At 35.2% G+C, this 247,893-nt stretch overlaps 40 protein-coding genes, 2 long non-coding RNA genes and 2 pseudogenes across 62 annotated transcripts in view; 22 read left to right on the top strand and 22 right to left on the bottom strand.

Annotated features, from left to right (window-relative positions):
* LOC140832509 (protein LURP-one-related 10-like) overlaps window positions 1–21 on the top strand; it is a 1,261-nt gene extending 1,240 nt beyond the window's left edge. Inside the window, exon 3 of the mRNA XM_073196578.1 lies at window positions 1–21. This exon is cut by the window's left edge and continues 354 nt beyond it. The gene's annotated coding sequence lies outside the window, so the exon portion shown is untranslated.
* A 1,312-nt stretch (window positions 22–1,333) lies between these two features.
* On the top strand, window positions 1,334–4,103 carry LOC140832510 (uncharacterized). Its single transcript, XM_073196579.1, has 7 exons — window positions 1,334–1,588; window positions 1,667–1,744; window positions 1,915–2,021; window positions 2,725–2,802; window positions 3,375–3,476; window positions 3,569–3,650; window positions 3,766–4,103. Exons 1-7 carry the CDS (start codon window positions 1,462–1,464, stop codon window positions 3,882–3,884), a joined length of 693 nt encoding a protein of 230 aa, XP_073052680.1. The 5' UTR covers window positions 1,334–1,461; the 3' UTR covers window positions 3,885–4,103.
* Window positions 4,104–10,562: 6,459 nt separating this feature from the next.
* Window positions 10,563–11,539, bottom strand: LOC140831639 (uncharacterized). The gene is made up of 2 exons (XM_073195382.1): window positions 11,044–11,539; window positions 10,563–10,921 (listed from the first exon to the last, which is right to left on the bottom strand). Exons 1-2 carry the CDS (start codon window positions 11,437–11,439, stop codon window positions 10,832–10,834), a joined length of 486 nt encoding a protein of 161 aa, XP_073051483.1. The 5' UTR covers window positions 11,440–11,539; the 3' UTR covers window positions 10,563–10,831.
* Window positions 11,540–12,175: 636 nt separating this feature from the next.
* Window positions 12,176–14,136, top strand: LOC140832511 (serine/threonine-protein kinase STN8, chloroplastic). The gene is made up of 3 exons (XM_073196581.1): window positions 12,176–12,828; window positions 12,955–13,128; window positions 13,216–14,136. Exons 1-3 carry the CDS (start codon window positions 12,199–12,201, stop codon window positions 13,969–13,971), a joined length of 1,560 nt encoding a protein of 519 aa, XP_073052682.1. The 5' UTR covers window positions 12,176–12,198; the 3' UTR covers window positions 13,972–14,136.
* Window positions 14,137–15,170: 1,034 nt separating this feature from the next.
* Window positions 15,171–18,266, top strand: LOC140832512 (receptor-like protein kinase FERONIA). Of its 3 annotated transcripts, none has more exons than XM_073196582.1 (2): window positions 15,171–15,338; window positions 15,509–18,266. In XM_073196582.1, exons 1-2 carry the CDS (start codon window positions 15,186–15,188, stop codon window positions 18,137–18,139), a joined length of 2,784 nt encoding a protein of 927 aa, XP_073052683.1. In that variant the 5' UTR covers window positions 15,171–15,185; the 3' UTR covers window positions 18,140–18,266. The 3 variants fall into 3 exon arrangements, with proteins under 3 accessions (XP_073052683.1, XP_073052684.1, XP_073052685.1); XM_073196583.1 differs by having other exon boundaries at window positions 15,533–18,266; XM_073196584.1 differs by having other exon boundaries at window positions 15,209–15,338; window positions 15,495–18,266.
* Window positions 18,267–18,907: 641 nt separating this feature from the next.
* LOC140832513 (thioredoxin H9-like) lies at window positions 18,908–22,235 on the bottom strand. Of its 3 annotated transcripts, none has more exons than XM_073196585.1 (5): window positions 21,985–22,235; window positions 21,622–21,716; window positions 20,713–20,835; window positions 19,393–19,515; window positions 18,908–19,214 (listed from the first exon to the last, which is right to left on the bottom strand). In XM_073196585.1, the coding sequence occupies exons 2-5, from the start codon at window positions 21,640–21,642 to the stop codon at window positions 19,080–19,082; spliced, it is 402 nt and encodes a 133-aa protein (XP_073052686.1). In that variant the 5' UTR covers window positions 21,643–21,716; window positions 21,985–22,235; the 3' UTR covers window positions 18,908–19,079. The 3 variants fall into 3 exon arrangements, with proteins under 3 accessions (XP_073052686.1, XP_073052687.1, XP_073052688.1); XM_073196586.1 differs by having other exon boundaries at window positions 21,622–21,710; window positions 21,985–22,164; XM_073196587.1 differs by lacking the exon at window positions 21,985–22,235 and adding an exon at window positions 21,822–21,955.
* A 2,780-nt stretch (window positions 22,236–25,015) lies between these two features.
* Window positions 25,016–37,546, top strand: LOC140832514 (vacuolar protein sorting-associated protein 52 A-like). The gene is made up of 20 exons (XM_073196588.1): window positions 25,016–25,180; window positions 25,274–25,356; window positions 25,459–25,516; window positions 25,613–25,708; window positions 26,095–26,196; window positions 26,600–26,683; window positions 26,935–27,015; window positions 27,930–28,073; window positions 28,573–28,664; window positions 30,599–30,680; window positions 32,390–32,572; window positions 33,379–33,494; window positions 33,643–33,701; window positions 33,934–34,034; window positions 34,778–34,828; window positions 35,972–36,151; window positions 36,267–36,401; window positions 36,717–36,791; window positions 36,965–37,022; window positions 37,110–37,546. The coding sequence occupies exons 1-20, from the start codon at window positions 25,154–25,156 to the stop codon at window positions 37,412–37,414; spliced, it is 2,112 nt and encodes a 703-aa protein (XP_073052689.1). The 5' UTR covers window positions 25,016–25,153; the 3' UTR covers window positions 37,415–37,546.
* Window positions 37,547–38,228: 682 nt separating this feature from the next.
* Window positions 38,229–40,123, top strand: LOC140832515 (uncharacterized). The gene is made up of 2 exons (XM_073196589.1): window positions 38,229–38,559; window positions 39,826–40,123. Exons 1-2 carry the CDS (start codon window positions 38,282–38,284, stop codon window positions 40,028–40,030), a joined length of 483 nt encoding a protein of 160 aa, XP_073052690.1. The 5' UTR covers window positions 38,229–38,281; the 3' UTR covers window positions 40,031–40,123.
* Window positions 40,124–41,153: 1,030 nt separating this feature from the next.
* LOC140831640 (xyloglucan endotransglucosylase/hydrolase protein 3-like) lies at window positions 41,154–42,396 on the top strand. Its single transcript, XM_073195383.1, has 3 exons — window positions 41,154–41,485; window positions 41,587–41,687; window positions 41,794–42,396. Exons 1-3 carry the CDS (start codon window positions 41,245–41,247, stop codon window positions 42,367–42,369), a joined length of 918 nt encoding a protein of 305 aa, XP_073051484.1. The 5' UTR covers window positions 41,154–41,244; the 3' UTR covers window positions 42,370–42,396.
* A 6,262-nt stretch (window positions 42,397–48,658) lies between these two features.
* On the top strand, window positions 48,659–55,864 carry LOC140832520 (uncharacterized). Its single transcript, XR_012118126.1, has 3 exons — window positions 48,659–48,702; window positions 48,783–48,976; window positions 54,734–55,864. It is a non-coding gene; the product is annotated as an uncharacterized lncRNA (long non-coding RNA).
* LOC140832517 (tubulin-folding cofactor E) lies at window positions 49,460–54,465 on the bottom strand. Its single transcript, XM_073196590.1, has 15 exons — window positions 54,113–54,465; window positions 53,570–53,740; window positions 53,348–53,394; window positions 52,951–53,097; window positions 52,783–52,857; window positions 52,087–52,196; window positions 51,884–51,984; window positions 51,731–51,792; window positions 50,963–51,070; window positions 50,832–50,866; window positions 50,462–50,527; window positions 50,202–50,293; window positions 50,031–50,107; window positions 49,870–49,947; window positions 49,460–49,776 (listed from the first exon to the last, which is right to left on the bottom strand). The coding sequence occupies exons 1-15, from the start codon at window positions 54,438–54,440 to the stop codon at window positions 49,678–49,680; spliced, it is 1,596 nt and encodes a 531-aa protein (XP_073052691.1). The 5' UTR covers window positions 54,441–54,465; the 3' UTR covers window positions 49,460–49,677.
* A 153-nt stretch (window positions 55,865–56,017) lies between the features above and the next one.
* LOC140832519 (GDSL esterase/lipase At1g71691-like) lies at window positions 56,018–57,852 on the bottom strand. Its single transcript, XM_073196594.1, has 5 exons — window positions 57,351–57,852; window positions 57,136–57,257; window positions 56,779–57,018; window positions 56,447–56,696; window positions 56,018–56,360 (listed from the first exon to the last, which is right to left on the bottom strand). The coding sequence occupies exons 1-5, from the start codon at window positions 57,628–57,630 to the stop codon at window positions 56,140–56,142; spliced, it is 1,113 nt and encodes a 370-aa protein (XP_073052695.1). The 5' UTR covers window positions 57,631–57,852; the 3' UTR covers window positions 56,018–56,139.
* Window positions 57,853–58,767: 915 nt separating this feature from the next.
* LOC140832518 (suppressor of mec-8 and unc-52 protein homolog 1) lies at window positions 58,768–65,044 on the bottom strand. Of its 2 annotated transcripts, none has more exons than XM_073196591.1 (16): window positions 64,863–65,044; window positions 63,886–64,096; window positions 63,565–63,717; window positions 63,177–63,225; window positions 62,655–62,738; window positions 61,980–62,083; window positions 61,520–61,606; window positions 61,391–61,444; window positions 60,679–60,774; window positions 60,289–60,416; window positions 59,996–60,122; window positions 59,841–59,900; window positions 59,608–59,715; window positions 59,358–59,458; window positions 59,192–59,243; window positions 58,768–59,027 (listed from the first exon to the last, which is right to left on the bottom strand). In XM_073196591.1, exons 1-16 carry the CDS (start codon window positions 64,892–64,894, stop codon window positions 58,929–58,931), a joined length of 1,545 nt encoding a protein of 514 aa, XP_073052692.1. In that variant the 5' UTR covers window positions 64,895–65,044; the 3' UTR covers window positions 58,768–58,928. The 2 variants fall into 2 exon arrangements, with proteins under 2 accessions (XP_073052692.1, XP_073052693.1); XM_073196592.1 differs by lacking the exon at window positions 64,863–65,044 and adding an exon at window positions 64,300–64,803.
* A 688-nt stretch (window positions 65,045–65,732) lies between these two features.
* On the top strand, window positions 65,733–71,858 carry LOC140832521 (uncharacterized). Of its 2 annotated transcripts, none has more exons than XM_073196595.1 (12): window positions 65,733–65,865; window positions 66,189–66,545; window positions 66,620–66,722; window positions 67,201–67,676; window positions 67,837–68,058; window positions 68,166–68,489; window positions 68,638–68,988; window positions 69,568–69,648; window positions 69,719–69,820; window positions 69,898–70,272; window positions 71,255–71,386; window positions 71,476–71,858. In XM_073196595.1, exons 1-12 carry the CDS (start codon window positions 65,863–65,865, stop codon window positions 71,626–71,628), a joined length of 2,679 nt encoding a protein of 892 aa, XP_073052696.1. In that variant the 5' UTR covers window positions 65,733–65,862; the 3' UTR covers window positions 71,629–71,858. The 2 variants fall into 2 exon arrangements, with proteins under 2 accessions (XP_073052696.1, XP_073052697.1); XM_073196596.1 differs by having other exon boundaries at window positions 69,901–70,272.
* Window positions 71,859–82,212: 10,354 nt separating this feature from the next.
* Window positions 82,213–85,673, top strand: LOC140832522 (FT-interacting protein 7-like). Its single transcript, XM_073196597.1, has 2 exons — window positions 82,213–82,378; window positions 82,547–85,673. Exons 1-2 carry the CDS (start codon window positions 82,270–82,272, stop codon window positions 85,567–85,569), a joined length of 3,132 nt encoding a protein of 1,043 aa, XP_073052698.1. The 5' UTR covers window positions 82,213–82,269; the 3' UTR covers window positions 85,570–85,673.
* A 1,611-nt stretch (window positions 85,674–87,284) lies between these two features.
* On the top strand, window positions 87,285–89,244 carry LOC140831641 (uncharacterized protein At4g06598-like). Its single transcript, XM_073195385.1, has 6 exons — window positions 87,285–87,485; window positions 87,603–88,022; window positions 88,132–88,277; window positions 88,445–88,520; window positions 88,603–88,729; window positions 88,854–89,244. Exons 2-6 carry the CDS (start codon window positions 87,633–87,635, stop codon window positions 88,994–88,996), a joined length of 882 nt encoding a protein of 293 aa, XP_073051486.1. The 5' UTR covers window positions 87,285–87,485; window positions 87,603–87,632; the 3' UTR covers window positions 88,997–89,244.
* Window positions 89,245–90,804: 1,560 nt separating this feature from the next.
* LOC140831642 (transcription repressor MYB6-like) lies at window positions 90,805–91,941 on the top strand. Its single transcript, XM_073195386.1, has 3 exons — window positions 90,805–91,072; window positions 91,177–91,306; window positions 91,386–91,941. Exons 1-3 carry the CDS (start codon window positions 90,940–90,942, stop codon window positions 91,900–91,902), a joined length of 780 nt encoding a protein of 259 aa, XP_073051487.1. The 5' UTR covers window positions 90,805–90,939; the 3' UTR covers window positions 91,903–91,941.
* A 10,243-nt stretch (window positions 91,942–102,184) lies between these two features.
* LOC140832523 (DEAD-box ATP-dependent RNA helicase FANCM) lies at window positions 102,185–112,710 on the bottom strand. 7 transcript variants are annotated; one of them, XM_073196602.1, is made up of 25 exons: window positions 112,572–112,710; window positions 112,074–112,449; window positions 110,933–111,076; window positions 110,283–110,365; window positions 110,059–110,173; window positions 109,458–109,549; window positions 108,959–109,013; window positions 108,739–108,860; window positions 108,467–108,580; window positions 107,960–108,153; window positions 107,423–107,553; window positions 107,039–107,099; window positions 106,872–106,942; window positions 106,181–106,230; window positions 105,958–106,117; window positions 105,676–105,809; window positions 105,239–105,574; window positions 105,097–105,163; window positions 104,473–104,587; window positions 104,291–104,367; window positions 104,007–104,177; window positions 103,517–103,915; window positions 103,319–103,370; window positions 102,986–103,135; window positions 102,185–102,797 (listed from the first exon to the last, which is right to left on the bottom strand). In XM_073196602.1, the coding sequence occupies exons 1-25, from the start codon at window positions 112,614–112,616 to the stop codon at window positions 102,275–102,277; spliced, it is 3,837 nt and encodes a 1,278-aa protein (XP_073052703.1). In that variant the 5' UTR covers window positions 112,617–112,710; the 3' UTR covers window positions 102,185–102,274. The 7 variants fall into 7 exon arrangements, 5 of the variants coding, with proteins under 5 accessions (XP_073052703.1, XP_073052702.1, XP_073052701.1 ...); XM_073196601.1 differs by having other exon boundaries at window positions 104,258–104,367; XM_073196600.1 differs by having other exon boundaries at window positions 104,291–104,587.
* A 4,147-nt stretch (window positions 112,711–116,857) lies between these two features.
* LOC140832526 (transcription factor TCP23-like) lies at window positions 116,858–118,841 on the bottom strand. The gene has a single exon (XM_073196605.1). It carries the CDS (start codon window positions 118,184–118,186, stop codon window positions 116,981–116,983), a length of 1,206 nt encoding a protein of 401 aa, XP_073052706.1. The 5' UTR covers window positions 118,187–118,841; the 3' UTR covers window positions 116,858–116,980.
* A 1,962-nt stretch (window positions 118,842–120,803) lies between these two features.
* On the bottom strand, window positions 120,804–124,166 carry LOC140832525 (probable alkaline/neutral invertase D). Its single transcript, XM_073196603.1, has 5 exons — window positions 124,007–124,166; window positions 122,582–123,018; window positions 122,030–122,461; window positions 121,368–121,926; window positions 120,804–121,254 (listed from the first exon to the last, which is right to left on the bottom strand). The coding sequence occupies exons 2-5, from the start codon at window positions 123,005–123,007 to the stop codon at window positions 120,959–120,961; spliced, it is 1,713 nt and encodes a 570-aa protein (XP_073052704.1). The 5' UTR covers window positions 123,008–123,018; window positions 124,007–124,166; the 3' UTR covers window positions 120,804–120,958.
* A 3,363-nt stretch (window positions 124,167–127,529) lies between these two features.
* Window positions 127,530–129,467, top strand: LOC140832529 (uncharacterized). 2 transcript variants are annotated; one of them, XM_073196608.1, is made up of 4 exons: window positions 127,530–127,628; window positions 127,770–127,853; window positions 128,303–128,411; window positions 129,081–129,467. In XM_073196608.1, exons 3-4 carry the CDS (start codon window positions 128,315–128,317, stop codon window positions 129,287–129,289), a joined length of 306 nt encoding a protein of 101 aa, XP_073052709.1. In that variant the 5' UTR covers window positions 127,530–127,628; window positions 127,770–127,853; window positions 128,303–128,314; the 3' UTR covers window positions 129,290–129,467. The 2 variants fall into 2 exon arrangements, with proteins under 2 accessions (XP_073052709.1, XP_073052708.1); XM_073196607.1 differs by lacking the exon at window positions 127,530–127,628 and having other exon boundaries at window positions 127,638–127,853.
* Window positions 129,468–129,605: 138 nt separating this feature from the next.
* LOC140832528 (protein disulfide-isomerase 5-2-like) lies at window positions 129,606–132,349 on the top strand (annotated as a pseudogene).
* A 148-nt stretch (window positions 132,350–132,497) lies between these two features.
* Window positions 132,498–135,268, bottom strand: LOC140832527 (receptor homology region, transmembrane domain- and RING domain-containing protein 2-like). The gene is made up of 4 exons (XM_073196606.1): window positions 134,892–135,268; window positions 133,925–134,155; window positions 133,368–133,781; window positions 132,498–133,283 (listed from the first exon to the last, which is right to left on the bottom strand). The coding sequence occupies exons 1-4, from the start codon at window positions 135,016–135,018 to the stop codon at window positions 132,733–132,735; spliced, it is 1,323 nt and encodes a 440-aa protein (XP_073052707.1). The 5' UTR covers window positions 135,019–135,268; the 3' UTR covers window positions 132,498–132,732.
* A 1,133-nt stretch (window positions 135,269–136,401) lies between these two features.
* LOC140832530 (proteasome subunit alpha type-4-like) lies at window positions 136,402–139,261 on the bottom strand. Of its 2 annotated transcripts, none has more exons than XM_073196609.1 (2): window positions 139,110–139,261; window positions 136,402–137,286 (listed from the first exon to the last, which is right to left on the bottom strand). In XM_073196609.1, exon 2 carries the CDS (start codon window positions 137,284–137,286, stop codon window positions 136,540–136,542), a length of 747 nt encoding a protein of 248 aa, XP_073052710.1. In that variant the 5' UTR covers window positions 139,110–139,261; the 3' UTR covers window positions 136,402–136,539. The 2 variants fall into 2 exon arrangements, with proteins under 2 accessions (XP_073052710.1, XP_073052711.1); XM_073196610.1 differs by lacking the exon at window positions 139,110–139,261 and adding an exon at window positions 138,950–139,074.
* Window positions 139,262–151,031: 11,770 nt separating this feature from the next.
* On the top strand, window positions 151,032–156,617 carry LOC140832531 (ABC transporter G family member 25-like). Its single transcript, XM_073196611.1, has 3 exons — window positions 151,032–151,413; window positions 151,525–152,392; window positions 155,194–156,617. The coding sequence occupies exons 1-3, from the start codon at window positions 151,309–151,311 to the stop codon at window positions 156,195–156,197; spliced, it is 1,977 nt and encodes a 658-aa protein (XP_073052712.1). The 5' UTR covers window positions 151,032–151,308; the 3' UTR covers window positions 156,198–156,617.
* A 1,606-nt stretch (window positions 156,618–158,223) lies between these two features.
* Window positions 158,224–159,800, bottom strand: LOC140832532 (uncharacterized). The gene is made up of 3 exons (XR_012118129.1): window positions 159,669–159,800; window positions 159,030–159,580; window positions 158,224–158,892 (listed from the first exon to the last, which is right to left on the bottom strand). It is a non-coding gene; the product is annotated as an uncharacterized lncRNA (long non-coding RNA).
* A 634-nt stretch (window positions 159,801–160,434) lies between these two features.
* LOC140832533 (uncharacterized) lies at window positions 160,435–165,699 on the top strand. 3 transcript variants are annotated; one of them, XR_012118130.1, is made up of 8 exons: window positions 160,437–160,906; window positions 161,596–162,396; window positions 162,931–163,283; window positions 164,010–164,221; window positions 164,625–164,881; window positions 164,970–165,148; window positions 165,252–165,393; window positions 165,485–165,699. XR_012118130.1 is itself a non-coding variant. In XM_073196614.1 (7 exons), the coding sequence occupies exons 1-7, from the start codon at window positions 160,693–160,695 to the stop codon at window positions 165,333–165,335; spliced, it is 2,037 nt and encodes a 678-aa protein (XP_073052715.1). In that variant the 5' UTR covers window positions 160,435–160,692; the 3' UTR covers window positions 165,336–165,338. The 3 variants fall into 3 exon arrangements, 2 of the variants coding, with proteins under 2 accessions (XP_073052715.1, XP_073052714.1); XM_073196614.1 differs by lacking the exon at window positions 165,485–165,699 and having other exon boundaries at window positions 160,435–160,843; window positions 165,252–165,338; XM_073196613.1 differs by having other exon boundaries at window positions 165,252–165,699.
* A 1,878-nt stretch (window positions 165,700–167,577) lies between these two features.
* Window positions 167,578–168,222, bottom strand: LOC140831893 (putative pectinesterase/pectinesterase inhibitor 24). The gene has a single exon (XM_073195607.1). It carries the CDS (start codon window positions 168,220–168,222, stop codon window positions 167,578–167,580), a length of 645 nt encoding a protein of 214 aa, XP_073051708.1.
* A 2,886-nt stretch (window positions 168,223–171,108) lies between these two features.
* On the top strand, window positions 171,109–174,768 carry LOC140832534 (uncharacterized). The gene is made up of 3 exons (XM_073196615.1): window positions 171,109–171,254; window positions 171,404–173,998; window positions 174,209–174,768. The coding sequence occupies exons 2-3, from the start codon at window positions 171,448–171,450 to the stop codon at window positions 174,514–174,516; spliced, it is 2,859 nt and encodes a 952-aa protein (XP_073052716.1). The 5' UTR covers window positions 171,109–171,254; window positions 171,404–171,447; the 3' UTR covers window positions 174,517–174,768.
* Window positions 174,769–174,844: 76 nt separating this feature from the next.
* LOC140832535 (dihydrolipoyllysine-residue acetyltransferase component 5 of pyruvate dehydrogenase complex, chloroplastic-like) lies at window positions 174,845–178,280 on the bottom strand. Its single transcript, XM_073196616.1, has 6 exons — window positions 177,254–178,280; window positions 176,273–176,464; window positions 176,071–176,158; window positions 175,537–175,607; window positions 175,349–175,432; window positions 174,845–175,241 (listed from the first exon to the last, which is right to left on the bottom strand). The coding sequence occupies exons 1-6, from the start codon at window positions 178,115–178,117 to the stop codon at window positions 175,137–175,139; spliced, it is 1,404 nt and encodes a 467-aa protein (XP_073052717.1). The 5' UTR covers window positions 178,118–178,280; the 3' UTR covers window positions 174,845–175,136.
* Window positions 178,281–180,800: 2,520 nt separating this feature from the next.
* Window positions 180,801–184,239, top strand: LOC140832537 (tetratricopeptide repeat domain-containing protein PYG7, chloroplastic-like). 3 transcript variants are annotated; one of them, XM_073196618.1, is made up of 5 exons: window positions 180,801–181,208; window positions 181,853–181,907; window positions 182,590–182,888; window positions 183,245–183,391; window positions 183,701–184,239. In XM_073196618.1, exons 1-5 carry the CDS (start codon window positions 180,996–180,998, stop codon window positions 183,980–183,982), a joined length of 996 nt encoding a protein of 331 aa, XP_073052719.1. In that variant the 5' UTR covers window positions 180,801–180,995; the 3' UTR covers window positions 183,983–184,239. The 3 variants fall into 3 exon arrangements, with proteins under 3 accessions (XP_073052719.1, XP_073052721.1, XP_073052720.1); XM_073196620.1 differs by having other exon boundaries at window positions 182,632–182,888; XM_073196619.1 differs by having other exon boundaries at window positions 180,803–181,208; window positions 182,596–182,888.
* A 173-nt stretch (window positions 184,240–184,412) lies between these two features.
* Window positions 184,413–187,965, bottom strand: LOC140832536 (FHA domain-containing protein PS1). Its single transcript, XM_073196617.1, has 6 exons — window positions 187,484–187,965; window positions 186,907–187,118; window positions 185,521–186,804; window positions 185,221–185,356; window positions 184,744–185,123; window positions 184,413–184,663 (listed from the first exon to the last, which is right to left on the bottom strand). Exons 1-6 carry the CDS (start codon window positions 187,782–187,784, stop codon window positions 184,415–184,417), a joined length of 2,562 nt encoding a protein of 853 aa, XP_073052718.1. The 5' UTR covers window positions 187,785–187,965; the 3' UTR covers window positions 184,413–184,414.
* Window positions 187,966–192,331: 4,366 nt separating this feature from the next.
* On the top strand, window positions 192,332–194,225 carry LOC140832539 (uncharacterized). Its single transcript, XM_073196621.1, has 4 exons — window positions 192,332–192,573; window positions 193,161–193,266; window positions 193,757–193,905; window positions 193,986–194,225. Exons 1-4 carry the CDS (start codon window positions 192,433–192,435, stop codon window positions 194,079–194,081), a joined length of 492 nt encoding a protein of 163 aa, XP_073052722.1. The 5' UTR covers window positions 192,332–192,432; the 3' UTR covers window positions 194,082–194,225.
* On the bottom strand, window positions 193,985–196,591 carry LOC140831894 (sucrose transport protein-like; annotated as a pseudogene).
* A 2,600-nt stretch (window positions 196,592–199,191) lies between these two features.
* LOC140831643 (sucrose transport protein-like) lies at window positions 199,192–201,372 on the bottom strand. Its single transcript, XM_073195387.1, has 5 exons — window positions 200,777–201,372; window positions 199,927–200,691; window positions 199,770–199,833; window positions 199,627–199,670; window positions 199,192–199,490 (listed from the first exon to the last, which is right to left on the bottom strand). Exons 1-5 carry the CDS (start codon window positions 201,206–201,208, stop codon window positions 199,335–199,337), a joined length of 1,461 nt encoding a protein of 486 aa, XP_073051488.1. The 5' UTR covers window positions 201,209–201,372; the 3' UTR covers window positions 199,192–199,334.
* A 3,009-nt stretch (window positions 201,373–204,381) lies between these two features.
* LOC140832540 (probable magnesium transporter NIPA6) lies at window positions 204,382–208,559 on the top strand. Of its 3 annotated transcripts, none has more exons than XM_073196622.1 (9): window positions 204,383–204,844; window positions 205,533–205,589; window positions 205,657–205,747; window positions 205,910–206,070; window positions 206,178–206,305; window positions 206,839–206,976; window positions 207,612–207,704; window positions 207,784–207,907; window positions 208,054–208,559. In XM_073196622.1, exons 1-9 carry the CDS (start codon window positions 204,724–204,726, stop codon window positions 208,182–208,184), a joined length of 1,044 nt encoding a protein of 347 aa, XP_073052723.1. In that variant the 5' UTR covers window positions 204,383–204,723; the 3' UTR covers window positions 208,185–208,559. The 3 variants fall into 3 exon arrangements, with proteins under 3 accessions (XP_073052726.1, XP_073052723.1, XP_073052725.1); XM_073196624.1 differs by having other exon boundaries at window positions 204,384–204,844; window positions 207,784–207,901; XM_073196625.1 differs by lacking the exons at window positions 207,612–207,704; window positions 207,784–207,907; window positions 208,054–208,559 and adding an exon at window positions 207,079–207,229 and having other exon boundaries at window positions 204,382–204,844.
* Window positions 208,560–208,964: 405 nt separating this feature from the next.
* Window positions 208,965–210,267, bottom strand: LOC140831644 (F-box protein At3g07870-like). The gene has a single exon (XM_073195388.1). The coding sequence runs from the start codon at window positions 210,261–210,263 to the stop codon at window positions 209,112–209,114; it is 1,152 nt and encodes a 383-aa protein (XP_073051489.1). The 5' UTR covers window positions 210,264–210,267; the 3' UTR covers window positions 208,965–209,111.
* Window positions 210,268–211,358: 1,091 nt separating this feature from the next.
* On the bottom strand, window positions 211,359–213,502 carry LOC140832541 (F-box protein At3g07870-like). Its single transcript, XM_073196626.1, has one exon. The coding sequence runs from the start codon at window positions 213,361–213,363 to the stop codon at window positions 212,212–212,214; it is 1,152 nt and encodes a 383-aa protein (XP_073052727.1). The 5' UTR covers window positions 213,364–213,502; the 3' UTR covers window positions 211,359–212,211.
* Window positions 213,503–214,764: 1,262 nt separating this feature from the next.
* LOC140832542 (G-type lectin S-receptor-like serine/threonine-protein kinase At1g34300) lies at window positions 214,765–217,697 on the bottom strand. The gene has a single exon (XM_073196627.1). The coding sequence runs from the start codon at window positions 217,666–217,668 to the stop codon at window positions 214,996–214,998; it is 2,673 nt and encodes an 890-aa protein (XP_073052728.1). The 5' UTR covers window positions 217,669–217,697; the 3' UTR covers window positions 214,765–214,995.
* A 7,493-nt stretch (window positions 217,698–225,190) lies between these two features.
* Window positions 225,191–228,079, bottom strand: LOC140832549 (G-type lectin S-receptor-like serine/threonine-protein kinase At1g34300). The gene is given in 2 exon segments (XM_073196633.1): window positions 225,191–225,526; window positions 225,529–228,079. Coding segments are annotated over 2 exon segments (2,484 nt in total). The 5' UTR covers window positions 227,851–228,079; the 3' UTR covers window positions 225,191–225,364.
* A 686-nt stretch (window positions 228,080–228,765) lies between these two features.
* On the bottom strand, window positions 228,766–231,025 carry LOC140831645 (GDSL esterase/lipase At1g29670-like). The gene is made up of 4 exons (XM_073195389.1): window positions 230,506–231,025; window positions 229,721–229,957; window positions 229,207–229,459; window positions 228,766–229,119 (listed from the first exon to the last, which is right to left on the bottom strand). The coding sequence occupies exons 1-4, from the start codon at window positions 230,896–230,898 to the stop codon at window positions 228,887–228,889; spliced, it is 1,116 nt and encodes a 371-aa protein (XP_073051490.1). The 5' UTR covers window positions 230,899–231,025; the 3' UTR covers window positions 228,766–228,886.
* Window positions 231,026–232,861: 1,836 nt separating this feature from the next.
* On the top strand, window positions 232,862–234,270 carry LOC140832544 (uncharacterized). Its single transcript, XM_073196629.1, has 2 exons — window positions 232,862–233,020; window positions 233,732–234,270. Exon 2 carries the CDS (start codon window positions 233,757–233,759, stop codon window positions 234,057–234,059), a length of 303 nt encoding a protein of 100 aa, XP_073052730.1. The 5' UTR covers window positions 232,862–233,020; window positions 233,732–233,756; the 3' UTR covers window positions 234,060–234,270.
* Window positions 234,271–234,476: 206 nt separating this feature from the next.
* On the top strand, window positions 234,477–237,350 carry LOC140832543 (probable arabinosyltransferase ARAD1). Its single transcript, XM_073196628.1, has 3 exons — window positions 234,477–235,245; window positions 235,951–236,207; window positions 236,525–237,350. The coding sequence occupies exons 1-3, from the start codon at window positions 234,639–234,641 to the stop codon at window positions 237,074–237,076; spliced, it is 1,416 nt and encodes a 471-aa protein (XP_073052729.1). The 5' UTR covers window positions 234,477–234,638; the 3' UTR covers window positions 237,077–237,350.
* Window positions 237,351–237,720: 370 nt separating this feature from the next.
* Window positions 237,721–246,261, bottom strand: LOC140832545 (putative 1-phosphatidylinositol-3-phosphate 5-kinase FAB1D). The gene is made up of 12 exons (XM_073196630.1): window positions 246,129–246,261; window positions 246,018–246,051; window positions 245,249–245,887; window positions 244,383–244,527; window positions 243,961–244,302; window positions 242,707–243,537; window positions 241,860–242,194; window positions 241,410–241,536; window positions 241,158–241,313; window positions 238,889–240,319; window positions 238,501–238,764; window positions 237,721–238,415 (listed from the first exon to the last, which is right to left on the bottom strand). The coding sequence occupies exons 1-12, from the start codon at window positions 246,187–246,189 to the stop codon at window positions 238,056–238,058; spliced, it is 4,725 nt and encodes a 1,574-aa protein (XP_073052731.1). The 5' UTR covers window positions 246,190–246,261; the 3' UTR covers window positions 237,721–238,055.
* Between the last annotated feature and the right edge of the window lie 1,632 nt (window positions 246,262–247,893).

The following is a 247,893-nucleotide window of genomic DNA, read 5'->3' on the forward strand; positions in this document are numbered from 1 at the left end:
TGCACTTGTGTTTATTCTTGAGATGATCGATCAAGTACCCTCTCTTTAGCAACATTCCATTTCAGATAATCTATCTATGGTTAGAATTGGAGAAGCCCAAATGATTTCAATAATAATGCTAAGACGATGCTAATTAAATATCGAAAAGAAAATTGACAATCAATTCATTTGTATATAAGTGCCTAAAAATATTAGCTTTTTCCTTCAAATTTTGTTTTCCTATAATCGGTAGCTTATTTTAAATCTAGTAAGCTTCATATTTGTCTATTGATAGTGGGTTTGTTTATTGTAAGATTGTCTTACGTATTTTTATTCGTGAGACGAGTTAACTTCGTTTTACGTATTTTTATTTGTGAGACGAGTTAACTTCGTTCATATCTAAAATAAAAAGTGATGTCTTTGACAAAAATATTTAATATTTTTTATTGATTGGATCGAATTGCTGATTCATGTTATAAACACTACAAAAAAAATTTTGCGACGAAATTAGCGACGGTTTATACATTTAGCTTTTCGCGACAGGCGTTTGAAAAACAGTCGCTAATTTGTGACGGTTTGAGAAAATCGTCGCTAATTAGCGACATTTTTACACAACCGTCGCAAATTAGCGACAGTCTCGACGATTCCCATGCAATGTCGCTAATGAGCAACAATTTATCATAAGTTGTCGCTTATATTTGCGATGGTTTTAACAAAAACGTCGCAAATATTTTTTTGCAATAGTTTTTGTATAAACCGTCGCAAATGTAGGGATAGTGTTTTCAAAATGGTCGCAAAAAAATGATTATTATTTTTTTTTTAGTGAAAATTGATTCGTGAGCACTAGTAAGTTTTTGTCGATAATTTACTCATTGGATATTTTTTCATTCCGTGCTTGTGCAACAAGAGTTCTCATCGGACCACATAAATAGTATACAAAATTTGAAAATTCAATAGCAAATGAATATACTGTTGTTGAGCGTTACATAGTTTGACGTAATTAGTTTCGATTATAAAATAATGTCTTTCCTTAAAAACGAATTTGTTCCACTAAAAAAATTCAAGCTAAAAAATCTTATATAAATCCAACCCAATTTTTCAAAATTTTTTAATATATATTTGTAATTATTTATATGTTAATTAATTCAACTTCAAAAAATTTAATGACAAAATGTTGAAAAAAGAGATTGATTTACACACAAAGTGCATGTATTTCACTCAGAATAATACCTTAATGTGTTGTGCTTAATTGATCAAGTGCTCATATTTTTATTTTGATTTCAAATAATTAATTAATATATTATATTAAATTAAAACATTAAATTATTATATTATATATATATGTAGGAAAAATGGTAATAACAAGGGATAGAAGGTGGCAAAAATAGATTTGACTTGGAATCCACAGCCTTATCCAACTCAGGTAGGAAAGCCGGCCGGCGATTTTTCTGCTCACCTTCTCCGTCCTTCATTGCCACGACCATGGCGAGACTCCAGACTTTCAATTCCCATTCATTTCGCCCACTATCTTCGTCTCTTGGCTTCAAACCCCGCCCATTATTCCTTCTCACTCAACTCAGAACCCCCTCCCGCCGACTTACGTTTCCCAGTATGCTAAAGCGGAAGCTTTTCCACTTTTCTCTTTCCCATTTATAGCCATGATCTCAACTTTTCATTTTGATTGCAGGAATATATGCGTTGTCGAGCAATGACATAAAAGTAGGCCTCAATATTGAAGTGGATGGAGTTCCTTGGCGGGTTCTTGGTAATTTTTATTACTCTTTGTCAATGAACCCATTGCCTTCAATTTGACTTCGACTTTTTTACTTGACAATTCTTAATGATATCTATTACTGGTTTATAATTCTTATTTGGTTAGTTTTCGATTCATAATTTCATTAGTCATCTTGAATTTGGTATTTGGGCATTCTTTAGAGTTTCTCCATGTCAAGCCTGGCAAAGGCGCGGCGTACGTGAGGACCACATTGCGCAACCATGTGACCGGAAACCAAGTCGACAGAACTTTCAGAGCTGGAAGTAAAGTAAAATCTTTATAGTCCTTTGTTATGTACTCTCATTATTACTTGTTAGTTTACTCTATCGAAGTATATATATCATGTGGTGAACGCTTTTGAGCTTGGATGTAAGTACATATTCACAATGGAGTCGTATAGGTAGAGGAGGTCTAAGGTTGGTATTTGTTGGAACCTAATTTCCAGCAACTCTAAAACAAGTGACTGAACGAAAATTACTCACAGAATTACCTCAATGAAATACCATTTGAAGCTTGAAAGTGGATCGATTCAACAATGAATGCCATTTAAGAGAAAGAAAAGATTAATTCCCTAGCACCTAGCACACGCTAGTCATAACTGAAAATATATACTCAAGTAGCTCAACAATCCCCTCTTAACAGACTCTAGCCATATTTTATGTGATTTACTCCACCCACAAACCCTTTTTTTCCCTCGCCGACCTTTCTAGCATATTCTTGATATATTGGAGACTTGTATTGACTTTCTTGGCCTAACTTATTTAGGACCATAACAGTGTGATTATGGGATTGAAACATCCACAGGATTATATGACCTACATATTTGGGGCAGTTAAATTTGCGCTGATTGGATACTAATACATATAATTTATATCAAGCCAGAAAATCTTTTGTTCTGTGGAAACTTGAGTTTGAGCTTTCCATATTAGCTGCTTTATTGCTAATGTTATATTTCCCCTGATTTTATACAGTTAGAAGCAGCAGATATACTGAAAGAAACCAAGCAATACACTTACAAAGATGGTGTTCAATATGTCTTCATGGACTTGGTAAGTTGTTAGTACTTTCAATTTCATTAAATGGTGTGTTTCTTAATTTTTCTTATCCAGCTTTTCGTCATCCAAATTAGAGAAGTAGAAGTGATAATATTCAGATTTAGTGCAATAATCCTCTGTCTGAATAAATAAACATAACTATGACGAGAAGATGCTCGTCTTCAAATCGACATGTAATTATGGTTTTGGGTTCAAAATGATAGATAAAATATGTTTACTCTTGTTCGGTTTCAATGGAAACATGCCCACCTTCTGTTGGATTTTATATGTTATCTTAAGAAATTTATCCGTCAATTTTCATTTTTAGTTCACTCCTTTTATTCATTGCTCAAATTATCTAGTTTGGACACTTGTTTGTCAACTCAACCTTCTTAACTCCTAATATATGAACAAAATCAATATATTTTCCGTCTTTCGAACACTAATCACACCATCTAATTTTACTATATAATCTACTGGACGTATAAGCATGTGGTGATGACTGGAAAAAGCTAGTCTTCATTGACGCGTGGGCCGTGGTACTAATTGGGTAGTGAGATTGATGAAATGCATGGAATTCATTTCAGACAACATATGAGGAATTCCGGCTGGATGAGGCAGAAGTTGGAGATAAATCGAAGTGGCTAAAGGAAGGAATGGACTGCAATTTGCTTTTCTGGAATAGCAAGGTACCTTCTAGACGTCGACTGTTTTGTTTTTGTTTATCCGAGATGCAAAAAGCTACAAAACACCAATAATGAATCATCATCCCTTGTCGAAGGTTATTGATTTCGAGCTCCCTATCACAGTGAAGTTAACTGTGGTTGAAGTTGATCCTGGACTCAGAGGTGACACAGCCCAAGGTACTTGCTATTAGATGCATGCTTTATTGGTTTTAAAAGTAATTTTTGTGTTGTTTTAGTGTTCTTTATTCTAAATGCTTTATATGTATCTGTTGTTTATGTTGGGGGATTGCAGGTGGATCTAAACCCGCGACTCTTGACACCGGTGCTGTGGTTAGCGTCCCATTGTTCATAGACAAAGGCGAGGAAATTTTGATAGATACCAGAACTGGGCAGTACATGAGCCGTGCATAGATCTCATTTATGTGGAAGTAGAGAAATCAGAGAAAATCCGGTTGAGGGAAATTAGATATAGATTTTGTTTTGAAAGAGATAATCTACCACCCATTAATTCTTGTCATTATCGTCATTAATCACTATAGTAACGTATTGGCGCATGCATTTTTTCGATAACTTCTGACTATTTTCTCACACCATTACTCACAATGCAGATATTGGATGTATATTTAATTAGCAGTCGGTGGAAGCAACCAAACTAATTATAATATCCTAAAATAATAGATGTACATCAGAGAAGAAAATGAGATATTAAATAATGAAACCTTATCTTTTTGTGGGAGTGGAATATGAAAGGCCATGCAAGAAGAAAAAGGACGATACAGAGAAGAATGAAATGGGGAAAAGAACCAGTTACAAAGATTCTTTGGATGGTTATTTGCAACGGATTACGACAAAATGAGACCACAAAATCTGATCTTCCCTACACACAGACGAGAGCCTGATCAGATTCTTAATGATCTACTGCATGATTTCCAGAAGAACGGGTCCTTCGGAGTTGGGGGAGCATTTTTGCTTGAACTCGATTTCTTCCCAAGAATTGGTCCCAACATCTTCTTCATCACCTTCCGGAAACCTGACTCTCGGCCTCTTGGCTTCGAAACCAGGCAACGCTGAGCAGCTGCCTCGGAAGGGCGAATGGCTTGGTTTAGCTGCACCTCAAAGGAACGCCGCTCGTACTGATCCACCAATGTGCTGTGTTCATCACCAAACCTCCTCCAAGTCACTTCCATTTTAGAATCCAAATTCTTCACATCCACTGAGATTTGCTAGAGAGAGTGATTTATATCTTGGGAAAGATGCGCCTTGAAAATTATGCTATTGTCATTAATTTCATTAAATTTTGATTTTCAAAATTCACATTAATTCCTTTGTGCTTTGGCACCTTCATTTAATTACAAAAGCTAGTCCTCATACTCGTTAGTCTATACTCCATCTGGAATAGTTTTCTCCATATTCCAATATTAGATATGTGAATCTCACACATTTTAATGAAATTTGACACAATGGGTTGGTACCAAAATTCTTATTAATGTCTTTCTGCTATTTGCACCTTCATTAAATTGCAAAAGCACCCCCCTATACTTCTCTTGGGTTAGTCTACACTCCACTTGGAAAAATCAATTTCTTTGTTTTGAATTTTGATGATTAATTCGCATGGAAACAAATAAAGATGTTTTTTTTGTGTGTGTGTAAAATTAGCATTTGATTAGGGAAAATTTTAATAAATGACAACGTGGATGACAGCTTTATAAAACAAAGGGCAACCATTTCAAATATTTGGTTCAGAAAAAAATCGAGTAATTTCGATCAACAATTACAAATAATAATTAATTTGAAAAGGGATTATGCTTTAATTGAAGCAAGAATAGAGAAGAAAACTGGAAAATAAAGCTGTGCATGTTTTCAAGCATTTTATGCTTTCTTGGCTGATGAGAGTTCTTTTAGTGCACCTCGATTAATACTAGTCTTATTCAACACAAAAGTCTCGCGACATCATGTTCAGATGCATGTAGAGACAGATTCAGTAAATAAAGTTAGGATAGATTTGAACTTAATATAATAAGTTATATATCATCAACAAAAAAAAAACCACGAAAGTAATACAACATATTACGTCGGCCAACTTCCTTCATCTGCGCTACCGATTCCTCCAAAACGACCTTGTTTCCATCCACAGCCACACATATAAATCATCTCTCCATTGATTCAAACCTAGATATTTCAGTCTTGTAAAGGTAAAATAGTTTGTTTATCACTTTTGCTTTTGGAATGAAATCGAGAAATATTGTGCATTTTATGTTAAAATGTATATATAATAGGAAACAGTGATAAACAAAATTATGCATGAAAATTTGAACAATATAATATATCATGTTAGACCATGTGCATGTTTTTTAAGCATTTAAAGGTAGCAAGAAGCATACGCTATTCGCTAAAGATAGTCTTTTGCCATCCCAGGAGATTGCTGCATTTTTGTCCAGAGATGAGTGAAGTGCTTTCTGTAAAACCCGAGATTTTATACAATCGGGATCATATCAGATTAATATCATAGGAATAATTCTAGTATGCTTGGGTAGAGTAATCTTGGATATTATCTAAGATTTGAATTGATATAGAGATACTGGGATAAAAGATTTAAATTTCGAACAAATCACGGATAGATATATCACGATTCGAGATAAAAGATTTAAGTCAGATTTCAACGCGATATCACTCGATTCCGATAGCAGCCAACTCCTATAAATATGAGGACCCTATAAGCTCAAAAATCACACATAAATTTCGAGAATCTCTCCCTAGTCCCCTTAGGAGTTTTCGAGCACAGCGAAGCGCTGCCGCCGTCCAGCCAGGGAAGTAGGAATTTCGAAGAACCCTAGTTTTTCAAGAATTTAAGGTAAGTGGGCTGTTTTAAATTTCGGTTTTATGCATATGAATTTTCGGTTTTGGTTTTTTAAAATTTGGTCAAGCACCGTCGTTTTGTCTATGCGTTTTTACGAAAATTTTGGTACGGCTATGTTTGGCACTGTGAGGATTCCCTGAAAATGGGTGGAATTCCAACATATGGCCCCTAACAGTGGGATAGAACTGTTTTATGGCCTCGCCCCCTTAGAGGATTAAAACTTAGGGACTGACGTCAGTAAACCGTTAAAGGTGAAAAATCGCAGTGTTATTATGTTATGAATATGATGTTACGATTATGAAAAGCATGTTATGTTATGATTCGAAATTGTTATAAAATGTTATGTGGTATTCAAATTCCCCCACTTGCTGAGTATTTCTCAAAATACTCACCCCTTACAATCTTCCCTAGATAAATCCGAAGAACAGGTAGAAGAAGAAGAATCTGAACAATTTTGGGGCTGGTGAATAATTGTTATTTCGAGATTTAATATTAGAGATTTTTTTTGAAGTTAGCAAATTTAAATTTTATGTAAGACGCTTCCGCAGATTTATTTTAATTCAGTTGTAAAGACAGTTGTTTTTTGAGAAATTATGAATAATAAACTGGTTTTCGGTTTATACTATGCTACGAGGCTGGTCGTTTCAATTGTGTGATTGTTAAACGACACCGGTGTCAACTAACCCCGGTCTCGGGGCGTGACATTTTAGTGGTATCAGAGCCGCCAGGTTCATAATCCGAGTGGAAAAAAAAATCGAGTTTCAAAAAAAAAAATTCGGGAAATATTCGGCCAAAACAGGGCCTTAATGCGCGCCGCCGCGTTTCCTCCGATTCCGGCCGCTTCCGGTAGTGTTTCTTCGATCGGCGACCAGTTCCAGAATCTTCGTGAAGAGACAAACTAAAGCCCTTAATCAATTTCATATTTCCTGTTCGTGTGAAACCGGAATTTCAGATCTACGAAATTTGCGTATGAACCATAAAACCGAAATTTATTTTGTCAAATTACCCTACCAATCTCACTCCGATTTTCAATTAAGTTTACCCAAACAATCTACAATCCATGGGTAACGTTTCCCAAGAATCACTTTTGCAATCGGATCAACCAATCAGAAACGCCCAATTTCATTGAATTAACCGAGTTGCGCGAGTTTCCGGCCAAATTAGGTAGTGTTCCGACCGATTCTTTCTGTGCCGTCACCGGTTCCGTGACCCTTACGCCGTCGCCGTAATACGCCTTTGCTCCGACCATACTCCGGCGAGTCAACCCGGCGAGTCCAACTCGGCCGAGTCAACGAGTCCACCCGCCAGCATGTGTTCTTCGATTTTTTCGTAGGAAACTCCGAATTCGGTTCCGTCAACTGATCTGTAATCCTCTCGATATACTCTTCGAATCGATATGCCTATCTCAAAACCTTCTATTTTTGGAAATTTTCGAATTTTTAATTATTTTCATATACTTGACTCTATATTCTGTCCTATTTTGATATTCCGAGCATTTTCCTTTTTATTATTTTACTTTTTCCGTTGTTGCTATTTTATTCAGTACGACTTTTATTTCCTTTAGATTGGTCATGTTCTTTCTTTTAGAAATCAATAAAATATTTTATTTGTTCCATTGATTTCAATTTACTTCTGCACAATCTATTACATGAAACCTACTCGTACAAATTGTTAGAACTTGCGATTATAGGAAATGGCCGGCAGACCCCCAAGACAGAACTGCAACCCGCGTTACGCTAATATCAACCATGAAGGCGGACAGGAGAACGAGCAAGGAAATGGACCCCCGCCGACAGTCAACTTAAGCCAAACTGATCTTATGGCCATAGCCACTATTGTGGCGACAACACTGCAAGTATTGGGAAATCAGAACGCCAATCAGCCACCACCACCTCTACCACCAAATGGAATCAAGTTCCACTATGAATCAATCCGCAAGAACAGATGTCCAACCTTCAGTGGAGCCGCTGACCCTGAAGTTAGCCAGAGTTGGCTGAAAAGTGTAGAGACTCAACATCGCCTACTGGAAGTTCCCGAGGCACTGAAAGTGGACGTGACTGTGCCGTTCCTGGAAGATAAAGCAGGAAAATGGTGGGAAGCAATCTCGCCAGCCATGACAGCTGCAGGACCAATGACTTGGCAGCGATTCCAAGAAGCCTTTCTGAAACAGTATTATCCAGCCGAGGTCAGACTGCAGAAACTAAGTGAGTTTGAAAACCTCACTCAAACTTCGGATATGTCGGTTGTGGAATACACCTCCCAGTTCAATGCCCTTGGATCTTATGCTCCAGCAATCATGGCGTACGAAGTTTTGAAATTGCACCGCTTCAAGAAGGGATTGAGCAGCAGGATCCAATCAGCACTAGCAGTATACCAACCCGCGAATTTTTCAGATCTTATGGGTGCAGCTATCCGAACCGAAACTGACATCCAGCGCAGAGAGAAGGAATTCAAGAACAAAAGGCCTATGAATAATCAGTCCTCACGCAGCGATCAGACTTTCAAGAAGCCTAACCAGTCCGGTGAACCATCCAAAGAGCCTCCGCCTACCTCAAGCTACCAAGATATTAAGCCTTGCCCAACCTGTCACTTACGACACCTGGGAGAATGCCGAAGAAACAGTGGTGTATGCTTCGGATGTGGGAAAGCGGGACACCGAATTGCCGAATGTCCTACTGCCGCCAACCAAGCCGCCGGCCCCAACAAGGGAACTGGACCAAATATAGGAGCTAACCCCAACAAGCCAAGGGAAGGCAAGCCGAACGCTAGGGTCTTTGCTATGACTCAAGAAGAGGCCGACGACGCCAAGGAATTCGTTGTCAGGTACCATCCTAATTCAAAAAGTGCCTAATTATGCGTTATTTGATTGTGGTGCTACGCATTCCTTAGTATCTAAGAGATTTGCTAAAAAATTAAGACTTAAGCCGAATCACTAGCTGAACCTTTCGAATAACCACACCGAAAGAGAAGCCACGTGGGAGCTAGAAGAAAGGATGAGAGAACAATACTCGTACCTCTTCATAGACCAAGTCAACCTAAGTTTCGAGGACGAAACTTCCCATAAGAAGGGAGGGATGTAAAACCCGGGATTTTGTACAATCGAGATCATATCAGATTAATATCATAGGAATAATTCTAGTATGCTTGGGTAGAGTAATCTTGGATATTATCTAAGATTTGAATTGATATAGAGATACTGGGATAAAAGATTTAAATTTCGAACAAATCACGGATAGATATATCACGATTCGAGATAAAAGATTTAAGTCAGATTTCAACGCGATATCACTCGATCCCGATAGCAGCCAACTCCTATAAATATCAGGACCCTATAAGCTCAAAAATCACACCTAAATTTCGAGAATCTCCCCTAGTCCCCTTAGGAGTTTTCGAGCACAGCGAAGCGCTGCCGCCGTCCAGCCAGGGAAGTAGGAATTTCGAAGAACCCTAGTTTTTCAAGAATTTAAGGTAAGTGGGCTGTTTTAAATTTCGGTTTTATGCATATGAATTTTCGGTTTTGGTTTTTTAAAATTTGGTCAAGCACCGTCGTTTTGTCTATGCGTTTTTACGAAAATTTTGGTACGGTTATGTTTGGCACTAGTGAGGATTCCCTGAAAATGGGTGGAATTCCAACATATGGCCCCTAACAGTGGGATAGAACTGTTTTATGGCCTCGCCCCCTTAGAGGATTAAAACTTAGGGACTGACGTCAGTAAACCGTTAAAGGTGAAAAATCGCAGTGTTATTATGTTATGAATATGATGTTACGATTATGAAAGGCATGTTATGTTATGATTCGAAATTGTTATAAAATGTTATGTGGTATTCAAATTCCCCCACTTGCTGAGTATTTCTCAAAATACTCACCCCTTACAATCTTCCCTAGATAAATCCGAAGAACAGGTAGAAGAAGAAGAATCTGAACAATTTTGGGGCTGGTGAATAATTGTTATTTCGAGATTTAATATTAGAGATTTTTTTTGAAGTTAGCAAATTTAAATTTTATGTAAGACGTTTCCGCAGATTTATTTTAATTCAGTTGTAAAGACAGTTTTTTTTTGAGAAATTATGAATAATAAACTGGTTTTCGGTTTATACTATGCTACGAGGCTGGTCGTTTCAATTGTGTGATTGTTAAACGACGCCGATATCAACTAACCCTGGTCTCGGGGCGTGACACTTTCACCATACTAATTCCTCATGTTCTGTATTGTTTTTTGATTTTCTCAAAAAGCAAGCATGCATCTATCTCGAAATAATACATACATGTAATATATTCAAGAACCAGAATTCTAATAGCCGCAGCATACATTTATATATATAGGCAAGGCAACCATTACAAATTTTACTTGTGGTATAGCATAAAGAATGCGGAGGAGAACTGTGCGATGGATGAACTTTCATCTTTCCCCTCCTCCCTTCCATTCTCCTGTAAATAAATAAAATTCATGCAACATAATTTGCCATTAAATTGTAAACTTGAATCAGAATATCTACAAATCTAAGGCGTCTTTTCACTTGTCTTTGCTTGACTTTCCTTCAACACCTTCTCTTGTTCCTTTTCTCTCAATGATTTAACTGCAGATATTCTCTATAAACATCAACAAAAGAAACAAAGTATCACTAAAATTTCGATTCGTGACACCCATAAAACATTCAGTTATTCAAGATTCATCAAGCTAAATGAAGACAAAAAAAAAAAAAAAAACTGACCATGCAAGATAATCTGATCTCTTTCAAACGGTACAATCGATCAACCTCCATCTCCAGCTGTTTTTGGTCTTCCCATCTATTAATAATTCCCTTCATGTGGGAATCCAGCATCATCCCCCTCTGCCTCAGGACTTCATCGGTATTTTCCCTGTCAATCGTCAATCTCTCGAGCTTCTCACGGATGGCGTTGAGCTCATGGGCAAGCGAGGAATCGAAGCATTGGATCATGGGATGAATGTTCTCCTTGTTGGAGATGTCGACACATTGCGAAGACTTAGGCTTCGCATTAGTATTAGTAGCCATATTGATGAGTGCATTAGTAGGGAATATATCGATCTTGGGCTGCAGTGCTTTGCGGTTGCTGCTTTGAGGAGATTGAACTGCAGCTGCTGGCATATCGACGACGACGACGATGATGGACGACGAGATTTTTTTTTTTGTGTCTCAGTGTGTGTGAAAGCCTTTTAATTTGAAGAGTTTCTTGGGAGTGGAGTGGGAATTGATTTGAATTTGAAAAGAGTGTGGCGGACTAACGGCTACCATTTATGAGGAGCAACTAAAGTCTCAGCTTCCTAATTCAAAGCATCTGCGCTCCAATTGGTTAAATTAATAATAAAATTCATTACGAGAACTAAGTTAAAATTAACACATAAATATATATCAATTTTACTATCATAGCTGTGAAAAATCATTTTTTTTAAATAGTAATAACACATTTTACCTATACATCAAAGAGACCTATATAATTGAGTTAATGGGACCATGAGAAAATTATTTCAGAAAAATCAAAAACTTGTGTGAGACGGGTCTTACGGATCGTATGAAAAACATTACTTTTTATACTAAGAGTATTACTTTTTATTGTGAATATTGGTAAGGTTGACCCGAGACTCGTGAGACCATCTCATAAAATACTTGCTTTTTTGAACATAATCAATAATATATATTTGACCACCGTATTATGAAGATTATGTTTTATTGTTTTATGAATAATAATTTATGTGTATAATTTTTAAAAAAAAATTTAAAAAAATTCGCATAAAAATATATGGGTCGGGCCCATGAGGTATACAAGTAGGAATTGTTACAAATTTATAGGAATTGTTACAAATTTATAGTGATATGCATGGTTGTCTTCTTTCGCTCCACATATGTATGGTAATTGTGGATAAACCTTCGAATGACGCGACGCACACCCATCTTGAAACATTACTTCGTTTGGGGATCGGAGAGCCATTGATGATGGCTTCTCTTCTGTCCCCGGCTGTAACTTCATTTACCTATCACTCCAAACCTTCCATCTACTTCTTCAAAACCCCCATTTCAGTTCCTTGTAAAAGGAATTCCATCAAATGCAATTCATTTCTTGATGACATTTCTCAGGGCCTGTTAAATGATTCCCTTCATCTGGACCGGTTTGCTGCTTTCCAGCGGCTCCAGAGTGCTGCCGGGGAGCTGCCTGAAGTTCAGAAATGGGAGATACTGATTTTTTCTGGTCTCGTTTGGATATACCTGACTGCTAGGCCCGGAGTTCTAATGGGAGCGATCGATACGTATATTTTCGCCACTCTGCAACTGGGATTGGACAGTTTACTAGGGAGAAGGAATCTAAAGAGAAGGGATTTTTTGGTTGGTGATAAATTGGGTGAAGGGTCGTTTGGTGTTGTTTACTCTGGACTGATCGTTCCCAAGAACGTAAATGTGGATCAAAGTGTGACTAAACGAGCGAGTGCGAAAGCTGTTCAGCTTAAACAAGGGCTGAAAGATAAAGTTATTCTCAAGAAGGTTTACCCATTAATTCTATATAAGTATATTTTACATGTGCATTTCTTTCATGGGTTTGTGCGTCGCTCTTTGCCTTGTTGGATATAATGCAGATAAGATATATGCTGATATGGATGTAGTGTATAGGTAAAGATTGGAGTTCAAGGTGCGGTGGAGTGTGGGGATTATGAGGAGTGGTTCAATTACAGACTGTCGAGAGCAGCTCCAGATACATGCGCTGAGTTTCTGGGCAGCTTTGTATCAGATACAACTGATACTCTGTATACAAAGGGTGAGAAATGGCTTGTCTGGAAATTTGAGGTACTTGATTCATAGTAACATATGATATCTTGTTTTATGATTTCAAGATTTGGTTACATTTTATGTTTTGAATTTGTATTCGTTCAGGGTGATCTAGACCTCGCCGATTACATGAATGGTCGCGGGTTCCCATTGAATTTAGAGTCTCTGGTGTTTGGTCGCAAGCTGCAAGGCCTAGAGCCCAATGAACGCAATGCGTTGATCATCAAACAGATAATGCGCCAGATCATTAGTTCCCTTAAGAAAATCCATGACACGGGGATCGTTCATCGAGATGTAAAGCCATCCAACTTGGTTGTCACGAAAAATGGACGAATAAAACTCATTGATTTCGGTGCAGCCACAGACCTACGAATAGGGAAAAACTATGTCCCCGACCGTGGGCTGCTAGACCCTGATTATTGTCCCCCCGAACTGTATGTAATGCCTGAAGAAACCCCAAAACCACCACCGGAGCCCATTGCTGCGCTGATGTCCCCAATCTTGTGGCAACTCAACAGTCCTGATCTATTTGACATGTACTCGGCGGGCATAGTGTTGGTGCAAATGGCAATACCAAGCTTAAGGTCTAAAGCGGGATTGAAGAACTTTAACTTGGAATTGAAGGGAGTGGGCTATGACTTGAATAGATGGAGGGAGAAGAGTAGGACGAGGGCCGACCTCTCCATACTCGATCTCGATTCGGGGCGAGGCTGGGATTTGGCCTCGAAACTGATAACTCCGAGAAGTTCCTTGAGGCGAGGGCGTCTATCCGCGGCAGCTGCTCTAAGGCATCCTTATTTTTTGTTGGGTGCGGATCAAGCTGCTTCCCTTCTCTCCAAACTCACTTTAATCAAACGCTGAATCCATGCATACAGCTACGCGTGAGACTCGATAGTTGGATAATTCCGTTCATATTGTCAATATCTCCTCCGCCTCTAAAATCTCTCTCTAGTGTGACACATAGACCACATTATTATTTGTATTCTTTATTATTCATCCATAATTCTTACTTACTATCTTTAAGCATGTCACAATAAGATTGGGGTGCATACATATTGAATTTAGAGCAAGTCTCTTGTGAGACGGTCTTACGAATCTTTATATGTGAGACAGGTCAACTATATCGATATTCACAATAAAAAATAATATTCTTAATTTAAAGAGTAATATTTTTTCATTGATAACTCAAATAAGAGATTTGTCTTATGAATTACAACTCGTGAGACAGTCTCAAACAAATTTTTATCTTGAATTTGATATCCAATATATTGACTTTTGAAACCATATCGTGTTGATATAAACTTTTTTTAAAAAAAAATATAAACGTCAGTAGGGTATCAACAACAATTACGAATTGAAAATGAGACAAAAGTCCATATTTACTGCTAGCTAATAGGGATCATGATTTGTTTTTAGACCCTACGCGTGGAAATGCTACCAGCATTCTGGTTTAGGACGTGAAGTTGCAAAGTTATGGGCTGGGCTGAATGACCGACCCAGAGCAGGCCCATTGACAGATAACGTTAACTTTATTCTTGGTGGCGTTGGTTGGATTTGGGCCCCACACAAGTCCGCGTTCGTAAAGGATGTGTGCACCTCCTTTGTTTCCTATATATCCTCGACGCGTTCTTCAATTAAAATAATAATAAATAATCAACTATTATAATATTAATACTATTATATATATCGCATATTTGTATTTTGACCTGAACCAAACAAAACATGCTCGTAAAAACAACATTAGTAGACTAAACAACTGTCGATATCTAACAGATTGAGTATTAAATTTAAACTTAATCTTTCGACTTTCTATTCTTAAACATCTATGTATACATATATTTTGCCCACAAATATATATAATAACTGCAGCATTGGATTGGAAAATATTTAAATTTACTTAAAAATATATACGCCTTTTACCAAGTTGGGTACATGATTCATTGGGTTAATGGAAAATGTTTCAACGAAATCACAGGCAGCCTGCCTGCCTGTCATGGATTTAAAATTATCGTTTATTTCATTTTAGTTAGACTTTTTCGCAATTAATAAATTCACTTTATTAAATCTAAATATATATGTACATAGAGAGAGGAAGGAGAAGAGACCTCCTCACCACATTTCTCTCTGTTTTTTTTTTATTAAATAAAAATAAAAACAAACTACTGTTCAACTGCAATACAAGCAAAGCTTTTCTTTCAATTTCGTCGAGTGCTGCTGTTTTGTTTCAGGTACTCCTGATGTTTTTTTTAGATTAGATTAGATTAGATTTGTATTAGCTCTTTGAATATGTTTTTATTTACTGGTTTGTGATGGATCTGATATTGCTGCGGCATTCTGAACTACTAGCAGATCTCGTTCCTTGATTTTTTAATTTTTTTTCTTAGTTAATTAATTCTAGTCTTTGATTGGGGTGGATTTCCAGTCGTCGATGAGGAACCGCTATAGTCCATGGATCTTGGTGGCCCTTAGTTTTCTGCTGCTGCCATTTGTGATATCAGCAGTCGATTATACACCCACGGAGAAGATTTTCATGAGCTGTGGAGGTCCCCCTGACTCTACCGACTCCGATGGTCGAAAATGGACGTCAGATGTTGGCTCGAAGTTCATGTTAACGAGCAGCAACTCTTTGACCGCCACCGCGGCCACACAGAAACCCTCCGTCCCCCAAGTACCTTACATGACAACTCGAATATTCCAATCTGATTTCACCTACAGTTTCCCTGTGGCACCAGGCCGTAAGTTTATTCGTTTGTATTTCTATCCCGCGTCCTACGGTGGATTGAATGCTGTCAATGGTCTGTTCTCGGTGATTTGTGGGCCCTATACTCTTATGAAGAATTTCAGCGCTGCTCAAACCACCGAGGCCTTGAATTATGATTATATGATGAAGGAGTTCTCTGTTAATGTCGCATCTGAGGTTTTGAATATAACATTCATACCGTCCCGTGATACTTCTAACTCGTATGCATTCGTGAATGGGATCGAGGTTGTTTCGCATCCTGATATATATAGTTCAGATGGAACGGATATTGTTGTAGGTCAATCCACTGGATTCACTATTGACAACACTACAGCTCTAGAGAATTTGTATCGGTTAAATGTGGGTGGAAACGACATTTCACCCTCCAGAGATACTGGTCTCTACAGGTCGTGGCGTGATGATTCGAGTTACATATTTAGTGCGGCCAATGGAGTTACTGAGGTCCCTGATCCAAATGTGACGGTTAGCTATCCTCCAGGATCGGCAACCTACATTGCTCCACTTGACGTATACGCTACTTTGAGATCAATGGGTCGAAATGCTTCTGTAAACCAGAACTACAATCTAACTTGGCTTTTCCTTGTTGACTCCGGCTTTTCTTATCTGGTTAGACTCCACTTCTGTGAGATAACGGACATTGTTTACAAAGTAAACCAAAGAGTTTTCAACATCTTCATGAATAATCAGACTGCAGAACAAGGGGCAGATGTTATTGCCATGGCAGGTAGGAACGGTGTCCCTGTTCATAAGGATTATGTCGTTTTTGTTCCCACTGGACCGCCAATGCAGGATCTCTGGCTCGATCTACACCCTTTTATTTCCTCAAATCCCCAGTTCTATGATGCTATATTGAATGGTCTTGAAATATTCAAAATAAATGATACCAACGGGTATCTTGCTGGCCCGAATCCAACTCCACTCCCACAACCGAAAGTTGATACTGATGAATCTTCTGGATCTGTTCAATCTAAAAGTCACAAAGCAGTTATCGGAGGTGTTTGTGGAGGAATTGCCGCACTTCTAGTTGTCGGTTTGATTATATGTATTGTTTCCCGCCAACGCCAAAATAGAAAGGATCCCATCACTAGTGATGGTTGGCTTCCGTTATCTTTGTATGGAAATTCACATTCATCCGGATCTGCGAAGACAAACACCACTGGAAGTAATGCTTCCTCACTTCCATCAAACCTTTGTCGCCACTTTTCATTTTCTGAGATCAAGGCTGCAACAAATGGCTTCGATGAGGCTCTTCTCCTCGGGGTTGGAGGTTTTGGTAAAGTTTATCGTGGAGAGATTGACAGTGGCACAAAGGTCGCAATTAAGCGTGGGAACCCACTCTCGGAACAAGGAGTGCATGAGTTCCAAACTGAGATCGAAATGCTCTCTAAACTTCGCCACCGTCACCTTGTATCTTTGATTGGGTATTGCGAAGAGAACTGTGAGATGATTCTTGTATATGATTATATGGCTTATGGAACTCTTAGGGAGCATCTTTACAAGACTCAAAAACCGCCACTGCCATGGAAGCAGAGGCTTGAGATTTGTATCGGTGCTGCCCGTGGTTTGCATTATCTGCACACCGGTGCAAAACACACCATCATCCATCGTGATGTCAAGACAACAAACATTCTCTTGGATGAGAAGTGGGTGGCAAAAGTTTCAGATTTTGGGCTGTCAAAAACAGGCCCCACTCTGGATAACACACATGTCAGCACTGTGGTGAAGGGTAGTTTCGGTTATCTGGATCCAGAGTATTTCAGAAGGCAGCAATTGACTGAAAAATCTGATGTATACTCATATGGTGTTGTACTTTTTGAAATCTTATGTGCTAGACCGGCATTAAACCCTACACTCCCTAAGGAACAAGTTAGCTTAGCTGAATGGGCATTGCATTGTCACAAGAAGGGAATTCTTGACCAGATTATCGATCCTTACCTTAAGGGTAAGATTGCACCGGAATGCTTTAAAAAAATTGCTGAGACTGCGGTGAAGTGTGTGTCTGATGTTGGAACTGAGAGACCTTCTATGGGTGATGTGTTGTGGAACCTTGAGTTTGCTCTGCAACTTCAGGAGAGCGCAGAGGAAAGTGAATCGTTCGACGTAAAGAATACTACCAACTCATCCCCAGGTTTTGATGGAAACATAACGGATTCAAAAAGCAGTGGATTGTCAATGAGCATTGGTGGACGCAGCCTTGCCAGCGAAGACTCGGATGGGTTGACGCCAAGTGCAGTTTTTTCTCAGATAATGAATCCCAAAGGTCGCTAATTCCACGGGAAAAGGGTCGTGCGTGTATCATTATTGTTTTTGTTTGTTTATGTTTTGCTCAAATCTGAACCTCCAAACACATTCTCGGCTTCTGATGGATGATCTGGTGAAAGATCAGTTGCTTTTACGTATGTTGTTAAATCACGTGCTGATATTAATGATTGAATGGTCTCTGCACTAAAACTAATGTTTCATCGATCTTGGATACTTGGTTCCTACTACTGTGAGAAGCGGACTATGAAATGAATTACATGGTTACCAACGCGTTCAACAGTAACTTGGATAGTTGGCATGTGGCTTGTCATACTCAAATGACAACCGATATGACAGGCCAGGTGGAATTCGGTTTTCTTGATTGGAGATTGAATTTTCTCAAGCATTATCAGAAAAAACAAATATTGCTTGACGGAGAGCTCTCGTCGTTAAACTATATCTAATTGAAAGTTGACAATTAATACTCGTCAACTAGAAATCGTTCTGATCTGAATGTTAAACTTGAAAGTTAAAACGATTTCTGCTTTTAAACCGCCAGATTTAAATCCAAGTTCGGTATAACGATTACGCGGTCCAAAAGAAGTTGCTTTGGTAATATATTATACATCAGAGGGGGGAAATTTCATTAAAAGGCACCCCTAGTTATAAATTTTTGTAAAGAGAGAAAGAAAACCTTTAGGAGTTCTTCCTCTTGACATGTAGTACAAATAGATATGACAGGAAAGAAATCTTGTGAGTGTTAAAGACAAGTTGTACGACCAAACTCGGCACAAATATCACATCAACTTTTCAATAATTTTACCACATTAACGAACAATTCCAAGACAAACACCCAAATAATAATCTCGTCCAATATACAGTCGGATATACATAAAAAGTAAGATCAACAAAATATATGTCTTGTGATCATACATACAGAGTCGTAAAATTTATGTCTCGCGTAAGGTTAAAAATCAAGTATCACAGTCACCTTCTTCTGCAGTTCTAGCTTGTTGGCTCCTACAAGTTTGTCAAGTTGTCGCCCGTCTTTAAGGAAAAAGAAGGTTGGCGTTGCTTTGATATCCCATGATGTGCTAAATTCCTGAAGCAAAGAACAATTTTAACAGCTGCATTACTCCTGCATCATTTTTTGCGACCCAAAAAAGTATACATCTGCTTAAGGTGCCTGAACTTAAAAATTTACACTGCCCCATTTAAAGACTTGAAATGCACAAACATAATGATTTCAATTCAGGTAGCCAAGTAGATGCAAAACTTACAGTAAGCTCGTCCACATCAACTGTCAAAAACATTAGAGATTGGTGTTTCTCAGACAGCTCAGCATAGAAAGGTGCAATAAGTTTGCAAGGGCCACACCATGAAGCACTGAAATTGGCGATTACCTGATGCGCAATCACAAACTGTTAGACAGAAAATGCAAGGTACAGGCATATAAGTTATAACACAGTAAAAGCCTATAAGTCTCCCTGAATATTGAGGCATTGAAAAATTGAAAACCACATACATATATGCAATGATAGTGCTCCCCTGGACATGAAAATCCTATTACATAACAAGGAAATGTTTGATTACATGAAGCATGATGCAGCTGATCGCTGCATCGCTGGGGTTGAACGATATAACAATAACAAAATGCTACCTCAATGGAACAAAAAATATGTTAAAGACAAGACAAATAAGGGTAAACAAGTCAACGAAACCTATGGGTACAATACTCTTTTATAACTCCAAAGACACTAGGGGTTATAGCCATTGTTTCAGTACGATGGGATAGAATTTCATATCATTGAAATCAGAACCGATCATTTTCTTCCCAAAAAGTGAAGAAGGAAATATTTACATGGCTAAGCAGAAAGAGTATGGGTATTGATCAGTGAACTTCAAATATCCCCATTGAATCTTCATCAATGACTCGGGTGACACGTTTTTCATTTTAACGTACAGACAATATTTACTAGGTCAGAGGATGTGAAAAAGAGTCAACAATTCAAGGAAAATACTTGAGGTGGTGATGAATTTAATAATTATGAAAGAATATAAGTTGACAAGAATTTTGTGCTAGCTAATGCATGTAAGTCTCACTTTCTTCATATCAAGTTCAATAATGAATCACAAGTATGATGCAGATCTACATTCATGATTTATTAGCAACAGATGAATGTCCAATATAAAGAATTGCTCGAAGGACATGGTGGTAAGTTAAGTGTATCACATAACCCAGCCAAAAGAAGCTCCAACATTAGAGACGGAAGAGCTGGTCAAGAATTATGGATAGATAAGAGTGACTGAACCTTTGAAATTTCTTATTGCGTTGCAAAAAAAAAAAATTACGAGACCAAGAATGGACAATACAACATTAAGGTTTTTCCTTAAAGTAACACATATACTTGACACTCCCTAAAAATTTAAAACCAGTTTCCCGTTGCGCTATATAATATATGCAAATCATAACAGGAGATAAAACAGCTCATCTGAAGATATGGTGCTTAGAAGCCATCACATTCTTGGAACAAGCGAATAATGCAACTTACGATATTCAGACAAAAAATAGAATCAATAAAAATAGAAAGAATGCTCACAATCTTTCCATCTGTCTTAGCTTCTGCCATCTTTTGTTCCCAACCTTCCTTTGTCGTGATAAGGTGCACATTTCCACCAGTCAACTCAACATTATGATCAGAATCATCTCCATCATTTGTAGCCTATTAAGTTTCAAGTAAAATGATCTCCATTTCACAGAGCATATCAATCTATAATGTAAAACAACAAAAGACGTGATAAAACACCAGTAAGCCCATTTAGACAGCTATAACATGTGGAAGAATTTTAAAATTCCAAGGATTGAACACCTTTTATTTAATAGTAAAACACAATTAAGATTCTACATCATTCAGACGATGATTGATGGCAAAATATGATAGACATTGAACTCATTAATTAGCAAACATATATGGAGCTGAGAGTAGGTAACAAAAGAAAACGAAGACCCGTCATTTATTTGGCAAGACTGAATAAAACTATTACAGTATCTGTTCTCTAGGTAAGTGTATTGAATAATCAACAAAAACTAACATGTGAATCATTATTTGCACACATATATCTATTGGACCAAATCAGATGCTATATATAAGTTTGATATGTTGCATATCAATTGTGCACATTTCAATTTTATGTTTCTTCACATCATACAGGACAAGTATACATGATGGATGTAGCATAAAAAAACTATATATATAATCCTTTTAGCTTAGAAAAAGAAAAGGGTAAAAAAAAAGGGTTTGGGCCTCACCATATTTTTAAATATATAATCACTACATCAACAGCAGTTGAATCATTCAATCATCATTTGGGAGACAAAATAATGAAGAGACTGCTAATGCCACGGATAAATATGCATTTGGGAAATGGAGACAGCTGGCCGGACCTCCAAAAATAATAATGCAAGGAAAGGATAATTCACATGATAACTTAGAGCATTGACACAGTACCTTAGCTAAGCAATGCCCCATTTTGATGGTATAGAGACGGTCAAATTATTTTTGGTGCATCCAGAAAATTGAACCGGCCTCACCAAAACCTGTACCTAAATGGTGAAGAAGAAGGAAAAGAAGAGACAGAGACGAGAGATCGATTAAAATCATGTTCATATCAGCTAAAAAGAATTGCACGAATCAAGGTGGACGACAACCACAGACGGTAATTTGAAAAGTCAATCATTGAAGGCAAAAGTTAACTCCCGGACACAACCAAAATGTCGTGATAGAAGGGGAAGACTTCTTAAATCGCAGGTGAAGAAATTCGAAAACTAAAACTCGGTGGCGGGGCGGTCAAGGGGTCAGAAAATGAAGAACCTGGATCAGCTACGGCCACCGCGCGACAAGAAGATTCAGCCCCGCTTTCACAATCACAAATCAAAACCAAACTCTTGGGTTTTCTTATATATTTTTAAAATTTCCCAAGTAATGAACAGGATTAATTATGGAAATGGAGGATGATGGAAAGGATGTGCGGAGAAGAATGCCCAATGGACCAAAACAAAAAATTCTGGAATTAGAATACGCGGTGCACGTGGGCGGCGTTCCGAACCGGCGGTTTGAAGGGCGGGCTTAACTGCAGTTGGTTTGGTTGTTCATGGACCGGTTCTCAGAACTAACGGTTCGACTTTGTTCCTTTGACAATTTTTTCTCATGGCTAGGGATGTAATCGAGTCGAGTCGAATCGAAGTCTTGAATGTTTGAAGCTTGGTTTTTTTATAATCGAGCCGAGCTCGAGCTTTATTTAACGAATATATGCATGGCTCACGAGCTTATTTAAGCTTTTATCGAGCCTAAACAAGCTTAATAAATATGAATTATACATTTAAATTTTCATTAAATTAATTAAAAAATAAATTATATATTTAAAGAAAAATATTATTCTTATTAAAATTTGTAAATTTATTATAATAAATAAATTTAATAGATTTTTTTATATATTTCATAAATAATATGCAAAATCAATAAATCAAATATTAAAACTAATATTTTAATCTAAAATATTACTCACGGACTTACCAACGAACATGTTCACGAGCTAACGAGCCGAATACTGTAAAGTTTGAGTTTGATTTGTTTATCTTAACGAGCTCAAACGAGCTTTTATCGAATCGAACTTCGAATAGTTCACAAACGGTTTGATTCGTTTACATCCCTACTCACGGCTAAGATTTGAAGGATTTCAAATTTGTTTTTCCAAATGTAGATTTCAAGTTTTTTGGAAGCGATTTGTGGCAAAACCTTTCTTTCCGGGGGATGAAGGGGTTTTTCCGGGTGTAACTCCTCCTCCAATGTTTAAATCGTGGAGAGTAGAAATAGAAAAGATCACGAAAGAAATAAAAAATACATATATTGAAAAATGACAACAAATTTTGATATTGCACATTTTTTCGGAGTATTTTCATAACTCTCATCACTAACTATATTTTTAAGAAAATTATATAATACATTTGACGATGACATTTTCCTAAAAATAAATTGTATACTGAGTTTATTTTACAAATTTCTCTCATTTTTCTCTATTTTTTTTATACCTATTCTATTTCTATGAGACATTTTTGACTCGCATAAGTTTAAATCTTGACTGATCATAATATATTTTTAAAAAATGTTACGATGCTGCCAAATATTTTGTGTTTCTTTTCTGTATAATTTTTTTTTTTTTATTTTAAAAAGCTAACATTTTCCTATTTGAAGATGTAGAGAATGTAGATATCTCTTATAGGTTATGAGTCGGTATATATTTTATCTCGAGTTATTCTCTCAATGACCCAACTTCATTAGATTACGTGATTTTATCGTATTTTATTGAATTGACATAATGTGTTGATAATCCAAATATGAAAATTTCAACATATCATTATAAAGGGGAAACATTTCAAGTGTAACATTCAAAATATATTGTAAGCCAACAAACTTGAATAGAATGAGTGAATGACACACACTTTCTACTTGTTTCCTATTAATTATTATAGATTTTATAATTTATTTTGATTATATTTGTGTTTTGGTTAATGACCTTCTTCTCATGGTTTTTGCATGAAATATCTTCCATTATCATGTCTCAATGCTATCCATATCATGGTGATTCAATTTTCTTCGATAGAGACGTAATCGATTAAGTAAGGATGTCAATGTGTACAATTTGGGAGTGTATCTCTTGTCTTATTTTCATTTATCATACTAATATCTTTCTTGATAATCATTCTCACACCTTTCAGAGTATCAGATATTTATATCATTCCCAAATATTTTATTGTTGTCTATAATCGTTTTTTAAAATCGAATTATCTGATGAAACTATAGATATTTACCAAATCTTAAGAAAACTATAACAAAAAAAGATTAAATATAAACAATAAACTAAACATCATATAATGCAGGTTATGGTTGAATACTTTGTGAAGATCAATGAATGTTGGTAGATGCGGTTCATGGAAGTATCCCAAGTGATAAACGCCAAGCTAGCTCAAGGACCAACAAATTCATGATGTAATAATAGAATCTCACGCCAAAATAGTACTTGTTGCACTTACTAATCCCAATTCAAATTCTTATAGTGTTGGTTTGATTTTTTATGAGAGCGAGCTCTTTTCATTTGATTTTGTCAATTATATTTTTATTTTTATATCGCGACCAGTGAATCAAATGACCCATACCTTAATCAGGGCAATTGGTTTTGTGCCTGATCAAGTGGAAAGAGTTGTTTCCCCCTACTTATATATATAAAATTTAATCTGGTGTTCGGTTATAAGTAAGATATTATTAGACATCCAGTTATTTAAGTAGGATCATAAAATTTCTCCACACCCTTCTTCATTCATGTTAGGTATTGATTCTCAATCCGATTCGAATGATATTGTCATCAATGTACCAAAGGTAGAGAAAAAAAAATGTACTAAAGGTAGAGATTACCAAAATTTTTGTTAAATCGAACTAACCGATCAAATGAGCTAATTCGGAAATTTAGAAGTTCATTTTGTAATTTTTGTTTTATATAAAAAGCAATTAAATTGATTTGATTTCGGTTATTAGATTTAAAAATGATACACTACCATCACAAACTCTGCAACTTGACTATGTTATGATTTAAAAAAAAATAAAAAAATTTGGCTCCGACAATCGGATCGACCAAACCCGAGTTGACGACTCAATTTGAATGGGCCTGCTTGAAATAGGTCCACTTTTCCATGACTCAATTTGAATGGGCCTGCTTGAAATAGGTCCATCTTTCAATGACTCAATTTGAATGGGCCTGCTTGAAATAGGTCCATCTTTCCATGCCCGTTTTTCGATTACAAGGCTCACCCGTGTTTAAAGAAAGATCCGGTTTTCCAATATAATATAATAACTGGCGAAGATCTACTGTGAAATCGGTCTCTGCCTGCATCTGGTTCCTTAAATTTACTCTTCGTGTCAATACGGCTACATCTGTTTCCATGGCAGTCTGATATATACTATTGCCACTGCCAAGACATCCGAGAAGATGGCTGATGCGGCTTCGAATCCAACTGTAACGAATTCTCATCTCATGCTGCAGATTTTGCAAGTTAAAGCTATATCTGTGTGAATCAAAAAATGCATTTATACTGACTTATTTGCATAGGTTGAGGCTAACAATGGATCGAGAACCACCACGGATTTGGGAGCCTTCGTTGAGGAATTGACTGTTGAAGATGATGCAGCCAGGTTCTGAATTCCCGAAATCATTTACTTGATCGAGTCTGTATGCATATATTGGGTTTTGATAATTTTTTATTTTTTGCCCGCCTTTGTTTTTTATTGGAATAGCGATGATGTCTCATTGGAGGGACTGGATCAAGAGCTTCAAGGTTGTAAAAGCGACGATGTAAGCACACAGCATTTTCTGCACTATAGTCATTGATAGCACCTGGTGTCTTCTTCCAATTGACATTTTAATGAGTTTGTGGTGTTTGTTTTTAAGGTGGTTGCTATGATACTTTCTAAAGGTACGAAATTGCGGGATTACACCAGGGATGTGGAGAATAATCTACGCCAAACTGAATTGGACTCTATCGAGGTTTCTGATTCAGTACACTAGCTCCTCATGTATATATTAACAGCTCGTGATATTGATGCTTCACATCATCACTTGTTTCTTGTGAAGTTAATTTATCCATCCTGAGTTTCTGGCACTTCAATTGATTCTCGAAAGTTTGAAGTACGCTCATTTTGGGACACAGTTCCGCACAAGAAGAGTATCATATTTTGAATTTTGGCATCCAAAATTCGAAAAAAAAAAGAAAGAAAAGAGAAGAAAAAGATACCGTTTTGGTGGTTGGCGTCACTGTGCTGAAGCTCTGTCCAATCCACCTTCAATATGGCCTTTTTTATTGTATCTTAACTTGTATTCATGAGCGAATACTAATTTTAGCTCTCTTATGGTGCACTTTTTCATCTGACCAGGATTACATTAAAGAAAGTGACAATTTAATCTCACTTCACGATCAAATTAATGATTGTGATACCATTCTGTCACAGATGGAAATCTTACTTAGTGGATTCCAGGTATCTGTTACAGACATTGGCTCCGATGCTTCTCATTTTGCTTTGTATGATATAGTTGCCACTTGCCGGGAACATCAGATTCCACGAAGTGAAGATAATGTTATTCTTTAATAGTTGTCCCAGATCTATTTGGTTGAATATGCATGGGCTTGTGTTGGATGGTTAACTATTGCAAATTAACATGGTGGGATTGCGAAATGTTCAATTTGATTGCTAAAAGAGGGAGAATCTGATTCTCTTCAGCAAAATTTTATATGGCTATTTTTTAAATGCTGTTATAATTTGGTGTTTATTGTTGTGAATAAAATCTACTGTGAATAAGGTGAATAATTGTTGATGCTGCTGCGATTGTCTCTAAAAGTTGCACCAGAAGGTTCTCAGATTTTATTATCATTTTTTCCAGGATGAGATAGGTTCTATAAGTTCAGATATAAAGATTCTTCAGGAAAGATCTATGGATATGGGACTCAAATTGAAAAACCGGAAGGTAATGTGGTTCTTCATGGTTCTTTAGAATTTTAAAGCGAACATTTCATAAAATCGATAGAAATTAGTAGAATCTGCATTCTTGTTTTTTTTTTTCCTGCTTTTGTGTACAACCCATGTTAAAGTTGTTGTTGGTTTCATGGATGAAAGATTGTTTCCAGCAAAATCTTTTCACAGCCTTTTAGATGCTTCATTTTTTATCTTTCCCCTGTATTTCTGGTATCATATGGGCTTTTATCATGTAACTAGCAGGCAGCAGAATCTAAATTAGCAAAATTTGTTGAGGACATCATTGTTCCACCAAGGATGATTGATATAATAGTTGATGGAGAGGTACCTCAAACTTTTGTTAAGTTCTTCTCTTCTGCCTTTTTGTTACATTTGGTTTTTTATTTAAAAGAACTTGTAACCTATGATTTTGTATGTCAACTGCATCTCTATAATCGCATTATAGATGTTTTTTTTTAAAATTACTTATTCAATATGATATTATGTTTTTTTTTTAAAATTACTTATTCAATATGATATTTTATATGTATGGCCTTGAAATATCAATATTGATGTTCTATCTACTATTGTAATGCCATAGTTGTTTGATGAATGATGGCTTGATTGTGAAAATATATTAACATTCCTATCCATCATTTCCATCTAATGCTTGATGACTCAAACTCTAAGCATTTTACCAGTATGAGTTATTTGATTTTGGTAGCTTTATCTTGTTAAGAGAGTTTGAAGGAGAATGCAAATAAAGATTATTGTAATATGTTAATTTGAAGTCTAGCTTTCAGGATTCTTATTTCTTTGGGTTGTGAGATTGTACTATGTAAGGGCCTATAAAGTTGTTTCCACCAAGTTGGACATCAAGTATTGAATTCATTCCTGCTTGTGCATTAGAAGAAAGGACTCTGTTATCTGTTTCTCAATGGCCCAATCTACGAGAATACGGACGGCTTCATGTCCTCGAATATAATTGGTGTAGCTTTCGTCTTTTTTATGAGGGATTTTGGTCTACAATATCCTGGCTACTCAGTGGGATTTTATTTTTTGGCTGACATTTCATTCATACAATTTGCAGTAATTGAATGTGGATTACAAGATCAATAATTTAATCAGTTGCTTAACCAAGATCAATTTTTATGTTTTGATTCTTATTAAATTGCGTCCATTTTCGGCTTGTACTGAATAATTTTACTGCACTTCATTGTATGTCGTTTATACTCTAGTTTGTTAATTAATATCTTTAGGTGAATGAGGAATATATGAGAACCCTTGAGATTCTTAGTAAAAAGCTGAAGTTTGTTGAAATTGATAGCATGGTGAAGTCTTCAAAATCTCTGAGTGACGTTCAACCTGAATTAGAAAAACTTCGCCAGAAAGCAGTTTCTAAGGTATGTAGAATCTGGATTATTATTCACGTTGGGAATGTATTGCTGGATCATTTTTTCTCATTATTGTTTTTACATTGTTAACAAATATTTCAATAAATGACATTTGTTTTAGTTTACTTTGTCCTTTCTCGAAATCACATTTCATGGGTACTGATGGGGTGCTCCCTTGTACACTTGAAGATGGCAGAACCCAGAAGATTCACAGATGCTTAATTACATCAGGATTGTATAAATATTTGAGCCTAAAACATTATATATCACATGCAATTATCTATAAAACACCAATGACTATCGTTCCTCTCCGTGACTTGATTGACTGGTTAGCTTTAAGATACATTAGATTCTCTCTCATTTATTTTATGAAGTCTAAGTAGCTGATCTCAATTGTAGTTAATTTGTTGTTGTTTAGACCTGCTGTCATTTTACCATTTTCATTTTTGAAGTTCCATAAATATATAACTTGATCCATTTGTTTCGTCTTTTTGGCCTGTTCTATCAGGTATTTGACTTCATTGTACAAAAACTCAATGCTTTAAGGAAGCCTAAGACAAATGTTCAGATCCTTCAACAAGGTGTTCTTCTAAAATACAAGTAAGCTACTTTGGAAGTGAAACTCTACAATTGTCCTTTGCCATAGCTTTTTTGAAACGATTCAGTTCCTAATCCCTTCTTGAGGCATTCTGTTGTTATTGCTATTGTTTATTAGCTCCATAGAAGTCTCTTTGCTGGTTTTGTTGGTCTTTTTAGCTGCTATACTTGACAAATATTGTTGTGAGCATGTCGGTTCTAGATGAACAACATGTTTATGGATAATAATCTGTGTCTGAATTTGAGATTGAAATTGACTTGAAATTGCGTTCATTTTAATCTTTACTGATCATCACATTATGGAAATTAAACATTCGTGAGAACATATTTCCCAAGTAAAGATGGTACTTTGAGCCGTTCGAGTTCTTCATTGAAGTTGTTTTGAAATTATGTTAATAGTTAACGTTTACCAATTATCAAGACACTTGTACCAAATAAACATCCATAAAAACAGATTTTCTCAGTAAAGATGGGTATTTAAACTGACGTGCTCTGTTATTCTGGGTAGTGCATCAAACTCTAGGTTGTTAATTTTTCGGATTTTGTAATTAAAGACTAGATTAATTGACTGACCTCAGAAATGATAAAGGATAAAAAAGAATTGAAATTGGAATGGTCGTGTTTACACACGAACACTGGAACATAGGTGAACAAATTCGGCGTGCAAAATGACACATCCACGTCCGAAAATTATAAACAAACAAGATGTGGACACGTGAAAACTTGTTTTAATATTTTTAAAATTTAGGAAAAATAATTAAATGCCCATATATATCTACTAATCTTTCCTACTTGTCATATTTTCTTTACAAACACATCTCAACTCTAGTTTCCTTCCATCCTCCATAATTCTTCTAGTACATCATTTATATAATTAAAATTATATTTTTGGAATCTTTACAACGTGGAGAGTTTAGTATTATATTATATATTGAGTTGTTCTTTTGTTGGGCTAGAAGAAGTAAGTTTTGATATTGAGATTTATTTCAAACGTTAAATGTTCAACCAAATCATTTTTGGTATGGCTTGGTCTCTCATGTGTATCTTAAGGAAAATCTATGAAAACCTAAGATTTAAATTATTTTTAGGTTTTCTAGGGTGTTTAAAGGCTAGATAATAATAATATGAAAACCATATTATGTTCAGATGACTATTAAAAGAAACAGTCTTTGATTTTAAAACTTGGTTGTTGATTTATACCAACTTGGAGATAAGATGAGTTTGACTTTATATTTTTATGGTTGCGTTTATGCACTTTACGAATGAATTAAAATAAATAGTCGTAGAATTTAGTTCTATTTTAACATTTTGTTAATGAAATTGAAGATTTTGAATTATTGTTTGAAGTAATTATGTATTTTGATTTGAAGATAAGTTTGAAAACTTAATTTTGAATTCTGAATTAACTGTAATTTGTTATTATAATTATTAGTTATTACAGATATGGAAAGAAATCTGGCTCGGGTTTTTTCTTGGATGATCGGATCCCAGATTAAGCATTTAATATTGGAAAACAGAACACATTTCTGCACGTATAGCTGCAAAGTTGACAAATGAAAATTATGTATTGTTCATCATTTCTTGCATTCTGAGCTGGAGTAGGTTCCATCAGGTGCTTTTAAAATTTAAATTATGTTGGTAACAACGTACTCATAGTTTGCAAATAAATAAAATAAAATTTGTACAAGTGACTCCTGTTGATTCAACGAAGATGCTCATTTATCCTGGCTGTTGATATCTGTTTAAAATAGTTGTTCAGATGGTCTCTAATCTTAGTGGTGTATTTTCAACAATGTTATTCATCAGGTGAGGGATACTTTATCACTCGCCTGAACGAGCTTCTGATTTAAATATGTATCGAACACTTAATAATTATAAGCGATATGGTATATTATCCCAACTTGGTGGAAGCCTGTGTAACTTTTTAATATTTGTAGATATGTGATTTTGTTCCTAAAGGCGCATGGGAAAGAGGTGTATCTTGATGTTCGTGCTGCGTACATTGACACGATGAATAAGGTAAATCATCCGTAATAATTTAACAAATATTTATTGCTCGTGTCATCGAACATCATATTGTGGATTGCCTCAGTCCTCATGTATGTATATCATCTCAAAAAATTTGGATGACGCCATCTCTTCCTTTTTGTTGTTTGATGAGAAGAAAAAGAGTTATTAAATTATGAAAAATTGTTCATAGCTCTCTCTTGTGTATACGAGATATAAAATGCAAATAAAAAATTATCGGGCCTAAACATTAACACGTAAGGCCCACAACCCACATTATAAATAAATGCATTTTATACCATAATAAATTTTTTATCTAGGACTCTCCCACTGGAGCCTATAAATTGATAATGCCCATCTTGGAACAAAAGGGTAGAATATGCAACTGCCAATCCTTCATGAAAATATCAGCGTTCTGTTTTCAGAAAGTTGTAAACTTCAGAAAGATGTAAACTTAATGCTGATTCCCTTGTTCCTTACAACATCACAAATTATTGGTAAATAGCAATGTGGATAGCCACCTGATTGTCACAGCGGATGTTGGAACCGAACATTCTTCATCTATGTCAATAAGGTCTTCAACCTCATAATTTCATTAGATCGTTTTATCTTTGTTTCAGCCCAAACCTTGAAACCACGTTGTGGTTTTTACTACACCCTATTTCTACCATTGTAATACAATACCTGATATGGATTTTCTATTTGCTATTTTGTTTTCCAATAGAGTTTCAAATGTTCATTATCAATTTATTTCTATATTGCAAGTCTTTTCTAGGAGATTTTTATAAACAACTAAACTTCTGGCAGTCTTCTGATGTTCAACCTTTAGACTTCTGCATAAAATGACTTGCAACTTCCACAGAAAATTTTATATCAGGTTTGATAACAGTCAAAAATATAAAATTTTCAACAAGTTGGCGATATCCTATGACGTGTCTGCAAACATTTCTCCATCTTTGTCCCAAAAGTGAGTAAATATCCATAGTTATGTCTCAGGCTTCCATCCAAAATATCTGGTTATTGTAAAATATCAAATTTATACTTCCATGTAGATCAAACAACACCAAATTATATGAGCTATCTCCATCATAAAAATGTATCTAGGTGATTATTTCTTGTCACAAAATGTGGTTTTGGATATTTTCTGCCTTATTTGTAAAAAGTCATACAACTATCAGTAAAAAAACTATCATCAACATCGACTAGTGTTAATGTCCCAAATGAACTACGACAAAACATATGTAGAGTGATCTATATGCTAACAATGAAACTCGACAGACATCACAACCTTAGGTTGCACTTAGATTGATGAATTATATTTAGAGAAAAATATTTGACTTGAAGGAGTTGGTGGATTTTAAATTGACTTGAATTTGTCCATCCAAATAAATCAAGAGATTTGAAAACCATCAATCCAATCAAAACCATATAAAATTTGTCAAACCATGCACGTGGACTTTTTTCCAAACAATGAATAGCTTTATTAAGTTTGAACACCATCTTCTCCCCTCAAGACCATGTCCTAGAGGTTGCTTCCTGTATACTCGACCTGACAAGTCACCATATAAGAAGGCATTCTTGACCCACTCCTTATTCATAACAATAAAGAGAATGATTTGAATTGAATTTAGGAGAACAGCAGGAGAAAATATTTAAACACTTGTATCCTATTCCTCTTAAAGTGGCCAAGTTCTTATAGAGTCGCCTTTTCTGTTTTTCAGGTCCTTGGTACAAAAATCCGAGCTTATATTCAAGCATTAGAGAAGTTGCAACTGGATATAGCATCATCAAGTGATTTAATTGGTGTCGACACCAGAAACACCAGTCTTTTCTCACGAGGAAGAGAGCCTTTGAAAAACCGGTCGGCTGTTTTTGCTTTGGGAGAAAGGATAAATGTTCTTAAGGTTTTTTCTGTCACCAGATGGCATTATTCTAGATTATTTCTTCTCGAAACTATGACAATATGACAAGCTGCTTGTTTTTTGGACGATATATTATGTTACTGTCTTCGGTATAGTATCTTTTGACTTCATCGTTTGAAAGGCTTTATGTGATTTATGAGTGATGCATATTTTTTGAGACAAATTTTTTTTAAGCACTCACCTGTAACCTAAGTCCTGTTGTACTGATATTATTAAACGTGAGACCTCTCAGAATTTTTGCTTCTGTTTTAGCAAATCTATAACTGATGGCTGATACTTTTCTGGTTGGTGATCATAGTATTTTTATTCGTCTTTTTTACATCTTTCCTCCGAGTAAATTAACTGCTATTTAATTGTCATATAACAACCAGTCACACACAAGTTACAAAAAAAATCAAGACAAAATTATCTGTTACTAAGTTTTGGATTGTTTCCCATCCAAGTACCCGCATCTTGTTTATAAGTTCATCCTTTTGCCTTTTAACTTCTTTACAATATTCCTACAGGTATTCTCCTTTAGTATATTGTGAGATGAGAATCAACTTAGAGCATATATGAAACTGACAAAAGATAAATACTGATTGGTATTGGTGTGGATCTAAGAGTTGAAACATATTTTGTCATCGCCTGCAGTTGTGGTTTATCCTGTCATCTATATTTATAATCAACTTCTGTGTACAAGTAATCAATATTCTGATTGACATTCCTTGGAGTATACGACACTCTTCTCTCAGCTGGTTTCTCAGAAGTGAATATTTGACTGATCTAGTGTTCTCTTTTGATGGCAGGAAATAGATGAGTCTGCTTTGATTCCACATATAGCTGAAGCCAGCGGTAAAAAGTACCCTTATGAAGTTCTATTCAGGAGCTTGCACAAGCTGCTTATGGATACTGCTGCTTCAGAGTATTTCCGGACTCTTTCTCTCCTTCTGTTACAGCATTTGTTATATTTCAAATGTATAACATAGCTGTTAATTCTTCTATAGGATGTACCTATCTTATATTATATAACAGTGAATATTTATAATTATATACACATGTTCATCTTTCAGATACCTTTTCTGCGACGAATTCTTTGGAGAAGAATCTATGTTTTATGATATATTTGCAGGTATTTGCAATTTACACTGTATTTAAGTTTGCACAATTGCCATCGTCTAGAATGTTTTAATATTCTTGTTGGTAGTATGAGAGTATGCGTCAAACCTTTTAGTGATGGTATAGTATACTTGACAAAATAAAACTATCAACTAGAATACATAATTCAATTATAACAACTTTTTAATGCTTAATTTGTCTTATGATGATGATTTTTCTGAAATACCTCGTGCTTGGATTATCAGGGCCCTTCTCAGTAATTGACGAACATTTAAACGCAACTCTCTCTAATTGCTTTGATGCAATTGGTTTGATGCTGATGATCCGCATTATATACCAGCACCAAGTATGCAACACAATTTTATCTTTCTGTCTTCATATGTTTCTGAGAGAACCATTTTTATTTTGTTATTTGAGTGAATTTGTCTCTTTAAATTTTCTCCCCTCTTCCATGTTGATATTTTCAGAATCCATTTTTTCAACATGTCATGTACTGATGTATACTTTTTATAAACTGATGTGGCAGGGAAAGCTCATTGTTCAGAATTTAAGACTTAACGATGTTGAAAGCCTGTATTATATCCAATATGTTTATCTTTCTATGAGATGATTAACTGTGTTGACGCCATGGTTGGATCGTGAGTGTTTGGATGTTGCGTGCTTAAGAACATGTAAATATTTTAATACCATCCAGAGTTCCTTTTTGTTTGGCTCCAGACAACTGCTAGAGTGCCAAAAGAATATGAACGTTTTTAGGCCTGGGGTTAACTTTTGTATCCGTGGCAGCTCTTTCTGCATCAAATAGAATATGAACTTTTTTCCTCTTTTATTCATTCTGGATGTTTTCTTGCCATCAATGAACGTTAACACTCGCTGTTGGTGGTTCAAGAAATTGATGTTTTTTATCTGCAGATATGACATCTGGCTTGCGTTGTCAGGTACCAGTACCTGACGTGAAAGTTTGATGTCTGCATCTGATCAGTTCCTAAATTTGCTGTTGAATGCATATACTGACATTAAATAATTGCTATGTTAAATATTAATTCCCAGATTTAATATTTCATTAATGTTAATTTATTTTTCTCTCAGCTTATAATGTCTCGACGACGAATACCAAGCCTAGATTCATATTTGGATAAGGTATGTATCCTTGACTTTTCTGAATGAACCTTATGATAAATCTATTTGTTATTTCTACCTTCACAGTTTGCCAATTCTGGCCTTGAGTTGTGTAACAATTTAATAGTTTTTTTCTTTTGCATGTATGTTTCTTGGTTCTCAATTCTCATACCTTTCAACGGTGATGATAACTGTGTTATATGAGTACATATATGATTACTAAGCAAATATGGTTTAAGCTAAGACTGTCACCTCATTTTAATTTTTACCGTCAGCATTTTTCTTCTTTTCAATTTTTCCAAATGTAATCATTACAATTTATTCAACTTTTTATTACTTCCGCAAATACTCAATTATTATATCATATTTTATTCAAATATATTTTTATATTAAAATATCTCACCCATAATCATTATCCACACCATTATCAATCCAAACATAAATTAACATTTATAAAAATAAAATTTTACCTGATTTGATGCACGTAAAAAGTTGTCTTCTAATACCATACATATATTTTTTACTCCGAAAACATTTCTCCAAATCTTCACTGAAAACTTTTTCCCAAAACATTTAAAGCTAAAACCAAACATTGCGTCTGTTTCATGGTTGTGACAATCTAAAAGGAAAAATGGAGTCGGGTTTTTTGCCACAAGGACTATACCTATGGGCAAAGGCCAAAAGTTTTAATTTCTTATTATTGTTTCTTAAATTCTATTATGATCACAGCATCATCATACAGATTATGTAGTAAATTTAAATAATGGTGATTATCACTTGTGAAATTGTCGATTAAGCATCAATTTTAGAGCTCCTACGAAATAAGATGTGATTATTCGAATAGAAAAGTTATATATGAAAGAATAAAAGTAAGATAATTGGTTTTTGAGAATTTTATTTTATTTCTAATCCTTGAGAAAAAAAAAATGTATCCCTTTATGTGTATTATACATGTGCCCATTTTTCTTTTATTTTTAGTTTCTTAGCCGTGCCATGCGTCATCTTTGACACAGTGTCGAATGTGTAACCCACACGATAACAAATGTTTCTTAAAGTGTCTGTTTATCATTGCTGGTGTAATTCTGAAAGTCACTGTTTCTGCTGGGAAAATGAAAATAATTTTTTGCAATGACCGTAAATGCATTATGTTCTCATTATGAGCAGGTCAACATTGCTTTATGGCCTCGATTTAAGATGGTATTCGACATGCATCTCAACAGCCTTAGGAATGCCATTGTCCGGAATCTATGGGAGGATGATGTACATCCACATTATGTCATGAGACGCTATGCTGAATTTACTGCTTCGCTAGTTCAGCTTAATGTTGATTACGGAGATGGTCAGGTAAAGGGGTAAACAGAAGTTCAGTTTCCTTCGTTATTTTTTGCAGCATGGGAATATAATTATTCGAAGTTCTTAGTTTTCGTAGTTTTCTGTGCAAACCGTCTAAGTATTACAGCTTGAGCTGAACTTGGAAAGATTGCGAATGGCTATTGATGATTTGCTGGTCAAGCTTGCCAAATTGTTCACAAGGCCAAAGTTGCAGACAGTATTTCTCATAAATAACTATGACATGACAATTGCAGTACTAAAGGTATGCTATGGTGTCAAATGAATATTATTAAGCTAAGCTAGGGAGTTGAATTCAACTTTTTGGCTACAGGCACAAATCCGTGTTCATATCTATTTACAAACTTGCATACACTGATGGGACCCCAGGGGTTGGATACTCCGTCTATATTACCCCGGTTCATCAAAAACAGAAAGCTATTGCTCCTTCACCATGTGTGCATTATCACTATGTTCACAAGTGCTTGCATGCTGAAATGCATTTATTCCTGCGTGCGTTGTAAGATACGCTTCACCTGTTAGATGTTTATTTTCATCAAGTTTTCCTCATATGCATCAGGAAGCTGCTCCTGATGGTGGGAAAATTCAAATGCACTTTGAAGAACTGTTGAAGAACAATACAGCCATTTTTGTGGTAAATGTGGAGTTATATTTTGACAAGCTCACTAACCGCTTCAAGTATTTGTTTGTAAAGTTTTGACCTGCTATATTATGACTGCTTAATGTCTATAAGGGTGAATAATTCAGTTCACCTAAAATAGTGTATTTGGCTGATTTCAGTACTGACAGATGAAGTTTTGGATGCAGGAGGAAGTACTGGTGGAGCACTTCAACGATCTAATCAAGTTTGTGAAGACAAGGGCATGTATGTTTCAAAGCTTTATTTTGTTTGAATAAGATTTTACCAATAGAGTTCTAAATTTGGTTATTTTACTCTCGCCATCGTTGGCAGCTGAGGACCCAACCTCTGCTTCAGAGCGCCCAATTACTGTGACTGAGGTGGAGCCTATTGTAAAGGACTTCGCGAGTAGATGGAAAGCTGCAATAGAGCTTATGCACAATGACGTGATTACTTCATTCAGTAACTTCTTATGCGGTATGGAAATTCTGAGAGCTGCATTGACACAGCTATTGCTTTATTATACCCGGCTTTCAGATTGTGTAAAGAGAATTGGTGGTGGGTCTGCATTGAACAAGGATTTGGTTTCAATATCGTCCATAATGTATGAAATTAGAAAATACTCGAGGACCTTTTGATAGCTTTCCCGACACCTCCATTATACCTGGGCATGGCCAACATTTTTTTGTGTGTTACCAGCTTGTTTACGGCCAAATTTTATCTATAATTACTTGCGTGGTAGATTCAATTAAAAAACAGATCTTGACTCTCATTGTACTTGTTAATTTTAGACATGGTTTCCTTCGAGCAATCATTTGGACTTCAAGTATAAGAATGTATTAGAAACTGTGAGCATCATACTAATTCATGTGGAATTCAGGCAGTTCTGTTGGTTTAGCATAATACTTTAATTTTCCCATTATTTTAAAATTATAAAGTAGTTTGATAAATCATTTATAATTAACTCCCTAGAAATTAAAACTTAAATAAAGTTAGAGGGAATAAAAATGATAAAATAATTTATAAATCAAATCTATAAGTCTAACAAAAATCCTATATCTAAGTATATATTATAATTTTTCTTTAACATACTATATATTCCATAAATTTGCATTATTGTGATCAATAAAATCAATCCATCTTGAAAACAATCCCATTTATAGTGTTTGCAAAACTTTTAAAAAATAATTATGAATTTTTCTTCTATAAATTTATATTATCAATAAATCATATATAATTATACTAAAGATAGAAAAAAAACATATTATATAAATAAATCATATATAATTATACTAAAGATAGAATAAAACATATTATATAATTTATTTCTTATGTCAAGTTGCTGTGGTTGCCACCGATAACAGGTGTGTGGATGAGAATATGTAATATATTATAGACTCTCAAAAATTAAAAATAAAAATCTAATATTATTTTATAGGAGAACGGCGTTGGCCACAATTATTTCAATCAATAATTTTGTAAATTTATTTCTTCCGCCCACTCAAATGACAACATTTGTTGGTACAAGTCCTGTTGCTGCAGCAGCTACCGGATTTCCTAGCTTTAAAACCCTAACCAAGAACCCCGCGTCCTTACGTCCCAGTGGGAGAATCGGAGCATCGACAGGGTTCACCTTCCGCCGCCGTATCGCTTGCAATACCGATCACAGAGGTGCAAAAGTCATGGCCGCCTCCATAACAGAAACGGAGAAATGGGGAATCAAGATAGTCAGCAACCCCACCGAATCTAAACTTTCCGACCTCGGTGTTCGCTCTTGGCCCAAGTGAATATCTCTTTCGCTCTCTTGTGTATTTATACACTCATTTCAAAAATCTTCTCCAGCTGAGATGGTATTTTTTTTTGTTAGTCTTGCTATTGGAGGGTTGAGGTTGATACACGAAAAATAATTTATTAGCATCTCGCCATGCGTTTGATGAAATGCGCGCTTCTAGGATAGCCTGAGTTCGTCGTGTTGCTTGAATAATTGAAAATTGGATGGAAAATGGAGCTTTAGTTTTAGTAGGGTCTTAATCTGATTTTAGTATGTGATTATCCAGTTGCCCTTTCGAATCTTATTAATTATTAAACAGTGTTCTAAAAAGTCCGCTTAAATCCCACTTAAATTCTTAAATCTCACTTAAATGCGCTTAAGTTTGAAACTCGACAAATACGTCCGCTTCTTTCTGAAAGAAACGGAAAAAAGCTATTAAACGGTATTTTGAAAGTATGTCTATTTATTTTAAAATAATAAATTAAGTTTATAATTTATATTATTATTTTAAAATTTTAATTATGATTAAGTATGTCTGATAATGATTTGACAAACATTTAACAATTTTTAATGTGATCTAGTTGAAAAAAAAGTAAAGATTCTAATTTTGAGATTTTTATGCTTTTATAAATACGAGAATTAATGCATTAGACTTAAATTTATCATATTTATGTATTATTTTATCTATTTATTGATTTGAGATAATTACAATTACATAAAGATAAAAAACGTTTTTTCACACTTAAGTCTGTGCTAATCTCGCTTAAGCTTGAAAAGCTTGGAACTCAATATCCATGCTTCGAGACGCTTCACGCCTTTTAGAACCTTGTTATTAAATGATAGATAAATATTGAACATCTTTGATGTCTAGGAGTAGATGCAAACTTGAACGGCATTCTGGTGGATCCAAAAAGAAATTAAGGAAAGAAGAGTTGGAACAAAGCATTCAGAACAATTTTTCTCCATTGTAATGTTTCCTCTAGAATTTCAATAGTTGAATACAAAATCAGCAGTTGTTGAATGCTAACTTGTGCAACCGTCTTTGCGCAAGGCTTATCGATTTGAAAACAAAATCAGCAGTTTATGGATTCTATCATTTCATTACAGATGTCATGTTTGATGAACTCAATAGATCATTACTGTGAGTTCTGTAAATTTTATTCAGGTTGCTTGTAATTGTAATATTTGGCACTCTCTCTGTTCAGTTACTTTACGAAATGTCTCTTATTTGTTTTCTCACACAACCACATTGTCTGATCTTGTTTGCTTTGAATAAAGGTGGGGTTGTCCTCCAAGCAAATTTCCATGGACATACTCTTCAACAGAGACATGCTACTTATTGAAGGGAAAGGTGAAGGTGTATCCTGATGGATCTGATGAGGCGGTTGAAATCGGCGCGGGTGACTTGGTTGTGTTCCCCAAGGGAATGAGTTGCACTTGGGATGTGTCTGAAACCGTTGACAAGCATTACCAATTTGAGTGATTTTCAAATAATATATGACTATGAAGATATGTATTTCTTGAATCTAGACCACTGATTATATCCTCGTTCCATTATCGAAAACTGATTACACCCCGGCCACCCTTATTAGGAATAGTCTTTGCTACATTGGTTGAATGACATGGTTAAGGTCTATAGCATAGACTCTCCTCGGAACACTGAAATGTCTTTCATTAAGTGACCGTTTGCAAAAGCTTTTGTACGAGTGATTAAATCTATAGGTTATAAAAATATCATAAGCTTGATAAATAAATTATTTTTATACTGTTTTTTTTAATAACATAACGAAAATTCTCATTTTAGAGAGTCTATTTATCTCATCTATCTAGTAATTTTGGATTAAACAAAAATTTTTTGTGAGAGAATATTATGAAAGTTTTGTATTTATTTATCAAAAATATTATAATAACTTTTACTTTCAGATTTTACTTAAAGTAAGCAGAATCAAATTATGAATTAAGAAACACTGAAAACCAATTTTGTAAAGCTGAAAAGAGTAATCGTGTTTTTTAGCGATCATAAACTACCATCCTTAATTATCATTTGTGTGTGATAATAACAATTTATTTATTTTGTTAGGTAGTAAACATTAATTGCTTAAATTTAACAATGGTGTTTAATTATATCCGGAGCATAACAATGAAAAGAAACTGAGCCAGGTAAAAATCAAGCGAGAAAATGATTGAAAAAATTATAGCATATATGAACTATAAAACAGTATTAATTCTTTGATTATATTCATTTGCAACTAAAATACTAATTTTATCCATTGAACAGTAAATATGGCGCTTAAAAATTCAACATATATCACATTAGGAAAAGCATTAATGAAAACAGCACATATAATAATGTAGCAAGAATCTTATCAACCTACATGGCAATCTTCAAGTAATAATGATTCTGATTCTATTCTTTCACAAATTTGCTTCTGATGTGGTTAATCTTGACCAACATTGAACTTCTTTGGATAGTTTGATTCATTGAATTTGCTAACTAATTGACTGTACATGGTCAATCACATTAGAGAATCATGTTATATATACAAAGAAGTCAACTGTATACATATATATACATATATATATGTGTGTGTGTGTGTGTGTGTGTGTGATGGAATCTTTGACCACGTACAGTGAGCTCTGTCTCTCTATATATAAATACCTGTCACAGACGAAATTCATGTTTATTAGTTAAAACATATGTACTCAACTGGGAGCACCAACACTCATTATTTAATGGGGTATTTCATGAATATTAGTAGGAGTAACATTCCAGTTTTGTCAGCCATTTTGTTCATTCTTAGTTTGTTTAATCCACCAGCAATTAGCATGGATGATACAGTTCATTTTGACCTGAATTACTCTCCAACTTGGGGAAGCAACCATATCACAGTTCTTGGCAATGGAACACAAGTTCAACTTTTGTTAGACCAACAGTCGGGTTAGTTTTCACCTAATTTCGTGATTTGTTTATGCATGAATATTGATCGATGAATTTCAGTCCATGTATATATCTCCTGATCACATTGCAATATGTTGCAGGAGCGGGGTTCAATTCAAAGAATAAATATGGTTCTGGATTTTTTAGACTGAAGATGAAGATGCCGAACAAAAAAGATGCAGGAGTAATCACAACTTTCTACGTATGTATCGATGAATGAATACATGTAATAGGTGTGTTTGAGATCATGAAGAAAAAGTACTGATGAATATGCTTTGATATATGTATATGCATGGATATCGTTGCAGCTGACTGGGGTCCCAATCGACGAAACGAATGGAGGCGGTCACGATGAGGTCGACATCGAGTTCTTGGGAAGCAATGGGAAGCCATTCATTCTAAGTACAAATGTTTTTGCTAACGACGCTGGAAATAGAGAACAACAGTTTTCACTTTGGTTCGATCCAACGGAAGATTTTCACGTTTATGAGATACTGTGGAACCATCATCACATAGTTTTCTTTGTGGACAAAATACCAATAAGGGTGTACCATAACTTGAAGGAAAGGTTAGGCGTGAATTATCCATCGCGGCCGATGCACGTGGAAACAAGCATATGGAATTTTACATCTTGGCTAGGGCCAGTTGATTGGAGCCAAGCACCTTTTGTGTCCGAGTATCGCGGATTCGGGGTCGATGCGTGCGTGCATGAATCTTCTGATCCTCGGGGATGCCACTCTCCAAAGTACTATTGGAATGCGCCAAAATATTGGAAACTCGGTCCCATCCAGCAAATTTTTCTTCACGAACATGTGAGGAAGAATCACATGGTCTATGACTATTGTGCCGACAAGAAAAAGCATTTCATAGAGTGCAACACTTAGGATGTATTATCTACATATATATATATATATATACTAGGAATGATCACGTGCGATGCACGTAGGTGACTAATAATGAAAAATAAAGATTTAGATAATTTTTAAAATCGTTTGAATAACATCTTGTTTATAAGTATTTATTAATCTAAATATAACAAAACACAATAAATATAAATACATGATGATGATAATCAAAATATTCATTTATTTATATAATATTTTTCAATTCGTGTAATTATAACATAATGATAGCTCTATCAAATTAACAAAAATATTTTCCATCTAAATATTATTCACAATGGAAAATAATAAAAATAAAATTAATAGAATAATGAATTACTAAAACCAAAGTCACAATATTTTTAAATGAAGTGCATATAGCGATTGTCAAATAAAATTATCTTAATTAACTAAATTATCATAATGATGTTAAAATAAAATCCATAAACTTGTTATTAAGTTAAATATCAATTTTGTTTTTGCCAACTTTTAACTCCTTGCGAATTTTTTTTAACTTTCTCCTTTTTAAAAATATATAATATACATAGTTAACTTATATCATAATAGATCATTTGAAAAATAATATTGATGATTAATAATTTCATGTTAAATAAAATTTTAAAATAATATCAATCAAATAAATATGTGTAGAAAACACATATACGTAATATTCAGTTTAAAAATATCATATCTAAAAAATTTAATTCCTAATAAATGATAATAAATTAGCGTTATAATTCATATTTATTACAAGGATTGTCTTAATTAAAAAATTATAAAGATTATCTCATTAATTTAATATAAAAGTATAAAGTAATTTTCATTCTTTTTAATTTCTCATTAATTTCTTTTCTATGAATAACGTTGAAATAACTCAAAATTATCAAATTATATTGCATATAAAATATTCAAAAAAAATTGCAAAAGAGCATATAGAATTTGCATGCTCTCAATATCCATTTTAATTGGAAAAAAATCATAAGAAAAATAACATTTTCTCACATAGTTTTTATAACACTTGTAGAAAAATGTAAGCTTGAGATATATATTGAGACATTAATTAATATCACAATTATTAAATTAAAAATATAAAAAAGTATCATACTAATATATTTGTAATATTTTTCGTCGATCCAACTAAAATAATGAAATAAAGTATTCTCATTTTCCATCTCAACTCTTAAATCAGAAAATTAAAAATTCACCAAAATAAATAAATGAAACATTAATTAAGTAATAGTGTGTAAAAGTGTAACTAAAAAAATTCACAAATCAAACTCATATATTTATAGAGGTATATATAGATCTGCTAACTTTTAACCATTTGCAGATTTTGTTTGACTTTCTCTGTTTTTTTAGAATACATATTATAGACAGTTAATTTTATATCAGAATGCATCATTTGTAAATTAATATTGATGATTAATATTTCATAGTAAATATATTTTTTAAATAATATCAATCAAATAAATATGTGTAGTAAAACACATATATAAATAAAATAATAAGTAATACAAATTTAAAAAATATCATATTTAAAAAATTAATTTCTAATGAATGAAAATAAGTTATCACTATAATTCATATTTTTTAAAAGAATTATATTCGGTAAAAAATTATAAGGATTATCTAATAAATTTAATACAAAAGTAGAAAGTAGTTTTCGTTCTTTTTAATTTATCATTAATTTCTCTGTCTAGTTGAAATAAATCAAACTAATCAAATTATGCGAATAAAATATAAGAAAAAATTGCAAAAGAGCATATAGAATCTACATGGTCTCAAACATTAATTAAGTATCACAATTCAATAAAATAAAATATCATATTAATGTGTTTGTAATATTTATCGTCCATTCAACTAAAATAATAGAATAAAGTTATTTTTATTTTAAATATCAATCTTTAGATCAAAAAATTGAAAAGTCACATAAATAAATAAATGAATAAAACATTAATGAAGTAATGTTGAGTGAAAGGGTAAATAAGTAAAACATTAATGAAGTAATTGTGAGTGAAGGATAACTAAGTAAATTCACAATTCAAACTCATATATTTAGAAAAAATTGCAAAAGAGCATATAGAATCTACATGGTCTCAAACATTAATTAAGTATCACAATTCAATAAAATAAAATATCATATTAATGTGTTTGTAATATTTATCGTCCATTCAACTAAAATAATAGAATAAAGTTATTTTTATTTTAAATATCAATCTTTAGATCAAAAAATTGAAAAGTCACATAAATAAATAAATGAATAAAACATTAATGAAGTAATGTTGAGTGAAAGGGTAAATAAGTAAAACATTAATGAAGTAATTGTGAGTGAAGGATAACTAAGTAAATTCACAATTCAAACTCATATATTTATAGATTGTATAGATATATCAGATTAATAAAAATTAAATTTCAACACTTTTCTAATTCTTATTAAAATTCAAATTTTAATCTCAGGACTATTGAAAATATAAAATACATTTTTTTTTTGAGGGGAAAGCTCATAACTTTATTGCATCAAATCATTTGTTACAAGCTGAACCAACCATAAAGGAAATTCTCCATTCACCCAAACAACAGGTGAAGGGGAAGAAAAAGCAAAACGAGCCATAACATGTGCGACTCTATTAGCCGAACCTAGTACATGTGTTATTCCAGAGATCACTGGTTTCTTCAATAGTTCAATGATATCCGCCGTACAGAACCCAGTGTACCCAAGATCCTCCTGATTGGTAGTGACTGCTTGCACTGCCAAAAGAGAGTCTGAAGCTATTTGGACATCTTGAAAACCTTTCTCGTATAAGAGCTTGATACCCTCTCGGATGGCCAGAAGTTCCCCGTGAACTACAGTAATCGGTTGATTTATTTGTTTTCCAAAGGCTAACCACAACCGGCCTTGAGAATCTCGTACTACTCCCCCAACACTATACATGTGCATTTCCTCGTTCACTGCTGCATCAACATTGAGTTTGAGAGAACTAGGTCTAGGAGGCTTCCAAGACCCTTCCTTGTTTCTCCTCTCGACAGGGCATGTTATCCCTTCCTTCAAACGAGCTTTTCTAAAATCTTCTATCATGGCAGCACTCCAAGTAATACTGTCAGCCATCGGTTTCCTTTTATCCCCATGCAAGAAACTCTGTTTTTCCTTCCAAATGGCCCACGCATGAATTGCCATTTCCTCAAACACAGCTTTAGGTAGATTCTCTTTCAACCACAAGCAAATTTCTAAAGTATTGGTATGTCTCGCCATTCTTACAACATGCTCATATGTATTGTTTCTCCAAAGATGTTTAATGGCAGGACAGAAGATGAAGCTATGAAAAGTGGAATCCACTGATGAGTTACATAGAATGCAAGACCCACTCACCGGTACGTGATGCCGCAATAGATTCTGGTTCGTAGGGATACAATCATGAGAAAGACTCCACCAAAACAGGCGAATCTTCGGCGGAATAGAAAGACTCCATATGAAAGCCCACCAAGAGTCCAGGGGATATTTCACCTGATGTTCAGGGGGAGAGAACAATCCTCGTAGTCGGCAACCATCCCGCACTATGTACTGTCCCTTGGCCTCATACCGCCAAAATAGAGAGTCACTCCTCCCTGATGTTGGTAATGGGATCTTGAGTATCTCCCCTGCAACATATGGATTAAAATTAGCAGTAATTAAGTCCGCATCCCACTTACCATCCTTTATTATCACATCCACGGTAGTGTCAATCTCCCACGGAATCACTGGTCTACTGATCTTGGACTGCATAGTTGGAATCCATAAATCATCAAAGATTTGTATAGATTTCCCATCCCCGACTCTCCATATCAAGCCACTCGCCAATAAGTCTTTACCCCATTGGAGCGACCGCCATATAAAAGAAGGGTTACTACCCATCCCTGCAGCCAGTAACGATTGATGTCGGTAGTATCTTCCTTTAAGCACTCGAGCAGCTAGTGACTCAGGAGAGCGAATAAGACGCCAAACCTGCTTTGCAAGCAAGGCACGATTGAACTCAGTCAATTTCCTGAAACCAAGACCGCCCCGACTCTTTGGGTTGCAGAGAAAATCCCAAGATTTCCAATGTAATTTTCTCCTACCATTATCTATTCCCCACCAGAAGTTTGCGCATTCCTTTTCAATATCCGAACACACCAAACTGGGCAATCTGAAACATGACATCGCAAAGGAGGGAATGGCTTGCAAGACTGATTTGATTAACACCTCCTTCCCTCCCTTCGAGAAACACTTGCTGTTCCAACCCTGGATCCGTTTCGCCACCTTTTCTACAAGATATTTAAACTGTAATCTTTTACTTCTCAACGACACTGTAGGTAGGCCCAAATAAAGATCATGATGTTGAACTACAGGGATACTCAAGATGTTCTTAATCGTGTTCATGAGAAGTGGGCTAGTATTAGGACTAAAAGAAAGAGCTGATTTATCATAATTGATAAGTTGTCCAGAAGCCCTCTCATAAGCGGTAAGGCAATCTTTGACTCGTGCCCCTTCCTCCATGGTCGCCCTGAAGAACATCAGACTATCATCAGCAAAAAACAGATGTGATACTGATGGACAGATAGTCGCAATCTTGACTCTCCTGAAAAAACCTCTGGCTTCATAAGATGTGATACATTTTAATGCATGATGTATGCATCAATTATAATATTTTATAAAATTTAAAATTTCCACTTTGGTTTAATTTTAGTTTTTCTATTTAATTTCATATCAAGTGCTTAGTTATTATTTATATCATATTCATAAAATAATAATATTCTTCATTATTTCTCTATAATGATTTTGAAATAGTATTAAAAGAAAAAAAGTTACTAAATTTGTATATGTAATTAAAGCAATAATCTACATATATAAAGAAATATTTATCAAAATTAATGCTTTCATCAATCGCTTAAATATTTCAAAATAAATAGAAATTAAATAAGCAATTAAATGTGTAATCTTGTCAAAAAAATTTTAAAATTTAAATTTGTATTCGATGTCTCTTGAAAAAAAAACTAAATTTACGTGTCTACATTGATTATATCATAATTCATTTTATTTTGACCATGATTTTTATTTTTTTTTGTTACTTTTGTATATTCAATCTCACTACAATCTATCATATTAAATAAAATATAAGTTTTTATGTATAATATTAAGTTTTTTACTTTTTAAAATAGTATAATCATGAATTTTTTATATATTGATTATTCGTATATTGCTATTATTAATATGTATCTTAATTAAAAATTTTAATATAAATATTTTTAACATACTCTAAAAATAATTAAAAAATTTAATCAAAATTTATTCATATAATAAATTTGAAAATTGTGACTTTTTGAAAAATATTTATTTATTTTTAAAAATTTTAATAAACAAAATAATATATGATTTTTTAAATATATTTTCCTACTTCTACTCAACAAATATAAAAAATTCAATGTAATGACAGAAAATTGTTATCTTTATTTGAGTTTTATCTCAAGTGACATTAATATTTTTAATATAATAATTTGTGACACAACAGCTCGTCCTTAGATTGATGCAGCCCCATTTTCACTCTATTGCATAATATTGAAAGATCATACAAAGATTAAATTGAAAACCCACCAATTTTAACAAGGAAAGAAACAGGAATTTCTTGGAGAAATGATTTTCTAGGGAGATGAAGACGGGGAAAGCGTTGGCCGTGGAGCAATCTTGGAGTAAAGGGCTTTAATTTCTGCTAAATTAATTAATGATATGTGGGTCAGCAAAATAAATATGCTCAATAATGAAGATAAAACTCAAGCTAAAGCTCTTCTAGATTCACTACTTTTCTCGGAATTTTCTACGACAGTTCGCCTAACGCGGAGAACTTAAAAAAAAAATTTAAAGAATACAATTTTTATTTTTTATTTTGAGAATGAGTTCAATTTTTTTTATACAAAACAATACTTTTTAAAAATAACTCTATTTAAAAGCATAATGAAATTTACTTTATTTATATTTCACTTTTGGAGAATGTTTACCCATGATTGAAAAATATGGGATTTCAAAAAAACTTATAAATAGTAAGAAATTTACGGTCGGTATCTTTCGATGTACACAGAATAAATATCTGAACTAACGTAGTAGTATGTAAACCATGTTAATTAGGAAAATCACATTGGGTAAGATCTGTCTAACAAGCTTGTATGAAAAAACGTAATTAGATAATCGAACTTTTGAGCATTAAAAAAACCAGACACCCCTCTTAGTTGCATGTTGAACCAGAATTTTATATAATATTTTTGATATAATAATTTGTGACTTCGGAGGAAACACAAACGCCTCTTGTTCGACCGCCGCGACGGTTGGGTGTAAGCATCATGCTTTCATTTTAATAATCAATTATTTAAATTCAATCTTAATTTCAAAATGGAAATGGAATTGGATGTAGGTCGGATGAATGGAATGAGCCGTGGGATGAAGCCTTATCCGGTGGACGCGGGATGTATTCATTTTCTTCCTTCTTTTATAATAAAGATTTACGAGGTGTTGCATTCTCCCCTTCGTTGATTTGTCTCCCATTCTCAATTTTGAAAGTTCTGCGTTCTGCTCCTAGCTAAGGCGCTCCAAAAGTCGTCGGAATCGGTAAAAACCCATAATATCTTACTGATTTGATCGTCTTGTTTGTTGATTTCCATGAGAGTAATGGAAAATCCATTCACGGGTTTCATTATCCATATCAGTTGATCGATATTTTATGTGTTCTCTGATGAACTTTGTGGCAAGCTACGTGTTGAAAGTGGTGGAAACACCAGAGTTAACTGTTCAATCTATTCTGATTCACCATGCGCACAACATTGCATCTTCGGTGAAGAAAATAGAATTTAGTTTGAGGGAGGCATCAACTTGTAGGCGTGAAAAAACATTGACAATTTTGTGTCGATTAACGTTGACACAATTAGATCGAGATTATTTTTTCCCCCGGATAACCTCCAGTCTATGTCTTGGTCAATGCAATTTCAAGTTCCACGTCGTTATTTTCGATATCACGAACAAATCAATACAAATTAATATATTAAGATAGTAAATTATATGATAAAAAGACAGAAAATAAAAAAATGCAAACTACAAAACCAAATTTATACTTTTCCCTTTTTTTCCGAAGTAATATTGCGTCGTCAAAACCGTGCATATTTCCAAAATATATACTTGAGCATAAAAGGATGATGAATCGAGTTTGATGGCAAAGGACTCCAAACAAAATTCAGTATCCAAATAAGCAGAAGATCAAAGAAATTATATCTATGCATGCCACTCGGTTATTCACTTTGAGATGAATGATGACATCAAGGCTCTTCATCTACAAGAATGGTGGATTCATTACCAATCCCAAGCTCCGTAAGAGATTCCATGTCATCATTAAGCAATGTAGGTAGGGGCGAACCCTAAAAAATAAACCCACGAAGATGGAAATAGTAATGGTCAAGAAAGTAACGAGATTGGGAGAAAAATCTGGTGAGGAAAAAGAAGATGCCCACCTCTTCTTGGAGAAACAGGATGGGCTTCACCGATTTTAACTTGAAGAAAATCTCACACAAATTCTTCAGCTTTCCAACCTATGCGACAATATTCACGCATTTACACTTGAAAAAGCCCATCAAAATAATCAGCTTAGGGAAATGGCAGGCAGATGTATCACCGTTGTAGTTGCAGGCAACTTTTTCACAAGGACGGGTTTTTCACCCATAGAAGCTCCAATGCATTTCAAAGAAATAGCTGCACGGACAAGTCTAGCGTATAAAAACAAAATAATATCATTCCAGAATAATAGAATATGGAAGCGGAAGCTAATTCAAAACAAAGTTCATACAAATTAATCCCGAAGACATTTTTTGATTCCCTGATGCACCTATTGATTGTTTTTCATCCTCAATTCCAAGAGTACTTTTAAGCTCAGCAAACCTGTTTACCCAATGCATACGAGGAGATGCATCAACAAAGTACTAAGACACACTGTTTACCACAAACCATGTCAAGCTTATAGCATATATTTCATATGGTGGCACCAATGGTCTCCCTTATACACCAAAAGTAGCTAGGTAAGAGGAAAGGGAGCTGACAAAAATTAACCTGGGATGGAACTTTTTAATTTCTTCCGGACCGCCATTACACTTTGACATGACCATGCGGACATATCTGCAGGAGAATATTTAAGTAACATTATCTGCATGGATATAAATTATGATGGTAACAGGAAGATCGCAATTGATATGACCAACCAAACAGCAGCATGCAATCCATGCCCATGTACGTTACAGCAGCTACCCACTTTTCCCGTGGTTAAGTTCCAGACTATTTTTCCCAGATTTTTTTATAATTAATTAGTTTGAAGAAGCATTTTGTCAAGGAAAATTTAACAAAGATATATTTTTCTCAGACCCTTGTGTGAAAAACATAGTACGTATGCATTATGGCAAGCATTCTGAAGAAAAAGCAATACCGAATTTCAGAGTCCTTCCGCTCTCGAGGACTAATCTGCAATAACAGAAAGCCAATCAGAAAGATGTTAACTGCGAAGCAGGATGACCTCACAATCACCCTAAAATAAATTATAAATTATCTTAAACTTACCTCACTGCCATTAAATATCTTAATTTTTTTCAAACGTGCAATAAAAACAAATCTGGGAATGCCACCTTTCCCCAGATCTGCAACCGGATTCCCGGAAAGCCTGACATCCTGCATAACAAAGCATTTGTTATGCAACGCTCGGATGTTATCAATTATATCAAAAAGGTTCATTGATACAATAAATTATCACTAGCAAAGACAGCAAAGTAAAGCAAGAATTTATAACACACATAAAAGATGAGACTGAATTTGTTTTCCATTGTCTCGCCTGAGACATATAGCTAGTTCTTTCCCAGTATTAGGAATTTGTTTTCCATTGTCTCGCCTGAGAGGCATATCTAGTTCTTTCACATTATTAGGACTGAGTATTTGAAATGTACATTCTTTAGACTGGATTTTTAACTATCCTATTACTTGACAGCGATATAACAGGATATGAACCTGAGATCTCCTTGTTAAAATAATTAATCATGTAAGATTTAGATGAGACCAAGAGACTACATGTTAGTCCTACGTTTGTTCGAAATCAGACCGAAAACCAAGTAAGCAGGTTTACAGTTGTGCTATGCATACACACCACCTGATCTTCACACTCCAACCAACTTTTGTGATAGCTTTCTTTCTTTGCTATTCCCAACACAGTTCATGACCAAAGCCAATCAAAATATGCAGGTGTGGGTAATAGCATTCACCATTTAATCCCTTTACTGCAGCTCATGTACAGAAGTATTAAGGATATCTCAAACGGTGCCCAAATTTAATGCTCACCGTCAAGCTAGGGAATGAATTAAGTGAATCAACAGATTTGAGGTCTTCAATTTTGTTATTCGCTGAAACAAGCAACAAACTAGATGAATCCTCAAGAGTGGCGGTATTAACTAGTAAGTATGAAAAAATTATTTCACAGTATTGGAACGTTACCCAGAAGAAGGCCACACAATCTCTTGAAATGATTATAACCACCACAATCAGGATACCATATGTGATTCAACTCATTGTTGCTCAAAAATAGCTGTTCCAAACTAAATGCAGGCGCCATGATGAAATAGCATTAGAAATCACTGAAAAAACAGAGTCGTAGAAAATAATATGTGGTGGGAAAGTGCTCTTTCCTCTTTGCGTACCTGTTTAACTGTGACAATTTCATGATTTCATCCCAAGCAGCTATACAATTGTTTTCCAGATTAAGCAGACGCAGAGAATTAAATCCTTGGACAACAGTTGAAGCTGCGGGCTGGACAGAAAAAAGAACATGTTACGAAAAAATTCTATAAAAATACGTGAGTAGATTCTCAAAAAAAGAGAAGTTTGACAGGGAAAGAATAACAGAAACAGTGATCACTGAGACAGGCAGCCAAAAAAATTCCCAGATCGAATATAAACTTGTCAAAGTATAAATGCTTACAGGATGTGCATTACAGTGTTATACACGCTACAATGATCAAAATGGGTGTCCCCTTGCACATGCATCGCAGGTAACAGTCCATTCAATACCTTCCCCAGAAGAAGATGCTTTTCAAAAATATAATTCTTTAACAAACACCATGTGTGCCTTGGTGGGTGTTTGACACAAGAAAATGCATTTAGCATAACAAGAGCATGAGACCATACGTTAGCATTTTCGATGTGACTAATCTGATGATCCATATGATTTTAACTAATGCAATCTAGCACAAGTTTTCACCAAGCATACAGCCGTGAAGCAATTCACATGTTCTCAGTTGAAAACTAGTTGTCGGAAAATACACATACAATCATCACCAAGCAGATAACATAAGTGAGAATTCAACTCCAAACATCATTGTGTAATAAGCACTAACGGTTATTTCTCGTAATTTATTTCCCATTAAATGCAGTTCTTCCACATTTTGCAGTGAATCCTTTAGAATTTCCACCTGCCATATTAAACAAAACCTGCTTTAAAATTATCCCCTGATTTTCATAAAGAAACTGAAATAATATTGCAACATAGAAACATAAGCCTCCACCTGCTTCCAGATCACAGCGGTGTGGTTCAAAACTAAAATTCGGATATTCGTCAGCTGGGGTATGGTAGTTATAACAGTTGATAATGAATTATTGGAAAGATTGAGGGCTTCAAGAGAAGGCAACCCTTCATTAATAACACCTATATCCTGCGAGGATTATCAAATGGAAGAAAATTTGACTTTTATCAACTTTGCATCACAAGCTGCTGCATCATTTCCAACCAGAGGTATCAATACGTCAATACTAATAATGAGAGTAGCTTCATTGTTCAGTAAACATGATGCCCACAGATTTTAAGAATGTAAAAATATTGATACTCCCATAATTCTCTACATATACAAATGGCAACTGAAGCTTAATAAATTGATGTATTGTATTCAAGCAAGAAACACATACTTCCCATTTATCAATCAAGTTTCCAGTCAAGTCAAGCTCCTTCAGATCTGCAATAGAAACACTTGAGAATTCGTGGGAAACGAACAACAGCAGACAGGTGCTCACATAAATGAAACAGGAGGTGTCTAATAAATGATATGATCGAACACGAGTTCAGATTTGAATATAAAAGAAAGAAACAACACTGGAAAATGTAGACAGATTGGGAGGTAATCAACTTACTAGGTAACACCGAACTGACATGGTCAGGGGAATCAGGAAACTTAACTCCCAAATGAGATAATGACGCACATGTCAGGTCCTCGAATCTGCTCATTTTGTCTTGGATTTTCTCTTTCCCCAGAAGCTGGACGGACACTCTATTGTTTCTCGCAGAGAGGACATACATCTCATCTAAGCGAGGATAATACAAACAGACGATAATGATCAGCCACACAAGTGACCTTGAAAACTTCACAACGCAGCTGGACTAAAAAAATCACAGATAAACTCAGCTTATGAACTTCTGTAAAACAAATAACAGGAGCAATACCTAGACTTAACCTTTCAATCATTCAAATGTGATAAATTCCTATATCTACTAGTAGCCACAAAGCCTCACACATTCGTCTCAGTTGACACTTGACACAGAAACACACACAATGCCAATTCAATCAAGTTGATACGCTGATCACGTTTAGCATTGCATTTATAGTGATACATCGCACAAAGAACTACTTCCTTCCAATCGAATCAACGTACGAAATCTAATTCGCGTGAACTCACCTTCTTCTTCTTCCGTGGAGGCAGTTTGATACCGAGTTTGAAGTGCTTCTAACAAGGAAACTCCGGCGCTGAGATTATGCGGGCGAAGGAAGGACGCAGTGTCGTGGCCCCGTGCGGTGAAGTAAGCAACACCATTATGAGTTCCATTATGCTTGCCGACGCCATCGGCATCCCAATCTACTCCGACCCAAGCACCGGAGTAGCCCTCTAGCGGCCCCACGTACTTGACAACTCCGGTTCTCTGAGGTTGTCCGGCATAGTGGACCCTTTGATCGACCTTGAATGCTGTTTCCGATGAGCTCTGCATCTCTGGCTTCGACTCACGCATCCCCCTTTCTTCTAATAAATACACACTGCGACAGAAGCCGGGGCATTTAAATTTTATTAATTGATCTGCCCCTTTGATTTATATTATTATTATATTTTTTTATATATAAATATTATTATTTATCATTGTTTAAATTAAAAAAACCCTAATATTATTGAGCAACTTGTTCCGATTTCTATTTTGGATTGAGCGATACATTTTAAACCAATCCAATCCGTTTTCGATTTCATATTTTGTGAATCTGGAACCAATTTAATTGGTGCGGTGACATGCCTAATTTTTGCATGACACAGAAAACCTCAATCGATTCAATAATGGCGAAAAACGAAAAGAGAGTTGCTCCGTTCCATGGAGAGATGCTAGCTCCACAAGGTGGCGATAAAAAAATTGGAGACGCGAGGCTGAAGGTGAACTCGGAGTCAGGTACAATGCCCGTTATGCATGTCCCTGGCAAGAAGGTTTACAACTCTAAAATTGATGCTTTTGGGGAATGATGATGTCCGGATAAATTGGGTAAGTTAGATGGGCGTGTTCTTTACCTGTGAGTACTAGTGGCGGGGTAGAAGGAAGCCGTGGTTAGATAATCTGCAGACTTGATAAACAAAGAACGTTGTGAGACGTCGGAAGGTTTTTTGATTTAGCAACTCTAACGTTTAAGTCAATCGAGTATTCACCCAGAAGAAATAAAAGTGTTATAAAGAAAGTTTTGTGAAAATCTCAAGTGAATGTCTTGATTGATCGAGCGAACATGAATATTTATAGTGCAAAATGTAATTATGACTTTGTTTTCAGTGCTCAGTTACTTCTCGTGATCAAACGACTACCCATGTCTTATCCCATGACACTATCACGGACTGACAACTTATATCGTTTTTAGTTTTGTTACATCGCTCACTGCTAATGATTTCGAGATATAGTGCCTCATACATGTGAGCCCAGAATCGATATCCCACCAAATGGTTTGTTTCACCCGACCGGTGCATGACTTGAACTCTCCCTGGACAGGAAAGATTCCCTCGCTGAAATAGATCCCGAGCTTGGATACTGCTTCCAACGAAAATTCCTGGTAAATTCTCAAACCAGTTTGCTTTTACTTAATTATAATGAGTGTGTATTTGATGTTGTTTATATTGGTACGCATGTGCACGAGTGTGTGTCTGTTTGCAGGTCTTGAGAGGAGTTATATGGTTGGTTTTCCGTTTTCGTGAGCTCTTTTAATTATCAACGTTAGATGAGGTTGTTTTGGGAGGATGTTGTACAATAATTGAAAACGTGACAATCTTTGATGAGGTAAACCTTGGAGTTTCCTCTGTATGTCGAGATAGTGTTTAGATAGAGGGGTAGAGTCTCGAGGGGTGAGGAGAAAAATGCTAACATGCTTGCCTTTTCGAATTCCAATCACATGTTTTGGGATGCATTTCATCCTACTGAAGCCGCCAATATTTTACCTTCGATTATTTTATATAGCTAATCCTTGGGCGTGACTAGCTTTTAGACTTTTTAAAATTCAGTTTAACAACCTTCCTCGTCAGCTACAAAGATGTATCTAAAAAGACAACAGATCAATCACAAGCACGTAAAATAAACAGATGTTCTTTGATGCATTTTCCCTACCACAACGTTTGCTCCCTCTGGAAAGTTAAAACTCATGAATTCAGGGAATCACGAAGAAAAGAAAAAAAAAAGTCCATTGATGAGATCAAAGACTGGCTAGCTGCTGTATGTTGATGGGATAAGCAAACTCTGTATTCCCATTGAAAGCTTTCTGTCCAAACAATATGTTTACCGCTTCCGTGGGGTGGAAAGCGTCCCAGAATATGTACTGTTTCCGGTCTGGGCATGGCGTTTGGAATGGTAGGCAAGTGATTTGCCCTCTGTTCCTCCCAATGCCGCAGCACCCACGATTCACCGCACTAAATCCTGTACAATTTAGTATGTAAAAAGTGAGTACAAAAATATTGAAAATCTTGATCAAGTGAGAGAGAAAATTGAAGATCTCAAAGCACCATATGTTCCAGCATTTGCAAGGAGATCTTGGAACATGTTGCGAGTGTCAACGTAAGAAAATCTTGAACCGGGTAGATTAGCGCTGAGATTGTTGATCATGGCCTTTGTGTTGGTGTTGAAGGGAAGCACAAGCTGGTTAACTTCTTCTGAGCATATACCATTGCTACTCTGAGCAAGAATGCTTGGAATACACCCCATCAGTCCAAGCCCTGCTATCGCAAATCTCCTAGCTCCAAGATTGTACAGTCTCTGAATTTTTTTAAAAACACTCAAGAAAATACAAGTATATGTATCACATACAGGTATGTCAGTGTAAGTCTAAGTATCTTACAGTGACTTGTTGGGAGTACTGTTCAGACAAGAGATCTGCATATTGTTGAGCATTGTACTGATACTTGGTGTTATAATTGGGCATGAGGTAATTGTTTAAATAGTCGTTGCTGCCCATCCCTATAAAGAAAATGGATTTGGCCACAGATTGCGACACATCAGGCGCACCGAGGATACCGGTAATTTGATCAAGAGTGCTCTCAAAATTTTTAATTTGCTGATTAAATGGAATCCGGCCAACCTGTCATGTTAGTGTAAAAGGGGTGACAAACAGACATGGTTACATGGTCATATATACTAGGTTGTTGGAACCAAAAAACATGTGCCCAAGTATCAGAATTATTTTAACATTACTCACAAAATTTCTTCCTGTATCATCAAGGATACCAGCAGCTGCAGAGGCATAATTAACACCATATCTGATTTGATCCCCAGAAGCCTCAGAATATGGAGGAATCAGTGGTAATCCAAGCAATTCAGCTGCATATATGTAAGAAACAAACCAGGCTGAATGCAACAGATTTTTTCGTTTACACAACTGAAAAGCGTTGATGAAAGTGGCTTTCTATTTACCAATGGTGTCAACCATGGTATAACCATTGGAGAAACGCCCCGTGGAACCGCCATTAAAGTCGATGCCATAGGGAAAATAGTTGGCTTTTGCCAAGGATGCCAAGTTGTTGTTGTTGCCATTATCAATCAGAGAGTCACCGAAAATGAACAAGGCAGGCGCCAAAGCTTTCCTCTCAGTACTACCAGCTCCATCTTCTTGACCCCTTACAAGATATGCATTCATGTTGCATACTAACAACATCACAAGAAGCCCACAAAGCTTCAACTGCTTCTCAGCCATTCTTTGTGTGTGAAAATGTGTGCTAGTGTGTGCATGGAATGTTTGAAGGTGGCCAAAGGTTTTAATAAGCGGAGGAAAGGAGGTGGGTAGGGAGGAGTAAATGAATTCACCTGTATTGTTCTCTCTCGAAGTAAATACATGCCATAAATATTTTCGACAGGGCTGTGGTCTCTCTCTTTTTCATCTCATTTTCTGTCTTAGACTTTCTACGTAACTCTTCAATGTTTTCCATTTCCATTTTCTGTGGTTTTAGAATTGTTTGATATTTCGGTTAATTTTGTTTCAAATTTCTGTTCTAGTTCTCGTAGTTTGAACCTTTTTACATGCATGAATTATGTTGCCTCGGAAAGAAACCCACTGACTTAATTGTTTGCCATTTATTTACCAATTTCTGAAAATTAGAGCTACCACATATAACACTCCCCAGACTCGTATGTTTTCAACCTTCGTAAATCATCAACTTGCCAACATAATAATAATAATAGTAGTAGTAGTAGTAGTAGTAGTAAGTGGTAGTAGAGAAAATTTGCTATAGCCAAACCAAAATCCACCGGATTGACTTGACCATGAGTAAAAAGAGAACAAACCAACATGCAATGAAAGATTTTATGGGATTGATGTAAAATCAAATATTTTATGGTGGAAATGCTTGCGTTTGATGATTTAAATTAAATGAGACCATTATAGGTTGGTATTTGGGACTTGGGATCTAATATTTGACAGCTATGACAAAAGTTGAGATCGGATCAAAATCAAATGACCATGGAATCTCACGCAGTCGGGAGTTTTGACCGAAAAGAACAATTAAAATAGTATCTGCTACATTCAAATACCCAAAGAAGATGATGAAATTAATGTGTTTAAATTCAAAGCACTCGCTCTCTGTCTCAATGTAGCAGCAGCAGTAGCAGTAATATGGCAATAAGTGAAAGGGCGCGGGCGCAATAAAGGAAATAAATACAGAGGCTGGGATGGAGATATTTAAAGGAGATTGGACACCATGGTCGGCCTCATTGACTCACACATTCCAATGGAAACAATTGCTCTGGATCCTTATTTAATCAACCAATTCCATACTGGTCTGGGACCGCTGAGATGCATGTCCACCATTTATCACCATATTAACAAAAATAGCACTGAATGAAATCTAATTTATAATTAATTTCAATAGATTCAGGTAGCAGAAATAAATATAAAAAAGATATTGCTATAAAATTACAAGTCATTTGCCACGCCAGACACCAAAACTACTACAAAAAAGAAGGTAGAGAAAATATTTTCATTCCATTTAAGAATGGTCATGGCTTCCATAATTTCATGCTGCAGTCGGCCCCATAAGTTGCAACAAGGTTTATATGAGGATGGTGAGTAATACCAATCACGTCCTTTTCGTGTACCTGCTCATCAGACAAAGCACAGTGGTTTACTAATATGGTGTGTGAATAGCTTCTATGAAAAATCATCCGGGAAAGAAAGTAACACTAACACACACAGTAGAATATTTAACAAAAGGGAAGTAAAGGCTGATTGCTTTAAACTATCCTTAAATTCAGAAACTCACCTTCATCAAATGCTCTAGTTTTCCAGATTGCTGACTGAAGCAGTATAAATTTCTGCATATTTAATGGGACGTTCTTAGCAAAGTAGGGAAAGTCTTAGAGAGAACTCCTAACAACGTCAGAATTTTACAGTAATGAAGATCAAAACCCATTTAACTTGCAGTATACCTGTCTTCACCAACACAATAGACCCATTCCCCTTTAGGTGATACACAAGCCGCCAGAAAATCTCCACCTTCTCTTTTACCAGATGAAAAACTTTTCACAACCTTTAACAATAGATTAGATACATCTTAGAATAAAAGCATCATCTGGATGGAAATAACATAGCAAGAGTGATGCTTTCCCCCATAGCAAGAGTGATGCTTCCCCCCAATCTTGTACTATCTTAACTACCAATCATAATTAAATAACGCACCTGCCCTTGAAGTGTCATGATATATATTGACGATGTCTTATTGCACACAATTATATGATCAGTGTTTTTAGGGAAAAGATGAATGGAATTCACTGATGCATCACCTCCCTGTAGTTGACAATAAAAAAGAACCACTAATTCATCATATATTGTCCTTTTTATAACAAAGAAAAATAACTTAGTACAATTATACCAGCCTAAGGAAAAAAATCAACCGTAATAAAGATAAATACCCTTAGAGGCGGTGGTGGCTTGAAGGTCTGCAAACAGTCTGTAGTCTTCATATCCCAAACCTGTACGACATTATTGGCATAAATAAAAAAAACTGATACAGTAGAATGCTGCAGATATTGGTCTTCAAGGCACAACTTAAAACTGAGGTGCATACTTTCACAGTGCAATCACTTGAGGCGGTTATAACGCAAGAACCATCATTGGTAAAGATGGCATCATTAACATAAGATGTATGGCCACGAAACTCTTTCAACATCTTTCCCGACTTCATACCATGAATTCTGTATAAAATATGGAAACCATAAAAAAAATGACTTCCAATTCAAGAATTTGCAAATTTTATACTTCAACTATTTCTTCACTCTATGTTTTACTCAGAAGTTGCAGCTTTAAGTTGAAAAAACGAAAACGATGTTAAAAAATACACCAGTTACGAATTCAACAAACCTGGCTGTGCTGTCAAATGAGGTGCTTAACAACTGTGTTCCATCGCGAGAAAAGGAAACACTAGTGACACCATCAGAATGTGCTCGTTCAAGACGACGCAAGCACTGGCCAGTCCTGATACGCCAAACCTGTAACAGGACAGTGAGTTAGATAAGTTTGCTTGCGGTTACAAGAGTCGAGTTAGCCAGAAACAGCCTAACAAAAACCTTCATTTAAAAAAAGTGATGATGGTAAAGTCATTAGCTACATTATCGCATCATTGAAGTTATCAACAGCTTTTTTTACCAGCAAGTATTTTTGGTGAACAGATTGAATTTCCTTCAAATGTTAAAGATATTATGGCACAGTCGCATACAGGAATAAAGAAGTACAAAGATGAACGAGCCTTACCTTTATTTTCCCATCCTGTGATCCAGAAGCTAGCATCTCTGAGTCTCTACTGAAATCAACACACAGGACAGGATCATCATGCATCATGAATGTTTCCTGCCAATCGATACCAGATAAGTACAGTCAAGCATCACAATCATGACATTCTACATATTTAAGCATCAAAGGAATTGTGCCACAACCAATATATATTGCATCTCTAATAGCTAAAACATACAGTAAACAGCGGCATATCAAATTTTCCTGTCCTATTAATTATACAGAGGCAAAAGGGTGGACCAAAGAGTTTGTTTTTGGATTCTAGTACGATCAGGAAAAAATAGTAAATCAGCATACTAGACATTCTTAAACTCAAAATCAGGCCCAATGTGTATTTGTATCAATTATTTTAAATCATGTAATCTTAAAACCTTTTACCATGGCATGTTCTTCCAAGATAACTTTCCAGAATAAAAGTTATCACATAAAGTCATAAACCAATGTCCAGAAACAAAAAATGTAACTCCTTTCATTGTTGTTCCATCCTACCGCGATAACTAACTATGCATAAGGCTGTAAGATACTGATCATATAAAAATATACTACTTTAGACTGACACAGTGTCTAGGTTTCAGCTGCAGCATTAAATCTCGGGGTAGAAATTGGTGTCAGAACTATATCAGCAGTCAAATAGGCAGTTAAAAAGAAGAAGAAAAATTAAAAGTTGACTTACATCAGCCTGGTATTGAAGATCCTTTTTTAGTTTTCCACTTACATGATCCCAAACCTGAGATGGACTAACATTAGCAATCAATGATCTTAATGTAAAAAATATTCAACGAAGGTACTTCAAAGGAATAACCTCAATAAATCCATCAACTGAACAAGAAACAAGGAATTGTCCATCTGGAGAGAACCGGGCACACTCCGGATGACTGTTCTTCCCAAACTGCAGTCAATAATTACTGTCAAACTTTGATCATGTTCAAAGGTAAAGTAACAGAGAAAAGAAGAGAAGCAAGGTCAAGAAAATAAACAAATTTTCAGAAGAAAAAAATAATCATCAGTGTTTGATATACACCATCTTGATTTACATCACAAAAGATTCACAAATAACAGATCAAGAAGAATAATAAATTTATAAAAGGTTCCAGATCATTAGAGAATATTAAATACTACACACCAGTTTGGTGTCAATGTTACAAAATTCGTAAAAATTAAAATTGCAGCAATATGCTACCTAGCAGTTCAAATAGAACTTCACGATAGAAAACAATCATATATGAACCAAAATCTCTATCAAAATGAGATATATAACTTGCCTTTATAGTATGCCCAAGAGTTGTTGGATACATATCCTCCACATCTTGTTTCATGGCAGCTGTTCCTCGAAATAGATCAAATTGTGTTCCCGGCGGAAGTAAACCTGACAAGACCAAATAAAGAGGCTAAGCAACATTCACCGATGAATATAACAGGTAAACAGAAATTTAACTTCAGAAGATCCGTTGGATTAGCAATGAAGCAGTAATGGGTGTATATCATGGCTACATCTTTCCACTAGGAAACATCTAGAAAAATGGTTTGATTTGAAACGGCAAGCACCAAAAGAATTTATTTTCACAATAGTTTGTCCTCGATAATATATTCTTCTATCACTTCCATGATAAGAGTACTTTCATGAAATACCAGGTATGTCCAAATTGTGCTGATAAAGTAAGGTATCTGAAAACAATATAACAGCAGACAGAAACTAAAAGGTAGGGTTGAACTCTTGACCGATTCTAAATTTCATCGTGTGTTCGTACAAAGTGTTGAGATGTTGAATAAAAAGTTTAAATTATGAATATCTAGCTATATTTCATTATTTCTATCAGTAAGGAGAACCTTCAAGTGATAATAGCCATTTTTTTAATAGCAAAAACACACATCAAGAGTTAGAATCGAGATTCAGGCATAACTTGACTAATCACATAAGAAGCGTCATCCTATAAAACCTTGGTGCTGCTGCCACTTTAGAGCTTGACCGATCAAAGCCATTAAACGTGAAGGTGGAACCACTGAAACTTCTGAAGCGACAGCTGAAAATACAATAGAAAATGTATGTAAGAACAAGCGTCAAAAACAAATTAAAACAATATAAAGATACTTCAAATGCATTCAGCTTCCTGATGATTATGAACCCATGCAGCGCTTTTAATCCTCAGTTCCCAATGAATGTATAAAAAATAAAGCTAAAATTTTAAATAAAGAAGGATAAAATGTTTTACATAGGCTGCTATACCATTATTTATATGAAAAATGAAAATGAATCACATTTTAAATAAAGAAGGACAAAACCTCCGCGTTTTAAAATGTTAAGTATGCTGACTGTCTTTCAGGAGGATATATCAATCATTTATCTGACAGACGATGGGTAAAAATACACTCACAAATGCCTTAACTGATCTCTAAGAAACATAAACAACTTATTATGATACAACATGCCAGCAGGAACAGAGAAAATATAAGGCCTATACCTTGTGCTATTTGAGAACGGCGCTTTTCCTTTGATGAGTCTTGATACACCTGCACATTAATTTCAAACGGTATTATTTTAAATGAAAAAGTACCAAATGGGAAAAATAAAAAGTTTTCATAGTCAAAAGCGATTAAGATAACCTAGTAATTCAAGGATCAAGCTGTTGATTAACTGGACATTATAACAGAGAAAAACATGACATAAACATTAGATTACACGATAGACTTTATGATGGCACAAATCTGCTATGTCTAGGCATTAGGTGGTCAACAAAATCATGGATCAGCCGATGAACTGCGAACCAAATGTTTCTGGAAGCCCGTTATCATAAGACTGTACAAAACAGAGAGTAATAACAGAGCCAGTAAATAAGATCCAGTTCTTACCTCATTGGGATCAAAGTAAGTCCGAACTAGTAGATGCTCAAGCCGTAAGTATCGTTCCGGCTGCTCCTGTTTCATGACACCCATCACCTGGGTTTGCCTTAATATAGCGCGTGCTGTATCAATTTCTCGAAGTTCAATCATTTCCAAAACAATCTACAAAAAGAACAGAAAGTGATGAACTTCAGCAATATATTCTTCCAAAAGTATCTGGTTTGCTTTGGGTCATGAAGTGGACAAGATGCATCAAACTCCCCAAAAGATCAATGGCTGGCAACAAATGGCGCATGCCGACCTGGCTGTCAAAAGTATGGAATGGCTTACCTGCTCATAAAGATCTTCAAGCTTCTTGCGAGGAAGCTTAAGCTGTGCCAATTGCGGTAAAATCGCATCCCACCTTCCACTATTAATGTCAGCGGTAAGTGTTTCGAGACTGTCCACCGTGTTGAGAGAAACTTGGCATTCATTCTGTAAAGTTTGGAACGTTTGATGCAAGGAATTCTCTTTGCAGAATTGAAGAACAATCTTTATCACACTGCAGGCAAACACGAGGAAAAACAAAATAATATTCAAAACTAAGTGGCATAAGACTGTGGTGGAGTGTTATCTTGAAAATTGAAATGATTTTCTGGCAAAGATAGGGCATAAATCAAAGCCAATTCAATAAAAAGGAGGATAAAGAAAATATAATGCATCATCAGAAAAAATAGGGACCAGTCAAGGAAGTACAAAACATACCAGTATAAATGCCAAAGAATGATGCATTATACAATATATGACAACGTCTGTTGTGACAAAGTCATCATACCGGAAGATTCTTCTCCAACCAATTAACTACCCTCAATAGTCTCCAGAATCAAATTAGAAAGCAATCAATAAATCGGTTGCAAATTATTGCCATAACACAATACTAATCACTAATAATAAAAAAAAAACACATAAGAAAAAACCGCAAAACAATATAAGGGAACTTCGGACTGCAGCAATATACATAAGGTCCAACAGAAAAAAGATGCAGTATGAGGCATATATGAACCTGGGTTAGCTGGCTTAAAAGAACCTAAGTAAAAAAACATGTTAAATTATCAAAAATTTTGCTCACACACAAACTGTTACCGTCAGCTCGTTGTATATAGCAAAAACATAATAAACTCCAATGTCTCAAAAAAAAAATCAAAATTTCGAAGCTTTTCAAACTCCATTATCAGTTGGAGAAGATAAAAAGCATTCTCAATTAACAGAGAACGTACACATAAGGGAAACATGAGTAAATGCAGAATAATAGTGGGGAGAAAGCTTACTCCCGAGCTTCAATTTCAAGCGTTGAAGACATGGCAGCAGTGTTTAACAAAAGTGATAACCGCTGAAACCCTAACTTACGACACCAGCTGCATTGGACTCCAACAGTTTTTGTGCGAAATTTGATTTTATTATATATATTTTTTAATAAAGAGAGTTTATTCACTTTTTTTTTAATCCATTAACTTTTGTTTTTCGAGTGACAAGAAACATATTTTATTTTGGATTAAAAAAGAAGGAAAACAATAAAAGAAATAGGGTTTTTTTATTTATTCGTTTATTATATTCATTACACCGGATCCCAGTTTTGAGACTCCGAACTCGAACTTAACACGAACTCGCTCTCCAATCAATTAAACTTTGAAACTCTTGGTATTATCAAAGACTCTGAGATCGAACTCAACATGAACTTCCCCTTCCATCATGCAAAATTTTTATTTTTAATAATTAAATTTTAAAACGACTTCGAACTTAGATTTAACATGAACTCTCTCTCCAACTAACTAACATTTTTAACATTAAACCGTGGTTCCATTGAGATTACCAAAGACTCCGAGGTTGGACTTACTACAAAATCCTTCTCCTATCATACAAAAATGCGATTTTAATAATTAAATCCCAAGAGCTCCAAGCTCGGATTTATCACAAACCCTCCATCCAACTAACTAAAATTTTATAACATTAAACATTGGAGCTTCTAGAATTACCAAATAGGTATGTGCTTTTCCATTGTGCCTGGGCCGAAGTCAAATCAGAGAAAATGGGTCCAATAGCTGAAAAAACTAGTAGGCATTAATAACACATCGATCATAATGTTCCATATTGTGCTGTAGCACTTGGGCTATGGGACTGGGCCTTGGCTTTGGTCTGGGCCGAAGTCAAATAAGAGAAAAAGGGTCCAATAACTGATAACCATTAGGGATGTAGCCAGCCAGCCAGCTCCTCCATTCGGCTAGTTCACGGCGGCTCAGTCACGCACCACCAATCTTCCATCGTCCGGAGATGGTAAAATGCTCCTGCATCTCTGTTAATGTCCTCTAATACTAAATTCTACCGGTTTCTCTATTCTCAGAGCAGCCGACCTCCCCCTTTTTGTGTGTTCTGCAACGTCTTTAATGTGCCTTCTACGATTTTCACACTCAACTGTTGTTTTGCTGTCTATTTATTTTCTGAATTTTGATGATCAAGAGTGATGTTCTTATCTGGAACCTTTTTAATGATATGTTAGAGTTTTAGTATTCTTCCGCAGATTATGAGCTAGCTGTGTCAATTTTTGTTGGTGCCGTATCTGTCTTTTATCTACTAATTAACTTCGAGTTCTCTACCAGACGACAAAAATGGCAGAAAAGAAAGGGAAATCCAGGGATGGAAGCCATAGTAGTCGAAGGAGAGATGGAGAAATTATGAATAAGAAGAGAAAAGGTTCGAGCTTTGGAAAGAATAAAAGCGATAAAGCTAATAAGAAGAGGGATTGGCGTGGGCCTCGTTTGCCCAATGCATTTCAGAAGGAGCTAGATCGCCGGTACCCTAAGGGTGGGCCTTCAGATGATGAAGAAGAGATGGACGATGACGTTGGTGATGATGTGTATGAATATGAAGAGGCTATTCCACAGGAGGAATCGAAGAAGAACAAGCGGTTTGACCCCGTTGAAAACTATCAGTATGAGCTTCCTGAAGATTTTGAGGTATCTATCACTGACACGTACACACAAGCGCAGGTACTCTTTATCTGATTCTATTTGTTGCCGTTGACTCTTAGGATGAGAACATTGCATCCGATGAAGGTGAGGAAGCTGAAGATGATGGAAGACATGCAAGGATGTTACAAGAGATAACTGGACTTCCAAGTGATTCTTTCTCTGGTAGTGATCTACATTTCACCCCATACTAATTTGTTATTACAAGTAGTTTTAACTAAATTTAAAAATTTGTTCAGTTTGGCATGCCATAGCCTTTTGGTTTATAGTGTCATAGCCTCTGAAATTCAAGGATCTTCTGCGTAGTTCTTTACTGATTTGGGGTCTCATGATCCAAGAATTTGTTTACCTTTTGTATTGCCGGTAAGATATGAAATCCATTAATTAATGTAGAAGTGCGATTGAAGGATAAGACATCCCTCTGACTCATTTTACAAAATACTTGTTGACAACCCAATTTTTCCAATTTGTTGTTTGGAAACCCATAAAATTCTGTAGCAACCTTTTTTTTTACTTTACAATTTGTTTCGTGTATCACATGCTCCGCGAGTTTTAAAAATTAACCCAGTCAACTGTTCAGTAATTCAGTTGTTTTTTATAGATACGTTCACTGGTAACTCTAGTATGTACTTTCCACTTATAGGTAAAAAGAAGAAAGATTTCATCTTGTCTGAGGCATATCCAGAGTCTGAGTATAATCCTACTAGTGATATTCTTGATGGCAAGGGCCTGATCAGCATTCAGGACCTTGTGGAACCACTGCATGGTATGTCAGGTTTCAGCAAACTTAGAAAGGACCTGCGTCGGATGGAAAATAAGTCAGCTCCCATTATCGCACCACTTCCCAAGGCGGATCAAGAAAGATTGGAGCGAAAGGCTGCTTATGAACAATCAAAAAAGGATATTACCAAGTGGGATCCTTTAGTCAAGAAAAACAGAGAAGCACCTACTTTATATTTTGATGAAGAGATGGACTTGGGATTTTCAACTATAGGAGCAATAGCCTCTGAATTTGAACCTAGAACTGATTTTGAGAAGAAAATTGCTTCCTTGGTCAGCCATAATGAGGTTGTTGAAGCTCACAAAAAAGATGGTGCGAGGCTTCTTGAACTGAATGAGGTACAGAGGTCATATACATCTATAATTTACCTCAAATATGTCATCAACCCTCTTTTATTTTTTATTTTTTATTTTTGACTTCTATTGTGCTCTTTTCAAGTAACAACAATGTAAATAGAATATCACTCAAATCAATTGTTTGTGGGATGATACGTTGCAGGTGTCAATTGAAGATATGAAGGATCATCAGGATCGGCTTGCTAAAATGCGTAGTCTTCTTTTCCGCCATGAACTGAAGGCAAAAAGAATTAAGAAGATTAAGTCGAAAACATATCACCGTTTGTTGAAGAAAGATAGGACTAAAGCAGCTGACCTGGCAATTCAAATGGATCCCGAAGCTGCCAATGAACTTGCTATGAAACAAGAGTTCAAAAGAGCTGAGGTGATTAAATATATGTTGACATAGGGTGATTTAAAATTGCTTCAATTTGTGTCCAGTCAGTCTTGTTTCAGAATTTTTTTTATCACATTACTCTTTTCTTAATGCAGGAACGTATGACTTTAAAACACAAAAACAGCTCAAGGTGGGCAACTCGCATCTTAAAAAGGGGTCTGCAAGTCCAAGATGATGGAACTCGGGTAGCTTTTGCTGAGCAACTTAATAAACATGCTGAATTGACTAGAAAAATGAGTTCTATGAATGAAAGTAGTAGCAGTGAGAGCAGTGATGAAGATTACGGTGATGATGTGGCAGATGGTTCAGATCTGGATAAAACGTCAAAACTGTTGATAAAGGCCAAGGAAAAAACACGGAAATTATTAGAAGAGGATGAAGAAATAACCCAATCAGGAGTGCTCGCTCTACCTTTCATGGTAGTTTGACGCATATGTTTTTTCAATGTTTTTGTCTTTGTTATAAGGATGCATGGATGATGTTTTAAATTTGTAAATATTTTTTGTCAATAAATTTTTATATAGTTATGAAATTGATACATTGTGACCTTGATGTTTCTTTGCAAAGGTGCGGGGGTTGAAAAAGAGGAAGGAAGCTGCTGATGAAGAAGCAAATCTTGCTCTCAAGGAGTATGAGTTATCATTAAAGAAATTGGATGATAAAAGTGAATTAGGAGGTTGTGATATGAATGTCTCAAGTGGAAGGAGGGTCTTTGGTGTTCCTAAAAAGGCAGTTTCTAAGGCTAGTAAGAAGGTCAAATCAGATAATTATTATGCCAACGGTGATAGTGAAAATGATGATGAGGAAAGAGATGAGGTTATCGAACATGAAAAAGATAATCATTTACTGAGATTATCAGACATTGATCCTAATTTCCTTCGTCAAGAGTTTGAGATTAATCATGATTCTGCGTTTAAGGTGATTGATCTACTTATCTTCATTTGATCGTTGAGGATTTTTTACCACGTTGTATTGGAAACACTGCGATCTTGGTCTTCAGTGGAGCATGTTAGAAGTGAAAGTCAACTAGGAGGCTTTTTTAACAATTGCTTGTTGTGAAAATGCGAACTTTGTGTCTCAACAATGATATACATTTGTGTATTTGTAATGAGGATTAATTATGTGTTAAAGTATTTAGATTTCCAAAATGTTGGATCATGATGCACTAACTTCAAAATGATTTTTAGACGTTCCTAAGAATGTCTTTGTGCTCACAAAGATGAGAATGCCTTTGTGCTCGCAAAGATTGTTAATGGCTTCTTGTGCGTGTCAGGTTCCTTAATGTCAGGCCCATGCTGCTTAATCTCAATATTTCTCAAATGTTGTTATCCTATTGTCTGTCATGAAAAAAATTGCTTAATGAGATTTGGTGGGCTGTAATATCCATCTCAATTATATATCCCAAAACCCTTTCTAGCTATATATATGTTCACTTCTTGTCGCATATTGTGTGTTAAGACTTAAGATTAATTTAAATTGTAATTTGTTGCATTTCAGACTTCTGAGGCAAATATTGAAGTTCCAGAGCCCAAAATAAGACATGATGTTTCTTTCTTTGCGTCAGACTCGTGGAAAAAGGTAAGCTTCGTTTCTTTGTAGAGATAAGAACTTATCACGATTGGTTCTAATTTATGATATGGTTGAATAGGCGAAAAAATCATCAGCTAATAACCAAATTCAACTTAGCAATGACAATATTGGCAAATCTTCAGCGGCTGTAAGATCTTTGGAAATAGATCCAACGATGGAGGTATTTCCGGCTCTCACAAAATTTACGTGCCTCACCATTCCAATTGCTAGTGTGAGAACTCTTTTCTTATTGTTTAGCAGGATGATGATGGCGATAGTGATGCAGATAGTGGTGGAGAAATGGTGGATGGAATTTTATCCAGTGGCGGTAAGTCTGCTTATGAACTTCCATCCCAGTCAGAACTTATACAACGTGCATTCGCTGGTGATGATGTCGAAGAAGATTTTGAGAAAGATAAAGCTGAAGTATTGAATGAGGAAAATCCAGAACCTGAAAAACCTATTTTACTTCCTGGCTGGGGTCAGTGGACCGACGTACAGAAAAAGAAAGGTTTACCTTCTTGGATGCTAGAAGAGCACGAGACAGCTAAAAAGAAGAGAGAAGAAGCTCTCAAAAAGAGGAAGGATGCACATCTGAATAATGTTATCATCTCAGAGAAATTGGATAAAAAGGTCATTATATGCTTATTTATGGTTACGTATATCCCTCGAAAAGCTGCATGCTCTGTCTGAATAATCCGGTCTGTTATCCATATGTCGCTCCGATGTGATTTTCCCACTAGTTGTCCCTTATATCATTTGTGCCATGCTTGTTTGTGACTGAATGTTTGCTTGAAAAATTTATGTTGTTCATATATGCTGAGAAACTACGTACAAAGTCGCAATCTAATTGTATATATACCGATGATCGTTAGAATGATTTTTTTACTTGGTATCTTGTTGTCTAATTGTTTGGGTTGAGGGTTCTGTTGTTTTTCTCATTGGTGATCTCTCTCTTGAGTTATTTTGTTGAACGTTAGTCCTACTGGGTTTTATGATACAGCATAGGTCGTAAACCATAAGGTCATGGGGGTACTTGAATAGCAGAATAGGTGGTAAAATCTTGGTTAGTGGGTGAACGCAAGGAAAGAAATAATATTTGGTAATTGACTCTGTTAATGCATTCCTTTTAGCCCTCCCACCGAATGTTTCACTCGGTGACTTGACATTGCAGTGCCAATGTAATCTCTCGTTCTCTATTGACAATCTAGGTTTCATGTTCATGCAGTCCATGGTCACTCTTGGCTTGTTGGCACGGATGTTAGTGAGCCTGCCAGAGTGTAGCTTAATCATGTTAATGTTTTACTGGATTGGCCAACTTGATTATGCTAATCTTTGTAGCTTTAGGGAATGTGTAACGAGGTTTGACAAAGGTATGGCTACTGTATGCTGCAGTGCAATCTCTAATTCTTGGGGTGCTTGCATATATATATATTTTCCATAATCTATGCTCTTGTGTCGTAATTCATCTGAGACTGCATGCTCTGTCTGAACAATTCAATCTGTTATCCATATGTTGCTGCATAATTTTTTCCTGCCAATTGTCCCTAATATTATTTGTTTCATGTTTTTTTTTCAGCTGACAGTTTGCTTTGAATAATCTATGTTCCTACAGGCTGAGAAACTACATACAAAGTCCCTTCCTTACCCCTACACATCCAAGGAAGTTTTCGAACAAAGTATTCGGATGCCGATTGGACCAGAATTTAATCCTGTTTCTGCTATTGGAGCTCTGAACCGTCCGGAGGTGCATCATTTAAACACATTCGACTTTAATTCCATCATTCCTCGTATTCTTTTTAAATCGATTCGTGCTTGTCATTTGTTGATGGACAGGTGGTAAAGAAAACTGGTGTTATCATCAAGCCGATCAAATTTAAGGAGATTAATACTCGTGCGAGAGATGAAAACCATGCTCGCAGTGGACCGAAGCACAAGAAAGGTAAAGATAAAAAAATGCCTGTGAAAAAGAAGACTCCTAAGGTGTAAAACAAAGAGATGATACAAGTCAATCAAATTTTGTATGTGGTGAGTAGATTTACCGTTATTAGCTTGGTTACCTGGCTGAGTTTGTTTTGTTTTCCTTCCTTGAAGATGATCTAGCTTTATTTTATGTGAGCCAATCAAATGCTACATTTTCTTCTTTTTTGGTCATTGCTCTATGATGAAGAATACATTGATTCACAGTGAGCCGGTTGGTTGCTGGGAACACTTTTTTACTTCACTTTTTATTGTCAATTGAGAATTCACTCGAGATCCAACAAAGAAGAAATCAACGACAAATCGCAAATTCATGATATTTAATTTTGCCTTCGGAACATAAGCGGGGCTGCTATTGAGCTAGGTAGACGATGATGTCGCTACTCTCAACAAATTAGAAGTTGAAATTTATATTTAACTGTTGTGCCTCCAAAATAATCTAAGAAGCCTACATAAACTTGGAAACCTATAAGTAAAAGTCCAACAGATAAAAGCCCAATAAAATTGCAGTTGGTCCAAAAAAAGAACGACTAGTCAAGGCCATTGCTCAATATGGAAGATCGTGGAATAGAGTTTAAATTAACATGCGGAGTTGAACAAAAATAGGAAGGAAGAATCAGAAAGAAAAAAGAAATAACAAACAAATCCAACAAAAAATCTATATCATTGATTGTTCGTTTATTTTCTATTTTCAAGCAGTCTATTTTCTCATTCTTACAAATTTATTGTAGAATGTCGATCAAAATTCATAAATAACATAATTCAGATTTATTCTCTCTATAATTTCTTTATTTTCCTCAGTTTATACGTTTAGCTTTGAAGTCAAATCGAAAGAACTATAACTAACGGTCGAATCGAGACCGCAACGTTTGATAAACGAAGTCGGTTCGGATCATTCACATTTGACACGAACACGTGCCTGACACGTCCTGCAATTTTCGTGACAAATAATAAGTTTATTGAAAATTTATATATAAGTTTATTTGAGCTCTTAACCGTCTCACAAAACCTACTAATGATTTTTCTCTTTTAAGTTAAATAATAATAAAAATACAAACAAATCAACCTAAACATGTCAAATATACTAGGCTTTCCCATCTGGGATTTAATAGTTTGGGCCAATGGTCTCAAATAAAGTTTTGACAGAAGCTTTTGGTCTTCCTTTAATAGTTTTAAAATATCAATTCCAGCCCATGTCTTATTGAGAAGGCTGTGTTTATGAATATTCGGACAAAATATTGACTTGAAAGGACCTAAGTAAAAAGAATGGAAAAGTCTCCACAAAAATGTGGTACCACTTTCAATGCCCTACCTCCAAGTGCTGTATTACTTCAAAATAATTCAATTCAATTTTCCAAAAGAACATTGATTGCCACATTACGAGGAGCGGTCGAAATGTGTCGTTTATATAGTTTAAAATGTATTGAAGTTATACTGTTATAATTTTTGGTAAAATAATATTAAGTCCTACGTATAAAATACTGTTATAATTTTTTGGTATATATATATATATATATATATATATATATATATATATATATATATATATATGCGAGGTCGTCTCACACTATATTTACTCAAATATAAAATATTATTTAATAGCTTAATAACATTTCTTTCTTTAGGTTATATTATTTTCTTGCCGCGTCATGTAGAAAAATATTGTATGTGTGTGTATATGTGTAATGTTAGTGAGTTTTAATCAATTAATCAGACAACATTTTACATATGTTACTATAGGAAAAATATAACACAATACAAATTTAAATACAAAAAAAAGTAACTTCAATGTAATTAATTATATATTTATAAGTAGAATCACTATAAACGAAATTATATTTTATAAAATATCCCTTCCTCGTACCACTGTCCACTCTTATTTTTTAGAATAAAATACAAATATAAAATCTGACAGGAAAATAATTATTCAACACAATTATACTTTTATAAATTTATTCTACATAAAATAATTTAGTATCCAGAAAATATAACTACTACCTTATAACCCTAGCTAATCCACTCGGATTGCATGATAGGGAAATAAAGCATCGTGCCCCCATTATTGTGCATTATTTTAATAACCATACAAACTTTGTCTTCTAGCCTTATTTTGCTTCGTCTTTAAGCCTTTGAGTTAACATGATTGATGTTATCGGGTGAAAATGGGTGTGAGATGATGTCTCGGCATTTATTTACCCGGTTATCTGTCAGATTGGTTCAAAACTTCTCATAACATGATAACATGATCCATAACATGAGATCATCTGATACACATGACCCGAGCCTCCGCCTCCGGATATCACAAATGATCATTTTTCGGATTTTAGCTTGGATGGTGCTGTTGGCATGTGAAATCAGTGGATGCAAGAAAACAAAAAATATCTACGTATACCACATGCCTCTCTCTCCGGCCCCTTTTAAATTTACTTAGATTCCCTTGTCATTTATATACTAAATTACTTTACATTTGTAATCCGGTCTTGGTTTTTTATTACAATTTGGGAAGTTGTTTTGCTGTCTTCGAATCTTCGGTGTTCGAATCCCGACATCTCTGTCTGACCGGAGAAAGGGTTTTGCCACTAGGACAAGACGTCCATGCGAGGCATTTTCCTTGCTTTTTATTATATATATCGTCTTATTGTTTGAACATAAATCAATAATAATAATGATCTTGTCCTACTCTTTGTTGGTTCGTAATTATTTACTAATTATGCTTTTGAAAGGCTTTCACTGATTCTTTGAACTTACGGCCCCCACCATCATCCTATAATATATTCACACAATGTAATAATTAATTACTACTTTAGAAGCAATATATCCAGCACATATATATAAATACATATATGAGTAATTATTTGTTTTATGTTATATACAATAATTGTGTAGGTTAGGTAGAGCAATCGAAACGTGTTGCATGAACTGTTGTATGATTTAAAATATTTGAGTTCCACTGCTATCACCAGCTTGTAGGTTTTGGTAAAACGACAAACACTCGTTCTACAATTAGTATCAAAGCTAATGTCATTGGTTCGATTTCGATTGATTGCACGATTGCAACAAGTGCAATTATAGAGAGAGAGTGTTGGATTCAATAATTGTCTCAGCTAAATAAAATAATTGAAACGTCGTGCTTGAGCTGATATACATTTTGATAGAATTGAGATGCACTATTACTACCAACTGTAACTTTTGATAAAATAACAAACGTTCGTTCCTATAATTTCGTATTCTTCCCTTTGGAAAGAGAATCTTTCATCAAAAAATTATTTACGAGTTAAAAATGTTGTCATGCTCCCGTAAATTTATTTCTACGAAAGATGTTACATCTAATAGTTGTTGTTTTGGGGTACACAATCTAATATTCAACTCTTAGGCCCAGTTTGATAAGTGTGATTAAGTTTGGATTGTTAGATAATCTTATGTTTGGTTCCATTTATAAATTTGAGATTGAGTAATTGTAGGACAATTTCACTGTTTACCTGGGCAAATGTATCCATGCTTTCAGGGTGGATTAGTTTTATCCGAGTGGGCTGAAAAAAGAAATGACCATAATAGCCCTTACCGTGAATAAAAAAATTGCAAGTGGGTGAGTCTATTTCTTCTAAAGAAAATCGCTTAGCGACAGTTTGTAAAAATCCTTCGCAAATAGCAATGATTGTTTTATAAACCGTCGCTAAATGTCAAATTAGCGACGGTTTCTCAAAAAAGATCGGCGACGGTTTCTAAAGATCGGCGACGGTTTCATGCACTAATAAACCGTCGCTAAATGTCAAATTAGCGACGGTTTCACAAGATCGGCGACGGTTTCTCAAAAACCGCCGCTATTAGCGACGGGTTTTCAGAAGCCGTCGCTAATTTTCCGGCAGGAAGGAGACCGTTTCCGACCGGCCGCCGCCGCCACTATCGTCGTCGCGAAGGAGAAGGGCAATTTCGTCTCTTCATCAAAAAATTCAAAATTATCCTACACTTAAAAATCGTACCAAACTTAATATTATTTTACACCATATATTACAATCCTACCACAATCATTTTCTTTATCATTTACGTACTAATCATTAGTTTATCATATCCTTCCAACCAAACGTAGCCTTAATTAATATAATTTCGTCACCATCTTCAAGACTACCAAACTTCATTATCTGTATGACATAGTTTGGTACATGGTATAAAGGAGTGATTGATAAATAATCCTCCTTATCTCATGTTTGGTACTTTTTTAAAAAGCCAATGATATTATCATTAGCCATTGATAAATAATTTTTTAGAAGGATAAAATGTCCCTTGTATTATGTGTGATAATTTTAGTTTGATGATAAAATACACTACAAATGACTTAACTACCCTCAATTTATAAATAATTTTTATAAATCTATGCTAGTAGTTAGAAATTAAAATCAAATAAATATTTTTATATATTATATAATATGATAATTATATAAATGAATTCGAGATAATTATATAAATAATTTTTATAAATCTCTATAAAATTATTAGTATCACTCGATTAACCTTAAAAATTGATATTTGACTTGACTCACAAAATCAAGAGCTCAATTATCATATTATATAATATATAAAATTAGGTAAAAATAAATAAATCATGCAAGGACTATCGGCGCATGAACGGGTAAAAAATATGAACTCAAGCAACAACTTTGAAATTATAAAATTTATTATGATAAGTTTAATTTTGTCATTACAATCTAATATATAAATTTAATCACTCTTATTAAAATCATATCAAACATTAAATATAATATCCTACATATTATTTATCTTTAACTTATCCTTATATTATATATCACATGTTTATCCTATCATGTGTACCTAACTATGTCTATATGCACAACCCATACAGCAGCCTCTACGTATATATTATGCGATCTTAGTAATTTATATTATCAAATTTTGAATATTATTTTGTAATTTTTTTTATAATTTCTAAACTATGGGTGGGAGAGGGCTCGAACCCGAGCCACTATACAAGAGAAAGAGGATGAGATCATTTGAACTAAAGCTTGGTCTCTATTATTTTGTAATTTTAATCATTTCCACGTGATACCAATGTACCTTTATATAATATAATAGGACATTGTATATAATATCACATTAATATTTTAAAACCACATCAGTATTTTAAAATAAAAATACGTCGATATAGAATAACAATATTAACAAATAACAATCACTTTCATGTTGGTTCATCTTCATGACGTACTGTTCGAAGTGTGTCTCATATAATTACTAGCATTTCACCCGTGCGATGCACGGAGTGTTGATTTATATAATTAATGATTAAAATTAGTAAGTATTAATGTTTTAATAATTATTTAAAATACTTAATATAATATAATGAATATATTTAAATTTTAAATATTATTATAAAAAGTTATCATATCAAAATATTTATGTCATTTGAGATAACACTCAAATGATGAAAACAATATTCTGTCATTAAATTGACTTATTTATTTTGTTTAAGTGAAACTGTTATTAATAAATAAAAAATAAAAATATTTAAAAAATCATATATTATTTGTTTATCAAAATTTTAAATAATAAATAAATAATTTTTTGAAAATTAAATTTTTATGTCACTTATTTAGATGAATAAATTTATTTAATTTTTGAAAATATTAAAAATATTTAAATTAAATTTTTATTAAGATACATATAATAAAATTCTATTAAGATATATAATAATAATAACATTTCACAGGTAGTTAATATACCAAAAATTAATGACAATTTTTAAAATAGTTGAAAACTTAATATTATATTAAAATTTGATATTTTATTTAATATGATATAAAGTAGTAAAAATTAACTCTATAAAAATAACACACAACTTAAAAACATAATTGAAATAAAATAGAATGATATAATCAATGCAAATACTTAAATGTAGTTTATCTTTTCAAAAAACATCAAATTTAAATTTAAATTTTAAAAATTTAAAAAAATCACATTTCAATACATATTTATTTCTTATTTGTTTCAAATATTCATATATTAATAATTATCATTTTTCTTTTATAGCATATTAGTGTTGGCGGAAACTTTTTAAATAGAACAAAAACTATGTTTATATATATATGACATTATTTGAGAATATTTTTCACTCTTTTTCATGATCGGACGCTTGATTATTTCATATATGTGTGAACCACATAAAATAAAAAAAATATAAATAATACATCTATATCAAAAAAATAAAATATATGGAAAAAATTTGTAGCCTCTTGGTAATGAAAATAATAAGTTACATTTAAATTGATATAAAAATAATAAAATTCAAATTTGAATTAGAAAATAATTGATATAATCAATGCAAATAATAATTGAAGTTATCATTTATTGCATTACACCCATTTCGAGATTTATTATATTTATATCTTTCTTTTTTTAGCATTGTCATTTTGGCGGGAACTTGCTATGTTAAGCACAACTCAGCTTTTATATATATATAGATATAGATATATATATATAATTTTAACACTCAACCAATTTTATTTTTAGAAAATCTAAATAAACTAATTAAATATTGTATTTCTTTTTAGTAATTAATTTGGGCAGTAAATTACTTAAAATAGAAAAAATTATTTTTGGATGATTTACCTCATGAGTGATACTGAACATTGCAATAATTTTTATTTTAAATTTATTTATACAGTTTTTACTTAAACTAATTGATATAATTAATGCAAATTTTTTTAATATAGTTTATTTTTTCAATATAATTTAGTTTTAATTTGAGTAAAAAAATAAAAAATATATAATACATATATTACATTTGAATTAATATAAAAATTAATTAAATTCGAAATTGAATTAAATGAATTGATATAATCAATGCAGACAATAATTGAAGCGGTCATTTATTGCAGTGCACGTATGTCAATATTGATGATAAATCTTTCCTTTTTTAGAAATGACATTTTGGCGGGAAATTACTATTTTTGGCAAAAACTCTGCTTTTATATATATATATAGATTAATTTGTACCTAATTTTAATATGTAGTACTTACTTGTCACCTCAACTAATCATAGTACTACCTCTAAGTGAAAGGGATTAGTCCAATCCAATTTGTACTGTTTCTTTAATTTTCGGGACAAAAAATGTAGGTGATGCGAAATAGTATTCCTTGTAACTGAACTTTTGGTTAATTAATGCAATATTTAATATTTTAGCTCCAACTTTACTTTATGACTCTCGCTTTAGTGTGATTTTTAAATGGACACCAACTTTTAATTTGAATTATCAAAATATAAAACATTGAATATATGTGCATGGATCTTATTCTTCTATCATAAAATAATTATGTAAGTTGATATGTTGTACATTAAGTGTACACCGATGAGGTGACACTCGTCTGTTGGATTTATTATGTGAGTGTGTATAATTTGATATACTTGACACTCATCGTGCGCACTTATATGAGTACCGATGATACGACACTTAAATCCAATAATTGAATGTCATCTCATCGATATTCATAAATTTGTACAGGAGATGCGCAACATATCAAAAGTTGTGATTTTCGTTTGTATCAATTATGTGGTCTTGGCGAATTATTTGGAATTAGCTAGGCTTTGATTATAATTTTTTCCCCATCTACCAGTATTAAGTATTAACTAGAGACTAGTACAGTCAACCAGAATAAACAGCTTGGTAATTTTTTTTTTTATTTTTTGCTTTTTTTAAGGGTCGATGGTTCACTGTTTTTAATAGATTCTTGGTAAATAAAATAAAAATATATAAATGTATCAAAGACGAGGAAAATAGCCGTGGCAGGGAATTTTGTTAGTGGCAACAACAAATAATTGAGAAAATCGAATGGTTATAGCTTATCTCTACTATTTTATCAAGAATGAGATGTACATAAAAACTGTCTTGCGGACACCAACTTTTGTATTGACCATTTTGCCCTTTTCATTCATCTCAAAAATCTCTCTATCAAAATCAATCTCTATCTCCAACAAACTGTTCCACACAACAACCACCCAATCACACAAAGTCTCTCTCATTTCCCTCCTTTTTCCCGTCCCCTCTTCCTTAAATATTCTTTTTATTCTTATTTTTTCTTCGGTTTCTGCTTATGGCTCTCAAAAAGAAGGATTAGTGAAGGTTTGTTATCTGAATTCTCGATTTTTTTTTTTTGCTTGATTAAGTTTATTTGATTGGCCTCTGTGTTTTTAAAAAATACATTTTAGGAATTTGATGATCGTGCTATGTTTGTCGTATGTTTTTTAAAAATATATATTTAAGATTTGGGATCTCTTGCTTCTCATGGATCAAGTAAAAAAAATTTTACTGTCATGATATTGTAAAATCATAAAGGTTTATTATATTAGACTCATATATTCATGACACACGCAACGCGTGTGCTTCGATGACTAGTGTATATTAGACTAGAGTCCGCCAAACTTTTACATATAATAACACATGTGCCTTCACGTTTCGCAGTACCCTCTCTACCAATTGGCCAAAATTTGACACATACATTCTCATAAATTCGTATTCGTGAGATAGTCACTCTTATCGACATTTGGAATAAAAAAAATATTTTTGACATAAAAAATAATATTTTTTTATAGATCGAGTCGGATAAAAAATATTTCTAATCAAATTTGTTCATAAAACGATATAATAAGAGTTTTGTGAACTAAATATTCACTTTCATGATAATTTAAACTCAGCCTTACACTTTTTGAGAAACACATGATATTTCTAAAAAGACTGCCTTGAAAATGGGAAATTACCTTTTTCGGATCAAAGTGAAAAAATGAAGCGAAAATTGTCCGATGCTTGGAACGTAGAATGGATAAAGTTTCGGCCACCAAGGTTATGCCGCGTGTTACTATTGAGACATCAAAATAATTTTCAACATAATTATTTACTAATGATGTCAGCATTATACTTAGAAATCATTTAAAGATAGTTTGATCGATAAAACAAGTAAATAATATATACTAAAAATTATTATAAAATGAAAAATAAAAATAAATAACATATTGTGATAAATTTTATGATGTTTGATATGATTTTAAATTGATTAATTATTTTTGTTTATTATATTATGATTACTAAAATTTTTTAATCATATATTAATTATTAATTAGTGTTTCTCAAGAAAATTGCGGGGCGTGCCAAGCACGTGAACGTGTCAAATATGGAATGATTTGACTTTTTTGTTAAGCGTTGCGAGTCTCGATTTGACCGTTAGTTATAGTTCTTTCGAAATGGCTCAAAAACGTAAACACAGAATGAAGAATATGACAAAATTATAGGAGGAATCCATTAACAATATCAAGTATCATTATGTTGCTATGAACTTGACCAATATTTTTACAAAGAAAATTGATGAACATATGAAATATTTGGAATACTTTGCTACTAGAACTAGAAATTGACATGAACAAACATAAAATTGATAAAGAATTCTGCAGAGCTTTGATGTTGATTTTTGTCGGGGCTTTTTTTTATTATCTTTTTGCTTTTGTCACCCTTCACGAGGGAGTTTCAGCCACATTCCACGATCTCTCCACGATTTCCACGTCGTGTAATAGTGCATCGTGCTTTTCCCTGAGCCAACCGCTATTCTCCTGGGCTGGGCTTTTTTTTGTTGGACTATTGCTCATGAGCTTCAAAGAATATTTATTGGACATAACAATTAGTAATATATTCTTAAAATGATTGCATAAATAAATACATTTTTAAAATTAATTTATTTAAAAAATTATGGATAAAATAAAATATTATATTCATTATTAAATTTCCACTATTTCAGTTTCCGAAACAAATTAATCGTCAATTAATGTGTGAAACTATTTTAGCAGAAAGAGAGTAAAAAATACTCGAGATTGATTTGCAATGAAAACAATGTCTATTCCACGGTTCCACCACCTGACAACGAAATCCCATCCAACTAAAGGAAGAGAAATAGCCATTCAACGTTTTTAATGGTTTCAGACTGTCCCACAAGTCCATGAAAATACCGTACAATCTTTTCTTGAATTATTATTTAGAAAAAGTGTGTATTTTTTTAAAAAAAAAAGAAAATAGTCGTCTCCGATATATCATATTTATGTACTATTGTTAAAAACATAAAACCCATCACGAACAAATCACAGTGTGAACTGTTTCAAAAAACTTGAAAACGAGAAGATAGGAAGGTCGTCTGTAATTTAAGTTGAAAGTTCTGTCAATGTCTTGAGAATTCAAGGAGTCGAAATTTACAACGAACGACTTTCAAAAAAATGAGATATGAATATACTGTGGGTATAGGGGCCCACAGAGATAGTTGTGGTAATACTGATTAGCCTAAGTCTCATGTGGTAAAGATCAGATTTTTTAAAGTCATATGTTCACTTATCATGGACAACAAGAAACATTAACGAATGACTCAATTATGAATAGTTCAACATATAAAGATAAATTCGAGTTCTGATATCATGTTAAGATTGATAAATAAATCTAATTCAATCTAATAAAGTAGCTCAAATAGATAAATTATCTAAATTCATACATATGATTCTTAAAATTCTGTCCAGATCTTAACGTTGGTATTGGTATAAGAACATTCTTTCTATAGACATGACCCTCGTTTTGGTGGGGCCGCGAAATCACCAGGGAGGGCTGCTACTGCATGCTTTTGAGGTCTGCCGTGAAGGTGGGTTCCGAAGGAGAGATGACGTGTCATGATTCGTCCTGTATCGTTCAAGAAAAAGCTGCCTTTAGTTCTACCGAGTGCGTAGGTATGCATGTTTCAGCTTCGTCTTCTTCCTCCAAAATACACACACACAGCTTGCTATTTTATCCACCCCCTTCCCGTATCTCTCTTCTCTCTCTTCTCTATCATTTTACCTCTTCGATGGCAAAACTTGTTGTCGAAGTTCTTGATTCTGTCGATCTGATGCCTAAAGATGGACAAGGGAGCTCGAGTCCGTTTGTGGAAGTAGAATTTCAGGGGCAGCGCCAGAGGACCGCCACGAAGTTCAAAGATCTCAATCCTTTTTGGAATGAGAAGCTGGTGTTCCATGTTAAAAATCCTAGAGATTTGTCTGATGAGACGATAGAGGTGTCTGTGTACAATGATAGCAAACACGGACACCACAAAAATTTTCTTGGAAGGGTTCGGATTTCCGGCATGTCCGTTCCATTTTCCGAGGAGGAGTCCGTTGTTCAGAGGTACCCGCTTGATAAAAGAGGTCTCTTTTCTCGTGTAAAGGGTGATATTGCTCTGAAAATACGCGCAGTGATACAAGAATCTAAGTCATTCGATCCCGTGGAGGAAGTTTTGCAGCACGTGAATGGTGTGGAAAATCATCATCATCACCAGCATCATCGTAATGACGATCATAGTTATGCTAAGGCCGCAGAAAGTACTGCTACATCATTGCAGGAGGTCAATACCAATAAGTTCGATGATGAGTATCAATACATGGAAAATTACGAGAAAAACAAGAAGAAAAAGGAAGTAAGGACTTTTTACTCCGTAGGGACCGGTTCCCATGGCAGTGGCCCTCCTCCACCGCCGGCTGAAAAGCCCGCATTTGTTGAAACACGGAGCGACTTTACTAAGGCTGGACCGGTTCCATCAGCCAGTGTGATGCAGATGCAATTTCCGGGGCAGAAACCTGAGTATGCTGTGGTGGAGACTAGGCCTCCTGTGGCTGCGAGAATGGGGTACTGGGGAAGGGACAAGACTGCAAGCACTTACGATTTGGTCGAGCAGATGCATTTCTTGTATGTGAGCGTCGTAAAAGCTAGGGATCTTCCATTGATGGACATAACTGGGAGTCTCAATCCATACGTCGAGGTGAAAGTTGGGAACTACAAAGGGGTGACCAGGCACTTCGAGAAGAATCAGAATCCGGTGTGGAAACATGTATTTGCGTTTTCAAGGGAGAGACTGCAAAGCAATTTGATTGAAATCACTGTGAAGGCGAAGGATCTTGTGAAGGATGATTTTGTGGGTATAGTCTTGTTTGATATTGTTGAAATCCCTCAAAGAGTGCCGCCTGATAGTCCTCTGGCTCCTCAGTGGTACAGATTGGTGGGCAAGAAAGGGGATAAGATCAATCATGGGGAGATCATGCTTGCAGTTTGGATGGGAACACAAGCTGATGAAGCCTTCCCTGATGCTTGGCATTCTGACGCTCACAGCTTAAACCAGCAAAGTCTTGCCAGTACACGATCGAAAGTGTATTTCTCCCCGAAATTGTATTACCTCCGAGTCCATATAATCGCTGCCCAGGATCTTATTCCCTCGGATAGAAGCCGACCCCTGGAAACATATGTGAAGGTGCAGCTTGGGCATCAGTTAAGGCTCACCAGGCCTTCCCCAATGAGGCACATTAATCCGGAGTGGAACGAAGAACTTATGTTTGTAGCATCTGAGCCTTTTGATGAGTATATTGTAATCAGTGTGGAAGAAAGAATTGGACCGGGCAAGGATGAAGTTATCGGAAAGATTGTCATACCTATTAGGGAGGTTCCGCAGAGATTTGAAACTGCGAAGATGCTGGATCCTCGATGGTATGCTCTCTTCATGCCTTCTGTGGCAGAGGAAACTCTGGAGAAGAGAAAAGAGGTGAAATTCGCGAGCAGGATTCTTCTTCGACTCTGCTTAGATTCTGGTTACCATGTTCTTGATGAGTCCACACATTTTAGCAGCGACCTTCAGCCGTCATCCAAGCATCTGAGAAAACATAGCATTGGAATTCTTGAAGTTGGTATTTTAAGTGCTCGAAATCTGCAACCAATGAAGAGCAGAGATGGTAAATTGACAGATGCTTATTGCGTAGCAAAGTATGGGAACAAATGGGTCCGAACCAGAACTCTTCTTGATTCTCTGCATCCTCGTTGGAACGAGCAGTATACTTGGGAAGTTCACGATCCTTGTACCGTGATCACGATTGGCGTTTTTGACAATTGTCACATCAATGGGAAAGACGATGCAAGTGACCAGAGAATTGGAAAGGTTAGAATCAGGCTTTCAACCTTAGAAACAGATCGAATTTACACACATTTCTATCCACTACTGGTTTTTTCTCCCTCTGGTTTGATGAAACATGGGGAACTACAGTTGGCAATACGTTTCTCCTGCACAGCCTGGGTGAACATGGTGACACAATACGGGAAGCCCTTGCTCCCAAAGATGCATTACGTTCAGCCCATATCCGTCAGGCACATCGACTGGCTGCGCCGCCAGGCTATGCAAATAGTGGCAGCAAAACTATCCCGGGCAGAGCCACCCCTCCGAAGAGAGATAGTCGAGTATATGCTGGATGTGGATTACCACATGTGGAGCCTAAGGAGAAGCAAAGCCAATTTCTACCGCATATGGTCTCTTCTATCTGGTGTCACATACGTCTACAAATGGTTTGATGGCATTTGCTTCTGGAAAAACCCGCTGAGAACAATCCTCGTGCACATTCTGTTCTTGATACTTGTATGCTATCCGGAGTTGATCTTGTCCACAATCTTCCTCTACCTTTTCGTCATTGGCCTGTGGAACTACCGGTATAGGCCTAGGCTTCCGCCCCACATGGACGCTCGACTTTCTCAAGCAGAGAACGCTCATCCGGATGAACTGTACGAGGAATTCGACACGTTCCCAAGTTCTCAGCCTACTGACCTGGTGAGGATGAGGTACGACAGGTTGCGAAGCGTGGCAGGAAGAGTTCAGACCGTGATAGGAGATCTAGCAACACAAGGGGAGAGGATGCTCAGCATACTGAGCTGGAGAGATCCTAGGGCCACTGCCATTATCATATTGTTTGCATTGATCAGCGCTGTGTTTCTGTATGTCACTCCATTCCAAGTAGTGGCAGTGCTGTTTGGGCTTTACACTCTGCGCCATCCCCGATTTCGACGCACGATGCCATCAACACCCGTCAATTTCTTCAAGAGATTACCAGCCAGATCAGATTCTCTTCTTTGAGATTTGTACAATCAGGAGCTTCATAAATAAGTCCTTGAGCAGAGGCAGCAACTAAAGTATTGCACAAACTTGGCAAACTTCCTTTTCACATGGACTGATATTTATGATAATATTCATTTTTTCGTTGAATGGGATTGAGAATTGAAGTGCAAGTATATATATAAGGCTGTAATTTTGGCATTGAATCTTTTCTCTGTATCTATGAACATGCTTACTTCTTTGGATTATCAAATCTAATATTGATATTTCACTTTAATTTAGTTATTAAATTAATATTTTAAATTCAAAATTAATTATAGATTATTTATTCATTATATATACCTTAAAATTATTTTTTGATTAATTTGGTCATTCAATAAGACGTGAGTAATTTAATCAAAATAATAAAACTAACTATAATTAAACAGAATTAATCATTTATTAATTCTCCCATTAATGTATATTTAATTTTCGAGGCATCAATATTATTATGAATCTTGAATGCAGAAATTGTCGGTGTATAGTTATTTTTTTTTTCCATGTTTTCAAAATAACAAATGAATAATAAATTTTTTTAAGGACTTATGTTTAACCTTTTGAGTTGATTGAACTTATTTCTTGATACTCTTTAATATATTGGTTTTTGTATTTTTTTTTTCATTTTACTTTTATTTTTTCCTTGTTTGTGATTTTCCGTTGCAAAAAACGAAACCCGAATACTATTTAATATAATTGATTTAGATCGATTTGATTTGTTTATTTTTATCCAAAAGTTGAATCAAAATAATTTTTTCCCTTTCGAAAAATTTCGTGTTACACATATAAAAAAAATTAAATTAAATGAAAAGATTAAATAAATGGACGAATTTAAGGCCATGTTGGATATGAATAAATATTGAAGTTCATTTAATTAGCACATGGTCAAATGAAATGGCTAAATTAATATACATGAAAACTCATTCCTAACAACAAAAAAAAAACATTAACAGTTTCTATTTTATCTAAATTTTTATTCCATTGAAAATTTCTAATAAATCAAAAAGTTAACGATTAGCTTTTTCAACATTGTCTTTGGCTAATTTTAGTGAAGAAACTGCAACTCTTGTTTTACTAATTTTAAAGCATTGTTTTTCAAACATATTTAATTGTCAAATTAGTGATATTTAATGTGGGCAAAATAACTTTTTTGGTCCACAAAGTTTTCAAAATTTTGGTTTAAGTAAGTCATATTTAGTTGGATGGTCAGAGTGTTAAAGTATACGAAAATTATTAACATAACATCGAAAAATACTGAAATTATATAAAAAAAAATGTTTGCGTGGCACGCCACCATTTAATATCAATGTATATCTTGTCATAAATGGGTGCCAATTAATCAATATAATTTTATCAAGATTTCATTATTTATGTAAAATTTAAAAATATACCAGTGCAAGATCTTAGTTTTTCTTAAAGCCATAACTTAGGAGTTAGGACTGTTTTCAAAGATTTTGTGGTCGATCTGAATTGAATTGCCTTCCTTTCGGCGTTGTCCCTGCCGCAACAAGAGAAGTCGACCGAGGACGATGACTAAACAGAAAGGATGTTCTTATGCCGAACGATGTGTGCAAACTGAGATGTGGCCATGTGCTGATATTGACATCCAAAATTTCGGACACTCGTTCGTTTCTCGCTCTCTATATATAATATGTAACTATATTTGGTTGCAAAGATATTAGTGGTGTAGGCGTGCATGCAGGTGAGAGAGGGTGTAGGGAGACCAATCACGTAAGAAACACGCACACGGAGAGATGAATGAACGGAGCCCTGTATCTTCATTTGTTTGCGTTGAATGGGGATGCTCCTTAATTTCCTCTCCCTGTGAAAATGACAAAAGCTGAAAATACAAATTCAACAATATATTAAATCGTGGGTGCCATTGCCCACCATTACATTGGGTACGCGTGTGTATGTGTTGAAAATGTTTATATACAGCTACTTTCATTGAATCTTGGACATATGTGCATGGCATGTAACTTCTGGTTATTGATCGGAATATATATTGGAGCATGCAGGTTGGCTGGCTTTGTGCAGGGAATTATTATATGGAAAGCTCAAATCTTGGCACACATTTCCCTTTCATCCCTGCTGATTCCACCACCTACGCTCACTTTGCACCATTTGAATCGAAAGGAAAGCCGAGGAATCCCGAAGCTCCGAATACCCACCAGCGTTGTTCTTCCGAGAGCTTCCTCGAGGAGCAACCATCTTGGCTTGACGATCTTCTCAACGACTCAGAAATTTTTACTCACAGAGGTCATCGCCGATCAGCAAGTGATTCTTATGCATACTTAGGTGATGCAGCTGAGAAATTTAGCGTAAGAGGGAAATCAAAATATGAAAGTTCATTTATTGGGAACCTAGGACCCCAAAAAGATTTAGACAGCACCTCCATTGACAACAAGATCAACTCCTTGGATGAGAAAAGTGATCAGGTATTGGACTAATCCCATATCATCTACGTTTTAATATCTGATATCAAAAATGTCCTTTTTTTATATTGAATGTCAAGTCCGTAAACATGAGGGGTTGATTTTCTTGCAGGTGACAGGAGAAGTGGAAGGAATTATAGGTGTAGGGAAGAACAGAGAGCAAAGAAGTTCACGAACTCTTGAAGGGTTAGCTGATAAAGCTAGTGATTCTCAACTTAAGCCTTCTGCATCAAAGTTGGATTCAAAGCGAGCCAAACAGTAAGTATTTCGACATCAATGTGTCACGAGTTCTGAAACGGTTCATAAACTTCCCCTGATGTGAACAAGTTCAGGAATGTCGAGGATGCTATTTACTTATGACTTTTATCGAGTCTGAGTTTGAATGCAACCCATTGTACTCAAAATCTTGAGACACTATGATGTAGGCACAATGCTCATCGTTCGCGGGTGAGGAAACTTCAATACATATCTCATCTTGAAAGGACTGTGCAAATGCTACAGGTATATGGCCTTTGAATAATTTATTTTTTCCATTATGATGGTGCTAAGAGTTGATGTCATACCTCCATGTTTGATAAAACAGGCAGAAGGGTCTCAAATCTCAGCTGAACTTAGATTTCTTGAACAGCAAAATGCAATCCTGATCATGGAAAATAGAGCACTTACGCAACGCCTGGAGAGTATATCACAGGAGCAGATCATTAAACACTGTAATATATAGTTTTTCTTCTTTAACTTACAATTTTAACGATCAAAGAACATCCGGGGGCCCTGTTTCTTTCCCTTGTTTAGCTCATAATCCCACTTGTACCATTTTCGTCGAAACGTTTGCAGGGGAGCAAGAGATGCTAGAAAGAGAAATTGGGAGGCTGCAAACTCTTTATCATTTACAGAAGCAACAGCAAATGCAAATGAATCCACAGCATAATCCCAAACAACGCCGCAACCACGATCACCAACCAAACAATTCCCAGTGAAGAACAAGGATGCAAGGGCTCACGTTAAGTTCAGATCAAATAAGATCTTGTTTACTGCTCGTTTTTCTACTTTTACAGGATAAGGAACTGATTTTGTAAGTTTAGTTGATCCATATGTGATGCAAGGACAACTTTTATAGCTTTATTAATATACTAATCGAGACCCCTGTAACAATAACACAGAAAAGTCGGTGCAGTAACTTTTAATATCGATAACATGGGTTGATTGTTAATATGACATCATTGGACTTGACCAGTTATTATTGATCCAAACCTTAACAAAATTGTAGTAGAGTCAAAATCATTTGGGAACATGTCATTTATTAAGGTTGGTGAACGAACTCAAGTTCCAATCACATAGATCCTAGGATGTCGTTTTGTGTCTCATGAATAGATCAGTTAATAGCCAGAATCAAACATTCTGCAAATTTTTGCATATATATCCTTGCATGAATTTATTCTCCACAAAGTTCTTATTTATACAAATCAATAATCATAGTGAATCACCACAAATTCCGGCCGACCGGTCAATTCCTATAGGGAGCGCAAGTGGCAATTCAAGTAAGTACGAACAAGCCGACCCGGTTAATATTTAGATGGAAAATAATATTTTGACATAAAATAAGAATAATTATTCAATTTGGATAAGAATTCTGTCTTATGAAACATTGTCTCACGAGAGTTTTTATGAATAAGTATAAGAGAAAATAACAATTCTCCTTGCTAATTTGTTTCGATTTGGATTTAAATCAATTAACTAATCAAACTTTTGTTTTGATGCATTAAATTTTAATTTCTAACTATTTGTCTAATAGTATGTTTTTTGTGAGACGATCTCACGGTAGGTCAATTCTATCTATATTATAATAATAAGTAATATTTATGTCATAAAAGATAATATTTTTCATAAGTGTCCTCAATAAGATATTTGTCTCACAAAATTGACTCGTGAGACCGTCTTACAAAAGTTTCTGTGTTTGTCTAATTGTTAACTTACATATAAATAAACGCCAAAATAATAAAACAAAAGTTATTGTATCAAATTTAAATTTTAAACACAAAAACTAATATCAAACCATCTCGCATGTTAATTTTTTGAAATGAAACTCTGAATAAGATCAAGATAAGGAACTAATTTTGTAAGTTTAGTTGATCCATAGAGTGGGTATCATGTGAGACCGTCTCATGGATCTTAATCTGTGAGACGGGTCAACTCTACCGATATTCACAATAAAAAGTAATACTCTTATCATAAAAAGTAATATTTTTTCATGGATGACCCAAATAAGAGATCCGTCTCACAAATACAACCCGTGAGATCGTCTCACACAAGTTTTTGTATGCTATGTGATGCAAGGACAACTTTTATAACTTTAATATACTAATCGTTTCTGTGTTTGTCTAATTGTTGACTTACATATAACTAAAAGCCAAAACAATAAAATAAAAGTTATTGCATCAAAATTATATTTTAAACACAAAAACTCGTATCCAACAATCTCGTGTGTCAATTTTGTGAAATAAATATCGGACTATAAGGTCGACTGATATCTTTTTATCTACTATCCACGGTTAAGATCACTGAACCTTTCCCTTAAATTATCCCTCAATAATTTCAACAGTAACCTATGTTTTACAAACAAAACATAATTAAAAAAAAAACCCCCCGTTTACTATATTAAAATTGATGTTTCATTTGGTTCAAATATATACGTGTGTATATGTCATGATTTTATATTGTTATGGGGAAGTAGGACAGGCCAACCTATCCGCTTATTGTACCTACCTACCAAATCGCACCTCATTCATCACCTCTCTTTACCTATGAACACACATATATTATGTGGCTAGAATGTAGAAGTGGAGAAAAGGAAATCAAACCAATTCTTAAGCCATATATACATTAATTTTAAGATACAAATTAAGTAGGTAGCTAGCTAGAAATGGGTCGTTCCCCTTGCTGTGAAAAAAGTAAGACCAACAAAGGAGCTTGGACTAAAGAAGAAGATCGGCGCCTTATTGCTTACATCAACGCTCATGGCGAAGGCTGCTGGCGTTCCCTCCCCAAAGCAGCGGGTACAAGTTTTTCCAACCGTGTCTGAGTTTGTGTGTGAATCAAGATTTATATGATTATTTTGACAGTAAATTGTATCTTATTTTTGTTTACTGTGTATAAATAGGATTGCTAAGGTGCGGGAAAAGTTGCAGACTTAGATGGATAAACTATCTGAGGCCTGATCTCAAGAGAGGGAACTTCACTCAACAAGAAGATGAAATCATCGTCAAATTTCATAGTCTGCTGGGAAACAAGTATGTATATTTGTTTTATTTTATGCTGTCATTATCAAAATTCATTAATGTTTTGATTATTCATTCGTTTTATGTATAGATGGTCTTTGATTGCCGGAAGGCTGCCCGGAAGAACTGACAACGAGATCAAGAATTACTGGAACACACACATCAAACGCAAGCTTATCAGCAGCGGCATCGACCCACAAACCCATCGTCCACTGAAGTCCGCCGCCACCACAAACGTTTGCTTAGACTTCAGAAACTCGACTGATCGTGCCATAAGTCAAGATCACTTGCGGCCGTTGACGTTATCGGTTGATGATGATAATAAATGCAACAGCAGCATGACGGAGGACTCCCAGCCGTCGCCGCAGCAGGAGAAGGCTACCGCCGCCTCACATGCAGTACTGGACTTGGAGCTCTCCATAGGGTCTTCTGCTTCGCAGCCCAAGAACGGAAACAGTGTTGCTTTCAACACATCATCTGCAGAGTCCAGCAATATTTTCTACGAGTTCTTACGTTCAGACGCCGGTGGTGACGACGTCGTAAAAACCGGTGGCAGTCGGGATTTCACCGGTATGACTTATTCAGATATTGATACAATTCTCATTTGATTTGTGGATTTTTTTAGGTTTGGAAATCAATGTCTTCTTTTCTTTGGGAATTCAAAATCACTCTTCGTTTTTTTCTCTTTATTATTAATTATTATTACAGTGTTCATATATATTGAGTAGGTCTCTTGTGAGACGGCCTCACAAATCTTTATCTGTGAGATGGGTCAACCCTACCGATATTCACGATAAAAATTCTCACCATCATTATATATATATAAATATAATAGTTATAAATATCGATGTAACGATATATACATTTAGTATTATTTTTTTTATAATTATTTAGTAGACTATTTAGGTAAAACATTTTCCAAAAGAGGTACTTAAAAAAAGGGCTAAAAAATACCAAAATTAGTGAATCTCTTTCCCACACCTAAATAATATGAGTAATGCTCTAGGTATAACGAAAAATTGTATAATAATTTTTACACCATAAAAATTCAATACAAAAATTTTATCTATAAAATTCATGATAGATTAAATATAAATCTCGTGATATAATATCAAAATCTGACGATATAAATTATGTAAATATCATTATACAATATTTTGGTTATATTGTAATAATATACTAGTAACTATGCATGTTGATTATCACGTGCTACCATAATTTAATTATTTGAATAAATAAATATTTTAAAACAATAGAGGAGGAAAAAACATGTGTGTTTTGGAATAAAATAGAGATAAGTATGAGAAAAATAGGAAATATATAAAAATATGTATGAAAATTATTAATAAGTTCTTACCATAAAAGTTAGTAATAAATATTAAGCATAATTAAAACTGAAAATAATAAGGCAAACACTTGTGTGAGACGGTTTCACGGGTCGTATTATGTGAGACGGATCTTTATTTGGATAATCCATGAAAAAGTATTACTTTTTTATGCTAAGAGTATTACTTTTTATTGTGAATATGTGTAGGATTGACTCATCTCACAGATTGTGATCCGTGAGACGGTCTCACATGAGACCTACTCAAATAATAAATATCGCGTAATCAATTTCAAATACCGAATTCGCTCTTTATGCTTAATTAGTTTATGCAAATGGGATATTAATTAAGACCCAAATTTCTCAAAAAAGCAAGATTCTTACACTTGTGGGGATACATTTTCTCCAAGCATATTATCAATATATATATATATATATATATATATATATATATATATATATATATATATATATATATATATATATATATATATATATATATATATATATATATATATATATATTAGTGATGGTGTAAATCACGATAACAAAATAATCTTACTAGACAAACTATGATCTATGTGTGATGTTCGAGTGAGAAAATACCAGTAAGGATAATTAAATCATCGTGATAATTTGATATCATATTTACCTACTCCACACACTCATATATCTCTATAACATTATCATTTTGCCATGATCATGATATGGTCACAATATTAATTATATCATTTCAATTTAAAAATCAAAAGATTATGACAAAAATTTGTGTGAAACGATCTCACGGGTCATATTTTGTGAGACTAATATCTTATTTGGTTCATTCACGAGAAAATATTACATTTGATGCTGAGAGTATTACTTTTTTTTGAATATTAGTAGGACTGACACGTCTAACAGATAAAGATTTGTGAGACCGTCTCACAAGTGTACTTACTCAAAAATTATTATAAGGCACTATAAATTTGAAGATATCAATATTATTTTATTTGAATAATTATTTCGTCAATTATATTTTAAAGTTTTAAATTTCGATATAATCTCTAATTTTTTTACATACGACACCTAAATTATTATCATTACTTGATATTATTATGATCCATGTAAATTAATTTTGAGTATATTAAAATTGAAAGTCAATGGAGAATGTCATTAAAAAGTCGTTAAAAGCAAGAATCATGCTTGATTAAAATACAGTTGTTAGCCAAATATATAGCCTTAGTTGATTTGACTTATAATCTATAGTTGCAGTCAAGAAGCCGTTTCAGGTTATTTTCGTCTTTCTTTTTACTTTTTTTTCGAATTCAAAATCCAATATACTAGTCGGATATCTTATTTGGGTCATCCATGAAAAAATATTATTTTTTATGCTAAGAATATTACTTTTTATTATGGATATCGATAGGGTTGGCTCCAGGGACGGAGCCACGTTAAAGGTTGTGGTGGGCTTTAGCCCAGGCTAGAATTTAGGATTAGCGACGGTTTTACCAGTTCCGTCGCTAAAATTTTTGAATCTGTTAAAAAACGGATGGATTAGCGACGGTTTTTCTACATCCGTCGCTAAAATTACGACGGTTTTGTTCTAACCGTCGCTATATAGCGACGGTTTTTTGAAAACCGTTGCTGATTTGCGACGGATTAATAAAATCCGTCGCCGATTAAGAATCGGCGACGGTGTTTAGAAAAGCCGTCGCTAGTAGGGCTATCATTCAGCCCAGTCTCGATTTAATTCCTGGCTACGTCCCTGGTTGGCTCGTCTCACAGATAAAGATCCGTGAGACCGTCTCATAAAAGATCTACTCTAATATCAATATGTAAAACGGTGGGTCGATTATCATTCACTCAAAGAAGTTGGCCGTAATTGCAACAGTAAGAGTTGATCCTATAAATTTCAACATGAGATTGATGCTAAACATATTTATAGTTTACAACTTTTAAAGTTTGAAAAAAATTATATTTTGATTCATAAATTATATGATTTTCATTTTTGCCTATGTTATCGATTAATTCGTCCACTAATTTATATTAAATTTGTTCAATTTTAGTCATTTTCACTAAATTAAAGTGTTAACGTGACTCGTCGTTGTTGTTTGTCGTCACGTCAACACTTTTATGAAAACTGATGAGAAATAAATCAAAATTGCAAATAATGTGCATTGTACCCAATTCTATAGGCTTTATTTTTTTTCAGTTGTCTCAAATATATAGTCCAATTTTTATATTTAGTATTTTTTTTATTAATATACTTTATTAACTAAGTCTTGCAAAATATACAACTATTTTTTGAATGAATTAAATAAAGTAAAATAGGAAATTTGTTTGTAAATTTTGCTTTTCCAATGCTTTTCTAATTAAATATATGTGATAAAACAGATAAGCAAATGTAATTGAGACGTATGGAATAATGTTATTGTAACATCAAATATTTATCATTTTGTCAAAATTTATATTTGATGGTAACAATACAACTCAAATCTTTTAAATCATACAACAACTCAAATGTCACATTTCGATTGTTTTACTTAATATAGATAATTATTATACATCAACTGTTATTATTGTTTTTGTTGTTGTTTTTATATCTATGTTTTGTATTAATCAAATGGCGACTATTGATCCAAGTAATTAATTAATTTTGAATATATTAAAATTAAGTCAATGGAGGATGTCACTAGAAAAGTCGTAGCAAGATTAATAATGCTTAATTAGAATTAAGTTGCTAGCCAAACATGCCTCATCTACGTAATTGACTTTTAATAAATTACTAATCAGTTGCAGGCAAGAAGCTGCTTCGGGAAAATTTTTGTGGGGACCCGGACGCTAATCCATTCCTTAATCATCTTTAGGAATATTTAATCATTCATAATAAACAGGGTCTAAATTTTTTTTTTTTTTCTAAAATACACAGCGGAAACATAATGTAATTAAATTCAAATTACATAACATACATAATATACAATTATTGTATGATCTACCATAATTCAACTAGGTTCAACTACATATCAGTACTGAATCCTAAGTTGCTTCTGAAGCCCGGATCTCCACGCTATCTAGTCCAGCCTCATTCTCTTCACGACCCTGATTCTAGCCCACCTGTTGCCATGCACACATACAAACAAGACAACAGCCGGATAACTCCGGTGAGATATAAATATCCCAGTATAAATCATGTATTCATGCAATCATATAAATCATATAAGAGCATATAACAAAAATCATATCCTATATCAACATCATGATATAAATCAATAACAAGAATAAATCATATTCTAAACATGTACCCTAATCAGGAACATAATTCAATATCTAGAATAACTTCTATTCTAAACATGGACCAACATCTGGAACATGATTAGTATCAAGAATAATTTCTATTCTAAATATGTACCAATATCAGGAACATAAAAGGACATGAACCATATTCAGGAACATAATCAACATCAATCAATATCAATCAATATAACTGTCACTCAAGCTCGTGACTCTACGTTTTAGACTAGACTCAATCCTAGTCTAGGGATCCCGGTTTCCAGATGTGGTATTCCTATATCGAATTCCGTAAAGGATGGAACCATAATCTCTATTACTCGATATAACCAGTGCCCTGGTATTCCTATATCGAATTCTGTAATAGAAGAATTCCAATACCCTTTACTCGATATAACCAAATATGGTGTTCCTATATCGAATTCCGTAATAGATTCCATTACTCGATATAACCAAACATCCAGTGTCCTGACCTAACCGTCAAGGACTGTAGCTCTATCGCCAATATCCTATCTTGAGACATCGTGCAATGTGCCGTGGCGATACCACCACTATCCGGCACTTCTGTCACAAGATAACTCGTCTAATACCTGTCATCTAATATCAAGAGAACAAGTACATCAATCAACTTAATGCAAATATCAATGCAATAAGGTAAAGTATGTGATTTAGGGAAACTCGAGTCAAACCTCCGTCGAGTTGTGCAATCCCAACTCAACATTAATTTATACCTTTATCTTCTCGGTCTGACGAAGAAGAAGAAGAAATCCCGACTCTATCTCGGTCCATTCCCAATCTGGTAATAACAGTTGAATAGGTATAATATCAATACACAATTCAATTCAATACCTGTTCTGATTAATATTCAAATCAAAACACATAATCTGATTAATGTCAATCGACATACGGTATCACAATCCAATCTAAATCAATACCGAATCTGATCAATATCAACCAACTGATGTTTCGACGGCATAACAATACTGTCTGGATAACCCCGTCAGTCCAAACATCACAAATATAATATCAGAACTCATAATCAATATCGATACCAGTCATAATCTCAATAACAATACATATCTGATATGAATTCTCAGTCACATCGACTCCGAAAATCATAACAATTACATAACCAGTCCGTTCTTTAATCTGACTTCAATCCTATGATGTCTAACATGACAAGAACATCATATATGAATCCTATTCAATTCTGACAATAGTCTAATTTCAAAACATGTCAAAACGTAGCAAAACTTACGTCCAGTCGTAGCCTACGTTGATAGGAACTCGGTACTGAAGTCGGATTTAAAATCAGACGGACGGATTTCTCACAAAAGGCGTAAGGATTTTCCACTCCTTTCCCAAACCCTTTCCTCGATTTCTTCTGTTCCTTTCCTTCTGATTATTTACGTTTGTATGTATATATATATATAGATACACGTTGCACGATGAGGCCAAATGGCACCACCCCGTTTTGCATGCCGGCGCATATGCGCGCATTGTCTCGGCGCATATGCGCCCAAGGTTCTGGTATCGCCGCGCATATGCGCGTTACTCTCCCGCGCATATGCGCCCGAGCCACTGTACGTGCCGCGCATATGCGCGCAGTAAAGTCGCGCATATGCGCGAAGGGTTCGGTCTTGCTCGCGCACAGCTCGCGCACCTCAACGCGCATGTGCGCCCTTCTTTCTTTGCACACACACTCTACACCTTTCTCATGTGTTTTGGTCCGATCCGTTCCGTCTATATTTACCGTAATTAATTAATAAATCATTTCCAGATTACTTCCAAATTACGGTAATCATACCCAAAATCATTTCAGATTACGGTACTCAAATTCTCGGGCCTTACAATTTTCGTCAGAAAAAAAAAATTTATATTTTTTTAACACAAAAACTACTATAAAATCGCTATTTTTATGATACAAGCCTAACCCGTTCTATAAAAAAATACTATATTATTAAAAAAATATTATATTTTTTACAAATATGAATCAGATTAATTTGTGGCCTTCTAATAAGAAACTTGCTTTTTTATTTTATTTGTTTCAATTTCACAATCCAATAAACTAATTAGAAACATGCTATAAATATAATATGTAAAAGGGTGGGTCGATATTCATCCTTCGTTCAAAGAACTTGACCGTGACTGCCATAGTAAGAGTTGATCATATATTTTTCTACGAGTGAGTCTCATGTGAGACGGTCTCACGGATCATAATCTGTGAGACAAGTCAACTTTACCCATTTCATAATAAAAAGTAATACTTTTAGCATAAAAAGTAATACTTTTTCATGGGTGACCCAAATAAAAGATCTGTCTCACATATACGATCCGTGAGACCATCTCACACAAGTTTTTGTCTTTTTCTACATTTTATTCTAACTAAATTTATAGTTTACAATTTTATGAGCTAGCAAGACTTGTTGATTTGTAGGAAAAAAAATGGATTCTCTAAAATAATTTGAAAATAAATCTCTTCTCATAAATTAACATTCGATCAATTAGTAATCTCTTAACATGTAAGGGATCTTACATCAGCATCGCACGATTAAAAATCGTAGTAATCTAAAAATTTCTTTTTCGATTCATAACTTGCTTCACTCAAGAATTGTTTTTATCCAATCTGTATGAATCAATAGAAAGCAAATCTTGTATGATACATCAGATCCGTTTTTTTTAGGATGAATATTTGTAATTTCTTGAACAATATCGTGGTGTAACGTATATCCTTACCTATTTCGATCATGAAATAAATTAAATAAATCACAAAATAATTTTTTTTTCAATAATAAAATCTTATTGGAACTTCCCTATCCGCTTCATCCTTCTAAACGGTATCACACCCCGTCTACGCAGGGCGGAGTAGGCAGGCGCCCCGTGCCACCGATATTTTTTTACCGCAACCACTGGGCTATAATAGCATGTCGTATGAGCGTTCCAATGGGCTCGCTATGCCAAAAGCGGGACAAACCCATCCTACACTCCGTTAAATGTCCCATATCGGTTAGATAATTAACCTTTGAGTGGCATATATTGGCTTGGACAATCCTTCTCCCTTGAGCTAGCTTTTGGGGTTGAGTTAGGTCCAAGTTCCAATCTTAACATGGTATCAGAGCCCGGGTTTCACCGTTATGTGTTGGACTGCCTATAATTAGGCCACCTGTTCTGCCCACAGTTGGGTCATTTGTAAACTTCACGCTCCAGATGTTCATTCCTGAGCGTGAGAGGGGTGTGTTAAATGTCCCACATCGGTTGGATAATTAACCTTTGAGTGGTATATATGGAATTGGACAATCCTCCCCCCTTGAGCTAGCTTTTGGGGTTGAGTTAGGTCCAAGTTCCAATTTTAACATAGTATCAGAGCCCGGGTTTCACCGTTATGTGTTGGACTGACTATAATTAGGCCACCCGTTCTGCCCAAAATTGGGTCATTTGTAAACTCCACGCTCCAGTAGATAATTAACCTTTGAGTGACATATATTGGCTTGGACAATCCTCCCCCTTGAGCTAGCTTTTGGGGTTGAGTTAGGTCCAAGTTTCAATCTTTACACACTCCTTAATTTAATTTTAAAAAAATTAGGGTGGATGATTTTAGTGTGAGTGGGACTGTGGGAGGCAACTGGAATTTTCATGTTTTTTATTTTTTTAAAAAAAATTAGGCTTTAAACCGGTACGATGCAGCGCTGACGTGTGTAGTTCTACGTTAGAACCCCAATGAAAAATGACTAAAATTATAAAAAAAAAAAAAAAATGAAAATAAAGTCATCAAATTAAAATTTGATAATAAGGGAACCAATATCACGAATTGAATAAATTACACAACCAAAATTGCAGTTTGCCTTTTTAGAATATAATTGATTGCTATACGATTTGTATTAGTTGAAATACTGTAAAAATTTTGAGATTTTAATTATGTCTGATTTTTAGTTAATTTAATTTGAATTAATACTTTTAAACTTTTATCGCGTTAAAAGTAAATTAAATTATTTTCAGAATCAAAATTTGAAATAATATATGTCAAATATAGTAAACATTGTTATTACTAATAAGTATTAAACATAAAAATTGTATTTTCCTTTCTTAATAATCAATTAATTTAGAAAAATTATTATCACCTCTTAATAAAGAAAGGAAGATGATTTATTTAGTCTATTAATTTATCCAAAATACATACACACACACTCCAAAAAAATTAAAAGATAGGATAAGAAATTAATTAAAGGGATGTAGGAAGGGTTTTTAAAACTAATTTAATTTTAAAATTTTTTTTCAAAAATAATGTAAAAAAAAAAAACTTTTGCAAAACTAAGGCAATCCCCGCGCTTACGAAGCGCGGACGCTGCTCACGTGGACCAGCGTCCGTGCTTCGTAAGCACGGACGGTAGTCCAGGTCAGTGACTAAAAATTTTAGCGACGGAATATATATCTCAACCGTCGCATATTAGCCACGGTTTTATAAAACTGTCACTTAAATTGAATCGGAGACGGTTCATAAACCGTCGCTAATTAGCGACGGTTTACAAACCGTCGCTAAATGCCAAAATGCCCATAATTGTATCAACAGCGTGCACATGTACGCCCGATAATCTTGAACTTTCAATAGCTTGCAACTTTACAGCATGCAATATACGCTGCGGAAAGAAAATTTGTGCGCTGCGAAAAAACCATTTTTGTTGTAGTGAAGACAGAGGAAAAACAGACAAGAAATTGTGTGGGGTTTAGGTGCTTTAATATATTAAATACACTAATTAAATACGTAATTAGGCTTTAGGTCTATTAAGGGGTTTAATTAGGCTCATTAGTCTTAATTAAAATAATAAAAATAATTTTTATAAAATAAGTTTGTGAATTTAATAGCCAGATTGCCAAGAAGTTCGTATTTTTGTTGAAAAACCAACACCAATAAAATTTACGTACCGGCGTATAAAATCACTTCAAAACCCCTTATTTTCAAAAATAAGAAAAAGCATCACCCTTATTTTAAATAATTAAAAACAATTATTTAATAAAACATTTTTTTTATTTTTCAGCCATCGGTCTCCGTTCCTCGATCGAAACTCGAATAACCTTTAAAAATATATTTTAATGCAACCATGTAGAAAAATATATTTTAAACACGTAAATATGCACAACATAATTAATTGATGCAATTAAAATATTTAATTAAAATACACGAGAATTTAATAATTGTATGCACGTGGCCTTAAAATTTTCGGGGCGTTACAAACAGCGTGCAAATGTACGTCCCGGATAATTTTGAACTTTCAACGGCTTGCAACTTTGCAGCGTGTAATATACGCTGCAGAAAGAGAATTTGCGCGCTGTGAAAATCCATTTTTGTTGTAATGAAGACAGAGAAAAAAACAGACAAGAAATTCATCAAGTACATGACATTCGACCACAGAATGATGTTGAGGAAAATGAACAACATTCAATTGAGATATCACAGTCTTACGACATCTCCACAATCCTATGAAAAACTTATTTCTTGATAAATTTCTTGTCTGTTTTTCTGTGTCATCACTACAACAAAAATGATTTTTCGCAGCGCGCAAATTATTTTTCCGCAGCGTATATTGCACGCTGTAAAGTAGCAAGCCGTTGAAAGTTCAAGATTATCCGGGGCGTACAAGTGCACGCTGTTGATACAATTATGGGTATTTTGGCATTTAGCGACGGTTCATAAACAGTCGCTACTTAGCGACGGTATGTGAACATTTGGCTGTCGCTAAAATAGCGACGGTTTATAAACCGTCGCCGATTCAATTTCAGCGACAGTTTTTTAAACCGTCGCTAATTAGCGACGGTCTTGCTATCAATTCCGTCGCTAAAATTTTCCGTCACTGACCTGGACCAGCGTCCGTGCTTACGAAGCGCGGACGGTGGTCCACGTGAGTAGCGTCCGCGCTCCGTAAGCGCGGATTGCCTTACTTTTGCAAAAGTTTTTTTTTTTACATTATTTTTGAAAAAAAAAATTTAAAATTAAATAATTTTTTAAAAAAACCCATGTAGGAAAGAACATGTTAAATGTTTGCACGCATGGTAGGTTACCGAATCTTTGAGTAACAATCAAATAATGATGAGAAAATACAAGTTGGGGAGAAAGAAATGCTGGAAAAAGATTCATAAATAGATTCTATTTAAAAAAAATGGAGTCTGAACAAAACTCATCTATGTATATATATACGTACAAAAAATTAGAAACCAAAATCGGGCCTAGTTTGTACATCTTGATCTGTGAACGTATCTCTGCTTGTACTTGTACTTGTTCAGTTGTTCCAGAGAACAAGGGGAAATGCTCAAAGATCATAAATGCATGTATATTTACATGAATACAACAATATTCTATTTTAATATGTGAAGGCATAAAAGTTGGCCCTGAAAAGTTAAACTCCAAGATCAAAGGATGGAGAGCCCTGAATAGCCAGATTCAGAGGCATAGCCTCATTTGTCATTGATATATTCCGTGCACAGCAATCTCTGAGTTGTTTTGAGGCTTCTTCCTCCACAGCATCAAGGTCAATACCTTCATAAAATTGATCATCATCCTCAAACACCTCTCTCTTTTCTTCCATATTCTGTATTTCTAACTGGGATGAGGTCTTGGCAGTAGCTTCACATAGTAAACTGAATTTGTCGTCTAAATTAACCATTGGCACAGATTGAGCTTGAAAGAAGCTCAATTTTCTCTTCCGGCTGTCTGGCCTGCACTCATTATCAATCTCGGTGAAAAAAAATCCCGATTTCTTAGCTGTCAACTCTAAGCCAGTTTGAGTAGTCTTATTATACTTTGTTCCTGATGAACTCCCACTTTCGTTCATCGTACTACTTTGAACCATAGAGTGAGGACTGAAATCCATGGAAACGTTGAGAGTTCTCTGAAATGGGGATTGACTGAGCAAGGACCGCCTGCAAAATATGGGTACCAATTCCAATTGCTTTTTAAATATAGAGCACATTCCCTTGTGCCAATCAAAACATTCAGAACACAATCTCCCTCGTGGTTTTTTTTTAAAAAAAAATGATTTGTCCGAAAATCAATCATAACCTCCAAGATGGAAAACATGCTTTTTAAGGGAAACGTTTGCACGCAAAACCTGTAAATCGCCATCATGTCAGTCCGACTGACTCCAGGCTGTGAATCTGCTAATGTAGGATTCACACCATCATCTATGAAACTGTCTTCATATGAACTGTTCATCTGCTCGTCTTCCTCGTCATCAGATACAGAAACTTCTGAAGATACCCTAAATTAGAAGCCAAAGTAAATTATAAATAAAGATAGCAACCACAAAAGAGAAACAAGGAGCAAGGGGTATGTTTTTATCAAATATTTAAAATGACAGAAATAGGGAAGGGGGAATATGGTATTACGTCTGTCCAGCTGACAAAAGTAGGCCGTCGATTTTTATAGCGCGATAGTGACTTACTCTGCTTCATCATGAATATAGACAACAGCATTTTTTTCTTGCTTTCTCTTACCTGGATGCAAAAGAATAACATAAGCATGTTTCAGCACACAGAAAGTTTATTTACATTGATATGGAGTTTAATTACCTAGTTCTACAAGAAAGTTTAAGCTAAACTGATATTTTTCGAAGGCAGATAAGAAACTCGCATTGGTTAACCTTTGACTGGCTTAATTTTAGTATGAACTCCAGTAACAATTTGATCATTGGGTTTTCGAGGAACTTTCCCACTGTGATCTCCATGCTTGCGCAACCTTCTTAGCTTGTGATGCTGCTCAACTGTTACAGAATTTTCTACAGATTCTACAAGCCAATCTTTGCTGCTGCTGCTTGAAGGCATTTGTGCTTCTTTAGCACCTGGAACAGGTGACTTGCATGCACTTGGTGCATTTTTGTCCAGATACAGACCAGGAGTTTGAATGACACCTTTACTCAAACATGGGACATTCGTTTCCTTTTCTTCATCTTGCCTAGAGTTCATCGAAATCTGTGCTTGTACTTGTGGGGTCGAAACAAGGGCAGGAACAATTGAACTGTCTTCATCACAATTCCATTTACCTGTACACTTTAATGCAAACATTAGCCTAAGCACCAAGACACGAATACATGCATAGAACAGGTATATGATGATTCAGAAAACGAACATTACTTAGGGGAGATTCTGGAACTATCCCACTTTTGATGAAATTAGTCAGCCGAGGACTGAGATCAGAATCCCTAAATTCATTGCTGGACTCAGCTTCAACAACTGGGATCATGCTACACACAACTTTATGAGCCTCACCAGAGAGATCCATTTCTTCTGATTTTCTGCTAGTGCCTAAGTTCACATAATTTTTCAGCTTTGGGAAAAATGTACTTTTTGCAGATTACATAGAAATCATTCAAAAAAATCCTTACATCGGGGGGATCTTGACCCTGGAGACAGTTTACCTATTGCTTGCATCTTCTTTTCGCGATTTTCAGAATTATCCATCAACTTGTTTACAGACGAAACACCAATACTGTTTTTGCTTTTCAGGTGAGATTGTAGAGGAAATTGAGGTAATGATAAAACCAGAACATTTCCAAGATCATCCACTGATATAGATTCTGATCCAAACAGGGGAGTACGCCTGCATGGTTTTTGTTTGTCTAAATTTTCAATGTGCATCTCTCTTGTTCTTGTAGTCTCCTCAAGCTCTTTATCATTTTCTACTGTCTCCCAATGCCCTTCAGCAGGATTCCTTTCTAAATTTATAACAGTGTTAGCACAAAGTTTCATCATGTATCAAGCAAGTATTCATAATCTGGGTATTTCCAGTGACACAGGTGCCCCATGATATAGCAAGTTTGGTCCTTTACTCGACCTTTGTGCAGAATAGCGAAAAATAAATGGTCGGCAACTCAAACCAAGCAGAGCCAGATAATAAAATAATTAGTTAGCAATCACCACGTAGCAACCAAAGTTACTAGGTTATATAATATGTTAAATAAATTAAAATAATTCTAAATTTTAGTATGCATGATTAAACTATAGCTAAAAAAATTGAATAAATAAATAAAGCAATAGGGCAACCATTGGTTCAAAATGTATTAGGTGGATGAACTACAAGTCAATAATCATTCCAAATCAAACTGTATCGTATGAAAATCTATTCCAACTTCATAAATGCATGGGTGAACCATGAACAATGATTGAAAAGCTCTCACGATGCAATTAAGCAGCAAAAAACATTTAATAGGAAGGTGCTCTTAACCTTTCATAATCCCCTTGTGGGATTCCACAGCTTCAACACGTGAGGAAGGATATGAAATATCTTCATCCTGACCAACAATGATTCGAATAATTACAAAGGATAGCACACATGATTAAAGTTCGACAAGAGCTAGAACACAAACCTTGGCAAAAATAGTTATATTCTCTATACAGAATGATCGGCCTTGCAAACATTGCATTGTATCTATTAGGAAACAAGTTCTAGATGAATGCAGCACTTCATTCACGGGGGAGGGAAATGCCTGGAAATGAGGAAAGGCGACAAGAGATGGTTTCCAAGCAACTTTAATGGCAGAAGGAAAATACTTGGCAAGCAAGTCCATCTCAGCCTCCACTGATTTGGTTTTGTATGATGGCACTGAGACAGGGCTATCATCTTTCATTTTCTTTCCACGTGGAACAAATTGTTCAATTGACATTTTAAGAAATCGCACTTCTGGTCTAAAACGATGGGGAACCTGCAAGTGCGTATGGACATAGTCCCAGGTGTTAGCTGAATCATAGTAACAGAAATTTCTTTTACCAGAAAATTACAGAAAAAATCAGCAGAAAAGCATACCATCCTTGGACTAGAATGGAAATTAAAGCTACTCAGTCCGCCATTTCGCAAGTGTTTGTCAATGGACTTGCTGGTTGCTTTTTTCCGAATGTAACCCTTCAATTCAGATCCTTCACATGCTAAAACTAGTAAATCTTGTTAAGAAATTTTCTGAAAGAGTGACTGAACCACAATAACAATTTTAAGTTTTTATATCATCAATAGGATGTGACAGACATTCGATAATCAAGCTTAAAAAAATGAATCCTTCAAGATAAAGAACAAGGAGATGGATATCTACACGTCCTTCATGCTTCCTTCCAGTCCTCCCCATGCGCTGAATCATTCTCAAAGGTGATACGTTTGCATCAAAGCATACAACGAGATCAACTTCCATGATATCTAGACCTTCTTCACCAATCGATGTTGCAACAAGAACATTGTATCCACCTGTCCGAAATTTCTACAGAGGCAAGTTAAGTAAACCATCAAGGACAGAACACGAGAGGAAGCAAAAAAGTAGTACCTTTAAAACAGCCTGTTGAACTTTTTGTGGCTGTCCCTTCAACGTTTTTCCTTCGTAGAAATACAAGAAAAGTCGCAAATGTTTATCAATAATTTCATGAGACCAAATATATAATACGAAGTTGTTTGTTTGAACGCCAAATGTGAGGGAATATCATGGAACATATATGCACTCCGGTTTTTGGACTTTTGCACCAAATCTGGTCACTTGGTTGAGCCATAAATGGCATGAGTTGTAGCATTCATGTAAACGAGCCAGTCGAGTATGGAGGAAACTACCACTCTGGCCGGCCCATTGTAGTAAAACAATTAAAGCATTACAGTGCAACCGACAGAGGAGAACTACCACCACCAATTAAAAAATACATGTGGAAATTAGTTTGAAAGTCTTGCTCAGACCCAAATGAGAAAAGTGCTAGGTGCTTTCAATTCAAATGGAAAGCTGATATAGTTCAGTTCAATCAAAGAAAAGTTGAATTTACGTACTGGCGAAGCAGTTTCAGATATGAATGGTCAGGACTACAACTACAAACATTGTGACTTGCATGATTTTCAAACCCATTTACTCAAAATTTCATAAATAAATCTTGAAGAGCATAGGAAAAACAGATTGAAACCAATTATTAAAATATTTACATTCAGCAAGTTGGGAATGTACAATGACAAAAGCAAAGAACAGTTGAGTGACAAACCTGAGCTTTGGCCAATGAACTCCATAGCTTTAACAAACTCCCCAATGTTTTCTAGCGCACTCATTATATCCCTGAACCATTTAAGGATAAACAACATTTTATTATACTTCTAATTTGTTGTCAGGACAGGATGTAGAAAGATTTGAAGAAACGAAGATCAATTTGACCTGACACTGCCCCTAAAATTTGAGAAGATTATGACTCTGGAGCTTTGTGGATCTTTCACTTCTGCACGAGAAATTGCAGACTCAGTTGCTCTGCATAAATACTAAAATGTAGCGCAAAAGTAAAATACTGAAACGAAAGAAAAGCAGCCGTGAACGTGGAACTCTTCCCTTCAGGTTTTACATATCATTCTATAACATCATACAGACATGTATTATGCAATTTTAAGAGTTTAACATACTGTTAGCTGTCACCTCATGCATTATTTCTACTTCAAACTGTTGTATTTTTTATAGTTGTTAGACAGCAAAATCAACACAGTCAGAAGCAACATGCCCACAAACACAGACTTGTCATGTAATTGAAATACTTTTCATGCTACATACTGAAATGGTCAGTCAGCACATCCAGCATTTTTGCCAATTTTGGGCTCGGGGCACCATTGGAGACAGTTTTCTGCATCAGAAGTTTTGCTTTCAATAGAACTTCATTTCTGCTCATGAACCGGGCAAAGGACCTGCAAAACCATTCAAATATACTCAGAAAGATCCTCATCTTTCATAAAAAATCAGTTGTAACCCTTCTTTAACACTTTTCCGGCTAACAAGATAAAAAAACTTGAGTTAGCATAAGTGCAGATATATTAGCAAGTGATATTATTTGGAATGATGTTTCAATAAAAAGTTGAGGAAACCCCAACCGACAAATCAATGGGAAACACCTCCGATACAAAAAAGCAAGTCATGAGTGAGAGTGCAGGTGCAAAGACTTGATCACCATTAGAGTGTTTGCAATGAAAAGAAGAATACAAAGATACAATAATCCTCTTGAATCCAAAAAAATCACATATACTCATTCATTTTATGCATGATTGAAAAAGGAAAAAAAAAACAAACTTTATTCAATGATAAATAGAAACCTACCCCTGTTTCAATTTCTCCTCAAGCACCTCAAACGCAGGCCTTATTCCATGGCTTGTGAGCAATTTTCTCACATGGTATAGTGTTATAAGAACACCAAAATAGCCTTCAATTTCTCCATATTTCATATGAGGAAGGTCCACTGGAGGCTCTTGCCGAAATTTATCCCTTGAATTGAGTAGATTGAAGGGGCTTAACTGTCAATTATCAATAACGTTTTTAAGACAAAAATGAGCACGTGACCACAAATTTGTTAAAAGAAAACAATAATTGAGAATCCACCCAACCAGAATTGTGAAATGTAACAGATAAATGACTAATTATGAATGAGTTAATTAATATACACCATTCAACCCTTATTTCAGATACTCATATGGACTGCAGCAAGAAACCAAGCCAAATCTTGAATAACACATTCAGGAAATTTTATCAACTGATGTCAACGAAGCAAAAAAAAATAGAACAAAAAGGAGTTGGCACAAACTCCAAATAGTAAGGTACAAGGCATACCATCTGGATGTCTATCTTCTGAAGCACCCCAAGTGCACAAAGCCGGGCAGCAAATGGCCGTACTACTTCCAAAAGCAGATTACTTATTTCAACAGCTTCATCGCCCATAGCCACCTAACATATGCATTAGATGAAAACACCTCTCGTTCACGTATTCGAACAAACCATGCTGTAAGCTGGCGATGCTTTTTGACTGCTGGATTTTCATCATCTAGGTGCAGCCTTGACATATAATAGTCAAATTGAAATCAGAAAAATAAAAATATAAGCACCTCAATTACTTCTATCTTTCTCTCATGCACATATGGAAGCACATCATGATCACTCTCGCTTCGGTATTCAAGAGTAGATATTTGAAGACTGTCAATTACACACTGAATTGCCTGTTGTTTACCTGCAACATGAATAATCAGAAAAACAGCACCATAAAGGAACTCAGAATACCAAATCAACTATCTCACTATCTGTCTTGTGGCCCAATGGAATACTTACTTCCTGGTGTTGCTGTGAGCGCCAATATTCGTAGTTGCACTGGAACATCCATCAACTTCAAAGTGGACAGAAAGTAGCATCAATTTAAAAATAATCAATTGAATAAACGATATGAAAGCAAGTTTCTCCTGAAACTGCAAAGTTACATGATTCTCATCCATGTATTCATCTCAATGTTTCCCTTGCTTGTAGGTTCAAACAACTACGGTATATAGTTTTAATAGAGACAGACTTTTGATTTGATGGTTCAAATTTTAGTTATCAGAAAGATCACACCCTCATCACTGCAACAAAACAAGCACGGACTCATGAATTACCGAGATTTTCAGTAACGGAACACAAATTTAGCATCGAGGTAGATATCAACAATACTACTTACAAAACCAAAATCACGAAACAAATTTCATGTCTAATATAAAGGAACTTCAGTGGAATGAAATATGTGGGCATATCTATAAACCTTGTGCAGAACGGAAAGAAAAGAATTAAGATGACCAACCTCACGAACTGCAACAGAGTAGGAATAGTTTCCTGTTGCACGATGTGCCTCATCAATTACCAAACAAACCAGATGTTTTACCAAACATGAACCTGCAACATTGATTCAATTAAGAGGATCTCTGCGAACTACTAATATATGAGTATGATCAAGCTTCACAATAATATGGAATTCTTATTATTTTCAAAGGCAGTGAACGTAGTCACAAAACAGAGAATAGATATAGATATACATCTAGTGAGTAAATATGTATGATTGAATCTTCAGAGACCCATTAAACCAACATATATTCTCCAATCCCAACTGTCAGTAGATATCACAGGGTAAACTTAAACAAATTTTATCGTTCAATCCTATAAACCTTGCTAGGATATATTTGATCAACTTGATAAAGAAACCACAGACAGTATAAGACGAAATAAATTGATGCTAAACTTTCTCAATTGACTAAAAGCAAAAAGATTTTTGAATCATAAATAGATCATAGACTAGGTAACATCTGAGTACTCCATCAAAGCTTGTATGTACTACTAAATTATCTTCATTTAAAAACATGTCCATCAGTCTTTGACAAGATATTCTAACAAGTCGACAAACACACCAGACTGTATATCCTTCTCCAACACCTGTGGAGTGACAAAGAAAACACGTTTATCTCTCCATAAATTTGCTCTTGTAGCAGGACTCGTCTGGCCTGTCATGTCAATGGTCCACTCCTGTAGAAAGTGTGGTGTAAATTTTATCAAATTAAGTATAGCAAATGGAAACACTTAAACTAAAAACATTAGTAAATAAACTCTGAGAGTGATGTAACCAGCGTCTCACTTGTGGAATTCCAACAATTTTATGACAAGCTTCTATTTGTTGAATAACAAGAGGTCGAGTAGGAGCAGCAAAAACAATTTTTCCTGCCAACAATGCACTCGAAGTATATAGTGTTGTTGCACAATAAAAGTTTCTGATAGAAATAACAAAAATCATTTGAAATAATTTTCAAAGGAAGCGTGATTATTAAAACCCCAGAACAAGTGCATGCAGGACATGGTGTGGTTAGGTCCAGCCGAGTATCCGGTCTTGCCCGTACCACTCGTCTCGTACAGAAGTTCCATTTACATTTTTTAATACATTGTTTAAGCTTAGTTCCAATTTTTGCTAACCTGAATTTGATTTATACATAAGCATGATTATCAATGACAAATTCGGAATACATTGTGAAGTCTTGATGGTTAATTTATCATTTTCATACACTGAGCTTGAAAGTAACATAACAGTCTTGTAATCATAATTAGCCACGACAACAGGCTCGTCCCACAGTTTTCAGAATTACTGGTTGGGGCAAGGTGTCGCATAATTTTCTTCATATATCTTGATTTATAATACTATTACACATGTGTCGTGGATAAGTATGAAGTAAATAAACAATCAAGAAAATAAACATGAAAATACCAGAGCAATATGGCGCAGAATCGCATTACCTTCAGGAAACCATCTGAAGTAATTAAACATGACAACCGCAGCGATAAAAGTTTTTCCAAGCCCTGTTGGTAATACAACTAATGTATTGGAAAACAGTGCAGTCTGGGTGATAGCAAACTGATAATCACGACGAGAGATGTTCACTGCCATAAATAACAATAACAAACAAATAAATGAGCTCTATTTTCAAATGTAGTAAACGCTGAAAGAAACTGTGATTTATGGATAAAACATAATAATGTCTAGGCCTTTATTCGAAATTCCATATCAATTAGCGAGAAAATGAAGTTTTGCATGAAGATGTCGTTTCATAAAAATGTAAATTCTCACTTAACAAACCAAGCTGACATTGATCACCAGTTATTTAAATATATCTGAACAATAATCGCCAACACAAGCTTCGGTCCCAAAGCAGTAGAAGTTAAATACAAGAGTCTCTCATTTGAAATTGAATTTTCATTCATTAACCACAAATGATTTAACCTTTCATCAATAACTTTTTCCCAACTCCCAAGTTAATTTTTTGCTTCCTCAGTTTTTCTCTGCGTCTATAGTTTGTAAATTCTAACGTCCCCACAAGTTCTTCGATCTGAAGATTTTATATAAAAAATGGTTAGAAAATTCAGCAGAGCATTCACTTTCCCAGAGACGAATTGAGTGCTTCTCTGCATATTCGAAATTATTACTCACCGTATACTTATAGAAAAGGTATTCAAATAGCATGAAAATAATTATGGCACAAGGATATTGAAGCTAGAATCAATGACATGAAAAAAACAAAGTTCTTCAACTATGCCCACAAATTACCAAGAGAATGAAATCATCAAATGATAAGTACCCAGCACTTGAGTTCCAAAACAAGGAAAAACATACTTTTCAGCAGTCCCACTTAAATATCAGTAGTCATAACACGGGAAAGCAATGTTACAGCAGCATGCATATATTCAACCCGATAATTGGACTATATGCCTGAAAGATAGCACCTTCATCATGCATTGTCACTTTTCAAACCCAAAAACTGCCACTGGCTCCCTAAACCACAGCTCCCCAAAAAGATTAACAAATGATAAAAAGTAAAAAACAATGGAAACATTGTGAGATTACCACATAGAAACGAAAATTCTGTGGAAAGAAAAGAACCTGGGTAAACCCACGTCTTGGCGGCCTCCGGATCAATCTTGACAAATGTGCTATTCATTTCAATACCTTCACACTCGGAAACACCTCTATTATTATCACCAGTAACATCACCATAGCTCACACTGTTTGAAAATTCCGCCTTCTCCGTACATTGCTTCAAATTGCTAGCAGAAACACCGATAAACTTATCTAATGTAGTTTGCCTAGTCGAAGAAATTGTGGCAATACACTCTCCTTTTCTACGCGTTTCTTGAACTGGGTTCGACTTAAAATAACTGTGAGCAATACTAGAACTATTAACTGGGGTGAGCTTTTCAGGAGCAGTAGCTTCGCACGCCACATCTATATCCCTCACGGCCGCTTCCCAATCAAACTCCTATGCACAGAGAAGACATTAAAATACGAAAGATTACAGATTTTCCATAAAGTATAAAACAAATGCAAATAATATAATGACAATACGAAACAAATTAAACGGATGAACTCTTCCTAACTCACATCGTCATTATCTGCGACGTTGAGAGGGTGGGAAGTGGAACCCATGATCGTTCGCACGCGTTGGAGAGTTGATAATTCGATTTTAATTAGGGTTTCGGTGTGGATGGCATAAATTAACAGAGGTTCCTCAAGAAGCAAGAGCGGCAAAATTCATGAGAGCGCCATTTTTGAAGTTAGTGAAAGACGAGCCTGTCCACGTGTCTTTGGGCTTTTCCCAAAGTGAGACAAATGAGTAGCCCATTCAAGTAACCCAAGCCCAAAAATCGCTAAGAGCCCAGGCCTCAGAAGTCGGATCCTTCTCATTAGACCATTTGTCGAGTGTGCGGGACTAATTTGATTTAGGTAATTATTTGACACAGTTAATGATTATATTATTAGGACCAATGGAATCCGGATATCTCATGGTTTTGTTTTTGGAACCACCCAAAAGACCTCATACCAATGAAGATATCATTCCATCTTTATAAGCCCATGATCTTTCTCTAGATCTTCCAATGTGGGACTTTAGTTGCATCCCAACAATCCTCTCCTCAAACGAAGTTTCACTATTATTCTCATAGTCCAAGCCTCCCCTCAAGCCTTATTCGTCCTCCAATCGAGGTTACTCTGCTTCACTGCATTGGAGCGCACGCCTTACATGAATACTGGGAGCATAAACCACCCCGAGAGTTTAATCAACGATTTTTACCGGGAGCCCTCACCTTCTTCGTTTAGATATCAAGGATTCTACCCACACGGCTCGATCTAGACCATGGCTCTGATACCACTTGTTAGGACCAATGGAATCAGGATATCTCCACACTGGTATGATATTGTCCACTTTGGTTTTAACCCTCATGGTTTTGCTTTTGGAACCACCCAAAAGGCCTCATAACAATGGAGATATCATTATATTCCATCTTTATAAACTCACTATCTTTCTCTAGATCTTCCAATGTGAGACTTTGGTTGCATCCCAACATATATTTCAAATACAGTAATTATTACAAATCGAGCAAACATATATAATTGTTTAAGAAACGGAGACATGGTCATAAGTGAAAATTAACCGTGTTTTACAATGTTATTTGCAGCTTACTAGTCCATGTGTTGCGTTAATGTTTTCTTGTATTGTTCAAAGGCAAAAACTTGTGAGACATCATCACATATTGTATTTCGTTAGATGGATCTCTTATTTGGGTCATCTATGAAAAATATTACTTTTTATGCTAAAAGTATTATTTTTTATTGTGAATCTCGGTAGGGTTGACCGGTCTCAACGTCTCACAGATAAAGATTCGTGAGACCGTCTCACAAAAAACCTACTCTTATTCAAAATGTTTTTCCTATATATACTAATGCCGTGTGAAGCGATTCAATTTATCTAAACTCAAACAAGTGAGACTATAATTCATGATTATCTGTATCTTGGAACCTCGTCCAACCATTTGGCCAGAGTATCCTTGTCGTATCGCTGTCAAACTTTATTAGATTCTAAAGCTAAGTGACAGAAACCACCTCACCCTAAAGTCTCGATACTTATTACGAGGCAGCAAAATGAAAGGTAAAAAAAGCTTTGGCTGATTCCAAGTTTCGTTTCTTTTTCCTCCCCCACTTCTGTTGCCAATTAAGCTTGTCCAATTTTGAAGATACACCAGTTGTTATGTAGGAATTCTTCCCATGGTCCTGTCGTGGGTCCTTATGCATGTGTCATAGCTCCCAAAAGTGAGCAGATCTTTGTTGATGGATGATGGCCTTTGCTAAAGGATGCTCCAGTGCGATATTGAAGATTTTTGGTGAAACTGTTGGAACATTGACATTTGCTTAAATCAAAATCATAATCGTAGCTTAGGTGTTTTTATTATACAGGAGGCTTGTCTAAACCTGATCTAACACACTAACGACATGATTGGTGTGGATGAATGAAATAAGACATGAATTAATAAATTCTTGTTGAAACTGTTGGAACATTGACATCTCATTTTAATGACGGACGGGTACTGAAAGAAATGGAAAATATATAGAATGAAATTATTTTTTATAACCAAATATTTTTAAATTAAAATTTTAAAATAATAGCTCACTAAATATCATTATAATTTTTGAAATAACAAAAATGATAATTAATTATTTTAAAACTATTATTATTATTATTATTATTATTATTATTATGAAGATATAGATTAAAATTAGTTAAACTAGATAACATTTGAGTATGTCTCTTGTGAGACAGTCTCACGAATCTTTATCTGTGAAACGAGTCAACTATAACAATATTTACAATAAAAAATAATACTCTAAGCATGAAAAGTAGTACTTTCTCATTGATGACCCAAATAAGAGAATCGTCTCACATAATACGACTCGTGAGAGTGTCTCGTACAAGTTTTTGCCATAACATTTTTATAAAATACGTGAATTGAGAATAAAAATAATCGTTCTCGTTCAAAAATGGATGAAATGTTCATTCTCATGAATATGAGATTAGTAATTCTCATTAGAATGAGCATTACCAAACATAAGCATGTGAAATGAGAAGAATGTTCATCTCATCTTCACCTCATTCTCTCGTAACAAGCACGTTCTAAATATTTGATGCAAGAGTCGGTGAAAATTGAACTTAAGATCGATCCTATTATCTCACTCTTGCCTCCAATAAGGCACGAGATCCTTGGCATAATTGTACGTGGTTATAGTAACCAATATGTGAAATTTCATTTTAACCAGATTAAGCCGAGCTTATAAAATACACCGCTTGTAGTGTAAATTTTATTTATAATATATGGTTTCAAGTTGATATTGATGTGGGAGACATATAATACATGTACTCAGTTGACATTAAAGTGGGAGACATACAGATAACACATGACATATACGATAATTCTTTCACACAAGGTTAATAATAGATTATGCCCTTTAACCAGAAAGGAAAAAAATATGGGAACCTAGTAATTGGTAAAGAAGACAAGGGATAGGGAATTTTGATTTTTTGAGGGGGGCATTTTGAGAAATTTTTTATTTTTGAGGGGGTATTTCGAAATATTTTGATGAGACTACAATTTGAATATGTATTTTTTGGAATAAATTCTATTTTTTAGAGTGTGTGTGTGTGTATTGAGTGAAAAATGGTGTTGAAGCGAATGAAAAGCAACTACGTGCTTCACTAAAATTAGGCAATAAGAAAGGCAGACAAAAATAAAGTGAGCTTATTCCTCTTTGAACCTTATCCTCTCTATGATTTGAAACCCTTTTTTTCTTTTTTGGGTTACTAGGGAGGAGGGGATTTAAAGCCTTTAATCATGCAAACTATTCATATGCAAGTGGAAGCACTCACCAAGCAATTCAAAAAGAGAAGTTCATTTCAAGACGATATCAAGAATTTTTTATCGTTCGACAGATTAATCATGTTCATATTTACAATAAAAATTATTTTTGATATATTTTTACATAGCTGACCCGAATAGAATATTTTTTCCCTTTATAAAATTTGACTCACGAGACTGATTAAAAAAAATGATTAAAAAATATTATCTTCTTCAGTTATTGACTAGTTATGAACAATTTATTTTTGTCACTAAATCATCCTATAACATGACTTGAGATTAAACGTGCGGCATGTTTAGACAACATAAGTAAAACTATTATTTGGCCTAGAAAAATCGGTAGAGTCGATGTTATCTGTGAGGACAGTGTCCCACAGGATCTAAGTCATTAATTTTAAAAAAATTGGTGGAACTCGCATATATATGATTAAAACTGAGCTTTTGATCTTTTTAGAGAACAATACCCTCACAAGATAAGGTGAAATATTTAAGAAAAATCCATCTTTGCTTGTTTTCAGGCAGAAATATGGCCTCCAACACTCAAATTTAAGATGACTTCCCAAATTCAGATTGTAATCAACAAAATATGATTTGACATGTTGCGATCCAAAAAATGAAAGGACGAACCATTACAAAACCCTACCAATACATAAAAGTCCACGCTTGGAAGTAGTCAAACAAATGAGGAAGAAACCCAACCTCCAAATCCATCACCAATCAGATGGATGGCTTTTTAATTCAGCAGCTTTTTGTACAGAATTGTATCGTACTAATAATAATGGAGTTGGGAATAACATGCCACGGTTATCAAGATTTTACAGTCTACACTTCTAGAATTTACCGCATGGAGGGAAATCATTGCATCCTGTAAGAAAATTTATTTCCATTTCAAACCCAACATCCTCAAGTCGTTTATGCATTCGAGGGAACGTAGAACAGAGCCAGTTAAGCTCAGACAAGATTTTTAACGAGGCAACATCAGTTAAAAAGAAATGCACGCAGTCTTAAATGTTTAATTAATCAAAATATAGTACAATTATTGAAACAAGAATAGAAATCAAGAAAATGGAAGGGGTTGTAAAAAATTTGAGGTAGATCCATCGATCACTATTGAGAATCTTTAGGATTTTCGTCGCCGCTATCGCTGTTTTGCGGCTGACTTTGGTGGTGGTGTTCCAAATTCATTCCTAGATTGATTCTACTATCGGTGCTGCTGTTATATGCGTTCATTGAGGCCAACATTCCCATATTAGTTTCTGTAACACCTAAGCCCAGCTGCTGAACATGGGGTTGTGCCTGCTGCAGCACCATTGAACCGATCTGGACTGGATTGAAACGACCCGCACCAGGAAACTCGAATCCACCTATTCTCTGCACGTGGGAAGCCTTGTACTGCCACTCTTGTTGGCCTACCGGTGTGGTGGAGGCCCCTCCAGTCACTGGAAGCATCCAAAAAGTGTTTCCCATATTGGCAGCGGCAGGGGCCACAGCCCACATGGCGGGAGCCGAGATATAACTCGAGGAATGAGTCAAACCGGGTTTCGGGTCTGATCCCGGTTCTTGGTCTTGACCTGCGTTTCTCCCCGGTTTAGGTGATGCGGCGTCGCTGTTGTCTTCTCTGAAACGTTTTTTCAAGTAATTCTCAACTGGGTCTAGTCCAAAATTAGTGCTTGATGAGGTGAGCTGGGGGTGGAAACCCAGCATGCCAGTTGTTCCGCCGAGGAATAGTGGCGCAGATTTCGATGGTGGGGCTGAAATGGTTGTGCCGCTACTTCGCAACGACACGTTGAGGGTTGAAAAATTGGCCGGAATTGTGCCTGTGCCGGTGGCGGCTATGATTGCTGGTTCAGCTTGGTGTAACAGCCAATCTATTGTTTCACCATCAGACTTGTGACCTAATTCCCTCGTAAGTTGAAAAACGCGAGCTGCACATAAGGCCGGCATGCGTATGCGCCGCCCACGGCCGTCCACCTTTGTATGGCGGTCTTTGGACGGTTTCTTGACAGCTTTAGCGGCCAAAGAATTATTGTTGTTGCTGTCTGTATTGGTGGTGGTGGTGGTGGTGGTAGGAGGGTTGTTTGTAGTGGCGGTGGGGGTGGAAGACGAGGGGACTAAGTTTCTTGATTGTTGCAGGGAGATGGAGCCCATGTTGAAGGGGCCAAGAGATGGGGCTGGACCTGACCCAGAACCGGGTTCGGGTTGACTTTGGCGGTGATGATGAGGAGAGACGAGTTGTAGGGAGGAAGCTGGTTCACGGTGGTCTGAGTTACTACTACTGCCTTTGTTTTTGGTATGTGGCTCCATGAATTCCATATATCTATCCTTTTGGGAATTAAGAGGGGTTCTTTACTGGATTGTTCAGTAAACTTTTCTGGGCACTCTAAACATGCTCCAAATCCAATAACCAAGATTCAGAGGTAGAAAAAAACAGAGAGAATGGAAGATTAGGCCCTCTCATGGATCAACTTGTTTTTGTTGAACCAACTGAACAAGTGAATTGTATTGGTGTGGTTGACTGAAGAGAGAAAGTGTGTGTCTGTGAAGCTATGGAAAAAAGGTGGAATGAGTGTGTGTTAGCTGCGAGACGATTGTGGGGGGCCATGTCCAAGTGGTGGTGGGTACTTCGGCAGAGAAAAGACTAGTAAATTGTTGCAGATGCTGTAGCCCACTCGTGGGGTCTTCTTTATATATACATGAGTAAAAGGGAATTAGTACAGTACATTACTGGACCGTTCAGCAGCCTCCTCCCTCAATTATGTTATTGCGCGCGCGCGCGCGCACAGCTCCTACTATTTGTTTTCTACAATGATGGGAATAATATTGGTATTGTACCCACCACCCACTTTACCCACAAGGAATTTCAGTTACACGGTTACTTCTTTTGAAACTATGTTCTAAGTTACTAATTATATGGGTTTTCCCTAAACAGTATGTTCAATAAATTTGAGGGAAAAAACAGAAGTTGTGATAAGCGGAGCGTAGCAGGTAGGATAAGATATGTTAAGTCATACAATAAAATGCAATGAGCAAACAATGAAATTTTTTCTCGTTTACTTGTTACAGTTGCTTTATGTCTTTATTATTCATCGGAGGAACATGTTGGATGATTTAATACTTTCATGTGGAAGAAGATATTTCAAGTGTGAAAGCTGGAAAACTTGATTGAGAAACAAGAAATTTTCTCAACCGATAGTGATGTTGGCTAAAGTCATTTCGTAGTCCTTTTCACTCTTTTTTACTCAACGCCTCTTTTTCATGTGCAGGATAAGCAAATTATTAAATAATAACGCATAGTGCCTGATTGCCTGAATGCTGATGATGACCATTAATATGGGCCAAAGGCAATCATCAAGTTCAATAGGCAGTCTTCTCTTGCATTTCGATACAATTTTTTCTTCCCATCATTATCGTAAGATGGAAGTTTTGCCACAATTTCAATATTAAAATTTCATAAACATGTATTGCAAGCAGTCAAAGTAGAGGCGGAGAGAGTAAATAGGCACACACCCCTTTAAGCAGGTTACGTAGATGAAAGAGCAGGGACCATTTGGAGAAAGTGACATGAAGAAATTAGAGCCACAGAAAGAGATGGAGGATTTTTCAATAAATTAATGGCAGTGGACCTCTACTATCTTTGGATTGGAAAGGACAAGCTAAGGTTGGACAGCTCAGGTGAGAGAGATGATAATATCACAGCATCTAAAAACAACAACAAAATCCAGCTCATTTCCACACTTGACCCACTCTACTCCCTACCTAATTACTTCATTTTTTGGTCCGCCGCGGTTCTGACTTACCCAGAGTCGGATCGAATCCATTACGGGGGAAACCTTAGCAGCATCTACCTCTATGTCGGCAAACTTGAACTCCAAATCTTAATCAAGGAGAATGAACTCCTTTAACACTTTATCTAAGATGTTGATCTTTTTAAATATACGCCGTAAACTCGACCAGTGTTTCGTGGTAATCGGGATCACATATGAAAACGAGTTACTCAAGTCGTTGCTCAGCTTAAGATGGAATATGTACACACTACGTCGTATTTATATCCTATAAAGTTAAAAAACAAAAGAGGAGAGTTTCAACTTCCAAGTAACCACGACATCTGATGTTCTCTAAGATTATCGCGTTTGGACTAATCTAAGCCCAATGATAACCCTGAAAGGGGTACAATTTGGAGAACTTATCAAGATCTTCAGTGATAAATAAAAAATCTACATAAACGTAGGATTTGGTCAAGTCTACGAAGATAAAGTAATAGTAATAGCCGCCATGATTATCGAGTCCTGCTAGTTCAAGTATCATACCTCAAGCAAAATTCTACCTACATAAGAATCATATTTCAACAAGGTAATAAGCCTTTCCAGTTCCTATAAATATGAAGTATTTGCTATGATTTTGGGACATTAACTATCTCCTGCTCACTTTGCACTATAATATCGCACTATTTGCTCTTTATGCTTATAATCAGATCATTGACTTAAGTATTGGAGAGACTACGCCGAAAAAATAACCGGCGCCTCCTAACTCTATTTTTGACTGCATAGACTCTTCAGCACCGACATGACCCCAAAATTTTAGGAAATTTGAAAATCCGCTAATCAGATCGAACCCAAATAAAATTTTGGTATCATAATTCATAACATTTTTTTCTTTCTGTTTTAAATTGTAATAAAAGCATGGGCCTAGGTAGAAGAGTTCAAAGTGGAAAAATTAAATACTTTGGTATTTGTATCCAACCACCATCTGACAGCACAATTCAGTGAAAGTTAGTTTGAAGATGCTTATCATTAGCTGATAGTAGTTTTCTAAGAGCAAAAAAAGATTTCCAAATGTCTTAATCCAAAATTTGGACTTTTTCACACACAGCCATTGGTTAAACACATGTATTCCAAATCTCAAATTCATATTTCAAAATGCATTTGGAAAATGAAGCACAAATGATTAAATGTCTATATTACTAAGAAGAGACCTCAAAATATGCTTGTCTTTGAAGGCATTATAGTACACACAACAAGCTTTTCATCGAACCCACAATAAGGTTTTGTTCTTCTCTGATATTACTCTATGCAGTAGAATGATTCTTCAGCAAGTCCACGAGGAGGATCTCTTAATAACAGGCTTCATTTGCTTGTCTTCTTCAAGGGAGATCATTCCCAAGTGTGAAGGATCCTCCAACATCATTTTTGCCACAAGATATCCAGCAATAGACCATGTTTGGTACTTTCTTGCCTGTTTGCCTACGTATCTTCCTAACTTACCATCATAATATTCAGGCCAGCTATCCTTGAGCAGCCGGCTCTCAGCAAGATCTATCGCTCGTCTTGCGATTTGTGGGCGTCCAGTTTTGATGCAGGCCGCTGTTAGCAGCCATAGAAGTACTGCATTCCAGATGCATAAAATGTCATTAGAAAAGATGGACGAGTTGATATGAACAGGTGAAATACAGTGCGAATATGATATATTGGAGGAAACGAAGAGAGATTGGAAAAACCTGGCCAAGATCCTCCATTATGATAGCTCCATCTTGTGTTCTTTGGATCACACCCGGTAACAATTCTCCATTCATGACTTTCAATTGCTGGATAACAAATTTTTAGAGGCATTTCTCCAACCAGCTCCTCCCACCTTGATTCTATAAGGTCCATTATAGCAGAAGCTTGCTCGGGGGTGGCAAGAGAAGATAAGATTGCAACACAATTTCCTAACGCAAACCATCTAAAATCCATTCTTGCAGGACTGACATTGCCTATAAAGTAGCCGCCGCGAGTTGGCATGAAATCAAATACCCACTCAGGAATCGAATCCGGAATCACATTAAACTTATTCACAGCCGTATGTGAGTATTCTTCGGTCTTATACCGATATATGTCATTTAATTGTTGAAAGTCAAGCCAAAAGTAACTTCTCATGTGATAACTCAAGGCATGCAAGCGCTTCACTATTCTTTCGATGAACTCTTTGCCTTCAGCATCAGGCTTCAGCATTGCCAGAGCACATCTCAGCGCCATAAAAAAGAGTGCTTGAATCTCAATGGGGTAACCATATATTCCCTATTTATATGATATGTTGTTTTAAGAATATAAAAACGTAAATCCAAGCTGCAATAAAAACATTAGACAGTGTTATGAAAGAGATATTTATGTGTTAACTCACCATTCTACGATCAATCATGGAACATCCATCTGCGCATAGCAAGGTGGGAAATGTGTCAAATCCTTCGGACAGACACAAAGTCATAATAAGTCTCATGCCCTTTTGACACTCTGGTGTCTCAGACAGAGATAGGTCTCCCGTAGATTTAGTATATGCACGAAGAAGAATTATCCACCAGAAACCAGAATCAACTGGAGCCACTCTTCCAATCGCACTCTCACCAAAATCCGCAACTATAGTATCTGTCTTGCGAACTGGATCGTGAAGAACTTTGAAACTAGCTGGCATAACACCCTCGCCAAGTTTGAATCGATCTACTTTTTTCTCCCACCCTTGAAGTTGAAGTGTCTTCATTAGGAAATTCTTTACTATATCAGGCTCACCATTAATTAAAAAGGCCAGTGCACTTGGTACAAAATCTCGAACAAAAACCTAAATTTAATAGACAAAAGTAAATTTTCACTTCGTCGCACACTTTTTATCCTTACAGAATCAAATTACCGGGAAAATGGACAGAATAACAGTTTCTTACTTTCTCTAACAAATTATTACCTGGTCATAATTCAAGACCTCCTCTGAAGCATGATCATAAGCAGCAATTGTGCCAACTGGTTGGCCCCTAAAGGAAACCAGCGAGCGTCTGAGCGCTTCCCAAGCATCAGCAACCATTGGGTGCGGCTCGAAAGAATTCCGAGCAGATGAAGTTGGGGTGTCCAATGCGGATCGTCCGGGAGAATATGCACTCTCATAATTCTCTATACCTCTGGACAAGCCTATGGATAACTCACTTAGAGACCTCTCATCAAAAGATCTCTGTCTCTCAATGTTCAATCTAGGCTTAACGAGCAGCCTTGACAGATCATAGTCGGTCAAATCAGGGATCGAGCAATAAGAACTTACATTCTTAAGGCCAGCAGTCTCTTTTGCACCATCCATACCACTCCTCATACCATCCACAATAACATTAAGACTATCCATCTTCCGTTACTCTTTCAGTCACAAGGGGGAATTTGCTATTAGATAAAGATGAAGAACACATACTTGCACAAACAATCTAAAATGATGAGGAAAAACGTCCAACACCGCGTACAAAAAACCTTTCTTCATCAAGAATACCATGGAATATGGAACAAGAAAGGAAGGTAAAAATGTACATACATAAAATATGATAGTCAGGAATTTGATTCATAATACCTAACCCGTATCACGTCAAAAATGGAATAAAAGCTATTTGGACCGACAGAAAGTAATCCAAGAGGTAACAAATTTACCACCACATATAAACGATCTCGTACAAAATTGTAATTAAAAAAAAAAAAAAAAAAACTAATACATGTGGCTCACCAAAGAAACATTACTGTTCCCAGTTATAATCTTGCTCCAAAGTTAGCGGTTTTGACAAGATGCATACATAACATGCATAAGAGATAATCCACCTAAACGGGGGAAAGCTAAAATCCCACCAACCATCCAAACTTTTTTAAAAAAACTAGCACTGTACGAAAGATTGGAACTTCAATCACTCCTCTAATATTATAAGAGCAAATTATATCGCATAATCATAAAAGAGAGCAGGAATTCCTAATATAGCTCCGGCAAAATTAAAAAAAGTATACAAAGATTGAATATTTACAAGTAGGTATAGTCGACATAATCAGAGCCTACACGACATAAATCCAGAAAGCACAGAAGAGACATGTTAAACCTTAAAATATCCGCCAAAAAAGCATGACGGAAAAGGTGGAACAAAAAAAGCATAAGCCATATATCTCAAGCAATGGTAGAAGTAAATACTGCGTGTGGAAAGAGAGTTAAGAATCTAAAGGGTGTCCTATAAAAACAGCCAAACTGACGGAGATACGTCAGATCTAAATCTGCAATTTTTCCCCTCCACAAATGAAGAAAACACACACACAAACACGGAGAGAGAAGCTTCAATAAACAAGAATGTAAGAAGACAATGTGGAGGAGATATACCTGGGAGCCGGCGGCCGACGGGATTAGCGGAGGAGAAAACAAGAGAGAGAGGGGAGTCAAAATGGAGAAGAGAGGAAAAAGGATCATGCTGGCGGAAGCTTGTATTTATAGACCAGTCAACAAACCAACCAACCAACCAACCAACAAAGAAAAGAGATTGTGTGAGAAAGAGAGAGAACTGGCGTATGATAAACGAGGCCTGAAAGTAGTCAGTCATTATCCAATTAATTAAAATATTTTTAAAAATGTATTAACTGCCTATTGTCCACGCATATTTCATTATTACAATAGCCTTATGTGTATTAATAAATTTAAAATTAATATTAATTTAAAGACAACTTTTGTATTAACAGCTTATATTTCATTATTACAGTAGATTTAAGGGTATTAGCCGGTTCAAATAGGCCCTCACCTACCGCATCCAAATCAAGAACAATTAACCAAATTTTTCAATGAGTCTTAGAGTTGGTAGAATTAAGGTCGCAAACAAGTCGAACTATCGGATCTCGAGTACTTGTTAAGTTTGGTCGCTACTCCACAATATAAATATATATCACTTTTATTTATTTAAATTTAAAAAAAAATTAAAATCGATATTTTCGAATTCAAATAATTCGATACTTTATCGAGTCGAGCTTAAAAATTAATACTCACATACTGCTTGAGTTCGACTCATCTCGATTCAATCTATAATTCCTTAGTGATTTGATAATATGATGGAATAGTAAAATAAATTTATTTTGGAAAAAAATATATGTTTCTTTTTTTTTAATAATATGTTTGATTTTTCGGTGAGATGTGTTAAAACGTGAAACTTATGTGGCCGGTGGTTATTATATATTAATATTTATTACATAAATTAATATTAATATTAAATAAGTAAAAGGAAAATTGAACTAGTTGAGGAGGGGTGGGTTGGTGAGGGATAAGAGGCACGAGGAAATTGCCGTGGACTAAACAACAACCGTGTGGGCCTGACGATGTTTATTTCACAAACCTTTTCTTTTTGGGAATTGAACAGTAGGATTTGGATCGGGACGACACTCAGTCTAATGGGTCTAAAAATGGGTTCAAGACGGGTCTCGAGTTTGGTCAAATTCGTTTTGGATCGTCCCATTAAATTATGTTATATATTTAAAAATATAAAATATTATTATTTATACTAAATAATTAATACATTTTCTATAATTTTAGTTTATAAATTTTTGGATTGAAATAATTTTATTTTAATATTACATGTTTAATATAAAAATATATCATTATAATTTTTTGTCATTAATTGAATATAGATCAATACAGTTTATCTTGTGATAATATTGTTTATGTTGTTAATATTATTATATAAATTTAGACATATGTATTTAATGATTCATTAATTTTTAATATTTTTATAAAATAAAAATAAAATTATATATTTTTTGTGGGTCTAGATGGCACCCATCAAATTAGCAGGGTCCATGATCCGCTGCCATCCCTAGAGTTGGAAGGGATATTGGACTTTTTGATTTGCAAACTGGACAGTTAAAAGATGATAATAATATCATTAAAAAAATTCTTATATCGTGTATTCATGTTGCAGATTAATTTATAAGATAAATTTTTATCTAATCTAACTCATGAAATTTTTTATATTAAAATATTGATTTCATGATGATTATGGATCACGACGGACCGTCTCACTAATACAAATCCGTGATATTGTCTTATAATAGACCTACTCCTGAATATATAGGTGAATAAGTATGGGAGAATCAAATAAGAATATTTTTATCACATAATGCAACCAAATAATTATAGAATAAATCTCGTTTGAGAAGGTCTTACAAATCTTAATCCATAAAACGGATCAATATGATACATACCTATTATGAAAAATATATTTTTGATATAAAAATAATATTTTCTCATAGACCGAGTCGAACTAAAAATTTGTATCATAAAATTGACTTGTGAAATGATCTTTTAATCATAATTTTTGTCATATTTCTATAGCTGTCACGATGAGCATATTTCCTCACATAATGATGGAAGCAAAAGAACCCGGTGTGCTGCGACAAGAATAAATTTAATTTTTTACTCAAAAACAAAACAATGGTCATTTTCGACCTTTCTTTTGATTTTAACTATATATTTTACTTTTTGATGATTCTATATTTTCCATTTCAAATCTATCAAATCAAATTATGAAACAATGGCCGTTATACTTGTAGTGCAGTAAGGTTGAGCGATTTCATCTTTTAGAACAAGAAAACAAGTTGTGAAACAAGTATTGTATTGTCGGAGTTTATTTTGGAGTCTCCTCCACAATTATTCCACGACGAAAAGACGACGTGGAGATCTTATCCATATCAAAGGAAGACCATGGAACAGGCGAATAGACGTTTGACTTCGAGGAAGACTATAAAACGGGGGAAAAAAAGGAAAAATTGACCCACGACTTTTCATTTAATCGTAGGAGTCACGATTTGTGGGCACCATTGCCAAATCAAATTTAATTTGGACCAAGACTTTTTGAAATCTCGTGTCGATTGTAGTGTCGTGCACTTGTCCCACTTGCGGGGGTTTGCAAATCTATCTCAACTTGAAAATTCTTTTCACTTGTCGATTTTATGATATATAATTCAGTTTGTGTCATCTATACAAATTTTTAATTTTTATTATACATATAAGTAAAAATGATCTGTATCACGAATAAAAATCCGTAAGATCGTCTCACAAGAGACATACTTTTATAATTGTGGGTGATTTGTCTTCTTCATGGTTCTTCATCATAGTCAAAACTGTAATTTACCATCACCTATAAATTGTATGACAAAAACTTATGTGAGACGGTGTCACGGATCGTATTTTGTGAGAGGGATATCTATTTGGGTCATTCATGAAAAAGTTACATTTTATGCTACAAATATTACTTTTTATTGTGAATATGGGTAGGGTTGACCGTCTCACAGATAAAGATCCGTGAGACCGTCTCACAAGAGACCTATTCAAATTAGATTGGGCGCAATCCCAATTTTCCTATGTTGTTAGGGAGTACGTAGAGAGAATTTCATAAATTTCGATTATAATTTTTATGTAACTTATTTACACATTGATAATACAAAGTATAATAAATTTCAAATAACACAACTATCGAGTTAATTTAAAATCCATATTAATTAATACGAAACATTATGATATGTCAAAAGTGAGTTAGAAGTTTATATTCTTACTTATCTGAATAACAAAAACAGTTTAAAATGCATAGATTCAAATACAAAGTTTGAGTGTGTGTGAATTTCATGTTTCAATGTAATGGGCTGTAGTAATATTGGGCCTGCTTTTAATACTGATCCAAACAAAGTATTAATTTGGTACAATACATTTCGAAATATAGTTTTCTATCTTCCGTAATGATTGAAGGACTGTCGGCCCATATACACTGTCAGCTGTGAAAAGAATCCCGATTCATGGGCTATCATTTGAGCCATGTGATATTAATTATCTGGCCCAAACATAAAGCCCAAACCGTTAGAGGGACAGCAATTAACAAGCCCATGTCCATTTCATTCAAGAGATTCGACCTTTTGAGTTCCACGGTGGTCAACCGGCAGCTCTCACTAGCATCAAAAGCCATTTTCAGGTGTTATTTCTTTTTACTAAAATTATATTACTGCCTTTCTTCTTCACCGATTTCTTGAGTTCGTGTCATAAATCTATTAGCGTCAATTCTCAATGAAATGTCAAATCTAATTGAAATCTGGTGTTTCTCGCATTCATCTAGGGAATTGAAACGTGGATTATATTTTAGTGGTGAGGGAATTTGAAGGAGGAGAGCTGCGATCAATCTGTGTTGAATCCATTCGAAGTAAGTTTCTCATCTCTTGGATTAGATTATCAGTTCAAAGACTAAACCTTTAATGTGTGACTGTGTAAAATTATGGGTTTTGTGAGAAGTATGGTTGCAAATTTGCACTGCAGGTGTTTGTATTATGTTCTTAAGGCGATTTAGTTGTCAGGAATTCCTCACTCTATCGATTGAATGGACGAACAACCTCTGCCCGAATAATTGAATATAGATAAATAAGGGATTTAGTCGTGATTATCTGAATTTCAGTTAAATATTTATTCTCCCTTCCCTTTAGTAAGCTAAAAGATCGGTACTTGCATGATTCTTACTTTCGAATCGTGACATTCTTGCTAAATTCGTGGTTGTTTCTCCCCATCTTTCTCTCATCATGACTTAAGGTTTCAACGTCGTTGTCACTGGATGTTTGTTTACTCTATATCAATATCTTCACTTTTGATTCTTCATAGATTGGAGAAGCAATGATTGGAGTTGTAAACAAGTTCTTTATTACATCCATATTTATGTGGGCAGCTCCTGTTGCAATTCTGTGTGGATTCAATCACAAGTTATTACCGGGTAAGCATTCATTTTATCTTCAATCAAATCATAAACGGTGGCTTTTGGTTAATGATTCATATTGACTCCTGCTCCTCCAACTTAACTTGGATGCGTTGATAACTGGAAGATATTGGCTGATAAGAAAAAATAAGAAACGAGCTGTAAAATGGACCTCATTCAAAGGTGCTTGCTAAAAAGTGAATTAGTGCGGGTTTATGCATTTGTTACACAATCATCACTAGTTACATAGCAGGAATGCCCGTGTTTTATGAAATATTTGGCGTGTAATTGCCTACAATGCTGTTAATTCAATAAAATAATTATCTTTTTTGCGCTATGAAGGCTGCATAAAGTATCACATAAGTAGGTGGAGCAAGTGCCATGACTTTGATAAAAAAAATATCCAACCAGCCAAAGCTTCTAATCTTCCTGTTGAATAGGACCTCTAAGATTCTAATTGATTGAACATTGTGCTGCTGTCCATATTTCCTGTTTCAAAATTTATTCCTTCTGTTGTCTAAAGATGTGTCTAGTATACTATGAATCAACTCTGCATCCTCTCCTTACCTGGCTACACATACTAAGTAGCACTGATGTACAACTGAATTTCGACTTGAGAAACTAAAAAGGTCATATTCTAAGGCTGTATGTAATTTTCTAATACTTGCTATCATGCTTTTAGAACAGGTAGTACTCAGTTGTCACCCGAGTCCATGACATTGTGGAGTGGAATACTTGCAGTTATCTCTGTGAATGTGGTTATCGGATTATACATTTACTTGGCCATGAAAGAACCTTCAGACAAACACGAACCAGATCCTAAGTTCCTTGCCGATGCCAAGGCTAGCATGAATCAGTCCAGTCCAAGCGTTGCGGATCGTACGAAACAGGAATAGTCGATTCTGCTTCAGGACCACTTTCTGCTGAATTATTGTGCCTGTTTTTGCATTTTCATTTCCACATATTTGGTTATTGTTTCTGAAATTTGGATGCTCGGCCACTCAAACTTATCACTTATCAGTAGTTGACAAACGTAGGCGTTTCTATGATGATCTCTTTCTATTGTTTTGTATTCATCTTCTAATACTATTTTCGTTATTTGCAACATCCTGTCAAAAACCAGCCATCCACTACTTGCCACATTAATATTTATAATGGGAGTATTATTTCCTACTAAAATCGAAACTATTTTTTAATTGTCTATATATATGTGGTTGACATGTTTTACAAATGCACCTAAATTATTAACTCAAATAGGCTTATCATTGCCTATTATATATGCAAATTTCAACTTTGTGCCAAGTTTTTAGATTCGTAGTGCTCCCTCAACTAACAAAAACAGACTCGTTATTCTGTAAAAACTAAACCACCATAGGGAAAAAGTATCAACTTTACAAAAAAATAAATAAATGTTAAATCAAGAGCGAAGTGATTAGATTCAAGGATCGAGTACTTCAATTTTCGAACTTACCAAATTTGGGTAGTCTGTAATCGATGATCCCTTCAGGCTTCCACATCAGTCCTCTATTTCACATTTTTTTACTCTACGTACTCTTGCTTCATTCATCCATCTGGGTATCGGAAAATGACTTCAAATTGGACGGTAAAGTCTTGAAGCTCCACGATTCCAACTTCAACGCCGCCATTTCAACGTTCGATCACGTTTTCGTCGACTCCCTGGTGCGGCCACTGCAAGCGCCTAGCTCCAGAGGTTTGTTTCTTTTCTTTTGTTTTGTTTTTTGTATTATTTTTTACAACTTCGTTTCATCTTTTTATACTCAAAGTCGGATCTTGATGTGGGAAATAGTGACGGCGGTGTTACTCTGGCGCTTATTTGCTGTTTATGCTACGGATTGGCGAGGTTCCAGCAAAGTTTTAAATGGGAGAATTTGAAAAACATCTTTAAAGATTTATGATTTTTGAGGAACTCTATGCATGGCCTCTGCATTATGTCACCATTGATTTTGACTTGCTCTAACGTGCAAAGATGAAACTACATACACAGTTGAAGTGAATTTAATCAAATGTGCCGCAATTTTCTTCTTACACGGACTAGGTAAACGACTTGAGAAGAGTTGGGAGAACGAAGCACTGCACATGAAATGACTTTTTCATATATTTTTGCCATCAAGGGATAAGTTCTTGTTTTTACTTTTTGATCGTTAGGCATGTGCTAGAAGATTAACAGATATGAATGTTGGATTGCAGCTGGACAAAGCATCCCCTCTTTTATCTGGACTGAAGAAGCCTATGGTTGTTGCAAAAGTAGATGCTGACAAGTACACAAGTCTTGCTTCTAAGCATGACCTTGAGTATGTTTCATAGCCTTGTGTCATAATATTATTTTGACAATCTGGATTTTTAGGTGTGTGTTTGTTTCTTTTTATTTGGATGAATGGTTTAATTGTTAGTTAACATTCTGATATAAATTACTAAGATATGGAAAAAGTACTCATAACTATATATTTTGTTCATGCAGTGGATATCCAACTCTAAAGATATTTGTGCATGGAGTTTCTACTGAATATTATGGACCAAGGAAAGCTGATTTACTTGTTCGATATTTGACAAAATTTGTTGCTCCTGATGTCTTATTCTCAGTTCTGATTCTGCTATTAGAGAATTTATTGAAGCAGCTGGTATTTATTTTCCTATATTTATAGGCTTTGGCTTAAATGAATCCACAATATCAAATTTGGCTATGAAGTATAAGAAGAGAGCGTGGTTTTCTGTTGCCAAGGATTTCTCTGATAATATAACCACTCAATATGACTTTGACAAGGCACCTGCTTTGGCTGCAATTCATTTAGCCTCCAAAGAACATAGCATTTTCTACGGGCCTCTTGAAGGTCAGAATACCTCTAATCATCAATTTTAGTCTTTAGTGGTTATTATGTATTTCAATTATATATATAGATGGATGTGCGCGCACACACACACACACAGTTGCGGTCCGCTACAAATGGCCGATAAATTTCTTGAGAATTACATAAAACAGAATTTTTGCCCTCGGGTTCTTCCTTCAAATCAAGACATGTTGAAGTCGCTAGAGGATGATCCAGGAAAATTTGTCATAACGATATTGAATGATGAAGGAGATGATAAATCAAAAGGATTGTTAAAAGTTCTAAAGGCGCTGCCTCTGAAAATCGTGACCTAATATTTGGTTATGTAGGGTTCAAGCAGGGGGGAAGATTTTGCTGAATCATTTGATGTCTCCAAGAAAACAGAGTTACCGAAGATGGTGTTATGGGATGGCAATGAGGAATATTATTCGGTAGGTGACAGTATCTTACTCTTAAAGCTACTACCTTCACTAATTTTTGTGGTATTACAAAAATCCTATATGGGAGGGCAATGAAGAATATTATTTGGTAGGTGAGTCTCTTACTCTATAAAGCTACTACCTTCACTAATTTTTGTGGTATTACAAAAATCCTATACTGACTAAGATATTGCAAACGTGCATATTGATATCTCATTCTTGTTTGAACCAAGGTCATCGGCCCAGAAAGCATTGATGAAACAGATATGGGGATCCAAGCATCAAGATTCCCGGAAGGTTATAGAGAAGGAAGAGTTATAGAAAAATGCTTACGCTGGTTCTGTCTTGATGGATTTCATGAACTTTAACTTGGAGGGAGGTATGTTCTAATTCTTATATTTGTGATACTGGTTATGGTAATGATCCGGTCAACACATACAGAGCAACTGTGGTATCCGAGGCCAAGATGATGCAAGGAGCTCCACCGTGCACCCAGAAACAAATGACTTGCATCGAAATGAGAACAAGGAAGACTGAATTTATGAATGCTGAAACGCAGACAATTGTAATGACTATCGATTACTAAGGAACCATGTCCAACCGATTAGTTCAAAGGAAGCGACCACGTTTTAGCTTCACACGTCTTAGTCTGTATCATGTAAGAAAAATGGATTAACCTACAGTGGAATAGATTCCAAGATTATACCGGTGGGCGTGAAGTTGATGCAAAGCTTGACAAATTTCATTTCTTGGTTTGTGCATAGTATCAGTATGGTATATATCTTCGCGGGCTTCTGACATGACTGGAGTGCACTTCGAAGTTACCATAATCGACGAAGGAAAACAAATCGGTGAATTTTTTAATAGACGAGGAATTAAACTAACAAAAAACATCCGCACCAAAATAGACGGAAAAAGTAACAAGAAAGGAAGCAAATTCAGGGAGTAAAAATGCATGAATAAACAATCTATATATCTTATGCTACAATGTACAGATTTGTAGTCTGCGTTCACGGCAAAACCATCCGCAGTTGCTCGAAGCTTTGGCAAAATCACCAATCAGATGTACCTTCATTAGCATCCTGGAAGAGACTGGGCTGATGCAAAAGGTGAAAAGCTTGCAGCTGACTCGCTGTAATGCAGCGGATTAGGAGGCCGACTTGAAGACCCAATATAACTCGATGAAGCATTGCTTGGGCTAGGAATATATGGAGACATGTATCTGGAATTAAGAGGCGACATTGAAGGGTAACCCAGTGAGTGAGGTGAAATCAAGTAACTTCCAAGAGATCTTTGTGAAGACATATTTCTTAGATCGACTGAGCTTCGACTTGTACTTAGGTTAGGCGATTGATGGTAATATGGGTCGTAAGGGGTGGTAGAGATGGACTGGGGACGAGAAAACGAGGTTGATTGCAGAGATGATTGACCGATTTGCATGGCTGATGATGATGCTAATGTTGATCTAAAAGACGATAGTGCAGATGATGCTGGGCTGGATGACAGTAAAGGTGTAGATTCTGATGCTGGTGGTTCACCTGTGCTGGTTCTTGCATCACGCTTGCAGACTGGACAGAACGTTCTCCATGATGTTAGCCATGCATCGACACATATGGCATGGAATTCTGTAAAACATGAAGTAACAGATGGATTACAATTAAAAAATTAGAGGAAACAAGTAAATGCAATAAAAATAAGAAAAGGCTTACTGTGGCAGCATGGGAGAATTCTAAGCTTCTCACCAATCTTATAGTCTTCAAGACATATGGCACACGTACTTGAGGTACAATAGTCCTCTGAAACTGCAGTAAAAGTCAGGCTTGGCATAGCTTTTACCATGCGGCGGCTCATCCCATGAAATTCTCGTACATGAGGAGCTTGAGGAGCTTGAGGCCGTTCTCTTCTTATGCGATGCCTTCGAATGAAGAAACAAGTAGCTAACACAGCAGACATGGCGAGTAGCGATATGAAAGATATAGCCATGATAGACCATGCTGAATTTTCATAAACTGGGGATATCCATATCTCAGTATCAACAGAACCATCATATTTTCCCAGTGTTTCACCTGAGGCTTTGGACACAAAAACTGCATTGATCTTTACACCGGCAGAATTTCCAGCCACTACATTTTAAAATACCAATAATTACATGATTTTACAGCATAAATGAATTCTAAAAGTTTAATCAGCAGCCTCAATTCTATATTAACACACAAATTAATCGACGAAATCACAGTAAAGATGAGAGCTGAAGATAGGACAATACTTGCAACTAGTTCGCCATCCTCATTATCGTAGACGATGGCTGCTTTGAACCCAGCAACTTGCGCTCTCCTGACTTTTTCATCAAAGCTACATGCTCCTCTGATTATCAATGCAAATGGATACCTGGTGTTATTCATTTTTGTAACAATTTTATTAGTCAAAGGAGAGCATGCATCCAATGGTTCTGCCACGTATAATGTGCCATATATCCCAGACCCTTTCACTGATGGAGCTGAAATCACAACAGACTTGTATCAGCAAACACAAAACAAATCAGGATACTAACCTAACTCTTTCCTTGTTATTCGGGACACTGTCGCGAATAGAAATACAGTCTTCCAAGTTCTCAAATATAACCGCACAAAAAAGAATATGTATCCAATATACTCCTATCTCAACACAGTTTCTTGCTATCTGTTATTGTCGGAATTCAGCCAAGAAAATAAGCTAATGCCTGACAGTTTCATTAATTTGCTGAAATACACATCCTCAATTCTACGCGAAATCCGTCGATAGTAACGAAGTACTTCGCACGTATGATCTCAAACATCATGTGGGAGAATTGGAAGTCTTGATCATCCTTTTGCAAGAGAAGTGACCCATCACCCATCTGACTCAATAAACTTTAACACCAAATCCAGAATTCCCCAGCTAAGTATAAGCATTAAAATATATAAACCTCGCATTTACACAATCTCAAGTTTCATCAGATAAAGTTTGTGTCTTTCCATCACTAGTAATTAAAATAACTTAAAGTTGAACCAATATCAACAAAGAGAAAAATCCAATGGGATCCAAACAGATCAATGATGAAAAACAAGAAACAGTTTCGTCACAGAAAGAAAAGACTCAAATCAAGCGCATATTGAATCACCTGCGAAATCCCAAAACAACGAAACATATTGGTTTTACCACCTGATACAAAATTCAAATTATTCGCAAAAAATAAAAATAATAGTTAAACTAACCAAAATTAGCTTCAATGTCTTGAAAAGATGAAGTAACATTGTTGCCAATCAAAACCACCTTCCCAAAAGCCGTGAAAGCACACATTAAACAGAAAAGGCAGCGGAAAATCCCCCAGAAATTCAACATATTTTCTAACCGTAAAGATCTCAACTTTTTCCAACAAAAACTCGAAAACCCCCCCACTTTCACTCGGACAAAACAGAACCTTTTATCTTTAAAAATAACTGCCGAGGCTTCTCAGAATTGAAACATCAGCTTCCATAATGCAGTAAGATTATGCGAATCTTGAAGGGGTTTTGCAAATTGCAAATTGCAAACGCTTCGGAATTGGGTCGGTTCGATTTGTAGTAGGAGCATTTTAATAATGGGAATTATATATATGCCACTTATATTGGTTTGTCTTTATTTAGGTGGATGTGCTGTAATGATGATAATCGTTGCTATGGATGCATGAATATCCGTCCAACTGTTCATAAATAAATATATACAAATAATATTAGGAGAAATTTACTATAATATTCAATGTTGACTTTAATTGTCCAATCAAAACTTTAATTTCCTTTTGACACGAACTAATGTCCTTCAAAATTCCAATAATTTATTATTTCCAATTTGATAAAATAATAAATGATATATCATAAATTGCCAAACAAATATAAAATTCACTATAGACATTTGCCATAACACAAAAACTCTGCCGTCTAATAGTCAATTTCATTAGACATATCTTTAACTCGACCTGATTTATGAAAAATATTATATTTTATATTAAAAATATTAGTTTTCATTTTAAATATGAATAATATTAACTTGTCTATTGAAATGGATTCCTGGACCGTCCAACAAAAGAAATATTTTGGCCACAATTTTTTTTTATCGACAGTACATTATCAAAATTCTCAATTTATTCTATTGATTTTTTATACGGTTATTATAAGGTTTCTTAATGTGCCAAACGTTAGGGCAAGATAGGTAGATTACTTGTCGTTTCGATGTGTTTATTTATTTATTTATTTTTTTGGAAAACCTTTTATTGGGTTTCTTAAAATTAAAAACAATTGATTGCAGTGATATTCCTAAAGTGTGAGAAAATTATCCAACCAGCACCTAGAAGATGCTGGATCTATTCAATGCATTTTGATAGGATAAGAATTCTATTTTTTAGAAGGATAAGAATTCTATTTTGGTTCAATAATTACACGGGAATTGGAGACAACTTGATATATTTTATTAGGCAAATCAAAGCGACTTCAAACGAATCTTATTAATCATTGTTTGTGAAAGGGAGTAATCTCATTAGCGATGACAGTATTTGGATAAAACCATCTATAAATGTTCATCGAATAGTGTGGAATATAAATTCCAATAAGCTCAATACTATCACAACTTAGAGTCAGTCACACGGGTTTCTTTTTATGGATGTAATCCAACAAATATGAATTTTTGAGAATCCAGATTCATATAATTGGGCTTCTGATAAATTCTTTTAACGTCATAGAATCACCAAGATGAGAACAAAATATGCAATGAAATCGTCTTAACAGAGTAGATTCGCATCAAATGTTTTTTTGCAAACAAGAGCCGAGTAACACGCGGTAACGTAATCTGAAAAATTAAAGCACATAGCAAGTTTTGTTGTGAAATAACTCAGGTATCAGCAGCAGGTTGTGTCAACCCAGACTTTACCAACAGCTTGTTGAGTTTATCAGCTGACCACACCTGAAACTTCACTTTCCCAGAAGACAGAAAAATCTCCGACAATTCAAGCTTTTCTGAGTTGAGACTTGTGCTATCCATCGTCTTGCTGAGAACCTTTATTGCAAGCTGTACTGCCTCTTCTCTAGTCATGTCGTCTTTGTAATCCTGCTTAAGGATAGATTGTGCAGCCTGGTTGTTAGCTCCAATTGCTGCAGCCTTCCAACCACTGAAATTCCCACTAGGGTCGCTCATGTAAAGCTGGAATCCGTAATTTTTGTCCCAGCCAGCAAACAGGAATGAAACACCAAAGGGGCGGAGGCCACCAAACTGCGTGTAACCTTGCTTGGTGTCACATAGAGACTGAACCAGTTGTTCAACTGGCATCGGTTCTTGGTAAGCATATGCATAACGCTGGGCCTGGAGCCTGGCTGTGTTGATAAGAATGTTGGCATCAGACATGATCCCAGCAACAGCACATGCTACGTGGTCATCAATCTTGTACATCTTCTCCACTGATGTTGAGGTCTCGAGCAGTTTAGAAACAACTTTCTTTTCGCCGACTAGGACAACTCCATCTGTACTCAAAATCCCAATGGCGCTCCCTGCATTTCCAATTGCTTCCATTGCATACTCAACCTGGTAAAGCCGACCTTCCGGGGAAAAGATTGTTGTACGGCTATCATATCTTCGAGACATCTGTCGAAAAAGATACAGAAGGTTTATCATGTCAAGAAGAATGGAATCAATAACGTAAGGTGCAACGATATACTTAATAAAAGGAGATAATACACCACCTCGAAAAAACAGATATATGACCTACAGGCACACTCAAGACAATTTTAGAACTTTGCCTGACACTTCCCTATATAATTAAAATGTTGAAATTCTAGGCGTGAGACAGAAATAAATAGAGATAAAGTTATCGGGTATTAACACCAACCAAACACAATTGGATAACCATCCCTTAACGAACACCACATACAACTGTGATATTTTTTGGCTTAGAATTAAAAAAAAGGAAAACACGATAAGGTGCATTAACTAGCCCTGCAAGCTTTGCATAATCAGTGATACATATTAACACATTTGCCCGTAATGACATCAGCATTATAGGTAGTATACTAACGCTGTTGACTGAAAGTCGCCCTGGATGAATTTTCACCAACCTTATTCTTCTAAACCGTGAAACAATGGGAAATGAAACCTGATTAGTTTGAACAAGTTCTATTTTTAAAGTTATAAGAACTTCAAGCAGGTTCAGCTAAAAAAATGAACTATAACATGGAATATGGCATATCAAGCAATCTAAAGAGGACACAACTAATTATCAACAGACTGCCTATGCTCTTTCCATCTGGTAATCAAATCTGTGGTAACTTAGAGTCCATCTAAGGTGAATTATGGACATAAATCATTGACCACATGCTCACATACCAAATGAATTCTAAGAAGCTTAATTGCGGGTAACCCCACACGTGAAAATCACATGAGTTTAGTTATACTAACAAACGTAAGTTCTATACATAGGGATTCTTTGTGGACCCAAGTATAGTGGCAAGACAAAGATGCACAAAATTAAGATTGTCGAAGCCAAATAGTAGCAACACACAAAAGGAAGAACAAGTAAAAGTAGATATATGGATGGACAAGCAAATGAAGTCTACGAACCTATTGTGCTCCTACATCATCTCCACAAGCAATTACCAAGAGGCTAATAAGGTAGAGAGGTTCCCCCAATAAAAGATTAGTTGGGTTTGGGTTCTCTTCTTGGCATATGGCCTAACATTGGTGCTCTCCTTAAGAGTCCACACACGAAATGATTATTTATGCAGGGAGGGACTATTATTGGACCAGTGTCCATAATGTGACTCATGTTCATTTAACAAGCTGGAATCTAGGGTTTAGGGACCTCATGGAGTCTATAGGAGCTGACAATATTGTGATCCCATATTGGTTTAACATATGGTCATGGAGTAACTAATAAATTCAAGGGACTCTCCAATCAAAAAGTTAATAATTTGGTTTAAGCTCTCCTCTTGGGTTACAACTATCCCAATGCCCCACTCAAATGGGATTGCTCGCTCATTGAAGTGTTTTAGGGGTGATACGCTTTGTGCCACTCTAAGACAGTAAACTCCAACACCATCAATAAGCACACAGAAACAATGCAGAATTATAGCACACATGCGATAAAAGCTACAAAACAGAAATCAATTTATGAAATAGATACAAAATATTCAACATTTTACGGCAGACACAAGAAATATAGGCGTTCATCAGAAAATATGCATAGTCCCACCAATCACATGCACAAATAACTATATAAAATAATCAAACAAGAAGAAAATTCCCCCAACACCTGACACCAATTCCTTCTTCACTCACAAACAGGGCTCAGACGCAGAAAAACACTGCATTTATCTTCTAAGGACCAGATTCCGATTATATAACATCGATTAAAAACCTAACACCGCAAAAAAACAAAGGATTAATCAGAAGGCGGAAGAAATTGAACTAACTTTGCACCAGTCAATGCTAAGTTGAGAGAGAGCTAGAGAACTTGGGTTTCACGAAACGAGAGGGAGCTGCTTCGTGATTTCGCAGCAAGAGGTACTATATGAAAAACGTTAAATCGTGTTTCAGTAAACTCTTTCATCGCGTTTTTTTTAGCGATTTAAAAGCTAAGGGCGAGCCAGCCAAGCACAGCCAGGGATGCATTGGGCCGGAAGATGTGTGTATTGGGCCTATCCAGTTCATGGACTGCTACCCTAAAATTACTTGTGTCGGATCCTGATCCGAATCCGAGTAGGCCTAAATTAAGATCAAATATGCCCAGTGTCGAAATAATTATTAATTAATTTCTAATTTCCTATTATAATTTAAGATTACAATGCCAAACATGAAAATACACTTACACATGTTGGAAATTTGAATCAAAATTAGACCGAGCCCTAGCTAACCACTGGATTCAAGCCGTGACCGAGCCAACGCCCAAGCCCCACAACCGATGATCACCAAAAATCCCATGATAGCGCTTTCCCGTATCAGCTAGCTTCGATCGTGTTTTCAGCGTGTAGTGTGGGTGTTCTAGGACTCTAACTTGTGTAAAAACCTTGTTTGATCAATACTAAATCATGGCAGCCCCTTAACACATACAAACCATGATTTTGGATTAAAAAAAAACTCATAAGTTTAATACTGTAGGTACAATAATACGAAAATAAATATGAGAACGCTATGATTTTTATACAAACGTGTTTTAAATCAATAATACGATGTGATAGACGAGAAAAAGAGATGTATGGCGTGTCTTTGCGCTTTAACCGCACGATTATACGTTGACGATGCGAAGAACTTCAACGTAGGAGATTCTAGGATGATTTTTCTTCAAAAACTTGGTTGTTTCCTTGAATTTTCGAAGATTTCTTCTTCAATATTCTGTGTGTGCCGTGAATTGAGTGTGGAGAGAATTTTGATAAAGTTGGGCGTGAGTTGTAGGGTAATGGGGTGGGTTTTGTACATTTTTGAGTTAGTTGAAGATTTTTGGCTCTTCATATTCTTGAATTAATGAAAAGATCAATTGAGTTAATTAATCTTGCATGACTCTTGGTGTGTATTTTGGATATTCTAAATAGTGTGTTCATTTCCTCATTTCAAACATATGAAAATCTTATCTCTTTCAAGTATTTTCTTACATTTCATATTGTTAGCTTTCATTTGGCCTCCGTTAAATCTCGGTGATAAAGTAAATGTACGTTTTCAGTTCGTCGTAGTAGTGTCTCGTGCTAATTCACTGCTGGTTGCTCCGTTGTATCCTGAGAAACGGACGTCCAAGACAACCCTCGAAGCACATACAGGAGGTGACGAATCTGTTTTAAGGACACTGTATTTAATACAGGCATCGGTTGGCTTTATTTTAAACCTTTTTCTACTGTTTTTCTTCACTATACTTTTACGCTGGTTTTCTTTGCCAAAATATTTCTATACTAAACCATTCGATATATTGTGCAACAACACACATATATACATTATAAATGGTTGAAATGAAATGGAGTTTATTTTTGCAACGACCACCCCTATAGTTATTGTATTTGACACTTACTTTCCTTTATATATTACCAATTTTCAGTAATTTTCTAATAGTAGTTTATGCCAATATTTGATCATCAACAAATGATGTTAATTTCTAGAGTGTGTCTCATGTGAAATCGTCTCACGGATCCTAATCTGTGAGACGGGTTAACCTTACTCATATTCACAATAAAAAATAATACTCTTAGCATAAAAAATAATACATTTTCATGGATGACCCAAATAAGAGACCCGTCTCACAAATACGACCCGTGAGACTGTTTCATACAAGTTTTTGTCTAATTTCTATTAAAATACGATAGATCAATATGATCTAATTATGTTGGTTGAATATCCATAAAATTACTTCAGATATGGCATACACTACTATTATTTTTAGTTTTGATAAGGGATGCAAATGCCAAATTCAAGTGAATGAAAAAATTCCTGTTTAAATACCATTATATTGAAGGAATTTACATTGGATGTAAAATATAATTCATCATCGTACAAAAAATAAAAAATAGGAATATATATTATATTATACTAATATAGTAGGGCAACCCATCTAACCAACCCTGATAATTAATTAATTAATTGATTGATGATAATAATAATTAGAACCATATTTATGGGCCAACCCTACGTATATATAATAGTATAAATCAATAATATAATACACCTACACATCATGAGTAAAGGAAGATTAAATTATTCATCAACTACTTTGTCGACCCTTTTATTTAATTATAATCCTTTTCTTCCGATTATTTTCGTCGTTTAATTAATTGGTTTTTCCTCAATTAATTGGTTTGTAGTTGACATGTGTCTTTCGTTAAAATTTCAAATTTAAAAGCATCAAATTTTATATTTATTTAAAAGAAAGAAGTAATTTTTGCTTATTCTTAATATAGAAAATCATCAAGATATTTTTACAGGAAAAAGTTTGGAAAACATATTTTGGAGGAATGATTTTGGTAGAATAAAATATAATTAAGCTTGGTTTTACTTTGGGGAAAATGAAACTGCCATCGTAGATGCCAAATTATATCAGAAATGTGACTAAAACAATTTAATTTTTTTTAAAATATTATACTTAGGTTATAATACATTATTATAGTTTTGGAGTATCTTTGGAAATAATCAAGACTACATTTAAAAGTACATATTATGTTTTGAAATGTGAAAATGAGGAAATGATTTATCTTAGGAGAAGAAAAGCAAAAAAAAATTACGATGATTTGTTTTTTTTAATTATGATAGAAGTTTGTTACAACTTATTCTCAAATTGAAGATTTTGTCTTAAACTTTAAACTCTTGTATCCAAATCATCTTACATGATATGCTTTTTACAAATTGTTGGTTGTTAGTCATGCTTCGACTTGTCAAACTGACTATTAGTTGAGTATATAGCTGATTAGTTGAGCTGACTGTATAACCGAGCTCTCTTGACTGATAATTCAGTTATCTTCACAGATCCAGTTAGTTTCGATCAGTTCGATTGCCTTCGATTATTTCGCATCAATTTAAGGGATGAGTGCACACCTTACCTCGTTCATCATTCCTCGAGCCATTCGATATTAGGTACACTCAAATGCCACAGTATTATTTAATTCATGTCAAACGTTTTTAAATTAATCGCCATTTGGTTGCCGAATAAAAAGTCAAGCTAGGGTTTAAATAGTTAGCCACCACTCTCAATTAGGCTAGCAATTAATTTTTTTGCTCGATTTGACTATGAAAAACAACATTAGTATTCAAGATTTTTATGTATTCAAAATCATAGACATCATGTTTGATGACTGATAGTTCATCCGGAAACAGTTCAATATATTTAAGAAATACTAGAGCAGAGTAGCGAACTACTTCTGACTTATATATATATTCCAATTAAATCTTTACTATTTATTAATTTTAAGGCATATTAGAATAACTGTTTTTGGTGTCAAAATAGCGACTTCAACTTTTATATATAAATAACTTTGTATGATTTTTTTAATTAGTTTTTTTTATCCATCTTCATTTAATGCCCGAGATTTTATGTCGTATTAAATTACGATTATTGATTTTTAATCGAGACGATTATGAAAGGGCTAACCGAGACACGAAATGAGATCACGTGTGAAAATTGATGTGTGAGAACAGTAGCATCGGTGCACATGCGCGACTATATGCGCGCATATGCGCGAGGGTTCCAGAAAGATTGGCGCATATGCGCCAATGGATTCGCGCACATGCGCGAGGGTACCCGAGACTTGGTAAATTGGAGATATGGCCTCGCGCACATGCGCCGAGTAAGGCACGCATATGCGCGAGTGTAGGTGGGCACGAGACAGTAGGTCTCGCGCATATGCGCGAGTTGTCGAGAGCTTGTGGATGAGCCAAGCATGAAGCCACATGTCCTGGATGCATGGTTGCGGAATACGATAGACTATATATTATAGTATATAGCGCATATGCGCCGAGTAAGTCGCGCATATGCGCGAGACGTGTATCACGTTAAATTCGATTTTACGATCAATCCGTCCGTTAGATTTTAAATCCGACTTCGACACTGTGTTCCTATCAACGCAGGCTACTACGGGACGTAAGTTTTATTACGTTTTGACATGTTTTGAATTATGATGTTGTCAGAATTGAATACACGTCATATATGTTGTTCTTGACATGTTAGACAGCGTAGAATCGAAGTCAGATTAAGAAACGGACTGAATATGGAATTGTTATGAATTTCAGAATGAAATTGACTAGAATTGATATCAGACTTGTATAGTGGTTGATTGTAAATTATAGGAATTGGTATAGACGGATATAGTATTACCAGTATCGTAAGATTGTACGGTTGTACTGTCAGAATTGGATAAAACAGAGATGTTGGGATTTGATTAGAATATTGATACAGAATATTGATATTGTCATTGCCAAATTGAACAGTGACAGACTTTGAATCCAGACTTTGATTTTATCAGATCGACAGCAAGAAAGGTATAAATAAATGTTGATTCGGGATTGCACAACTCGAGTTAGGTTTGACTTGAGTTTCCCTAAATCACATACTTTATTTTATTGCATTGATATTTGCAGATTATCAGATTGATATGTTAATGTATTGACTTAGAACAGAGTCAGAGTCCGATTCTAGGGCAGACAGCCTAGCTAGGGCAGAACCGCCGAGTCTTTCTCAGAACCGATAAGACTCTAGACTTACGGTGTATCGAAGAGCCTTAGATGTAGATCGATGTCTATCTCAGACACTCGATACAGCATACCAAAGTCTAAATTAGATTGAGATCTCTAGATTTGAGATAAGATAAGAATAGATCACGAGTCATTAATTCATGTAATCAGATTAGATACATGTTTTGATGTTTGTTATGCTTTTATATGTGTTTTATATTATTGCATGTATACATTGTTTATACTGGGATATTTATATCTCACCGGAGTTATCCGGCTGTTGTCTTGTTTGTATGTGTGCATGACAACAGGTGGGACATGTACAGGGTCACAGAGATGAAGACAGATCGAGATTAGAGTGGTGATTCCGGACTTGGACTAGAGATAGGGTTTAAACACTTGATAGTTAGGTGTTGAACCTGAGATGTAAATTATTGTATGACGTTTGAGATTTATACTTTTATACTGATATGTATAGGAGTTTGATTCCAATACCTTCCGCATTTTTTAAAAAAAATTAGACCCTGTTTATTATAATTAATTTAGTCCCCAATGACGATTAAGAACATGATTAGCGTCCGGGTCCCCACATTCATGCTCAATTCGCGTATATTTTTAATTCATTCAGCCATCTCCAACCCATAAATCTATTTTGGTATAGTTTCTGCACCAAATATAACATTCATCTCCAATCCATTACTTCAAATCTTACATCAAAAATAATATTCTCGAAATATTTTTTTATTTTACATATATTAATTATTATATTTCATTTAATATATTTATAATTATGACTAAGATTTTATTATTAATAAACTTAAATAATAATATTTAAGTTTATAATTTAATTAAACATTTGTATTTATAATTATATGTATTATCAATCATTAAATCCTATTAGTCCTTAATTAATAATAATTAATATAAATAAATATTTTAAAAATCAACAATTATTAATTTTAACTTTATATAAATAAATATTTAATTATTAAAATTATAAAATAAATATTATACTATTATTGAAATAATATTATAATTTTTAATATAAATATTTATAATAAATACAAATAAAAAAAATCAAAAAAAAAAGAAAAAGAAACAATCCTCTGCGTGGAGCTGCGCTATTTTGGCAAAATAGCGCAGCCCCCGTTGGAGCAAGAAATGCTGCACCATTTTGGTGTTTTGCACCATTTGGAGATGGCCTCAGTCGAATCGGACGATGATGGTCTAGAATGACAAAACGTTAGTTTATTGAATAAAATATAAAAAAATTCCAGCATTTCTTTCCCTTGTGTGATTTTCATTACAATTTGACATGGTATGGACTAAAAATCCTTATTTTTTCAAAAAAAAAATACTTATTTATTATTATATTTATACTTTTGGTATCTTTGTAGACTAGGTATGTAGAGTCAATCCAAGATAATTTTAAATTGAATTTCAAAAAATATTTTAATATCAATCTTTTTGTTTTTTCCCCACAATATTCTTTTTTTTTTTCAAAATATATCCCATATCACATCATAATTAAAGAAATTCAATGGAATAATATTAATGCTGATAAATACTATAATTTATGAGGGGCCATTTGTCAACTTTGTACTAATTACTCACACTTACTTCCAAATCGCACCACATGCTATCCAGAAAGGATTGCGTAATTTTCAGTACACGACAATCACATAAGATCTACTTATAAGACTCACTGCAACTGTATATTGCAATAAAAATATATTAAATCCCCACTTGTTCTTAGCTATTACTATTAATTAATACATTGATTAAATTACTAAAATTTTACATCATGGCTAGCGACAACTTGTCTTGTCCCCAACTATTTCAACAAAACATGGATCAAGCTAGGCACCATGACCAAGCAGTTTGGAATTAAAATTTAAGAGTACATGGTGAACAAAAACTTCGTCGAATCGAGGGCCGGCTAGCTTAAGGCGCCGATGAACTAACTTGAGCGTCGGTTGAGCCGATTGTAACGTGGCTTTGATTTAGGTAGACAGACAATTGATTCCGTAATGGCGCAAGTTCTCTTACAAGAAGTATACATGTCAAAGCACCCCAATCCATCCCTTAAAGTTCTTGAAATCTTGGAGCTTGACCCTTTCCCTGTATGAACAAGGTTTGTGTCATCGTGATCATGGTCTCCATCCTTGGAACATTCCACTAGGGCCGCAAAGAATGGATCCCTTTTCAATCTGTTGCTGGAGTGATGTTTCTGTTCTTGGTTGTGAGACTTCTTGGTGGAGGAATTGGAGTTTCCAGCCGGCGGCAATGGGAGGAGATTCCCGGAGGATTCGTCCATTTTGGTTGCTAATTGGTGCTTGGGGATCCCGGGAATTTTTTCCCACGAAAATGGAACTCCGTTGTAGTTAGGTGGGGTGGAGATTGGACTAAATGGAGGGTACTCGTCGTTGAAGAATCCGAAGGATGAATCCCACGAATTCGATGTGGACGAGGATGAAAATGACGCGGTCCGGCGGCCCGACGGGCGGAATGATCTTGAAGTGGGATAATATGCCGGTTCTTCCTCGGTTGGGAGAATTTGAGTGTGAGTAGAATCCATAGATAGATAGCTCTTGAGGAGGAGTCTATCTTTTTAATTTTGTGGGAATATATATGGATAGTTAAAAGATAATAAAATGGCTCTAAATTTGGTGAATGGGAGTGAAAGATCAAAAAACAAAACGGTCCCAACTGTAAATTATATGAAAATGATATACAGAAAATAGATGAAATGAATGCATGTGGAATTATTAAATAGTTGACGCGGGGAAGTAGCGACGATGTGGATGCTTCACAATTATGTATTTTTACATTAATTAAATGGTTGGGGGTGTTGTGTAATCTACTAAACCTACCTAAATCTAAATATATATTTTTTCCTACTTTACCAATATCCCTACAAAAGAGGAGAGGTTTAAAAAAAGGTCCATAACTATTGTCCCCTAAAGAATTTGTCATATGAGATCACCAATCAGTTTGGGTGGGTTGAATCGTAACGAGCCTAGTTCGAATTCAAACATGATAAACAAGTTATTAATGAATCGATCTCGAGCTATTAGCGAGCTTAATAATTTTCAAACGAACCGAGCTCGTTTACATCATTAGGCGATGTACCTTTGGTTGAACTCCAAAATTATCAAAAATATTACCTTAGGCCCAAATAATTGATTATTAAAAGGAAATGTTCCGTTTACTGCATGAAGTTAGTCACAAGAGACCAAGTCGAATCGAACAATCGATACAGAATAATTCTTAGACACGGTATCTAGCGTCTCTTGATGTTTGATCATACGGTGTCTTTTCATGTATTTCATTGTTTATATAATTTTAACTTGGTAACATAATGTTTGCACAATTTTGGTGAAATGCTGGCGTGCGAAGTGCAGTTACATTGGATTAAGTAAAAACTAATGAAAATATAATTTCTAAATAATAAAATGATTATGAATTTTTAACTTGATCGTTAGTTATGATATCCTAAACAAATACAACGTAAAAAACAAGGAAACTTGCAGAAATTAATGGAATGATTTCCAAATGATCTCTTACATATGATTTTTATACGAGATAAAACTATGAAGAGTATAAAATTATCAAAATTACTAACCTTGAGAATGAAAATTACAAGAGAAATAGACTAAGAAACTATAAAAACTCACTATAAAAATTTGATCATAGAAAATTTTCAGTGATTCACTAGAAAACCCACTCTTCCACTGTCATACTAAGTGATACTACTTGTCGATCCAAACCAATTCAAAATAATTTAAATAATCACTCAATCTCATGTCTACCAAACATCAATGTTGATTGATCATATCCTACTGGACTTGGTCCAATCCTTTTGGTCAAATTTTAATTTTAACACAAACAAATGTTTCTGTACACATTGGCAGTTATGCCAAAATTTATGTTTATGATTGGTTGAATCACCGGCTTTTATGGCACAATGATAGTAGGTTTGGGTATTTTTCCCAAAACTTGGGTCGATATGGAATATTTCACCCTATTTTATGAGGCACTGTCCCATGAGAAGATCAAATACTCAGTTTTAACCACACATATGTGGGGTCCATCAAATTCTTTAAAATCAACGGTCCAGATCATGTTGGACAATGTCCCACAGATAACATCGACACTACCGGTTGGTATTAGGGTATCCATATAGACTGATTTTAAGACTCCTTGAAAAAATCAATGCACCTGTAGCACAATCCACAGTAATACAAACTTTACTCACAGTGAAATTTATTGCCTTACTACCCAATAAAATATCATTTTCTTCAACATCATTATCCTCATTGGTTAATCTTCCAAACTTTGTCTCATTTTTTTTCATTGCCAACTTCGTCCTTTCTCATTGCTACTCTTTGTCTCGACATTCTACTTTTCTCGGTTCTTGTTAAGTAGCCCAGGAAATTTCTTATGCCGAGCCACTTGCAAATGTTCACCCAAATCTCTTTTACGAGGAAAAACAACTCTAGTTTTTCGTATTGTTCTTTGTTCCTAGTGAATTTGCTTTGTAGGTCTCATGTGTCATTGACTTATACTTTCTATAGGTGCACTGTCGAGTATTCCAAAATATTTGGTCCAAAACGAGATAACTCCCCATGTACACATGACTCCTCAAATTCTGGTGATTTAAATTCCCATGGTAGTGTCGCCTCTTTTTGGTCTGGTAAAAGGATCTAAAAGGATCTTATAGTAATATCTTTACCATCTTACTCTACAGTCACTGTTTCTTTTGAGAAGCATTGGTCTTTGGCTTATAGGCCTTTGAGTATTCTCTAAATCAGTTTTTTCTAGAAAATATTTTTAACAGATCAACAAAACTTAGAGACACAAATAAATCAGTTGTGATACTTACAGTAAAATTCATTTTTCAACTCATTTTCTGATGATTGTGCGTCCCGAGCATTTGCTCCAACATTTACTTCATGGAAGCCAAATATGGCCCTATTTTAAAATTCTCCGGTTTGGTATACATAACTATCAATGACGAAGCCAAGAATATGGTTTTATCCGTACTAGAATTTTAAACTATATAATCTTTTAATAATTTAAATTGATTTATCTGAACTAATATCAAATTAATCCAAAATTTATATATAATTTTCTTTAAAAAAATTGTGACCGAGTGCCAATGAACGTCTGATGACTACATATGCACATGCTTAAGATTGTCAAGAATATCGAATATATTCGGTTTGATTAGTGAATTAATTTCCCAGTTTTAGAAGGGGGGGAAAACGCAGTGAGAAGCTGCTAACGACTCGACTGCAAAAACACAACGCCTTTGTAGTTATAGACTTATAGATAGATGAAAATAAGGCTATGTCGATCAAACGAAATGGTAAAGAATCACAACAATTTTTGAACTCAACTGCACTAAGTTATTTACTATTTCAACTCCTTCACCAACTTTCAAAAGGTTGTCCATGTTTCAGTAGTGGGAGAGAAAAAAAAAACTATTTCTTTTTTCAACATTTACAAAACCTTTCAGTTGCAATATTCTTGGTGAAACCACCTTCCTGTCATTAATTCTTTCGGCCACGAGTGTCGGGGTGAGACCGTTCGGCTACTCTAGGGTAGCCTGCAGTAGGCTATTATCTCATCGACCATATAAAATGTTTTTTTTTTCCTATGAATAATTGTAAAATGGGTTTTGGCTAAAGGTCTCAGACTCTCATGGTGTATCAATGGATATAAAATCAATTTACTTTTTTTCACAAAAACTTGTGTGAGAACTTGTGTAAGGCGGTCTCGCATGTTGTATTTTGTGAGACAGATCTCTTATTTGAGTCATTCATAAAAAATATTTATTTTTATGTTTAGAGTATTATTTGTGAATATTGATAGGGTTGACCTGTCTCACAGATAAAGATTCGTGAGACCGTCTCACAAGAGACATACTCTTACTTTTTATATTAAAGAGAAATATTGGTCTAAATGGTATGGATAAAATCGATTAACGTGAGTGAACAACAATAATTATGATGACTCCTCACTCCAATTTAATTTCTTTAATTCATATAATTTTTGGTAGAATAATATTTTGTCATACAAACCACTCTCTATAAATTTAATCATGTGATTTACATGGTTTTCGTTTCTGATCCTTTTATCGGGGTAATATATGGTCTTAATTAGTTCATTAACTCTTTTTTTTTTTTTTTCCAATTTAAGTCATCGTAAACTGAAGTGCTGGTATGAATCAATCACATCAATAATTTTCGAATCATTTTTTTTGACACATACTTAATTATATTTCAATTTCATATCAATAATTTTAGGATAAATTACTAAAATTTTAATTAATAATTTAAAACTGTAAGTTGATCTAGACAAAAAAAGTACAAAAGCTCACAAACTAAGTAAAATACATATAATTTTTCTTTAAAGATGCGGAGGTCTGAAATCTGCCCCAAACACAGAAGCTTTACACGCGACACGCGTCCTAAGAACTGTCATATTGTATGCTTTTTTTTCCTCAACAAACAGTGTGAAGCATTCTCTACAATTTCCATTTTCATTGGAAAATATGTATTTCCATCAAGAAAAAATCTGCCTTCACGTATGTGAATTTTGATGGAGTAAATAATGCAAACAACTTCACATGGCACAATACTGATCACTCGTTGAATTCGGTGCCTCTGTAGGACTGGTGGAAACTTTGAATCTCTGTTTACTAAAAACAGCTTCATGAATACATTGAATCTGTTAGATAAAGTGCCAAAAACCAGATTACTCTGATTCTCCATACGATCTTCCTACGTAACTTAACAACGCATTAAATACATATAATACGTCACTTTGTCAAATAATTGACGACTTAAAGATCGAGTTAACCTGCGAATATCCCAAGTGGTCTGAGTCTCAAAAAAGATGATGCTACGTACAACCCGAGGCTACCTGTTTGAAATATCCAACCACGTATCCTAATGGACACATGGAACTAGACCACTTTACACTCAATCCTCCACGCCAAAATGAGGTGTCCTATCCTCCCTCAGTGGAGGTGTCAAGTTCAATGGGGAAGGTTGTCACGTTTGAAAAACTTGAATATTATCAAATTCTTAAAACATTAAAGATGTAATACTAGTTTGGTTTGTGGAGTTTTATGAAAAGAAATCATCATATATAAATGTCTGAAATTTAAACAGAACGCACTGACGAAGCAAGAAATCATCATATATTCTAAGTGGCTTAAGCTAAAGCAGATGATTAAAAGCAAGAAATTAGTTGTGGAGTGGTCGCTAATTCGACGAACGCACTGACGAAGCAAGAATCCACCTGGCTTTGTAGGATTAACGCCACGTTGCGAATATGATGTTGGGTTCGATGCGGGAACGACTAAATAAATAGAGCCCATGTACCAGAGCTGTGGCTCTGCATTCCACTTCTTTTTCTTTCACCTTCTCAACTCAATTTCCCATTTCAAAGAATATCACAATGCTGGAGTCTGGAAAAGCAGAAGGAGCTGATTGTGTGACTAATGGAAGAGAGAGCTCATGTTCGGATTCAGCTCTTCGATCTTCCTTTCCGATTACCCTGAAAGTAAGAAAGCATTGACAGTACTGGTTTAAATGATAATGCTTTCGAGTTAGCGTTGATTTTGAATAACTTGGTGTTTTATCAAGTGTTTTGTTTTGCCTGTCTTGAGCGCAGTTCGCCGACGTTTCATACAAAATAAAGATGCATGACAGCAACACGAAATCAAGAACCGCCAGCATTAGAAGCATGTTTGCTGGAGAGTCAGCGCCATTATCAGACGTGGAGAATCCGCCGGTGGTGACTCAACAGCATCTAGAACGAACCATCTTGAATGGGATCACAGGCATGGCCGCGCCGGGGAGGATCTTGGCCATTCTCGGCCCCTCCGGCAGCGGAAAATCAACGTTACTGAACGCACTAGCCGGCCGCCTCCACCATGGGCACGGCCTCACGGGAACAGTGCTCTTCAACGATCGGAAGTTGACGAAAGAGGTGGTTAAAAGAACTGGTTTTGTTACCCAAGACGACGTGTTATACCCTCACCTAACTGTTCGAGAAACTCTTGTTTTCTGCTCCCTACTAAGACTCCCAAATTCAGTACCCAAAAACGAGAAACTTTCGATCGCAGAGTCGGTGATCACAGAACTGGGTCTGTCGAAATGCGATAACACAATAATAGGTAACAGTTTCATACGCGGGATTTCCGGCGGCGAAAGAAAAAGAGTGAGCATAGCGCATGAGATGTTGATAGACCCGAGCTTGTTGATTTTGGACGAACCCACCTCAGGTCTGGACGCGACGGCGGCGTTTAGGCTGGTTGCGACACTGGGTGGGCTGGCGGCTAAGGGGAAGACGGTGGTGACATCTTTGCACCAGCCGTCGAGCCGTGTGTACCAGATGTTTGATGATTTGATTGTGTTGTCGGAGGGGCGGTGCATATACTTCGGTAAACGAAGTGAAGCGATGGGTTATTTTGACAGCGTGGGGTTTTCGCCATGTTTTCCCATGAATCCTGCTGATTTCATGCTTGATCTCGCTAATGGTACGCACCGTTACTTTAGCACATATATATATATTTTTTTTTATTGAGATAAGCACATATTTCCATTACATTAGAAAACCTCTTGTGCAAAGGCTAAAAGAATTATCATGCTTTCCGTTTGAATCTTAAAATTATCTAACACATCTTTCTATCGTTCAAACTTTTCAATTTATTATACTCATCAAGAACTAAAGGTATATTTTCTCCTAAGTTTGGAACTTATGTGGAGAGATTCAAAAAACCATACCAGCTAGGAGAATGTTCGAGTTTTGATAAATCCAATATCTTGGAACGTTAGCTAAGAAACGTCGAGGTGCGCCTCTCTAGCTAGTCTAGTGGAAAGGGTCAAACGGATGTTGGCGGCAGCCGTAGGTGATTCATTGTGATTCAGACTGTGTTCGGATGGGAAAACTATCCCGTCAAAATAATTTTGGATGGAAAACAATTCAAAAATAATATGTTCGAATATTGAATGTTGTAAATAAAACAATAAAATTATACGTTTTCAAATTTATGGGTTTTTATCCACTCTTTCTTTCCCTGATCGTTGATGTCTTTGGTCGGGAAATTGACTTGTAAAGGATTAAGTTTTCAACACGTGTCCTATAGTTTTTGAAAGTAGTGAACTTTGCTATCTACTGTATATACTTTTTAGGGAGTGTATTATTTCTTCTTCGAGCATAAAACACTATTTTTAATTTATGTACTGGATTCTCAAATCTACTTTATTATTTTGGGAAAAGTATATTTTTGGTGATTATTTTCTTTGTGATTTTGGTTCCGTAGCTTGTCAAATTTCAGTTTTAATTTTACATATTTTTGGTTTTTGACAATTTTGATATTTTTTCATTAAGAGTAATTTGTTACCTTTACATCAAGGTCCAATTGGTGCTTATCAGTTTCACGTGAAAAAAAAACTAAAATTATCAAAAAAAATCAAAGATAACATACTAAATTTGAAATTCGACAATACAGGATATCAAAATCCTAAAAAACTAACATATATGACAAAAAAATACAATTTTCGTTGTTTTTTTTTTTTTTTTTTTTTTTTTGAAAAAGATTTCCACACTTATTCCCCACACTTTTAGATGTCTCATAATTCATACCTAGACTGTTGTTTAGTATAAGCAAAATATCTTCTAGTATAACCAATATAGATAAATATCACTAGTCCCAAATACATCCAATATTTCTTCTTATGCATAATATTTGCATGTATTCGATTTTTTTTTTTGGCGTCTCTTAATTTGGATCGAAATGAAGAAATGCAAACATCTGAGAAAGGAATAAGGAAGAAAGAAATTTATTGGTACTAATTACATACATGAGTTGGGGAAGTTTGCTTTACCTTTAAAGTATCGGCGGACCATTCACTTTGGTATGATGGGAGATATTGGAAATAGAATTTGTTTGATTGAAATCATTATCAGATCACCGGCTCCACTGCTTTGACCTAACCGATATGTATATATAAAAACTAGGCTGGGAAAAGTGGCAACTTATATTACATTGCTTGCGTACATTTCCATTTTACGCAAATGGAGGTTGGCATATCTATAAAGAATTTTTTACGTGTAAGATGAATGAGATTAACACTAGCTAGCTCGACTTAAGCTTAAACTTTTATACGAAAATAAGGAATCGTATTTTTTTACGATTTTAGTCATTTACAGAGGGATTGCTGATGTGTACATCAACTCTCTATTCTGGAAAAAAGGTTCTAAATTGCAAACAAATATAGATAGTTGGCTGATGTTAAAATTTGATGAAAATCGCGAACAAACGGATATTCGCTTGTATACTCTTAAAAAAAATGGTGAGTTGGTTAATTTGGGAGTAGTTCATAATATTGTTATTTATTTATATACCGATAAATTAGATGTCTAAGTTTCGAAATCTTAAAAACTTTGCATTAATTAGCCTCTCCGGATGTTTAAAGAATCTTAAATTTCGATAAAATGTTTCTTTATCCTTTTTTTCCTTTTTGTTATATTATTCACATTAAGTGCATCATTTTCCTTCATTTGGAAAATGGAAGAACTCCACGTGTTAGGATGCCATGCAAATGAAGCCTTCTCCCACTTCAACAAAATTTCTTACTTTTTTTTAAAAAAATGATTAAATAAATGTAAAGGAAAGGGAAATGGTGGACCAAGTCCATTAGCAGCAAGCATTATGTTGAGTGGACTCCCACCTTTCCACCACCAATATTGGATATAGCTTTAGTTAGCTTCACTTTCCCACTCATTAGTTTTCTAAATCTTAAATATCTCAAATACTCTATTCCACAACAGCGATTCTTTTGACTTAACCAATCGAATTTTAATATGTGTCGAAACTTGATTTGTCAATGGTAAATGTTGCGTGGAGGTGCATTAAATTTTACATTCCACTAAGATGGCATTTAATGTGTTTGGGCCGTCGCACCAATGTTCTATAATGGTATCTTTCTATAGTTTGTATGTGTTTTGCCATGCAAGCCTAAGGGAAAATATCATAAATTTAAATTTCTTTATTCATTTAGGAATTGTGTTTAACGTGTACATGGTAGAGAGTATTCATGAACATTGCTCAAATATAAGTTCTGGGAGTGATATAGCGGATATCCATTACCTTTTGCGTGGGAATGTAATGAAATCTTCTTTGAAGAAATTAAGAAATGGGATTCTGCATAGATGCAGATGCGAATGATGTCGAGTTCTATGCTTGTGTGTAGATTTTGAACCATGCTTTGATACATAGACGAGGTTGCAGACGTTTTTGATGTGTGCTGATCGAATCCACTTTCGTGAGTGCAGGAGTATGCCCGCTTGATGGTTCGAGTGAGAAAGAAAAGCCTAATGTGAGACAATCCCTCGTACAATCCTACAATAGTGTACTAGCTCCCAAGGTAAAGTCAGCTTGCAGGGATTCCCCGTGCATGGTCCCGAAAGAGAGATTGAACCACACCACCAAGCATTATGGTTGGACAAGCTATTTTTCAACTTTCTTCAATCAATTTACCATTCTCCTCCGAAGAAACCTCAAGGAGAGAAAGCATGAAACTTTCAATTCTCTACGAGTTTTTCAAGTGATCACTGCTTCGTTGCTAGCTGGTTTCATGTGGTGGCATTCAGATTACCATGACATCCAAGATCGTCTTGGCCTTCTCTTCTTCATCAGCATCTTTTGGGGAGTTTTCCCATCTTTCAATGCGGTATTCGCCTTCCCTCAAGAAAGAGCTATTTTCATGAAGGAAAGGGCCTCCGGTATGTACACGTTGTTGTCTTATTTCATGGCTCGAATCACCGGAGACTTGCCAATGGAGTTAATCCTTCCCACCTTGTTCCTTTGCATAGCATATTGGATGACTGGTTTAAAACCAGAGCTCTCTTCTTTTTTGCTGACACTGCTGGTCTTGCTCAGCTATGTGCTCGTTTCTCAAGGGCTCGGTCTTGCATTGGGCGCACTGATAATGGATTCCAAGAAAGCTTCAACTGTAGTTACTGTCACAATGCTGGCATTTGTCCTGACTGGAGGGTATTATGTGCACAAAGTGCCATCCTTCATGTCATGGATAAAATATGTTTCAACTACATTTTACAGCTACAGGCTTCTTATCCATGTTCAATATGGGGATGGGGAAGGAATTTACACGTTCCTCAGTTGCTTGTCTGGGAGACAGGATAAATTGACCTGTAAATTCGTAGACGAAGATATTCGTGGCCAAATCCATCCTGCAGTGTGCGCGAGCATGCTGCTGATCATGTTTGTAGGGTACAGATTAATTGCGTATATCGCATTAAGGCGACTCAGAGCTTGAAACATCATGATTTCATATCGATCAATCGCTGTACTTAATGTAACAAGAAGAGCGTCCCTGATGGCTAACATAACTCCAACTTGATACATTACTGCATACGTGGTAATGTAAGATCACAGATGATTCATAACAAGAAATCACTGAATCTGTTGGAGAAAGGTGAAACGGCTTCTGGAAGATGTATTGATATTAATGATAAAGTGTACATAATTTTTAAGAAAAGCACGACTCTCTGCATGTTCTTGGCTTGCCTTTTCCATTTGATTTGATTCAAATGAATTTATGGAAATGGAAGCTTCTGATCTATAGATCAATCAATTTTTTTTTTAGAAAATTGATCTATTGCAATTTATTTCGTAATCTTCAGTTGCAGAGGTTTCAATTTTATTTGTTCAGGAAATATGAGAATCATCATTTAATGTCCTCAGAATCTCTAAATGAAAATTTTTCATTTGTTGGATAAATGAATTAAGAAGAGTATTGAAAAGGAAAGAAAGTGGGATTTATCTCACATCATAAAAATAGACAAATTAGATTTTTTTATAAACAGATTAATGTATATCAGAAGTTTTTAGGAAAAAAAAGACACTAATAAGCGTATCTTGGTGAAATACACACGCGTGCTGGGTTCGGTGCGATTTTTGACAAGTATTAATCTTTTTGGACCAAATTTATTTGAAAAATATTGTCTAAAAGGAGCACAGGGGAACAAATTTCATTTAGAGATATCTTTCTCGTTCGGAATATCTTTCTCAAAGGTGTACTTTGCCAGGGGAACAACTTTCAGTACTGCATTGGGGGTCCAGTCTTTATCCAAATGGTCACGTGCTAAGGCATCCATAACCGGTAAGTACTGTTTCAGTGCTTCGGGCTTGAGAATGTCGTGGTGGAAGCCAAGCTTTAAGGCCGACACATCTTTCAAATTATCGTCGACGAATTCGGGGAACAGCAGGGCTTTCTTCATTGATTGTGTCCACCAGGAATCAGGAGTTTGTTCTCGTTCACGAAAAGGAACTTGTTGCCTTGTGCACTGCAGAATATAGCCATTTTTCTCCCAACAACGAGCTCTGGAACACGTCTGGAGAGTATTTTTGCATCCTATCCTCGACAAATTTCTGTGATCCCAAGAGGGCACTCCATGTTTTCATCCAACTCCAAGGTAACCCGAATTGAAAAGAAGACTTATTAGTCAAGAGTTTACATCTGTCTTCCACCTTTGATTTCCTCAGGAAAAATCATATGCACAAGCTTAACAAATTGTAGTGGAGTACGTAGCTAATGAATATCTCATAGTTTTAACGTCACTTTACAAATTTGACTCATCAAAATTTACTGTAGTTTGCAAGTTTACTTTTTAATTTTAAATACGAAAGAAAATTATGCTTCCCACTATCAATAACATATCAACTATGGTGAAATCACTACAAATTAAATCACACTAGAACGATCAATTTAATCTTGGGGCATATGGGAGTAAAACTCCCGGTGTAGCGTAGAATCACCCCACGGCACAATCTACACAATCACAGGATACGACAGGATCAGAACAAAATCAGCAAATATCCAAACATATAAAGCAGTCCCAGTTGCAAGAAAAACATCATAAGTTCCAAGAATGGATTGACTGAAGTTCTACTGATAGGAACAAACACCCAAAACTTCGTTCTCGCTGACAATATATGCAACACCCAACAATAATCAAATTGACGAACATACACAAGACACAACATAAGCCCACATTTTTCGTGCAAACACAAGACAGATGAGGCTTATAAATGGATCAGCAAGAGGATATGATCAACGCAGGAGGCATTACAGTGATCAGAGCATGGGATAGGAGAATGAAAAGTGTGGGGATGAAGTCTGGATTGTCATTCAATACTAGAATGTAATCCTTGCCTTTCTTGCATCCCATAGCCAACCTTTTACGTGACAATATTGCTATTGAAGAGGTTGCGAATGTCCCGGTGTAAAACTTGAACACGAACAGGGGCCCTCTTCCTCAGTTCTTTTTTTTTTTTCCAAACACGCCTATCCCATGGCTACCAATACCGCTTTCCTGCTCAAACCTTTTACTTAATGCCATCATTTCCATTTTATACCAAACAAGAAAGACACATGCACGATTATTCACAATATATTTGGACACCGAAAGCAAAGGGAGGCAAATACCAGACACACAAATGAAAATTTTCAAATTATCTATGACCATGTTAGACATTCGCATGGACAGCTTTTGTCATATTTCAATATTTTTATTTTCACGTGTTATTAAGATATTCACTATTCCTTTCATAGGATATTGACGGTGAAAATGTAATTGGGTGTAGACAAAATAGAATCAACCCATGATAATTTAAAATAAGCATCCAAAACATTGCCGCCAATATGAGGAATCTGATTTGTTAATAAATTACAATTCCAAATTCAAGACTAATTATTATTGTCCCAAATTTTCAGGAAACACACACAACTTAACCGAATTAATAAAAATTCATGCCTTAGAACTTCAAGACGAAATGGCCTTCTCTCCTGAAACCACAATTAAACATAAAGCTCTCACTGTATTATGTGTAAGACAGCAAGTACCGTGGTATGGATCACCAGCATTCACACATTTCGGCCAAATCAGTCACAAACTTCACCTTGCTTCCCCACATTTAATTTTTGTGTCCTCCCAATTGTTTAGCCATGACTGCACATGCACATAAGATATAAAAAATAATTAATAATTAAAACCTGCTTCCCAAGGTAACAGAGACTTAATTATTAGGAAGCTTCCGATTAAAATTTAGAACAATTTTAAAGGCCAGTATGAACGAAATAATAAACCTCATGGGCCTGTCCAAATTCTTCCAAAAAATTTCCCCTTGAGCGGAACAGCTAAGCGCGAGCCCTCGCACACAGGTGCAGGCCTCCCACTCAGCCACAGCACCTGAGTTTGAGAAGTTGGTTGATTAATAATCATCATCATCATAGACTTCTCCATCATCATAAAGGTCATCAAAAGCTCGAACATTCAACTGGTAGCGGAGTATTCCTCCAATTCCTCCGGAACCTTGACAAAACCGAGAGCCCTCTTGAGATTTATGGTAACAAACTCAAGTGTGCAACCAAATCGTCTATATTCATTGGGAAACTACTCGAGCAGTGATAATTTTTCTTGAAGCTCCAATTCAGCCTTTGATTCTTGATCACGGAAGTTAGTCGTACAAGACTCTTGATCTTCGTTCAAGTGTTTCATAACAATTTCACCAGTAGACCTATTCTTCAGAGTGTATCTAGTCATGTCCAGATTTCCCACACAATAAGTGTCTCAAACCTTGAAACTAGTAGATTTGAGTGCCTCAGTGTGGAACTTGTTATCACGCACATAAAATTATCTGATCAATAAAACTCGAATTAAAAGCATCTAGTTCCAAAAACAGAGCGAAAAAACGATAAATCCAAATATTGGAGAACCAAAAATACCTTGAAACTAGTAGATTTGAGTGAAGACATATCAAGGAGAGAATTTAAGCTTCGAATACATGGCTGGGGACGGACTGGCAGATAGGAGAAGGAAGTGCGCGCGAATTTATACTGGGTAAAAAGGCAAGAAACCCTAAAGAATATTTGAACAATAAAAATAGATATGGATTTGGTAAAATTGTTGTAATCATCAAAATTAATTTATTTTATATTAAAAAATATTGTATTGTTTTTTTAAATGATTTGTTTATCAACAATATTTATATAAATATTTTTATTTTTTTGTCAAAAGATAAATTTTATTTGAATATTTTAAAAATATTTTTAATTGAACAATTTTTTTACTAAATTCAAAAATTATAAAATTTATTATAAGAAGTTAAAAATAAATTTATCAAATTTTGATAAATTAAGTTTTATCATTAAAACAACAATTTTTTTAATAGAAATATCTTAATAATATAAAAATATTTTAAATTGATTTTGAAATAATTTTTTTAAAATAACATATAATATATATGTGTGTAAATTGATAATATATATTTTTGGATAAGCGGTAGTTTATAAAATTTGGGAAGAACTTCTAAAATTTATTAGAAAATTATAAAAATTTATTAGGAAAAATAATTTTATTTATTTTTTATAATCCAAGTCTTGTGAAATCTAATCTATTTTATAAAAAAATTATATACTTAAATAAAATCTCATCAAATTCCACCAAATATTAATCTCATTTTAAAATTCATCCAATCTAAACCTAAAAATGATATTTTTAATTTCAATTCTCCTTGAATTCCGTTTGATTCTCATATAAAAATTTATCTTCTCTGGAATTTTGAGATTTTAGGAATGTTAATAAGTCGAAGATTTGACGGGAGTTTCCTAATTTATTGAAGCTGGAGCATTTTGGTATGTAGTAAATATATCAAACAAATAAATTGAACCCACCTCCCGCCGCTAAATAGTAGCTCTCGCCGGTGAACTCCCCCTATCTCCGTCTTGTCAGAACGGGCATAATGCGCGGATGGCTCAGTTCAGGCAATCCGGCGGCATTAGTGGGGCGAGAAATGGCGTCACTTCGGGCCACGTGTCGATCGCCGTTCGACACTCTCATCACCATCAGCATCGGCGATCGAAGACCTCGCAGGGTTATAAGCTTTCGACTGGATTTGGTGGTCTGATGCTTTTTCTTATTCTCTCAATCGCCGCTTTCTTCTATTTCTTATTGCAGAGTAAAGGTGTGTATTTCCTTAATAAAGATAAAGCTCGTTTTTTTTTGGGGGTTGTATGTGATCATGTGTTTGTGCTTGGTTTTATTCATTTTAACTATCGATTAATTGCCTCAAGTAGCTGAAGAGGGCAGGAAATTGTTGTAATAGGTGATGATTGGACTGGTTGGTTAGTTGAATTGATACCGACATTAATTAAGTTTTTTTCCCCGAACTGTTGGCAGCTTTTAGTGATTTCTTCGCTAGATTTGACGTGGAATTAAGGTTTTCTTTTTTGAGTGAAAAAACTAGCAATATTCCAAAAGGTGTGTATATTGGTGAATTTGAAAGATGGTGGCATTTTGGTTCGAATTGATTTTTTCCCCTTAATGAGAGGGGTGTTTTGATGCTGGAGCCGTGATTCAGAGGTACTTCTAATGCTTTTGCAATCTGAACCAAATAGTTTCTAAAGCCTTAATGAGACATGTCGTAGATTTGAGAAACCATGCTTGTAGAATTTTTAGCAAGAAGTGTGGGGTTTTATTAATGTGTTTGATTGCGCATTGGGATTTATATAAAGTTAACTTGAACTTAGATGAAATCATGAAACTATTATAATTCTAAACAAATGCTTCAACTTTACGGTCAATGAAATACTAGATTATGGTTGGCTACCTGGTAGGAAGTTTGGTTGGTATTTACTTATTCTATCTGTTTAGGAGGGGAAACAAATATAAACCAAATCCAGGATGATGAAATGGAAAATGATATGGGTTTTCTCATGAATATCACACAAATTCCAAAATTGGAGGAGCTCAAATTTGGCAACGGATCAGTAGCACATGACCGGGATTCACGATATTGGGACAAGGATGATAGGAGAAGGGATGAAGATTATAGTGAGGAGGAATTGGAGCAAACACAGGATGATTCTGTGGATAATCATGAAGTGAAAGACCACGATAAAAAGTCACTTTCAGACAAACCTTCGAAAGTTTTAGATCATCGGGGTAATAGTTTGTACAATGAGGCTGGGCGCAACGAATTAAAAATGTATGAGGCTGAATATGAAGCCTCACTAAAGAGCATTGGAGAGTCAATGGATGTGAATGACAGTAGCAAACAGCAATTCGGCAATTCTAATGGTGAAAAACATAGAGCGTTAGAAGCTGATGAAGAATATGATGATGGTATTGACATTCACGATGATCAAATGGAAGAATATGATAATACTGCACATAATAGCAAGGACCAGTCTACTGCCAGTAAACCCCATAGCATTAACACTGGAGAGTCTTTTCTTGATCATCATGCTAGAAATAAAAAGCAAGAAGTAATTGAAAATGTTGATTCAGGTTCTGCTGATTTGTTTACTGAAGAATCCCTTTTACACTCTCAGCATCCAAAAGTCAATACAAATCCTGAAAATATCACTTTTCTGGAAGATCATCCAGTCAGAAAATTAGTGCCTGAAAGGCACTCAGGTAGCAAAAAGAAGCCAAAACGTCGAAAATTTTCAGGTAATTGTTTTATTTCTCACAAAGTTGTAGTTTTACTTGTAAATAAGAAGTTGATTCCTTCTTTTCTTGTTAGAAGATCATGTTACTTGATCAGTAGAGAAGTCCGTGGTTGTTTTTTTAAACTGCTGGAATTGAAGGACGAAGTAATTCTTTCTTTGTTAAGTTAAAACTTCCACTTTGGACATTACGCAAATTTTAGCTACCACAGAGTACTCATTCAGTTTTATGCCTAGTCTCATAAAATTTTAATTATTGCCACAATATGTACTTGCCTTTTTCGTATCAGATGTACTTCCGGTTTTTGAAGACAATAAATATGTAACTTCATAAAAAAAATTGCTTTTGAATCACCCCTGCACGTGTATCTACTCATTGACATCATGTCAACCATTTCCTTACTTTTTCCTGATTGAAATATAGCCATCTAAATTTGATACTGACAGATTGTTGGTATGCTAGTGAACTTTTCCTTTTATCTTTTTCTCCATTTCTGTTATTGGTTTGGCTTGAGATGCTGATGCTCAACAATTTCAGGTTCTTGTGAGATGAAACTTTTGGATTCTTCTTCTCTACTTGTTGAGCCTGTACAAAGTCGAAAATTTGCTAGATTTTCCTTGCAATATACAGAAATAGAGGAAAAAATAATTGAAAACGAAAAATGGGAATCTAGATTTGCCGGACATCAGACTCTCATAGAGAGGGAAGAATCATTTATTGCTCATGATCAGAGAATAAACTGTGGCTTCGTGAAAGGACCTAAAGGGTCACCAAGTACAGGATTTGACTTGGCAGAAGATGATGCAAAATACATTAGTAGCTGCCACATCGCTGTAATGTCTTGTGTCTTTGGGAATTCTGATCGCTTGAGATCACCAATGGGCAGGACGGTATTATTCTTTACCCCTTAGTTTACTAGTCTTTAAAACACTGTACATCTTGGATATATGAAAAACATGAACGAGATGTGATCTTTGGCTTAGCAAAAGAAAATGCAATGATACTCATAATTTCGACAATTTGATTGGATTTGAACCCTGTGGCCAATGTTAAAAATGGGAGTGGGCATCATTGATTTGATGTTGTAAGCTTGAGGGAAAATAGCATATCAATATAATATTTATAAATAGTTTACATTCAGGTTTTGGGAACTGATACACAAATATGAGATAATGTTCATAACTTGTTCATCTGCTTGATTTGCTGAACTCATTGGCTTTCAATAAGATCTATTATAAAGTACAGAATTATGTATTGGTATCTGGTTTTTGTTTTCATTGATGCTGACATAGTTTTCCTCTCGATATAGCGGACCTTCTTGAACACTTGTGAAAACACACTGGTGAAATTTTTTATAGATTTTTTTTCTTAAAACAAAGAAAAGGGAGGGCAATGGGCATCATTGTGAAAAGACTTTTATGAGTAAAAACTGTGAAGTTGTTAACGGTACCATGCTTTTCTCAGATAAGAACCACGATTCTAACTGTAGAGATTTAACAATTGAAGTGGAAAGATCAAGTGGTTAAATAAAGCAAACTCGTTATTGATAATTAATGCATAGTAATTGATTGCTACAGCTACGACATTTGATTTCATTCCTTCTTTTCCAAACTCAGGTCTCTCGCGCATCAAGGAAAAATGTGTGTTTTGTCATGTTTATGGATGAGCTGACTCTACAAGCTCTTTCCACAGAAGGCCAAACCCCAGATATGATGGGCTTTATTGGGCTATGGAGGATTGTGGTGGTAAAAAATCTCCCTTACACTGATATGCGGAGAGTTGGCAAGATACCAAAATTTTTGCCACACCGACTTTTTCCTTCAGCCAGGTAAATGATTAGTGATTATTGTGGTCATTAGATTGCACAAATATTGTTCACACCATTTTCCATTCTTTTTCTATATTAATAATATTCATATTCAGTTCTTTTAAATTCATTTGGTGTAATTCAAATACACATAAGTTATGACAATATCCTTATTTACTTCAGGATGATAGATCTAACACGTGTAGAACAAAAATACCAGCATCTCTAAACACTTAAAAGGCTGCTTTCGTATTAATGTCCAGATGTTTCATTTTCTATTATTTGCAGTTTATAAATATTTTTGGATTCCGGAGTTATAGACTTCATTTCTGAGAGCTTTGATTTTTCTTTTTTGTATTTGAATGTTTGTTTTGATCTAATGTTACCACCTTCCCTTATAAATATCCATCTGGCTCATATTTAGGTACTCAATTTGGTTGGATAGCAAACTTCGTCTTCAACTTGATCCTTTGGTCATCTTAGAATACTTCCTTTGGAGAAAAGATCATGAGTATGCTATTTCCAATCACTATGACCGTCATTGTTTGTGGGAAGAGGTTGCTCAGAATAAAAAGCTTAACAAGTACAACCATAGTGTAATAGACGAACAGTTTGCTTTCTATCAAGCAGATCGGATGAAAAGGTTCAATGCGTCAGACCCAGACAAACTTCTACCTAGCAGTATGATTTTGCATCCAATATCTATACATGTTTTTTTTTCAACATAATATTTTGTGCTTTTTTACATGACGCAGTAAATTTTTTGCAGATGTACCCGAGGGATCTTTCATTGTTAGGGCACATACACCAATGTCAAACTTATTTTCTTGCCTTTGGTTTAATGAGGTTGATCGGTTTACTCCTCGTGATCAGCTAAGTTTTGCCTATACATATCACAAGTTGAGAAGGAAGAATCCTGATAAACCATTTTATTTCAATATGTTCAAGGTACAGCTTTTAATTTACCCTGTATATAAGCAAGCTCTTCAATGTGTATTTGACAAAATTCAGCATGTAGCGATTCTTTTTTTGCCTATTATCTCTGTTTCAGGACTGCGAGAGGCGAAAGATTTCTAAGTTGTACCACCACAGGTTGGAAGAGAAGAGAAATATCCCCCAAATTGAGATGGGGTAGTTTCACGATGCTCTAGCTTTGTCAGATGATTCTTTTGTGCCATATATCCGACAACGCGGTAATTTTTCATTTTGTAAGCAATCTGCATTATTCTTGGAATGGTGGATCTGTCACAATATAACATATGTAATTACCAACTTGCTGTGAAGAATGGTAGAACCTGGTGCTCTCCATTTACACGACGCTAGCAAGCAAGATCAGCATCACCGGATTCTCAATTCACGGGAAAGATGCTATAACATCTGAGCACAGGTCCTCAGTTAAATCCAATTTTCATTTAATTTCTTTGAATGTATAATGCTTAAACGAATAGCCAGATATTTTTGTACATATGTATTCAATTCGTTGTTATTTACAACATGAATTTTTTGTCAATTTTTTTTTATTCTTGCCCTGTTGTCGAATTTAAGCATAAAAAATGTTAAATCTGTGCTTGAATACATGAAGTAAAGTAATATCGCTTACCAATAATTTGATGAAAAAGAATGTTCATCGACGTATCATAATTCATAAATAATGAATTTTAAAGATGAACTAACTCCTTATTTAAAGATGTGTGAGTACTGGGAGTACTTAGTGCTGATTAGTCTGTCATTTTTGTGATTTCTAAACTACTTCCATTTTTATTCTTTTTGTTTTTTTCGAGTTGACCTTGTGATATGAACGACGGTGTATCCCATTTGAACATCTTTTCGACGATTTTGATGAGAAGAAGAATGTTTTGATTTCTTTCCAGAAAAGACATGCCCATTTGTTTTCCACAATTTCGTAGCTTTGATACACCTGACCTCCACTGCAATTTTCCCACTAATTCTTGAAAATTCTTCGTTCAAATCCTCCCAGAGCATATCCATTTTCTCCTCAGTGGAAGTGTTCTCTTTCCGATCAACACTGCTGGCTTTGAATTCTTGTATTAGAGACATGTTGGATTTCTCTTAAACTTCTTGTTCACTTTCAGAATGTAGCTCTGAGTTTTGACTGGAGGCGGCGACCCGATGAAGTATGGCTGTTAATTGGCGGCGGCGGGGAAAGTTAAGTCATCTTCCGCGGAGGCCATGGACTTGTTCTCTTTAGGTTTAATAATGAATTGGTGGAGCATTGAAGGGTCCAGTTGTTGAATATAAGTTTGTACAAGTTTGGTTCAACGGCTATTATATATTGTTATTTATATTTGTGATTAGTGGACTTAATTAAAATTTCACCATCCAAGTCCACACACACACACACACACACATATATTTATATGTATGTATGTATGTATTATGTAATAATTAGTTACAATGTTTTTAAATGCCAAAAAAACTTGAACAGAGAAGGCTAACTGATCAAGATTTTCAATGAAAGTGGTGAAATAGTGGTTAATGACAACTCTCCTTTACTAACTCTCTGTTTTTCACTTTACCGTTTACTTCGCATCATCTACATTATTAACCTGCATAATTGTTATTTATAATTGTGATAGATTAACCTGCCTAATTGTATTTTAATCCTGTAGTTTTGTTTTTTTTAGGTTTCAGTCATATTTCGCTTAGTGTACTTATTTCGCTTAGAGTACTGATGTTGCATCGAAAAATTGATAATGTGTCTGATGTTAAGTTTGTGCTCCGACGAAATAGAACAAAAAACCAATAAAAAACAAAGTTTCATGGACAAAAACCTAGAACACAATTTTGACACATTAAAATACCAAAGCACAAGACGTGATAACTTCCAAGATTAAATTTACCATTTTCTCGTATATTAGCATTAGCTTCTGATCACCTACCCAATGCTTGTAAATTTCCAGAGATATTATTTCGCTTGGATAGCTATCAGATATTAGCCTTTTTTATTATTATAATGTTATTAAAATAATGCTGGAAAATATTTAAAAATATATATATAATGCTGGAAAATATGTTTATCAGCACTTTTTTTCTTAAAGTTCTTAGAGAAAATTTCTCACACAAATTTATGACAAAAACTTGTGTGAGACGGTCTCACGAGTCGTTTTTGTGAGACGAATCTCTTATTTAGGTCATCCATGAAAAAGTATTATTTTTTAATCTAAAAGTATTACTTTTTATTGTAAATATGGGTGTGGTTGACTCGTCTCACGAATTAGGATCTGTGAGAGAGTCTCACATAAGACTCACTCAAAATTTATTCATTCATTTTATACTATCTGGAAAGGAACAATATTATCTTGAAGCCAACTAAACTTGATTCCGATCCCTACACCAACTCTAAACGATCGACCGGGCTATTTTCTTGCATTCGGATTAGCCGTTTGCAGATGTTCCCTGGTTGCTTTTTTGCATTTCCCAATCTCAGTCGCAATGGCAAGAGTGTTGCTCGTATACTCGGTCGAATTCTTCAGTTTTACGGCAGCAATATTTCTCACCTCCTTGGACAAATCCTCAAACCCATCCTCACATGTCTGAAGATCGGTTGCGGCTGCGCTTAGCCAACTTCTTATGTGGTCATAACTCTTCTCGAAAGAGGAACCATCGTTCGAGGACGAAGATTTGTTAACGTTGTCCATGGCAAGAGAAAGAAGTTCCCTACAAATCCCCATTGCAGAAAGGGCTGGTTCCTTGTCTTTACTTTTCCCGACTACGAGTTTTTGAAGCGTCCCGTTCTCGGAAAAATCGTGGGTCGTTCTTGAAACTTCAGCCATGGCTACTCGAACAGATTTCATGTAGATTATCTCAGGCCGAGTGGGTACGTTTGGAGCAAGATTCATGACAAGGGAGTTGTAACAAGAATTGGGAAACATAGTCAAAGTGCATATTTCCTCAACCGAATTTATCTTGCTGCATTCGGCCCTTTCATCTTCAGTCGCCGTCACGCAGAAAAGTATAGTAATAAGGAGGAGAAATGTAAGGTTTCCGTTGTAATATGCCATTGCTGCTGCAGAGGTTGTCTTTCTTTGGTTTATATAAGATCCAGAAAACACTGGGGAGTAGGTTGAAGGTATTTTCTTTTTACATGGGATTACATTTTAATTAATATTCTCTTTTTGTAATTTAGTCCATCAGATTATGTATATCTCAAAGTTGGTTGTTCCATTAATGCAAAATAAATATGGCGAAATTGGCGTTTGGACATGGTGCGTGTCCAGTATTATCGTAGGATTAAGTAGACCTTACGTGAAATTCACATGATCCAATCGTTCTACGATACATAATACTTTAAAAGATCCAAATCAGATCAGCCCAATACTATTCTTTATATTTGAATCCTAGAGTAATATCTTTCTATATCTATGGTGCATGCATGATGCTCATAGATCCTGTATAAAAAATTAACTGGTCTTTACCATCATTCTCTTATTAGTTAAAGACTACCATAAAATATTAAAATCCTATAGGAAATTTGTGATTATATATTTATAATTGTCGCATATCTTATAGTTTTCTTGGAAAAAGTTATAAATTTGATCGTTTATAATGTTTAACATAGCTTATCATCAATATGACATTAATATAATACTAACGTGTTAAATGTCACACAAACATGTCCTATCAAAAAACACTAAAATTACATCAACCAAAAAAGAAATCTACGGGACTAAAAGTAGCCAAATATAAAAAGACGAAAAAAAAAAACCAATTTCCCCTAATTTTCTTTTCCCAAGTTCTCAAAGTCCATAAAATATTTGCATATCATTATCTATTTACAAAATACAGAACAAATTAGTTTAAAGTTTAATTAAAAAATAAAATATGCATAATCTAATATAACATTCAACCACAAAATACGATCTTTTGGTTGGATTCTTTTGAAGTTTGTTAAATGTGACTTAATTGATCTATTCTAACATAAAATAAAGAATAGGCAACAAATTGTAAGATTTAACAGTAAATTAGGCCCATAAAATTAAGAGTATGCCTCTTGTAGTCTCACGAATCTTTATCTGTGAGACGGGTCAACCCTACTGATATTCACAATAAAAAGTAATACTCTTAGCATAAAAAGTAATATTTTTTATGGATGACCAACATAAGATATCTATTTCACAAAATACGATCCGTGAGACCGTCTCACACAAGTTTTTGTCTAAAATTAAATGGTGCAAGTAGGTAAGAGTAATTTTGCCGTGCTCTTCGTGCCCAAATAATGGTAATTAGATTGAATAATATTTAATGGCAATTTAAGAAAATAGGCCAACTCTTTGTGATAGGATAGGACTCTACTTCATCAACATTCTTCTATGTTGACTAATTATTACAAGTATTGTTTCTACGAGCATCGTTTTTATACACGGTGAGCAGCCAGTAGTAAACAAGGTATTTTGCTTTCTCTTTGTGCCTATAGTTTCTATTGGTTTAGAAATTTAAATCATATGAATATTTACTTGTCAAATTAAGCACGGTTAATGGACTGAATCAACTCGAACTGATCCGAATTCGGTCATGTTCAATCAAGAGCCGATATAATTGGTATCGAATTGAATCGAATTCAACATCAATAATGAATCGGATTGAGTTGCTTCAAAATTGATATAAAACCATTTTAATATGGTACCAGAACTAGTTCAAGACCATTTTCATATAGCTATATTAGATAACATGTACACTACACACGTGTGTGTATAATTCATAAATAAATTAATAATTGACATGATACTAAATCTAATTTCCTTATATAATAATGGTTTTTTTTAAAAAAAAAAATGATTCCAATTTGGTCGGATCAAGTCCAATTTCAACAATGAAAGTTAAGGGATGATTATATTTTATATATTTGAGTAGTAAAAGATCACGTCTTGTTTGCTAAGTTGATGCCAAAATTCTTACAAGTTATATTATGTATGAATAAATAAATATATGTATAGACTATAGTAGAATGATTAATTTTGGGATTTTTAAGTGTGGAAGGGATACCAGTTACTTTTTTGTGAAAATTTATGTCCAAATTTTATAATGTTAAAATCATTCGTGTTTAATTATTTATCTAGTAAATTTTCATAATACCTTCCTGTATTATTTTATAAAATTCAACATATTTGTTTAAATTTCATTTTGCAAATTTCTAGTTATAGTATTATGATCAACACAAATATTGAGTTTCAAAATAAAAAATATATTTTTTGAAAAATATAATGAATTGTGTACATATAATACGTGTGAATATTGATGGCTCATATTTATATCATTGAGACATGTCGACCCAAAAATATAGTAAAATAATGACCAGTTGAATGAGTCATATTTCATATATCACTTGTCTGTTTTTACTTTTTCCATTCTTTTTTTTTTTTTTTTTTTTTTGACAGACTCCATTTTTTCAATTCTACAAAATTGTATCGATTGTATTCCTAATTTCATTCTATTATTATTACAAACCATTTCCAAAATTATCAAGAATAATATAAAATCTTATTATTATCATTGATATAACACATGAATATATCGATCTGGATCCAACAATTCATAAAAAATTTGCATTTAAAAATCAAATTTCTTTACTTTACTTTAGGAGAGATCGTCATTTTCGTCACATTTGAATAAGCTCTCTAAAAAAACACAATGTTATGCAATAAACAAGTTATTTGCATTCACATTTTCTATTTTTTATATATAAGATATTTATTTTTCTCGACATGTTATAATTTTTATATTTGATAAAAAGAAATGAATATCAAATATATCAAGGAAATAAATGTAAATTATGACCTTTGATTTTCTTAAAAAAATAAATAAATTATTATGCAGTAAGAATATTTGTCAAGTCTTGGGGACGACGTTGACTGATGACGAGTGAATTGATGAATTATTTAGTCTGAAAAGAAGAATTTTGTGCGTGTTTTCTGCTTCGTCAGTCAACAAAGAAATGAGATCCACAACACTATTCTGTTCAATAGTCCAGTCAACTCCACTCCCGAAACCCAAGTTTCCACACAATCTCCTCCCCATTTTCTATGCCTCTGGGCTTGTCTGTGTTCAACTTCATGAATCAAACTATATCAATCAAATTTTTCTATATATACATATACTGAATACACTTGTTCCATTTTATTTCATGTTATTGATGGATAAAATTGAATAAAGCTCAAGTTTTTCTGTTTCTTTGTTTCGTTTCAGTGAGTGATCAGAAAGCATATAAAGAGAGAAAAGATAGGCAGAAAATGGGTTGGTGTGTATATTATGCTGCGGTTACACTGTTTGTCTTCTTTCTTTACCTTCGGTTGGGTTTGTCCTCACAGTTGTCTGCTGATCAGGCCAATACCATGAATCAGGTTTATGAAATCTTTCAGAACAGTACTGGTTCTTCTTTTGTGTGGAAAGATGTTGGAAAAGATTCTAGCCCTTGCTCATGGAGGGGTGTTTCTTGTAGTTATGATAATTCTTCCATTGTTGGACTATCTTTTCAGTATTTTTCCATTACCACCTCTGAATTCCTGCCACTTCTGTGCAAGATTGATACTTTAGAGTCACTTGATGTGTCTAACAATCAACTGAGCTCTATCCCAGATGGGTTTTTCACTCTTTGTGGAGGTATCAAGGGGTTGAAATTGCTGGACTTTAGTGGGAACAAGTTGGTAGGAAATTTGCCTGCTTTCAATGGTTTTACAATGGTGGAGTCGCTTGATTGTTCTTACAATATGTTCAATGGGGAGATTGGTTTGCAGCTGGTGGAGATGGATTCACTCTGGAGTCTGAATCTTAGCCGCAATATGTTTGAAGGGAGTGTTCCTACAAGCTTGGGGAAGCTGAACGTATTAGAGGAGCTTCAGCTTTCTTTCAACAATTTTTCTGGTGAAATCCCTGCACAACTCTCAAAATGCAGCAACCTGAAACTGATTGATCTTCGTAACAATAAACTCTCGGGCTCAATTCCTGAGAAATTGGGAGGACTCACCAAATTGGAAATCTTAATCCTATCTCTCAACAGTTTGAGTGGTGGGATTCCCACTTCACTATCCAATGTCACCACACTTCAAAGATTTGCTGCTAATCAGAACAACTTTAATGGGACTATCCCATCTGGGATAACTTTGTATCTAAAAAATTTAGACCTTAGTTATAACAGTTTGACAGGTACGATCCCATCTGATATCTTATCAGGGCCGAATTTGGAGTCTCTCGATTTGTCATACAATGAATTGGAAGGATTGATTCCTAGAAATATATCCATAAACTTGGTTAGGTTAAGATTAGGAAGCAATAATCTCAAAGGAATGATTCCAGTTGGGTCACTGGGAAATTTTGTGGAACTAACTTATCTGGAGCTGGATAACAACAGGTTGGATGGAATGATACCTAAGGAATTGGCTACGTGCAGAAAGTTGCAATTGTTGAATTTAGCCCAGAATCAATTAACTGGTTCGCTGCCTCCAGCACTGGGCAATTTAACCGATCTTCGGGCTTTATATCTTCAGTTCAACTATTTTGTTGGTGAAATCCCAGGACAGTTAACCCAGTTGAATAAATTGCAATGGCTAAATCTTAGTAGGAACTTGCTGAATGGCGTAATACCATCGTCGATTTCAAGATTGAATGATCTTGAACGGTTGGACTTACAAGGTAATAATCTAAGTGGTTCAATACCGGACTCCATTGGAAGCTTACATTCCCTGATAGAACTCCAGCTGGGAAAAAATCAACTTAGTGGCCTCATTCCAATGATGCCACCAGGGTTACAAATTGCCTTGAACCTCAGCTACAATCATTTTGAAGGACCCATCCCAACGACTGTAGCATTGAGTGATTTAGAAGTTTTGGATCTCTCCCATAATAGATTTTCAGGCAAGATACCAGATTTTCTTGCTCGAATGGCCAGCTTAACACTGCTGGTACTCTCGGACAACCAACTCTCTGGAGTTGTCCCAAAGTTTGGACCATTTGTTGTTCTTGAAAAGGATGGAAATTATGGGTTGATTGAAAATGCAGCAAATCCTTCCCCTCCATCCCCAAGTAAGAGAAAATCATTTTCTTCACAAATTGTCATTGCCGCTTCTGCTGCTGCCACGGCAGTTGGTTTATTGATTATGATAGCTCTATTCATTTCAAGAAGATATTATGGGATCAGTGATGAATACGAGCACTCAGAAGAAGAAATTTCTCCTTCACAAGTTATTCATGGAAATTTTTTGACTCCGAGCAACATTCACCGCTCACATATTGATTTCAGGAAAGCCATGGAAGATGTGACCGACCCCTCTAATGTCATCTTGAAGACAAGATTTTGTACTTACTACAAAGTTGTCATGCCATCAAGCAACAGCTATTTTGTCAAGAAGCTTAACTGGAGTGACAAGATACTGCAATTGGGTAGCCACCACAGATTCGGGGAGGAACTAAAAGTTCTTGGGACACTGTATAATTCTAATGTCATGATCCCTCTTGCATATGTCTTGACAGGTGATGGTGCTTATCTCTTTTATGACTTTACCCCAAAGGGTACTCTCTCAGACGTTCTTCACAATGGCATGGGCACTACTTTGGGTTGGGTGAACCGTTACAGCATTGCAATTGCGGTAGCTCAGGGTTTGACCTTTCTCCATGGATGCAGCTCCGGTCCAATTCTTCTCCTTGATCTTTCCTGCAAAAGCATTCATCTGAATTCCCTAAACGAACCCCAAATTGGAGACATTGAGCTCTGCAAGGTGATTGATCCTTCAAAGAATACAAGCAGTCTTTCTGCTATCGCTGGTTCTGTCGGTTATATCCCTCCAGGTATTGCGTTTCAACAACATACATTGAAAACACTCGAACTAACCAAGATATGATTTATATAATCTTTCTTTCCCACAACTCTTCAGTGTCACTGCGGCCTGCACGATTATATCCAATATAAATTACATGCATGAAATTTTTTTCTATCATGCTCAACTGCCAATAATGTGGCAAAACAATGGATTCACGTCTTTCTTCCTTGGATTTCAGAGTATGCTTACACGATGAGAGTCACGGAAGCTGGAAATGTTTACAGCTACGGTGTTGTTCTTCTAGAACTGCTCACAGGCAAGCCAGCTGTTAGTGGAGGTACTGAACTGGCTAAGTGGGTTTTATGCAACTCAGTTCAGCAAGATAATTGGGACAAAATTCTTGATATTAAAATAAGGGAGACATCACCTGATTCTAGAAACGAGATGCTTGCAGTTCTAAAGGTGGCTTTATCTTGTATTAGTATCTCACCAGGGGTGAGGCCAAAGATGAGAACGGTGCTGCGGATGCTACTAAATGCAAGGTAACATGCATGAGATGGAGAAACAGCTGCATAATATGTAAAAGCAAATCAGTTTTACCACCTTATCTGCTATAGTCTGGATTGGACTTTAGCATATGTCTTCATTCTTGTGTGGTGTAAAATTGTGAGAGTTTTTTTATTTAGTTTGTGTCTGGTACTGTTAGTTTTGAGTCTATACGGAAAAGGTTTCAAATAAGTGTTTACACATGATTTTCAAGGCCGCGTTGCTTGGATAAAACACCATATGCTTTCTTGATGTGTTTTCAGCTCCATTAATATGCATTTGATTACACTATCATAGAGATATATAGTAGCTGCATAACAATGATATCTGATGCGAAACATTGCGAAAACTTCATAACCTCAAGATCAAAATAGTCTATGTACCCAGTTAACAACGAAATCTAGTGAAGTATCTATAAAAAATGAAAAACAATTAAAGTTGAAAAAACAAACTGAAGCACATGCCACCACAAATGGCTGGATCAAAATCTCTTTCTGCATTTTGGGGATCATAATTGCTCGTTTGACAAGGGCATTGGATTCCTTGATTCTTGCAAGGAAAGCATCGATGAGACATGCTAAGACAATACATAATCTCGAATCTTTGATTATGAGTTTGATTTAAAGGGTCAGATCTTTGGGATCTTCAATAATCTTAGCTAATGTTTGCAAGAAAGCTGCCAAATCCGCACCATAAATGACCCGATGATCTGCAGTAACGTTCACCTGGAAGAATTGGGCAGAGCACAAGAACTCAAGCAGGTGACAAGTTTCATTACATAAATGCAGACACAAAAGTTGACCAGACGAGTTATAGAAACACATGAACCCACCTGCATCTGATTTTTCAGGCCGATCCTACCATCCTTGGTACCAACCAGAGTGGCTTGAGAAGCGCCAACAGCCATAATTGCACCCTGTAGAAATGCCAAATATGGTTCAAAATGATCAATTGACCTGCAAATTTCATATTATCAATCAATTCATGGCAATTGTGCCATTGCTGTAGCTTCCAACTTACAGTTCCTGGGGGCAAGATGGCATCAAAGCGATCCACGCCAAACATTCCAAGGTTAGATAGAGTGAAAGTTCCTGTAACGTATCAACCAATCATGAACCAAAAGCCAATATCATGAAGGAGCTGTCAATATTCACAGTAAGTTCACACTTCCCATTAAAACTTGAAGACAGTGATCTATGTCCATAAATGGACAATGAATGAAGTTTCACAATCTAATTATAGATATCAAACTAAATTTCTTGAACAGATGAATTTTATCATTGGCTAAAGGGAGCTTTATCAGACGTACAATTCAAAAAGATGGCTAGCGTTCCCGCCCAGAACTATATCATTTCTAAGGGGTGGTGGATAAAAGTCAGCTAAAGCTCCCAATCACTAACAGTTCAGGGTCAGACACTTGTTGATTTTATGACCTGACAAATTCAAAAACAACCAAGATGACTTTAAACCACTGAGTCATATTAAGGGAAAAGAAGACTTTTTATACAGTCGTTTAGCAGGCTAGCAGCAATTTGTGTAACCTAGTGAACTAACCTGTACTATATTCATTAGGTTGGAGCTGCTTTGCTCTTGCTTTATCAACTAAGTCCTTCCACTTTCTTGATAGTGAATAAAGGTCGATCTAAGAAAAAAAAATATAATGAGAAATCGAAGTTAATCAAGTAATTAATAGAGAAGGGCAACAAACAGCAGAGTCTCACATGAATTGAATGACGAAGAAGTGGAGTATGGTTACCTTATCAGCATCTTGAAGCACTGGTGTAATCAAACCACCATCTATGGCCACTGCAACCGCAATGTTGATGTGACTGTTATATGTGAAGCTTTTACCATCTCTACAACTGGAATTCACAACAGGATGTTTGACCAGCGCAAGAGCGGTGGCCTTGGCTAGTAATGCTGTCATCGTCACTCCTTTGGACTTTACCTGAAAAATATTGGGAAAAAAAAAGCTTGCTAAATAAAAACATAAGCCGAAATAAAAAAAGGAAAGGCCTCGTTGATATAAAGTCTTAGGGCGTGTTTAGTTTTGCTATGGGGTGTTTCCGGAAGAGTATTGAGGAAATATTTAGGAGACACGGTTTTGGGAAAATATATATGCCCGTGATTTTGTTATGAAGAAATAAAATTGTTCTATCAAATCATGTCATAAAGTTTTTAATAAAGATACTTAAATTTTAAATTAGAACATTTTGGATTAAAATATTATATAATATTAGAGTATTTTTAGGAAATTACCGAGAAGTATAATTAAAAATAATAAGTAAGATGGAATATGAGAAGAGGAGAGAATTTTTGTGTTGGGGAAAGAAAAACAGAATGAGTGGTAGTGTTTTTGCTTTTGGTGGATAAAAAGTTATTTCTGGGAAGTGAAAACAAACAAGGGCTTGGTAACTAACTAGAATTATCAGATCAAATCTATGATATGAGCATGAATACTGCTGGATAATAAGATAAGCCTCCCCTGATTCATCCATTTTATTAACAACAGTCAGAATTTTTTATGTTTCGTTAGCACTTATCCACACCACATGGAACTCACAAATGATTTTTTTTCCTCAAATTAAGCTAGTATTTTTAAATTCTCCTGTGAATCACCTACATCATCACGATTCAATTCATATTCAATTTAACCATATGGATTGCTTGGCATATACAATTTAACATCTCAAACAAGAAAGAAAAAATATATAATTCTACAGTCACATCACGTTACCTTCTTGTACAAAGCATCAAGCGCATCAGTTGTGATAGTATAGCCAACTCTGAAGGTCGGCACTGCCAAGCTCTCCACCATGTTCCTGCTCACCGCCCCTTGCATTGTGGTGAAAGGCACCACTGACCCCAACTCAACACCCTTCGGCTTAGCCACGTCGGTAGGCACCTCTGTAGCACTACTGACGCTCACTTTTGCAGCAGCCACCGCAGCCTCAACGTCCTTTGCCACAACCCTACCGTTTGGCCCACTGCCAATAACACCCCTCAAATCCAACCCAAAATCCTTAGCCAATTTCTTGGCATATGGTGACGCCACCACTCTCTTCCCCCCTTCAGACGCTGGATGCACGGCCGATGCCAATGCACCTGAATTGACTGCAGCATTGGTAACGCTGGCAAATATAGATGCTGAAGTGGTCGTCTGCGGGCTCGGTATTTCGTCCACAACCTTCGGAGACTCTGTTTCAGCAGGAGCGGAGGAAGAAGATTTCTGCGATTGGGCGAGTGCAATTTCTTCCTCAGATTCGGCAAGCAAAGCAATAGTGGATCCCACAGCAGCGGAAAGGCCTTCGTCGACGATAATTGCAGCGAGATACCCATCATAAAACGACTCCACATCCATATCCGCTTTATCCGACTCGACCACTACAACAGACTCTCCTTTGGCCAGCTTCTCGCCCTCCGATTTGACCCAGCTAACGATTTTCCCCTCAGTCATGGTGGAGCTGAGCGCCGGCATGAATATCTCACGGATCTTGGATTGAATTGGGAGAATAGTCCGTGTGAGGTTGGCATCTCCTCCGCTGCGGTACGGGGGAGCTGTGGGTATGAAGGAAGTGTGAAGGAGGTGAGAATAAGACATTGTCGATTTGGAGAAACTGATGATGTACAAGTGCTCGATGAAATGCAAATGGAATTATAGCAAGAAAGAGTGGCGATTTCTCGAATGCATCGAATCAAAAGGAGACGGGACGGAGGTTTCAAGACCTCAACTAACTTTACCGGTATTCTCCATATTCCACAATCAGACCGGACTCTTATGTAATTAATTAATTAATAATTATAGATGTACGTCCGGCTCAATTTGAATGATTTATTATTTATTTCTTTAAATTTTATTATAATTATTTTTATATATTAGAAAATAAATATATATATATATTAGAAAATAAATAAGCCTGCCTAATTAAGATATTAATGTTAAATTTAACATCAAAATAAGAATGATTAGCAAACCTATCTATCTTTTAATGAGTTGAATTGCTTGTATTTAATTTTTGTGTTTTATTAGTTATTATTATTATTATTTGTTTTAAATTAAATTTTCTTGTTGTCCGATATATATACAATTTTAAAATGATTTGTAAAATTGTGTTTTGTTTATATTGTCTTTGTATTGAATTTTGTATGTTTTATTAGTTATTATTAATTGCTTTAAATTAAATTAGTTTGTTGTACATATTGTTCTTGTATAATAACTTTTGTCTTTTGTTAGTTGTGTTAAGTTCAATTTGAGTTCTTTGATTTATGTGTTAAATTCTATATTGTCCGTGTATTTTATTTTTTTGTCTTTTATTAATTGTGTTATTATTAAAATTGAAAATTAATTTTTTTGTGAATTTACTTATGTATTGTTTATATCAATATTTATTAATTGTGTGAATAACTTTTACACAGACGAAATGTTTAATTTATTATACTATTTTATTATTTCAATTATTGTGGATGCATGCTCTTTCAACTGCCTCATCTTCGTTTTTATTTCATGCTACTGTGTTATAGGTGTTGGGGTCTGTTTTTTTTCTTCTTTTTCCTTTTTTTTTCCAGTTTTTTCAGTGTTGATTCTACGGGTCTGGAAGAGGTCATTGTTATCATGTGTGGATTTTCGGTTTCGACCTAGCCACAATGATGTGTCGTAAGGTTTGTTATCTATGTATCGTGTGACGATCATTTGTAAATGCGAGCTATTGAGCTATCGTGTTATTTAAATTCAATGAGAAGTTCATTTATATGAGTATGGTCATCTGTGCAATTAATATATCGCATGAATTACAATTCACAGTTATTCAGTTATACCAAAAAATTGATCAAAAAAAGAATGTTGATTTCACATCTATTTCAAGAAACTTATTTTGTGTTTGTCTGCTAATTTGTTTGGGTCTGGAGTGCATCGGTTCCATGTAGCTCGTATGCCCCACTGTGAGTTATTATATTATTGTCAATTTTTTTTACAATTTCTTCTTATTTGTTTTTTTTTTTTTTTTTTTTCTGTAGAAGTAAAACCGTTATGCTCTTTTAAGGAAAATTAGTTTTCAAGTGTCTGATTTACGTTTTCTATGTAGCTTTTCCGGTTTCAGTTGTTTACTACCAACATTTGTTAGCCCCTTAGTCTTCTCTCGTTTTTGCAGTGCAAAGAAATTCGAATTTGAGTCGCCCTCATTTTGTTGTGATTATGGTAAAATTGAATTGGTCATTCGTTTTCTCTTCTAGTTTGATGACTTTGTTCACAGATTGCGAATCTATTGACAATAGAGTTTCGTCGTAAAATTCGATTAGACAATAATCTTTTTTCTTTTACATCTTTTGGTGCTAATCTCGATAAAAAAAAAATTGCATCTTCAAACCGTGGGGTTTATACTTTTCGGATTTCATGAGAGATTTTTCATACTTTTTCACCATTTTTCATACTTTTTCATAAAAAAAAAACTATACTGTTAATATCCATTTTTTCTCCCAAATGGTCATAATGGATGGCATCAACCTATTCCCAAGTTCAATAATGGATAAGATATTAGTAAGTCGAACGTGGATGTCTTAGTTCCGACGAATTTGTCCTCTGTTGATAATGTACAGACATAAATACTAGTAAAAAAATTTGACTGGACTTTGGACGAAGAAAATGATAAAAGTGTCTAACTGATGTTGCAACCGTAACCCTTATTCTATCGTGCTCTTCCAACGAAATTCTTCTCCTCCAAAGACGATTTATCCACTGACCTCAGCCTGAGACATCGAGTAAAGCACCACGTAGAGCAAAATTAAGTACAATAAAGAGGGATCGCACTTACGATTGTCGACGGAGGTTTGCGTCTTTCTTTCCTCGATGTTAAGATTTTATTTTATTATATTTTCTAATCTAACTTTATGTTTAATATTGTTATTTTATTATACATTTCTTATACAATCAAGAATACCATAGAATTTTGGATGCATAGACTAGTCTATGGAAGCATGTGATACATTTGCATTACATATACGTATGGTTTTTACATTATATACTTTTTTGTGACATAACATTTTATATATATTGTAAAAAACCATATTTTTACATTATACTAATTTTATTAAATATAGAAAATATTTCGTAAATAAGCTGTTTTTTAGAAACTAAATTATTTAATATTATGATGATTAATAACGTACTATATATATATATATATATATATATTATAATAGTAAAAAAAAAAAACACACTGATTTATTGCTTTTTCTGCCGGTTGGCGGCTGGTCCAGCTGGTTTGAGAACATAACTCGAGATTGATAGTGGGAGCTTTATCCGATGAAACAGAAGAAAAATAAAATCCAAAACTTTTACACGCATTACACACACTAGTTAACAAAGAATTTCACCGTGGATTCTTTCAAGAATCAAGATTCAATCTTTACCCATAGCGCACACACGGGCACCATCCAACGGAAGCTTAAGAGTAGTGTGGAAAAACACTGCTAGAAGGGAGGAAATGCTAATCCAGTGCGCCTTTTCACTTCCCACACGAAACTGTGAAAGCACCACCGCCATCACCATACCCAATTTATCTCCAAGAATCAAGTTTCAGGGCCCATCTTCTTGTGCAGTTTCATTCTTTCATGGAAATGAAACTGCCTTTTGTTACTTTTCAAGAAAGCCCAATTCGAGGAAGCTCAATTTTACAGTTCCTAAGCTCTCTCTTCAGGTATAGGTTCACGTCGCTAGGTCAATTCATGCTTCGACGCACTCCTGCCTCGTGTTTTCGACAGAGTGTTGTGCCAACCTTTCTTTGGTGTTGGGTTTCTTTAAGATTTTACCGTTATTGCTTGTAGGCAGTCGACTGCAGAGCCGGAATGTCAGCGTAGTTGGGGTGACTTAGTTTATTTTGGATAGGTTATGCACACTGGTGATTTTTTTTTCCATATCGGGGAATAGGACCGCCTGCTCATCCATGTTATTGTAGCTATTGCTAAATAGTGATAACAGATTTTATGAACTGGACTGAATTAAACAACAGCATTGGTTGTTTCTAGGAAATGGGAAGAACCAGGTTAGGTTATTTATTGAATATCATTGAAATTTAACCATCAAGTTGGACTTTAATTTACTCTATGGAATGTTTTATATATGAGTGTAGATTGAATGAGAATGGATTACATGAAAATTTTTGGGACTGGGCGACGTCAAGTAGTTTTTTTCTGGCGAACGAAGTTGAATAATCAGCAACCCAAATGAATAATTGCATCCATGTTAATTGGTTTTAGCCACTATTTTTATTGTAATTATTAGGCTTCTCGTGCTTGCTTGTCCCGTCATGCCAGTGATTGATTTGTTTTTCAATGACCTTAGGTACAGGAACAGGAAATTCGAAGGTGCTCATCCCTGACTTCAACAAAAGCTAAAGGTAATAAGGTTGCCTTCTTTTTAGAGATTCTGTCTTTGAGTGCCTATTCGTGCAAAAAACGAGAACTAGTTTCTTCCTTTTCTGTGTTGTATCTGGCCAAGTAAGTGAATTACAACATTGTGCATAATCGTGTACGGACAAGTACATTGATGATTTTTGTCACTTCCTGCCCTCCAATCTGATGTGTATATATTCTTTTGTAAAATATGAATGATGACTGTCATTTGGTAGGTACATTTACTGACATCTGAGAACTCCTTTTCCTGCTCCGAAATAGCTGAAATCTTTAGATGACTAATATTCTACTTTGGCTTCTAAAAATTTAATTTTGTCATTCATGTAATCATTTATAGATGGCTACATCATGAAGAGGAAAGTGGTAACTCGTGAAAGTAGAGACACCTAAGAAAGCTCCTTACTCTCCTTGAGTTGTTTCTGTCTCCATTTTCTAGCATTATGAGATCGATTTACATTTCATTGTGTGCTATTTGGATGTTAGCTTCGGTTATATTTCAAGATTTATCATATGGTTGATTCATAAACTCTTTGGTATATTTTTTTGTTCATGGATATTTTGAACTTGTTTTTAAACTTTTAATTTTTCATGATATAGAGCTTAAAGCATAGTTTTATTGCTTCCGTATAATTTAGCAACATTTTACATGCTGATATCAGCATATAGTTTCAGACTTATTGCGGGAGCCTTTTGTCAGTGATCATACAGAAAGAGTAGATGTGCCTCTCGGTTTCATAACATCAGTTTTATGCTCATCACTTTCTTGGTTAATTCCCATACAAGTGGGGCAAGCGAGTGAAGATGTAAGAGAAAATGTGGTATACGAGGTTGGGGAGTTGTTTGAATTGGGAATCCAGCTTTCCTACTTGCTTTTACTTCTAGCTTTGCTTGGAGTTGGATCTTTCTTCGTGATTCGTCAAGTACTAGTGCGCAGAGAGCTTGATCTTTCTGCAAAGGAATTGCAAGTTAGTGCTCTTGTATATTCTTTCTTTGTAGTTTTCCTTCTACCTAAGAAGTTGGCATTTAAATCCCATGCCCTTGGCACTCTATTATGATAATTAAACCCCTACTATTAGTACTCTAGTTGCAATCTATCTATTGCTAATAACTATATAGATACTCGACATGAATTAAAAGTCACAGTAGCTAAATTGATTGCTCTAGAATATTATTTCAAACAGTTGGGCTGATGTTTGTGATATATCAGTTCACATAATTTTTCTTGCTTTTTGCAAGATGCTTTTTTTCCCCTTATAATCTTAGTCAAGATGCTTGATTTTTTGTATTTATCTTTGAGTTATTTTTAATTATAAAATCACAGGAGCAAGTTAGAAGTGGTGATGCTAATGCTACTGAGTTATTTGAACTCGGAGCTGTGATGCTGAGAAGAAAGTTTTATCCCGCTGCCACCAAGTTTCTTCTTCAAGCTATTGACAAATGGGATGGGGATGACCAAGATCTTGCTCAAGTATGATTCATTTCATCATCTTGATTATAGTTATCAGTAGCGCAGATGGTGGCTCTGCCAACTTCTATTTCATTGTTGATTCTATCAAGTTGGCTTTGATTTGTGAAATTTTATTTTTGTTTAGGGTGTACATGATTTCTAAAATAGAGAACTTATATTTTCCTTTTAAACTGGACAAATGTTGTTTCTTCGCTGTGCGGAGCTGGCGCTGTTAACTTTGGCTAGAACTCATTAGATAATTTTTGTGATGCGATATATTCTTGCATTCAGTCACTCATTTAATTCATCGATTCTTTATTAATGCACCAGGTTTATAACGCCCTTGGTGTCAGTTTTGTCCGTGATGGAAAAGTTGAAAAGGGTATAGCTCAGTTTGAGAGTGCTGTCAAACTTCAACCTGGTTATGTCACTGCCTGGAACAACCTTGGTGATGCATACGAAAAGTCCAATGACCTAAAATCCGCTCTTAAGGCATTTGAAGAAGCTCTGCTTTTTGATCCAAATAACAAGATCGCACGTCCCAGAAGAGATGAACTGAAGGAGAAAGTAAGCATGTATAAAGGAGTTCCTGTAAAATCAAAGAAGAAATGACCAACCACAGCTCATATGATGATTGATTTCCTTCTCTAGCCAGGAAAGTACTTTCGGTTTCATGTTCTAACTTGGACATCCTGGTTCCCCAAGTTCTACAATTGATTCACTTGTTATAGTGGAGAGATGGGTGTGGTTCTCTAATGCTATCATTTATACAGGAACATTTTTCAAGAGGTAGAATGAATCTATAGTTTCTTGCTGCATGGATTGGTTCAAACGGCCCCAATAATAATTTAGCATTTTTATTACTAGTAGTATGCTGATATCATGAAGGTGAAAAATTAGCTTGTCAATTGTAAGATTGTGACCATTTATGAATATCATGCTAAAAGGGTATAGCTCAGTAAAGTTTTTGATAGACAAAGCCGTTTTCATTGTAATAAGAAATTGAAATTTACATTTCGAGACAAACGGAAGGGGAGTCTTCATTTAGAGTTCTGTGACACTTTTGCTGAAATTGGAATTATGCAGTAGTATGAGCTTCAGGCCTTTCACACATTCTCCACCAGATTTTGACAATTTCTTTGATGGGCTGGGATAATATATCTCCTTAAGTATGGAATCATCCACAATGGACCAAGTAGGTCCTCTGGGCGAACTCTGGGTGTACAAAAACCTTTCAGAGAATGGATTCACCAAGCTTCTACGGAATTCCTCTGCAGTCTCACAAATAAGACCCTGCAACAAACAAACATTAAAGTGAAACATTATAAATACTCCGGACAGAAAATGTAATATATATGCAGAGATTCCCGTACTTCAGCCATGGCCTTTATCTTCAGAGTAACATCATCACTGAGAAGCACGAACTTTTCATTATTCTTGATTCGTTTAAAGAAAAGAGCAGACTCAAGGATATGATCTTCAGTAGTAGGGGTGACAATTTCATGTAAACCATATGGGGAGAAGGAAATTGAGCCAACGGAAGCTGTATTTGTAAACTCATTGTACCAATGAGGAGACGAAGCATGTGGTGGGGTTGGAGGAATCAACATGCCTTCCTCTGCTGAGCTCTGCACGTGTATCCACCATTTGGTGTTCTCCATACAATCTTCAATCCATTGCAATGCTGCAGAAACCTTGCCCGTTCTTCTAAAGAAACCACCACATCTTAACATGCAATCCAGTTCTCTTAGGACTGAGATCATAATCAGTAATCAAAGTAAAGATGCCAGTCCATAATTTTTTATACTAAAATGTATTGAGAGTTGAATAGTTCAATGACTGGCATTTACCGATTCCGGGAATGATCAAACAAGTCCCTTTCAGACCTCGCAGAAGTTGCAGCTCCTTCCTGGAGTTTTTGTTTAGCAAACTAGCAGTATCTACAATGATAGTCCACCTTTCCCTTTCCTCCGTTGTAGACTTTTTCTGCAAAATGCGTGGAATATATGAAATGCAAGATTGAACTTTTTAATCTATTATACTTTAAATGCAACAAAAGTTGTCCTGAAAAAGATGAAGTTGCTGCATTCTTAAATTGTCTCAAAAATCTAATACTAGATCAAACAAGAAAACAAGCCCATTACACATACAGGCGGAAGAAAAGCCTCTTCAGACTTGAGATGGGTGGTGCATCTGCCACCTCTCATAGTGGCTTCATGAGTTGAAGGTTTCGAGTTGCCACTACCATTACAACTGGACTTCAGGGACAGAGCTTCAAAAGAATTGCTATCTCCTCTGGACTTTAAGATAGACAGTTTTTTCTTTAAGTTGGCATGACTTTTGAATGCAGAACTTTCTAATTTCTGTGCCGGAAGAACTTTATCGGGCTGACTTTCTATATCTGAAGTAGAAAGATTGTACACCTCTTTATACAAGTTGCAATTAACAGATTTGCTCAAGGGCGATGATCTATGTGAAGAAGTCGGGTGTTTAACTACTTCTAATATTTCCATTTTCTTTGTAGGCCTAAGACAACGAGCATTGGGAGACATATTCTCTTTGTCCGGAGTGAAAATGTCTTTCTTCTGATCCAAACTGGACATAGGAGTCTTCAGGATTGATCCACAATTCCTCTCACCATTGCTCATCCAGGATCCAACTAAAAGACAAAAGGGAGAATGATTTTCCTTGTCTGGAGTGAATATTTCCCCCTCTTCGTGATCAATACCAGTAAAATCATCTTTCGAAACTGATTCAGCGTGGTAATTTTCATGGACTAATGATTTAACATGTGAACTATTAATAGGCGTTGGAGTCTTCAAGATCGATTCACGATTCTTCTCAGCTTTGCTCATCCAGGATCCAACTACAAGAGAAAGGGGAGAATGATTTTCCTTGTCTGGAGTAAATATTTTTTCTTCTTCATGGTCAGGACTAGCGAAAGTGTCTTTTAAAATTGATTCAGTACGACGATTTTCATCAACCAATGATTTAGCATGTGAACTATTGCTAGTCCCTGCACTACTCTTTTCTGTATGTCTTCCAGTTTCAATCTGAACACTTTCCGGTTTACCCCTTCTTGACCAAATGCTCAAACCCAATCTTTTCTCTGACTTCATTCCAGGGGTTTTCGTAATTTTTATTTCAGATTGTGTTTGAGACACCAGTGAGGAACAAAGTACTCCCGAGGTATCGTGTTCTTTGTCAAACTCACATGGCTGTATGCTCAAGATTTTATTCTCTTGAATGTATATTTGCTTGGTTTCCATCTTCTTGTCGTTGAAAAATGAATTACACGAGTTTTCAGGCATGAGACCCCCTGATGGACTCAATTTTTCTGTGGAAAATGCTGGATTTTCATCAGAATGTAGTAGTTGTAGGCCTTTCATACTATCGCTCAATATCTGAGCTTGATCATTCATGCAAGTCATATCCTGGAAAAATGAAATTTATATAATACAAAAAAAAGTATCGTAAGAAATTCGATTGAACAACATTCGTAAGAATGCCTTTTCAAGTGAATTTTAAAAATTGACCTGAAATGTCTCCCCTTCTGTGTCTGCATTGACGGTATCTGCGATAGCTGATTGAGGCACAAATGGGTTGTCTATATCATAAGCACGGCTTAATGGAATCCAATTCAGCTTGTATAACCTACTCGATCCTCCAAGTTGCAATGTATCACCTTCATTCATTTTCATCAAGACTCCTGCCTCAATTCTCTCCCCTGAAACCCAAGTTCCGTGTACTGGAAAAATGTGCCCCTCAAAATCATTAGCTAGGAAAACCAAATGAATTCAACCCACATTGTCACATAAAAACTTCTTAGATAGTCACATCAAGAAGCGACGGAACATCATGGATGGCAACTACTTCCGTCGAGCTATACATTAAAGAATGATAAATTCCAAAGAAAGATTAAATAATTGTGCACTCAGGGCACGATCAGATCATTACCAAAAATGGACCTAAACTGAATTAACTGATGCATTTCGGCATTTCGATCATAATCAGTTTAAGATAACAACATCAGACCATATGAAGAAAATCCATCAACAATTCACGATAATGTACACACACGCACATTTAAAAGGGTTTCAAAGAAGAATTCACCAGAGGACAAATCAGTGACGAAGAGGGAACGAGAAGAAGGTTTCAAGGTAATGCGGAGGTGAAATCTGCTGATACTCGGATGCTCCAACTTTATACTGCAATCTGGGTGCCGCCCCACCGTCAACGTCTCCTCTATTTCTGAATCTTGATCGCCATTCTTCGCAGTTAAAGATGAATAAGGAGAAAGTGAAGGCGGATTATCCAAAAGATAGATGTTCTTGAGGATGCAGTTGTTTTTCAAGACTGTGAACACCGGGATTTCCCTCTCTTTTGATTCGAGATGTTCTTGGGTGTCTCCCATTGTTGAGGATACCGAAAGCAATCGAAAGAGTGCGCCGAGTGTGCGTGGATCTGTGACCGGAGAAATGGGGTTTTGTTTCTCGGTTTCTTGATTCTTGAATTGAAAAGGGATAAGAGGGGAAGTGGGAATTGGAATGAGATTTTGAAAATAGCGACCGTTTGGAAGCGAACGAGTACAGCTGGCAAAACGGCTAAATTTATCATCCATCTGGTTCATCGACAAACATATAACAGCCAAATAAGAATGAAAAAAAATAGTATCACTCAAAATCATAAAAACTCTAACGAATCCATTTCGTGGGTCGAATATCTTATTTAGATCATCTATAAAATATTATTACTTTTTATGATAGAGTATTATTACTTTTTACGGTTTAACCAATACCGTCGCTATACGCGACGGTTCAACAACCGTCGCTATTAGCAACGGTTGTTAACCAAAAACCGTCGCTACGGCATGAATTTTCTTGGCGAATTCATCCCATCCTTCTGCTCAACTTTTCGGTTTTGGAATTCCTCTCTAGCAGTATTTTTTTTCTTCGGTCTGTGTCTTTTTTTTTTGTTATAAAAATTCAGTGATTCTCTTTCCCTTATAAATTGCGTCGATCGTGTGCTTCACGGAATTCTTAATTTGATTTGATAGTTTTCTGTCGCATAACAGAATTTGAGGGAATCGCGCCGAGTCCTCAGTAATTCGAATTTGATTTTTGAGAATTGTGTTGAGTATCAGAATTTGGGAGAATTACGACGAGTCTAATTCGAATATCTGTTTTTTCTTTCTATATTGAATTGTTTTTGTATATTATTTCTGATAATGTTTGTAATATGAATAACTACATATATTTTGATTATACTAATACTCCAAATATTAATCTCAATATAAACGATTATTTAAATAATTAATATCATAATAAATTTATATTCTATGTTGAATTAAAAATTTGTTTAAACGTGGATGTCAAAATTAGTACACAATTAATACTATTATTATCTAATTTAATTACTATAAATAAATATATTTCAATTAATGTCATTCGTATAAATAATGTAATTGTTTAAATTTACTGTAACTCAACAATGAAATGTTTAAAAAATGTTAAAAAAATTGTAGATTCTTTTTTAGCTATAAATAATTGTTTTCATATTTTAAGAGGAAAATGAAAATCTTAATTTGTTTAATTCCAACAATGTTAAAAAAAGTTATCCAACTTTTAAATCCCAAAACAATTAAAATTCCCAAACAATAATAAATTCTTTGATTCAATAGTATGAAATATCGTTTGGAAAATAACGTTATTTTATTATTTTTTAGGAAAGAACATTTCTTAATTTTTTTTTAAAATTTTGGGAAGTAACGACGGTTTTTTGTTAAACCGTCGCTATTTTGTGACGGTTAAAAAAAATTATCGCAACTCTAAATCCCAAAACAATAATAAAGTTTTTGATTCAATAGTATGAAATATTGTTTGGGAAATAAAGTTATTTTATTATTGTTTAGGAAAAAAACATTTCTTAATTTTTTTTTAAAATTTTGAGAATTAACGACGGTTTTTTGATAAACTGTCACAAATAGCGACGATTTGAAATATTGTTTGGGAAATAAAGTTATTTTATTATTGTTTAGGAATTAACGAAGGTTTTTAATAAACTGTCGCAAATAGCGACGGTTTTTAATCAAACCGTCGCCGAGTTCTTTTAAAAAAAAAAATTTAAAATCGGATTCTTAGAATCCGTGTCAGTCTGTCCCGGATTCTGACCGGGACAGTGAATCCGGAGATTCAAACTCCGGATTGCTATATTTTCGTAATGTTTTAGAAACTGTTATATTTTTATAAATAAGTTTTTAAAATATATATTTAAAAAAAAAAACCCTGAGAATCTATGGATCATAATATAATTGTAATGCCCGGAAATTTAATCCTAGTAATATATAATTATTGATATATAATGTGATATGATTATGAGAGGATTAATCGGGACACGAAAAGGAGACTACATGTGAAATTCGGAAATCTTGGGCAGAAAGAGTGGCGCCCGAGCGGTAGTTTATGACCGCTCGAGCGCCAGTGGATAGCAAGGAAATGTTTGGGCAGAATGTATGGCGCCCGAGCGGTAAAGAATTACCGCCCGAGCGCCATTGGATAACCAGCGTGGTTCCGGACAGAAGGCTCCGCGCTCGAGTGGTATATTTTGACCGCCCGAGCGCGAGTCATGCAAAATGTAAAGAAGCCACGTTTGTATACAGGCGTGAGATGTGTATAATATATATATACAAACGTTGATAAAGTTATCCGGAAGAAATCGAGAAAAGCTTCTGTATATATATTGAAAATCCTTACGCCTTTTGCGCGAAATCCGTCCTTCTGATTTTGAATCTGAGTACAGTACCGAGTTCCTATCAACGTAGGCTACAACTGGACGTAAGTTTTGCTACGTTTTGATATGCTTTGAAATTATGATATTGTCAGAATTGAATAGGATTCATATATGATGTTCTTGACATAGTATACATCGTATAAGTGAAGTCAGATTGAGAAACGGACCGTTTATGTAATTGTTATGATTTTCGGAGTCGATGTGACTGAGAATTCATATCAGATATGTATTGTTATTGAGATTATGACTAGTATCGATATTGATAATGAGCTCTGGTATTATATCTGTGATGTTGGAATTGACGGGGTTACTGAAATTGTATTGTCATACCGTCGAAACATCAATGAATTGATGTTGATCAGACTCAGTATTGATTGTGATTATATCGGGATATTGTCGATATGGATTAGATAGTGTCTTGACTTGACATTGATCAGATTATGTGTTGAATTGAGTAGTGATCAGAACATGTATTGAATTGAGTTGTTTGTTGATATTATATCTGTTCGGTATTGTGATTATCAGATTGGGAATGGACCGAGATAGAGTCGGGACTTCTTCTTCTTCTTCTGAGCGAGAAGATAAAGGTATAAGTCAATGTGGTATTGGGAGATGGACTTGAGTCGGTTTAGACTTGGGTTTCCTTAAATCACATACTTTACTTTATTGCATTGATATTTGCATTGATTGATTGATATACTTGTTTTCTTGAGTTATAGATTACAGTATTAGAAGAGTAATCTTATGACAGAAGTGCCGTTAGTGGTGGGATCACTACGGGCACATTGCACGATGTCATAAGATGGTGTATTGGCGGATGTGCCAAAGACTGTCACTAGATGTTGGATTATCGATGTGGATAGATTGATAGCTTCTTCTATTACTGTTGGTTGATATTATATCGATGTGGATAGACGTATAGCTTCTTCTATTACTGTTAATTGATAGTATATCGATGTGGATAGATTCATCGTTCATTCTATTACTGTTAATCGATGTTATATCGATGTGGATAGAATTGGACTTTGTTCTATTACTGGTAATCGATATCATATCAATGTGGATAGAATCAGGGCTTGCTCTATTACGGGTAATCGATAATATAACAATGTGGATAGAATCAGGGCTTCGTCTATTACTGTTAATCGATACTGTATCGGTGTGGATAGAACTGGAGTCTTTTCTATTACTGTTAATCGATACTATATCGACGTGGATAGAACTGGAGTCTTTTCTATTACTGTTAGTCGATATATACATGCCGACGTCTGGAACCGGGATCCCTAGACTAGGATTGAGTCTAGTCTGAATTATGTAGCTACGAGTATTGTTGACAGCGTGCTATTGATTATGTTTCAGATTTGTTACATAGGATTGTTACCTGATTACATGCTTTATATTTGTTATATGATTGCATGTTCATTGATTTATACTGGAAGTTATTCTCACCGGTTTATCCGGCTGTTGTCTTGTCTGTATGTGTACTTGACAACAGGTGGGACAGGATAAGGGTCAGGAAGAGAACAAGGCTGGACTAGATAGCGTGGAGATCCGGACTTCAGAAGCAACTTAGGATTCAGTACTGATATGTAATTGAACCTAGTTGGATTATTGTAGATCATACAATAATTATATGTATGTTTAATATGTAATTTGAATTTAATTACATTACGTTTCCGCTTTGCATTTTAAAAAAAATAATTTTAGACCCTGTTTTACTAATTGATTAATTAGTCCCAATGATGATTAAGAACTTGATTAGCGTCCGGGTCCCCACAATAATTATGGCAAAAACTTGTGTGAGACAATCTCGCGAGTCGTATTTGTAAAACAAATCTCTTATTTGGTTCATCCATGAAAAAGTATTACTTTTTATGCTAAGAATATTATTTTTTATTGTAAATATCGATAGGGTTGACCCGTCTCACAGATTAAGATCCGTGATACGGTTTCACATGAGACCCACTCTACAATTATATTGAATTTGCTGGAAATTTTTTCTTTTTTGATATTAATTTTCTGGACAATTTCAAGTAACATAAATATGTTACGCTTTGGATTTTTTTTAGAGTAAATTGCTATAATTATAAATAAAATAAAAAAGGGAAAAAAATCCTAAGTAAAATGAAGAGTTGACTGCCAAAATATCCATGCCCAAACGTCACCGTTTGAAGTGGAAGAGTTTCTGAAACGTGCCAGATAAGCAACGAATCTCATAAATAGTAGAAGAGGAGGTGTTCAATTGACTATGAAATTGCGAGAAGCGAAGAACAATGGAGGAGCTACAATCCGCAGTAAACTCGCACATGGATCAAATGGCAGATCTAGTGGAAAAGCTCACGGCAGAGCTCCGCTCTGGGCTCAAGCCCGCGTATGAGGATTTTTTGGGCTTCTTTCATGCCATTGATTGGAAGGTATTGCACAGATAACAACGTTGTTTGATTAAAGCTACTAGTTTCTGGCCAAGTTGAGTGTCATGCCTGTTGCCACTTCAAACATCGGCTTTTTTAAAGAAAGAAAGGTCTTTTTTAACGAAATAGCTTCTCTATCCAACTGCGCACATAGTGGAATTGATTTGCATTAATGATCTTAGATCTGTTCATTGAGGTTTTGCGATTTGGATTGTACTTCGTCTCGGTGAACATTCTGTTAGTGTTAGGTTATTTTAGGTTGTGATACTAAAGCTGCTGGTTCACAATTCTGTGGCGACCACATTTTACTTGCTGCAGCTGGTGGAAGTATGGTAATGCGATTGATCCCTCGTCGAAGGCTTATAAGATATTTGTCTTTTTTAAAGTAGGCTCTTTAATTTGATCAAATACCCAAAATAACTTTTAGGTTGTTTTGGATTGATGGGTTTGATTTGGAGTACTGGATTTGATTTGGGAAAGGATTCGAAGAATACCTCTAATTGTCACTAAAACTTCATGAATTGTTATTATAACCCTTACATGCTCATCCTGCATCTGTCTGATATCTGTCTATCCTTTCTTGTCTCCAGGAACCTTGGTTGATATGTCTTATTTCCTTCCATGTGTTCTTACTGCTACTAATTTTCGCATCAAGGAAGAATGTCAACTTTCAGATGTGTTTGTTTCTTCTTGCACGTAAGCTGGCTGTATTTTCCTTGATCATAACATTCTTGCATATTGAATCCTTTTCTCTTAAAACATAATATTCTTGCACGTTGAATCCTTGCCCTTTGTAATTTTGTACCATAAGATTTAATATTCCAAAACGGGTGTAATCTTACTCCGTTGACATCAAAGGAACTAGCATCAATAGTTAAAATTGGTAGAACCATGTGTAGATATTAGTCTCTTATGCAGCAGTTGCAGAAACTATAGAGGTTTAAGGATTGTGGCCAATCTCCATGCCCTGGATATGAACTGTAGTCTGAAGAAGATGTTTAATAAATATAGTATTGCATCTGTATCAATCCCCACACCACAACTTGTTCGTGATCAGAATAATGAAAATATAAGCCGCAGGCTGAAGATGATGCTCAATAAAGATAGTGTTGCATGTGTATTGGGACGTCAAATTCTTATTTGCCTGTTCGGAAGCAATTTATTTATTGCAGTTACATTGTTGCAGTTGGAGGAGTTTATCTCGCTGAGAGGCTTAATCGTATCTTAGCTGGAAATTGGAAAAGTTTTGCAGGGCAAAATTATTTTGACTCGCATGGACTTTTTCTCACTGTAGTTTGGTCTGGGCCGCTCTTGGTGATGGCAGTCCTAATCTTGGTAACCAATCAGTCAAATCTACTTCATATTCTTTTTACTCCCATCGTTCGCTTGATATTTTGTCTTAATTATGGTTGCAGGTGAACACATTGTTTTCGATGTGCCATTTGATGGTTAGATGGAAACGAGCCGAGCTCAGACATCGGGCGAGAGCAGCAAGTAATAAAGAGGATTGATTTTTTACTCTGTTCTATATATTTTTGTTCACGCCTTCTTCTGAATTTCAGTTATATCATGTTAACTGCGACTCATTGCATCTTCATTATGTAAAAGTGACAAGCAGACAGTTTTTAAAGGGTATACAGATTATTTTTGATCGAGGACATAACTTGATCTATTTGAGAGAGGGGGTTTTTCACAATTTTTACATTTGAAATTATTATTATTTTTCCTGCGACTGCAGTATTCAGTCTTTCACTTCGTTATCTTTGTGATGCATTTATTGTCGTAAAATTGAATTCAGAAATAATGGCGGCCTTGTTCTGTTGTTTAATTTGGACAAGTGGGCAGCAGATAATTGAACTATTCTAAGTATAAAACTATTTTAAGAATACAGTATTTTTTTAACTTCTCTCAATCCCTGCAAAAATAAAGGGGAAACAATTAGCCAAAAAAATGAGACAGAAAACGAAGAAAATAATGAATAACGTAGGATGGAAAAAACCTTTGTACAATTCTCCTTAAAACCGGTGCGTAAAATGGTAGAAGAAACATTCATCGGGTTTGGCTCAATATCATGTTTTGCTAAGAAAATCATATGCTGGCCACAAGGACAATAATAGCTCAAGAATTGTGATGGTTTTTTTTTTTAATTTTTCAATCAACTGGTAGCTTTTTCATGGCGAAAATCGCTCCCATTACTGCTGCAGTTCCTCCTAACATAAAGGCAGGCAAGTTGCTACCTCCGAATAATGAATCCAATGGTCCACTTACCAGAGCTACTCCCATCTGTTTCGACTAAAACTTGTGGTAATCATGGACTAAAGAATGGTACTCTGCAAAAGAGATATGGGAACTTACTTGTGGAGTTACGATTGCGAGATTCAGTAATCCTAACGCAAGCCCTTTTGAAAAATCAATAATCCGAAATCGAGTCAGTGTAGATTGTGATATGTATCAATAGAAATATACGATTCTATTTATATACCTTGACCAGTAACACAGTCTTTCGAATATGTGGAAGCTAAGGCAAAAGGGATACTGTAAGTGCCTGCAGAAATGTTTAGATACCACTTCAATAATCTGGAACTTTATATTTGTTCTTAGAACAGAGTGAGCTACATCGAGTATCAAGGTCTGATGATACTTTTTAAATTTGAACGTGAGTTATTGTTGAGGAGCAATTGTAATATTTCTCATCTTGTGTGGGGAACTGAAGGGCACAAGATGGAAATGATGCTCGAAATATGAAAGGTTTGATTTACAAATTCGCATCGTACCATTACTACCGGTAGTAGTTTGTATATCTATTCAACAGCAATTAAATCAAGAACAATACGGAAGTCACAAAGCTGGGTACTAAACTAACCGCTAGTGGCATTCCCAAAGCAGCAAAAAGAGCAACACAAGAGACTTTCACTTCAAAAGGAGGAGGAACAAGTGAAATCCCTTGAGTATTGAGTGCAACTTCTCTAGCATGTACTGCCATGTTAGTAATCAAAATAGCAACCCAATGCAAATAGCGAGAATGAAGTTTCCAACTCCCCAAATAGCCTTACGTTACCAAAGAAATGCAAAAACTGATCCATGAAAAGAGACGCAACCCCTAGTGCCACCACATTTAGCAGTAACCCCAAGGACCCTGCAAACACCCCTAGATCATACAGATCAATCTGTTATGAAGTCCCCACTACACGTCCTCCATAAACTTCCTTCCCCATCCAAACGGTATCGTATAATAGAAACGGAAAGCACCCTATCCAATTCAGGGCTGTGACCTTGATTGACTTCTAGCTGCTAATACTATCTGAATTAAGAGCGATGGTGGATTCTCTTCACCACACGAACTGTCTTGGATATATTGTAAATGCTGTGGATCAATTCTTTCCTCCTTTACAAAAACAACCACTGATGTAACTATTAATGCTATGAAGATAATGGAGAACAGGAAACAAGTCTTGAGGTCAGCACAATAGAGGTTGCAAGCTTCAGTTTTCGTGAAAGGCAAGACTCGATAAAGATCCTTGTAAGCCCCTGCAGCATATCCGATGATATTTCCCACCGCCATGAAAAACGCGAAGAGGGCATTTCCAAAAGTCACCATGGCATCGTTATCTCCAGAGACATCATCCAGAAGGGCTCTACATGGACCCTGGATAGTATCATAGTATTGTTCGAAATGTCCAGTAACCAAAATCCCAAGACATATACAACGATTGCTCCATGCTACCTGTCACTGTATTACCCGACAATTGGTTGGACGATCAAGCTGGTCATAGGACCACATAACTAAATGAGTAAGACCCATCCATGGCTTATTCCTAAAAATTGTGTGTATTGGCATATTGCACAGCTGCGGCTGTGGAAGCTGCCAGGGTTAACTTCTTCACGGGGCTTGAGTCAAGAGGATACGGGTAAGGTTCAAGCTCAGGTTCAGGATGGACACCGAAAACGTCTAACAAAACCATGATTTTTAGTTCATGTTTTGTACGCACAACAAATGAATGAAGGGATACTCCAACTCCATCACGAGCAAAAAAAAAAGGAAAACGACACGAGTTCTTCTTCTTCTTCTGTTTATATGTGTGTGAAGTTGGGCAGTTGATAGAAATTGTAGCGAGTAAATGAAGGAGAGAATTATGGTAAGCCATTCATGTGGAGAGAATGGAAACTCCATAATTTAGCTCGTCGTGACAAATCAAATACAGATTAATAATTATTCAAGAATTCTTTTTTATTATTTATTTAATGTATTCGGATCATATTCATGATATTGGATAGTTGTGTACCAGTTATTGAGTACTATATTTCATAAATCAAAAAATTTTCGTAGTACATGACAATTTTATGAGATAAATTTTTTACTGATCCGATCTATGAAAATATTACTATACATAGCAAAACATTACTATATGGACCGGATCAACCAATATTCGTGAAACTATCTTACTAAAGAGTGAGTCTCATGTGAGATCGTCTCACGAATATAACCTGTGAGACGGTCAATCTTACCGATATTCACAATAAAAAGTAATACTTCTAGAATAAAAAGTAATATTTTTTCATGGATGACCCAAATAATATATCCGTCTTACAAATACGACCCGTGAGACCATCTCAACGTAAATTTTTGCCCTTACTAAATACCTACTCCAAACATAATTAAGAAGTCTACAAGAGTTCCATCCAATATGTAGTACAAAAATAAAAAAAAAAACAGTTTCATAAAAAATTATAACTCAAAATAAATAATTTCAATAATATATTGATTTAAAAAAGGTTGTCGAGCAAATTTTAAAATTCAATCAATCAATAAATGATATTCATTGTTTTAATTATTAAATATTATTCATTATGGCATTGTTTGGTACATGGGATAAGAGATGCATTGTTTGGCTCATGATAATATCATGGACCTTTGATAAATAATTTTTTAGAAGGATAAAGTATCCCTAATAGAAGACGTGATAATTTTAATTTAATGATAAAAATACACTACAAATGACTTAATTACCCTCAATTTATAAATGATTTTTTTATAAATCTATGCTAGTAGGTAGAAATTAAAATCAAATAAATATTTTATTTAATTTTATATATTATATAATATGATAATTATGTAAATGAATTCGAGATAATTATATAAATAATTTTTATAAATCTCAATAAAATTATTAGTATCACTCGATTAACCTTAAAAATTGATATTTTACTTGACTCAAAAAATCAAGGGCTCAATTATCATATTATATAATATATAAAATTAGGTAAAAATAAATAAATTATGCAAGTACTATCGGCACATGAACAGATAAAAAATATGAACTCAAGCAACAACTTTGAAATTATAAAATTTATTATGATAAGGTTAATTTTGTCATTACAATCTAATATATAAATTTAATCACTCTTATTAAAATCATACCAAACATTAAATATAATATCATACATCTTATTTATCCTTAACTTATCTTTATATTATATATCACATGTTTATCCTATCATTCGTAACTTTAAGTACAAATGTGACTTTTGGAACCAATTATATATACGAGAGGAAGCGACTCCTTTTCATAATTTTTTGTTCCAATTAGCTAATGCAACACAAAATCTTTTGCATGCATCATGAAAAAATTAGAGTTGAAATCAAATTACATGTAAATTTCAAGAAAAAATAAACAGTTACAAAATCATGTTATACTAAATTTTTCTTCCTTTGTACTTTACTTGAATATGTTTTTATTCTAAATTGTTCTTGCACCTAACCCACCTAACCATAACTCAATCACGATGTTCAGCTGACTTGCACTGAAATACTCCTAATAAGGATAGATTAATAGTCCAATATTTATCGTTAAAATTTTAAGATATTTTAATAATCATTTTGACCCGGTTTAAGATCCAATTTTATGGATAACTATTTGATTAATAAAACTGGATCTTAAACCGGGTCAAAATGATTATTAAAACATCTTAAAATTTTAACGATATATATTGGACTATTAATCTATCCTTATTTAATCTCCTCAACCAAACACACCCCTATTGTATTGGAATTAGACGCTCATCTTTTTACTATTATAAATGAATCTCTTTAATATTCGATTCTACTATATGTTATAACAATGCTATTTTGATATCTTATTTTTTATCTCGTGCTAGGAAACGTTACTCATTTTTTCATTCCAAATTACCGATACGATTGATTGGTTCGTGCGCCCGATCTTTTATTACTTTTTAGTTTTTTAAGAACGATTATTGTTAAAATTAAGTAATGAGCAATTAGTATAGAAAATATTTTTAATTATTTCGTTATAATTTGTAAAGTTATTGTGTTCGTGGATAATTTGCTTTTTTTTTAAAAAATAAATAAATTTGTGAGATGCTGGTATTATTGTCATTTGAAAATCGATTTGTTTAGAAAATTAAGTTAGATGATCAGTTGGAAGCTAAAATTAAATTATTTCAAGTAAACGATAACAAAAAATTTTTATGCTTTCATTTGGCGCAGAATAGAGGAAACTGATGTGTGTGATTCACAACCATTCGATTTCTCATCTCAAATTCAAACTGATGAAGAATGAATGTTATAAATTTTCTAATTTAACTAAGAACATAGCCAATATCGAAATTAGAGCGAAAAAAATGAGCTTTGTCTTAACAATATAATTGGATATAAATGCTGTGAAGAAATTATTGTTGGCAAACACCAAAACAAAGGAGAAAAGAACACAATCAAGGCTGCCCTCGTGCCTGCAATTAGATGAACATCAGTTGTCGGATCGATCATTTGAATCCGGAGATGGAAGCATAGCAAGCACTACAACTCCATCCACAGCCGCCATGATTGCGCCGCCCACAAACGCCGGCAGATTACCTCCTCCGAACAAGGCGTCCCACGGTCCACTTATCATCGATACAAACATCTGTTTCCCGCCCAAAAGAAAACAAGAGAAGCTTTATACCGGGTTTTCCATGCATAATTTTTTATGTATGATCAATGTTCATTGGATACCCTTGGAATAATAAGCTAATAGTATTTTATGGATTAAAAAAGTTCACCTGTGGGACAACTATTGCCAGATTTAGGACTCCCAAAGACAGACCTGCGCATATTATATGTACATAGTATCAATATATAATTACCTTGATTATGTGTGTGTGTGTGTAAAATTTCTCAGCCTAAATCTGTTCCAAATTTATACCTTGTCCGGAACCAGAGGTACTGGAAAATATGGACGCTAAAGCAAATGGGATGCTGAAAGTTACCTACACAATCGAATAGATTTGTTTTAAAGTGTCCATCTTTATTTATTGTAAATTAATTAAGAAACAGAGTTCGATGCAACTCATGCAACGTACTGATAGAGGAATTCCGAGAACAGCAAAGAGGGCCAAAGCTCCGGCCTTGACACCTGCAGTCGGCGGAAGAAGGGAGCCGTCGGCGGCGTGTTGGCGATTGGCGTCCGCCAACTTAGTGACCAAAACTGTCAATGCCAAGCAAACAGCCAACAAAAAGCTGACACCACCCCACAGTTTCTTGATTTTTCCGAACCCACGAGCAAAGAATTGCACCCCCAAAGAAGCGAACCCCAAGACCACAGAGTTCAACATTAGACCCAATGCGCCAGCGCTGACCCCAAGATCGTACAGTCTCCCCTTCCCGATGTTTCCGCCATACACTTCCTTCCCCATCCAATCTGTATCGAATAACAAGAACGGGAACCACGCGATCCAGTTCAGGGCTGTGGCGAGCATTAGAATCCACATGGATTTTGGCAAGTTCTTCAGTTCTCCGAATAGCTCCACGAAAACTTGGATGCCTCCCTTTTTGTAGTCTTCTGGTTTGGCAGAAATGGCGGTCTCCGATACGAAGGTCAGTGCTGTTATGGTCAAAGTCAACAAAAGGAATATGGAGATGAAGAAACAGCTCTTGAGATTCGCGCAGTAAACGTCACAGGCGGTGGTTCTGGTGAAGGGGAAGACCTTGTAGAGTTGCGGGTATGATCCGGCGGCGTACCCGAGCACGTTCCCCACAGCCATGAAGAACGAGTACAAAGCGTTCGCAGCCGCCATTTTTCTTGTATTTCCGCATGACAAATCTGCCAAGAATGCTCTGCAAGGACCCTGAAACATCACCAAAAATCCATGTTAATATATTTTGTGTAATAAACCTAAAGAGAAAAAAAAACATTATAAATTTTGCATATACCTGTAACATGTTATTGGCAACATCAAGAACCCAAAAACCGACGACAAAAATAGCAACAGCCCTCGGCTTAGAAGGTTTGGCCAGAGAATCTCCGGCGATATAGCCAAAATCAGCGGCGAATCCAATAAGAACAATGGCAACAACAACAAGCGCTGCTCCGGAGACGATGAAGGGGCGGCGTCGGCCAAAGCTGGAGGTGCATCTATCACTGTAATATCCAACTATGGGCTGAACTAGCAATCCCGAAACTGGACCACATAGCCAAATAAAAGCGGACCAAATGTGGGGTATGCCTAGTAACTGAACGTAAGGGGTCAAAAGGGAGAGTTGCAGAGCCCATCCAAACTGCACACCCGCGGCTATCGATGCCACAAGAATGAATTTGCTCACCGGCGCCGGTGGTGTTGAGGGATGTACGCTTTCAACTTCCATTGCAAAATCCCTCTGTCACTCTCTCCTTTTTCTTTATATATATATGTGTATATACTTTTGTGTATCTATGTACGAATATATTTACATGCAGCTTTGTTGCGGGTGCAGCGGAAGGGGATTTTGGTACTTACAAGGTTCTGAAATGCATGTCGAAATACCAGCAACGGTTTGTATTCTTGGTAAGAAATGGATGCATGGCATTGTACTATATTATTTTTTGTCACGTCTAAAAATATTTTTCTTTGTCTTGATTAAATATAATATCTTATGTAAATCTAAAATATTTTATTCTTTATGTTTTGATTAAATATTAATTTTTAAATCATTACCATATATATTAATTTACATACAAATATGAAAATTTACATGATCTAATAATATTATAATCGGAAAAAATATTTCTCGATGTGACTTAGATTAACTCTAAGTCATTGTACTTGCTTAGCTTAAAATATTAAGCGACACCATCCATTTCTTTCGAAAAGGTGAAGATATGATTGCCATGAAAAGATGATACGGTCTTGATTTAGTTGGTGTTTATCATTTTATCTTCCTTTTTTTTGATTTTTTTACAATTTTAGTCGTTATTTATCAAAGTCTTGATATGATTTGACATAAAAAAAAATACTAGAACTGTTAAAAAATTAATGATAAGAGATAAGATTGAAATTTGACAAAATATTTCTAAAGACCAAAATGGAAACGGAGAAGATATACATGACAAACACCAATTTTCTCGAATTGGTTTTTTTATTTATTTGGTTCATTTTTTTCCATATATAATAAAATTGTAGATCAATTCCTAATATAGTACGAGGAATTAATAATGGATAAGTAGCAATAAATCGGGAACTATTTTAGCCCTATATATTTGCTTAATAAGTTGATGAATTGGAAGATTTGATTTGGATAAGTTTCAAATTACTCAATCAAAAACAAAGATTTGAAATTTATTGTTACAAACAAAAAACTACTATAAACAAAAACTAAAGAATTCCAGAGTGTGGTAGATTTCAAAATAGAAAAAACTCGTGTGAGATGGTTTTACGGGTCGTATTTTGTGAAATATATCCTTTATTTGTGTCATCCATGAAAAAATATTATTTTTTATGCTGAGAGTATTACTTTTTATTGTGAATATCGGTGTGTTTGATCTGTCTCACATATAAAGATTCGTGAGACCGTCTCACAAGAGACCTACTCATTGAAAATTATCCTAAAATATAATTTGATGAATTTGGATAATTAAATTTAAATCTTTTATTTCCTGATCCTTGTATCCAGATACAGGTATATATATTCTATGAATCTTATAAAATATATCTAGATTAACTATATTATAAAATTATTATAGAAAGCAATGATTAATTTAAATATTACAAATATTTCATGAGATTTGGCGAATAATATAGTTTAAAAACTTATACGATATATTATACATCATAATTAGCTGGATACATTAATTAAAGGATTTATTATGTGTATATAAATATATGTGTGCGTGTGTGTGTTGATGTTATATAATAATAATGATTATAGTTTATATGTGAAATTAATCATCAATAAACTAGGGGATATTTTTTATGAGCATCAAGATCATCGTGGCAAAAATTTGTGTGATCTATTATTTGGATTATCAATTAAAAAATATTATTTTTTATGCTAAGAGTATTACTTTTTATTGTGAATATCGATAAAGTTGACCCGTCTCACAGATAAAGATTCGTGAGACCGTCTCACAAAAGACTTACTCTAAGATCAAACTCCACAAATTGCATATAATACATATATTTGGACCGCTTTTTATTTTAATTTTGGTAATTATTATACTAATTAGAAAATTTTAATTTGGTACATAAAAACTTTAAAGTATAATTGATTTTTTTTTAAATAAAGTGTACAACTTGAATATAAATTATGCATCATAATATCAACTATTCATTTAATCTTGTAAATTATTCTACGTAATTAATTTCGTATCACTTTGGATAGAGAACATGTTGAATTATTGTGTGACAATTTAAAATAATTTTTCTACCAATTTAAAAAAATCTAGTGTTATTTCATATTTGCACTTCAAATATTGTTTCTGACGCATACTATTTTGAATTCTCATATTATATATGGACATATATACTTTTTAAAATTATTTCATTGTATGAAACAAATGAATAATATTCAAATAATTTACTCAATTTTAGTATATTTTTATATGCAAAGCTAAATATTTATTTATTTTTATATTTTCTATTGTTGGGATGAATACTTTCAAAAGAAGAAAATTTCAAATTTTCTAAACTATACATTCTAAACTAGTGAAAATTTCTTTGAATCGATTGAATTTTTTTATTTCCCATGAATATTTTTAAATTTGTGATTTTATTGTAATAATTTATTTTTCTATTTGGGTTCGATCTTTTGATGAAATTATTATTTTTAATTAAGTGTATAACATATCTAATCAAAATATTTTAGCTATGCAAACAAAAGTACGAAATTATAGATTAAAAAGATTAAATTATTTTAAAAATAGATAAAAAAAAATTATTTTAAATTTATTTCATACAATAATCCACTTTATTGTTTATCCGAATGTGTATTTTATTAATGCTATCTCATATCACTTTCGACTTACTATTTTCGTCGACCTGTTAGACCGATGAGTCAAATGAATCGAAGGAATTATTCATCGACAGCACATTAATATATGCATGCCAAATTTCCAGCACAATAAATCAATCATTAATTCCGTAGTACACACGTTTCTTCGAAGTTAAGCACCTGCAGAAACACGTTTCTACGAGATTCTATATTTTATTATATATACTAGTGCATCGATGCACGTGTTACATGCCGTGTACGTGTATAATATTTTCATTTGATTTAATAAAAACGATGATCAAAATATAATTATAAAAAATACTGAGAGACTAAACTAAAATTTAGATATATAAATTACAAAATAAATTGAAAAATAAAAAAAATGACATCAATGAGAATTAACTATATCTACTGAACTACATGTAACTTAAATTAAAATTTTAATATTTTATTAATATATATAATTATTAAAATAGATTTAAGTGACTCAAATTTAATAAAATAATAATAATAATATATATATATATATATATATATATATTATATACACATAATTTTTTAATAGAAATTCGAATAAAAGTTGTTAAATGGTTAATTGCACAGTGGATTGCAAAAATGCAGCTAGAACGAAGAGGAATATAATTTGCAGGATAATCTAACCCATCCGATTCCAAATCCATAAGCTCCAAATTCAAGCAGAAATACAATGATTTGAATTCATCGTACACACGAATCCGAAACCCGTTCCCGATCACGAAATCCTGGGGCTGCGATATCTCTTCTTTCTCTTAAATTTTCGTTTTCTTTTTATGTGGGGAAGGGGATGTTGCGATAGTTGGGGTACATATGAGAATTGAATCCCAGATTGTAGTGGTGAAAGAGTCATTGTTGCAAAATATCGATTTCGGTCGGTCATGTATACGGCTAATTTGATTGGGTTCAGCTTGGCTGTAGGGTCGAGTGCGTTTATTGGATCCAGCTTCATTATTAAAAAGAAGGGTTTACAGCGGGCCGGTGCCTCTGGCTCTCGTGCTGGTAAATGTTTGCTTTTTTTTTTGTGGTTATGTTTTAGTTTGTTTAAACCTTTCTGTCGTAATTGAAGTTTTTTGTTGTGTTGGTTTTACAAAGTTCGAATTTTAAGCTTAAACGCGAGACATGTTACTGTTTAGTTCTTGGGCTTATGATCATTTTTTTTTCTATGTATTAGATTCTGGAGTGCCTGCAATTCTGAAGTTTTTTATTTATTGAATTTGGTCAGCATGTTGCTAGTTCTATCAAAACTTCATTATCCAGACCTTACAGTTAATGATAAAAAAGGAAAGATTAGCACTTTTCTTTTGTCCGTTGGTTGAATAAATGTGGTAATAAACGAGATTAAAGCTGTGGTATGTCAGAAGGGCATATGGTGGAAGTTGGTGCATTTATCCCCTTTCTAGATTATTTGAATATTGTGCGCAAAATAGTCGAGAAATTTTGAGTGCGAGGTCAGATGATGCCTTCTCTGAAGACATGAAAAAGAAAACAAAGTGGAACATGGACTAATTACTTGCAGTCATGTGTTTATGATTGTGGATTGTTCGCAATCTGTTATTTTGGCAGAAATTTTGGAAATAATTTAAAATCATTTTTTACTAAACCTTGATGCTGGTCAGTCTTGTCTGGTTGATAAACCGAAGTATTATTTCGGTGTTCTTACTAACAATGCTCGATTTTCTAAATGAAGGTTCAGGAGGGTATAATTATTTGCTGGAACCACTTTGGTGGATTGGCATGGCCACTAGTAAGTCTTGCTTTTAAAGTGAAAGTCTGACCATGTTTTCGAACTTGAGTGTCTTTTAAATTTTCAGTGATCATTGGGGAATTTGCCAATTTTGTGGCTTATATGTATGCGCCTGCAGTCCTTGTCACACCACTTGGAGCATTAAGTATAATTGTCAGGTAATTATGAGTAAAGTTGTCATTTCTTATCCAATTTCTCCCTTCCCAGAAATAAGCACCTGGTGATCTCCATCAACTGCAGTACTACACAGTTGATGATCACTATCCAATATAACTGATGACAAGCTTTAAATGAGCTAATCCGCTGTTTTTCAATTGTAGTGCTATTTTAGCTCACTTCTTATTGAAAGAGAAATTGGGGAAGCTAGGAATACTTGGATGTATTTTATGTGTAGTCGGTTCTACAATCATTGTGCTTCATGCACCTGCTGAACACAGTATTAGCTCAGTGGAAGAAATCTGGGAATTAGCTATACAGCCAGGTCAGCACTGTTTTTTGATACATTAAAGAGTTTATTTCTTTTTTCAACAGCGGAAAAGAATGAGTGTTTCTAAAAATTTCTAAATTTTTACTCTTTTGGGTGCCCAGCTTTTCTTTTGTACACAGCTTCAGCGGTAGCTGTGGTTTTGGTATTTGTGTTGCATTGTGAACCTCACTGTGGGCAGACAAACGTCATGGTTTACATTGGTGTTTGTTCAATAATTGGATCCTTAACAGTAAGTACTTGACCATACTACTAAGTCTGAGCGATTTATGTCCTTACTATGTCAAAAAGGCTTCATCACGCGAGTGTAACTCTATATTCATGTTATTGAATGATCATTCTATTACCAAACTATTTAAACCCCTTTAAATAATCTTTATCAGGGGATTATGCTAGTACAAGGTTGAATGTCTATTGAGCCTCAGTGGCGTATTTCTTGGCGCACATTTCATCGAGACCTCCTAAGGTTTCATTTAATTGTACTAAACACCACCACATCAGGAGTTTGAATACTTGCAGCGAGCCTCAGTCGTTACTGAGGTTTGGTTTACCTTCAGAGATGCTAGCTTGAGTTTTGTGAACTTCACCATTTTCACTGCATGTTTTAAGTGGCGTGACACAATGTTGAGACCTATTTGCTTGTTACCCTGTTTTCCCTAGGGGACTAGGTGTAAATAGGAGTATGAAGGAAATAAGTATTTTTCACAATAGACAATTTGTTCTTGTTGCTTCATGGATGAATTAAAATTTGTGGCTTCACTGTAGGTCATGAGCATTAAAGCAATTGGTATTGCCATAAAGCTTACGTTGGAGGGCTCAAGCCAGGTGGCCCGCTTCGAATCCTGGGTATTTGCCATGGTTGCAGCTACTTGTATAATCACTCAATTGAACTACTTGAACAAGGTTGCGTTCCTTTCCTTTTGTTAATTTATTACTGCTTTACTGACTAGTTTATGCCACTTTTTTGACAATGTAAAGTAAATTTATTGAAAACTTTTGCATCAGCGTGTAATGGGCGAGAATTAAGGACAAGCTGCTGAAATCAATGATGAAGTGGTGGAAGATTCAGAAATAAGGAATTAATTAGAAAGATTTTATTTGCTTTCTTTTTAAATATTGCATGCATTCTAGCCATAGATATAGGAATTACGGTCTCTTTTGAATGTTGCATGCATTCTAGCCATGGATAAGGGAATTACGGCTAATTTCTTGCTAGGAAAATTAATTGTCTTCCTTGTATTTAAATGACTATTGTTGCAAGGTATAAGAATATTAAGAATTCTAAAATCAAACAGTGAAAGTAAGATCACGAGTTCTCTCAAAATGAGCCTCAAAACCCTATCCAAAACACATTGATCATCCCATAACGTGATCCAAACCTGGGACCATAATACAATGCACCCATCATTGTACTCATGTTCTTCAAATTCCAAATTATCTTTGAGGTTTGGTGCCCTGTACCATTCATCAGAATTTTCTTGAGTGATGTTTCTATTTTGATATTCTCACTCCCTTAACTGGACTTGTTTCTTTCCCAGGCATTGGACACTTTCAACACTGCTGTAGTATCTCCAATTTATTATGCCATGTTCACATCGCTTACGATTTTCGCCAGCGCTATAATGTTCAAGGTAATAGAAATTTTGCATTTTCGGGTGTTGGTATTGGTTCTTTGCGTTAAAATTTCTTATCTGTTTTCTGCTACTTTAGGATTGGTCAGGTCAGAGCGCTAGCAGCATTGTCTCAGTTCTATGTGGGTTTATTACTGTTATTTCTGGCACAATGGTTTTGCACAGTACTAGAGATCCGGAAAAACTTCCATCTACGGGTATAGGTACCACCTCTTATATTAAACAGGATAAGTGCGACTATAAAACCATAAATATTTTGACTTTCAAGCTAGCATGTTGAATTTTGTAATCATCATTGGATTCGGTCAAGCGAATGTCTCTGACATTTTTGACTTCTGGTACTTTTCAGATTATTATACAGCACTTTCTCCTCAAATATCATGGCTTGTCCACGCAAATGGTGAGATATGGAAGCAGAAAGACAATGATGAATTGCATCCTGAATTCGTGGCATTTATTCAGCAAGACCATTTTAAGTAGAGCAAAAGGAACTTTGATCATGAATTTTCAAGCTCATTCTCTCCCAGGCCATTCTCTGATTTCCTAATTCGTTTTCCAAGCTCTTCTGGTAGGAGCATTGAGGGAGACATTAACGTGGAGTTCCAATAAGTTCATCGAAGTAACCCATCGAGGGTAAATTTCTATAGGCTTTTCATGTCAAAGTGTAATGTAGCTCTTTTTTCCATTCTTCCACAGTTTCTTTGATCTGGCTTGGTAAATGAATAGCTAGCTGTGCAGTAGTCATTATTAAATAATGTTTTTTAATGTCAACATTAGTGTATATTTTTTTGTACGAACTGCGGCTCTGGACATGACAAAAACTTGTATGCTTTCGCATAGAGATGTATTGAAGTATATCTTTCTCCTTGTCTAATTTAATGTCTTTCTCTTTGACTTTCTTTTTCATGAAGAGAAGTAGTATCGTATCAATACCTTGGCCCAAAACACTAAGCCACCCCCCTTTGGGGTTCATGCACTATTTGTTGATATAAAAAAAAAAAAGAGATGATGAATTAGTTTAACGTTTTGGAAGTTGGAAAAAGCACCATCATAGGACTTAGGAGAGATTATTTAGTGGGAACAAGTGCTGTTGCTGAAAAGGTTCATAACTGGCACCTCTGAATGAACCTAAATACCAGTTGGTTAAACATAACTTGGATTTATCGGCACAGAAGCACGTGAACAAATTCGCATGGTATTTTTCATCTTTAGCTGAATTGGAGATTCGTCTGATCTTGAATAAATAGCAAACATAATGAATGTATGAGATTATAGGGTAAAACATAAATATATATGACTCCAATGGTTCGAAATCCTTCGGAGTAATGAAGGAGATAGTACATGAAAACAAAACAAAGGACCTAGAATATAGTGAAAAGTAAACATAAAGTTTTTGAACTGCGTAAATCAAAAGGAGTTGACGTTCTCCCTTCCAAAACATGCGAGTGAAACCAAAGAAGGAACGTGAAGTATTGCTTCAACAGACCCGCAGCACGCCATTTCAATGATATCGATTTTCGAGGTAGTTTTATTCTTGTTGGAGTAATAGAACATGTAAAAATCACCCCATACTATCAATATGTCCCCGTTTTTGAACACTTTGATAGGGTTTACAAGCTCATAGCACTCACCAGCAAGATTTGGTAGCTTGCTGATCACAAATTCTTTAGTCCAAGATTTCCCAACACCATAATCCTTCATTATCCAGATAACGATATCATTCTCAGTAGTATTATCACTTACGGATAAGCAATCCCCTAAAACCACCAAGCTCCCCAAACACCTGGACCTGTATCCAGGCAGAGGAGGAGCAGAGAAGGTCCTAAACATTTCTTTATCAAGATCCAAGCAAGATATCAGATAGGAATCCTTTAAATCTCCAGCCAACCAATGAAGATTTCCATTTAGAAAAGCTCCAATCGAATAGCAGTTGTAATACAATGGGGGACTTGGTGCAATGCTTCTCCATGTCCCAGTTGTTCCCAGCGTGTAAACATGGCAATCGGACCTGGGAATTCTTACACACACTCCTGTCTGATCGAGTTCGGACTCGTGAAATATCCTGACCACCTTGTATTGGCAACTTATCGTGCTTACCCCGAACCCATATGTGACCATACTAGGAAACTGAACAAAACTCTCAAGCGTTGGAAGTGATATGTACTCGCGTCTGATTGGATTGCAGACGTAAAGACTGTCCATATGCCCGACGACACGCAAGCAAAGGAAACCATCAACGGAACCTGATATCGTTTGGCACTTGAATTCCGTGATATCAAATATTGTGACTGGACTGTAGTTAAGCTCATGCCGTTCGACCTCGGGTTCGTCTTCGAATCCAAATATCTTGAGCAAGCATGACTCCCCAAGATGTTGATAGATAAGGAGGCCAGCAGATGATTTAGAAAGATGGAGCTTGGAGAACTCGGGGGACTCGAATAACTCGAGCCACACCTTGCAAACACATTTGAGACGTGTGATGAGAAGGACAGGAAGTCTTGAAAGAATATTGGTAATGATTTCCAATGGTAGATTTGTGAATTGTGAAGATTGCTTCATCGTTTACTTGGTGATCGCTAGAAGATGCTGTTCTTTATATATACAAATAACCACATTTAATATATGGATTTTTTTCCCATTTTCTTCGGCATTTATTTCATATAATTAACAACAATAATATTGTTGCTTTTTATATAAGAATCAGAAAGAATATAAACAGAGAAAAATTTTCACCGATATGCTTCCTCGAATGGATTCATACGTAATTCCCATGAGTCACACGAGTTAAATGAGATTAAACTAACTTGGATAGTTTTATGACAATTAAAACATTTTTTTTTTTATTATAGTTAAAATATATTGATTAAATTAAAAGATATTAAGTGTAAAAGCAATCATCTTTTTAAAAACTGGTGTAATGAGTTTCTAAAAAATGTATTCTCGTGCTTTATTAATCATAATCTCCTCGTTGTTCTTGTGCTTTATAAAATAATTGTACTTGTCACCTCATCGATGCTCACATAACTGTACACAATATATATCAAATACATATGTGTATATATATACCAAAGATCTGGTAAGTTTGTCTATTATGTTTTTGGTCTTATAAATATGCAATTTTGGATTTTGTTCATATAAATTAGGTTATTTTGGTTTTTAGTTCTTTTTCTATGAGAAGATAGACATGATGTTAGACAAATCATCATTTCTCGGTATCATATTAGTATTTTTCGGTTGTATCACATCAGCATTTTTCAGCGTTACGTCATCTAACAAAATAAGGTAAATACCCAAAACAGAACCTAATTTATAGGATTAAAACTCAAAAATAAATGATTACAATACCAAAACAAAAAATTAGCAAACTTGGACCATATTAATTATTTTCCATAATATATATATATATATATATATATATATATATATATATATATATATATATATATATATATACACACACACACACATATAATATGTATGTAAGTATTTATTGAGAGCGCGAATCGATCCATTCATTGAATGAAATTAAATGGATTACCATATGAATCCAATACGATTCATCTTGACGTAATAAATTATTGAGTTGAATGAATTACACAACCTTAAACTAAATTAACCTTCTATATATAAATCCAATTCCTTGTAACCGAAAAATATCATGAAAAGAACACGAGATTTGCATTCACTTGCTTTATATATTATGCATTTAACTTGACGTAAAAATTGTAGCATATATCAAGAGAGAAGAATGCAAATCACCCACAAATTTCACATCATCCTTTGCCGCTAAAGGAGATTAGTACATAAAAAACAATACAAACATATTAACATTAAACATAAATTCAGAAAGATCGTGAATGTTTCTTGCAACACATGTGAGTGAAACCAAGGCTGGAACATGAAGCATTGCCTCCAGTTCGAAAGGATCGATTCTTTTAAGTAGTTCAAGTCTTGTCGGAGTAAGAGAACAAGTAAAAATCACCCCATATCATCAGCATATCCCCATTTCTGAATACTTTGAGCGGAAAACAAGCTCTGGTATCTAGCTGATTACAAATTCTTTAGCCAAAGATTTATGCACATCACAATCCTTCATTATCCAGATATCAGAGGTATTGTACAAGCAATCCCCCAAAACCACCAAGCTCCTCCAAACGGACCTGCATCCTGGAAGAGAAGGAGCAGAAAAGGTCTTGAACAATTCTGTATCAACATCCAAGCATGATATAAAATGGGAATTCTGTAAATCTCCCACCAGCGAATGGAGATTTCCATTCAGAAAGGCCCCGATGTAATAGCTGCCACAATGAAATGGGGGAGCAAGTTAACTGATTCTCCATGTCCCGTTTGTTTCAAGTGTGTAAACATGACAAACAGACCTGGACATTCGGACCGATTTGTATTGGCCGCTGACCGTGCTTACCCCGAATCCTTGTGTAACTATATTAGGAAACTTAAAGTGGTGAACTAAGAAGGAACGTTAAGTATTGACGTCAAACATAAATTATCAAAAAGAGTTGACGTTCTCCATTCCAAAACATGTGAGTGAGACAAAAGAAGGAACGTGAAGTATTGCTTCCATAGCCCCCGAGGCCAGCATCTCAACAATATCGGTTTTTGAAGCAGTTTTAGTCTTGTTGGAGTAATAGAACAAGTGAAAATCACCCCATATCATCAATATATCCCCATTTCTGAATACTTTGATAGGAAAAACAAGCTCGTAGCATTCACCACAAAGATCTGGTATCTTGCTGATTACATATTCTTTAGTCCAAGATTTCCCAACATCGTAATCCTTCATTATCCAGATAACGATATCATTCTCAGAAGTATTATCGCATACGGATAAGCAATCCCCTAAAACCACCAAGCTCCCCAAACACCTGGTGTATCCAGGCAGAGGAGGAGCAGAGAAGGTCCTAAATATTTCTTTATCAAGATCCAAGCAAGATATCAGATAGGAATCATTTAAATCTCCTGCCAACCAATGAAGATTTCCATTTAGAAAGGCTCCAATCGAATAGCAGTTGTAATACAATGGGGGACTTGGTGCAATGCTTCTCCATGTCCCAGTTGTTCCCAGCGTGTAAACATGGCAATCGGACCTGGGAATTCTTACACACACCCCTGTCTGATCGAGTTCGGACTCGTGAAATATCCTGACCACCTTGTATTGGCAACCGATCGTGCTTACCCCGAACCCATATGTGACTATACTAGGAAACTGAACATAACTTTCAAGCGTTGGAAGTGTAATGTACTCGCGTGTGAATGGATTACAGATGTAAAGATTGTCGATATGCCCGATCACTCGCAGGCAAAGGATACCATCAACGGAACCTACTATCGTTTGACTCCTGAATTCCGTGAGACCATAATCTGTGATTGGAACGTAGTTAAGCTCATGGCGGTCAACCTCGAGTTCGTTTTCGAATCCGAAGATCTTGAGCGAGGGGGGTGACCCTCCGAATTGTTGGTGGACAAGGAGGGCCGCAGATGATTTAGAAAGATGGAGCTTGGAGAACTCGGGAGACTCGAATAACTCAAGCCACGCCTTGCAAACGCATTTGAGACGCGCGATGTGAAGAACTGGAAGTCTCGAAACAATATCGGTGACGATTTCCAATGGCAAGTTTGTGAAATGTGAAGATTGCTCCATCCTTGATTTGGTGATTGCTTGAAGGCATTAACCCTTTAATATTTATATTAGATTTTTTTCTGAAACGTGAAAGATTCTCGTGTGACGGCGAGGTCGGAATTTTCTTCAGTCTTGGTCAAAGATTGAAATTTCTTTTCCATGATTATTTATTTTATTTATGACATATAAATACACAGTCCTCATCGTTTGATGGACACCGAAGAAATCGTCGAACTAACGTAATAACACGTAACTCACGATATACAGATAAAATCATACTAAGTATTGTACGATATATTTGTCCGAAAAAGTGTTTAGCGTTCACTTACTCTTTCAAATCGAACTCAAGTGTTTTCTTTCATAATTATTTATTAGCAGTTAAAATATATAGTTGGTTTATTACTGATAATTTTAATTTCCCAATGAATAACTTTATGGTTTGATTAATGATATTAAATACCAAATTAAAATCTAATTATGGGGAATTAAATCCTATTTCGACGTTTGATCATCATTGTGAGAGAGAGCCAGAGAGCTATTATTGGCATTGTGTTGGATAGTTTGTGATGTACTTTTTAAAGAGATATACGCACAAAAACATGTTTTAATTTTTCAAAATCCTCGGTAACCAAATATTAAGTTAAAAAAACTAATTGTCAATGATAATAATTACGTTAAAATTTAATAGCAATCAAAATAAATGCAAATATCACGAGAAAAAAAATAAATGTAGATGCTAAATGTTTTATTGCAAAGTGAAACATATAAATGCGTGATTGGATTGCATATGCAAAGACAGTTGGGATGTCAATTCGGGTAGATTGGATGGCACAACCCGAATCCAAGTCAATCTGAAAACTTTCAACCCGAACTCGAATCAACCTGATTAATCCGATTTTGAAAATTAAAAATATTTCAAAAAAATAATATTTTAATTTAAACACACAATAACGAAGTCTCGTTGTAACAAAGCACATTTTAATTTCGTTACTGGATTGTATTCAAGCTCGTGGTATTCAAGCTCGAGTGAGACCTGAAGAAAGATGGAGCTTCTGAATTGCGGGATATGCCTTATTGGATTGTTATACTATATACAGAAAGAGAAAGATATCCTTTACAATCCTTGGTGAAATATCTGGAAAATTTTGGTGATTGAAGCTGTGACACTTGTCTTGGGTATGGACCACTGTGGCGTGACCATTCTTGATTGTGGATGCGGTATTACAGATGAGTCAAAGGTGGACAATTCAACGAAAACTAGATAAATACATATTACAATTGCAGGATCATAGGAATCAGATCATTCGTTGCCGACACGGTGGGAAATAGAAGTTCACGTCCTTGTATGCATGTATCAACTGTTTGGAATAATTTGATTAATGGAAACTATAAAATGTATGATAAAAAGTTTACTATGGAAAGGAAGCTCTGTCATTGAACTGAAAAGGTTCTCCAATAGAAGTAAACTCTCTTGAAACAATAAGTAACATTATTACATGTAACAGAGTATTCAAAACTAAACAACATACAAACAGAATACACTTTATAATGATAAAAAGAATTCAATTATACAATTCGGCTATGATTTTTTCCTTTCATGTCTGATACTCTAATTCCTGTTGGCTGATCATCAAAAACGTATTAGGAGACTCCTCACTTTATCTCGGAGTGTGATAATGAAGATGATGCAAGATCCCCATGCCTTCCGGATTCGGGGAATGAAATTCCAGCTGTTCGTTGAGATGGCGATGAAGAGGGAACTGGCAAAGACGCAGCAAAAGTTGATATACCACTAATGCTGCCACTACCAGTTACACTATGACCAGCAATGGACCCCCCTTCTGTTGCAGCCTTAGGAGCCCGTGGCCGATCAATTTCCACGACTCCCTCTAACATTTGAACCACTTTACCCATGATCGGTCTTTGAGATGGTTGCTCTTGGATACACCAAAAACTAACTTCAATTGCCCTCAGAACTTGCTCCATGTTCATCTCCTGGCCGAACAGCCTTTTATCAACGATTTCAGTAAAATTTCCCTTCTCATACGCCTCGTAGGCCCATAATGAAAACTTCTTGTGGTGGGTGGCTTCCGAGACGTCAAAGTTTCTTCTCCCGCTCACAATTTCTAATAACACCATTCCATAGCCATAAACATCGGATTTCGAAGTTATGGGAAGATTTGCTAGCCATTCGGGAGCCAAGTAACCTCTAGTTCCCCTCACACTAGTCAAGGTCCTATACCGGTGATCCTTTGGATTGATGAGTTTTGCAAGACCAAAGTCCGAGACTTTGGCGTTGTAGTTCTCATCCAGGAGAATATTCTCTGGTTTTACATCACAATGAACAATGCAGTCTCTGCATTCTTCATGAAGATATGTGATTCCCTTAGCGGTTCCTAGTGCGATATTATACCGAAGTTCCCAGTTCAAATGCTTCCCAGAATGCTCCTCGTGGGTGAAAAGAAAGTTGTCTAGGGAACTGTTTCTCATAAATTCATATACTAATAGCCTATGCCGGCCTTCTGAGCAGAACCCTATCAATCTCATCAGATTCAAATGGTGGGTGCTGCTGATCGTTGCCACCTCCATTCTAAACTGTTTCTCACCTTGCTCGATCCCCTCCAACTGCTTGACTGCAACAACAGTTCTATTAGCAAGAACCCCTTTGTATACAGCTCCAAATCCACCAGCTCCAAGCTTCTCCTTAAAGCCCCTGGTTGCCTTATTAAGCTCCTTGTATGAAAATTGCACTGGTGCACCAGACGCATATTCTAGAAGGGCGTATTGAGCCGACAATCTCCCGAATTTGGGACTATTTCTAAAGAACAACCACCACAAACCACCCTCCGCAGCTAACAAACCGAGAATAGTCACCACCACCACCACCACAACAATCCATGCGGTTAACTTCCATGTCTTACTCGTCCCATCACTGGCAGAAGCCGCAGGGGGATTAGGTATCACCGGCCCACAAACCTTTACAAATGAAGTACTTGGAATTGCAGGAGATTGATAGCCGCTAACAAAATCACTTGACTTCAAGAAACAAATACCTGATCCATCGGATAAGGATGTAGAAACTGTGCAAGGTCCGACTAGACAATTCAGCCTACAGGGATCAATCCCCACATAAAAAACCTGAGATGACAGTTCGGGAAGAAAGGTCAGGAACTTAGAGTGATCCAACTCTAACATGGTCTCGCTCCCTGGGCAATCTCTGAGCTCCACTTTTCTCTCGCACCCTTTCCTGCTATCCATGGGATCCATCCAATCGAAATTCTGCGAAGGGCAGCCACATACGGGGGATGATGAATCATTGTAACTACATATCCCCATATTTCCGCAGAATCCGAAAACCTGACACTGATCACTCACAGCAGCCCATCTCATAGTTGAAGTTCCGCTACCTCGGGCAGAACTATAAATCCTCAAATTTCCATCATTATCCAATTTCAGAAACCTAAAAATATCACCTTCCTGGGCGTAATCACTGGCGTAAGCCAAGTCCAACGGAGCAGAAAGAGATGGATCTGAAAGTGTAACAATTCCAATGGACAGAATGCTAAGAACGGGTTTTGTCAAATTTGAGTTCATAGTAGAATTCAACCCTGAGTTATAGTACTCAATAGTCTTGTTCCAAGAAAGCGTCAAGTTCCCATTTTCCCGCATCTTGAAAGAATATATGCCAGATACCAGAGTCTGATTGGCATTCAACTGTTGAGTGGGAACAATGGTGTCAACTGGGTGGTCAAAGGTTGACCACAAAACTGTTCCGGCAGAATTTTTTAGCACAAAGTTCCCCGAATCTTCCAGGGCCGCGGTGAAGACGCCGAGGTCAGCGGTGTCGGATGACCAGACGGGAGTGCTGGATGTCGAGGATGGTAGGAGCTGGATGTCTCCCGAGGGCAAGAGCCGGAGGATGGCGGAGGAATTTAGGAAAACGGAAGGACCACCCACTGTCCATATGGCTATACTTCCGTATGCAATGGCGGCGACGGTGGTGGTGGAGGCGGGAACGTTAACGAAGCTAAAGGTGAAGGTGTTGTCTGGAGATGCCCACTTAGAGTTGGGGTCGGAAGCGTAGAGAGTGGAGCCCAAAGGAATGTCTGCGGCGGTGGTAGGGCCGGCAAGGAACACAAGGATGAAAATCGGGATTATCAACGTTAGATTTATCCACTTTTTGCAGCATCCAAACACCAAAGACAACATCCCGAGGGAAGAAAATGCTAGCAAGACAGATATTGTTCTTGTGTTCGTCGGCAATGGCGACGGATGTTGCCGGAGGGAGACTTTTGACTTCCTGCTTACCGAAAGGTGCTGCACCATTTTATATTTTATGAAAAAATAAAAAAATACGTTTATTACAATTTTGTTTAATAATTATGTAAGTGTTGAAAAATAATTTAAAATGTGTGTATTGAATATTTAAATGTTGAAAATAAGAGTTGTAAATATTGAAAATTAGTGTGCGATGATGTAGGTGATGATGAATTTTATTTTTGGATTATGTGTAAAGAAACTCTATAAATAGATCTCTCATTTGTGAAGAAAATCACAATTGAGTAAAGAGAAAAATATTATAAAGTGTATAGTTTGGTAAATTTTGAGAGTTTGAGATTTTTACTTTTTATCATATATTTTTACTTTTTCATAACACGTTATCAGCACGAAGCTCTAAAAGTCCTACATACTTTTCCAAACTCCGAACAGAAGAAAAAGGTAACAAAAATAATAATTTTTATTTTACTGTTATTTATTTATTGTGTATATATATTTAATATATAATATAATGTTATTATTAATAATAAAAATAAATTTTTCAAAAACTTGTTAAAAATCTTGGAAGGATGTTAAGACGACATCCCACACTCCCGACAAGGGATACGACAAGTATAAAAGCCTATAAGATTTTTAAACAAAATAAATTATGACACTCATTATATTATTATGATTTGATATACATAATTATTTAAACATGTCTAATATCATATGCATCATATGATTACCATAAAATTATACAAATACATATATTTATTTTTTGTACATCAACGGTCATAAACGGCAACAAACGGCTAGTTTTTGCCCTATAAATATCATCTCACAAACACATTCAATCACTCCAACTTTCTCTTCTTCTCTAAAAATTATTCATCATCAAATTTTTCGAAAAAAAAAAAGATGGCTTTCTCAAGGATATTTTTAATTATTTTGGTTATCATACTCACGAGTCTTGTATTTATCGGAGAATATCCTCCTCGTGCGTTTTCTTTATTTTTACAAATACTTGTACTTGTTGTTTATCCGTTACTTTGTATTGCAATATTTATTAACTAATAAAATGCATCGTAATTTTTTTAGTACCACCATGTCAAATTTAACAAAGCTCAAATTTGTTGCGCTCGACATCACGGGAAAGAATTATATGTCATGGACTCTAGATGTAGAAATGCATCTTGAGTCATTGGGTCTAAGCGAGACTATTAAAGAAAATGACATATGTACATCACAAGAAAAGGCAAGAGCCATGATATTTTTGCGTCGACATCTCGACGAGGGATTAAAATGTGAATATCTGACTGAAAAAAATCACATGGCTTTGTGGAAAGGATTGAAAGAAAGATTTGAACATATAAGGGAAGTTATACTTCCGACCGCCCGTGATGAATGGAATATGTTAAGATTCCAAGATTTTAAGAAAGTCAGTGATTATAATTCAGCGATGTATCGAATAATCTCGCAGCTAAAATTTTGTGGACATGAGGTCACAGAATCTGAGATGCTTGAAAAAACATTTTCCACGTTTCATGCATCAAATATTACTCTACAGCAACAATATAGAGTACGTGGATTTGCGAGATATTCTGAGCTCATCGCCTGTCTTCTTGTGGCGGAAAAAAACAACGAGCTATTAATGAGAAATCATCAGTCCCGACCCACTGGATCAACAGCATTTCCAGAAGTAAATGCTGTAAGTAAAAATGAATTTAAACCTGGAAACCAAAATCAATTTCAAAGACAAGGTTTTGGTCGAGGTCGTGGACGTGGACGTGGAATTGGTCGTGGTCGTGGTCGTGGACGCGGCCGTGGTTTTGAAAATAATAGAGATAGTTATTTTTATAACTCATCTCAAAAGAGCGTCTCAAACCATCCACTGAAAAGGCATCATGAGAATACAAGTGTTAATGAGAATCACTCAAAAAGATATGAAAGTTCTTGTTACAGATGTGGTACTCCAGGACATTGGTCCAAAGTTTGTCGAGCCCCTGAGCACCTTTGTAAACTTTATAAAAAATCATTAAAGGGGAAAGAAAATGAGACCAACTTCACTGAACGCAGTGACCGTTTGAGTGATTCAACTCATTTTGATGCTGGTGATTTTATGAATGATTTTTCTGGAAATGATCAACATGTTGGTGGGATAGAAATGAACAATTTTGATGCTACAGATTTTCTCAATGATTTCTCTGAAAATGAACAATTTAATGGTAGAATATAAATGTACAATAATTTATTTTTTCATGTATTCATGTAATAATATTTTATTGTACAATTATGATATGTGTTATATTTACATATGTATTTTCAGTAATTTTATTTCATTGCATATTTTTTTGAAGTTCAAATATGGAAAATGCTATGAGCAAAGCTGAAATTTGCATACCCGATAGTGGTACAACGCACATTATCCTCCGAGATAAAAGATATTTCTTAGAACTAAAACCAACAAAAACAACGGTGAATACAATATCAGGTCCTGTAGACTAGATTAAAGGATGTGGTAAAGCACAATTTTTGTTACCTAATGGTACAAAATTTTTGATCAATGATGCTTTATATTCACCACAATCGAAAAGAAATTTGTTGAGTTTTAATGATATATATTCCCATGGGTATGATACTCAAACAATGAATGAATGGAATGAGAAATATATGTGCCTTATCACATATAAATCAGGAAAGAAATATGTGATTGAAAAACTACCAATGCTCCCTACTGGATTGCATTATACACATATAAGTCTCATTGAATCAAACATGGTAGTTGATAATTCCTCGATATTAATCAATTGGCATGATCGATTGGGACATCCTGGTTCAACAATGATGCGAAGAATTATAGAAAATACACATGGTCATCCATTGAAAGACCAGAAGATCTTTCAGAATAATAAGTTTCAATGTAAAGCATGTTCTCTTGGAAAACTTATTATAAGACCATCACAAGCCAAAATCCAAACTGAATCACCAATGTTTCTTGAACGTATTCAGGGTGATATTTGTGGACCAATCCATCCACCATGTGGACCATTCAGATACTTTATGGTATTGATTGATGCCTCCAGCAGATGGTCACATGTATGTTTATTGTCAACTCGAAATGTTGCATTTGCAAGATTACTTGCTCAAATAATAAAATTGAGGAATCAGTTTCTCGATTATACAATCAAGAAAATTAGACTTGATAATGCTGGTGAATTTACTTCCCAGACTTTCAATGATTATTGTATGTCTATGGGAATCATTGTTGATCATCCTGTTGCTCATGTACATACACAGAATGGATTGGCTGAATCATTGATTAAACGTCTGCAAATGATTGTTAGACCAATGATTATGAAAACAAAGCTCCCTATTTCTATATGGGGACATGCAATTTTACATGCTGCTTCATTAATTCGCATCAGACCAAGTGCATTTCATAAATACTCCCCATTACAGTTTGCATTTGGTAAAGAACCAGACATTTCTCATCTGAGAATTTTTGGATGTATGGTGTATGTGCCTATTGCACCACCACAACGAAAGAAAATGAGACCTCAAAGAAAGGTTGGAATTTATATCGGTTGTGATAGTCCATCAATCATTCGATATCTTGAACCTCAGACAGGCGACGTGTTCACAGCACGTTTTGCTGATTGTCATTTTAATGAGGAAATCTTCCCAATGTTAGGGGGAGAACAGAAACATACCGAAAAAGAAATTACATGGTATGTATCATCATTGTTACATCTGGATCCAAGAACAAAACAATGTGAAAAAGATGTACAACAAATTGTACACTTGCAAAGAATAGCAAATCAAATACCAGATGCATTTGCAGACACAAAAAGGGTAACTAAATCATATATACATGCTGCAAATGCCCCTGCTCGAATTGAAATTCCAAAGAAACAAATGGAAGATACTCATGATGTCATTAAACGCCTGAAGCGTGGAAGGCCAGTCGGTTCCAAGGATAAAAATCCTCGAAAAAGAAAATTCATAGAGAAACACGATGATCACAAAATAAAGAATGATGTTTCTGAAGAAACACACGATGATCACAAAATAGAGAATGGTGTTCCTGAAGAAACACATGATGATGAAAATGTTCTGTCAGAACCACAAACTGACGAGAATCATGAAATCTCTATCAATTACATTAATAATGGAAAAATATGGAACCGAAAAGATATAGATGAAATTGATGATATATTTTCTTATAATGTGGCAATCGACATCATAAATGATAACGAAGATCATGAACCAAAATCTTTTGGTGAATGTAAAAATCGGCAGGATTGGATAAAATAGAAAGATGCCATCCAGGTTGAATTAGATTCGCTAAATAAACGTAATGTTTTTGGACCTATAATCCTTACACCTGAAGGTGTAAAACCTGTTGGATACGAATGAGTTTTTATTCGAAAGCGAAATGAGAAAAATGAAATAGTAAGATATAAAGCTCGACTTGTTGCACAAGGTTTTTTTCTCAAAGGCCTGGAATTGATTATTAAGAAACATATTCTCCTGTGATGGATGCAATTACGTTTCGGTGTTTGATTAGCTTGGCGGTATCTGAAAATTTAGAAATGCGTCTTATGGATGTTGTTACAGCTTACTTATATGGATCACTTGATAGTAATATATATATATGAAAATCCCTGAAGGATTTAAGATGCTTGAAGCACAAAGTTCAAAACCCAGGGGATGTTATTCTGTGAAATTACAAAGATCATTATATGGGTTAAAGCAATCGGGTCGAATGTGGTATAATCGACTAAGTGATCACTTGATGAAAAAGAGATATGTAAATAATTCAAATTGAACAAAAAGAATGTGGAATGTTTGTTCACCAGACAAATTATACACAAAAGATCCTTAAACGTTTTAATATGGATAAATCAAATCCTTTAAGTACTCCAATGGTTGTTAGATCATTAAACATAGAAAAGGATCCATTCCGTCCATGTGAAGATGATGAAGATATTCTTGGTCCAGAAGTACCATATCTAAGTGCCATCGATGCCCTTATGTACCTTACAAATTGTACAAGGCCTGATATATCTTTTTCCGTGAATCTGTTGGCAAGATTTAGTACATATCCAACAAAGAGACACTGGAACGGAATTAAACATATATTCCGTTATCTACGAGGAACGATAGACTTGGAACTTTTGTATTCAAAAGATGCTAATCCAAGTATAATTGGTTATGCCGATGCTGGATACTTATCTGATCCACACAAGGCACGTTCCCAAACTGGATATGTATTTACTCGTGGAGGCACTGCAATATCTTGGTGTTCACAGAAACAAACACACGTAACAACTTCATCAAATCATGCCGAGATTATTGCACTACATAAAGCAAGTCGTGAATGTGTGTGGTTAAAATCAATGACCCAACATATCCAAATCTCATGGGATTATCATTCGATGAGAAGCCTGTGATACTATATGAAGATAATGCAGCATGTGTTGCTCAAATGAAAGAAGGATACATAAAAAGCGACAGAACTAAACATATTCCTTCTAAGTTCTTCGCATTCACCAAGGAGCTTGAGAAGAATAAATGTATTGGTTCGTCACATTCAATCAAGTGAAAACTCATCAGATCTCTTCACAAAGGCACTTCCTACGTCAATATTCAGAAAGCACATATATGATATTGAGATGCGCAATTTACGAAATTTGTGAAGAATTGTTCATGTCAACATCAGGGGGAGTTTACGTGACTGCGCTCTTTTTCCCTTACTATGGTTTTTATCCCAATGAGTTTTTCCAAGTAAGGTTTTTAACGAGGCAGTACAAAAACACGTAATGAAGACATCATCGTATCATGATCATCATCACAAGGGGGAGTGTTGAAAAAATAATTTAAAATGTGTGTATTGAATATTTGAATGTTGAAAATAAGAGTTGTAAATATTGAAAATTAGTGTGTGATGATGTAGGTGATGATGAATTTTATTTTTGGATTATGTGTAAAGAAACTCTATAAATAGATCTCTCATTTGTGAAGAAAATCACAATTGAGTAGAGAGAAAAATATTATAAAGTGTGTAGTTTAGTAAATTTTGAGAGTTTGAGATTTTTACTTTTTATCATAAATTTTTACTTTTTCATAACAGTAAGCAATTTTTTCCAAGTCATCCTCGTTTTTCGAAGTCTCCACTTCCAGAATATACTCCCCTAAAATATAAATATTAATGGTTTTTAATACAAATATTTTTTTAAAAAATAAATTTTTTATTTTATCTTTATTTAATTCATTAAAAAAATAATTCATATTTTTAACTTCAGAGATATTTAAATATTAGAGAAGTAGTTAAATTGAAATTTGACAGGCCCACGAACATTAAATTTGTGAGAAACTATATTAGTTACATATAGTATTTCTCTTTCTTGAAACTCAATAGCTCAACTGATATAATATTAATGAAATCAAGTTTCAATGTATATATATATATATATATATATATATATATATATATATATATATATATATATATATATATATATAAAATTTATTAAAACCTGTTCTACTACTTATTACAAAAATGATAAATCTAAATTGTATTATATTACAATAACATGTAAATACTTTTAAAATAACAAAATTGATAAGGTAAAAACTTATGTGAGATGGTCGCACAAGTCATATTTTGTAAGATGGATCTTTTATTTGGGTAATCCATGAAAAAAATATTTTTTTATGCTAAGAGTATTACTTTTATTGTGAAAATCAGTTGGATTGACTTGCCTCACATATAAAGATTTATGAGACCATAAAACAAGAGACATTCTCATATGATAAATATAGAAAATAAATTGTCTATTGTTAAAATTTATATCAATTTTCAAGTCAACCATTTTTTTACTTAAAATTTTCATTTAATTTAATTTTCACTAAACTAAAATTTTAATTTTTTTAATCATAATTATTATTATTTGAAAATTTTATTAAAAAAAAGACATAATAAGAAATTGGCAAAGTATGAACAAATAAAATATATACATATTTGCATATGGCTATATATATGAGTGAGTCTCACGTGAGAATGTCTCACGGATCATAATCCGTGAGACGGGTCAACCGTACTCATATTCACAATCAAAAGTGATACTCTCAGCATAAAAAGTAATACTTTTTCATGGGTGACCCAAATAAGAGATCCGTCTCACAAATACGACTTGTGAGACCGTCTCACACAAATTTTTGCATATATATATATATATATATATATGACTAATGACTAAATTGATAAATATAGAAAGCAAATTAGATATTTTTTATTTTATTATAGTTTTTAAATCAATTTTCAAGTTAATCAAAAAATTTTTACTTGAAATTTTCATTAGATAGTATGCATAAATAAAATCTTACCAAATAAAGATATCTAATTTATTTTCTATATTTATCAATTTAGTTATATAAAATTATTTACATATTATTTTTATTGTGGGATAATATATTATCTAAATATACATAATTTTAAATAAAATCTAAATATAAATGATAAACAGTAAAAAAACATATGTATTTCAGTTAAATTTAGTGGAAAATCATGATCATTAATAAAAGTTCATGTATCAATTTCCTATTTAATCGAAATTTCTTGCAACCAAAATGCTTTTTCAGTCCATAACATTACAAGTAACCGAGTAATGTGTTTTTTTCTTCCTTATCAGATATTCCAACTCCTGTAGGCAAATAACAATATATTTGGAGAGTCCTCAGCTTGTCTCTCACTCAGAGCTTACAATGAAGATGATGCAAGATTCCCATGGTTTCCGGAGACAGGCGAAGAAATTCGAGCTGTTTTATGAGATGACGATGAAGATGGAACTGGCATCGAAGCTGCAAAAGTTAATGTACCACTGATGCTACAGCTACCAGTTACACCATTACCAGCAATGGACTGGACCCTTCCTTTATGGCCTTAGGAGCCGGTGGCCGATCAAATTCGACGATTCCCTCCAACATTTGAACCACTTTACTCATCATAGGCCTTTGACATGGTTGCTCTTGGATACACCAAAAGCTAACCTCAATTGCCCTCAGAACCTGCTCCATGTTCATCTCATGGCCGAACAGCCTATCATCAACGATTTCGGTGAAATTTCCTTTCTCATATGCCTCGTAAGCCCACAATGAAAACTTCTTGTGGTGGGTCTCTTCAGAGACGTCAAAGTTTCTTCTCCCACTCACGATTTCTAACAACACCAGTCCATAGCTATAAACGTCGGATTTTGAAGTCATGGAAAGATTTGCAAGCCATTCGGGAGCCAAGTAACCTCTAGTTCCCCTCACGCTTGTCAAGGTCCTATACCGGTGATCCTTTGCATTGATGAGTTTTGCAAGACCAAAGTCCGAGACTTTGGCATTGTAGTTCTCATCGAGTAGAATATTCTCTGGTTTTATATCACAATGAACAATGCAGTCTCTGCATTCTTCATGAAGATATGTGATTCCCTTAGCGGTTCCTAGTGCAATATTATACCGATATTCCCAGTTCAAATGCTTCCCAGATTGTTCCTCAGAGGTAAAAAGGAAGTTGTCTAAAGAACTGTTTCTCATAAACTCATATACTAATAGCCTGTGCCGCCCTTCTGAGCAGAATCCTATCAATCTCATCAGATTCAAATGGTGGGTGCTACTGATCGTCGCCACCTCCATTCTAAACTGTTTCTCACCTTGCTCGATCCCCTCCAACTGCTTGACTGCCACAACAGTTCTATTAACAAGAACCCCTCTATACACAGCTCCAAATCCACCAGCTCCAAGCTTCTCTTTAAAGCCCTTGGTCGCCGTATTAAGTTCTTTGTATGAGAATTGCACTGGTGCACCAGATGCGTATTCAAGAAGAGCGTATTGCGAGGACAATTCCCTGAACTTGGGACAATATCTAAAGAACAACCACCATAAACCACCCTCCACAATTATCAAACCAAGAATAGTCACCGCCACCACCAGCACCACAATCCAAGCGGTTAACTTCCATGTACATTTCCCACCACTAGCAGAAGCCATGGAGGGATTAGGTATCACCGGTCCACAAACCTTCACAAATGAGGTACTTGGAATTGCAGGAGATTGGTAGCCGCTAACAAAATCACTTGACTTCAAGAGACAAATACCTGATCCATCGGATAAGGATGTGGAAACTGTGCAAGGTCCAACGAGACAATTCAGCCTACAAGGATCAAGCCCCAAATAGAACACCTGAGATGACAGTTCAGGAGGGAATGTCAAGAACTTGGAATGATCCAACTCTAACATAGTTTCGTTCCCTTGGCAATCTTTGAGCCCCACCTTTCTCTCGCACCCTTTCCTGCTATCCATTTGATCAATTAAGTAAAAATTCTGTGAAGGGCAACCACATACAGGGGATGAATCATTGTAGCTGCATATCCCCATATCTCCACAGAATCCAAAAACTTGACACTGATCACTCACCGCAGCCCACCTCATAGTTGAAGTTCCACTACCTCGGGCAGAACTATAAAGCCTCAAATTTCCATCGTTATCCAATTTAAGAAACCACAAAATATCACCTTCCTCGGCATAATCACTGGCGTAAGCCAGGTCCAGTGGAGTAGAAAGCGAGGGATCTGAAAGTGTGACAATTCCAATGGGCTGAATACTAAGAACAGGTTTTGTTATATTTGAATTCAGAGTAGTATTCAATCCCGAGTTATAGTACTCAATACTATTATTCCAAGAAAGCGTCAAGTTCCCATTTTCCAGCAACTTAAAAGAATACATCCCAGATAAAAGAGTCTGATTAGCATTCAACTCTTGAGTGGGAACAATGGTGTCAACCGGGTGTTCAAAGGTTGACCACACAACTGCTTCAGCGGAATTCTTAAGCACAAAGTTCCCCGAATCTTCCAGGGCCGCGGAGACGACGCCGAGGTCAGCGGTGTCGGATGACCAGACGGGAGTGCTGGACGTCGAGGATGGTAGGAGCTGGAGGTTTCCCGAGGGCAAGAGCCGGAGGATGGCGGAGGAATTTAGGGAAACGGAGGGACCACCCCCTGTCCAGATGGCTATACTCCCGTATGCAATGGCAGCGACGGTGGTGGTGGAGGCGGGAACGTTAACGAAGCTGAAGGTGAAGGTGCTGTCCGGAGATACCCATTTGGAGTTGGGGTCGGAAGCGTAGAGAGTGGAGCCCAAAGGAATGTCTGCGGCGGTGGCGGGGCCCGCGAGCAAGACGAGGATGAATATCATGATCGGCATCGTAGTTTTATCCACTTCTTGTATCCTACAAACAACAAAAACGCTGTCCCAGGGGAGGAAAATGCCAATAAGTCATAGATATCGTTCTTGTTTTCTGTGTTGCTGACAATCCCGAGGTTGGAAAGAGGGCAATTAGGAGACTTTGACTTTCGGGATTGTGGAAAGGTGCTACACAATTTTACATCTAAAATAATAATATAGAAAAATTGTAATTTTAATTAAATAAATTGGTTTGTTTTGGCCTTTGGGTATTTGTTTGTCCAAGTATGTTTTTCATTACTAAATTATTATTTTTTTACCATTAAATCAACCGAATATCATTGATTTGATCACTTTGCTCTACAATGTGGTTTTTTATGATAAAAATAAAGTGTATATTATACATACTAAAATATAACTAAACATAAATAAAGAAAAATTGACAATTTTTTTCCTCATATTTTGAAGTATTTAGGTCATTTTGCTTTATTTTTTTTTTTTCTTAGGATAATTTTAATGTGCATAATACACGTATAAGAACAACGTCACTGTCCAATAAACTATGTATTTATTAGTTTCGGTAAATAAAAAACCAACATTAAAAAAATTCAAATTAAACCAAACTTTGACAAATTACATTATTAAAACCCAAAACTGATAAACTATGACTATTGCAATTTTCCCTGATAATAATATTGCTATTTGGTATTGGTTTCAATTAATTTGTTATTTGATCATGATGATTTCGCAACTGGAGTAATTATATGTATCCCCCCTCTTTACAACCATGGTGGATGGTTTTAGCAGTACCTAAAGGTAGGTCGAATAAATCTCTTGGAACATGTATTTCTTGAAATTAATCAAACGTGTCTTCTTGTATACATAAATTTAGAATCTATACAAGTCCAAAAAGAATGTTGTCAAGAATCTCGAGTCTTTCAAAATCTTTATATAGCTACGCGAAATAGCAAAAAAGTATACCTTGAATTACTTAGCATTTCATAGATACGAGGGAATTGAAGTAAATTGAAGTCACACAAGAAGGCACGAAATATTATTACATTTGTGAGAGATCGTAGATGTTGAAAGGGTAAACCTCAAGTTTAAATTTGGATGCAAAAGCTTTATTTGCAATCACAGCATTTACAGCTTCTGTTGGATGCAATCCATCAAAAAACACATATTCTTCCCTATTTTCACAGATGGATCCTCCTCTCTTGCACAAAACCCCATTCCCACCTTCACTTATCTTGCTTATTTCACAGCAAGAATTATTTGCATCCACAAAACCTGCATGAACAACAGACGTTAATGGACAACGCATGCATATAGTATCAGATGTAAAACGTATTACATAATTATATATATTACTACTACCTTTTGAAATAGGATGTCTTATGATATCCATAATAACTTTGTATGAATTGACAAAAACAAGGTTAGAACCAGGCATTTGTGTCCTTATGGTATCTACCAAGTTTCTCAACTTGGCATTGAACATGTGAACTGCTCGATTCAACGTCTGTATGCAGCCCTCTCGTGTCGGGACCCTCGCTTTAGCCATTGGACTACAACCATTAGGATTTATTGCCATCAACACGAATTTGCTAGCACCCAAATTGTACAACCTCTGCATGCCATTTGAAAGTGAGACTATTAGCTTAACAATTGCTTTATTATGCATAATTTTCTTTAATGTTCTTTAAAATATCAAAATTGAAAATCCGACTGATCCAAGAACCGTGAACAATTATCGTAAGAGGGGAACTACTCCATACATCCCTTATCAGAATTCTGAATTCTGACTCCGTTAGCCTTGAGTGGTCGAACGGATAGAACTCCTTTAATCGCCTCAAATTAATTCGACAAAAAAAGGGGGAAAAAAGGGTACCATAAGATGGTGAGCGAGGGTTGTGATCAAATTGGCAGTGAAAGCTTCGATGCTGGTGTTAGTAGTGTTGGATAAGCCCATGAAGTAGTTGAGTGAGTAGTCATTTCCACCACTTCCAATCAAAAATAAGAACTGAGGAAGGATTTCTTTGCTCTTGTTCCCCCATTGCATCTCCAATTCTGGGAGCGTGTACTCCTCAAAGTTTCTTATTTGTTGATTCAAACTGACCACATTTCCCTGTATAGTATTGGGAACAAAATATTTACCTGATTCTTATCTGTTATAAATTATTACTTCAACAAAATTCTATATACCCTCAAATTTAGATATTAAAGCGTGTTGAATTAATTACTCCATTGATGTTACCTAACTTCTTAAATTTAGATTTTCTGAGAGGTGGCAAGTGGGCAGTAGCATCCCACAACTTTTACATGATGACATTAAATTCAAGCAATCGCAAAGCCACCCAAGAGTTCAAACCAGTTAAGCAGTAAATAATGATATATGACACTGATGCAGCAAAGTTTGGGGAACATATGTCGTTCTCACCAAAAATAAAAATAATTTTAAATTTTACAAAAATGTTTAAAAAAACATGTGTCAGTCCTAAACCCATTGGCTTTTAAAAACACAAGTGACTAATGATCTTGTGGAGCCATGGAAGAGACGAGAAGAAGATAGAATTTAAATTTTCTTGATTCAGTTGCATGTCATATGGTAGCAGACTCTCAAAAGTAAAACTTTGCATGACAGAAGCATTAACATGGTTAAAAAGAAGTTCTTACAGCAACTGCACCAGTGTCATCCAATATACCAGAACCACCAGAAGCAAAGTTGACCCCATTTACAATCTTACTCCCATCAGTTGAAGGATCAGAGAATGGTGGAATGTAATCTGAAAGGTTGAGTTTTTGGCCTAGCAAGTCAATCACATTTTTGCCATTGGTAAATCTACCAGAAGGGCCAAGAGGGAAGTCTATTCCATACGGAAAATAGTTGACTTTGGCTATGGAATTTGGAAGGAAATTGTTGTTCCCATTATCAACAAGAGAGCTTCCAAACACAAACATGCCTTCGATCTTGGTGTTATCATTCTGTTGTGTGGCTGTGCATAAAGAGATCAAAGAGAAGAGAAAGAAACAGAAGAGAGTGAAATTTCGAGGACTTGTTTGGGACATTGAGCAAATTAAAGGGTGGGGCGGTGTTCTTCTCTTTTGAAGAAATGAGGTGCGAAGACAAGTACACGTAGAGTTTGGGTATATATATAGAGGAAAATTCGTTGAAGTTTTCTTTCTTTCGGTAAAAAATGAAATACCATGAGAAAGTTTTCTTGTTATTACGGTGGAAAATTCGATCCTGCCTGCCCTATCCAAGGGCAGAATCAACGTACGGCGATGTGTTGGCCACGTGGACCTGATCAGCAATAAACAGGAAGTTGGATCTAATTTAGGGTTTGGTCGACGTCAGATATTGACATGTAAGTTCCTGTCCGGATACACAAAAATTAGTCCAAACAAATGGACACATTCAAGATCTGGACCCTGCCTGCACTGTTAACAAGGAACAAACCCTAATTTGGCATGTATGCTTAAGAACTCATGAAAAATGAGTCTCTCCTTAATTTTCTTTTTTTCTTTTTTATGTGCGAACATGTGGATGCTACTCTCCCGGTTACACTGAGTAAATCCTAAGCTTAATATTGCAGCTTACGAACAACGTCAATCGGGTTAAAAAACAAACTTTGTGTGAGAGACTAAAAAAAAAATGTTGACAAACTTAAACGTATAATTTGTTACATACTATATCAACTCGAACACCTCATTACATAATCATTCATTTTTATGTGTATCAAGTAAGCAATTAGTCAAATATTTACATGAACAAGATTGCCCGGAAGGGAAATGAATTCTATAATTACAAAATTATATGATTTAAGATATTTAAGTCATATCATCGTTATTATAGGCTAAACTTTTCAATCACATGCTTTGATGATATTGCACTCTTGACCAGGACACACCCGGCCACAAGAATCCCAACACTAAGTCGTTCTTCACGGTTTATTCCCTTTACTCAAAGCAATCAAATGCATAATCCGTTTTAAAAAAAAACTCGAATGTAAAATATACATAAATTTTATTTATAATTTATTAACTAATTTTTTATGTGTCTTTCCAAAAATATCACTTCTTGAATATAAAAGCTACATTTTTTCGTCATCCGTCACAAATATATAGTCGATTTTCTATATTTAGTATTTTATTTATTTTTTTATCAATCTATCTCATCATTAAAAACATTCAATATTTGTAACAAATTTTTAATCTTATTAAAACATTCATCAAATAAAAGTAAAATTGAATTTTTTTTAAAAAATTTAAATTTTCAATAACTTTTAAAATTTGTACGAATATATATGTGTGTGTGTGTTGAATTATTTTTGAAAAACGCATTTTGATGGTGGGGAGTGAGTGAATAGTCTGGACAATAAATTAAGAGGCAGTGTGCTTTAAATTCGGAGGGATGCCAAAGTCAATGTTACATCTGACAGTGTTGTACAAACTGCCTCTCATGTTGTACGTAAGACCCCACCATTTAATATTAGAATTTAGGAAAAACATGTGTGAGACGGTCTCACGAGTCGTATTTGTGAGACAGATCTCTTATTTGGGTCATCCATGAAAAATTATTACTTTTTATGCTAAGAATATTATTTTTTATTGTGAATATCGATATGGTTGACTCGTCTCAAAAATAAAGATTCGTGAGAGCATCCTACAAGAGACCTACTCTAAAATTGATTATTTAAACAATTAAAATCATAAAATATTTAATTTAAATCCCTCATAAATTGTTCCACCGCTTTTTATTGACCATTTATGTTCAAACTAATAAACTATAATTTACATTGATTTACAATCATATTTCAGTCAATCGTGTTATCCACACAATTAGATGAGTTTGATTTCATAATATATAGGATTTTTTTATTTAAATAAATCTACCAAAATATCAAATAATTTTTTTAAAATAATATTTAGGAACCGAGTTTACAAATCGCGGCACCTTAGATTTGTTCAAATTTTATTTTATTTTATTTTATTTTATTTTATACATTTTGGGTAAAGAATATAGTTGTAAGCAAAATTTAAAGTAGTTTGGAGTTAAAATTTTGGGTAAACGATTCTTTACTCGGGTACGCTAACCCATGTATCCAAAGATCCTTCTTTTCAGGATTCAACGCTCCTGGAATCTTCAATACTAATTACACAAATCTCACAAACTACTGAGCTGTTTCAGGTTATTCTCACAAGATCCCTCTGTTTTTTTTTTAATTGAATTGTGTTGTGGCTTTTATTTGATAGTTGGGTTTTGCTCTGTTTCTTGATTTTATTTGATTAATTGTCGGTTGGGATTATATTTCTTGAATTTTGATCCTTTGCTAATCACTGTGTCTTTGTCATACCCATTTGAGGGGAGAAAAAGTATACTCACTAGCTATTTCCAAATGGGGATGAATGAATTTGTAATTTTTGGTGTTTGATCAGTACTTTCTTGTTTGGCATTCATTGAAATTGGGTGCTTGATTCTCAAAAATTGTTGTGTGAAGTTCAACTTTCATGACTTGTTGTGTTTGAATCTCTGATTTAAGGTCTAGGGCTTCAAGATTAATGATTCCATTGTTAAGTGTGGTGTCAAGCTAACCTTTGATGCACTTTTTTAGTGGGAAAAGATTTCTGGTGTGTCAATGGTTTGGTGACCTTCGAATTGCATTAGAAATCGTTGCTGTGAAAGTTGAATGATGCATGGGAAACGATTGAGAAATTTGTGTTTCTTGTCTTGAAATAGTAATCCTATCCTTGTATATGAATGAAAGCTGGTGCCATCTCCTCGGGGATGACTAGTGATCTCCATGGTTGACAATTAACTTACAATAGCTGTTTTCCTAGTATCTTGATGTTCAAAAGAATCGCCTACGTTCTTTTCTTATTTGATTTGATTGCCTTGTAGCATCGAACGACAGCATTTGATCAATATGAGTCTTGCATGTCTTGTATGCCACGGCGTAGAAAGCCCATCCCATTCGCTCAGAAGCTACTCCGTTTCCAGTGCTGACAACGAAGGAAGATGTTATGTGATTGCCAATTGCTTGGCCAGGAGATCATCACTTCCACATCCTAGAGCTAATCCGAGCATCACATCATCTAAGGTGATGCCCCAACCTTCCATTCCGAGTAGTACTGAGGTTGCTGGTGCTCCAAGACTTGTCAGAAGCCGTGCCGTAAGAAGGGACCTTGTTAGGGACTGGAATTTTGATGCAGAGGTTCTGGAGTGTTAGTCCACGGATCGAGACTAGAAAACGTTCTAGATGAAGGCTATGGCGAAGTTCTGAGCTCCGAGCACTTATCTGAGCTCTAAGTTTAGAAATTGTTTATATTCCCTGTTTAGTGTAAGCATTGACACATACCTAGTATTGTAATGAATCAAGAAATTAAACCCGAATTGATTTCTCCCTAGTTTAGTAATCAATTCATGGCATTTGGTGTCCTGATCTTAGAATATTCTAATATTAGAATATTGAGCTGAATTGAAGTGTCACGATCACACGTTATTTTTATAATCATAGTATTAATCCTTTTCAGAAAGGATTGATTACCTCAAATTGTGAATTATTCAAAAAAATTAATGGTAATTGCTGAACTAATCCAAAAATTGTTTTAAAAAAAATAAAAATTAGTCACCTTCTTGCGGTCGTTGGATCACCCTTTGGGTATCGAACTAACCGTGTCGTGCCTTAGATACCTTGCAGCTTGGAGTTGCATTCGGATGCGTTTCACTCGAAATCCAAAACATAACGAGGGGGCATTAATGCAAACACTTTCGCATCGTCTCAAATCAAAGGCTGAAATCTACTCCAATGGCCTTAAAAACTCCACCCCTCTTCTTCACTCTCACTCTCCTCTCCGTTCTCTCACTCGCCTTCTTCTACTGGAATTCCAGCACTAATTCAGCACCTCTACCGAATCACCAAATTACCCTGTCTGCCAAACAAGAATCCATCAATGTCTACATTTCACCGCTCCCCAGATCTCTCAACTATGGTCTCTTAGAAAAATACTGGGTTTTGAACTCCGATTCAAGGGTTGGAAGCGAAGTAGATGAAGAAATAAGAAAGACCCTTTTGCCTAAAGATTTTGAAAAACATCTTCCTTATCCAGAAAACCCAATAATCAAACAGTACAGCGCGGAGTACTGGATCTTGGGGGATTTGTTGGCACCCGAAGAGGTGAAAAGAGAGTCTTTCGCGAGAAGGGTTTTCGATTACAGGGAAGCTGATGTGATCTTCGTTCCATTTTTCGCAACTTTAAGTGCTGAATTGCAGCTGGTGATTAATAAAGGTGTGTTTAGAAAGAGGGCTGAGGAGAATGAGGATTATAAGAGGCAAAGAATGGTGATTGATACGGTTAGAAAGTCAGAGGCTTGGCAGAATTCTGGTGGCAGAGATCATGTCTTTGTTCTCACCGGTAAATACCAATGTGTTATTTTATTTATGTTATTGATGTCCCCATTTCGTTTATTTTCATCCTGCTGCCGCTTGAAATGCTCGATAGTAATGATGATTCCATTAGAGTCTTTTGAAGCTATCAAGTGGGTGTATCAAGATCATCTGACGAGGATAGGAACCATACCCTTTGTTAGATGTGGTTTGCGAACATAATACAAAGCTAGAATGTGCATAGATCGAGCGGGCATGCGCTAGACACTCATAGAAATGGAACAGGAATAAAAAAAAAGGTTGCGTTTAGTGACTATGGCGTGTGCCAAATTGGACATCTATTATAATGATTACTTAACATATCATCTTTTGTATTTTTATGGAAGACTACAAAGTGAAATAGAACAATTAGCTAGATGGATAAAGACCTGTTGTGTTCTTATGTGGATCGGTGGATGTGTAGAGTTTTTCTCTCTCTCATGTTTGTCCTCGAGCTGGAATGCTGGATTGTGTAGGAACGTGAATTTTTAGATCTTAAATGACTCAAAATTGTAATTTTCAATGTCTTGAAATTTGTCCAGCTTTTGTGCTAGTTCTGCAGGTTTTTTAGACATCCATTGATATATTCTCATTAATTAGGGAACTTGGGATATGTGTACTGCATGCATTAGTTGCTTATATTTTAGCCTCTGAATTGTCAGGTTATGTTAAAACTTGAAGCATTCTTTGGCAGACCCTGTTTCTATGTGGCATGTCAAGGATGAAATTGCACCAGCAGTGCTCCTTGTGGTGGATTTTGGCGGCTGGTTCAGGCTCGACTCCAGATCATCCAACGAGAACTCATCTAACTTGATGATACATCACACCCAAGTTTCACTGCTGAAAGATGTCATCGTGCCATACTCCTATTTACTTCCAAGGCTGCACATATCGGAAAACCGGAAAAGGCACACTCTTCTTTACTTCAAAGGAGCCAAGCATAGGCATCGGGTTAGTAATGTCCTCTTTGCCAGGAACTTTAAAATGTGGTTTCATGACTTCCTGACTAGTTTTTTTTTCATATGTTGAACTTTTGTAAATCGTATGCATCTGCTGAGCAATGTTTCTTGAAGATCTGTCTTAAGAACATTTGTTCCTTGCTCTTTTTAATTCCACGATTGTCTCTGCAATGCAACTATTGTTTTTGCTGATAATCATGCTTTATACACTGATCAATCAGTTACATTACAATTATTACCATCCACTTGAGCTCGTCCAAAACTTCTATCAACACAAAACTTCTATCAACTTATTTTTGTTACCTGTAGGGTGGACTTGTTCGAGAAAAATTATGGGATTTACTGATCAATGAACCTGGAGTCATTATAGAAGAAGGCTTTCCCAATGCTACAGGGAAGGAGCAGTCGATAAAGGGAATGAGGACATCAGAATTCTGTTTGCACCCAGCAGGAGACACGCCTACATCATGTAGGCTTTTTGATGCCATCCAGAGTCTCTGTATACCAGTTATTGTTAGTGACAACATAGAGCTTCCCTTCGAAGGGATGGTGGATTATTCTGAATTTTCAGTTTTTGTAGCAGTTAGTGATGCTTTGAGGCCTAATTGGCTCGTGGGTCATCTAAGAAATTATTCTGATAAACAGAAGGATGGGTATCGAAAAAACATGGCTAAGATCCAACAAATCTTCGAGTATGAAAATGGCTTTCCAGGAGGCGTAGGTCCTACACCACTGGATGGTGCAGTCAATCACATTTGGAAAAAGGTACGTGAAAAACTGCCGATGATCAAAGAAGCTATTGTGCGGGAGAGGAGGAAACCTCCAGGTGTTTCAGTACCACTTCGCTGTCACTGCATTTGAACACTTATAATTTGTATGATTTTAGTCAATTCTTTAATCTTTCATCGTACTTATAATTTGTTTTATTATCTATCCATCCAGATGAGTTTATTTTTTTGTTAAAAACTCACGGAAACTTAATTACACTATATGCATTTGTGGCTTGATTGCTGTAAAATACAGCATATTTATCCAGTAATGTAATGACTTAAGTATGTCTTTTCAATATCTGGTAGGTTACAACTGCAAGTTTGTTGGGCTTCAAAGTAAATATAATAATGGTATTCGAAGTTAAGATTGTTTAATTTTCCCAAGTTGAAATCAAAACCACGTTAAAGGGACCACGCTGCAGATAATGAATGATGCTAACCCCATTGAAGGAAAGGCTTTACTTCAAACGAAACCCGTGCCATAATACAGTTCAAACTTGGATTCTGACCCTGGTTTTGTCCCTCCATAACCTTCGAGATTGATGCGATTATGTTTAATAATTTCAGAACCTAACCCAGTTTACGTAAATACACTGCCAAAGTTTCCTTACTTGGAGAGATTTTCAGAGACAGACATGCCGAGAAAAATAAGGTATGTGACTGGAGAAATTTCATACCCAAAGATTTAACTCGCATGTTAAATCCAGGTGCTTCACATAGAATCATAAAATCAGAAATCAAAACTGAAAGTATTTGAATAGATTATGGATATTCAAAGTTCAAGAAATACATCCACGATCGTATTTTGCGGCAAGTAATCAACAACAAAAAATTGAGTTACAATGATATTTTTACAGTTGCTTGCACAAATACAAAGAAAAAATAGATATGTGCAACCTACCATGGGATAGAGCAAAACACCCTCAGAACTTTGCTGAAAAATAGTAGCAGGATGAGAGGGGGCCTAGATTTTGTGATCAATTATATACAATATAAAAAGATATGAAGAAGATGTTTTGTTTATACCATAATGGGAAGATCTCACAAAAACCAGAGTGATCTCTCCATTGCTATTGAGCCGTTGAAAGAGAAAATTCATTGTCCGTACCTTTCTTTTGGGACTTCACAAGTCCCAGACCATTTTCCTCGACAGGACCACACAGTTTGCAAGGTTTAGATCTTCGGGAACACCAGTGATCTGGTACACTCCGAAAGTGTGTATCAATGAACTTTCTAAATCTCTTTTTGTATTCTTTGGGAGAGATTACAGTCGGCGAATGGTTCTTAGGAACAACAAGTGAAGATTTAACCCAATTCTCAATTTGCTTGTCCCAGGTATACTGCCTGACATAGTCAATGATCCCACAGACCAGTTTACGACCTTGACTATCCACTCCCACTAGAAGAGAATAGTCCATCACATTGATTGACTGAAAAAGTAATCGAACATAAGGTCAGGCCCATAGACGGTATATGATAGTAATTGAGATGCAGTTGGAAAAATGTGTAACTCACATTGAGAAAATGTGTGTCATTATACACAGCCCGCTGCAGATTCCTCTTTGATATGCTGCTAACATAGAGAGGTGAAACATTCATATCATTGACAAAATTCTGATCCAAGAGAACATCTCCTGAACATTTGGCAGTGGGGGTAAATCGAGCATGTAAAGCTCCTTTAAGGTCATACTGCCTAGCTATATGCCGACCAAACATAAGATTCTCCATCACCAGGAGATCATGCCTGGCCTCCTTACCATTCTTCGCTCGAATGACGACCTGAAATAGTTTAGATTTTTAAGAATGAGTGAAAAAAAAAAAGGAATAGTTAGTTTATGAATAGCTCTACAATAGATATGAAACGATGATGACTTGGACCAGGATTAAAGTAAATATCATTCACCTGATAGATACCAAGAATTTTAGCAAGACAGGTCTGGTTTCCCAGCTCATAGCACTGGTTCATGTACTCGAAGTAATTTGGAGCAAACTTCATGAAAGAATCGAATTCTGTCCTCTGAATTTCCTTAATAATCAATCGGTCGTCTAATGTCTTGGCAAAGAAAGATTTACTCTTCCCACCTTTGGCATCCCAGTTCCTACAACGGCTTAGAGAAGCAATATAACCGATTTCAGAAGGACAACACCGATCTCGTAACTGACGAAACTGGCTTGCATATATACTTATAACAGAGTATTTACGCTTCCCATGACTCTTCCCTGAACCCAAAGAAACTTGTGGGTGGCCAGCACCATAAGAAAATAACGAATCCAACAAATCTAAACCATCAAAACTTGATGAATGTGAATCTTCTGAGGAAATAGCGAGTGGAGATAGAATGTTGTCGGAATCTGAGGAACCAAATGAAGACCAACGAGGAGAACCCAAAGAGAATGTTCGAGTCATGCTCTGGGAACTCCCGCTTAACTTGGCGCCCATTCCTCTCTCTTTCTGAGCATCCACTGTTAGATCCTCTGACACGGTATCTCGATCCTTCAAAAATGTCAGAGCACAAGCTATGATGCTTGACAATTCATCCTCATATTCAGTCACAATATAGTCCTTACCAAGAGGAATGTGCAGTCGAGAACCTTCATCAGCAATCAATTTTTGAGCCATAGATTGTGTCGCATGGCTGTTTAAATATTCAAATCTTGGAAAGTACCCTCTCTGGATATCCTCCATGTATTCACGTCGAATGTCTGAAAATGGAGCCCATATCCAACCTCTATCGTTTTCTAGGTTAGATGAAACATATAGATTGTGGTTACCCTTGAGAGAACTGTTTGCCTCAGAACCACTGGACTCAACTTCAGTAGCAATTGATACTGTCTTATCAAAATTATCCTCTCCAGAGTTTCTCTTAACATCATCAAAATAATCTTCGGAAGTAGGTTTCACCAAGATATCAGGAACCGCTGATCCTTTTCCATCCAATTCGTCTATGGAGCATGAATTATCTTCGGTAGGTCCTTCAACCGGCCCATGAATAGGAATGTATTCAATTGGAAACTCACTGCAATCAGTACATATGTCAAACATATTTTCAGCTCCGGAAGTATTTTCAAGAGGACTGAGAGAATTTTCAACAGCAATCTCAGTTGTACCAAACTCTTCCCCAGCGATTGCATCTTCTTGTAGTAACGGTTTGGTTGATTGTAACTTACTTGATTCATTATCTTCCACCTTTAGATCGGATGAGAGTAATGCATGTAGTCTTTGATCCCATAGGTATGATTCAAGCAAAAGCTCCATTCGTAGTCTATTCAAACTTAGAAATTTACAAACATTATCTCCTTCGCTTCCGTTCTTTACAGACTCTTTAATGTCAACCTAATTATACATTTACACGACCAAGGAAAAACAATCATGGCACTGCTACACTTTTTTAACAATAAGATAGCAAAGACACACAGATCAAAACTAAAGTTTTGGAAAACATAGCTGAGAATTTGATTTCCGGTGTTAACTTATCTCTTCTTAATCATATATGAAAGAGAAAAAACAGTTAACAACGATTTAAGTCTTAGCAAATCACTGCTTTCTTTTCCGTCTACAACAGAAAAAAAATATTACCAAACCACGATATCACTCAACAATTTGCTAGACCAGATTCCAACTTTAATCGTGGAAAATTGTTGCAACAACAAAATTATGCTAATATATCAACAATAATCAACTAAAATAAAGAAGAATATAAGCTCCCAGAGGCAATCCTATGTACAAGAGAGCTCAACTCCCTCCCTAGCAACAGCTAGTTCCTAGCACACGCTAGTCTCCAAACTTAATAAATTAACAAAATGAATTCCCAAACTATCTCCCCACTACATTTTATTTATCATTTCCCCTATTTCTAGATTCTTCCAAGATTCGATATCAGGCCCAATATTTTAAAACCCTAATAATATAAAAGTCCATAACAAAATTTGAGGCAGGTATGAGCGAAAACCAATATATACTAAAATTAATTCCTAAATAACATTTGGAAAAACAAAATCAGAGTTCATACTTTCCATTTTCTACATGCAAATACTTGTATGCGAGTATACACTGTCATATCAAAATAAATAGGACACAGGCTTATTTCATGCTTCATTACGATACTTCTTTGTGCCCTTATACCACATATCAAAAGATGATAAACAAAAAAATGTAATTAGCAGATGATGACCTCAAACTGAGATCTTTCCCGCTTCAACATCTCCACAATGTCAGAAAATTCCTTGCCTGATCCTTGAATATTCAGAGTTACCCTAGCATATCGAGTTTGTATATCCTTCAAAGACTCTTCAATATCACGGAACATTGAAATCCCTTTCAAATACACCTGAAAGAGTGAAATATAACAAATTTTAAGTAAAGATTGCAGATCACAGATTCGTGGGGAAGGATATAAGAGCCTTAATTTCATAACCATTCATACATCCTCGGAATCTCTATTAAGAAACTCTCCTCTGACAGAACAGCTGAACTCCAGCTTTTGAGGTGGCAGAGAAACCGAAAAAGTTGCAACTGGAGAGTACTTGAACATGGCAACCATTGGGCCTAATCTGCAAACAATGACAGAAAAATATAAAATGATAAATGAGAGAATTGGCTGTCTAGTTTTTAAAAAGGTTATCATTGAGAAAGAATACGAAGTAGCATAAAAGGGGGGAAATTCAAAACCGAGAGGAAAGATAATGACAATAATAAAAAGAGAAAACACTTAATATAGGAGACAACAATCTCCTCCACGACAATCACCTAGAGATAACATGTCTCTTTGGAAATGAAAATACAATGACACTAAGCTAAAGAAATAGCACAAATATTAGACCTGCTAAAGAAATAGCACAAATATTAGACCTTCTGATGTTAGAGTTTTCCATACCCAAAGAAGTATATGAAATCTTTATCAAAAGAATGACCACAGCTGGATAGACTACTGAATGAAGATTGGTTCGAAAAACTGAGCTCCAAAAACTTTCCGAATGATAATCCTTGTGCGTCAGAGGATATCAACACCCTTTTTGTAGATTTTGAGCTTCCATCATGCAGTTTACACTGACCACAGCGACTCCACATCCAAAGCTTCCCTTCAGTTTCCCCAGGAAGATTTTTTTCAGCAGGAAGATGTCTAACTTGGATCGTAAGTTGCTTGTTATGGTGTGCATAGTAGTAAAAGTGAGCCTCAGGGAATTCTCCACAAGTCTTACACTGGAGTGTCTGTAAGAAAATATGCTATACGGTTTATCATAAAATCAAGGCTAACAGATTTATAAAAGCCAATCAAGAAATCACACAGATCATTTCAAGGGACCAGTTTGTCAATAAAAACGTTTCAGTTAATACAAAATAGTAAAACATTATGTTAAAACAAAAGGAAAAAAAACCTCAAATACTGTCGTCCAGAGCAACTTAATACACCAAAGGATGAAAATAACTAGGTTTTGAGAATATCAATAAAGCAGGGTAATACCACCATTGATGTCATTAGGCGAGTAAATCATAGCACTTATTAAAACCATTACACATCCATGAGACCATGTCTTCAGATTTTGGTAGAATGACAAACAAGATTCTGAAGCTAAGGGTTAATTATGTCATCCATCTAGAGCATCATGTTCTAGGTTAAGTGAAACATCATCGCATAAATGAAAAATCCACTATGCCACCTTGAAGTCAAATAAAGTTCTAAAAAATAAAACTTGAAATCAAAATTAGAATGTTTAACTAACCAGTCGGAGTAAATTATCCCGCAAAAATTTTCCGAGAGGAACATCAAAACTTCTGTAAAACTTAATATGAGAAAAATGACTCTGCTCACAGACAGTCCCTCTTGAAGCATTGCGACTGGACATCAAGACTAAAATACTTTCAGAATCCAATACTGAGCTTATCTCATCCTTGTTATTCATTTGCTCTTCAGCACTATCACTTAGATTTTGAGCATCTGGAGATTCTAGCATATATGGCTGCTCATGATTAAGTAAATTGTCCCCATCAGATCTAGCCTCAAGATTAGTATCACTGTGGTCAGCCACGCCTGAATCAATAGCAATCTGAATATCATTTTCAGATTGACCAACCTCATTTCTTCCATTGGAATTGTGTGAACTGGGTGTACTCAGAGAAGAGTCAGAGAAACAAGGAAAGCTGTCATCCATGACTTTTTTAATAGATGTTGAAAGAGTTAATCCCGGATATGTTGTCGTGCTGTAAGGCTCAAACGAAGATGATGAATTTTCTTTTGACAGTGGGATTGGATTATGAGACCCCGTTCCCTGGACCCCATCAGAAATAGGTATATCAAGAGTAGATGATGTATCAACTTTTGCATCAGATTCATTTTGGGAAGAAATGCTGGTCTTGTCATAGCCAACAGATAACATTTTATTATTAGTGAGTGCTAGGTCCACTACTTCACAGGGTGAAATCGTGTAAAACATTGCTCTCTGGTCTATAAGGAAAGATGTCTCAAGGATTAAATGATATGCCATGACGACTGCACATCGAACCACACATTTAATCCTTTTCAATTCATCACTGTTCGCTCCCATCAGCAGAATCTGTGCAATGCAAATTTGTTAGTTTATTGAGTTCATTTAATAAAAGATGGTTTTTTATTAGAATGAGATGATACTCAAATAATAACATGACTCATACAGAAAAGAATTCGAGGCAAGCTTGTACAAATGAAAGAGTGATGATGTTGTTAAAAAAACTATAGGAAACAGCCAGTTTCCTAGAGTTTGGCAGGTATTATCTAAACCCTAGTGTTTGACAAAATTGAATTAAATAGGTAGCAGAAATAGGCTAGTCACTTTCCTAGTGTTCCATACAATGCATGCCTGTTTTCTAACACACTATCATCTTCATTTCCACAAGTTATAAACAGGATATCATTTGGTGAATAGAAAATTTTGTGCCATACCCACAAAAGTAATTCTTACACCAGGAAAAAAACATCCTTTCAGAGAAGGAAGACTTACGGTACATCCTGCACGAGAAGGAGAGCCATCGAGGAACATTAATGTTTTACTTGGTTTTTTCCCAGCCTCTGTGGAAACAGCAAGTTCTTCCACAAACTTCTCAATATGAAAGGAATCACACTGCCTCAGTTTTTGGCCAATTGTAGCCTCAGATGACAAGATAGGTGAACCGATACAACGAGCAACTCTCTCCAGCCGATGGAGCTTCATGTCAAAGACTAATGTGATCCCTTTAGCAAGAATAGACTCTTGTATATCACGAGAGACTGACTTTTCGACCAAAATAACATTTGGATGATAGATGTCTATCATCTCAACAATGGATTTCAAATTGTTCTTTTCCTGTGAAATGAATATACAATCAGAAAGGATGGACATACAGATATCAAGTTTCTGGATGAAACAGGAAATTCATGCTTTACCTGCTGCATTGAATCAAATGATGACAATCCACCAGAAGAAAGATCAAGTGACCCGTAAATCAACAGCAGTCTTGGGTTCTTGTACCTCGTTTGCATGTGTTTGTGAGCGGCATGCTTTTTAAACACTAACCCTTTAACTACTCGGCTACTCAGAATATATAATTCACAAAAGAGATTACTGGCATTAAATTAGAAATTACCGCATTCAGAAAAAACCAGGATTTCTTTGAAGATACATAAAACACACAATCAGTTTATAAGTTAAATCACTTTGTACAACGATCCATGATTAAAATATTTATAGGAAATATAAAATTATTAACTCTTCGTATTTCGATGTCCATAAATAAAGTCACGTTGTATTTTTTCCAGAGATACAATTTTTCTAAAACTAATGTCTAAACCTCTATATCCTTGGGGTTACCAGTGTAGAGGTGTACATTATAAACCTTTTGAACTGTTATCAAGACTCTGGGACATTTCAACCATGGATATCAAAAAGTTGGACCGTGGGAGTAACTAAACACAAAGGTGAAACCTCGACCATTTAACAATCAGAAAAACAGAAACTCGAGGCGATGCTATTTAATAAATGCAAAAGACCTAGATAAGATTCCCCACGTATAATGCTTTGGCACACAATAAACCAAGTAAAAATTCCATCTTGAGACAAATTAAAATAAACAGGAACACCTTACAGGCTAAGCTAAAATTTCGAGAGGAGATAAGATGAATATAAGTTAAAGTGTCAAGCAAGTGGTCAACATATAACTAAAATCCATGACATAATGGATTCTCCAACTCTCTAAGCAAAAAGCCGATTTTCAGACATGGATCATATGGAAAAGACATGGTAGTCTTGTTACCTTTGATTACGAGAACCAGTTGCGATGCATTTAATCTTCACATGTCCATCCGGATCCATTGCTGTGCCTTTGTGTGCAGCAGGTTTCACAAAAGCAGCAGCCTCCCATGATAAAGAAGTCACTATATCCACCCAATTCTCACAATAATTTCCACACGAATCAACATCCACTGACTTGATTAGCTGACTAACAAGGGCCTTAAACTTCCCATTCCTAACATCATTCATAACTTTGAGCTTTTCCTCTTTGAATTTTTGAGTTCCACTGCCTTCTTCTCCAAAACCACTCAAAGAGCTAGTTTTAGCCCATTCCCCACCATCGCCACACTCATCATCATCGTCCTCATAATTTGCTACACTACCTACTAAATCGTCCACCTGGTCTTCAGGTTCTGGAGGAAGCCAAAATTCAGTATCCACTTCACGTGAAAGTGACTTCCCAGATCCATCATCAACTAAAGAACTGGCTGTTTCTACAGCGTAATTTGATCTTTCCCCAACCTCACCACTTTCAGCAGTTTCTATATTTCTGCTAAGTTCTCCATTATCATGTTTGCCATTAACTGGTAAATTTGAGTTGTCCTCATGCCTTTTCGAAGAAACATCAACAGTTTCGGAGCGGCTTGTTTCAATATATCTGCTGACAGGAAAACAAAGTAAGCTCTAGAAGAAATTAAGAGCATCCAATTCACTCAAAAATTACACACAAAATATTTTCTCTCGATCATGCTTCTTAGACATAATTAATTGAACTAAAGTAAAATGCATACCTATCAGAAAAGTTTGCATCAACTGATACATCACCTGCAAAATAAGAATGTAAGTAAGAGCATAGAAAATAGTATCAAATAATATGCAAAAACTATAGAGCGAGAAGTTACCGCAGCATGATATAGAACTTTCACAGCTTCTTAATGCACCAGAGGGACTGATAGATGGCATTTTGCGAGCACCGACTTGTAATATTATTATCACTTTTAACTTATAGTGGCGAAAGCGTGTACAATCCTTGATTTTATAAAAGATAACTCAAATACTGTCAGTACAATCTCGAACAAAAGACAAACGTAATTTCACGATCATGCTAAGCCAGTATTTCAATTTCCATAATTTCGTTTCTACTAAAAGTCTTGAAATCCTGTATTTAGAATTTAAAAAAATATAAATAAAATATAGATTAGTGAGGGAATAAACTAAGCTTATATATATTATAACAAATCAAACGGTAATATCTTAGTGCAGTAATTCAATATGAGATGATATGTAATAGTAATAATGTATCATTATGAAAATATATTGCCAAATGAAATGCACTGACTGTTCAGGACTCTAAAGTGAATATTGTGGGCTAAAAAGGTGACTCTCACCAACATCAATGTAACACTTCTCTCCATGCACTCAATTAGGATGCTTACAATTGCTTATTTACGAACTAACGTGAACTCACATTTCCGGACCAAACTCAAGTTGTTCAGATGAGCGATATACAGGGGTTAAAGCCATATGTTCATTTGATTCACTTTCCAAACCAAAGCCGTGTTGTCCAATGGACTAGCAATCCGGTACATTGACCGTTGTCCAGGACTTCGGTCATTCATTCATTCATTCAATTATTCAATCGGTCAATAGCTGATCGGTAACCAGTCAGGAACCAATAGTTCGGAAATTCAAGTATGCAGAACAATATGATCAAAAAATGTTAAATGCACAATATCATGTAATGTATATGAATAAATCGGTAGTTTGTGAAAATTTACTGTAAATTCCAGGACAAATGCCATATGAGTCATAATTGAAAGAAAACCGGTAACGAACTCACGATAGAAACCTCACATTGATAACTTAGTATTTTAATAAGCTCAAGCCAATATATATTGCTATGAATAGAATTTAAGTCACTTATGATTGGTAGGATCAAGAATAGATATTGGAAAATTTTGAAATTCATTTTTGTACAAAAATTGTATCGAATAGTTTTGGTTAAAAATTTATAAATTCATATTAAATCAAAGACATGTCCAAAAAAACGAAACTTCACCAGATGGCTAGAATCATGTTGAAAATTTATCGGTAAAGGTGAAAATCAGATTCTGGCCGGCGCGTGTGGCTACTCCGGTGTCACGCGCGGCTAGGATTTTTCCGACCAATTTGGTTTCGAACAATATACAACTTTTATATTTTACTCTTTTTCAAATTCGGACCAGATCAATAACAGATTTTGAAAATCTTAAATGGTGATCAAGCTCGTTTCCGACCAAAAATTGTACTTCTGGTGACTAGAAAGATGATCGTACGCCACATATTTAAACTAGAAAATATTTTGAACATTTTTTATTAAAAAATTGTAGTGAAAATTGTTCAAGAAGATGAAATAATATAGGCTGAAGTACGTACCTTAAAAACAAGTTTCTAGAATTTTTCAAAAAACTTTTATTCGCGAATGTTGATTTTCTGGGCAAAATTGATTGATGACTTTGCTACACCTTCTATACACGTTGATTGTTTGTAAAATAAGAGTTTTGTGAAAAAAATTGGAATTTTTGAAGATGATTTGCTATTTTTCCACCATTTCTTCTTATTTTATCCCTCTTATCCTACTCTAATTCCTCACTCATTTTCTCTTTAAAGCCACGAATTTCAGAGGTT

Source organism: Primulina eburnea, chromosome 5 (assembly GCF_022965805.1).
Source record: "Primulina eburnea isolate SZY01 chromosome 5, ASM2296580v1, whole genome shotgun sequence".
NCBI lineage: Eukaryota > Viridiplantae > Streptophyta > Magnoliopsida > Lamiales > Gesneriaceae > Primulina > Primulina eburnea.

What these genes read in the sequence shown, in the direction of transcription:
- LOC140832510 (XM_073196579.1), top strand. Translation starts at nt 1,462, where the DNA reads ATGGCGAGACTCCAGACTTTCAATTCCCATTCATTTCGCCCACTATCT. An exon ending in AATATGTCTTCATGGACTTG is followed by an intron (nt 2,803 to 3,374) that starts GTAAGTTGTTAG and finishes AATTCATTTCAG; the next exon opens with ACAACATATGAGGAATTCCG. An exon ending in CAGAGGTGACACAGCCCAAG is followed by an intron (nt 3,651 to 3,765) that starts GTACTTGCTATT and finishes GGGGGATTGCAG; the next exon opens with GTGGATCTAAACCCGCGACT.
- LOC140831639 (XM_073195382.1), bottom strand. Translation starts at nt 11,439, where the DNA reads ATGCCAGCAGCTGCAGTTCAATCTCCTCAAAGCAGCAACCGCAAAGCA. An exon ending in AGATCAGATTATCTTGCATG is followed by an intron (nt 10,922 to 11,043) that starts GTCAGTTTTTTT and finishes TGATGTTTATAG; the next exon opens with AGAATATCTGCAGTTAAATC.
- LOC140832511 (XM_073196581.1), top strand. Translation starts at nt 12,199, where the DNA reads ATGGTAATTGTGGATAAACCTTCGAATGACGCGACGCACACCCATCTT. An exon ending in ATAAAGTTATTCTCAAGAAG is followed by an intron (nt 12,829 to 12,954) that starts GTTTACCCATTA and finishes TGTAGTGTATAG; the next exon opens with GTAAAGATTGGAGTTCAAGG. An exon ending in GGCTTGTCTGGAAATTTGAG is followed by an intron (nt 13,129 to 13,215) that starts GTACTTGATTCA and finishes GTATTCGTTCAG; the next exon opens with GGTGATCTAGACCTCGCCGA.
- LOC140832512 (XM_073196582.1), top strand. Translation starts at nt 15,186, where the DNA reads ATGTACATAGAGAGAGGAAGGAGAAGAGACCTCCTCACCACATTTCTC. An exon ending in GTGCTGCTGTTTTGTTTCAG is followed by an intron (nt 15,339 to 15,508) that starts GTACTCCTGATG and finishes AATTAATTCTAG; the next exon opens with TCTTTGATTGGGGTGGATTT.
- LOC140832513 (XM_073196585.1), bottom strand. Translation starts at nt 21,642, where the DNA reads ATGGGGCATTGCTTAGCTAAG. An exon ending in TGGGGCATTGCTTAGCTAAG is followed by an intron (nt 20,836 to 21,621) that starts GTACTGTGTCAA and finishes GAAACTTAATAG; the next exon opens with GCTACAAATGATGGAGATGA. An exon ending in TTGATGTGGACGAGCTTACT is followed by an intron (nt 19,215 to 19,392) that starts GTAAGTTTTGCA and finishes TCTTTGCTTCAG; the next exon opens with GAATTTAGCACATCATGGGA.
- LOC140832514 (XM_073196588.1), top strand. Translation starts at nt 25,154, where the DNA reads ATGGCTGATGCGGCTTCGAATCCAACT. An exon ending in AAAGGATAAATGTTCTTAAG is followed by an intron (nt 32,573 to 33,378) that starts GTTTTTTCTGTC and finishes TTTTGATGGCAG; the next exon opens with GAAATAGATGAGTCTGCTTT. An exon ending in ACAATACAGCCATTTTTGTG is followed by an intron (nt 36,792 to 36,964) that starts GTAAATGTGGAG and finishes TTTTGGATGCAG; the next exon opens with GAGGAAGTACTGGTGGAGCA.
- LOC140832515 (XM_073196589.1), top strand. Translation starts at nt 38,282, where the DNA reads ATGACAACATTTGTTGGTACAAGTCCTGTTGCTGCAGCAGCTACCGGA. An exon ending in GGTGTTCGCTCTTGGCCCAA is followed by an intron (nt 38,560 to 39,825) that starts GTGAATATCTCT and finishes CTTTGAATAAAG; the next exon opens with GTGGGGTTGTCCTCCAAGCA.
- LOC140831640 (XM_073195383.1), top strand. Translation starts at nt 41,245, where the DNA reads ATGTACTCAACTGGGAGCACCAACACTCATTATTTAATGGGGTATTTC. An exon ending in TTTGTTAGACCAACAGTCGG is followed by an intron (nt 41,486 to 41,586) that starts GTTAGTTTTCAC and finishes AATATGTTGCAG; the next exon opens with GAGCGGGGTTCAATTCAAAG. An exon ending in GAGTAATCACAACTTTCTAC is followed by an intron (nt 41,688 to 41,793) that starts GTATGTATCGAT and finishes ATATCGTTGCAG; the next exon opens with CTGACTGGGGTCCCAATCGA.
- LOC140832517 (XM_073196590.1), bottom strand. Translation starts at nt 54,440, where the DNA reads ATGCGTGAGTCGAAGCCAGAGATGCAGAGCTCATCGGAAACAGCATTC. An exon ending in ATAAATTACGAGAAATAACC is followed by an intron (nt 52,197 to 52,782) that starts GTTAGTGCTTAT and finishes TTTTCTGTCCAG; the next exon opens with CCCGCAGCTTCAACTGTTGT. An exon ending in AAATTGTCACAGTTAAACAG is followed by an intron (nt 51,985 to 52,086) that starts GTACGCAAAGAG and finishes GCCTGCATTTAG; the next exon opens with TTTGGAACAGCTATTTTTGA.
- LOC140832519 (XM_073196594.1), bottom strand. Translation starts at nt 57,630, where the DNA reads ATGGCTGAGAAGCAGTTGAAGCTTTGTGGGCTTCTTGTGATGTTGTTA. An exon ending in AGTACTCCCAACAAGTCACT is followed by an intron (nt 56,697 to 56,778) that starts GTAAGATACTTA and finishes AAAAAAATTCAG; the next exon opens with AGACTGTACAATCTTGGAGC. An exon ending in TGCAAATGCTGGAACATATG is followed by an intron (nt 56,361 to 56,446) that starts GTGCTTTGAGAT and finishes TAAATTGTACAG; the next exon opens with GATTTAGTGCGGTGAATCGT.
- LOC140832518 (XM_073196591.1), bottom strand. Translation starts at nt 64,894, where the DNA reads ATGTCTTCAACGCTTGAAATTGAAGCTCGGGA. An exon ending in CTTACTTTGATCCCAATGAG is followed by an intron (nt 63,226 to 63,564) that starts GTAAGAACTGGA and finishes ATTAATGTGCAG; the next exon opens with GTGTATCAAGACTCATCAAA. An exon ending in AAAGTGGCAGCAGCACCAAG is followed by an intron (nt 62,084 to 62,654) that starts GTTTTATAGGAT and finishes TGGTCTTGTCAG; the next exon opens with GTTTACTTCCGCCGGGAACA.
- LOC140832521 (XM_073196595.1), top strand. An exon ending in AGCTTCCTGAAGATTTTGAG is followed by an intron (nt 66,546 to 66,619) that starts GTATCTATCACT and finishes GTTGACTCTTAG; the next exon opens with GATGAGAACATTGCATCCGA. An exon ending in TCCAAGTGATTCTTTCTCTG is followed by an intron (nt 66,723 to 67,200) that starts GTAGTGATCTAC and finishes TTCCACTTATAG; the next exon opens with GTAAAAAGAAGAAAGATTTC.
- LOC140832522 (XM_073196597.1), top strand. Translation starts at nt 82,270, where the DNA reads ATGCTTTTGAGGTCTGCCGTGAAGGTGGGTTCCGAAGGAGAGATGACG. An exon ending in TAGTTCTACCGAGTGCGTAG is followed by an intron (nt 82,379 to 82,546) that starts GTATGCATGTTT and finishes TGATGCCTAAAG; the next exon opens with ATGGACAAGGGAGCTCGAGT.
- LOC140831641 (XM_073195385.1), top strand. Translation starts at nt 87,633, where the DNA reads ATGGAAAGCTCAAATCTTGGCACACATTTCCCTTTCATCCCTGCTGAT. An exon ending in GATTCAAAGCGAGCCAAACA is followed by an intron (nt 88,278 to 88,444) that starts GTAAGTATTTCG and finishes ACTATGATGTAG; the next exon opens with GCACAATGCTCATCGTTCGC. An exon ending in GGAGCAGATCATTAAACACT is followed by an intron (nt 88,730 to 88,853) that starts GTAATATATAGT and finishes AAACGTTTGCAG; the next exon opens with GGGAGCAAGAGATGCTAGAA.
- LOC140831642 (XM_073195386.1), top strand. Translation starts at nt 90,940, where the DNA reads ATGGGTCGTTCCCCTTGCTGTGAAAAAAGTAAGACCAACAAAGGAGCT. An exon ending in TTCCCTCCCCAAAGCAGCGG is followed by an intron (nt 91,073 to 91,176) that starts GTACAAGTTTTT and finishes GTGTATAAATAG; the next exon opens with GATTGCTAAGGTGCGGGAAA. An exon ending in CATAGTCTGCTGGGAAACAA is followed by an intron (nt 91,307 to 91,385) that starts GTATGTATATTT and finishes TTTTATGTATAG; the next exon opens with ATGGTCTTTGATTGCCGGAA.
- LOC140832523 (XM_073196598.1), bottom strand. Translation starts at nt 112,616, where the DNA reads ATGGGTTCCACTTCCCACCCTCTCAACGTCGCAGATAATGACGAT. An exon ending in GTTCATTGGCCAAAGCTCAG is followed by an intron (nt 106,231 to 106,871) that starts GTTTGTCACTCA and finishes ATTTCTACGAAG; the next exon opens with GAAAAACGTTGAAGGGACAG. An exon ending in AGTTCCAGAATCTCCCCTAA is followed by an intron (nt 103,916 to 104,006) that starts GTAATGTTCGTT and finishes TAAAGTGTACAG; the next exon opens with GTAAATGGAATTGTGATGAA.
- LOC140832526 (XM_073196605.1), bottom strand. Translation starts at nt 118,186, where the DNA reads ATGGAATTCATGGAGCCACATACCAAAAACAAAGGCAGTAGTAGTAAC.
- LOC140832525 (XM_073196603.1), bottom strand. Translation starts at nt 123,007, where the DNA reads ATGGATAGTCTTAATGTTATTGTGGATGGTATGAGGAGTGGTATGGAT. An exon ending in AGGTCTTGAATTATGACCAG is followed by an intron (nt 122,462 to 122,581) that starts GTAATAATTTGT and finishes TATTAAATTTAG; the next exon opens with GTTTTTGTTCGAGATTTTGT. An exon ending in CCATGATTGATCGTAGAATG is followed by an intron (nt 121,927 to 122,029) that starts GTGAGTTAACAC and finishes TCATATAAATAG; the next exon opens with GGAATATATGGTTACCCCAT.
- LOC140832529 (XM_073196608.1), top strand. Translation starts at nt 128,315, where the DNA reads ATGATTGGAGTTGTAAACAAGTTCTTTATTACATCCATATTTATGTGG. An exon ending in CAATCACAAGTTATTACCGG is followed by an intron (nt 128,412 to 129,080) that starts GTAAGCATTCAT and finishes CTTTTAGAACAG; the next exon opens with GTAGTACTCAGTTGTCACCC.
- LOC140832527 (XM_073196606.1), bottom strand. Translation starts at nt 135,018, where the DNA reads ATGTTGAATTTCTGGGGGATTTTCCGCTGCCTTTTCTGTTTAATGTGT. An exon ending in AGACATTGAAGCTAATTTTG is followed by an intron (nt 134,156 to 134,891) that starts GTTAGTTTAACT and finishes TTGTGATTTCAG; the next exon opens with CTCCATCAGTGAAAGGGTCT. An exon ending in AATTCTCCCATGCTGCCACA is followed by an intron (nt 133,284 to 133,367) that starts GTAAGCCTTTTC and finishes CATGTTTTACAG; the next exon opens with AATTCCATGCCATATGTGTC.
- LOC140832530 (XM_073196609.1), bottom strand. Translation starts at nt 137,286, where the DNA reads ATGTCTCGAAGATATGATAGCCGTACAACAATCTTTTCCCCGGAAGGT.
- LOC140832531 (XM_073196611.1), top strand. Translation starts at nt 151,309, where the DNA reads ATGCTGGAGTCTGGAAAAGCAGAAGGAGCTGATTGTGTGACTAATGGA. An exon ending in CCTTTCCGATTACCCTGAAA is followed by an intron (nt 151,414 to 151,524) that starts GTAAGAAAGCAT and finishes TCTTGAGCGCAG; the next exon opens with TTCGCCGACGTTTCATACAA. An exon ending in CATGCTTGATCTCGCTAATG is followed by an intron (nt 152,393 to 155,193) that starts GTACGCACCGTT and finishes TCGTGAGTGCAG; the next exon opens with GAGTATGCCCGCTTGATGGT.
- LOC140832533 (XM_073196613.1), top strand. Translation starts at nt 160,693, where the DNA reads ATGGCTCAGTTCAGGCAATCCGGCGGCATTAGTGGGGCGAGAAATGGC. An exon ending in GATCACCAATGGGCAGGACG is followed by an intron (nt 163,284 to 164,009) that starts GTATTATTCTTT and finishes TTCCAAACTCAG; the next exon opens with GTCTCTCGCGCATCAAGGAA. An exon ending in AGACAAACTTCTACCTAGCA is followed by an intron (nt 164,882 to 164,969) that starts GTATGATTTTGC and finishes AATTTTTTGCAG; the next exon opens with ATGTACCCGAGGGATCTTTC.
- LOC140831893 (XM_073195607.1), bottom strand. Translation starts at nt 168,222, where the DNA reads ATGGCATATTACAACGGAAACCTTACATTTCTCCTCCTTATTACTATA.
- LOC140832534 (XM_073196615.1), top strand. Translation starts at nt 171,448, where the DNA reads ATGGGTTGGTGTGTATATTATGCTGCGGTTACACTGTTTGTCTTCTTT. An exon ending in TGTCGGTTATATCCCTCCAG is followed by an intron (nt 173,999 to 174,208) that starts GTATTGCGTTTC and finishes CTTGGATTTCAG; the next exon opens with AGTATGCTTACACGATGAGA.
- LOC140832535 (XM_073196616.1), bottom strand. Translation starts at nt 178,117, where the DNA reads ATGTCTTATTCTCACCTCCTTCACACTTCCTTCATACCCACAGCTCCC. An exon ending in ACCTAATGAATATAGTACAG is followed by an intron (nt 175,608 to 176,070) that starts GTTAGTTCACTA and finishes GATACGTTACAG; the next exon opens with GAACTTTCACTCTATCTAAC. An exon ending in CCATCTTGCCCCCAGGAACT is followed by an intron (nt 175,433 to 175,536) that starts GTAAGTTGGAAG and finishes GCATTTCTACAG; the next exon opens with GGTGCAATTATGGCTGTTGG.
- LOC140832537 (XM_073196618.1), top strand. Translation starts at nt 180,996, where the DNA reads ATGCTAATCCAGTGCGCCTTTTCACTTCCCACACGAAACTGTGAAAGC. An exon ending in GACTTCAACAAAAGCTAAAG is followed by an intron (nt 181,908 to 182,589) that starts GTAATAAGGTTG and finishes ATCAGCATATAG; the next exon opens with TTTCAGACTTATTGCGGGAG. An exon ending in ATGACCAAGATCTTGCTCAA is followed by an intron (nt 183,392 to 183,700) that starts GTATGATTCATT and finishes TTAATGCACCAG; the next exon opens with GTTTATAACGCCCTTGGTGT.
- LOC140832536 (XM_073196617.1), bottom strand. Translation starts at nt 187,784, where the DNA reads ATGGGAGACACCCAAGAACATCTCGAATCAAAAGAGAGGGAAATCCCG. An exon ending in CGTCACTGATTTGTCCTCTG is followed by an intron (nt 187,119 to 187,483) that starts GTGAATTCTTCT and finishes ACATTTTTCCAG; the next exon opens with TACACGGAACTTGGGTTTCA. An exon ending in AAGAGGCTTTTCTTCCGCCT is followed by an intron (nt 185,357 to 185,520) that starts GTATGTGTAATG and finishes CGCATTTTGCAG; the next exon opens with AAAAAGTCTACAACGGAGGA.
- LOC140832539 (XM_073196621.1), top strand. Translation starts at nt 192,433, where the DNA reads ATGGAGGAGCTACAATCCGCAGTAAACTCGCACATGGATCAAATGGCA. An exon ending in TTCATGCCATTGATTGGAAG is followed by an intron (nt 192,574 to 193,160) that starts GTATTGCACAGA and finishes TCTTGTCTCCAG; the next exon opens with GAACCTTGGTTGATATGTCT. An exon ending in GTGTTTGTTTCTTCTTGCAC is followed by an intron (nt 193,267 to 193,756) that starts GTAAGCTGGCTG and finishes ACATTGTTGCAG; the next exon opens with TTGGAGGAGTTTATCTCGCT.
- LOC140831643 (XM_073195387.1), bottom strand. Translation starts at nt 201,208, where the DNA reads ATGGAAGTTGAAAGCGTACATCCCTCAACACCACCGGCGCCGGTGAGC. An exon ending in TTGCCAATAACATGTTACAG is followed by an intron (nt 200,692 to 200,776) that starts GTATATGCAAAA and finishes GTGATGTTTCAG; the next exon opens with GGTCCTTGCAGAGCATTCTT. An exon ending in TACCTCTGGTTCCGGACAAG is followed by an intron (nt 199,671 to 199,769) that starts GTATAAATTTGG and finishes TAATATGCGCAG; the next exon opens with GTCTGTCTTTGGGAGTCCTA.
- LOC140832540 (XM_073196622.1), top strand. Translation starts at nt 204,724, where the DNA reads ATGTATACGGCTAATTTGATTGGGTTCAGCTTGGCTGTAGGGTCGAGT. An exon ending in AATTGAACTACTTGAACAAG is followed by an intron (nt 206,977 to 207,611) that starts GTTGCGTTCCTT and finishes TTTCTTTCCCAG; the next exon opens with GCATTGGACACTTTCAACAC. An exon ending in ACTTCCATCTACGGGTATAG is followed by an intron (nt 207,908 to 208,053) that starts GTACCACCTCTT and finishes GGTACTTTTCAG; the next exon opens with ATTATTATACAGCACTTTCT.
- LOC140831644 (XM_073195388.1), bottom strand. Translation starts at nt 210,263, where the DNA reads ATGAAGCAATCTTCACAATTCACAAATCTACCATTGGAAATCATTACC.
- LOC140832541 (XM_073196626.1), bottom strand. Translation starts at nt 213,363, where the DNA reads ATGGAGCAATCTTCACATTTCACAAACTTGCCATTGGAAATCGTCACC.
- LOC140832542 (XM_073196627.1), bottom strand. Translation starts at nt 217,668, where the DNA reads ATGGTGCAGCACCTTTCGGTAAGCAGGAAGTCAAAAGTCTCCCTCCGG.
- LOC140831645 (XM_073195389.1), bottom strand. Translation starts at nt 230,898, where the DNA reads ATGTCCCAAACAAGTCCTCGAAATTTCACTCTCTTCTGTTTCTTTCTC. An exon ending in ATGACACTGGTGCAGTTGCT is followed by an intron (nt 229,958 to 230,505) that starts GTAAGAACTTCT and finishes AATACTATACAG; the next exon opens with GGAAATGTGGTCAGTTTGAA. An exon ending in CCCTCGCTCACCATCTTATG is followed by an intron (nt 229,460 to 229,720) that starts GTACCCTTTTTT and finishes AATGGCATGCAG; the next exon opens with AGGTTGTACAATTTGGGTGC.
- LOC140832544 (XM_073196629.1), top strand. Translation starts at nt 233,757, where the DNA reads ATGAGTCTTGCATGTCTTGTATGCCACGGCGTAGAAAGCCCATCCCAT.
- LOC140832543 (XM_073196628.1), top strand. Translation starts at nt 234,639, where the DNA reads ATGGCCTTAAAAACTCCACCCCTCTTCTTCACTCTCACTCTCCTCTCC. An exon ending in TCATGTCTTTGTTCTCACCG is followed by an intron (nt 235,246 to 235,950) that starts GTAAATACCAAT and finishes ATTCTTTGGCAG; the next exon opens with ACCCTGTTTCTATGTGGCAT. An exon ending in GAGCCAAGCATAGGCATCGG is followed by an intron (nt 236,208 to 236,524) that starts GTTAGTAATGTC and finishes TGTTACCTGTAG; the next exon opens with GGTGGACTTGTTCGAGAAAA.
- LOC140832545 (XM_073196630.1), bottom strand. Translation starts at nt 246,189, where the DNA reads ATGCCATCTATCAGTCCCTCTGGTGCATTAAGAAGCTGTGAAAGTTCT. An exon ending in GATGCAAACTTTTCTGATAG is followed by an intron (nt 245,888 to 246,017) that starts GTATGCATTTTA and finishes TTTTCCTGTCAG; the next exon opens with CAGATATATTGAAACAAGCC. An exon ending in CATTTGATTCAATGCAGCAG is followed by an intron (nt 244,303 to 244,382) that starts GTAAAGCATGAA and finishes TTCATTTCACAG; the next exon opens with GAAAAGAACAATTTGAAATC.